General features: G+C 42.8%; 3 protein-coding genes and 2 long non-coding RNA genes across 6 annotated transcripts; 2 read left to right on the top strand and 3 right to left on the bottom strand.

Annotated features, from left to right (window-relative positions):
- Nucleotides 1-9450: 9450 nt before the first annotated feature.
- On the bottom strand, nt 9451-104952 carry B3GLCT (beta 3-glucosyltransferase). The gene is made up of 15 exons (XM_023621482.2): nt 104748-104952; nt 92142-92191; nt 86618-86657; nt 80773-80882; nt 64938-65014; nt 64329-64440; nt 57856-57992; nt 51390-51453; nt 46708-46827; nt 45001-45070; nt 38174-38287; nt 36055-36154; nt 29683-29802; nt 22873-23017; nt 9451-11435 (listed from the first exon to the last, which is right to left on the bottom strand). Exons 1-15 carry the CDS (start codon nt 104818-104820, stop codon nt 11268-11270), a joined length of 1500 nt encoding a protein of 499 aa, XP_023477250.1. The 5' UTR covers nt 104821-104952; the 3' UTR covers nt 9451-11267.
- Nucleotides 104617-106433, top strand: LOC111768559 (uncharacterized). Its single transcript, XR_002800976.2, has 2 exons — nt 104617-104758; nt 105846-106433. It is a non-coding gene; the product is annotated as an uncharacterized lncRNA (long non-coding RNA).
- A 10679-nt stretch (nt 106434-117112) lies between these two features.
- Nucleotides 117113-122470, bottom strand: LOC138918498 (uncharacterized). The gene is made up of 3 exons (XR_011427937.1): nt 122338-122470; nt 119563-119758; nt 117113-118859 (listed from the first exon to the last, which is right to left on the bottom strand). It is a non-coding gene; the product is annotated as an uncharacterized lncRNA (long non-coding RNA).
- Nucleotides 122471-133581: 11111 nt separating this feature from the next.
- Nucleotides 133582-159880, top strand: HSPH1 (heat shock protein family H (Hsp110) member 1). Of its 2 annotated transcripts, XM_001493517.5 has the most exons (18): nt 133582-134476; nt 137052-137109; nt 139627-139767; nt 140754-140876; nt 142627-142726; nt 143876-144009; nt 144452-144696; nt 145330-145558; nt 147543-147649; nt 147898-148031; nt 150210-150418; nt 152058-152189; nt 154727-154864; nt 155959-156084; nt 157340-157447; nt 157547-157666; nt 157884-158045; nt 158979-159880. In XM_001493517.5, the coding sequence occupies exons 1-18, from the start codon at nt 134370-134372 to the stop codon at nt 159183-159185; spliced, it is 2580 nt and encodes an 859-aa protein (XP_001493567.1). In that variant the 5' UTR covers nt 133582-134369; the 3' UTR covers nt 159186-159880. The 2 variants fall into 2 exon arrangements, with proteins under 2 accessions (XP_001493567.1, XP_001493593.1); XM_001493543.6 differs by lacking the exon at nt 152058-152189 and having other exon boundaries at nt 133591-134476.
- Nucleotides 159881-174918: 15038 nt separating this feature from the next.
- Nucleotides 174919-283479, bottom strand: LOC102150935 (cilia- and flagella-associated protein 337-like). The gene is given in 25 exon segments (XM_070240043.1): nt 174919-175214; nt 180374-180471; nt 182417-182607; nt 183617-183705; nt 184319-184358; nt 185934-186075; nt 186540-186598; nt 188044-188098; nt 188101-188144; nt 195401-195566; nt 198512-198571; nt 200293-200338; nt 201026-201080; nt 201927-202020; nt 202085-202185; nt 202980-202983; nt 207099-207207; nt 210576-210727; nt 218821-218926; nt 221073-221166; nt 222047-222079; nt 229217-229286; nt 259133-259178; nt 281441-281533; nt 283454-283479. Coding segments are annotated over 25 exon segments (2181 nt in total). The 3' UTR covers nt 174919-175006.
- Nucleotides 283480-288358: the final 4879 nt, after the last annotated feature.

Here is a 288358-nt window from a genome sequence, read left to right as displayed (position 1 = left end):
ATAATTAAGTCAAACAGGCAACCAAAACAATGCTAACAGTACAATACGGCAACACTCTCACATCGATTTGGTCTTTTAAAAACAAGTTTAGTATTTTGGCATTATTGAAATCTACTTTAAATGGATATCTAATCCAATTATTGCTGGAATTAGGATCTGAAGAGTATCTGAAGTTCATTTGCAATCTTGAAGATAATGAAAAAAATTTAGACTCTTACAGGAAAAGAGTAATAAGGGAAATAGATTATTCACTCCACTTTGAATGACAAATCTAGGTTGATTGTTACTGCTTCCATTTTGCCTTCAATGAAGTTTTATAAACACACGCGAAGTCTATTTTCATAGTGCGTCATGACATCATTTGGCATTTGCTGTACGCAACAGCACTATTTGTGAACCAGGTCGGTCCCCATTCTTTTCTGACTAAACAATGACAAAGCAGCACATAATTCACCCCAAACTGTTGTTTTCATATCAAATCAAACCCTTAATCTATTAAATAACCTTGCGAAAATGACTTTCAGTGGTTAACCATCTCTGAAAAAGGAGAGTTTTACTTTAGAGGCAGTAAGAGAATGTGATGATGGTTGTCATTTTGTCATTGGTGTCTGCCTGGTGCGAACACAATCGTAGACGTAGGCATTACAGTTACAGCTGGTTGTCTATATACTTAGATTAATTTTCATCACATAATCTAAAAGAAAGCTTGGAATGCAAAACTTGTCACAGACAACTCTCAAAATCCCAAGAATATGTCCAGCGATCTGTAAACGAGGATAAGGACTCTTGCGGTAGGTTCCTGACCACTATGGACATTTTGTACCTTAAAGGCACTCGGAACCCTGGGCTTGAGAAGACAGAGCGGAGCCAGCCTCCCAGGGAGCGCCGTCCAGGCTGCCTTACTGTCCCTCTGCCTGCTTCGGCACCCACACTGCCTCGCTCTGGAAACCAAACGGGTGTTTGACTGACAGTAGAGGGCTCAAGGCTCTCGTTGTCTCCCTCTTTGCTGGGCTGAAGTGTGAGGAGCCCCAGAGACTCAGTCCCTCATCTATCCCCTCTTCAAACATATTTACTGAGCATGGACTGGGGACAGGCCCTGCTCTGTGAGCTGGGATAGCATGACAAACCATGGTAATAACGAATATGCACAAATCTTATCTAATCCAGGGCAAAATAATGTTCCCAGGAGATGAAAGGAAGAATTCTTTCTAGACTAAAATAGATAATTCACCTCCTGATACTTAAGGTATCCAGAGTGGGTAAAGACCAAAGGAGGAAAGCCATATGTAACACTGCCTGGCAGGCCTGCAGTGTGTGCCCAGCCCAGAGCCACCGGCCCTGTGAAGAGTTGTAGGAGGAGGGCAGGGCCCGCCTGCAAAGGAGAAGGAAGGTGTCACAAAAGGCAGCAAACCATCTCCTCTGCCCTAGTTGCCTATTTCTGCACCACAAGCAATAAAACCTGAAAGCAACCTAGGAGTTGATAAAAGACAGGGAGCGGCTGGTCTGCCCGGGGTAGGTAAGGACAGCAGAGGCGAAGGGAGCAGGACCCACCCGCGTCCACCTTCCCTACTGGGCCACGGCCTGAATCTCACCCACAATACACCAGGTCAAGGTCATTTTGTCCCGAAGAACAATAATAAAGCAAAATTTTCTCCACTGACTTTTGGAAAGTAGGACACAACTGCCCTTTTAAATTCAGTATAGTCATAATGTCTTTAGGATCTGGAAATGAGAAAGTCTTCAGATTATATATTGTGAGAATATGTGAAATAAAACTTACATCAACTTAAAAGTTAAAGCACACCTGTTAGAATGGCTATTATCAAAAAGACAAGAGATAACGAGCGTTGGCGAGGATGTGGAAAAGAGGGACCCCTTGTGCACTGTCAGTGAGAATGTAAATTGGTGCAGCCACTATGGAAGACAGTACATAGGATCCATAAAAATTAAAAATAGAATTACTATGTGATCCAGCAATTCCACTTCTGAGTATGTATGTGAAGAAAACAAAATGACTAATTCAAAAATGTATTTGCACTCCCATGCTCACTGCAGCAATATTTACAACAGCCAAGACCTGGAAACAACCTAAGTGTTCATTGATGGAAGAATAGATAAAGAAAATGAATATCATTCAGCCATTAAAAAAAACAATGAAATCATGCCATTTGTGACAATATGGATGGACCTTGAGGGCATTATGCTAAGTGAAACAAGTCAGACAGAAAAAGATAAATACTGTACATATATATATATATATATATGTGTGTGTGTATACTAGAGAAACAGAAAGGAGAATGCAGGCAGAAGGAAGGGAGGGAGAGAAGTCTTCTTTGATAGGACAGATAGGGAGACAGAGAGTTGGGAGTTGCATTAGAGATGGTTTTTATTATTTTCCTTTCACTTCCTTCAAAATAACACCTTTAACAATAAAAAAAGTTAAAGGGGCCGACCTCGTGGCTGAGTGGTTAAGCTTGCGCGCTCTGCTTCGGCCCAGGGTTTCGCCGGTTCAGATCCGGGGCGTGGACATGGCACTGCTCGTCAGGCCACACTGAGGTGGTGTCCCACATGCCACAACTAGAGGACCCATAACTAAAGTATACAACTATGGGGGATTTGAGGAGAAAAAGCAAGAAAAAAAAAAAGAGGATTGGCAACAGTTGTTAGCTCAGGGGCCAATCTTTAAAAAAAAAAAAGGGGGGCCGGCCCCGTGGTCAAGTGGTTGAGTTCACTCTGCTTTGGCGGCACAGGGTTTCGCTGGTTCAAATCCTGGGCACAGACATGGCACCACTCATCAAGCCGTGCTGAAGCGGCATCCCACATGCCACAACTAGAAGGAGCCACAGCTAAAAATATACAACTATGTACCGGGGGGCTTTGGGGAGAAAAAGGAAAAGTAAAATCTTTAAAAAATAATAATAAAATTTTTTTTAAAGTTAAAGTTCCACCACCCACCTATCTGAGGTGACCAACATAACTAATCTATCTCAAAATCATTGCCTTCATGTCTAATCTTAGCTAAGTCATCCTGCTTCTCTTGGTTCAATCTAACCTCTTATAAAAATTAATTAAAAGTCTGAAAGTGGCAAATAACCAATAATAGAGAATTCCTTAGATAAATTATGGTGTAAACATATGGTGAATACTGTGTGGGGATTGTGATAGAATATTTAGCAGCATGTAAGATGTGATAACGAAGTGAAGAAAGCAAGTCACAAAGGCGTGTGTAAAATGTGATCCCAGAGTGTTCCAGCCACACTGGCTTGTTCCAGTTTTTCAAAGAACACCACCCCTCCACATGCGCTCATGCCTTTGCATACTCTGTTTCTTCTCCCTAAAATGCTCTCCCTCCGACCCCTTTGCCTGGCTAACTGCTTTTTATTTTTATCTCTCAGATCAAAGCCCAACTCCTTCTCGGCGCTTATTAAGGTTTATAATGATATGTTTTAGCAGTAGTTTTCTACTGCTATCTGTGCCCTAGTTTATAAAGTCCACAAGGACAGAGAGTTTGTCTGCTCTGTCCACCAATGCATCTCCAGAACCTAGAATATAACAGAAACTAAATATTTATTGAATGAACCAAAGTTAACTTGTGCATCCAGAAAAAAATATTATCTTAAAACCGTCTTATTACTGAGTTTTCCTATGTTTCTGAATTCATGAATGAAAGTCAAATATATCTAAAATTGATTAAATTCAAACGACAAAATTTTCCAGATGGATAGAGCAGATAGTTCATTGCAGATAGTTCATTGTAATTAGAGAACCTTGAAGTCTTGAAATGAAGGTCTTTCACAATGGAGTACAGATGTGGAAATGGCACCTACAGGAATCATCTAGCAATGGAATAGTCAGTAATGCAGGTCCTGTATCTGGCCAGTAGAATCCTAACATTTCAAAGTTCAAACTGCTTCATTTCACAACAAAACTGAAGCCCAGAGACACAGTGAGTCGCCCGAGATGGCACAGCAAAGCCAGCACTAGGGCCTTTGATCCAGTGCGCATTTCAGCTCAACATAAAGGAGCAGAATGACCCCCAGTTCCAGCTGCGGAATCAGGGGAAACACAGAAAAGGAATTAAAGAGGAAGGTAAAACGGTGAAAAGAGATTCTAGGTTCAGGAATGTCTGAAAACCTCCAGCGGACTGGTGTGCAAGAAGCCCGGAACGCCACAGGACAGGTCTCTAGCCTAACCACTTCTCTGCCTAAAGAATAACTTTCTAAAAAAAGAAATCTGCGTGAGTGTGTGTATGTGCTTCCTGACGTGGAATGGTCTAGGTGGCACCGTTGGAGCACCCAGTGCCTAGTACAATGCCTGGCACAATGCAGTTGCTCAAAACGTATTTGTCACATGAACGAACGAGCGACTGAATGAAAGAGTGGGCATGTCATCCTTGGACTCCTCTGATTCACCCACTTGCTTGCCAATGTGTGACAACAGCTCATCAAGGGTAGCACACTGGCAGGCTGCATGATGCTCCCCTGTGCCAAAAAGCTATCCACATCCTCATCCCTGGGACCTGTGAACGTTACCCTGTATGACAAAAAAAAAAAACGGATTTTGCAGATGTGATTAAGAAAAGGTTCTAGAGATGGGGAGATTATCCTGGATTAGCCGGGTGGCCTTTAAATGCAATCGTACGCATCCTTATGAGAGGGAGGCAGAGGGATGTTTGACACACAGACAGAAGATGAGAAGTCAATGTGACCCCAGGGGCAGATGGAGTGACACGGCCACAAACCCAGGAATGCAGCAGCCACTAGAAGCTGGACGAGGCCAAGAATGCCTTCTCCCCTAGAGCTTCTGGAGGGAGCACGGCCCTCCAGCACCCTGGTTTGGCCCAGTGATACTGATTTCAGGCTCCTGACCTCCAGAACTGTAAGAGAATAAAGTTTGGCTGTTCTAAGCCACCAAGTTTGTGGCAATTTGTTACGCAACCACAGGTACACATTTTGGTCCTGGGAAGTGAGGTTCTGCTGTAACAAATGCATAAAAATGTGGAAGTGGATTTGGAATTGGGGAACGGGTAGAAGCTGGAAGGATTTTTGACATGCATGCTAGAAAAAGCCAACATGGCTTAAAACAGACTGTTGGTAGAAATGGATGTCAAAGGTGCTGCTGGTGAGAGCTCAGGAGGAAATGAGGAAAATACTTCTAGACACTGGAGGAAAGGGGATCCTTGTTATGTAGTGGCAGAAAGTCTAGTTGAATTACGTCCTGTAGTTATATGGAAAGTAGAACATGTAAGCAATGAACCTGGCTATTTTGCTGAGATTTCCAAGCCAAGTATTGAATGTACAACCTGGTTTCTTCCTGTAGCTTAGAGAAAAGATTTGAGGAAAGAGATAAATTGAGAGAACTGTTAAGTAAAAAGGAACCTGGACTTGATGATTTGGGAAATTCTCAGCCAATCTTCCTTGTAAAAGACGCTAAAATTAGGAGACTCACAATTAGGAAAGCACGCTCCGAAGAGAACCCCAAGGGTGTAGACAGTGGAAACTCATTCGCGAGTGCCTTGAGAGGGTGGGACGGTCGGAGTATCCCTTCACACAGAGGTTCCTTGAAGAGACAGCGACTGGAGCCCCACCATCCTCTCGACAGAAGCCAGGAATGGAGATGAGACATCGGAAAAGGTCTGTGGAGGAGCCCCTTGTCTAATGGCGTGCTCCCCTTGACAGACATGCAAGACTCACAAGGATTTGAGATGGTTAAATAAGCAGAAACACTGCCAGTTGGGACCAAAAGGGACAGAAACAGGACAAAATGAAAGGCGGCCAATAGACTCCCAAAATTCTACAGGCAGGACACAGGATGAGAATTTCTGTTTTGGTAAACCCACCCAGATGGGGATAAAATGTTGCAGCAGCCACTCACACACTTGTTGCTGAACAAGACATTTTTGTTTTTCGATTAAATTAAGTCGTAATTAACATTAATTACATCAAAATTAAATGTTGAACAGGGAACATTCTTCATAACACATGTATCAGGCATAGAGATTACTTATGAAACAAACACCCACGTGCCCACCAACCTGTTTAAGAAATAGAATTACCTTCGAGTCCCCACGTGTCCGAGAGCATAGTCCCCTTTGTCCCCTGGAGGGAACTGCCATCTTGAATTTTGTGTTTACCTGTCTCTTTATTCTTTTAGATATGAATGTATCTCTGTGTTTAATTTTTTATTTTGCATGGTTTTAAATTATATAGAGGAAATCCTACTATAAGTTTTGTTCTGTGACTTTATTTGCTTAACATTGAGCTGTCTCCTGCAGCTGTCATTCATTCACACCAGCTGCTGCAGAACGTGATCCTGTGAAGACACACTCCAGCTTATGTGCCAGCCCTTCAAGCAGCGGACATGGCAGCTGCTTCCAGCTTTCGGCTCCCCTGAGCCATATGTCCTGCTATGCACAGCCCTGCACCCGCCTCTTGTAAGTGGATGGAGGGGTTCCACCAGGGCGCACGCTCACGGTGGAAGGGCTGGGTCATGGCTATGAGGATCCTCACCCTTACTAGCTGTACTGTTCTCCAAAATGCTGGTACAAAAGCTTAAATTCAACCTCAAGTAGCCAGTTTCTTCCTTTTTTAACCTCCCAGCACGTATTGCCTCTATAATTTGACATATAATCATATTTGCCTTTAATCTCTCATATAAAGTTACTGCATAATTAACTTTTGGATTCTTGGTCATCTTTACCTATGATAGCGTCTCAGAACTGGATACACATTCTATCTGGGAAGAGGCTACATGCTCTTCTTGGTAGAGGTCAAAGAGCACAGGGATTAAGTGAATAACTCTGGAGCCAAAATGTCTGGGTTCAAAACCCAGCTCTGCGACTTACCAGCTGTGTGACCTTGAGCTGGTTACGTAACCTCTCTGTGCCTCAGTTACCCCCAATGCAAACTGAAGAAAACAATAGCACTCACTTCAAAGGGTTATTGTGAGGATTAAATAAATCACAATAGTGTCAAGCACAGTAAGCATTATCTTGTGCTTATTATTATCTTGGTGGTTGTGGTTGTTATTATGAATTATGTCACAGCTCTCCATAAGAACAAGCATATGCAAAAAGTCATTTCAGCAGATAACATTGTCTTGCATTTAATAGAAGTGATCAGATGCAAATACCCACATTTTCAAGCCAGCAAATCTAAGTCTTTCTGTGCGTACACTCTCCCGCCATTTGACAGTGGGTCCTCCCACCACAGTAGATTCCTCCGTGGAGCTCTGGATTCCATCCCATTTCACCCTGACTGCCCAGCAACCACCCATCGTCCGCCCTCCCCCTTGATCATTCTCATCACACACAGACCTCCCTGGAATCTTCCATCTCAAAATACAAACTGCCTCGGCTTCACGTTTCCCCTCAAGCCGCCTTCCCTTGTCTTCAAACTAACTCATAAAAAGAATTAACTGAAAACAACATGTTTGTAATTGCTCTCTGCAATCTCTTCTCCCATTCTGCCCCACCTACTGGGATGGGTCTTGTCAAGGTCGCTGCCGTGCTGCGAAATCATACGGTCACTTTGCCGTCCTCTCTTAATGGAATTGTGGGCAACACGTGACACACTTGACCATTTGCTTCTCGAAACGCTCTCCTCGGCTTCCCTCACACCCTACCCCACTGTTGTCCTCCCACCTCACTGACTGTCCTCTTGCCAAGGCTGAGTCTGTTCTCTCGTGTCCCTACACCACCTTGTCCAGTCTCGCGGCTTCCCAATCCTTGAAAACACTGATGAGTTCCAGTTATATCTCCAGCCCAGACTTCTCCACGGAGCTCCAGACTTCCATATCGACTGTTGGTCCGACACGACCTGGATGTCTAGTAACAACAATGATGAGAGCTAAGTAATATCACACGGGCTTTCTTTTCTCAGACATGCCAAACTCGTTCCCGCCTCAGAGCCTTCACATTTGCTGTTCCCTCTGCCGAGAACACCCTGCGCAGACATCTTTGCGTTCCTGACTCTTCCTACTCATTTGGGTCTTCACTCAATCGTCACCTTCTCAGAGAGGCCCTCTCTGACCACTCCATCCAAATTAGCCCCCAACACTCACCCAGTTCTCCACATCACAGTGCCCTGTTCTGTTTTTTGTTTTTTTTTGCTGAGGAAGATTAGCTCTGAGCTAACATCTGCGCCAGTCTTCCCCCACTTCATATGTGGATTGCTGCCACAGCATGGCTGACGAGTGGTGTAGGTCTGTGCCCAGGATCCAACCCGTAAACTCGGGCCACCGAAGTGCAGTGTGCCGAACTTAACCACTACGCCATGGGGCTGGCCCCTCTTGAGTGTTTTTATAGCACTTACCACCATTAGAAATCCTCCTGTTCCTTATTTGTTTACTGGTTTATTTTATGTCCCTTCTCCTTGCATCTACCTCTCCTCCCTCCAGGAGTGTAAGTGCTTTGAAAGAGCAAACGTGCTAAAAGACAGCACCAGAAAAAAAGCCTTCACTTTCTATAGACAGAAGGAAGACACATTTTGCAGGTGACATGTTTATCGAATTGCTTGGGAACATGAAACAATAGCACCTACTATGTGCCCGGCATTCAACGATGCCAGGGATAGAGTGGTGAATAGGACACACCAAGGGTATCCTGGAACGTCAGGCACACAATCGGGGGTTAATAAACAGTTGCTGAATCTACTAAATGACTCATTTTAGTACAAAGAAATTGTATCTCTGATTATGAATGGAAGACACCAGAAACATTCTTAACAAATGTCTGCTATATTATTAACTTCTGAGGAAAAATACATGAACGATTATAATGGGTACGGATGTAGAAGTACTAAAGGTATTCAACAAACCAGGAAATTCAGAGAGCACAGATATTTATATACCTGTGCACAGCATCACTTGCAACCCAGCAAGCTACTGTTTCATGTTCCCAAACATTCTGTAAAGGCTGTGTTTGTGTCTGAATTCCTAATTTAGCTACAAGTTGTAAAAGTCCTACATACTCAGACAGCTTGCTTTGGCTTTTTTTACATCAGTAGAAGTGGCTTAAGAGCAAAAATCGCATTCCAGTTACTCACATATAATTTCTCGATGCTGACAGCCCTAGGATAAAAATAGCCATTTGGAAGTAAATTCCTATCAAGGAGGCAAAGGAAATATGAATAGGACAGGATCTCTCCTGGCAAGTTCAGAATCAAAACTTAGTTCTTCAGATGTGAACTGAACATGGGAATCAGTTTCGCATAACATCTCCAATTCATTATATAATAAAATTGATAATGGTTTTATAGACTTTGTGTAAATATATCTTCAACGTCTAACGGATTTCTCTTAAAAGGACAGATTTTTATTAATTTTTATCTCTGAAAACTGTATTTACTGAGCTGCCCACTTTTTTCTCTGATTTCATTAATTCCTTTTCCCCATGATCCTCCCCACTCCCACTCTAGGTTGGATTAACAAATACATTTGGAAAATCAGAAACATAGGCAAAGATCTTTTTATTTGCGGTTAGGCTTACATAGTTCCAAAAAGTAAACATAATTAATAAACAACCAAAAGTACCAGAGGAGGTGCTCCGGTGTCAGCAGAAGGCACTGATCATAACACAGGGAAAGCTTAACGTGGATCTTCACGTTCAGAGGCCAGTTGGGCCCTGTCTGATGAATACACTGTTTTCTGAGTGTGACAGTTGGCAGGCAGGAGTAGGAAGACTCTTCTCCCTGGCGTCAGGCAGCCAGAACCTCCAGGAGTCTCATTTCAGATGACACAACGGTGACCATGATGGTAGCATGACAATAATTCCAGCTATGACAACAATGCTGATGTCATCACCAACACCTGGACGGGATCTATAAACCCTTAGGGTGCCTCTCACCCAGCCGACTGTTCCTGATCCATTCCTTGGGTGGGCCACAAAATTCACTTTCACAAAAATGAACCCAACACATTCAGTTACCACTGAACCACAACAGTCCTGGGATCTGCTAACTTGGGAAACGGTGAATAATATTGCATCATTTTGGAAATGAGTCAAATCTAAGCTACAAGAAACATAGATTGTTTAAAAAACATACACATGGGTACTTTTGGTGGTATGGCTTTAAAACTCTGTGCTTGCCTATAAAAGCATTACAAGCAAAGTTAATGAATAGCAATTTTTATTAAAAAAAAAAAAGAGGAAAGTATTTTACTGTACCAAAACTAGTTTAAGATATATCAAAATCAAATTTTATGCAAATACCTTTAGAAAACTGAATTATATAATTAAAACATTAAAATACAGAGTACTTTGTACAAATTAATACTGTGTTAAATTACTATATATTAAACATATGATTTGAAAATTAGAGCTGTTTCAGAATACTAGGTTCAAATTTCATTCTTTAAGAACCCAGGGAAATTGTCAGATCACCATGCTGTCCTTCCACTAGGGTTTCAGGGTACCCCAGGGGGTCTATTTTGAGTCAGAGAGTCGTTAAGTAACAACCAAGAAAAATAAGAGTAAAACATCAGGGACAAATTAACTTAATTCACTTCCTGAGACTTACACAGAGCTCACTGACTTGAATAAAACACAACACTGTTTTTAAATATTGAGGACACTATTTTCTGGCAGCATCCAGTACACTTCCATGTTACAAGTAGGTCATAAAGATAGGGCTTCAGGGAGAAACAGAACACAGATGAATCTAAAGGAATTATTCTTTTGATGAGGCACAAACAGGAAAACAGATAAAACATACTTCTGATTATAGATTACAGGGGATGTCACCGCCAGAGTTTTATGATGTTTTTTGAATGACCCTTAATATAGCATTATTCCTACCAAGTTACTAGGAAATAATTTTCATCACCAGCAATATGGTTAAAAAGTTTACACCATTGTAATTTCCATGTCAACAGGCTGTCCCTCTTCTTTATATATATACATAAAGAATGACAGTCACGTCTCTCCAGTCTCACGCCCAACTGAACCCTTCATTATAATGAAGAGAGAGACAGGAAGGAGGCTTCTCGTACCACTTGTTTTTCTGTGACAGAAATAAAGCTGCTGTATCACAGCTTGAAAAATACACAGTTATAACTGTGTGTTACAGTTACTGCATAATGCAAAAGCAAGTGATTTTTCCCAGAAAAAAAATCTGTTTCCCCATGACTTCTTTTCTCCCCCCCCCTTAAAAAATACTATATACATAATTTCCCCCTAACGTCAGGAAGCTTCCAATCCGACGTGGCACACGTAAGTAGTATGATGGCAGCACAGCAGGATGACGCCAGGGCGCACAAGCCACCATGCTTCACAGCTCCTCCTTAGAGCCCTTCTGTGTCTCCCGCTTGGCTTTGTCTTCCTCATGGGGCGCCAACCACGTGAAATACACCTTCACCGGATCGATGTTCCAGTGTTTGTGGAACGATATGGGAACTTGGTGAGAAAGGTAGGCCTGAGGGTAATCCACAGGCCGAGCCTGCAGGAGGAAGAACAGAGAATGATGCTCTCTCATTCACCGAAAACAGTTCTGCTTCTGAACGGCATTGGAATCTACGAAGCACTGCTTTCCTGAGATATTTCATATTAGTTACGGGAATCTAAAAACAAGAAGGAAGATCTCTTCCACTAAAATCTTCCCTCTAACTGCAGGCTGTTCACTTTTTCGTCTCCAATTACTTTAATATCCCAAATGCATCACTCCAAATGCAGGGCCTTTTGCTTCTACGTTCCACAGTCATGCCTCTGGGAGATGCCGCAACCACGGTAATCAACATAAAAAGCTTTCCTTGGTAAGTCATTTAAGTTACTATTATGACTTCTACAAAAAGGCAGAAAAATGGTTATTTCAAGGTCCCACTAAAGAAACTGTGGCCATGCATGGGTTGTGTGGGGCGGGGCACACTGGGCAAGGAGTGCTCGGGGTTCCGTTTGCCTGCCCACGGCTCTAACATGTAACTGGGTATAAGTCTTTCAGAGCAGGGAACACGGAGCTTGTAGGGAGAGGGGTAAAGTCACAAACACTCTTCCGACCCAAATATCTAGTCTGGTTCCACAAGCGTGAATGGAAATTTTGAGCAACGAGAAGCAGTTTGAAAGAGGGCCTAAAAAGTTTTTGCATCATCATCATTTCAAAATTCTCTAGAAGTTAAAAGATTAAATTTAAGCAGAATCAGATATAGCCTAGAATGACCAGATTGAAGAAGTAACCTACGGGGTATGGGAGGAAACTGAAACAGATAGTATTTGGTTTACTCCCAACAAAGCATCCGCTTTCTCCCAGTGCTCACCCTGTCTATAAATTACACGGCCCACCTGTGTTCTAGAGTAACGCACTGGGCTATCAACACTAAAACAGTCTCGGCTTTATTAAAACTAGATATAATACACTGTAAAAACAAGTCTTCTCTAGGATAAGATTTTGTTATGTCCTGCTTAAATTTTGATATGAACACAAACTTTTAAAAATGGTTTACAGAATACCTTCATTAAACTTTACCTCATTCGATCCTTGAAACAACCTTGCAAGATGGTCAGAGTATCATGATTCACCCCCAAGGTACAGATGAGGAAAGCAGAGCTCACAGAAGCTACCACTCTCCCCGGTAATATGAGCAGCAAATGTGGGCTCGGGAGAGAGCAGGAGCGAGACCAGCTCCCGGCCCAGCATCCTGCCAGCACACCTGCAGCTGGCGCTCAGTCCACAGGCGCGCGTGTCAACTGCACTCTGACCACGCTGGCCTCCTTTATCCAGTGGTGGCACAAATGTCCTGCTCAGACGAGTGTTTGAACAATAATATCTGTGAGGAAGACTTCACGCTAAGGTAGGGGGAGAGCCTTCATAATGGATATTTTATTGCCTTTTAAAAATTCCAAATGCTCATGGAGTTAAAAATCTAAGAAGGGAATTTTAAAGAGAAAAGACAGACAGAGACCAAAAATACATACTGGAATAAAGTCTAACTGAGCTGGGAAGGTATTGAGTATTAGCTGAGGGAATGTGTATATTATACGATGTTTATTTGCAAGGCCCTCAGAGAGTTTACTGGCAGGGAAGAAAATCTAGGAGAAACATCCTCTCAATTCAGGGCTCAGATAATTCCATGATGGTCCCAGAAGAAAGAAATGAAAGCAGAAGAAACAAATCTTTGCTTGTTGCTCACACTGGAAAATGAACTGCTGGACATACAAATATATCTAACGGGAAAACGATAAACCCCTAAGAGCTTCCCTCTGTTAATGCAGATTCCAGGAGGGACTAACTGCATCTCAGGAGCCGTGTATGCAAGTGAAGAGCTGGCTTGTTAAGGATTAGCATATGCTAATCACTTCTGATAAACAAGGTCATGGAAAAGAACAAGACAAAACCAGAAAAATGAACTGCATCCAAAGAGGCAGCCGTAACACCAAGAAGTCTACACCGCTTCTAATAGTCACATCTCTGTGCCCAAAATGCCAAAAGGAAATCCCAAACAGGCAGGTCAGGGGCAAGGAAGGAGGATGTAGGACCAGACGTGGAGCACAGTGGGACGCTGTGCACCCACCATGAAAAGAGAGACGGCTTAAACTGCATGAGAAAGACATAAAGTGGGCAAAAATAAAACCTTCTTACCTGTAAAGATTAGAGCACACTGCACAGTGCAACAAATGGAGATTAAAATGGTATTTCCTTAAACACTTTTTTACAGCTGTATTGAGGTATGAATTACATACCATAAAATTCATGCACAGCAATGATAGCTTGAAAATTTTTAGTAAATTTCCAGAGTTAGGCAACCACAAATCCAGTTTTAGAACACTACCATCATTCCCCCAAAATTCCCTTGCATGCATTTTCAGTCAATCCCCACCTCCAACAGCAGACCCAAGAAACCACTGATTTGCTTTTTCTGTATAGTATTGCGTTTTCTAGAAATTTCTTATCATGGAATCATACAGTATTTTGTGCCTGGCATCCTTCACTTGGTGGTGTTGCATCTATCAGTAGTCCATTCCTTTTTTTGCTGGGCAATATTGCAGTGTATGGACATACCACACAAACAACACGCATTTATTGTGACACAGCTTTCATAGGTCAGGAGTCTGGGCGCAACTTAACTGGGACCTCTGCTCCACAGTCCCTCACAAGGTTGCAATCAGGATGTCAGCCCAGGCTCTGTGGTCTCATCTGAAGGCTCAACTAGGAAAAGAATCACTTCCCAGCTCACTTGGCTGCCAGCAGTATTCAAGTCCTCGAGGGCTATTGGACTGAGGGACTCACCTCCTCGCCCCGACGGCAGCTTGCTTCATCAAAACAGGCAAGCCAAGAAGGCAACCGGGAGAGGCTGCGAGGACGGTGGAAGTCACATCCTCTGTAACCTAATTCCAGAAGAGACATCCCATCGCCTTTGCCATATGCTATTGACCCACACTCAAGAGGAGCGGCTTATACATGAGTGTGAATACCACCAGGAGGGACCACTGAGATCTGTCATAAATTGCCTACCACATGGATTTTACTTCTAAAAAACTGCCAAAATGTTTCCACAGTGACTGTATTTTACACTCCCACTAGCAATGTACGAGAGATCCAGTTTTTCCACACCCTCGTCAACACCTGGTATGGTCTGTCCTTTGGCTTATGGCCATTCTAGTAGATGTATAGCGGCACCTCACAGTTATTTTACATTGGCCTAATGACTAACAATGTTGAGCATCTTTCCATGTGCTTACAGCCATTCAGATATCTTCTTTACGGGAATGTCTGATCAAATATTTTGCCCTTTTTAAACTGAGCAGTTTGTTTTCTCATGAAGTTGTAAAAGATTGTTACATATTCTGGACACAAGTCCTCTACCAGACACATGATTTGCAAATATTTCTCCCAGTCTATGAGTTTCTTTTTTCATTTTATTAATGATATCTTTTGAAGAGCAAAGATTTTTAAATTGTTATGAAGTTTAATATATGAATTTTTCCTTTTATGGATCATGCTTTTGACGTCATAATAAATCTTTGCCTAAACTAAGGTCACAAAGAATTATCCCTGCTTTCTTCCAGCAGTTTATAGCTTTAGCTCTTATTTTTATACTGTGATCCATTTTGAGTTAATTGTTGTGTATGGTGTGAGGCGAGGTTCTAAGCTCACTTTTTGTACGTGGAGAGATATATTTACAATTGTTACAGCACCATTTGTTCCATCTTCCCACTGCACTACCTTGGCATCTTTGTCAAAAATCCATAAATAGGAGGGTTTATTTCTAAAATCTCTATCCTGTTCCATTGACATACATGTTTATCTTTATACTAATTTCACATTCTCTTGATTATCATAACTTTATAGCAAGTTTTCAAATCATGAAAGTGTAAGTCCTCCAATTTTGATCTCCCTTTAAGAAACTGTTTTGTACTTCTATATAAATTTTAGGATCAGCTTGTTAATTTTTATAAAGGAGGCTGCTATGATTTTAGTAAGGACTGCACTGAATCTATAGATCAATTTGGGGAGTGTGGAGAAATAAAATTTCTCTGAATTTCTGTGTTCCTGAGCCTTAACTTTCTAGAAACATCTCACATCCCACGAGAATTGGATCTGTAGTCATTTGTCCAGTTAACTGCTCTGAACCAAACCGAGAGTAAAACTTCCCCTAACTCTTGGAGAAGGCCAATGGTTACACCCCTAAACTAGGCCCCTAGGTTAAGCCCCAACGTGCCAGAAGACCTGAACACTATCGCCCTAGGGTTACAGTTACACTTCAAGGAGTTACGAGGTCTCTGGAGACCTAACTGGCAGACCCAAAGGGCTGGAGCAAAAATGGGAAAGGGACAGCTGCTTCCTTCACCTTTGTAAGCAGAGAAAACAATTTTTCCTTGTCCCTTGCTTATGGGGTCTCTGGCCACGTGTGTAGGACAACTGACCTGGCTCTCACCGTATTGCCCTAGAGGTAAAAACCAGGTCAAAGGGGCAAGGGGAGTCGGGGGTGGAGGCAAGATGTGCTTATTATTTACTGTGAGGTATTTACTTTAAAAGTCTGTCTCTGATCCAGAACACTTCATGTGGGCATTCAGGATAAAATTATTAAAGTTAACTTTAAATGAATTAATAAATTCATTTAAATTAATAAATTCATCTAAAATGAATATTAAAAAATCAACAGGGAAAACTGTTATCATAGCAATATTGAGCCTCCCAATCCGTAAATATGGTATACATCTCTTCATTTATTTAGATCTTAATTTCTCTTAGCAACATTTTATAGTGTCAGTGTAATTTCTTTCTAAGATTAATTCCTAAGTATTTTATTCATTCTGATGCTATTTTGAATGAAATTTTCTTCATTTCATTTTGAGATTTCTAGCTGCTAAAAAATACAGATTGCTTTTCTATATGATCTTGTAGCCTGCAATCTTGCTAAACTCGTCTATTAGTTCTAGTAGCTTCTTCCCTTGGTAGATTCTTAGGATTTTCTCCACACAAGATCATGTTGTCTGTGGATGAAGACCATTTTATTTCCTCCTCTCTAATCTGCATCCTCGTATTTCTTTTTTTGCCTTATTACACTGGCTAGAACCTGAGTGCAATGTGGAATAAAAGTGGGGAGACTGGCCATGCCTGCTTTGTTTCCAATCTTCTTATTTTGTAGATTCACTTTATCAGGGTGAGGAAGTTCTCTTCCATTTTGTTGAGAGTTGTTTTTCTATTTGTTTGGTTTTTATCATGAAGGGGGACTAGATTTTATCAAATACTTTCTCTGTGTCTATTGAGAGGATCGTGTGGTTTTTATTCATTATTCTACTCATATGTTACATAACCGATTTTGGATATTAAACTAACTTCACATTCCTGTGATAAATTCCACTTCGTCATGACATATAAGCCTTTTTATATATTGCTGGATTCAGTTTTCTAATATTTTGTTAAGGATTTTTGCATCTACATTCAAGAGGAATAGTGGCCTATAGTTTACTTTTATGATGTACCATTTTAATCCCTTAGTTAATTTTTTAGCTGTTTTTTGAGTGATCGTCTTAGTGCTTCCTGTAGGGATAACAACATGCATCTTTGACATATTTGGTAAATCCTGGCCTCATAAAATGAATTGGGAAGTATTCTCGCTCCTCTAATCCAATTTCACCAATGTAGATAGGTTTAAGTACATTTTCTATGGCTTTTTTGAGACAGTTTTGCTAATGAGTGTGATTCTAGAAATTTCTCCATTTCACTCAATTTTTTTAACTTGTTGGCATGATTTTGGTAGGGTTTGTAATGATGTCCCTTTCTTCATTCCTAATTTTGGCAATTTGTATCTTCTCTCTTTTTCTCATGGTCAATCTAACTCAACGTTTACCAAATTGGTTTATCTTTCTAAAAGAACAAATTTTCGGCTTAACTTATTTTCTCAGCTGTTTTTCTGTTTTCTACATTGATTTGTGCTCTAACTTTTAATATTTCTTTTATTCCACTAAGTTCAGGTTTTAGTTGATATTATTCTTTTGCTTCTCAATGTATATGCTTAGATTAATGATTTACTATGTTTATTCCTTCCTAGTATGTGTTTAAAACTATAAATTTCTAATTACTATATAACTACACTCAAAATTTTTGATATGTTGTATTTTCATTTTCATTCCATTCAAGATATCTTCTAATTTTCCTAATGATTTCTTTTTTGACCCACGGGTTATTTAAAACTATGTTGTTTTATTTCCAAATATTTGGGGATTCCTTCAATACTTTTTCTGTTGATTTCTAATTTCATTCCATTGCTGCAAGATTTTGTATATTTTCAATCCTTTTAAATTTGTTGAGACTTGTTTTACAGCCTAGCATATGGTCTATCCTGTAGAATGTTTCATGTACACTTGAAAAGAATGTGCATTCTGCTGTCAGATGAAATGTTCTATACATGTCAGTCAGGTCAAGTAGTTAATATTTGTCTATTTCTCTTTTCAGTTCTGTCCATTTATGTTTCATCTATTTTGAATATCTGTTGTTGGGTATATACACACACTTATAATTTTTATGTCTTCTTGATGTATTGATCTTTTGTCATGAACTGTCCCTCTTTCTTCTCTAGCAATATTTCTGTTCTTAAAATCTATTGTGTTTAATATTAATATAGCCACTCAAGCTCTCTTATGATTAACTGTTTGCTTGGCATATCCTTTCTCATCCTTTCACATTCAACCTATTTGTGTCTATAAATCTAAAGTGTACTTGACTCTGATAGAGAAAATATAGTCAAATCCTGTTTTTTATACAGTTTGATAGTCTCTGCCTTTTGACTAGGGTGTTTAATCCATTTATATTTAATGTAATAATGGATATAGTTATATTTTCATCAGCCATTTTACCATTTGTTTTCTATGTCTCCTGTGTTTTTTGTCCCTCTGATTCTCCTTTATTGACATTTTTTCTTGTTAAACAAAATCTTTTAGTGCACATTTAAATCCTTTATTGATATTTTAAGCTTTATTTTTAAAGTTATTTTCTTGGAGATTGCTCTAAGAATCAATGTGCATCTTTAACTTAGATTAATACTGACTTAATTCCAATAAAATCAACTTTGCTATAATATAGCTCCATTTCCTTCCCCTGCCTTTGTGCTATTGTCATCATATATATTACATTTATCTATGTCATAAACCCAACAATATAGGGTTATAATTACTGTTTTAAACAATCTTGTATTTGTTAAAGAAATTGAGAAAAATATACATATATGGTTATGTGTGTTTATATACACCCATTTTTTCTTCACTTAATTATATATATATGCACATATATACAGATATGTATATATACACACAAACACATACATAGTCTTTTATATTTTCCCTCATATTAACCTTTTCCGGTATTCTTCATTCCTTCCTATATATTCCAATTACCATGTGGTGTCATTTCCTTTCAGTCTGAAGGATCCCCTTTAGTTTTTCTTGTAGGAAAGGTCTACTAGAAAATAATTCTCTCACTTTTTGTTTATCTGGGAATGTCTTTATTTCACTTCTGTTTTGAAAGGATAGTTTTACTGGATAAAGAATCATTGGTTGATTAGTTTCTGTTTTTCTTCCTGCCTTCAGCCTTCTATTATTTCTAAGGGAAATCAGCCAATAATCATTTTTTTGTTTTCCTTTTCATTAGGTTATTGTTGTTTTTAAGACTTTTCACTTCTTCATTGTTTTTCAACCATGTGACTATAACATGTCTACATGTGATTCTTTTCATGATTATCCTACTTGAGCTTTGTTGAGCTTCTTGGATCTACAGATTAATGTTTTTCATTGCATTTGGGAAGTTTTAACCCTTATTCAAAAAATTTTTGTCTAATTCTCTCTCCCTTCTCTTTCTAGGACTCCCATTAAATGTATGTTGGCACACTTTATGTTCTACCCCATGTCTCTGAGGAGGCTCTGTTCATTGTTCTTCAGTCTTTTTTTCTCTCTATTGTTTGGACCTGGTAACTTCTATTGATCTGATTTCAAATTCACTGATTGTTTCTTTTCCCATCTCAAATCTACTATTAAGTGCATCTAGCTAATTTCTCATTTCAGTTATTGAGTTTTACAACTATAGAATTTTCATTTGGTTCTTTATCATAGTTTCTATTTTTATATTAAGATTTGTTATTTGTTGAGTCATTGTCATCATATTTTCCTTCAATTCTATGAACACAGTTTCCTTTAATTCTGTGACTAGAGTTTTATTAGCTGCTTTGAAGTCTTTATCTATGAACTCCAACATCTGGTTCCACTCAGAGTCAGTTTCTAATGACTACATTTTTCCCTGAAGACATCTCTTTGCTTTTCTCACAATAATTCATTGGAAACTGGTTATTTTAGATAACGTATTATAGCAATTCACAAATCTTTTTATTTTTATTACTTTTTTTTTTTTAAGTAACTTGCATGGACTTACACTGTGGAATCTTTTTCCCTGCAGTGTGTGGCTGCTATCTCCTCTCAAGTTTTAGTTCTCATTTTTATTTTTTAGCTTGGCTTGCTAGAAGTCACCCCTGTGCCGAAATAGCTTAGCGGTCAACTTATGAAGTAGGCAAGGTTGTGCTCAAACACCTCGAGCCCACCAGGCTTCCATTTTTGTGTGGGTTGGAAAATACACTCAAAGCTTCAGTGGGTTTTCAAGTACGCCTTGGCGCATGACTGTCCCATGTGCATTCACATAGTTTCCCAGTGGAGAGCTTTCCTAGCCCTACTACTGCTTTCTTATTTCCAGGGTATTAGGTATTCAATTTCTGGCTAATTTACCCTTCACTGTATCTGAGACAGCAATCTCAGACCAGCAAAGGTGCAGGTTTTTCTTGTTTATTTCCTACCACGTTCGACAATTTTAGCTGACATTATCTGTGAGTTTTTCTCTCCCTCTCCGCATATCAAGTCCACCCCCTCAGACAGCAAGGCTGTTGTTTTTTCCAGCCAGGCCCATACTGTTGAAACAGCTGCTGCTCTCTCCACCCAAGCTGGGGTGGAAGAGGGCCAGGTGTGGGGAGCTTCAGGCAGAAAAGCCTCAGAAGGCCTCAGACTCTGTGGTTCTTACCCAAAATTGTAGCAGCTTTTCAGGAATAAATGCTTCTCAACGCTTTGGGTTGATTTCCAGAATTCTGAAATGGTTATTTTGACAGTTTTGTGCAGAAGATTCACTGGCCATTGCACACTGCCATACCCTTAGTGCCATATAATTTTGGAAGAACAGAAAGCCACATGTTCTAGATACTTTGTTACAAAGGGATATACTAGACATTCCTTGAAGCCCCCTCTTACACCTATGATTTCACAATAAGCTTCCCTGGCTAAAAAGAGACGGAAAGCGGTCCAGGCACCTCTGTATCTGAGACTGTTTCCAAATGCCCACTCTATCTCAAACTCATCAGGAATCTTAGATTTTATCTCTTTGCCTCATATCTCTTTCTCAACGTGAACAAATATACTGTTTGGATCAGTGTTCAAACATTACAAATGGAAAGTACTGTCCAAATCATAGCAAACTCTCTAAAAGAGGCTTAAGAATTGGAAGATACAGCAGTATCTGTTGGGGAGGATAGGTTTTAAGCCTATTTTACAATTTTGGAAAGGTTTAAAATTTATTACATGAATTAGAGAAATCAAGAGTTTTCAAGTGTGGGTAACAATTTTTTTTAATTATCTTCAAGGACTTATGTTTAAAGATTATTTTCCTTCTTTCTTTTCACCTTATCATTTTATTTACTAACGTATTCTTCCCTAAGTAAAAAAGGCTGCTATAAAAATCTAAGACTATCATATTAACCAAGATAAATTATTTCCTTTATACACCAATGTTTTAACTACCCTTACTTTTCTGAGCAAAACATGAAATACAGCAAGAGAGAGAGAGAGAGAGACAAAGAATAACTTGCTTTTCTAAATCATCATAACACAACACATAGGCTTAAAATGGGCAAGCCCTTTTCAAGGTTTTAAAGGATGGATAAGTACCTTCTGACTGGTACCAGAAAGGAAGTTTCTCATATATTTCTTACTATTAAACGTCCATTTTATCCTCCCTTGTGGTCCTCAAGAATGTAGAAATGAGTCCTGCCTTTCTTTTCTTGAGGAAAATTAGCCCTGAGCTGACATCCATGCCCAGCTTCCTCTTCTTTAAATGTGGGATGCCTGCCACACCATGGCTTGATAAGCAGTGCACAGGTCCACACCCAGGATCCAAACTGGCAAACCCCAGGCTGCTGAAGCGGAGCATGCAAACTTAACTGCTGCACCACCAGGCTGGCCCTCAGTTCTGCCTTTCTTGATAATGCAAACACTTTCTTTGCCTTGTTCAAGTTATTTTCTATGGTGCTATTCCTGTCATGCTCAATTTTTTATATTGCTGTGACAGCATTTGCTACTGTTTAGTAAATAAGGCATGAAGACTGTATTTTCAATATAAGGGAGGGCACCTAAAATACACATGCGTTCATACATTTCAAATTTCAAAATGCTTTGAATTTCTTGAAGGAGAGCGTTAAAATGGGTGTGGGCTAAGGTTATTTTTAGTGCAAGTATATCTGCTATTCTTCTGATAATATCAAGAACATTCACTGACCTGATTCTTAAGAAACTACTAAAAATAATGCAGAAGGATTCCCTTCTCCAATCCCTAACTACAGTACGATGATGCTATTAGCACCAACCACCCCTGGTAAACATCACCTCATCTTTCTTCATATAATTCCCAGAATATATGCTTACTGAGACTATATTAAAATTTAATAAAGTTTAGCCACTCAGTTTAATAGCAACCAAAGGGGAGAAAGTCCAATAAAAAGGCAGCCAATGGACAGCATAAAAACTGAGGACAGAGGCCAGCCCAGCGGCGTAGTGGTTAAGTTCACGCACTCTGCTTTGGTGGCCTCGGATTAGTGGGTTTGGATCCCAGGCATGGACCTGCTCACTGCTCATCAAGCCATGCTGTGGCGGTGTCCCACATATAAAGTAGAGGAAGATGGGCACAGATGTTAGCTCAGGGTCAGTCTTCATCACCAAAAACAAACAAACAAACAAAACTGAGGACAGTGCAGAATTACATACATTTAGTGGCCAGCAGGACCGTACTAGGTCAATTCTGTATATTTCTAGATAGCACCTCATAATTTTTAAATACCATCAATTTTTTAACTCAAAAGAAAGAAGAAAAGAAGCTTTTTCCTGGTTCTAAATGCAAGGACACTGGTCAAACACCATTTTGTTTTCTAAATGTTTCTCCCTTCCACCTTCATGCTGTAGACGGCACAGCATCAACCCTCTGGACAAAGAAGTCTATAAGGATGCCCCCCAGGAGCCTGTCCACATAGTTCTTAAGATTGTTTCCAGAAGAACATGTGAAGAGAAAGAAGTAGGATCCTTAAGTGAGAAGAAAACGCCCCTGTCTCCTTCTGAGGCAGGAATGAAAACATTTTCCTCACCTGATGGAAGAGAGGGCTGTGTGTCACGGGGATTCCCAGGCCACTGAAGCACATGCCCAGGACCATGTCATCGGGAGCATCATTGCTGTAGCAGCGACACTTACTGGCAAGAAGTCTCCTGATTGCTTCTCTGCTGAAGACCATTCTAGTGGGAAGCCAGAGCAGACAGAAAGGGATTAGAACAGCTCCCTGAGACCACAAATCAGAAGAAAGAAATACAGTTCAGAGGCCAGCTTTCCGATAAAGATAAAAGACACTGACATCAGCAGGATTTTGTATTTAACAGTTATTCCGGAGAAAACATTTTTGTGCTTTCTATGAAAAGAAAATCACTTTGAAGAGAGATTTACCTATTTAATAGGCTATTTTATTTCTTTACACATCTCTTGCAAACTAATACTATGCAATGTTCTTTTTCTAATGTCATTGGAAAATTAGAACAATTCTTTAGTTTCAACACTCTCAGTGAAATCAATAACAAAATCTGCCAGCATTCCCAGCAGGTAGATGGGCCCAGAAATACTAGGTACCCCACTCACACAGATGATGACCGACATGAGATCAAATCTAATTGAAGAAACCAGGCACTGTGCAAGTGATTCCAGTCTACAGAAGCTTCCTCAGGCTGATTTCGAGAAAGAGAAAGAACAAAACTGAGAGGGAGAAAGAGAGACTGACTTGCCTCTGATAGTGCAATGACACTACTTGGCCTGATATGCTGGGTACTCTCTGGTGGGACTCATGCTCATTCCTGCCTTTCTGTGCTCTCCTCAGCACTGAAGGAGGCTAGAAACTTTAAAACAATATTTTCCAGCCTTTGTTGCCGCTGAGTCCTGGCTTCATTCCGACAAAGAAGGGTATAATACTGGGGGAGGCTGTCTGCTTCTGGCTCTGGCAGTCTCTGTGGCAGAGGCAGATGACAGTGGGCAACTATAGGCTCCAGCAGAGCTGGCATGCGGCAGCAGAGCATTGGTGGAGGTCCCACAGCAGCAGCAGTGATCCAGTCCTGGGTCTGGCTCAGATGCCATGTTGGGACCCAACAGCAGCCTGCACAAATGGGCTCCAGTGAACAGCACATGCTTTGCTCCTCCAGCCTTAGGGGCAAGAGCAGCTTTCTACAGTCACTGAGCTCTGGCTCAGACCACCCGCTCCCTTTTATTCTTATGGCCCCTTGCAATACTTTTGTACCAAGTTCCTGCAATAAACTCTCCTCTTTTTAAAATATAGATTGGTTTCTGGTTTCCATTCTGGTCCTTAGGTTAGTAATGAATCTTCTTGTATCATGAATAACTCAATAGCTCATAGGGCTGAAGGGACTAATACGGTTCACAAGCTCATTCCCAGCCAGCAAAGACTTTCCTGAAGGCAAAACTATCTAATACGTATCCGTGTATTCCCAGAGCCAAACACAGGGCCCTGCACACAGAAGGCACTCAATCAAAGCTGGAAGCATCAAACAAGTGAGAAGGAAGCTGCCTTTGCAAAGATCTTCTTCCCGGGGGAGGAAGAGTCCTATGAATCAGTGGAAGAGGAAGGGAGAAAGGACAAATGGCTTGAACACAACTTGATTCAAGGACGTTGACGGCAGCTCAGCTGGGCTCGGTCCAGTGTAGTTTAACTAACACCAGTGACCAAGCACTGGCAACGCAACAAAGGGGAAGACACACTCCTGGTCCTTGTTAAGATGTCAGAGGACACGATGAAATGTGACAAGAGGAAAAAGAAGCTCCTCACGTAAGATGATACAAGGAAATACGACTGTACGAGAAGAAGAAAAAAAGTTCTTGTGAATGATACAAAAAGGAAAACCCCAAGTTTGAAAGCTCACATAAACTGCCTTTCTCTTAGGCCTCACACCTAAGTGGCTGAGTCAAACTCCTGCTCAACTACCTGACCTAGGAAAAGGGCCTATGAGAGGGGACATGTGTCAATGATACATAGACACTTCCCTCAAGTCATCTATCTGACGCTACACCAAGAAAAACTTCATAAGTATACTAATTGTATTCCAGTCAGAGCAGTCATCTTGCTCTCTTAAACCGTATTTAAATAAAAATGCTTTCATCTTCTCTTTTGCCAGCATGTAGTAGAACAAAAAAGAAAAGAAAGGCCTTTTATTTTGGCCATGCTCTGAAAAATTACTTTACAGGAAGATAAAATTTAAGTGTGAGATTGTTATCGGTAGTTTTTTTCTATTTTTGCCTACTCAGACAGAACAGTCTTACACTAATTATTCATATAAACTAAGTATATGTGGGCCTTTAATAAAACTTGTTTATCAGTATGCTGACGGTTCCTTTCAAAATAAAGTTGCCTCCAAAAACGGAAAATTACGAGACGCATCATAGCATCTCTGTCTGCCAACGTCTAAATATTAAAAAGATGTTGAGAGGCTATAAGACTAATAATTTGGCTTCCTTTAACATATAATATACTAATTTGAAAAATAAGAAAAACTGAAATGGGAGGCAGGGATGTGCCCAAGGGCATCCATGCAAATCGAGAACACATTCAGAAGACAAAGCGCATCCAAAACACGCCCGCCCCCTCCTGGCCTTCTAGCGGAGGAGCAGGTCATGCTGTCTCTTTGGGTAACAGTCCCCATGGCCCCTTCCAAGAAGGCTGCCAAAGAGACTAATGACATGCCGGTCACAGCTTCCTATCCAAACATATATATTTTCAAAAAAGAAAACAGTTATTGAACTAATTGTCTTCAAATACCTAAACTTTCAAGGAGTAAGGAACGACGTGAAAAACAGACACTTGGATTCAAATAGTGCCCAGGTCTCATTTTCCAAAAAATACAGAATACCTGCCCACCCGGGATGGGAGGCCACACTCCTGGCTCAGCTCTGGTAAGTGGGGCTTAAGAGGGTGATTTAGGGCAATGGTTTTCAAAAACTTACTGACTATAAACCACAGTGAGAAAACAAAAACACATTTCGTATTGCAACCATTTATGTGTTGTGTGTATGTATAAAACTGAAACAAAAATATCACATAACAGTATGTACCCTTACTACATGTGATGACACACTATGATACTTCTATGTTATTCTATTCCATTCTGTATTTCATTATTTTAAAATGATGGTTAGGACCCATTAATTGGTTTTACAAGCCACTGATTCATCCTGACTTGCTGTTTCAAAAAGCATGCTGATTCTTAAGCTGGATCATCAGGAAAGTCTACTGCAATGCTAGAGAAACTTTAACATTAGGATGCAGCTTTTATCAAAGGTTGACATAAGAGACAACGTCATGAGGAACGTTTCTGCATCTTTGTAAAAATGCTATTAAAGACAGAATATTACACTGGTCAGTGTTAATTATGCAAAGATCAACGCTCAGTGTTCACGCATTTGTTTACTCATTTACTCATTGTATCTTGTAAAAAATGCGTCCCTATGCTAGGAAGTAAGGACATAATGAAAATGATGCCTTCAAAACATTCATAATTTAGGTGGAAAATCAAATAGTAAATAGGCAATTAAATGATAATGGTTTGCACACTATGCTAAGAAAGTACATTAGAAAGGCATCAAACCCAGACTGCAGAGGCTAGACTAGGCCGAAGGCCCCCAGGAACACAAAAATGATGGCTGTATCGAGTGCAAAAGAACGAGGAGGATTAGCCAGGTGACAGAGGCGGAAAGTTGGGGTGAGAGAACAGTGCTATGTAGAGACCAGCAGATGCCATATCTTGGGAAAAGAGAAAAAAAACAGTGCCTCTGAGGAACTGAAATAAGTTCAGCATGAATTCTTGAAGATGAGGGTGCAGGTGGACGAGGCTAGAAAGACAGGACAGCATCTGCCAAGACCACGGAGGCCTGGGAAGCCTTGAAGAGGAATTGGGATTTTATTCTAAAGGTGATGGGAGGTTATAAGAGGATGCAAAAGACTTCCACTCCTGTGGTAAGACAAAAGAAAAATCAAAATAAAATAAAAATCCTATTGATCTATTGAACTGTTGAGGAGAGGTGGATGATATGAGGCCTAGATGAACTAATTTCCAGAAGATGAATCCACTATGGCAGCTTTGAGGGCAGAAAAGTGGAAGAAAAGGTCTGCTAGAGACTTTGGCCCCAAGACAGTGGCCTCGGGGGCTCCCAGGGCAGCTGCGGATCAGGCAAACTAGAAGAGATTAAAAGTGGGGCCTAATCCCTGATCTACCTGGCTTCTGCTGAAATCTGAAGGATTATCTCCTGGGCTTAGAAGTCAAAAGTAGGGAAGGGTTCACACTCTTGGGAAAAATAAAAGCAATAAGAAGTTAGTGAAGGCCTGTGAGCAGGGCAGTGACAGATCAGACATGCTTTTAGAGAGGCCTCCGACCACAGAGTGGATACGGCATAGAGTGGAGCAAGATGAGCAGCAAGGAGACCAGGAGGCTGGGGCAGGGACCCACACGAGAGATGCTGGTGACTTAGACTAGAACTGTGGAGGGGGACACAGAGAGCAGTATTAACGGAAGAAATATTTAAGAGACAAAACTGACATGACCTGGTGATTGAGTCGACTGCAGGACAGTGGGGAATGAGGAAGGAAAAGGGTGAGAGCTGATTCTCAGATTTCTGGGGTAGGAACTCACCTATGCTGCTATCTTCCCTGAGAGAGGACCAGCCAAAACAGGGGCTCAAGCCAGAGAGGATGCGGTCAGCATGGGAGGCGTTGAGTGTGATGTGTCTATACATCATCACAGCGGAGATGTCCTTTGGTAGGGGGATACGTGACTCAGGAGGTCAGGAGAGAGTTCTAGGCTGCGGATAGAGATTTGGGTGCACTCAGCATAAAGCCAGGGGGGTGGACAAGGTCACCCAGGGAGAAGACAGAGTGAGAAGAGAAGGGAGACGAGAAAAGATGCCTGGAAAACAAAGACATTTAAGGGATAGAAAAACAGAACTGAGAAGGCATGAGCAGAAAGGTAGGAATAAACAAGGATAGGATGGTGTTCTGGAAAGCAAGAGAAAGGAGTGTTTCCAGGAGTAAACAGTCGACTTTGTCAAAGGCTGCCAAGAGGTTAAATGAGAGAAAGATTGGGAGTGATGCATCTGATTTGGCTGCATGGAGATCACTGGAAACCTCAGCAAGGGAGTTCAGTGGAAGGCCAAGCGTGGAGGTCGGACGGAAGTGGGAGCTGAGAAGTGGAGATAGTGAGAGCGGTGAATTCTTAAGATGTTTTGAAGGGGAGAAGAGATGGTGTGGCGGCAGGAAAAGTTTTACTATGGGAAAATTGGAGGTGGTGGGAAATATCCAGTGGCAAGGCAGAGGCTGAACACAGAAGAGGTGAAAGGAGCCATCTTGGTGGTTTAGCTGCAGCTGCCAGGGTGTGGGAAGGCAGAGCAGTGGCACTTATGCAACATATCTGCCAATCCACACTAGCCCGTGAGCTCCAGGAGGTATGGAACTGTGGCTTTCACTTGCATTCCCAGGGCTAGCCTGGTGCCTGGCACTCACTATGCTTGTTGAATGAACGAACGACCAACTGGAACAATGAAAGGCAAGGCTGGTTAGGTAAGGTAAAGCGAGGTTTCAGAAGGACTCAAGTGCCTGTCTCAGAAACAACAGCTAAATCCTATAGGCAAGGAAGACAACAAGATAGTTGTCTTGCAGAAAGCACACAAAAAGTGACTTCTGTGTTAGAAGTATATATATAAACGCATACACAAACGACAAGGTCCCTTTCAAAAGTGGAAAGTTCTGGCTCAATGGTTGGCATGCCTTAATCCTTTATTGGGCCCAACACCTCAGCCAGAAAACTAACTGCATTACCCGTAAGGCTGCAAATAGCTTGAACCATTTTTTAATGAAGAGGTCAATATCCCTCAGTCCTGCCCTTTAGTGTCTTTTCAAAGGCCTAGCTGGCCCCCCATCTCTTGTTGCTAATGACCCCAGGTGAATGCACGCCACTGCTCAACAAAGAAGAGTACTCCTGCTCAGGCCTCTTCTCACTATGAAAGAGCCACTTCCATAACCATGCTGTATTCACCACTGAATTGGCTAGTACAAACCAGAACCAGAACACCTGGAATATGACTCTCGACGTCCTCCAGCAGGAGCTGCTCTGACCTAGGAGATTGCAAACTAAGAATATAAAGTCCCAGCCCTTCAGAAATTTACCATCCAGCGCCTAAAATGTTGCCCGGCACACAATGGACATTAAACAAACACCTGTTGAGTGAATTTAAATTATTATAGTTGATAACTTAAGATTCACCCTAAATACCCCAATAGCAGAGACTATAGAAATAATAGAAAAGACTAAGGGCTCAATTTACCCATATGAATCAAATTAAAATGTTTGCCCACAAGAGACTGGGCATACGCTTCACTTAAAAATATTGATTTTTAACTGCTATTTAAAACCTATAAATCCTACAAAAAATAACACTTAATTGCTTAAGTCTAAACTTCTTTACCATTATTTTCCCAAATGTGATTTATAAACACTGGAGAATTTAAAAGTCTAAAGACTTGTTTTCTGAAATTAAAATCTATATCCAATTTTTTTTTCATTTAAACAGACAATCAAAACTAATTGGCTTCCTAGAAGCAATCATTACAATAGAGACATTTCTACCAAGGACCTTGACATACATTTTTCTATTGTCTCCTCACGGGGTAAAGTATTCTTTACTGGGAGTTCTTTTCACGTTTAGCAAATTCAATGTCCCTTTCCTATTTCGGTGACAGCTACCATTTGCAAAGCACTTCCATATCAGCATAGATGCCACTGCCCCAGACCCACCTCTGCACCGTGGGAATGGCAGTTTAATGTTGGGAGTATTTGCAGAAAGCCATGCTCATAGTTACCCTCCTCCGCCCGTGACGTAGCTGTAGCCGCCAGTGCCCAGGCCGTAGCCGTAGCGCTCCCCCAGAAACACGGCTTCACTGGAGTCGTAACAGCTCAGCAAGCGCTGGAGCCTGGAGATGCTGAGATTCCAAAGGGGACATAAGCAACAATCAGTTCATTCAAGTGTGTTTCCAGAGTAAACATTTTATGGTTCTTACATCCCACTGGTTATATTAAGGAATACTACAATAAAATCACTTACAGATGGAATCCAAGCGATTTACAGAACTGGATTTTTTTTTAAAACAAACAAAAAAAAGAATCAGTGAACACTTTGCATTACTGGAGAGAGGAGAGAAATTGAGAAAAAAGAGGCTTACTCCTCAGTTTTAATAAGCCCCTGCCAGACGTGGATGCTGAGTTTGTGTGGACAGGACAGCAGGTTACCACAGGAAAGGTGGTTGGTCTACCAGCTCACCTCTACCAGTCCTGTGCCCCAGCGAGTGTGAACTAATCCTCGTCTCTTTTCAGATGTCCTTGGTATCTTTTTTAAACTCCTGATGGCCAACAAGGGAGTTTTTGGGCTACAAGTGGGGTCCACGTCAGCATGTGGCCGGGGTGGGGAAGGGAATTTGGGTGGTGAGGCACTTGGGAAACCTTTCAAATATAATATGCAATTATGCTTGTGTTCCCTCAAGTGAGCCAGCCTAGACTGTGGGCCTCTCGGGTCTATTTGTTTCTATCTTCTGACGCCTAGCCTTCTTTGTCATGTGTCAACAACGACAGCTTACAAAGGGCAGCTTACAACGACAGCTTATCCATGGCTGGTCAGAATAATGCTTGCAACTGTGGCTGCCGTAAGGATGAGAAAAAAGATTTCACAGGAAAATAAAATCTAGAAGTAACTTTTTAAAGCAAAGACAAACGTTGATGTTAAGAAAGGCTAGTTTTTCCATGTTTTAAGAACTTACACCACTTAAAAATGCCTTATAGAAAGTCAGTTCGCAGTTTCTCCTAAACTAGAGCTTTCTGTCAGACACGACCACATCCTAGGTTCCCTCAAGATATTACTCAGCGTTCCTCGAAAAAAGATTTTCCACGGTCAATAACTTCACACTGACTATTTTTAATGGGTTCAATAAACTTCAATGTCTCTCAAGCCCGTGATTCACGAGCATCATGCGTCTCCAAGAGGTGGGTATGACATCAAGCATTTCTCTAAATTATTAAGCATGAATTCTTTTCTCACAGAGCAATATTAACATCTAGAACACCAGTGTTCTAGAGTCTCACTTTTCCTCTCTTTTTGGGGGTAGGGGTGGCGTCAAAGAAAACAAAGTGGAGATGTACAAGAGATCATCCTTCCCAAACATGCTCATGCATCTTACAAATTTTTTTTTTTTTTTGGTAGCAATAAAGCTAAAGCTGCAGGTGAAGAAAACAAACAACGCATGAAAACAATCTCTTACAAGTGTGGTGCTAAGAGAGTCGACAAGTTTGCCAATCAGGTTTATATCTGTCTGAAGGTCAAGGTCTCTCGTAATGTTGACAGTCAGAATGGCCAGAAAATGTTATCTTTGGAAACGATCCTGTTTGCGGCACACAAGTTAAACACTCTAGGCATCTGGTTTGGAACCAGCCTTTAGGAAAGCATCTAATAAGTGTGCAGGGAAGGGCCAGGGAGTGAGTGGATAACTAGTAAAACACCATTCGGTTACGGAGAATATATTCGTGAAGATCTCTAAGGAAACCGCAGTCTTTGGTTGATAAAAGGTTCTGTAAAAGCTCAAAGCCCTCTGGGGCAGATTTATGTCTACTTCATGATCTGAGAAGAAATGAAAAGTATTTCTCTTCCTCCTGAGTATTGTAAAATTATCAATTTAACCCTCAACCTCCAAGTTCTGAGGTTAAAATAACTGAGATTTTATATCTCCTCTGGATTTCTTTTCCTTGTAACATTAACCATTTCCATATTCAAAATATTTTAAAGCTGAAGAATTACAAACTGAGTCTGACAACTATCATATACCTCATATTTGCCAAAAACTGGAAATGTGGCTGAAGGAGACAGATCTCCAATTCTATCCAAGTGGATTGGCTACCGACCCAAGAAAAGAACTTCATTTAACAATCTGTTACCGTTTAAGGCAATTTTGAGACACAGAAAGGAAGAAAAACAGTATGGCAACACTTTAAGCACTATCAAAATTAGATTAATACATCTTAGTGTTGCATACAGATTTTAACAACATAATACTGATTTTTAAAATCCAGATGAAGTTCCAATCTAACCTTCTATGACTTTTATTTTTTAACTTTTTATTTGGAAATAATTTCAAGATTATAGAAAATTTGCAGGAGTAGTATAAAGAACTCCTATATACCCTTTACCCAGATTCACCAATTGCTAACTTTTACCCCATCTGTTTTACCATTCTCTCTCAATCTCTCTCTCTAGATAGACAGATATATATATGGATATACATACGCACATATATGTGTTACATATACAGATATTTGTACACATATGAATGTGTATGTGTACATATGTATGTGTACATATATACTTGCGTTCTCTTTTCTGAAATACCTGAGAGTAAGCTGCATACATTATGCCCCTTTCCCCCTAAATACATCAATGTGTACTTCCTAAGAAGAGGAAAAGTTAGGAACTTTAACATTGATACAATAAGCTTCTTAAAAAGTTAAACGTACACCAACTGTATGTCCCAGCCATTCCACACCTAGGTATTTGGCCAAGATAAATGAAAGTAGGTGTCTATACACAGACATGTACACAAAGATTCATAGTAGCCTGAATTACAATAATCCAAATCTGGAAACACAATGCTTATATCTAAGCTACCACCATATTCCAAATTTATCAATTGACCCAATAATGTCCTTTATAGTGTTTTTTTGCCCTCCAGTACAGGATGCAGCCCAGGATCCCTCATTGCATTTATTTATTGTATCACTTTATTCTCCTTTAATCTGGAATAGTTCCTCAGCTTCCTTTGTCTTTCATGACATTGGTATTTTTTAATAATAAATGCCCCTGTCCTTTTTTAATAGAATGATCCTCATGTTGAGTTTGTCTAACGTTTCCTCATGATAAAGTGCAGGTTATGCATTCCCAGTCATGGTATTTTATTGGTGATGCTGTGTCTGGCACATGATGTCCTTCATTGGTAATATTCATTTTGATTACCCAGTCAAGGTGTTGTCTGGTTTCTCCACTGGGCTGTTGCTATTTTCCCTTGCTATTTCTAAGAGTCTCTGGGCAGACACTTTAACACCAGCAAATATCCTGGTCTCATCAAAATCTACCCCTAGTTTAGTTTAGTTTAGGAGCTTTCTCTCCATAGAGCACAAAGAAGGACATGTGAGGACACAGAGAGATGGTGGTCACCATCAAGCCAAGAGAAGAGGGCTCAGAAACCTACCTTGCCAGCACCTTGATCTTGGACTTACAGCCTCCAGAATCGTGAGAAATAAATTTCTGTTGTTTAAGTCCGCCAGTCTGTGGTATTTTGTTACGGTGCCCAATCTGACTAATACACCGCCCTTCTCCCCCATTTATTTACTTACTTACTTATCTATTTATTATAAGCATCAACTCACTGATTCTTAATTTTAATGGTTCATGAGTCATTATTGTCCTTAGTTATAATGATCCTTAACTTGTCTCAGATTTGGCTAATGGGAACCCATTCAAGCTCGCTTCTGTGTCCTCTCGACATGCACTTTTCTTTCCTTTCTTCTTTTTAAGACATCCTTACTTTCTGGTATAAAAAAGACTGTTTCAAACATCCTCTTGTATCTTCCTTGCCTCAGCCTTAGGATCAGGTATTTCTCAGAGAAAGCCTAAGTCCTTTCAGTGGGGAAAGCAGCAATACTAGTTCTGGTCACTAGTTGCTCATTGCTACTGGGATATCTTTGCTTCTAGTCTTCTTTAGCAGAAAGAACTAGGAAACATGTATGGACACACACATGCATTTTAGAAATCATGAGTCTAACAGAAGGTATGAGTTCTTACAGATTTCTCCACTTCCAATCTCCCCTCATAGGCCATTTCCTTGACCTGCCTCATTCCACACCCGTATTTCACTTCATTCACAGTGAGAATCCTGGCTCTCAACAATATTACCATTTACTCAATCCTATGATGTACCTAAAATCATTTCAGAATTGCCTCACCTACACCACTACAAAAATCAGACCAACTGAAAATTCAGGGTTTGTCTGACATTCCTCCCCTCTCCCCACACCTGACTGAAGGGCTACAGCATCTTCAGCAGTTACTTGTGTTATACTTTTCCTTCAGCATGATGATGTTTTCATTTGGGTCATTTGTTTCAGTTTTCTCTCCATCTTTGTTGATTTTTCTCCTGTCCTTACTATTTTTAATATTAGCATGCTTCCCAAAGCCAGAGAAGTGTCACACCCTCCCTACTCCATCCACCCTCTTGGCCCACCCAACCTCTTTTAGAAAACAGCCACATGGTTATCTGGTTTATCTGTCCTCCTTTTGTTTTTGGAAAGATAAGCAGACATGGGATGTTTTATTCCTTCTCATTCTTACACACAGGGTAGCATACTAAATATACTCTTGTGCACTTGCTTTTTTCATTTAATGATCCTTGAAATCACTCAATACACTTTGTTGTTTTCTTTTTTGCAAGGAACCAAAGTTTTGATTCATTAGTTTGATCCTCCTTTTCTTTATTCTATATACCTCATTATTTCTGCTTGTATCTTTATTATTATTTCCTTCCTTGTGCTTTTTCCAGCTTTTTGAGTTGGGAATTGATTTTTTTTTTTTTTTTTGGTGAGAAAGATTGGCCTGAACTAACAACTGTGCCAATCTTCCTCCACTTTTTATGTGGGATGCTGCCACAGCATGGCTTGATGAGCAGTGCGTATACTGAAGATTGATGGTACAACTGATGCAGTTACAGATGCAATAAATGCTGCACAAATGTTGCTGAAAAGGACATCATTCCTGGAGGTGGCTGTGCTCTGCTTTGATGCTCACAGTTGTGCTTGGGATTCAGTGAGCTTCTTGGATCTGTGGGTTTATAGTTTTCATCAAATTTGGAAAATATTTCTTTAAATATTTGTCACGTGTCCCTTCTGATTTGGGAACTCCCAATTGCATATATAAAGGCCACCTGAAATTGTTCCACAGCTCAGTGATGCTCTGTTCCTTTTTCTTTATCTTTGTGTTTCAATTGGATAGTTACTATGCAATGTCCTCGAGTTCACTGATACTTTCTTCTGCAACGTCTAATTTGCTGTTATCCCATTCAGTGGATTTTTCACCTCACACAATGTAGTTTTCATCCCTAGAAGTTCAATCAGTCTTATTTACACCTTTCAAGTCTTTTTTTTTGAACATATGGAATAGAGTTATACTAACTATTTATTAGTAACAACTTAATACCTGCTAATTCTAACACTGTATCATTTATGGGACAATTTCAATCAACTGATTTTTCTCCTCATTATAGGTGAATTTTCCTGCTCCTGCACACCTGGTAACTTTTGAATGGATGCCAGACATTGTGAATTTTACCTTGCTGGGTGCTGGATCTTTTGGTGTTTTTATAAATCTTCTTGAGCTTTGTTCTCAGATGCAGGCTAATTACTAGGAAGCTATTTAACCTTTTGGGGTCTTGCCTTTAAGATTTGTTAGGCAGGACTGGAACAGTGTTTAGTCCAGGGTTAGCCATCTCCCACTATTAAAGAAAGATTCTTCTGCATATTCTACCCAATACCCTGTGAACCAAGGGTTTTCCAGTCTGGCTGGTGGGAACAGGTACTATACTCAGCTCTGCGCAAGAGTGTTGGGCACAACTCCTTCTAATCATTTTGACTGGTTCTTTCCCCAGCCTCCAGTAGTTTCCTCACACATATGCACCAATAAGTACTCTACTGAATTCTTACGGAGAGCCTCCACAGATCCCCAGTGTTCTCTTTCTGTGCAGCTCTCTCCTCTCCAGTGCTCTGTCCTGCAAACCCTAATGGCTCTGGTCTCCCAGACTCTCAAATTCATCACTTCAACTTAAGGACTTGGCCAGGTTCCACCTGGGTTCCCCTCCCTGAGCAGTGACCTGGACACTTTCATAAGACAGTTGGCTGGGGCAGTTGCAGGACTCACCTCATCTGCTTCATGTGTCTCACAAATCATTGCCCTTTATTGCTTCATGTCCAGTGTCTTAAAAATCCACATTTCATATATTTTGCCCTCTTGGGGGTTGTTTCAGAAGTAAGGATAGATCCAGTCCCTGTTATTCCATCTTGGCCAGAGGCAGAAGTAAGCATCACAGTCTCTGAATGTGACTATATGCAGAATTTAAAGCCACCTTGGGATGAGAATGATTCCTTACCTTATTAAGGTGTCATCATCCACAATGACTAACCATGCTATTTTGTCACGGCTATGATTCAAAAATCTTTCCAAAATGGCAAATGTCTTTCCACAATGACCTAAGAAAGGTGAGAAGAAAACTTACAATGTATTATTTTCTTTAAAATAGATATAATTCATTTTAAATCATGTTTTTTTTTAGTTTTAAAGTTTTAAAAGTAAAAGCTTAAATGCTGACATGCACCTTAATAATTTGAAATTTTAAAAATTAGCCTTTTCTAATTTTCATAGACAGAGTGAACCAGTGGGAACTTTAGAGATTATGAGTCTAAACGATTCATTTCACACATGAAGAAACGAGGCCTAGAGAGATGAGGGGAATTACACACAGTCACTTTGAGGCAGAGACAGCACTAGTATCTTCGTGCCAGACAAACAAGAAAGTTGTAAGCCTCACAGAAATTACAGAAGCCCAGCATCTTTCCCTAGATATACTTATCCTGAAGGAACTGTTAGAACCCCAAGCATCACAACCAGAGGGAAACGATGCAAAAATAGAATATTACACCCTCATTCATTTGTTCTGTAAATGTTTGCTATTAAGTTTCTTACATGCCAGGTACTGTGGAAGGTTCTAGGATATCCACTAAAGATACAGTGCTGATGAGACAGGGTCACAGTCCTTCAGATGCCAACTGATAAATGTCAATGCTTTAATGGAAAATGGTGGGGCTAAGATAAGAATAAAATGCTTGGGAAGAGAATTCAACTGATAAAGAGGAAAATGATCTTCATTTCAACAAAATATTTCATAACACAATAGAGAACAAATTAATATTAATTAATTAATATTAAACCACTCAATTTGACCTTTATTTTCATTATTCTTGATCTCTTTATGTATTTTTAGCCATTATGGTATGCACTTTTGACAGCCATCTCAAATTCCTCTTGGAATAAAGTAGACTATAAACATGAGCAATAATAAGGTCAGACTAAAAATAAATTAAGAAATCAAATAAGGAATACATGAATAAATAAATGATTATTAAAGCCAACCTAAACTGAAGTAAAAAAAAGCAAAATTAACCAAAAAAAGAAAATTCAATCTAAAATCATTTTTCCAAAACAGACAGCAACAGACAGACTCAGTAATAATTTAACTTCGTCAGAACAACTGATCACTACAGATGGCATACCTGATTCTACTTGTACTTTATCAATCAAGGCATTATGAGTGATATTACCAGAAGATAATCAAGATAAACCACCTGATAGAACAAGACAGTCAACTTACTACTTTTTATTTTTATTCATAAAAGGGCTTGGGGAACCAGAAAACTAAAGAAAAAACGTGGCAGAAACACCAGATAAAAATTAAGATGAACAAAGAGCAGCTGAAGATGAGGTGGCCAATTTTCTACTTCCATTTTTTGAAACAAAAAATGTTTTTAAGTAGAAAGCTTGAAATCCGAAGAGAAAAGCAGGTGTACTTCCAACAATTTACTAATTAAAATACTAACATACATGGCTAAATATATATATACATATACACACACACACACACACACACACACACACATCATGGAGCTCATACTACATACAACCAGTGTAGAACGTGGTTAAGTGCTACTCAGAGGCACATACAATATGTGAGCTTGTCCACAAGCTTCATGAGGACAGAAGCTGTTGGCTTCATTCCTATTTCCCCAGTGTCTAACAATGGCTGGCACACAGCTCGAATAACAATCCTGGCTGGTTAAATTGCTAACATTAAAAGAGGAGAAGCTTTGTATGGGAAGATGAAAAATTAACTTTGCACACTCCATTATGGCCATGATGAATTATGAAGGTAGGAGAAATCTATTGTCAAACTCTATCATAATTGTCATGTGCTCAGTCATATCAGTATGACCTACCAAAAACTTACAACCTTTCTTAGTGCTTATAAAGCAGCTCTTAATCTGAAGCAATCAGTCCATATCCGTGGATAAAGGTGTTGGGGGGGGAGGAAGGAAAAAAACTTACATAAGGCAAAATTCATAGTATTTATAAAATATTTCATTATTATCTTAATTTTACTGTATTTACATAATGGACATTCTGAATAAGAGTAGCAGCAAGAATCAAGGACTCACCTCTATCTGTGTTAGGAATGCCCAGATCTACTGTAGGAATGGAACTCTCCACGTAATCACTGTAGTATTCAATGAGACTTGCCTGACCCGCCCACGTCTGCTTTACAATGGGTACTGAAAAATGGAGAGAGGCAGTTATATGGGGAAGCCTGGAATCTCAAAAGGACAGCAAAGTCACGTGTAAAGGAAGAGATCTTCTGACGTCCCAAGACCTAGAGCTTGCTTCTTTACCCTGAGAAACGCCAAAGTTGGCTGTTGCTGGCAGCACAAGAATGAAACCCTCTTCCTGAGACATTTCAACACACTGTAGAGCCAAGCACCTCTCATCCCTCATCATAAACACACTTGCTTCCACATAATGATCAATTTTCTGGTCGAATTATGAGTTTAAATTAATTTTAACTAATTTTTCTCTTTTCCCAATAGGCTATTTCACTTAAAATTCACAACTAGACTTTTTAAAATGCTTTTTAGTGGGGGTGGGGAATATAATTACTCCTAAGGATTGGAATATTCTTTGTGGTTCTAGCCGAGACGCAAATTTGGCTCCCCTATGATGGTGGCGGTAGGGGAGGGGACCTCTTCAAACTACACACATCCCCATCCGAAGATTCAAACAGGACCACCCAACCCTCTAAAGGGCATGAGCCTGGAGAATCACTGCATATGATGACTGGTATTATTGTGTCGCACTTTTGGAAAATGTGGGAGAAATAAGATTGAGAACCACTGCAGATTTTAAAACTCTATCATTAGCAGATAAATTGCTTTAATACAATACACACAAACAACAGAAAACTTTCCTGGTTTTCTGCACCTGGGGGGAGATGCTCAGAGGTAGCTCTGTCACCACACCTGACACAGAATTCTGCCTGATTGCTACTGGATATTAATTCACTTGACCAACTATCCAAGTCATTATTTTCTTCTATACTTTTTTCTCAAGTTACTGTCTGTGCATCTCTAAATTCTAAAGAGAAGAAAGGATTTCTATTGTTGTTTTAATAGAAAAGATCATCATATCTAGATCTTATACCCTCTTAAATTAAGAATCTCGACTCTGATGAACCAAATCTTCAGGTCAATATTTTGTGACTTTATCAGATCATTTATCTTTTCCTTTTTCCCAACCCCCCCCAAAAATAAACATATGCAAAACTGCCAGTGCAATGCCAAATTTAAGCGTTTAGCTATGCAAGTCAATAAATTCGGATTCAAACTCAGACAGCCCTTGTTTATGAAATACAAAAGTGTACCATTTTATAGTCCATTATTCATCAGCTTTTAAGAAAGAAATAGACCTACGAATTCTGGACATTTGCTATAATAACCTCCAAACTACCTATTTTAAACCAATAAATAGTATTCTTCTACATTAAAATACAATTTTTCTGCAACCATAAAAAAGGCAGATATAAAGATTTCTCTATGTCAAAACAGACAAAGATGCAGTAAATAACAGATATGGTTGCTGAGGGGAAAACAAAGAAAAAAAAACCCTTACTCTGTCCTTCTTCCAAATTCCAGCACAGCACAAATCTTAGCCTTGGCACTGCAGCGGCCATTTGCTTTGCACACAGTCAGCAGGAGGACCCACCCAGGAAGGGCTCCCTGCAGGCTGCAGCCACTAACTGTTCCCTCTCTTGGGTGAGACATTCCCCACGGCATCACGCTGGAAGGGGCTGTGAGGAAAGGACAGAACGCCCCTCGGGCCCAGCGCTCGGTCCTGCAGGCTGTGCAGACTCTGTTCACTTTCCTCAGCCTTCAGCCTTCAGTTCCTGTTTCTTCTAACGGCTTTATTTTCATACATATATGTTATATAGGAGTTTCTTCTCAACTAAATGATTTAAATGATATTAAAAGCAAAATCGAGTGTGAGTTAGCTCTTTGCCCTACCTGATCACTGGCTTTCAGTTTTCTTCGGAAACAGAAATTTCACTGAATAAAGGTAAGAATTACTATCTGATTCATTCCCCAACCCCTTAGTACAGTGCTTGGGATGTAGTAAGTGCTCAATAAATAGCTGAATGAAGATGGAATTTTGTTAAGAGTTCCAACAAAAGGCCTACAGCTATTTGTGGAACTAGTTTAAAGGAATGTTTTATTCATGACCGCAATTCATCCTTTGGTACAAGACTGGTACCACCATTACCAATCAATTAAAAACAGACAACAGTTTAACACAGTCAAGTATTACGATTCTATAGTACTAAAGCACTCAACAGTTTGTATCATCTGTCCCTCATCACTCGAATTCCTGTGCATTTGTCGCGTCCACTAGCCAGAAAGAATTTAAAGCTAAGGCTGGTCTTCTACGCCAGAGGATGAAGGCTTTATTTTCAACCAAGGTTGATTCTAAATTACTTAAAACTTTAAAAATATTGGTCTATGTTACTAGCACTGTTTGAATTCTGAACTGAATTCATTCTATTCTTTATAAAATATTTTATATTGTCTTGAGGCACTATATTCCTAAAGATATAAACCTTGAGAAAATACTTTCAATATGTTAGATGATCTATCATCTCATTCTCAATAAAGAAAAGCAGACTTTCTAACACATAATAAAACAATAGTGAATGCCTCTTTCAAGAAGGCTTGCCACAAGATAACTTAAAATTGGAGCAAAGTAAAAATTGTAGTATCAAAAAACCCCACTGCACAGATGGCAGAAATCTTCAACATGGCTTCACAGACTCGAAGCAGGAGGAGATGTGTCTCGCTACGCGACACAGAACACACAATTTTACCCCCGGTGAATTTACATGCAAAACTCTGATTACAAATGTAAATGAACTTGACACTTGAACACTGTACAAAAACTACCACACAATCAAATGTGAATGACTCTTTTGATTTTAAGGAATCCGCTATTTTCTAGTGACAAATGGACTGTTTGTCTCAGTATCCAAGTCAATGACCACAAAATAAATCCTCGGTTGCTCTTCTGTTCTCAAGAGAGGGTTAGACACACACACCAGGAGTGTGCTATACTGCCTGCCTTTAAAGAGGAGATGCATATAAGCCCGAAAAGCATCCGGCATGGTGGATCTAAAACATTTCAGGGCAGTCTGGAACATCTTCGGCTGTTCAACAGCCAGGGGGAGAACTGAACTAGACAACATCTGCCTCACTTCCTCTCTTTAATAATTAATCTAATCACTTCATTTAACACAGAGGGTAGCCTTCCATCTGGTTGCATTTTAATTCAAACCTCATGTTTTCAATCAGCAGACTACCCAGTACAGGTTAGCCTCTCTGATCAAAGAGGACACAGCTACCGCAGACTCTTTTGAATAAATTTGTTCAGATTTGCCTCTTCTAGACCAGATCACTGCAGTACAGGTATCAAACAGGGTGTTTTTTTTTTAATCTGAAAGGAATAAAGTGTTTATTTTTAGGAGCTCAGGAAGCTGTGAAAAGGAACTGAAGGCTGAGCAAATAGCAATTTAACCTCTTTAATTAGAGGGAGACTGCAGGAGGAAAGCATCTCGCAACCTACCATTTGAGGAACAAAAACAGTGGCTGGCGCGAGATACTTGAGACATGCACGGGAACTGCACGGCAAAATGATGCAATTCTGAACATTTTCTGACCGCTCATGTCACGCAAGCAAAAAGACATAACCCAAGAGAGGAAGTGATCAAGCTGAATATTAAAACTACAGAGATCTTTTCCTTGCTTAAATATAATTGTACATGCTTTGCCCAATTCATCACTTTATATAATACTTTTAAAGTTTCTTTAAAACTCTACTAACTGCTTGCATCTCAGAGAGTGTTCCTGCTTCAACGGTGTCAGTAAGTATTTCTTTCTTAAGCCCAAAGATAGACTATATTTTTGCTAACTGTGTCCGAAGAATGCATTATTTCATTTAAATCGGAATCCACATACAAGCAGTTACATAAACGTTTGTTTCACTGTTAGGCAAAAGTCCAAGATGTAAAATAATTTTTTTTAATTTTGGAACTTGGCTTTATTATCAATTTTCTTCCAGGAGAGTATGAAAAATGAGTTCAATGTATATATTCCTTTGCCTTGACTAGAGCCTTGAACAGAATGTTCCATCACTGACTCTTATCCTAGAGGTGGTCCAGACCATAAGGAGTGAGGAGTGGGGGCCATCACGAGTGTTCATTTCTAACCAGTAGCCGGGGCAGTGCACCCACAAGGGAGACTCTGATACCTCACAAGTCACTAACAGTACAGCTGACTCTCAATTTTTCAAAGAGAAATACAATCTTGTCTATTTTTTTCCTTCATTGTCATTTGGCCTTTGTAACATCAAGTGTTTCTACCACAGAGTGCAATGGGAAAGCAAAAAGAGAAAAGAAAAACATCCCAGCCCACGTATTCTTCTTGACTATAGCAGTAGTCTGCTTGGACAGGGGTGGCAGCCCAAATTCCCAGCTTGATGTATGTCATCTGTGGATTTCAATTCCTGGCTATCTCCATTGTTACTGAAAATAAAAAGCCTGCTTTCACAGCTTCTTTCAAGTCAAAACTGACCTTGAGCATAGCAGAGCGTCAACATGAATACCAAATACTATTTATCAAATGTTAGGTTTGTAATACATCCAAGATTACAGTATAGCTGTGCTTTGGCAGAAACAATCTGGGACTTGCAGCCAGAAAACCCTCATACCAGCTCCCTTACTCACTAGTCTACAAGAACTTGGGCCAGTTGTGTCACCCCATACTCAGCTTTCTCTACAGTATCACGTCAATACATTAATTATCACATCACAAGGAATTGCCAACATGAAATTAGATGATAGAATGTATGTGAAAAACACACCAGAAAATGTAAAAGATTGGCAGTTAGAAGCAGTTACTGTGGCACTGTCATTGTAACTAATATGATTATCGGATAATTCTTTGGGCCAAACAGTGGCTAGACTAGACTTCCAAAAGGAGGAGCAGAGCCCAGTGGCCTGGCAGGCGTCACTTCCATCAAACAAAATGGACATCAAAGTCCCTAATATCCTGCCGCCTTAGACTACCTTTTCAAACAAACACGTCCAAGTTTAAAAATGGCTTGTCTCAGAAACCCAACTGTGAAAGCCCCACCACACTTTCTAGGTCTCAGGCGTCAGTGACCCCAGACCCAAACTAGTAACAGCAAATCAGTGCAGCTGGCTTTGGGAGGACTGGTTTTAACTCTCCTGACAGGCTTGTAAGATTCTGTAATTTGTAAAGAACGTTGGCTCAAAATTCAAATATAAAGGCATTTGATGGCTATCTGAAGAGATTATCTCAAACTTATACAAATAAGAAAGCAATAAACTAGATTATTCAAAATCACTAAATTAAAATTAGCAAGCTTTTTTTTCATTTCTGTAGAATATAAAAATACAACAGGGACAGACTCTAATTTTACTGCTTTATTGTCACTTGAAAAATGTGTTTCAAAAGAGAAAATACCACCACCTCCACCGTTCTTAGCATCAATAAAAACAATTACTACTCCAAGTGCAGCTTCAAGAACAAGTAAATCAATTCAAACACTTCTGCTTACCATAAAAAAAAAGCAGCTTTGTTCATTTCCCTGGATACTTTTTTGTACAAGCTATTTGTCAAAAATTGTCCCACAAAACCCTTTCAGATTACGAAAAAAGCAAAAGGATATTAAATTTAGGTTAAATCTGCGAAAAATGAAAATTTTATTTTAACTGCTACATTGATTTGATTCTATAAAGTATTTTAGGACTCACTGTATAATGAAGGCATATATTTATTTAGGCTGATTTAATAGGACTTAGAACTTAATGTGACTATTTTAGGTAACCATGAAGATTTATAGTTAATGGACTTTTAAGATATTGTTGATTACAACCAGATTTTAACTGATGTCAATGTCTTAGACAAAACTTTAATCCCAAATATTCTTTTATTTAGAAAATATGTTCCCCCTTAAAATATAATTTGAAAGTATCATAATATCACATAAATTATATAAATGAACTTCCCCCATAACTGCAATCCCACAAAAACGACAGCTGGTTTAGAAATCTCTCCTATGTAACCACCACACTCTTGGTGAAATCGACAGTCATTTCAAGAAAAAAATTTTTAAAAGGCTAAAATTAGAAAATGCAAAAGACTGTCTAATTTTCAATGTCAGAGAAGCTCTGCTTGAAATAAGGTGAAAAAAAGAGAGAAATTATGTCTACTTATATTTAGAACAGGCTTTTTTTTAAAACATTATCACCATAACTTAGTAAAATCCTATCATGACACAAAAAACGAAAAAAAACAAGGTTCATCTGCAAGCCAGGATTTCCCTAAGAAGGGACCACTGCTCGGAAGGCAACTTTTTCCTTTCTCCAATATATCTATTCATGAGTAAATACTTATCTTTATTTAAAAGTCCAACATGTGCATTTGAAATAAATGTATAAAGAAGGAACAGCCTTCAAGGAAACATTCTTTTTTGGCTTTCTGTTACCTTGAAATCCCCTCTAATATTCTTCATAAGGTTCAGAGACTGTGCATGAACAGAATAGGACATTGTTTTGCTCATGGATTGTTATGCACATATTGTCACAAGTTTGCTACAGCTGAGCTTTTCCATTTCCAATTAAAAATACTGCTCTAAACAGCACTTAGAAGGGCTATGACCATTCATATTTCAATACGAAATTGTCTTTTCTAATTGACAGTGGTGACTGAAGTGGTACAATGAAGCAAAATGATTAAATAATTGCTTTCACTTCAATAACATATGTGTCATTATTTCTTTCTTGAGTTTATATCTGGTTTGTACTTTTTAAAAAAGGCAGTTCAGATTTTACAAGTTTAATAAAAATGAATAACCCGAAACATACTTCTATCACCATGAAATTTCTTGCATGTTTTTACTGCAACAAAAATATCCTCCTTCTTCACTGGATTTCCCTAAAAAAAACAAGAAAAAATACATGCACATATGAGTCAATGTTACCTTAACGTCACCCCCACATTAGATCTCAGAAGCTCCAGAGTTCAGATTTACCAATGCCAGGAATACCAAACCTACTTCCAGGATTAAGTTTTGGGGGAAAAAAGGAACTGTACTTCAGCTGACAAGAAAGCCTTTGACGTTAGCTGGACCTGTGCCTGGACCCAGCTCTGCCATTCACTCGCCGCGCGTCATTTGGACCAGTTTCCTCAGCTCTCTGAACTGCAGACTGCTTATTTAGAAAATGGGAATAGTAACCACCAGCAAGACTGCTTTTATTACTACTACTTATGAGGCACATCATAGATGCCCCATAAATGTTAGTTTCCTTCTCTTTCCTTTTGCCAGTTGGTGAAGAGGTTGACAAAGAGAGAAAAACAGGGGGATGCTTTCGTGCAAAATAAGAGACGAGTCTCTTTCATGGGCCCAGCCTTACTTCGATGTTTACAGTATTTTTATGGCCCCTCTACTGTCCACCCAAGTCTAGGCTACAGCAACGTTTGTTAGCAACATTTGTCCTCTGCCAAAGGCAGGATTACTTCAAACACCTTGGGGGCCCTGGAGCCCTGAGCTGGCTCCAGCCCAGGCTGATCACTCTGATGAAAGGGGGCCCATGGAGGGATCAGTGGAGAACTCAAGGCCATGGACTGCTTCATTGGGTGGCGGGGGGGTGGTTCTGACCCCTTTTTCACCTGCCTTAGGTCTGTAATAATATTCAATCATGACTCCTAGACCATTTGGGGCTGGTTTACAGTGACATCTAACATAGCTTTGTCATGTCACTCAAGGCACTAGGAGGTCAACTCCTTCAGATTCCCTAAAAGAGCATTAAAGAACAGCAAGCATGTCTAGAAAGACAGGGTTTCCTCCTCAGGAACTGTGCAAGCATTACAGAGTCTCTCCCACTGTTGCAAAGTGTGTGTGTATGCATGTGTGTGTACATATATCATCTGTGAAAATGCAACACACAGACTTCTGCGTGACTGACTTGAAAACAACAGACAACATTTGAGAGTGGTGAATATATTTTACCTTACAAAGAAGAACTGTAAACATCCCAGTGAGTTTCAGGGGCTTTGGGCTCATCCTGGGGACTGGATCAAGGGTCTGCCACAACAAGTAAGTTCAAAAGTTCTGGACAGTCTCAGGGGAGAACAAGCAGGGTCACCAGCTGAGAGGGTAAAGGGGTGGGCTTGAGGAGAAGGCTTAGGTATAATGGGAAATGTGTGAAGTCACTTTCTAGGAAATGGAAAAGATAATTCGAGTAGACTCGTGCTACATCATCAACAAAAGAAATGACCTGGGCGCACTGGCACTGCAGCACTGGGGCAGGCGTTAAAAGGCTCTGGGGGGAGACGCGCGTGCGGTCAGAGGCCTCATGTCCTGCCCTTCTTGGCTCCTCTCTCTTCTGGAGTGGAAAATAGATAACAACCGTGCTTACCTTACAGGGTTGTTATCAGTAGAAACACGACATATGGTTCTTACCTGGCACGTAGCAGATGTTGATTTTTTTACACTACGTAAACACCAGGACAACATTACGCACAGCACGTACATTTCCTTTGATACACAAGGAAGTTCTCCCATTACTTACACAAAGTGGCAGAAAAGAATGGAATGTGGTAGCGCAGGAGGAGGCCACACCATCTGTACAAAACTCAGGCACTGGAGTCAGGGGAGGTCCACCGCCTTTGTCCCAGATGTAGAGAGCAATCTGCCACACGACAGGAAACTGGCAATGAGTGAAAAAACTCAGCCAACACCACAAGCAAATGAAGGTATGAAACATCCCCAGGGAAAGCAGACCACACCTTCTCTAGAGTATCAGACTGCACCACATCAATTTGTCAATACTTAATAGGTTTTTTTTTTTACTTATAAAAATAGTAATTCCATGCAGAGCAATCTAATCTTTTATTAACAATAAACAGTTAATTAAGAATCCATATTCTAACCTCCAAGCTATTTCAAAGTTGTCAGAAGCAATTTTAGGGAAGCTATTTCAGAGATTCTAACACATCACAGAGAAAGAGGAAAGAAAGTATTATCATGACTCTGGTTTCCTGTAGTATTGTAAGTGGGTAACCTGACTAACCAACTTGCTAAAAACATCTAAAAATATTGGATAAAATACCTTTAAAATCATTTTAAAAGTATTGCTAAACTGGCAAAAAAGTGTGGAACTTGTGAGGACAAAAATGCGAAAGTGAGAACCTGGGAGAAAGGGCCTCAAGGGTGGTTTTCCCCAGCAGGTACCAGACGAACTCTGGTGATGCTGAGTGTCTGACAGGAGTTCAGAGAATAAAGCCTCTGAACCACGCAGGGTGCGGAGTGTCGACCAGCAGACTCCCACACAAAGCTGGGACCTTGAAGCCAGATGGAGGCGAAAAATCATCTCCAATCTCTGAGATTTTGTAACCAAAAGGCAGGCCTCCCTAATCTGTCATCTGTATGGTCCAAAACACCTCAAACAGAGTAATTCAAAGCGGCTGAGTCAGTATAACCCTCCAGCAGCAGGCAAAAGAAATGCAAATCCTTACTGAGGAACCCACAACCTTAATACAGGACTCAGAGGACTGCCTCAGATAAAGTTCCAAAGGAGCAAGAGTACTCAGAAAAATCACAGCAAGCACAAAGAAATGAGCTGATGAGCAAGAGCCAGCAGACACAGCTTAACCAGAGACAAATGACTTCAGGTGCTAGAATTATCAAACACAGACTATAAAATTACTATGTTTAATATATTTTGATAAAGAAAAACTTTAAAACAAGCAAAATTTTTATTAAAAAGATATTACAAAACAGGAAAGCAAATTTGAAAAAGAAATGACTAGAACTTCTAGAAACGAAAAACATAATTAAAATGAAAAATTTAATGTTTGGGATAAACAGAATATTAAACACAGCTACTAGGAAATTAGAGAACTAAAAGATGAAGCCTCCAAAATTCTCTAAAAAGTAGCACAGTAAGAAATAGAGATGGAAAATGTAAAAGTTCAGACCCTAGCCTACATCTAAAGCTCCAGAAGGAGACAACAGAGAATGAGGATGAGAAATAATTGAAAAGGCAATGGCTGAGAATTTCCAAAAATTGCATAACAATCATATTATAGAAAGGGCCAGTGAATCCTAAGCAGGATTAGAAAAAAAAAGTCTACATTTAGACATTTCCTAGTGAAACTGAAGAATACCAAAGACAAAGAAATAATCCTAAAAGCAAGCAGAGAGAAATGACAGATTACCTACAAAGGAACCACATTAGACTGACAGCTGCTTTCCTAACACTGCAGCTTTAACAGAAACCAGAACATAGTGGAGTAACACCATGCTGATGAGAGAGAATGACTGACAACCTAGAATTATAGATACAGTGTAACTAGGCTTCAAGAACAAAGTTGAAATAAATACTTTTAAAGAGAGAGGAAAGAATACACCACCTCACTAAAGGAAATTCTAAAGGATATATATACTTCAGGAAGAATAAAAATGATCTCGGCTGGCAAGTCTTAGAAGCAAGATGGAATAGGGAGCAAAGACACTGGTACAGACATGGTTAAGTTAATATCAATGTTAACTGCTAAGGTAATGGTGCTATTTAAGTTACAGGATTAAAAATAAGACAGAACAAAAGTACTGAACAACAAGAGCATATGAATTGGTAATTGGATAATCAGAGTTAAATTACTCTAAGGCTCCTAAACTTTCAGGATATTGATTAATCAGCCATTGTGAGGTTAAGAATACATGTTAAAATATTTAAAATAACAAATAAGGCACAGACATAGAGATTGAACTTTCAAAATAGCAAAGGAGGAAAAAAATGGAATAAAAAAGGAAAAAAAAAACAAAAGATAACAAGGAAGTTTTAAAGAGAAAAAATGGGAGGGAAACGACAAAATAAAGTGCTAGAAATCAATTCAAATATATTAGTAATCATGATCAACATAAATGTAAATTTGCTATTTACTTTAAAGATAAAGATTGTCACTTTATCTGGGAGAAAAAAGATACATCCTCTTTAAGAGAGAGACATCTAAAATATGAGGACAAAAAGGATTGAAAGAAAAAGATGAAAAACAATTATGGAGCAAACATCAAAGAAAGCTAGTATAGAAAGATTCATATCTCCAAATTAAACATTAAGGCAAAGAACATTACTAGAGATGAAGACAAATTCACTAAGAAGATGTAACGATTCTAAACTTGAATGCATCTAATTAACATAGTCTCAGAGTATAAAAAGCAAGAGTTGGCAGTTCCACAAGGAAACACTGTCAAATCCACCATTATTATGGAAGATTTTCACATTCCTCCCTCAGTAAATGATAGCTCAAACAGACAAAACAAAAGAAGAAGGACGGAAGGAAATAAAACACCTAAAACTCACATCATTAATTGTGCTTTAATAGACTGACCTATTGGATTAAATCTATTTCTTCTTTAATCCAATAAATATAAAAAAGAATGCTATGCCCCCCAAATTAGACCATACACATCCTTTTTCCCATTTATGAAAAGTGACATGAACTAGGCCATAAAGCCTAAAAATATTTCACAACACTGTTATGTAGACCACAATAATACTAAGTTAGAAATCAATAACAAGACAAAACAGTACACACAAATATACTGGGTCACAATGAAAAATTTATTAAGGTGGGTCACAGTCAAAAAGCAGTTTAAAAGCCTCTGTCCTAGAGAAACTCTTGCAGATGATCATTATGACACGTTAAAAATACTCATATAAGCAATTACTGTAATAGCAAAAAACCAGTAGTAACCCAGAAGCCCACTGCCGGGAGAATGGATAAATAAATGTGGTGTTGTCATAGGAGAGACTGCTACAGAAAGTGAAAATCTGTTCAGGAGAGCTGCACGCATCAACACGGATGAGTTTCAAATTAGAACGATATTCACAGTACAATTCTGTTTACACAAAGCCCAGAAGGATGCAAAACTACCTAATACATTACTCAGATACATTTGTAGCTTGTAAAATATGAAGAAAAAGGAGAGAGAGAATTCAAGAAAGTGTTGACGCTAGTGAGAAGGAAGGCGACACTACTGCAGATACGTATACAGGTAGCCTTCAGGCGACTGGTAAAGTCCTCTCTCTTAAGCCAGGTGGTGACTACGCAGACACTTTGATCTTTATACCTTTCGCATATGTTAGAAAGACTCTTTTGTATGTATTCAGTGTTCAATAGATTCCCAACCTGGGCATCTATACTAGAGTAGACTTTTAATTAAAAACATCCAGGCAGCCCCTGGCTTTCAACTAGTCGTTCTTTCCTTTTTATGGAACAGAAGAATGATTTTTTACATGCATATTTCTCTTAAAATAAGTTACTTCATCATTTAAAAATGCTCAAGAAGTTAAAGTCTCTACAGGTGTGCCCCTTTTGCTCCTGGCAGGCTGCCAGCACTGCTGGACGGAGTCACATGTCAAGATTGACCCCAATGTCCTAAGATACAGGTTCCGGCAGTGTGAAAGGCAGGTCTGTCTCAGGCAGTCAGATATGCCCAGGAATGAAATGCACAGAGATCTTCTTCATGACAATTCAGGAGTGATTAATGATGGGACACCTGCCACATGCCTCCCCGGTGACTGATCACAGATGTCCACTAAACACTAAACGCCAGGGGTGCTGGGGTCTAGGCTGGCATGCCACAGCTGCCTGCTTGGGACCAACTGGCTAACTCTGCTCTAGAGGGCCAAGCACAGAGACACGATGAAGGCTTATGTCCAACCAAAGCACCAAATAAGACCAGAGGTACTTTTAATGATATTTTTGCATGTTTTTAGAAATCCACCTCTGGACCCATCCACCTAGCTTTAAAAAGAGAATCAAGAATCACTGCTCCTTCTCCACCTACATAACTAAAATGAGCTTAAAAGAGAAGGACCTAGGGGCCAGCCCGGTGGCATAGTGGTTAAATTTGTGTGCTCTGCTTTGGCGGCCTGAGGTTCACAGGTTTGGATCCTGGGCATAGACCTACACACTGCTCATCAAGCCATGCTGTGGAGGCATCCCACATACAAAATAGAGGAAGGGTGGACACAGATGTTAGCTCAGCTATATGCTTCCTCACCAGAAAAGAAAAAAAGAGAGAGAGAGAGAAGGACCTAATTCACTGGAGTGGAATTACCTTGGTGGGGAGAAGATGCAGGTTGCGGGCAGGGGCCACACTGTGAGGGAGTACAAAACACCTTTTACATCGAAAGACCTCAATTCTAGACTACTAAGACTTTTAACCAAACAAACCATGACATACCTCATGTTTTAAATCTATTGTAAAGTCAGATTTCAGGGATTCACTCTTTAACCTCTTGGTAAGCCTAGAAAACAGAGACAATTGGAGTTTTTTTTAAAACCAGAAGAAGCGTCAAACAAGAATAACACATTCTTGAGACTTTCTAACGTTTAAAAACAGACGAAAGCACAAATTTTAAGATAAAAAATGAGTTTAATTTTCTTGAGGCAAAGGACTATGAAAATGCAATTATTTGTTGACCAGGAAATGTTGCAAACGTAGCATTCATTATTTCAACATCTGGCAAATCACATAAACTACAATACAATAAATTCAATTCCTTAAAAAAAAAGCCACAAAGTTTGTTGACTCCTGATAATCCTTACACTAAATTATGACAGAGAAAGAGAAAGAAAAGAAAAAAGCCTGCATGACAGAGAAACAAAAATCACTACTTTTCCGTTTCCTACTTTTAATAACCCACGTGAATTACAGTTTGCGGAGTTTTTAAGGGGAGAGAGGGTGTCATTTCAGGGAAGAATAACAGTTTCATTTCAAGCCATTTTCTTGCTTAAAAAATCTTCACTGGCTCGTTTCAATGCAGAATAAAGACCTAGGCCCTGGGCCCCGCCTGAGAGCCCACCGTGCCCTTCTCTACTGCCAGCTTCTCAGCACTCACCTGCTACACCCACAGCACTCCCGCCGCTGTTCTCGCCTGCTGCTCATCTGCCTAGTGCGCCTGTACTCAACCTTTACTTGGCAAACTTTTCTTTAAGACCAAGCTCAGGGGCACCTTCTGTGTGAAACTTCCCCAGATTTGCCCACCAGAATAAATGGAGACCTCCTTTGCCCCCAGAGCAGGAAGCACAGCCCCACTAGCTTTACCACATGCATCACAATCTGCTGTCTACACGTCCCTCTCTGCACTACGTCTTCTGTGTATCAGCAGCACTGCCCACCATGCCTGGCCAAGAGGAGCACTCAGCGAGGAGCCTTCGGGATGAAGGCAATGTACTCCTCGATTCCGAGCTGAGTGAGGGAGAACTGCATACTCACCAAGACCACCGAAATACCATGCAGTTCTATATTTGTTACAGGACCGGAGTCTAGACTATCAGTTTCAATTACAAACCTCCTAATACATATTTCAACTACAAAGAAAGAATAGCAATTTAAAAAGGAAAAGTAGTAATAAATTTCAAAAATCTCTACTGAGTTTTTAGCCTGGTTGAGCCACAAAGATTTCCTTAAAAATTTACTTTAAGGAGGACACAGGTTATAATCTATGTTTAGTTCTAAAGCATTTGTCTCGCGGTTGATATTAACGTAGGCTGGTGGCAGGTGGCCTCAAAGGAAGCCCCATGTAATCTCTGTCACATTCCTGCTCGATAGCTGCCCACGGACCTGAGAGTAGGAGTCTGTGAGGATACATAAAGAGACTATGTTCTCACAGTCTTGATTTATAGGAAGAGAAAAAAATCTGGCCTGGCATGGAGCTTTGTCCAGTTTGAATTCTACTCGGCTGGAGCCAGTTTTTATAAATAAACTATATCAAGGTAACTTTGGAATTTGGACTCCTGCCAAGTGCCTTCAAACTGTGATCAGACCACATTCAGACTCCAAAGACAGAAAAAGTCATAGCTGGGCTGATCGCCACAGGCAAGGGACACAAAGTGGTGATCAGAATCTGATGGCAGGTGACACCCATTGTTAGATGGCCATGCTCCACGGGCCCCTTCTTAATTGACAATGAACACCTCTGAATTGTTACCCTAAACATGCTTTCAACTTGTTTTGACTTTTTTAAGTTTCTTTCTCATTCAATTCTTGGAAATTTTTCTCTGGGGGAAACTTCAAAGGGGAAAAAAGTGAAGACCACTGACAGAACTTCTTTAAGATGGACACTGACTGATTTGAGCACAAAAAAATATGTACACTGACATTTTTCAGTGGCTGTGTCTAGCCACCTGTGGAGTCCACCATAACCGAGTGAGCACCTCCACCTCACGACCTTCTTGTGATGAGTTAGCCTCACGTGACAGTGCGAGCCTAAGTCAGTCACCCTACAAACATGCTCACTTTCTAAAAGCATGCAGGGCATTCATCTCACTGAAAAGGCAAGTCCCCCGTAGTGGAAACTAGATTTCATTTTTCTATACACCAAGCAAGACAGCACAAGGGTTTTTCAAATGCTAATTTCAGAAACCAACAATGCCAAAAAAACAATTAAGGCCAGAAATTCCAATTACTTAGAAAGACTATTTCCTCATTAAATATTCAGTTCCCAGCAAATATCACATTCGATATTCAGCTTTCCTATTTTTAGAAGGTGTTAAGTCATGTCCCAATAACAATTCTAATGACACAACTAGCTAGACTGGAAACTTGTAACAGACATAGGGCCCCTTCAACTCCATAACAGGAAAACCTCCGAGCTGACTTCGAGAGTCCCACTTGTGAGCCAGTCAACAGAGCAAGATATTGAAGGAAATCTAGAGGAGTTTTGCGGGTAGAAAAGCAAGACAGAAAACCAGTAACTGAGTTCTCTAATAACACCTGTAATAACACAAAGTGACAGACGGAATCAACATTCCTGTAGTGGCAATGTTGATTGCCTCCACAATACAGAGCTTCCCCTTCCTTCTTCTTAAGAGAATTCTGACTTTGATTCATTATTGAGCCCAATAAATAGGCTCCAGAGTCAGAATCAGTTTGATCCCAACCAAAGCACTGAAATTCCCTGGCAGCTGTGAATGGTCCAGGGGTTGGCACATGCCTGAAGTTGACCGACCAATTTCAACTGGACAAGATCCAACTAGAGACAGAGGATAAGCCCTTACATTCCATGATGACAGAGGTTCTCTACTGCTGGGCATAAACAAGAAAATGTAGCCCTTATTCCCTTGAAACCGTAAAGGGAACCAGATTTAGGATGAACTAGTGTGGCATACTAAGCAGGCGAGAAAGAGTGAACCAGCGTCCTCAATAACGTTGCTGAACTCCTGCATCAACCAACCACAGACATCACCGTCCAATTATAGTAATAATATTCCCTTAATCCAGCATGCTAACTGATACAGTTCCTAATAACAAGAGAAAATAGTCAGCACATTAGCTTGGAACTGGGAAAAACCAACTGGAAAGATCCAACTTTGCAACTGATGGGGCTGATACTTTACGCCTCCTTCAATTCTAAGTATAATACCGTTTCTTAAAGAATAAATAAGAATCTCCTATTAGAAAGCCATTTTAAAATATATCCTGGACACAAGAGAGTTGCTATGCTAGATGGGTTATATCATTTTGTTTGTTTGATTACTAGTCTGTATCACAAGAAAAAGGAAATACAGTCTAAGGACGACTCGAATTTTGAATCTGGTGCTACGGTAGAGTCTACATTTTTATTTTGTTTTGTTTTTGCTGGCAGGAGAAAGGGAGGGGAGGCAGGGAGAAGACCATGGATATTAATTAACTACAAACATCCCACAGTTTGTCGGTAATTGTTCAGTGTTGTGAAAGCAGACACTGAATGCAGAAGGTTAAGTGGTGCCTCATTCCTCTATCACGTTGGAGTTACCGGGCAAGTGCTGGAAATTTTCTGAACTTATGCAAAAGATTAGCCTTTTGGGCCCAATTCCCTTAGCCATAGTTCTCTACACACTCTACTGCAGTGATGTGAGGCCCTCAATTCTCTCCCATATCTCAGTAGAAAATATTGTTAAGCTTGACCAGAAGGGAGTAAGCTGGCACTTGTCAACAGCGTTTTCAATGACCTCATAAACACAAGAAGGAAGAGAATCATGTGTCCGTGGAACTACCTCTACAGAATGCCAGGTAATCCATAACACAAAGTCTCCCCTGAACAAGGCTAAGATCTCAATCAATATCTGCAGAACCTGCAGCCCCTGTTCACAAGCCCCTGCCAGAAAGTCACACGGGGAGAAGGAGGTAGTTATGAGATGACCATAAGCCAGAGCCAAGAGAATCTGCCAGGACTTAGGTTCCTCTACACCGTATGAGCAGTGAGGCCAGAGAGCAGAATTCATAGACCAAAGAGGTCTTGCAGAACAGGTTATGCTTTAATGCCAGCATGCCAAGCAATAAGAGTCGGACCAAACCGTCCTGTAAGTGGATACTAGGAGTCAAAGACATGTCCAAGACAGATCATTTCCATCCACCTGGTATAAAAACCAAGTCAAAAGGGAAGTAAGAATTAACGGTTACTTCTTACACCTAGCTCAATAAAAGGTGAACTTCATTCAGCATCAAGAATTCTCCAAGAAGGTCCTTGCTAGACGGGGAAACTGGGAAAGGAAGAAGGAAGGTGAAACTCTCTAGACGACCAGGATCTCCCTCCAGGATGAGAGGCCTCCTGGATCGGAGGGAGGGATGGAGAAAGGAGGTTAGACTGGCTTCAGAGAAATGGTTATGTCCCTGGCCTTGTGTACAGGGTCTTTGCAAATCCACTGATTTCCTCGATAGCCCTGGGGGAAAAAGGCACTGTCTGCACTCCGAGCACATCTCAGGACAGGTTATAGCTGTACTTGTCTCTCTTTTAAAGGACTTAGCTGGTTCTCCAAGGAATGGGAGAGAAACAGACTTATGAAGAGATTATCTGAAGTCAGAGAAACTACAGCCACCCGGGACTTCTGTAGAGAGGCCAGCCCAAATAATTCCATGCTATGAAGCAAAGAGTGGGTGAGGATGAACTAGAGGAAGCCTGCTGCTGCTGCGGGAGGTGGGAAGAACGCTGAAGGGACAAGGAACAGTGCCTCAGCCTGGGATGTCCACTTATGGCGTCTGAAGAGTCCAGGCTAAACAAAGGTAGCTGAGCTGGCCCCAAACACAGGCTGCTGGACACAGTGGGAAAAGAGTATCCTGGGAGCTCCCGGTCTTCAAGCTGCAGCAAATCCAAGCTTAATTAATCTGAGAATAAATACGCCCCTGGGCTGCTGAGATAGAACATGTTCTCCTGACCCCTACAGAGAGCAGAGCCAGGCAAAGCAGCAGAGGGTGAGAAGGGAGCGACAAGTCTCTCTTCTCATCTCCCCTCTCCTTCTGCCCCATCCTTCCAAGAATGGAGCAGGGAAAATGTGTAGATCCTCCTAGGCACACTTGGTAGAGGCTGGGAACAGAGCATCCTTGCCCAGCGGTCACAGGACTGGGTACACGGATCAAGGTTTTTAGCTGGAGACAACAGAATCCACTCTAGCCAGTTTCAGCACAAAGTGCATTTCTTAGGCATATGGATGGCTCACAGAATTACTGGAATGTCTGCATACAGAGACTCTAGGCTGAGATTCCAAGAACAGCCCCCAGATTCACGCCACAGAAATGGGTGGTCAAGGAGCTGTGTGGCCTCTGCCACCATCAGGAAGCTGCTACATCAAGAAGCCACTGTCTCAGCTGCCAGCCCCCAAATGACCCCTCCTCTGTCATGACCTCTCAAGCCAAATGGACCCCCATGAATTGTCTCCTTCCTCCAACTCAGTTCTCAAAAAGAATTTTCCACGGTCCATCTCCTAATGGAACCTACCTCACATAGCGGTTCCCTAGTAGCAAGGAAGGCTGAACAACATAGGGGTCCTGTTGCTGTTGTCACTTTTTGGATGCTACATTGGGAAGGAGGGTATTACATTGAAAGGACGTTTCAAATGTCAAGGGAGGAGTCAAGACGTTTTGGCCAGCCACAAATGACAAGGTAGCCACTACCTTGTATATCTACAATGGACTAAAAAATTTTTCAAGTCTCCAAATCCTAGAAACAGCACACTTAACATAAGAAATAAAAGAAAGCCTTTCATCTTTGAAGATATACAGGCTACAATAGCTTTATCAACTTTCCATTATCTAAAGAACAAAAATACATAATAATTAATCTGAAGTATTCAGATTAAGAAAGGGCCTCTCAACAGCCATATTTCTCCCAAATTACAATTTAATTATCTTCACTTTTCACATCTGAAAAAGCACTATTGCGATCATACACACAAATCGCAAGGTATGAATATCTACAGTGCCTTCGGGTCGCTGTCCCTCCTTGTCCAGCCTATGTTTCAACACGTATACCCATGCACAAAATCAGCCATCAACTCCCAACCCCAGGCATGTGACTGATTCATTTTCTTACTGATGATCAAAGTCATACCTATAGCTAACTAGGTCCACGGACAACAGCAGTAACACTTCTGGGTGCAGAGTTTTCAGAGCACGAATGTGCCCTCCTTTAGTCTCACAATTTATTATTCACTTTATTTTGCAGGCAAGTAAGAGGAAATACAGAGAGGCTGAGCAATCCATCTGAGGGGACTAGTAAGTGACGGAGCAGAAGCAAGAACCCTCAGGTGCCCGGCTCCTGTTCCAGGTCTTTCCACTCTACAGCATACTGCCTCTGGCTGAAAAACTCACTTGAGATCCATCAACTAAAAGCTCAGAGAAATAAAAGTTGATCCACATACCAAAAAAAACAAGACGAATAAATCCTTACTTGTTTACAAGTGGAATACTAAGGGCCCAGCCAGCAGCAAAGTCCGGATACTTAAAAACTGTAGGATTTTCAGAAAAGGCATAATGGTGAATTATTGTAGATTCTTCATCATGTAATGCTTTTCCTAAAAACCATTCCTGTTAAATAAAGATATAAAATGTCATTTTTTAAAAAATCCATTTCATGTAAGAACAAAAACAAAGTTATATCATTAGTTTTAGTTACATATTCTCGGTGATGGAGAATTAGCACAGACTATATATTTTTAAAGAATTTTAACAAAAATATAATATTCATATGATAATGAACATAGCATCATCTTTTTCTATAAACAGAGTAATTTAATGTCATAGCATCAAGATGAACAAAATGTTAGTCATTATACCATAAACATATAAAAGTGTTATTTTGTAGAATATTCCTTATCAAAATACTATTAAGGCAAAAATAACAGTGCTCCTTCATGCCCCACTGAGGTTTGCCAAGAGGAATTTGAAAAACTTCTTCCAGAATCAGTGCCTATTTTATTCATTTATTCATTCACTCATTCAATTAACACATAATATTAATTGTTATCACTTAACATTTAACTTTTATTCCAAACCAGGTGGGAACATAGCTATCCAATAGTGAGGAGACAGAAAATACACAGGTAAATAAAGAAGTTCAGGTAGAGACTGCAACGTGCTGTGATGAAAATTAAACAGAGTGACTAGGGGTTACCGTGGAAAGAGGGGGAAACCTCTTCTGAGGCAACAATCGAACTGAGAGGAAACATCAAGGAGCCAGCTGTGCACAAATCTGGGGAAGCGCAGGTAGGCAGCTAACACAAAGTCCCCAAGGTGGTAAAGAGCTTGACACATCTGATGAAAAACGAAGTCCAGTGTGGCTAGAATTTACTGGGTGTGGGGAAACATGCTATGAAAGAGAGAGGCAGGAGACAGACCAGGTAGGTTGTAGATGCCAGTGGAAAGCAACACAGACTTTATTCTAGGTGTAATGGAAGACTTCCACTTCTGGCCACAACAGAATAGCCTGGATCAGACCTACTCTCCCACCAAGAACAAGCATAGAAGCTGGAGAAAATACTTAAAGCAAATGACTGAGAGTATCAAAAAACACCAAAGACAGAGAGGATGTGAGAGCTAATATCCCAGAGAGAAGGGAAGCCCATCAATGGGAACTGAACCTATTCACCTCCTTTAACCCTCAAGGAATTGGCTGGTTCCCAGAGCAGAGAATAACACACAACAGAAAACAGCAGCTGAGGACCTCTGTAGCCTTGCTGGACTGAGACAGAGGTTGGAGCTGGAAGCTGCCAAGAAGGTACAGATTTAGGAGGATCCCAGAGAATGAGCCCAAAGTCTGCATGTAATTTCCCTTAAACTCCTAGTTTGCACAAAAACCAGGGGAAAAACCAAGAGCCAAGTGGAAAGCAGCAGTGGAGAGGCTAGAAAGCTGAACAAAGACTTTAGCAGAGGTGCTGGGGAGCCCAATGCTGAAGTGCAGGGTCTGCCACGGGGAAAGGGATCTAGGAGAAAGGGCAGTCTGTAAACAGACCTACCCAAACAAGGTCTACAACCCAGAGGAATAGTAAACCCTCCCACAGGAAGGGATATCATCGCAGCCTCTTCAATTTTTCACACAAAACACCCGACATTTAGTGAAAAATTACCAGGCATGCCAAGAACCAAGACCAGACCAAAAACAAAAGAGAAATAGAAAGAGATGCACAGATAAATCAGACTTTGCAGTCATAAAAAAATACGATTCATATATTTAAGAAAATAGATGAAAAGATGAAGAATTTTACCAAAGAACTAGAATATATAAACAAGAGTCGAATGCAAATTCTAAAACTGAAAAATGCAATAACTGAAATTAGGAATTCAAGAGGACATTAGACACAAGCAAAGAGAAGACTAGTGACCTAAAAGGTAAGTCAGTAAAAAATATCCAGATTGAGACAGAAAAAAAGAAAACAATAGGAAGAAAATACAGAAAAGAGGGCAAGAGCAACATGGGACACATTGAAAGGTCTAAAATACATGAAACTGGAAACTCAGAATAGGAAGAGAAAGAAAATGCAACTGAATCAATTTTTGAAGAAATACAGGCTTAAAATCTTCTAAAACTGACAAAAGTCATCCAGCCATCAATTCAAGAAGCTCTATAAAGACAATAAAGACAAATACAAAGAAAACCACACATAGGCATATACTGGTTGAAAAACCACAGACAGAGAAAATCCTAAAAGCAGACTGGAGGGAGGGGTGTACACATGTCTTTCAAAGGAGCAAAAACAAGACATACAGTTGACTTTTGAAAGGAAACAATAGAATGTGAAAGACAATAGAACAACATCTTCACCACGACAGAAAAAAATTACTGCCAACCTAAAATGCTATACCTAGTGAAACTATCTTAGATAGAATGAAAAACCACTGGAAGTTTTTGAGCAGATGAATGTTATGAATTGAATTACAGAGAGGCTAGATTATTAGGATGGCAAGAGTAGAAACCAGAAGACCAGCTAGGAGGCCCTCATAATGGTCAAGGCAAGAGATCACGGTAGCCTGGACCAGAGTGGTAGTGTTAAATACGGAGAGAAGACAGATGAGAGACATATTCTGGAGGCAGACTCAACTGGATATGCCAACATGGGGTTGAGGGGAAAAGAGGAATCAATCACGAGTCCTAGGTTTTTTTATATGGGCAACTGGATAGACAGTGATGCCATTTCTGAGATGAGGAAGACTAAAGACTGAAGAGGTTTAAAGGGACATTCAGAGTTGTTTTGAACATGTTGAGTTTGAGGCTCCTAACAGACAGATAAGTGGAGGGATTAACGAGGCAGTTTAACGTGGGAGAGGGGGGCACATGGCTCACTCCCTCAGTTCCTTCACACTCTGCTTGAAAGTGACCTGATCAGTGAATGCCCTATATAGAATAGTAAGCCCACCTCCAATCTATCCCTTATCCCTCTTATTCTGCTTTATTTTTCTCCATAGCACTTATTACCATCTGACACATTATTGGCATTGCCACTTATTGCCTATCTCCCCTGCAACAAGAATAGCCCTTCCTGAGGGAAGGGATGTTGTCCATTTTGCTCACTGCTATTTCCCCAGTATACCTAACATGTAATAAGTACTCATTAGCTTTCTGTTAAAAGAATGGAGCAAGCCCAGGAGAGCTTTAAAACGCAACTATTCCTACTAAAGAAACTAAACCATTTAATTTAAATCAAGTACCCTAACTTCTGAAAGTTTTATCTGTTTTCTCTCTTATCCAACCATCATCACCTCACTCCCTATTCCTCACCAGAAAATAAAAGCAGGAGAGATACAGTACTCTTTTTTTTTTTCCGCTGAGAAGACTTGCCCTGAGCTAAGATCTAGTGCCAATCTTCCTCTTTTTGTTGAGGAAGATTTGCCTGGAACTAACATCTGTTGCCAATCTTCCTCTTCTTGTACGTGAGCCACCACGACAGCATGGCTACTGACAGACGAGTGGTGTAGGTCCACCCAGGAACCAAACCCAGGCCCCCAAAGAAGAACATGCCAAACTGAACCACTAGGCCCCCCGGGCCGGCCCCAGAGTACTCTCTCTTAAGAGCCCTCTTCTGCTTGTGGTTGTGTTCCAAACACCTCCCAGAGTCTTAGTTCTAGTCAATTCAGCAACAAGTCCTAACGGAACATGTGTGACAGTCATTAACATAACTATATGCTTGGGTTCCCAGGTCCACCTCACAGTTTTCTTCCTGATCCTTTGTCTACGGATATGTTAAGTCATCACTGGGCAAGAGGAATAACAGTAAGGCAAATGGCCTTGGCTTGAGATAGAAAATCCAACACCTTTTTAAAAGAAATCAGTAATATAACACTTCATCAAACGAATAAACATTAATCAATATGAAAATAATCATATTTAATATATGTTAATACAGCTTATTTTAAAAAAAGAACACATCTGTATATATTTATCACTTTTCTCACTAATATTTCACTGTTATAATCTCCTGTTCCAAACAATTTTATGCAAAACATGTTTTTTATGTTTTAACTCCTAATAGCAGTGTGCAGCTGTTAGCTAATATATAAAATTGTTTTTCAAAATTTTTTCAGGGGGTTATACTGTAAACTACTTTAAGGGAGCCACTAATACAGAACCTGTGGAAAGCAGCACTCCTTCCTCTTTCTTAATTTTTTTCTCAATGGCTCCATAATAAAGACAATTATAATCAAGATAAACTGTAAAAGAATAGCTCAGACAATGTTCTACTAGTATTTTAGAATTACTCTTTATCAGCACCATGTTTTGCCTCTATGAAAAATAAAAAAGTCAGGACACTTCAGCAAATGCATACTTATATTAAAAGCATATGGCGGAAAAAAAAGAAAGACGTCACCAGATATGGAAATTTATAGAAATCACTTAGAAAGGCAATTTAACAAAGATTAGTTACCTTAATGAAGATTAAATTTTTCCATTTAAAATATCATATTACAATATAAATTTGCATTAGTAAGAATGACAAAAAGATATTGAAGAGAAAAAAACATCAGAATCAAACAAAATAAATGATACTCTAACACATTACATAATATTATTTTAATGTAGCTTATATATGTCATTATCAAAGCCAGGTTTGCTTTATATTTTTTTCCTAAAATTTCAAATGGTAGGGCAAAAAACCAGACTGGCTTGAGCTAGCTTCAACATTATGTAATCGTTATTTCTTAACGCTAGTTTCAAAAGAAATAAAGCATCCTAGATTTTTTTTCACATGGTGGAGTTCAGAAAAGGGCGGGGGAAACATCTCATTTTACCTCTGCTCTGTACTTGCTTCTCATGAACTCGCTTTGAACTTTTAAATTTATCATTCCAATTTTCATTAAAAAGCACACTGAGTCACCATCTTCTGTACAGAATTAGAGCTATGGATAATGGAAAAATAACCTCCAGGTGAAATGAACATTAGGAGGAGATGAAAACTCCTACATCCTAGAAAAGATCTGGGAGTTTTTCTCAAGTCAAAAGGAAACATAAAAGCCTAACAAATGTTTCACATAAAACAGCAGAAAGTACAGAGATGCTGGTCAGCATCATCTGAAAACACTGGCTGAGACACGGTCATAATTCTTCTCTCCTTTGAAGGAATTTTTTTTTAACCTAACAACCTTCTCACTCAATTATATCTGTACCTTCCCAGAAATCAAAAGCATGAAAAGAAATCATAAGGCATCCTTCCAGCATTTAAACAGCACCGAAACCAGAGGTTTTATTACAGTAACACATTTACTCCAGTGTTCAGGAAACCAGTCTAATGATTACTGTTGCCCAAATTTTCGCATCTACATCAAGCAACCAAGCCGGCACCCAGAAGCCACCTTTCCTTCCCCATACCCTTATTAAACCTGGTTCATTTTTGGAGTGGGCATCAGAATTGGGTGGGGCCCATGTCTAACAGTACCAGAAAGGAGTCAATTCCACTTACTCCAAGTTTCAAGATTTCTATAGAGTGATCAGGGTGTAACCTGGGCTTCCCCAAGAGAACTGGATGGTTTACTCTCGGCACATCTCTAGGCAGCCTCTAAACCTCCTGAGGCCCCGAGCATAGCCCAGCAGGAAAGCTGACATTATAGGGTTCTTCAGCGGTTCGCAAACGTTTATTAACCACCTACTAAGTGTTAAACACTCTGTTCAGTGCTAGGGATTTAGAGGTAAATGAGATCCAATTGCCACATCATATCTGCTCAAAATAAAATTTGAAAACATGAAAGTAGCAGTGAAATTCTAACGCAACATGCATCCCCTCTCACCCCCAGACTTTCTCAAATATTGTTCCCTCTGCTTAGAACACTTTCTTTCTCCCCTATTAATTCCTACTCATCCTACAGGACTCAGATGACAAGTTACTTCCTGTCCTGACTCCGCCAGATTATGTTAGATTCTGTGCTACGTCCTGTGCTGCCCTTATTAAACGAGGCCTCACTTGTACCTGTCATTGCTTATCTAATGTCCGTCCCCTCCCTGCTCTTCTGCACCATCTACGCGGTCAGGATCCTCGTCTGTCCATCCCAGCCCCTGTTCCCCATAGCGTTCCACACACAGTTGGTACTCAGAGAGTATTTAGCTAAAATAATATGTGGTCACTGTTGATAAAGAGAAATAATCAATTTAAATATTTCTTAACTCTGGGTTATAGTTTTTTAACTCTCTGAAATTGCTAACTCACGTAAATAGATTTTTTTTCATTTAAAAATGGTTCATTATAAGTTCTATCTCTCTGAAAGCTACAAATCTCAAAGAGAATTATTTAAAGTGGCTTCCAGATACTCAACTATTATTTAGTTTTGTTTTAATTTTAAATTGTTTTTATTAGATTAAAAAAACCTCTTAACAAAATTAAATCTTCTTTTAAGCATTTTCCCTGAAAGATAAATACTGGTATTGAATATTGTATTCACCTTTGATGGGTCATATCTTCTGAGTGTTTCTAAGAGTTCTGGAATCTGTATTCTTGTCTCTTCTTCACAGAAGAAAATCCATGATGAATTTCTGCTATATGTTGCAGAAAAGCTGACAAAAAGAAACAGGTTACAGTAATCACTTCTATAAGGTGAGTTTACAATAAAGTTTAAAACTGATAAGGAGGAAATGGATGGAACACATAAAATGGAAGAAATCTAGATTTTTTTTCCCTATATTTTTCTTCAATGTATAGTTTCAGCTTATAGAAAAGCCAGATACTAATGGTTTATAAAACAGAGTTCTTAAAAGTTAATTCTCTCCATAACAACATCAGTTCAGAAGATAGATAATTTTCAAATATAAACAACAAATATATCGACATTTTATCTTTTAAGAAAGAAACATATTTAAAAATGAAAGCCATTCATGATTAAGAATCAACCATCAAGAAATCTGGTTAACGTAGTTGTCATAAAAAGTAGAGTTCAAATTTACTCTATTTACTGATTCTGAGCAAAAACACACCCTCTTGATAAGAAAACAAGGGAGGCTCTAAGTGTTCAGGCAGAAATGTGAATGGCTTACACATTCTGAGTTAAACGTACTGTGGCAACAATGGCAGGACGGTCCATGCACCTTCCTGCTCAGACAGCTGATGGAGGAGGAGGACTCTGGGGAGCTCCTAAAGAAACATCATCGAAGAGAAGAAATAAATAAAAATACAACATGACCACAACAATTAAAAAAAAAGACTCAATTTTAAAACGCAGGTACTTTTAGAGACCTGACATTTTACTCTTCATACAACTCTTTTTCTTCTCTTCAGGAGCTACTAGAAATGAGGGATTTGGGCTGAATCCACACAGCCTCTCCACCAGCCAGGCCGGCCAGTGCTGCAGACCTCCAAGAAGGTCCTAAGTGATCCGGGGAGCGGACCTAACATGCAGATTTGCAAAGGTGACTGGACAGGAAGAAGCAGTCACAGATAACTCAGAGGCAGAAAAACAGTTTTTATTGTATACACACCACTGGTAGCATATGGAAAATAAAACACTTCGGTTAAACAAAGAGGATATAATATCCAATTTACCTCATGTGAAAAAAAAATTTTTTAAGTACACTAAAACACCATGGTAATGAGGAGTTTGGGGTTTAAATACTAGAAATAGAATATTTAAGTAGTCAGGCAATAATAGCAACAGTATAATGATGGAATTTCAAAATTCCTTAGAAGGAACTAAGATCCAGAAATAAGCCATAACTATGGTTAAATAAACATGCATACAGATACAAGAGAAAACGAGAGAGATTACTATTTCTAAGGCTAAGAATGTTAGCTTTGAAATAAAGCACGATTCAATATATTTCAGGTTGTTACAAGCCAAAGTCAGATATCTAATATGCTTGGACACGCCCCTCCCCAACAAACTTTAGTATGTTCTGTGTTTTAGACTAACTATATCCTGGTAACTGTATAGACCAAAGACTTTAAGAATACAGCCTAAATATCTGAAATATTACTGCACTAAAGTAGATTCCATACCAGTCTTAAAGTTCATATAAATTTATTACTTACAAAGAAGGGAATGATATTTAACATAAATCTTTGGAATTGAATATCAAATAAGCCTCATGTCTTTATTTTATGCAGTATTTATTTTAACTTCCTTGTACAAATATGAAATGCAAAACCAGTAATCACAGGTTAAATCAGACTAACAACATGGCATGTTAGAGAGAAAAAGCAAACCTAAAGGCTGAATTAGCATTTACCCAATATAATTCACAGCTTTCCTACTGCTGATGCTAAATTATGCAGTAATTTTCATTGTCTTTTTAAAAATTGCAATATATATAATATTATATATATTCATGAGGAACTATATAAGAATAAAAATCATGCATGAAGAAAACTAGTAACATTAGTATTTGCATAAAACCTTCAAATAATTATGGGAGCATGCTAATATGAACTAGCTAGAAAAAAACAGCAAATATTTTTTAAAGTTTTATAAGAAAATAAGTAGAGAATGAGCTATTAAGCACCAATTGAAATTATAATAATAAAGACTTTATAACAATGGAAATTTTACATCAAATGGGAAAACAGGCACGATTCCAACTACGTAAGATAAATTCATATACGAAAAGAACCTGAAAAGAACATGAAAAATGAAATTATTTGTGTCGAGATGACAAAAGTACTACATATATGCTTTAAAAATCCTTTAATAAAGTTAAAACATAGTTTACTTAAAAAAAATTTCTTGAGGAAAAATGACTGTACCTCAAAATTTTCCCTCCAAACAAAATAACTATCCTTCCTAGTTATAGAAAATATATAAATGACGTCAACAGGTATTACACCTAGACAGGTGACCTCTGCAGAAGGGCTGTCAGGGCACTTTCCTAGCAGAGTTGCAACGACAACAAAAGTTACGAATAACTTCTGTCACAACAATAAAAGTGCAGCAGACAAAGGTTTCGTCAGCACAAAGGAGGAGTTAAATTCTAGACTAAAATAAACTCTGTGGGTTACTAGTGGATTATAATTATTCCTATCTCCATCACTTTTTGTTTACTAAATCATATGCCTGGATTTCATATTTGCTTCACTTGGGGAATACACAAATGGCAATCAAGTTATCCCCCAATAGAAACATTTCAAAAACACACAAATACTCATATGTATTAGCACTTCTGAGATAAAATAATTTAAAAGGCCAGAAAAAAATTTTCCAAATGATCTTATCTCAGTTCTTACCCCTTGCAATTGTAATAATTTATTTTTTTTCTATCTGTCTGCTCTATCTAACACCACCACAAGATCTAGACCTGCTTAAAGGTGCTGTCTCACCAGCTTACAGCACTTTTAGACGTAAACCAAGTTTTTCTAATATGTAACTGGATGGATGACTAAGAAAGAGCTTTCAAATGAAAAATCAAGGAGAGAGTAAGAAAATGTTATATCAACAGAGCCGTTTGGAATAAAAGCTACAGTAAAGGCACTCATGCACACAGCACTGTCTGTTGTCAGTCTAAAGGATGTCTATTCACCAAACCATGCTACTCTTTCAAACCTAAAAGGTAAGGCAAAATCTGAGCAATAATGAGATGATGCCATAATAGAGGCAAGCATAAGAAGGCTGAAAATATAAACGATCAAATGTAGGTAATGACAGAAAAGGGAAAGAAAATGAAAAGCTGACCACAGCAATTTACACTCCTTATGTCAACTCTGTTTGTCTCATTGAACCAAAGTCTACCTTAATTTCCACCATGAGCATCTACTGACATCCTAATAGGCACCCTGAAGTCAGAAAGCCTTCTGGACTTCGTCAGTACTTCCTTTGAACATATTTCTTATCAAGGCATATATTCACATTTAAAGCTGCTAATAGTTATAGAGGACAAACAAAACCAACACTCTAATTCATTACCTGGTTCTTAGACATAACCATCATCCTCACTTGGGAAAGGGTTTGATTCCATAATGGAGCATTCTAAAAATGCTTTGAGAATGGAGAAAGCCCATTATTCCTGATATGGAGGGAAACGACTAAAAATTTATATCTATAAATATTAATAGGATGAATGAAAAAGCCAACATTTGAACAAGGACTAAAACAGATTAATATTTTAAATATCATAAATAACTTTAATTATTAGGCAAATTTGGTTCTGAATCACTTTAATCTTTCTGTCCATCTGGAAAGAATCCAACTCATTTAACTCCAGGCTGCTGCCCTTTTCACTTGTCAACAGACTGCTGCCCAACAATTGTAACTCATCCATACCTTAATTTAAAAGATAAGCCTAGCAGTACATGAGTTTATGGTCTAATTCAGTGTCACTATTCAGACCAAGTACTAAATTAGAAAGCAAAAGCCAAGACATTCGTTCAGTATTAGGCAAAGGTTCTCAAAGGCTGAATCCTGTGTAAAGACTGAATCCAGTTCAACTGTATTTCCAATTCCAACTATTACATAGTCCTTAGGCACTGAACTGAGCTTTTAGACCAACAAATAAATTATGATGAAAATTAACATCTGTTTACTGTTATAATTTCTTCCATAAGTAGGTAAAACTTATGAGAATAATAATGGAGATGTATAATATGCTGTTTGGAACATATATCAGATTTACTAGCCTTTAAAAATCCAGTCCTCATTTACGGATCAGTAGATTATATGTGATGCTATAGTAACATTATTATAGCAGGAATCTGAGTCTACATTAAAAAAAAGAGAGTGATTCTCCCAGATATCCGTCTTAATCATTTACTGTCCTTTCCTAACAAGAGAAAAATATTACCTCATTATTTATAAAATTTATTTTTATAAACTATTTATTTTGAAATGCATTACTAAGTACAGTTTTAGAGCTCACATGAATCTGTCTTAACTAATCATTCATTCATCCATGAAAGGCAGTAAAACTCAGCGTTTAAGGACCTGATCTCTGCAGCCAAAGCCCTTGAATCAGTATCATCGCTCCATCCTTCTGAGCCATGCAACCTTCAGCAAGTTCCCAGACCTGCGTCTCTGTTATCTCATCACTAATATGGGGATAACCATAGTCCTGGGGATTGAGTGAGTTGATACATGTCACATATCTGGCACATGATAAGTATGTGATGGTTATTGACATCATGATTTTAAAAAATTTGTTGAGCAACTATAACGTGCCAGGCACTGTTCTAGGAACACAGTAAACAGCTGTGAAGACACAAGGCAGAGACCCTGCCCTCTTGGATCTCACATTCTAGTGAAGGGGGCAAGCAATAAGCAAATAAATACAGACTATAATGTCAGGGATCAACGGTATAAAAAGCAAGCCAGCTGAAGGGACGAGTGAACAGGACAGTTTACTAATTAGCATGGAATTATTCCCCCACATCAGCTGCACCAATCTGCTGCCCAGGTGACCACGGCCCAGTCTGTGCAACAGGAGGCAGCAGAACAGAGACAAGACTCTGGCACCAGTCAGAATTGAGATACAGGCCTGACTGCACTATAAGTGACGTCAGCATGCGCAAGTCACTCAATCTCTCTAAGCCTCAGTTTCCTCTCTGCAAAATGGGGAGAAAACAGAAACCACTCCAGAGAGTTACATGAGCTGATGCTTGTAAACAGCACAGCACAGTGTATAGGGGCACTAAATAAAACAATACGACGATGGGCACTCAATAAAAGTCAGCTCTGATTACTACTGCAGTTTCCAACTCTGTCTCTACTCCAGACCCTGGCACCTCCACTCTGCTTTGCCAAACATACACTCATCATCTTAGCTTACAGAGGCACTCATCTTCCTGTTATTCACCCACTGCTAACATCCAGTGAGACCCAAGTCTTACTGCCTCCATCAGTGGGAGTCCTCACAGTTGCTATAGACAGGAGTCTAGCAAACTCTGACTCCTCCTTCAAGGCTCAACTCAAATGTCACCACCTGTGCTGACATTTCCAGGCACAGCTGGCTGCTTCCTTGCCTGTGTCCGCACAGTGCTGTGCTGATGTTGCTTCACGCAGCAACGTGCAGTGCTTCCCTACTACAATGAGCCTCCTGGAGAGTGGGCACAGGCATGGCACCATCCACACTGACTGTCCCGGAAGAGGGTGCCTTGCTGGGCATCACTGACCACTAGCACTGTCCTTGAGGAGCACTCACTTCCTCCGCAAACTTGTATGTGCTGGTCCTTAACTTGGTCCCCCGTGTCACCTCTAGACACTGGGCACTGATGTCACCACCAGAGGAGTGAGTTCTAAAGTGACTGGCTTCTTTGGGTCCCTGGCTCCAGACTCAGAATCCTGCATGGCAACGTCTGACTGGCCAAACTTGACGACAGGCTGGCCTCTCCTGAGCCTGGTGACATGCAGCATTTAGCCTCTGGCGTTCCAAGTGGGCCAAGCCCCAGCTCTCACCAGACTCATACATAGTAGAGTTCTCCAGTACAGGGCAGGGGTTCAAATGCTGGGCAGCCAAAAAGAGACAAACGTTCACAATTCAGCCTTCTACACGGTGTGAAGAATTCACTATTGCTGAACGACCCCCCCAGAGGAAGTGGACTCGGTCCCAGTGTTCTGTTTTCCTCTGGATCATCTTGTGTGGGCCCTTGCATAAAGTAAATATTCAATAGAGATTTATTAAATGAATGGATGAATAAATTCTTATTCAACAGCAATGTAGTAAAGTCTCCAGTTTAATAAAGAACAATCTATTTTAATAAATTATAGTAAATAATATCTCTCAATTACCACAAAAAATGAACTTCTAGTAAGTACACTAATTAAGCATCCACTGCTCTCACCTAAAAAAGAAAAGGTCAGTCATAGACGGCAACACGACTCTCACTCACACTGTCTCCTTGCCAATAAAAAAATTTCTAAAAATAGGAAACACGAGGCCATCTTCCTCAGGCTCCCTTCACACTCACCGGTGAAAGGCTTTGCTCTTGCTTTCCTGACTTAATCTTATGGAAATAAGGTTTTTTTTAAACTAATGAGCCAAAGCCTGACTAACTCTTCCCAAGAAAACAGTGATTTCCAAAACGTTCTGTCAACGAGCAAAAAGAATCATTTATTTGTAAGGTTGAGATTCTGCCAGGTCTTAAATACAGTTCATATCACAAAAGAAGGCAATTGAATTAGAAGTGTCTGTTCTTTGCAAAGCGACTGAGTTGGGGGTGGGGAGAGTGGCGAGGTTTCTAAGCAGCTAGTCGGGCTCCATGTGGCCTAAAGTAGAACATGTAATCCAACACCTGCCACAAAATGTAATCTATAGCTGCACCATCCCACACACCCACTCCTCAAAAAACCCTTATCAGCATCTCCCACTTCTGAATTTTCTTTTCTGTTTTTGCAGGTTGTCTTAAAAATGCAACCATAATTTATGTGTGATTCTGCCCATATCTTAGGTCCTGCCTTCATCTAAACTCTGTCTGTCCCCTTTCTCTGATCACTCCCTCCCACAGAGCTTACATCCTTGTTCCCCATTCAAAGCGATTCCCCATCCCAGCATGATCCTTGCCTTGTGCTAACATTAAAGGCTACACTTTAGAGTCTTCTAAATGATGCATGAATCCTTGTTCCACCAGAACCTACTAAAAAAAAAAAACCACAACGATGCTCTATCTTCTCTCCTTTATTGTTTTCAATTTAATCATACTTTGAAATTCCTTTGAAGAACAATAATGCTTTCCATGATTTTAGGCAAGTGTGAATACACTTCTGAAGCTACACTATAAATGATCTCAGTCTAGGATCCCCTTGGTCACTGGACCCCAGACTCCAGAGGGAATAAAAGCTTCTGAGATGACAGCCTCTCCATCACAACATAAACACAAGATACTCCAATGGAGTCTTCACCAGAGTCTGAGCTGTTTGCTCCATCTCATAAACAAACGAAATACACAAATCTTCACACAAACATCCACTCAAGACAGAATTTTCTTACGTTCAAAAAACAGAAGTCAAACCATAACTGACACACAGATGCTATGCACACAGTAGGTATTTAAAACAAGTACACCGAAGTGCCTGATTTATTAGGAGATCATCGCACAAACTCTCTGTATGGGTTTCTGTTAGCCTCGCCGCCACCTGGTTTTTCCTTCGTGCACCTCTTTAAATAATCAATATTTATAACTTCACATTTCCCTTCCATCTGTAATGCAGAGAGAAAAAAACTCAGGAAAAAAATAGCGCTTTTTCAAAATCAGTATTCTTCTATCTACAGCTTTGCATTTCGGAACCTCATACTCGTGAACCACATTTCACCAACCTTACTTTCCATCCGTTCCAATTTAAAAAGATCGCTATTCCACTGCTAACACTTGCTTTGCTCATGCCCCAAACTGTGCCTCCACAAGTTCCAGTCCCCACCTGGCACCCCAAAAGTAAACCTGCCCGACAATTGACATCCTTGTCTTCTAGAACCATGTCTTAAACCGACACCCCTCCAGCTAATTTTCCCGGTCTTTCGTACCCGACTTAACAAAAGTCTTCCTTCATCCTCTCAGGCTTCACATGCACCATTAGCACTATATTAACTAGTGCTTTTTACAGATGACTCCACTTCTTAGCTTCCAATGTGTATCGGCTCTCTCAAGGGCCCCATGTATTGTCTGGAGATGTCCTGTTTCACTCAAAAGTACCTAATGTAACTATAGATGTCCAATTAATATTTGTGGAATAAATACTGTAATACACTTATGCTGGACTTTTAATTTCTGTTTAGTGATACAGTCATTTATATTATGAAATAGTTGCCATCTACCTTATAATTAAAATCAAAGAACTAGAAGATCTTTTCTCATTCCTTTCTAAACCTTTGCTCCATAGCAATCTAGAATGGTAGTCTGCACCATGGTAAAGTCTGCTGGCTTATTAATTAGAACAAACATACAATTATAAACTTCAAAGCCATTATAAACTGCATGATAAGCTTCAAAACTCGGGATGGGAATGACAACTTAGAATGACCCAAATTACTTTAGAAAACAAGAGAAACACTTTCACCACCCTAGTAACTCCAAGAACAGTATTAAATTTTCAGACAGAAAGTTAGTTTAGGCTCCTGTTTTTATATTCACATTAGAAGGATGAAAAAGGTTGCATTTTTAATAAGACCGCATTTTAGCACCTTGAGGCAAAACAGGTAATGACTTGCTGAAGCAAAGAGAACAGCCAGAAACAGATGCATAATCACAGAAACCATTACATTTTTGCACCTTAATTTTTTGCAGATTCTGTAGTCAAGTACAACCTGACAGGAGTAGTGAATAAATAAACAGCAGTTCTAGACATCTGGTAGTGTGGGAGGAATAGATATTTTGGGCTATCAGATAAATATTCAGATGATAAAACTTAGTGCTGATTCCTCCCTCACCAAGCAACTTCTGTGAACGCTCGTGGTGGGCAAACCTATGGAGAAAACCAAAATTGCATCCTGAAGACTTCATGATTCAGGCCCCAGGTGACACGAGGGCCCCAGACATCCTGTTCCATTAGAGGTAAGCGCACACTTGTCAAACCATGGGACTGACCCCTCTCGAAGGAGCCGACCAGCTCCCCGCCACGGTGCTGGGGATGCCATGACAATTTCTGCCTTACATTCAGCCTTTCTCAGCTTCCACAGCTGATGACTGGGCTGTCAATTCTTTCTCAAGAACATGTCAACTTCTTAAAACAAGTTCCAGTTAGGTTTTAACTAGGGAGCCACACCTGTCTCCTAAAGGGACTTTGCCTCCCTATGTTTCGTGCATCTTAGCATTCAATTCTCCGAAGTTAATCTTATTTCTCTATTTTCATGTAGTTCTAGGTCAGGGTATCTCATCAATACTCCAAGCGTTGTCTGCAGACCCTATGCTAGCTGTCAACAATCTCTGGATGTCTAAAATGCTATTTACGGAATAAACTCAGTTTTTAATCACATACGTAGCTTAAAAAACTCCATAAGGAGAAAAAATGAACCAGTATCAAGGATAGCTGCAAATTCTAAAATCTTTCTGGCCATTTCAACTACAAAAATATTTGCTCATCCAAATATGAAGTTATCTAAGCCATAACAGTACACTCTGGATCTTGTGAGCAAACTAAATCCAAGCATTAAAGTTTTGTCATAATTACTTCGGTACGCACAGTTGGCTTCCATTCTAGGAAAGAATTTCAGAATAAGAAAAACAGACTATCTTATCATTAAAGGGAGGTTTCCTTATTGCTTTAGTCTAGACTCCATTTATTATCACAGAAATTAAATGCTGGGGGGAGGGGATGTGCTTAATGATATTGCCTAATTATGTGTCTTTAAATGTAAAACCAATATTGCCACCTAGTGGCAGACTAAGTCACCTACTAAATAGGTTCAACTGCACATCGTAAATGCAAATGACAGTAAAAATTAAGTATAAGCATATTACAACTAAATGAAAGCACAAATGAAGTACAAGGAAAGCTCAATACTTTACATAAATGGAGCTCTTTTCCAAGTTTTCAAAGCTGAGAAAAATGTATTGGTGAAAATACAGCATCTGCGTGCGCTCGTGGCATTATACTAGCTGCCGTGGGGGATACACAGAGGAGGACAGAGCAGGGCCGGCCTCCCTCCAATTCTGAAGGCAGGAATGACGCCCTAAAGGACAAAGGGCACTGCAGGGCAGCCCAAGTGGAGTACCAAACGAGCGGCCCAGAAAGCAGTGCCTGGGGACAAAGACATCGTCATGGTGGACTGAGGTGGCCAGCAAAGACATGCAGGAAAGTCTGTCAAGATAATATCAGGGATAACATTCAGCCTTTAAGAGGAAGGAAATACAGTCACATGCTACAACACAGATGAACCTTCAGGACATCATGCTAAGTGAAATAAGACGGTCGCAAAAAGACAAATGCTGTATGATTCCACTTATATGAGGTACCTAGAGCAGGTGAATCCACGGAGACACAAAGTAGAACGGTGGCTGCCCGGGGCTGGGGGGAGGGGGCAAACAGGAGCTGTTCCATAGGGATAGAGTATCAGCTGGAAAGATGAAAAAGTCCTGGAAATTGGTTGCACAGTGTAAATGTACTTTACATATACTTAAAAAGGGTTACAATGGCAAACTTTAGGTTATATATTTTTTACCACAATTAAAAATAACAACGGTGGGGGCCAGCCCTGTGGCCGAGTGGTTGAGTTCGCGTGCTCTGCTTCAGCAGCCCAGGGTTTCATGGGTTCGGATCCTGGGCGCGGACATGGCACCACTCATCAGGCCATGCTGAGGCGGTGTCCCATGTGCCACAACTAGAAGGACCCACAACTGAAAATACACAACTATGTACCAGGGGGCTTTGGGGAGAAAAAGGAAAAATAAAATCTTTTAAAAAAAGCAACGGTGGCAGCAGCAACAAAGCACTCTGGGTAGGGATGCCTCCTGACCTAAGTGCATGGGCAGAGTCCACACAAGGACAGGCTATGCCCTCAGATTCCCTGACCACAGATGATGCACTCTCTCTGTCTCTGGACACTCCTTCTGTCTCCTGAGACGGCAGCTCTTGCTCTGCCCAGCCCCCCAACATCGGTTTTCCCCAGAGTCCCACTGCTCCCCTGGAAGTCTGCCACTACCTATATATATGTTGCTGACTCCCAAATCCACCATCTTCTGGTCCAACCTTTCTCCTGAGCTTAACACAAGTATCGAGCCTCCGGACGCTGACATCTCCACTTCAAATTCCATCCACTGAAACCTGAAGTTACCTGCACCCTGTAAACTTGCAAATCCCCTCCTCAGTCTCAGATGGTGGCCGCGCCCCCACCCCGCTTCAGTCCTAGCTGGGAGGTGGTCTTGACTTCTCCTTCATCCCCACGCCCAATCTCCCCCCATTCTGGCCCCACATCACCCCAATCGCCACCACCCCAGCCAGCTTCACCGCTCATCCCCAGGCAGTGCTGCTCAGACTGTCTGTGAGGATGAACCAGCAGGCGTCTGCGACCCCCACTCCGGGCAGCCTTGCCATGGATGAGTCCAAAGGCCTAACAATTAGGCTCCCTGCCACAGGGTTTGCTCTCTTAAAGGTGTCCTCCTCATAGCCACCAGAGTGATGGTTTTAAAACACAAATTAGCTCAGGTCGACGCCCTAGGAGCTCTTCCTGGCAGTAATTCTCAACCAGGGGCACTTTCAGAAACAGTGACTGGGGGTCGCTCCTACATGTAACGCCAGAGGCCAGAGATGCCAAATGTCTCGGACGTATCTTGAGAAATATCTCTCAAAATGCCAGTAATGCCCCCCAAGAAAGGCCTGAGAAGGAACATAGAGGTCCTCGGTGATCAGGTCCCCACCTGACTTTGCAGACCGGCCGCGCACACTGCCCTCCTCCCAGGACCGCATGCACTGCCCACACACAGCCCGTGCTCCTGCTTCTCACCTGGCTGCCCTTACCTGGCTGTCTACCCACAAAGCCTGTCCCTGCTCCCATGACTCCCCTCAAGCTAGCTAGTACCTAACTTTTTATTTAATTTCTTTTTTATTGTATTGTGGTAAACACTCAACATGAGCTCTAACCTCTTAACAAATTTTAAATGCACAATACAGTAGTTTTGTAAAGCAGATCTCTACAGCTTATTCATCTTACTTAACCAAAACTGTATGCCTGTTGATAATCCCTGTTTCCCCTCCCCAGCTCCCAGCACCATTCTAGTCTTTGACTCTATGAATTTGACTATTTTAATACCTCATGTAAGTGGAATCATGCAATAGTTGTTTTTCAGTGTCTGCACTTCCATCTTGCTTTAAAATTGCCAGTTTATGGGCCTGTCTCCTCTCCTGGACTGTGGGTTCTTCAAGTACAAGGACCATGCCTTGCCGATCTTTGTATGCCCAGTACTTTGCCCACAGCAGCGCTGTAAATACTGAATGAATGAATGAGAGATTCAGAGACAAACTCTGCTACAGACCAGGTGAGTCCTTGATGTGTAAACAAAATCCTGACTTCAGCAGAGATGCCAATTTGGTCCCCATTCCTACCTTCCTCCTTTTAGTGATTAGAATTCCTTGAGTTTTGGCTGGATCAATGGCCGCTCAACTAGATATGACCTGTCCCAGCCTTGGTTTGCCTACACGATTATGTTCTGGATAATGGGATGTAGGGGGAAATGACCTATGCAACTTCAAGGCCACATCCTTAAATGGAAGCTGCTTGTCCTCTACGCACTGGAATGCAGATATAATGGTGGTAAGCCAGCTGCAACCACAGGCAGATGAGGACAAGACACCAGAGCCCAGGGTAAAGTAACAAGACAGAGGGAACCTGGAGTAGAGCTGCTGACCCCTGGACCGTCTGTGAGGGGAAGTAAATCTCGATCTTCCTTAAGTCACTGTTATATGATCTATGTTAAAGTTATCAAGTAACTTTTCTGGCTGTTTTCCATATTGTCTCTCAAAGAGTCACTTAATCATGAGATCTCATTTCCCTAGCACCTACTCATACTCAATTTTTCCCTACTCTTCTCCCTAAACTCTGTGGTTTCACTGAGAGAAGTAAAATAGGAGAGGTTGACCATTATCAATTTAAGAATTAACAAAAATTTTTAAAAATAGATAAAACAATTTATTTAAGTAAATTTTAATTTTAATTTGTTCAATTTCTTCTGGATTCAATTCAACTGCCATATATTGAATACCCATTATGTTTAAGGCACCATCGAGGAATCAAAAGCAGAGCAAGCCAAAGTGTCTGCCTTCAAAGAACTTGTGATTAGTACGGGGGGGTGGGTGGGTGGGGGTGTGTGTGTGTGTGTGTGTGTGTGTGTGTGTGTGTGTGTTTAAAGGTAACTATGCTAACTATGCTGTACCAGAAATAAAAAGAAACTACCAATACAATAGAAAAGAGAGCAAAGAAAAAATGAGAATGAATTTCAGGAAGTCAGTTCAATTAATATTCAGGGGACTCAGGCCGTGTACATGCAAAGCACTGTGCTTGGTTCTAAGGAATCAAAAACTAATGAGACACATTCTCTGCTCTCCAAATTTATAAGAGACAGACAGAGATGTAACAAATAATAATAATAATAGGAAGTGAAAAGTATACAGTAAAAGTGTGTGCAAGACACAGAAGTGGAACCAAAGAGGAAGTGATTTATCACTGTGAGTCAAAAGAGTGCACAAAAAGGCTTCCTGGGGATACAAGAACTCATCAAAAAGACAAGAGTCAACATGTGCAAAGCCACAGAGGTATGGCATAGCAAGGTGACCCCAGGAAAGTTAAGAAGATTGAAATGACCTGCAAATAAAGAGCAAGGGGCTGGGGCTGGCTCCATGGCCAAGTGGTTAAGTTCACGTGCTCCACTGCGGCAGCACAGGGTTCAGATCCTGGGCGCGGACATGGCACCGCTCATCAGGCCACGTTGAGGCGGCGTCCCACATCCCACAACTAGAAGGACCTGCAACTAAGATATACAACTGTGTATACGGGGGGTTTGGGGAGATAAAGCAGATATTTCCAAAAAAAAAAAAAAGAGCAAGGGGCTGAGCAGTGGGAAACGAAGCTGGGATCCAGAGACAGGAATTTTAGTTAGCAACTCTGGTGCAAGTGTCTCAGCAAGAGGTGACAAGCACTGGAGGTTCCCACTGCTCTGCTGGATCCACCCCCTCTCAGCTGCCTGCCAATCTGCCTGAACTCCCGAGAGACACAGAGAAGCTCCAACCAGCACATGTGCTCCATTCCTAAATACGACCGCCGAGTGCAGCTTAGATGGGAACCTGCAACCATCCTCCCCCAGAGCCCAAAGCCGGTTTTAAGCATCCAGTGGTCCCCCACCTGGGCCCTATCCTTTTCAGAGCCCCAGGGCCTCCTGAAACAGCAGGTATACCCAGCCCCTAGCAGCACCTTTTCAAGTCTTGTTTTTCCTATGGGGAAAGAAAAGAACATTTGGAATTTACATTGCTCCCCACCAAAAGGTACCCACATGCCATATCCCCACTATAAACCAAGTCCTGGGACCACTGTCTTGCCCTAAAGTTCCCTGGAAGCTACTCTTCCCAGATGAGTAAAGGGGAAAAGGTAGGTAAAGAGCCAGTGATGAGTACCCATTTACACAAAAATAGACCAAAAAAAAAAAAGGAGTGGACAACTAATGGAGGAAATATGGGGTATACTCAATCAACTGGCCTTGGTTGGCAAAGGATGTTAATTATCCACATTGATCACAAGGACTATTAGTATGGATTAAACGGGGATATAAGTTAAAACACAGCAGTCTGCCTCTACAAGATAGAAGGTATTCCTGGGAGCAGGGACACATGCGGTACACAGGGATATACGCACTCAATTCTATTTGAGTAAGGGCTACATAACTCTGTCCTGATGTCACCACTGATTACACAAGTTGGGGTCACTGCCAAGGCTCAATGGAGCTGAATTCCATCAATGCTTGCCTGGACCCAGCTCAGGGATTATCCCGGCTCCTGGTCCCCCCTCCTCCCTGCAGCAGCCTGCATTGGCCACTCCACTAGGGCATCCACCAGAGCAAAGGGAAAAAGCCCAGCCAGTCAAGGTTGCCGCACGTCTGCCTTTCTGATGAAATCAGAAAAGATTTAGCAGAAGAAAATCTCCAAAAGTTGAGTTTCCAAACAAAGAAGAATTTTAAACTCTTAAAGCTGCTCCTATTTCCACTACCCAATAAAACAATCTGTCAGGGGCCGGCCCGGTGGCACAGTGGTTAAGTGCACACGTTCCACTTCGGTGGCCCGGGGTTCGCCAGTTCGGATACTGGGTGGGGATATGGCACCGCCTGGCAAGCCATGCTGTGGTAGGCGTCCCATGTATAAAGTAGAGGAAGATGGGCCTGGCTGATAGCTCAGGGCCAGTCTTCCTCAGCAAAAAGAGGAAGATTGGCAGCAGATGTTAGTTCAGGGCTAATCTTCCTTTAAAAAAAAAAAATCTGTCTATAGCATGAAATTCTTTCCTCTCCCTTGAGAAGGTATCATGAATGCTCCAAGGAGGGGGAGTGAGGACCTGTCCTTGCAGGGATGCAGGGAGGCTGGATGAATTTACATGTAAAGCATTTAAAGATTAAGCACAGTAAACCATATTCTCACCAGTGTCTTAGCCCTGAACCATCAAGGCTGCTAATTTTCCCATTGATATTTCTGACCCTTTATTCCCCAGCACCCACCAAGAGAAAAAAACCAATCTGTCAAAAACATCTTTTTACTCCTCAGCAAGAGTTCTTGCTGAGAAAACCAAGAGATGGCATTTATCTACAGACAAGCACTTCTATCTTGAAGGCCATAGCAATGTAGCATAGCAGGCTGGAGGAATTTTTTGCTTAGCTAAAGAATTAAGCACCTATATGGCAGTATGAGAAGGTAGATCTTTCTTTGCCCCAAACCTCCAGCATTATTCAGAACAGTGCCAGATTCAGTTCATGCCTATTTTAAATGTTATTAAAATGTACCTCTATGTGTCGATCTTTCCATAATCCTTCTCAAATAATACATTATAAATCAAATCAAAAGTCCCATTAATGATATCCAATTAAAAAATAGATTAAGAGACTCACAGAGGAAGCACTGCACTAAGCTTAATGAACATGTTATTTCAACATGAAATCCGCCTTAGAACTTGTTACCAAAATTCTGAACATTTAATTATCCCTACTATTTTAAACCTTGCCTTTAAAAAGTTATTTCCTCCATTTCTTTTTATCACACTTTATGACAAAATCATGATAGTCCTACATAATTTTATAATTCTCTTAAAACACATATAATAATTTGGAATGTGATGATGCTTTGAACATTAGGAACTAACTGGAGCATTTTAAACAACAGTCAATACTAAATAAGCAAATGAGTCAGAAGAGTTACTATCATCTAAATAAAACTGATTCTCTACAGATCAAGTGTTTTGGAAAATATAAATGTATCGAGAAATAATTAGCAGACATCCCAAGCTAGTTCTACATACCTGTGTAAGATCTGCAGCCTGCTTTAAGATGCTTTTTTTTAACTGTTCTGCTCTCTTCACATGAAAAGAATTACTTTGACTCTGGATGACAAATACAATTCCTTTTAAATCTAGAACCAAAATAAAAAAAACCGTCAGGTATTTATTTTTTAACTACTGAAATAAAATTGAAAACAAGTTAAAAAAAAAAAAGAAAAAGAAAAAGCTAGCCACAAGGCAAGTCTTCAGGCAATAAACTCTTAGGGAAAAAAATCAATTTACATGTAATTCTAGTAACAAAATCTCTCTTTTTAAACTGATCTCAGAAACGTCCTTCCTAGAAGTTAGCAAGTAAATAAGCTCTCTGTACTAGATCAAGTCTGTGGCAACAAACTGTGAATCTGCTCCTGCATCTGTCAAAAAGAATGTGAATGAAAATGTGCAAAAGTATGAAAATGTCTAGGACACTAACCTCCCTGGAGCAAAAATTCCAACGTTTGCCAGATCTTTTAACAATTCACACATAACCCTACATTGCGCTGTTACCTGTTCTGGGTTGAATCGTGTCCCCAGACTTCGGATGTTGAAGTCCTACCCCCCAGTACCTCAGACGGTGACCTTATTTGGAAATGTGTCTTTAAAGAGGTAATCAAGTTAAAGTGAGGTCATGAGTGTAGGTCCTAATCCAGTATATTTGGCGTCCTTATAAAAGGAGGAAATTTGGACACAGAGACAGACAGGGAGGATGCTGTGAAGACACAGGGAGAAGACTGCTATCGACAAGCCAGGGAGAGAGGCCTCAGAAGAAACCAACCCTGCCAACACCTTGTCCTTAGACTTCCAGCCTCCAGAACTGGGAGACAAATTTCTGTTGTTTAAGCCACACAACTTGGTGGCACTTCGTTTCAGCAGCCCTAGCAAACTAACACACCACCGCAAGAATGTTCTGGATGGCCCTTTAAGGTGACACTCAACAATGACTGCGTATGTCCCAGGAGTTCCCAAGAGCTTGCAAACAAACAACTCAACAATCCTTCCCCTACCTCACAAGGCACCGGGCCAGGATTAAGTGTTATCTCCAAGAAAACAGCCACAGTTCCACAGCAGCACGGCTTCAGCAAGAAGTGTTGCATAAAAGCCCATCTCCAACCCAGGCAGTATTTGCGAACCACCAGAGAGACTCGCTGCAAGGCAGCGGGCTTTTTAACAATGGCTGGCAGGGAGGAAACCCAGTATGTCATGTCCGCCCGACCAGGGTAGAGGATCAGAGGTCTTACCAGTAGGGGTGGTGGCTCAGACCCACACTGAAGAGGAAAGTTAGGCTTCCCCAGGTTCTGAGTTTATAATAAAGAAATAGAGCTGTTGTGTCAGGACCCTGCCACAGACGCGGTGTTGGCAGAAGTCAGATGTCACATAAAATTGTAGCCTCCAGCAAAGTTTACAGCCAATGAACGCAGGGATGAGCTTTTCCCCTTAACACCTCGACTCAGGGAGACTAATTTGGCTTTAATTTTATTCCATTATATTTTATTGTTCTTATGTTCAGTTCCACACTTCCATTCGTTTGTTCACTCACTCAAATATTCATACAACAAACAGCTCCACAGTGAGCCATCTAGATCCTAAAAATAATCCAAAATGGTCTTTGGTTCAAACTCAATAAAAAATTTAAAAGGAAATGCTGAACAACCTATTGAATATGACCTAATTACTTTTCTGTAGGAGTTCACATAAATATGAACAGCCCACATACCTATCTCCATTTTAAACCAGCTTCCTGGTTCTACAAACCAGATGCACGGAGAAGGCTTAAACGGGTGGGTTATATTTCAACTGAAATGCAATCTTTGATTCACTACATCTGAAACATTAACATAAGTGACATCAAACGAAGGGGTACAAAGATTTATTTTTGTTAAGAATGGAGTAAATAAACTTCAGAGAATAATTTTTGCAAAATTTAATAAAGTTGAAGATGCACCTTCCCAATGACCCAGAAATTCTACTCCTATTAATTATCCTTGAGAATCCCATATGTATGTACAAAGATAAATAACAAGAGTGCTCACAGAATTGTGTAAAAAGAAAACACTGGAAGCAATCCAAATACCCACTACAAATCGGACTACTATATAGCAATAAAATTAACTAGCACTACATGTATCAATCCAGATGGATATCGTAGATGAATCCTATGAAAGAGCACGGGAAAAAAGCAAGGTGCAAAGGAATAACTATATAAATCAATGGTTTGCAAAAATACAAACACAAATACATATATAAAATGGATATATGCCCTCTATATATGTATGTATATATATCATATATGATGTGAAAGTATAAAAGATTATATGAGAATGATAACTACCAAATCCAGATAATGGTTAAAAGGCCTCAGCTGTGTTAGTAATTTTTATTTCTTAAGCTCAGTGATAGACACATGGATGTTCATTATTTTACTCTTTGTAGCTTCCTGTTTGTCCAAAATAACTCAATAAAGTTTTTCAAAGAGCAGATCCACCTGTCAAAAGGTTAATCCTGCAGTACTCAGCTCCTGCCACTCCTCCTACCAAATCAGCAAGGCTCCCATGGTTCTCACAAAGACAACAGTTCTTCCACGCAGGGAAGAGGCTCTGCAAGAAAAAAAGCGAATGCCTCCCCTTTCATATACCTGGGTCCTGTGCTCTGAGTTGTATTTGTTTCTCCTGCTACCTAGAAATCATCAACATCCTTTTTCACGGTCTTCGATCACACATGCTATGTGCTCTCATTCAGCAAACATCTCTGAGTCTCTACCAAGTGCAAGGCTCTGGGATACAAAGACGAGCAAGTGCAGTCCCCCAGCATGTAGGTACCTGGGTCTAGTTCAGAAGGCGGCCATTACAATGCAAAGCGGTAGGTGTACATCCGGAGCCAAGGCAGGGAACTCTGGGAGCACAGCGGAGGGGGAGCAAGTGCAAGGAGAGCTTCCAGGAGGGGGCGTTTCCTGAGCTTCCTCCGAAAGCAGCAGTTTTCTGCAGACTCAGGCATCGAGGGTAGCAGATCAGCGGCAGAGAAAGAAGTGGGTTATCACAGAGCCCACAACCCGCCTTATCTCTGCAGCATCCCTGAGCAGGTGACCAGGGAGTTTGTCAGGCATTTCTGAGAAAAGGATGAAGGGAACAGTCAGCGATAAAGCTACAGAGGAAGGAGGGGTGGGCCAGATCAGATCATGAAGGATTTATATGCCACAGAAGGGCTTTCAAACAGGGAAAGGGCCTCAGAGCCATCTGGGGTCCCAGAAAGTGGGGCCTTCCCAGAGGAAGCGATAAGGATACTGTTTCCCAGGGACGCCCAGAAAAAGAGTGGGAAGACCTTCCCAACAGAGGGAGCAGTGAAGGTTTGGGACAGCAAGTAGAATTCAGAGCCCCGAAAATAGGAAGAGTTAGGTACGGCTAAGGAATAAGATGCATATGGGGGAGTCACTGGTGATGAGGCAAAAGACAAAGGATGCATCCAGTTCCTATAACCCTGATAATAATAACAGAAAATCATTTACGCGCCATGCAGCCCCACCCCCACTCCAGAAAAGAACCAGGCTAGTACAGTTTGGTGCTGAAAACAGTTTATTTGCTTAAATTCCTGCTGTTCTTTATATCAGCACCAAGAGGTATTTCCTGACATACATCCTAAGCCCTCCCTAACTCAATCAATTCTAGCTAAGTCTAGACCCCAGGGCTCACCGTGGTGACTGTTTCTGTCTATGCCATCCAACATCTGACTCTTAAGCTCCTACTGCCCTGTCAATGGCGCTAAATAAGACGACTCCACTATTTCCTTATCACTCAGGTTGCACTTCTCTAAACTCACGGCAATTTGCCTTCAGCAAACACTGTCACAACTCAAGACAGATTGTCATTGTTTCTCCGCCAGGAATGTGTGATAAATGGGTCGTACACCAAGTGCCTGACAATAATGATGAGTGTGACAGGCGAGAAAGGGAAGATAAAGAAATTAGTCAGGGATACTGGGAGCACCGATGCGGTTCTGAAGCCAACGGTAAAGAAAGGCAGTCGAACCAGAGATGGTTAGAAAAGGATTCTGGAAGGAGGAATAATTCTTCTTTGAAGGTAAAGGAAATCAAAAGTTCTCTATTCCCTCAGTCACTGAGCATGCATCATGCACCACACACTCCACTAAGCGCTAATCTTTCCTGGTCAGAGATTATCCGGAAACATGGATTCCACCATGCCAGTGTTTTTCTGATGAGAAATCAACGTGGTTCTTCTGATAAGAGCTGAGTACCAGGCAGGCTCATGACTTAGGCTGAGGGGTAAGTAAATACGCACACTTACACATATACATGAAGAGTCACTCCAATTGAGTTTCACTTGATGAGAATAATTGTCACTGGTGAATCCGCTGATTAGGCAGTGAGTCAAAGAGAAACAAATAGAGGATGCCCTGCTCTCGGAGGCTGTCACCCAGCCCTGAGTATTGTGAGACCATGATCTAGGCAGATCCGACTGGGGCAGCTGCTCTACAGACCCCTAGTCCTGTAGACTTACATTAAGATCGTGGCAAATAAGCTCCCTGGGTCTTTTTCAGATGAACTGATACCAAGTTAAGCATCACTAGATTGCCCATTTGCAATTGCAAGAGTGTAGATTTACTTGTCCAGGTAAACTTCCCCTTGGCACTTTTAAGCCCGTGTTCCACACTAGGGTCATTAGTTCATTTAATAACCATTTATTACGAGGAGACCTATCAGCTCCCATAAAATAAACACACAAACAAATGCCCAAACCCACAAGGGTTGGCAGCAGAGAAAAAATCTTCGCATGAGGAGGAGTGGCTGAGACAGACAGGATGTTGCAATAGAGAGAAGAAAAAGCAGTGAACCAGTGTGGCTCCTTAAATACAGCTGCTCTCAGAGCCTGAAGACTCCAACCCATGTGCCTACAGTCGCCTGCATGCCCGGGCCCCAGCACAGGTCATCCTCCCCCTACTATCCAGCAGGGCCTCTTGTGCCTTCTAGGCTCCTCAGAATCCAGGCCCAGGAAAGGAAGGCCTAGAAAGGAAAGTGTGCCTTTCCCCTCCTGTCCAGGGTGCCTACCTGGGACGACAGACACTGACAAGTTCACACCCTTTGGAAAGAGACCCCACACACAGAGCTGTGGCTCTACCCTCCTATCAACACAGGGTGGCATATGTCCCACAGAATACAAAAATGACTAACTCACGGTCACGTCCCTGAAGATGCTCACAGTACTATACTGGAGGGAGAAAGACGTGTTTAAAAGGGTGTGCAAATAAGGACACATATGGGCTGTGACAGAAGTATGGTGTGTCTGCAAGAAGAGAATAGCCACTTCCACACCAGGGTTCCCAGGTTAAGTTTGACAGCAGATATGGTTGACAAGCTGACCAGAAGGGAAAGTGGTGTCTGCAGGTCAGAGACTGGGGAACCTGGCTCCAGACAGAGGACGGCATGAGCAAACATCCTTTTTTCCCCACTAAGCGTGGGCCCCTAATAACAGAGACCACGTCTTACTCATTTCTATAGCGCCAACAGTGCCCAGCTGGCACAGTAATCTGTCCTTATTGGTAACTCAATAGATTATAGCCAAGGGAATTATAGCCAAGGGAATTAAATCCAACATATTAGCTGTTACTTCCAGTCACATGCCAATATGTCAATCCGAAAAGTGTTCTCCCTGTGTCTTCACGAGGGTAAACACTGGGCTGGGCCAAAGACAGAGTATTTGGACAACAATATTTACCCCACAAATAAAATCAGAAAGAAAAACTCACTTCACTGAAATATAATTTACAAGAAATACACCTGGGTACATACTCTTAAGTTAAAAAAAAAATCATTACTTACCTATGTCATTTTTCCTTGATATATCACTTTTCTTCAAATTCTGTATTTTAAATAAAAGAGAAAAAAATAAATCTCATCACCATAACAAAGCTAGCAAAACACCAAAAAATATGTCTGGTACACAGTAACACTTCATATTGAAGTGAGACACTGAAGATGAGAGCTTGGAAATGCTTCCCTAAAGAGAGAGACCAAAACTTAAGGGGAAAAAGGCAGCCACGATGTATTTCTATGTCATGACAGAAGGTTCCTACGGGGCTGTCCCTTTCTTCCATGATCTTGGGCAAGTCACATAATTGAGCTGAGGCTCTTTCCTCCTGTATAAAATGAAGCTAATGCTTAACTGGTTCGCAATGTTCCTAGGAGGGATATTTAAAAACTTCTTAAACTCTAAAGCATCACAGACAGTATCAATTCTGGTAGTGTGTTCCTCTTGAAGATAAGCTCCACTAATGATTGTACTCATCATCTTGTGGGCTCAGACATACTGTCAACAGGAATGTTACCACAGTGTTCTCTCCTACCTGAGAAGCAGCGCTGGGGGCCTAGACAGGGCCCCAAGCTGGCCAGCCCGTGGTTCACGAGAATTCATGAACACAGAAGGGGCGTCCTAGAGCCACAGAGCTCCAGACACTGAGATCTGGGTGTGGGCACAGAAATACCTGATCCTGATCCTCAGTAAATCAGGGGAGGAGCTCTTAAAAAATTTCTCTGACAAAGTGCACAGTATCAGCAGCTAAACCTGCCATTTCACTGTCTTCTTCAGCAGACAAGGAGGGAATTTTCTCTCTAATTGCCCTTTTCCGCTTTCAACCACCATATGCTATAATTATGACAATTGGACAGTGGCGAATATCCTTCAATTTACTTCACAGACTGCATGAAGAAATGCAGTTGTGAGTCTTTACCAACAAAACCAGGGACAGCTTAAAAGCCAAGATACAACCACACAGAGAAGTGTCCTCTTAGAATGCCAAAGGGACTGTGACAACAGACAGGGAGGAGAGAGAGCAACACACTAGGGAGTGTCCACCTTTGGTAGCATTTTCTGAAATTATCTTTGTCTCAAGAACAAAAATACCACTGAGTCGAGAGGAACTCCAGTTATGTACTGATTTGTTACACCTCAGGATCAAGTGACACTTTACTTAATCCTGATAAAACATGTACTTTTTGGAAAAGCCCACTAAAAAAGACTGGAAAGCTCAAGCCAGGACTCTAAATGTGCTGAGCCAAAGCCAGGTTATTGTCACAAGTCACGGCATCTGCCATACTCTAAATGCCACTCCTGGCCAAGAGAACAGCCTGCTCTTGCAGAAGGAGTGCTGGCCTCAGATCCAGGGAGCCCACCCAGCTTCCACCATGAACCTGAAGCCCGCTCCTTGGCCATGCTGCCTTCTCCTTTCCAGCCCACAGCTTCAGCTGCCAAATGAAGATCATGGAAAATTAGAAATTTTACATCTAAAAATAGCATTGGAATGGGTAAACAAAATGTGGCATACACACACAATGAAATATTACTGAGCTTTAAAAAAGAAGGAAATTCCGACACATGCTACAACACAGATGAAACTTCAGGGATCATATTAAGTGAAATAAGCCAGTCACAGAACGAACACTGTAGGATTCCACTTATAAGAGGTCCCTAGAGCAGTCCAGTTCATAGAAACAGAAAGTAGAAGGGGCTGCAGGAGGGGAGAACGGGGAGTTGTTGTTTAATCAGGACAGAGTTTTCATTTTGCAAGATGAAAAATGTTCTGGAGATTGCTTGCATAGCAAAACGAATACACTTAACACTGACCACTGAACCGTACACTTAAAAATGGTTAAGATGGTAAATTCTATCTTGTGTATTTTACCACAATTTAAAAACAAATACCATTAGAGATGATCCAATCCAACACTCCCCTTTTACAAATGAGACAGTAGAGACTCAGAGAAAGATTAAGGATTTGCCCAATATCCAAGTCATTCCAGCCACAGAACCAGGATTAAAATCCAGGCCTTTTGACTCCTTTCCAATGTTCCTTTCTTACACCCCCATGACAATGCATGCCCAGTCTTCCTCCAGAGGCATCCTTCAGAAAATGGGCATCATTAGATGGAAACATATTTTGAGAGGAAGCTAAAAGTAATACTTATAACAAAAGTCACCTTTATCAATAACCTAAAAGATAAAAAATATCCTGAACTCGGTGTTTCCAGACTGAATAACTTAAACAAGCTGTAACACCAATGGAACTTTCCACCAGATAACCGGTGGAAATTTTAAATCAACCAAAATTATACATCTTTCTATTTGTTATTAAGCACTGCAGCTCCAACTGGCTGACACAATTGCTAGGAAATGATCAGCCATTTCAAATGGCTCAATTTGTCAACTGTAAAAATAAAGTATCCAAGGAACGGTTGAATTACGTAAACTGCAACGGAACCAAAATGGTCTTGAGTAATTTCCCCTTTGAGAAAGAAAATTAGACTAAATGAACAGAATTGACAGAACATTTAAAATTCTGTCTCCAGCTTCCCTTGTGAAAAGGCTTAGTTCTTCCTAAGAAGAAAGAAACACATGGTTTGTTTTATTATCTCTGCTGCCACACGTTTCTTACACCAACTATCAAGATCAATCAAAACGTGCTCACTGTCGAAGTTTTATAGTCAACTGGATTGCTATTCAGACAGGAAAGAGATTTGTCTCTAAAACACCTACCCCACAGGCAGCTCCTACTCCAGCCAGGAAAAGACCAACCCAAGGCACCCTCTGCATAGTGTTACTGTTTAAGGCACGACAGATCTGAGTACTTGCACTCCACATATGCAATGCTTCGTTTATAAATTCTTCATGACAAGAAGATAAAACATCCACAAAAGAATTTAATAGGAAATCTTTAAGAAGGAGGAGAAGCAAAAGGGCATCTCCGACCCAGTCACAAATGACCACCGCCACCCACCAGATTTTGAATAAAATGACACAATCAGGACGTGCTCCTCAGCGCACTCGAGTCTAAGCCGCTCCCGTCTTCTAATTCTGCCCCCACCACTGACCAGCTCAGGCCTCAGTTTTTCATCTGTAAATTAGGAATAATAATTACAAGACCTCCTGCACAGCGTTGTTGTGAGAGTTTAATTAGAATGCTGAGCATAGTGTCTGCCCACAGGAAATGCTCCGTAATTGTTAGCTCCTACTCTGGTTATCACCACCGTCTGCTTCAACGGCCACCAAAACCAAGAAAAACAGTTAAGGGCTATGGTTCCTCTTTGTACTTTGATTTGTTTGGGTTCCTCTCGAAGGCTGCATAAGACAGTCCCTGCTGCCATACCAGGGAAACATTTAAATAGGGCCTGGCACTGTTGTAAGTGGTGGGGACAAGCACACACACATTTATTCTTCAAAACAGCTTTCTGAAATAGGTCCTATTACCCCATCTTACAGATGAGGAAGCTGGGGCACAGCAAGGGTCAGTAAGTCGACAGCAGACAGTGGTGGAGCAAGGATGTGAACCTCGGCAGTTTGGCCCTAGTGTCCAGGACATAGTACCACAGCCCCCACAAGATGTAAGGCCGGGCAAAACTGCTGTGTGAAGACAGGCACACGGCCATGGCTGAGGCAACATCCACGGCTGGAGCACGAGCCTGGGTGACAGGCCCCCCCCAAAAGCTGCGGCAGGTCAGAATCCAGGACAGTGCAGGGACCAGGAGTCCAGGAGAGGAGCCTGGGCCCAGAGGTCTGGCCACAGGCAGTACAACGGGCACTGGCAGCGCTCAGGATTGTAATGTGAAGCCAAATCTGATGCCAACCAGTGAATCAAACATTGTTTGAGCAAGGACCCCAGGCCTGAACAGAGCTGGCCTATCTTCTAAAGAGAGCCCTGCCTGGGCCCCTGACTAAGGCAAGCAGAGAGGTGAGGTGGGCGGGAGGCAGCTGCTTCTAAGCAGTAGACAAGGAACGGGGCAGATCCTGATCAACTCTGCCGAGAGCGATAAAATGATAATCCTCAATTAATGTGGTTTCATTAAAAGCCCAAACTCCTACCTCCGGGTTCATCTACAGACTTCGGGTAACCTTGGACAAATGGATTCCTCTCTATCTCCCAGTCGCAGGTATGGTCAACAGTAGGTATTTTATCACTGCTTCTCCTGGTGGGATTAAGAGCTTTTTGGCCCTCTGGCCTAAGCACAGACTGAGTTAATGACATTTTTCAAAGGCTTTAATATCTTTGCATGAAAAATGACACTAAGATATAGGACTCTTATCTCTATTTATACTCCTACTTATGTACGTATTTAAAGGTGATACATACAGTTCCTCACTTGAAAAGATTAGTTAAAACCCATAGTTGAAAATATGTGCTATAATTTCTAAATTCATTCCACAAAATTTCAATTCCCTGTTAATAACCCTTAGGTAGCACTTTAAATTCATTATAAATAAGCCTTGTTATTGCTAAACACGCACACACATTATGATGCACGCAGCTGTGTAATACAAAATTACAGGGTGAAAAATTCAAGGATTCAGAAAATTTAGATTCTGACTTCACCTTTTAATAGTCACATGACCTCAGCAAATCGCTTAACTTCTCTGAGGGTAAACTTTCTCTGCTATCCATGGGAATATTTGCTTAGCAATAATAGGATCACTGAGAAGAATAAATAGAATGTCTGAAAATGCTTTATTAACCATAAAGGATCTTAAACCATAAGAAATTATTATGATCATTTCCCCTGTGTAGAAATCCCATAGTATAGTTAGAACAGATAATACTCTGTCAGTAAAAGAACCATTCTATTAAAAAATGCTTTTATGCTAATTGTGGGGTAAAAAGTAGCATTAACTAAGCCTTAATTAAAGACGAAAATATCTCACATTTTTAAAATATTGTTCTCAGATGTTAAACTGATCTAGTGCAAAGCTCAAAAGGTAAAATTTAGATGAGGTTCTTTAATGCAACCAATGACGAAAAAGAGGCAGCTCTCAGGTTTGAGTGAGTGCTGTCCGCTCTCCATCGAGAGAAACCCAGGTCTCGGTTTCTCATTCTGACCATGCAAGGAGCCTGGCAGTCACCTTTGGGGCTCTTGGCCAGTCCCTAACACGCCCTCTCACACGGTGCCAACCTTCAAATGGAGGGATATCCAGGCTCTTGCAACCCTGGAGACACAGCATAACCCTTCTTTCACAGGCTGAGAAAACTGAGCCCAAGGCCAAGATGTGTCAGGAGTGGAAAAAATCACTGTCTCCAAGCAAGACTTTGAAAATGTCTAACTCTGTACTAAACACCTTTTCTCTCAAAATGAAATGTGAAACCTAGTAGATGTGCTTTAAGTACTAAAGGCTATTTTCTAAAGCAAGCCTATCCGTAGGTTGTGCCAGGGATGCAAAATCTATGTTGACCAACATTTCACTAATTCATTAAAAAAAAAGAAATTTGACAACTAGTGAAAGATGAAATATTACAGCCCCCATTAAAGAAAATAAAAACGAATCTGAGACAGGAAGAATAGACTTGATCATTAGAATTAGTACCTTAGACTGCTTGATCTCTTTCTTTATATCTTCAGGAGCCAAAGCAAAGGCTGGAAAAAAAGGAAACATTTTTACATTAAAATTAGCAATTAAGATTCATTCTCACATTCAACAGTTTTGTTTAAATACTGTTGCTTGATACTTCAACAAGACATATTTTCCTCATTTTTCAAAACAGCTACATTGCTGCAAACTAGTACTGCTGGCCGCCTTCATCTCCGGACCTAAAATTATTCATCAGCGCTAAACCGACATGCTTAGGCTACCAAGCTAAAGAAATGAGAATCTACATCAAAGAAATCAGAATCTGTGTGTATCGTTCGTGTCTATAGATATAAACCACAAAACAGATGCACACAGAATACAACTTCTTAGAAACCTCAATTTGGGCGCCTTCTCCAGCAAAGGGGAATTCCTGAGAATCCAGAGGGGAGAAGTACAAATTCCCACTCTCGCAATCACTGCCAGAGCCTGGAGGGCAACAGAGCTAAATCTGGAGCAAGCTTCGGTCTCAGGAGTTGCGAGGTTGGAAACGGGATGCAGATATGGCTACCGGCACACAAGGGAGAGTTAACAGAATCCTGCGAAAGCCAGGGAGCCAGCAGAGGGAGAGGAATTAAAATCATTCCCCATCCAGAATGATTTAATGTTTTGAGTGGGAGCCCATAAACAGACAAAGATATCCCTTAGAGACACATCAAGCTTCTACATTAATAATAATAATAACAATAACAACAACATGACAGTAACCCTTTGGAAATACAAAGCAAAATGATAAACCAGTCAGGAAGGTTAACCAGACAAAAAATAATACTTAATTTTACAGTGCAATTCTCCTGAAGACTAAAAGGAAAGCATTTCACAGTTTGCTTTCTCTAATTAGCATTCCCAGGAGAAAATGGGAAATGCCACAGGGCAACAATGTACTGAAAGGGTTGCACAGGCCATCCCATGGAGCAGTGACGTAGCACAAAGGGCATTGGGGGGAGGGCCCCCTGGGTAACAGAGGAGACCCTACTCAGAAGCAGGGGACAGCCATTCGGATGCCTCTGATGCCAAGACATCCATTGCCTCAAATTCTCTCTCCATTAGCATTTGCTCAGAGGAAATAATCTATTCACACTAAGCAGCAAAAGACTAACACGGTTTAATCATTTCCATTTCAGAATGACATTTCAGAAAGCAGGGTGAAAATGAAATGCAAGCCAAATGAACCTCCCTGTGTGGAATTCAGATAACGAGAGGTCTTCCATGAGGCCTCCCTGAGACCACCTCGCATAAATAGTAAATCCCCTCTGCACGCCCTCCCCACCCCCAACTCTGCTTTATTTTCCTCCAGAGCACTTACCACCGCTGACATAATATATAAGTATTTGTTCATTGCTTGTCTTATACATTAGTTTACCATAAGCCCCATGAAGGCAGGAATGTCGTTTTATTTACAGTTTACCCCTGAACCTAGAACACAGCGAGCACACAGAAGAACATCAACAAATATTTACCAAATAAATGAATCAATGAATGAACGAACATAAGTCCTCACAATGCCTCTGGGATCACATCCTTAACGGCTGTCTACTCCTTACTCTAGGCAGCATCAATCCAGTAGAATACAGGCATTTAGTGCCCCCTCTACCCCCCGCTGCAAGTTTATTTTCACTAAGATCTGATCTACTTTCTCACTTTTTTACACACACACACACACACACACATAACAAAGCAAATGCAATGTCCAAATCATTCATTAAGTTCTAAGAAGAAAGAAAAGATCTAAACACAAACACCATTTAAATTCTGCTTCTGGGTGCATTCCTGCGCCGCACAACGACATTTTGGTCAAGGACAGATGCATATATGACAGCAGTCCCATGGATTAGTCCCATTGAGCCTAGGTGTGGGGTGGCCTGTACCATCTAGGTTCGTGTAAGTACACTCTATGATGTTCGCACATCAGAACAGTGAAATACCCTAAGGGCACATTTCTCAGAACGTATCTGCATTGTTAAGCAACACGTGACTGTACTTAACTTTTCCGTTTTGTTTTACTTTATTTACCTCCAGGCTAGTATGCACACTTAAATCCCTCAAGAAGATATCAAAAATAGAATTATTAATAAACATCACACAGGGAAGTCAAAACACGTTAACATCACAGAATTCCAGAAAATAGAACATGCTGACAATTTGCGAGATATAAAAACTGTGGTCAATCTAACACAATTTTGATTCCAAAATTCATCTCCGCCAACTCCATCAATTCCTAATTCTAAACATAGACAAGCAAAGCTCTGTGGGTTAGAACTTCCTCTTCTATCAAGAAAAAGAACCTCAATTTCCTACCTTCAGTGACTCATCATCTAATACCCAGAGTTTAGTCTTAGCTCACTTTTTTGCAAGACCAGATGGCTGTGTGAAAAAGAAGAGAATGTCAGCACAAAAGCCCCCTGGCCCTTCAGAATTTAGATTCTACACTGAAGAAAAAGTGTGTTTATTTGGTATCAGTTCTGAAAATTACTAATGTATCACCTTTCATAAATAAGCAGCTAATATTATTTGACAGTGTTACTGTTTAAAGCAGGAATTACCTAGAAGGAAGATGTTCCCAATAAATCAAGTGAATTCCACAAACCCTGCTGGTCATAGTCAAGACACCTTTATTCAAACAAGGCTTAACCAAGGTAAGGGCAAACTAGATGTTAGCTCCCTCCAAAAACACACAGGCCTAGTGTTAAAATATCCTTTAAAAGAAAAAAAGTTGTCATTTCTCCATCGTTCTGCTGGGAAATGAAGAACTCCTTTTTCCCATGATAGAAATAAATTATATAATATTTAAAGCAATAACATAAAAAATGCATCAGTTACTTTCAGGCATAAGAGCAAAATCACATGGCAAGATAATCCCCATTAGATGAATATTAAAAAATATATACTAGTTGGTTTCATCTTTATATTTCCATAATCTAAATAAAAGAAATCACAAAGGAACCCGATGCATTTCGAAGGCAGAGAATATACTATACCACTAACAAATTCAACCTTAAAATAATGAATCATTTACAGAACCCCTACCAATGAAATCCCAGGTTTTACAGTTCAAGGAAATGAAGGAGAAACGGTGCAAATAGAAAGGAAAGTGAGAAAAATTAGCAAGGGAGGTAAGAAATTACCTGTCACCTTTGTCACTTTCCACAACACTCACAAGAGCACGCGGTAGAAGTTTACACCACCGGCCTGGGCTGGGGCAGGGGAAGCAGCCCCACCCCACCAAAGGGAGCCGCCACCCGGGGCTCAGTGTTTGCTGTTTCGCTTCATACTAATTTCCAGATTCAGTGCGGAAAAAAATATTCTTGAAAGCTTAGCCTTAATGTGCAGTTGGAGAAATATTCCAAGGTAAATCATGCTCTTATATGTCAAACTGCTGTTTAAAAGTAATTTTCCCTTTTCTATTTTCAACATGAACTCCTGTGAATTGCTACAGGGAACTATATTTAAAGTGCAAATCAGGGCAGGCAATAGAAATAAGACCTTTTTCATGATAACTTTAAATAATTCAAACCAACTAATGTGTTAGCACACCTATCCTGAGAGATAAATCAAGATTTTACCACCAACCTGGGACTAAGATTTATAGGCGAGCCCAAGCCCTAGAGTGCAAGGAAACTGGAGAGGAATTAATTGCAATGCATTTAAGCAACACTAATCAACCATCCTTTCTTGTTCCTGGGCGGGGGCGAGGGACCCCACACCAATGCAGGAAAGACAACTATACCTCAACCGGTAACTCCTGTTTTTTGTCCTCCCCAACGCTCCAGTAACACCTATCATAGAAACCAAATTAAATACCAAAAAAACCCAAAAACCACTAAGATGCTAAATAACCCCACCTCAGAGGGGTGCTGCAGGATTAAGTGAGATCATACAAAAAGTGCTTAGCAGGGGTTCAGTCCACATTAACACTAAGCAGACAGTTGCTGTAGTGAAATGATTATGCCAGTCTGGGCAGGATCTGGGTGATCGTCTGCCCTGCATACCAGCCAGGAGGGAGGGAATAAAACCATGAGGCCCTGGCTCTGCCATCCAGGACAAAGCTCACAGCACACCCTCTGGAAGCTTGCAGCTGGTGCCCTCTCACCCCGCCCCGCGTGGCTCAGGGGCTCACGGGGCACTGCACCACCTTTCCTTCTGACACACTGTGGGAGGGAGCCTTTGGGGCTTCACTTTCTTCCTGTGACCTACTTACAAAGTGGTTCACCCAGTACAGCTCCGCCCCAAGTGGCTCTGCTCCCAGGAGCTTCCCAGGTTTAATTCCAGGTCCTCCAAAGGGGGCCTTAAGCTCCAGGATGCACAGCCGACAGCCAATTTACTTGGTTCCAATAACCTGCTTTGAAGATAATCCACGGCAGCAGAAGGAACGGAAACAAATGCACCCAGCCGAGCGACAGGGGACAGAACCTGCCTTTGCTCCCTCCTCCTCAGACAAACCCATTGTCCCCACGTTGTGGACATGCTGGGTAGCAGCTCCATCCACTGTGGGCACTACCACCCAAACAGCACCGCCACTCCACATAGGCTGAGGAGAGAAACAGCCCAGGCAGTGGCTGAGGATCAAACAGTCAAGCATGGGTAATGTGCCTAGAACACCACCTGGCACGCGCTAAGTGCTTTGGATGTTAGCAGCTATTGTTACTTTGGGTGTTAGCAACTTTTATGATTATCACTATTAATTTATATCTTCATTTGCTCAGCAGAAAATCAAAAAGTGGCTGCATGTATATTATGTGCCACACATTATGCTGGGACCTGGGAAGAAGATGAACAAGCAGCTCTGCAAGGAGCTTAGGGTCTCATGTGAGAGACAAGTCCCTCAGTCAGCCACAAAGCGTCAAGAGGCGTGCCCTGCCGGCACTCCTCCTAAGGCCAAAGCACCTTAAGGGCAGAGAGGGCACCTCACCCAGGCAGGGCAGAGGGGGACGGGAGAGAGGGGAGTGCTGCCTGGAGCAAGCTCAACACAGTGCTTGGAGAAGTAAGGCCAGGAGACCCGGAAACAGGCTTCTGCCCACAAAGCACGGTAAACAGTCCAGTGTGCCCAGAGCTGGACACCTGGAGCCGGGGGGGGGGGATGTGACTGGCGCTGGAGATGAGGCTGGAGATGGCAGGGGCCATATCATGAAAGAGGTTCCTCTTAGGGAGTCTGGTTTTATTCTGGTGCCATGAAAAACTTTCTGAGGCTTTTAAGAAGGCAAGTGCCATGCTGAAATGTGTGCCTCAGACAGGTTTCCAGAGGTAGCATGTTGGGCAGGCTGCTGTTAGTGCCATCAAGTTGATTCTGACTCCTAGCGCCCACTGTGGACAGCAGAGGGGAACCCTGCCTGGTCTTTTTGCACCATCCTTTCACCTTCCGGTGCTACATCAGTGCTCCACTGTTCTTCACAGGGTTTTAATGGCCAGTTTTTTCAGAAGTGGGTGGCCAGGTCCTTCTCGCTAGTCTGTCTTAGTCTGGAAGCTCTGCTGAAACCTGTCCACCATGGGTCACTCTGCCAGTATTTGAAATCCTGATGGCACAGCTTTCAGCATCACAGCAACACACAGTTGCCACAGTGTGACAACTGACAGACGGCTGGTGTGGTTTCCTGAAAATGAACGAATGTTGTCCTAAATGGATAACATTTAGGGTCAGGGAACCCCTTTGCCCTGTTCCATGGGTTCTACGACATTTACAAAGTGATTCAGCCAGTTGAGAGAAGTAATGAAAGGGAACCTGACATCCCACCCAACTAGGGCAGTGAGCACAGGGACGTTGACATTCATTCTCTTTTGAGCCCACTAACTACTCAAACTTGATCTTGCTCGTCTAAAACACATCTCCTGTTTTATCATAGGAATCAATGGGAAAAGGGAGTATGGAATACAGATTTTTCTTCACTTGACAACAAAGTTTGCCAGGACCAATATATTCTATGTGCCAGAGGGTAAACATACTTAACAGGAAGGACAGTAAATGGGGGGGGGGGGGGGGGGCGGCGGGGGGGAGAAACAGGAAATAACCATGTATTTTTGAGAGAAAAAGATTATTTGCTTCTTTGATTCACATCTCACTGAAACAAATGATATGAAAACCCATATGCCACTCAGGACACAAAAACAAGAAAATTTCAAGTCAGAGTGTTGGGGAGAGATTCAAAACACCATCCTCACAAGCACGTTACATAGGCTGAGTCACAGGTAAGGGTCACACACCTATTCCAGGACACACTGAAGAGTTCCAAGAGAGCAGACACTCAAACACAAGCAAATCAGCACCTCTTACAATTCCTTTATGTTGCAAGAGAACTGCTCAACAGTTACATGTCAGGCTAATTTTTTTTAAATACCATTTATGCTTAACTCTTGGGTATCTTATTTTTTTAACATAAAGAGTGGGTTTTAAAAGCACCCATGTCAGTACCACTGTTATTCCACGGCATCCACAGCCTGAGACGTTCTAACACCTCTAGGAACTTACTTGTCTATTGTCCAAAAACCTCTGTTCTCAAAACCCACTGCTCTAGTTTTTGAGACTCACGATACATATACTACAGACCCTCCAACAGCATTTGAAAATCTCCCAAACAATGCTGGAACCAGAGAAAGACTTCTTCGCCTGAATTCTGGGGTTTCTGGTTACTTTCCCAAGAAGACCAAATACCTGTGCTAAGTATTAGCCTCAATTCCATACGCTGCTCTCTGCAAAACAGCTCCTTACCTCATTTTAAAGACAAAGGAACCAGCAATCATCTTCTCGTTCTATAGATGTGCATGACAGGCATCCAGGGAGAGTTCCAGTTCACACCTGGGCCAAGGATGGCCCAGGCAGGGTTCCCACACCATCCTGCACACACAACTCATCTGGGGCTTGGTTGAAAATGCAAATCCACAGGCCTCATCTCACATTTTTTTGAATCAGAAAAATCTGAAGCTGGAACCCAGGAATCTGCATTTTAACAAAGAGGCCTCTTTAAGACACTGAGGTGATTCTCCTGTGCACTCAAGTCCACACACACTGCGATGGACAGCTAGACAGGCCCTCCAGGGAACTGAACGGAGCTATTTTCAGCACCGGCCTTGGCCATTTACCTTCTTTACTTCATTCATCCCATAAACAAGGAACAAGCTCCTGCATATGCACCTTCAAGGACCTGGAGAAGGATAAATTCAACAAGATGTGTCAAGAGCCTTGGGCTTCTTACGGGAAGCAAGGATGTAAACTAAAACACATCACCTTTGCAGATCATAAAATACTCTTTTAGGAGTAAAAATAAGTTCTATCCCTAGGAGAAAACGGCATTGCTATGCTTGAGATACATTCAAATCTTATTTGACGATATTTTTACTCATTTTTTTAAGTCTAAATCTGCAGCTTTATACCATACAAATAGACTGTTTTCTTCCCCAACTTCTACCAAATCTTTGGTACGCATACATTTTGAGCAAAAGCTTAAACGAATTTATTATGTCAATCAAAGCTCTCTTTAAAAAAAAAAAATCTGCTCAAGTTGTCCCCAAATCTCTCTCTTCTGAGATTTCCCCTCTGAGCTCCTGACCCACAGATCTAACTGCCCCTCTGACATGGTCCCAGAGCATCACGTGCACCCCAAACTCAGCTCGTCCCAAGTGAACCCATCATCCTCACCTCCTCCTAAAATTAACAGTAAATTTTAGAAAACCGTCTCGGTACTTAATGCTACAGATTTGTACACTTAAAAATGGTTAAAATGATAAATTCTATGTTGTATATATTTAACTGCAATAAAAAGGTTTTGTTTCAAGCTAGTCCTTCTCCACTAGTGCCCGTATCAGTCAACAGCACCACGGGCTGCCCACAGTGACTCACCCGACCCCGCCTTCTCTCAGCCCACCGCACCAATCAATCCTGCGTCTTAGAGCTTCTCAACCATCTCTCACGGGGCTGACTCGAGCAGCCTCCTCTCTGGTCTCCTATGTCCACAACGGCCACCAGCAATCCCTGTTCTACCCGACAACCAGAGTGAGCTTCTTACAACGGAAGTCACATCACATCATTCTCCTATTACAGCCTTCAACAGCTTCCTACTGCTCTAAGGACAAACTTCGGTCCCTGTCAATCTCTCCACTCTGGTCCTTTCTCCATTCCATTCCTCCAGCACCAAGGCCCCAGGTCCTCCGTCCCCCATGTGCCCCCCACCAGATAACTGATTGGGGTGACCAGATAATTGATTGGGTTGGGGGGGAGTTGTCCTATGCATGTAGGATGTTCAGCCACACCCCTAGCTCTAGATGCCAGCAGCACTCCCCGCCAAACCACCCCAGGGACAACCAAAACGTCTCCAGACATCAACAAACGTTCCCGAGGGGCGGGGTGGGGTTGAGAACCACTGCTCAGGACTCCAGGCTAAAGCCGTGTCTCTCCCCGCACCGCGTTCTCACAGCGCTGAGCATGGTGTAGTTAGTTTCTGGTGTAATGCGTGTTTAATGTCACCTTCCCTTCAAGACTGCAAGCCACATGAGGGTAGGGACGGACCAGATCTGTCCTCTTCCTGCAATATCCCCAGTGATTGACACAGAGTAGATATTCAACACTTTTTGAATAAATGAAAGAAACTTTGAGTACAGTTTTCCCTTTTAACACTATCTTTAAATTAACATTTCCTACTAGTTTACATCAGCACCTCCACTGAATCGAGTTTCTCTGGGGGTAGCTTAGTGACCAGAGCTTTGAAACATGGTATTAAGGGAGACTTTCAATCAATAATAGGTCTCATGAACCCCTAACACTATAGTTTTTCCCTTATATTGGGAAAGATGGAATTAACACTCTTGCATATTGTTCTTAAGCAAGAATCTGTGCAACGCCAAAGATGGATCACACAGAATGCTACAAGGACGTGAAACATCTAAAATTGGCAAACTTCCCATAAGCAATCCCTTTGTGCCTAGAAATCATGCTTCTTTATAATGTTTCTAATGAAAAGATAAAACTCTGGCCCTCAGTGCCCTAAAGGAGGCCAATTATTAGGACTGACTCAAGTACAGGGCCCACAATGTCTGCCCCAGGGGAAGTTAACGAAAGGGTCAGGGCTTCTCCTCCCCACCCCCACCCATTTGAAACAGATGCTCTTCCCCCCAAGGAGTTTGACCACTGGCTACAGGCAAACTCCCCTGGGTCAAGTCCATGACCAAGGAGGCCATGCCAACTTGGGAGTCCCGGACTACCTGGACGACAAAGAATCCAAACAGACGGTAAAATCTGTGCCAGTAATATCTGAGTACTGCTTAAACAATAAAAGGAGGGTTAAAAAGGCAAAAAAAAAAAAAACTTGGAGTCAGGCCTGACTCTTGGTGTCCTAAAATGTCTGACTCACTTCAATGAAGAGAATGTGAGCAAGACCTGCCTCAGAAGGAAAAATCATCCCTAATTTTGGCAGGTGCTGAGAAATACAATCTTGACTCATACAGAGTGGAAACAGGAATAAGAAAGATAAAAGTTAATATCTATTATTTTACCATTGGTTCAAATAGCATTTTGTATCTCATGCGGTAAAAGTCTGGAAATAGGCGATCCAGGGCTAACATCGTGCTCCACATCCATCTAGCACCCAGGTGGTGCTATCCTTTCTGCTCTACCATCCTTACTACTGGCTTCCATCTTCAAGGTCACCTCATGGTCACAAGATGGCCACTACGGCTCCTACCATCAGATTCACATAATAGCATTACGAAGAAGGATGAGACAGTGGCAAAAAAAAAAAAAGGCCTGCATCCCAGCTCGGTGAGCCACCTTTAATAAGCTTTACCAAGAGACCCACCCAAAAATCTCTATAGATAGCTCACTGGCTACCTATTCGCAAGGGCCACTGAGAACTGTATTCTCACTGGACACACTTCCACCTCCATCACCATTCCTCCACCCTTCCCCTTACCCCCTGTATTTCTAGTTGGCTAGGGCTGCCACAACAGAAACCATTCAACAGGGTGGCTTAAACAAGAGAAGTTTATTTCTCACAGTCCTGGAGGCTGGAAGTCCAAGATCAAGGTGTCAGCAGGGTTGGTTTCTGCTGAGACTTCTCTCCCTGGCTTGTAGATGGCTGCCTTCTCACTATGTCCTCACATGGCCCTTTCTCAGTTTGCGTGCATCCATGGCGTCTCTTCCTCTTTTATAAGGACACCATCAGTCCCACTGCGTTAGGGCCCCACTCTTACGAACTCATTTAACCTTAATTACTGCCTTAAGGGTCCTGGCCCCAAACAGAGTCACATGGGATTAAGGCTTCAACATACGAATCTGGGGGACACAACTCAGTCTATAACAGTCTTGATTATCTATGAGAGTTTTAGTCAGGAAAAGAAGGAACTGAGGGTAAGTGAGTAGGCAGACAGCAGTCTCTGCTACAACAGAATCAGGATGTGCTAAAACTGTGATAGATGGCAAAGTTCTAGTATTTTATCTAGTTTGTGCCTCCCATTTGATATGAGAAAACTGAGGCTGAAAGCCATGAGAAGCCACACAGTGGCTGACCTAGAGGTATGAATAAATCTTCTGATTCTAGAACTGGCACCGGACTTTAAAATTGGAATTACAATGAATTTGTCTATACAAGCATAAGGGTTTAAAATAAATTTTCTTTTGAGAAATTGACTTTTCTCAAAAACTAAAATGAATATGCTACAGTTTGTGGCAAAACTAAACTACATACAGTCAGGCCAACCTTCTAAGGGGTAAATTTAAGGTATTTTTAAACTATCAGGATAGTTCACATGCCTCAGAACTCCTATTATATTCTCTGTTTCAGCAAGATTCCAGGAATCTTGATTTCAACATATATAGAGTGGGTATCACATCTTTGTACATCTTAGTGACCCCCTCCCAACATCAAAGCAGAGCTCAATAAAATGAACTCACGATTTACTTCAGACCTTGAAGAAAACAGCTTCCTGTCTGCACCAGTCCATGAAAGCTGTTCACAAAGCCATAATGTCTCATAGGGACTTTTAACAGGTTCTATGTCTCGTTTACTGTGCTTATCTGACAACTTCACAATGCTAATAGACATCTCTAAAAATGTGTTGACATTTTAGTTCATCCTGAAGGTCCTTTAATGTATTATCAAGTTTGAACAGTGCAAATATTCCCCTAAGTGCAGTAAAAAATAGATACACATAGCAATACAAATGTGCATTTCAGCCCATCTACTGAATACATTACACACAAATATTATACCCCCAGTACCGCATTATAAAGTGCAGTGCTATAAATAGAATGCCAGCGCCAGCTACCACCCACCCCATTCGGTGAGGTGCAAAACTTCCAGACAGCAAGCCAACTGATGCAGGAGGAGTCACCTAGCCAGTTTCCCACCCCGCCAGCCTCCCCTTCTCCCAGGGCCGCCCCCAGTAATGCATTCTTTCTTGCACTAAAGCAGATCTCGCCAAGTTCAGCAGCGCCCCACCGTCAAACGCAGCCTTCTCTGCCCAAGGTGCTCCAACATTTTTAATTACATTGTTGCTTGCTTAATCACGCGAATGAACAATTAATTGCCAATTAATCTCGCTCGATTTTCCCACTTACTGAGCACCTATAGAAATGCCAGGGGTACACAAATAAGGTCCTTATTAGGAGAGTTTAAATCTAAAGAAACATGGTCTGTAACGGTCCCAGTGGGCTACCAAAACAGCAATGTACAATAACACTATGTCTTTTCGTAAGTGGCCCCCTTCTGCCATTTCTAAAAATCTGAAATTACTGCCTCTTAGGCTGGAAACACAAAAGTCTGGGTCAGAAGACAATAACCCTGAAAACACGGAAAAGGGACTAATTTTTCCCTCCAGCTTTCAAACTTAAACCTCATCATGAAAGTCAATTATAATGATTTTTTTCAAACTTTTATCACATCCTTTTATGATAAACGGGAGAAGACGCTCTTGCGAGGAGAACGGAGGAAAGCAGCGGCGGGGTATTCCGGCAGCCGCAGACCCGACGAGCCTCGCCCCCGAAGTGCTCTCGAATTCCCCCGCAGCCCCGGGGCTCGGGAAGGCCTCCGCCGACGCCCACGCCGAGGCGGGCCGGGCGCGCCGCTCCTCCCCCGGCTCCCGGACTCCGCAGAGGGGCCGCCGCCCGGGGGCATCGCCGCCCCGGCCCGGCGCGGACTCGGAGCCCGCGGGCAGCCCCGAGGGAGCGGGCGCGGGCGGAAGGCGGGGGGCGGGCCGCGGCCGCTCGCCTGCTCTCAAAGTTTCTCGCAGTTGCCGCTTCCTCGGCGCTTCCTGTGGGGGTGGGCGCCGCGCCCCGCCGCCCGGCCGGCCGCTCCCGGCGCAAGGGGGCGGGCAGGCGCCAGGCGGCCCGGGCGACGACGGGGACTCGCGCGCCGAAGGGGGCCGGGCTCCGCGCCCCGGGGTCCCGAGGAGCCGGGTGCCCCCGGGGCGCCGCGAGAGGGCGCTGCTGCCGGCGCGGCGGGGACGGGACGGCGGGACGCGGACGCCCGCGGGGCAGGGCAGGGCGGCCCGGCGCTTGCCTCCGGGCTGGGGCGCGGGGCGCGGGAGGCTGCACCCGGGAAGCCCACGCCTCTCCCGTGCGCGCCCGGGCCGCCCGCTACTTACCCAGGGAGCAGGTGAGGAGCGAAAGCAGTGCCGAGAGCGCGAGGCGGCGGCCGCGACAGGCAGGCAGCCGCATCCCGGCGACAGGGACCGCGCGCCCTGCCTGGGCGCGGGGACGGGGGACGCGCGGGAGCGGAGCTGCGCCGCTGCCGCCCCTGCCGCCGCGGCTGACCCTCCTCCGCCGGCTCCCCTCCTCCCTCCCGCGCTCCGCCGCGCCGGCCCGCGCCGCGCCCTCTGGCGGCCGAAAGCGGGAGCGGCCCTCTGCGCTCGGCCGGCGCCCGCCCGGCTCGTGGCTCGCGGCTCGCGGCTCGCGGCTCGCGGCTGGGGCCGGGCCCCGCCACCGGGTGAGGGTAGAGATAGCCACTCCTTCATGAGGACAGCGCCCTCCTGCCAGGCGTCTGACCTCTGCTCGCTGCGGCCGCTCGTCTCCACTCCTTTCCCTTCCTCTCCCTTTCCTAGGCCCCATTCTCTACCTTCATGCTGTCCCGCCTTACTCTGTCACCTCCCTGTCCTGGATCCCCAGCAATAGGTCAGAAGTTCCCCTTCTTACCCCCAAAAGTGAAGGCGGGGTACAGAGGAAGGGAAGGAAAGTCACTCTTCTTCCCTGCTGCTGTACCATCTGCTATAAAAAAAAAAAAAATCAATCATTCGACTCAGTATTGTTGACACCAATGTTCTATTTTGATGAAGGTGTTTTTGATCAGCTCAACTAATTTACTTAATATCCTCTTTTTTAGTGGAATTTGGCCCAATACTTAGGCTTGGCTTTTAATAGAAGTTTGTGTAAATGTAATTTTAAGTGTTCACCATAATGGAAGAGGGAGGGTGTGATTTTATTCAAAACACCTGATAAAATCAAGTTGGAACACAGCAAAGCGGAGTGATGTGCAGAAACCTCGTGCAGAGAGTCCCTCTTGTCCCCATGGGACTGTCAAGGGCTCCCTGCCCAGCCAGGAAGGGTGGTGGCCCTGGTGAGGGCCAGCCCCCTTGTGTGGTAAACGGAAGAGGAAAGCCATGGCAAATGAAGAAGTAGAAACCGCCTCTCATGGTCCGCACTCCCTTGTGCCTGCTCCAAGCCCTGACTCATTTCTGTCTCCACAGGAAGTCGACAGGACCAAGTGCTCCTGGCTTACCCGACGTTAAACCATGACCTCTTGAGGTCACATCCATGTTGTCATGCATACGTCCTCATATGCTGTGGTGCCCACTATGTGCCTGGAACTGTGCTAAGCACCCTACTAATATGAGTATCTTCCACCTGGACATGGAACATTCACCCACTCACTAAATACTCGGAGACCAGTGCCAGGCCTGGGAATACAAGTAAGATGTGGGGGAGACAGAAGCAGGTGCTGAAGAAGTGTTTGTTGGCCTGAACCCTGTAAGTGTGAATGCCCCTAGGGGTTTAGCCTCAAATGTATTAGGACAGTATTGTCATTTGTCCTTGCAACAGCTACTGCAAATTTTTTAAAAAGGAAGTCTGGAGACAATGGGCTTTCTCTCCCTGGTTTATACTGACTTCCTAAAACTGGAAACTAAATATTTTGTGTGTTATCCATTTGTTGTGAATGCAAACAGTGCCATTTTGTTCCATTCAGCCAGGGTTCGTGGCTACGTGTCAATCCCTCTTCTATGGGAGGGAAGAGAAACATAAAACTCGACGTAAAACATAAAGAGAAAAGAAACTTTCTTTCATTTTCAGTGAGGTTTTTCAAGTTTATGGTTGACTGTGTTGATCCCTTTTAACTTCCTTCTAAAACTTTCCTGCCTGGTTAAGAATTCTAGAAGGTTTCCAATTTCCAAAGCTGTTTAGCTTTCTTCCAAGAAAATATTCCTCACATATATTAAATATGAAACATTAAACCAAGGTGTGTTTAAATAGACACAGCAGCCTCGTAATTAGCAGCTTGCTTACCAGATATGTGTTCGAATACCTACTGCACATTGGGTAGCAAGCAACTCTAGGAGCTTAATCAATGTTTTCATCAAAATTCCTCATGTTAGAGCAGTAGTGTGTGCTGGAACAGGTGTGGGAAGTGGAGCCCTAAAGACGGCAGAGCACACTGTGTTTCAGTAGTAAACCTGCCCTGGCCTCCTTTCTTTCCACAGGACACAGAGATAAATGGCACATTACAAAGCTCCATAACTCACATTTTAAAGAGGATTACCTTTCACTTACTCTATCATATGATAAATGGACTTGCTGGGAGTTCTCCCTCCCAATCACAGGTTGAGATTTTCCTGGAACAAAGCGCACTCACGAGGATGCTCACTAATTCCTGGCGAGGCGCTGCTTGCCTCAGTGCCACTTTTGCCATCTGAAACACCAACTAAGGGGACAGCTTTCAATACAAAAAAATAAATCTCATAAACTCTAAGACTGTGATATGAAGAAGGAGCAAGCCATAGCTCTCTCTTCCTAGGGTTCACTCACCTTACGTCCAGATGCCACTCTCGTCCTGGCCCCTGCACGTGTGCCCTCCCCTGGGGCAGGAGTGGAGCAAGGAGTCACCTCTTCTGGTGCATTATGAATTATTGCAACATGATTAAAACAAGCTGGTAAATTTTAAAAGTCTTTTCTAAAGACTAAAGGAGAACATTAAGACATATGCATAAAACCATAGATAGCCAAATAATCGAATGAATAAGTTCCAAACAGATGGTTTCTGATCTTACAATAACTATACGTTCCGCCCAAAAGGCTAGACTGCATTCGTTCATTCCCCTGATAGTGAACGCCTGATAGCTGGCACGCCCACTGCTAGGCTTTGGGGCAGACACAAAGAAGCATAAAACGTGGCACTGGGCACAAGAGTTCACTGTCCAGTTAGGGAGACAAAAACATTCAGAAGTAATTTTACTGCCATGGGATAAATGCTATCTAGCACAGGGAGATGGGAACACTTTGGAACATAGGTGAAAACAAACTCTATCATGACCATGGGAGTTGGTCAGAAAGGGGGAAGTGACTTTTGTGCAGGGTCTTAAAGGAGAAACAGGAGGTTCCTGGGCTGAGAAAAAGAGGAAAGACACCCCAGGCCAAGGCAGCATGCACAAGGCACAGCAGCCCACAGAGTGTGGCAGATGAGGAGCGGCGGTGAGGTGGCACAGGCTTCTCCACCCCCCCAGCCTGCTGCCTCCCTCAGTGACCTAGAAGAGGCTTTCTGGGCATCCTATTCCTGACCAGCAGAAGCCAAGGGACAATTCCACTCTGCATTGTCTCGAGGCCCTCTCACATGGTTTCAAGAGGGCCATTCTTGGGGCTACCCCATGGCCAGTGGTTACCTCTGGCGCACTTCACTTCAGTGGCCCAGGCCCAGTTCCCAGGTGCAGACCTACACCACTCCATGGCAGCCATGCTGTGGCAGCAACCCACATACTAAATAGAGGAAGATCAGCACAGGTGTTTGCTCAGTGACAGTCTTCCTCAGCAAAAAAAGAAAGAAAAGAAGGCCATTCTCTTTGCACACAGAGAAATGGTCTTATGAATTATGAATGCCCTTAGGGATTACTTTCCAAACCTGAAACTAGGGCTAGGGTCTGCCAGCAGACTAGAATGTCTAAAACTGGGTCTCTAGGATATAAGGTCATTGTGATCACGAGACCTACGATTTAAATGTCTGCTAACGACACCCCACACCCCTGGAATCAGGGCACACCTGGTAACAGGAGAGCAGCCATTCACTTCACTTGATGCTTTAACCTTTAGGGAAGCAAGAGAGTCTTTATCCCCCATGGGAGAAGAGTGAAACGGGAGGAAAAGAGACAGCAAAAGCCTTCATCGCTCAGAGTAGATTCAGGGCCACTGCCTCCCGCTGCAGCAGTGCTCAGGAAGAACGCCGAGGACAGAAACAAGGCGGTCTCTCCAACACCCTAGAGGAGCTGGTCTCACCGTGCTTCCAAAGCTATTCAAAAATTATAGGTGAAATTGTTCCAGTAAATCAGACTCCAACCAAGAGTTTTACCCAAAGAGACTTAACCACGGGGTCTTACAGACTAACAGAACCCTTTGCCATTCGATTTTCTGTCCTTTTGAAGACATAGAGTGGTATAAAGTCTTCTCTGTAAAAAAGAGCTATCTCCTAGAAACTTCTGATCACAAATAGATTATCCACTGGGCTGTTTTGTTCTCCCTCCTAGAATCACATATCCTTCAGTTCTCAGGAAAGATCAGGAGTTGCTACTAACAGGCGTATCAACAGGAGCACCAGGAGGTGTCTACATTTGACTTTTATTAGGAATAAAAGGCGTGGGCCATGACTGTCCAGCAGCCTACACGAAATGTGTTGGTGTTTTTGGTGCTATTGCTAATAAGTAGTTTTTCATTTTACAACAGCTGCTTTCAGATGTAGGATCCTAGTTAACAAGCTAAACAAAATGAGTAAAAAACTTTCATTTATCCATCAACAAACATGTCACAGAGTAACTGCAGGTGTGAGGCCCTCACGCGGCCTCCTGAGGTTGAGAAGAGAGATGCATTTTCCTGGAACAATCACAGTCTAGTTGAGAGGAACAGGATGCACATAAATAGCCACGAGCCCGGGTGGAAGACGGCAAGTACTTGAAGAAGCGTTTTAACTAAGTATGACAGCAGTGCAGGGAGAAGGAAAGCACCTCCACGTGGGGGCCTCGAGAAGGCCTCAGGCCCGGGGCAGTTGAACTGGGGGTTAAGGAGCACACAGACTCTCGGCAAATAGAGAAGGAGAGCCGGGCAAGCAGTGACATGGAAGCCAGGAGCTGTGCATTCAGAGACTGATGAGGAGTTCAGTCTGGCCAGTTTGGGCCACTTTGAGGAGGACCTTGAATGCCATACCTAGGAGACTGACCTTCCACTGAGTGTGGCAGTGAGGGCAGTGGAGACATGGGAAAGACATTTCAGCAGGTGGTGACAAAAATCTCCACTAGGAAACTGTAGCTGCCAAGGCCTGTCTTGTGTCCTAAGTCTGCAACCCCGTCAGAGGGCCCAGTACACAGTTGATGTGTGTTGGGTTCTGATTTAATGAAGGAGCTATGTTGTGAGCAAATTAATTCTGGATGGATTGGAAAAGGGATGGAAGACAAGAAAGTGGGTTTAAAAAAAAAACCATGAGAAAAGAAAAAAGAAAGGAAACTAACACGTGCTGAGCACATGCTATAGATAGGCACTCTGCCTGTTTCTTTCCAATATACTGTTTCATTTAACCCTCAAAAAAAGTATGAAAAGACTGTTCTTATGACTAATTTACAGATTAGTAAACTGTACCTCAGGCAAGTCAAACACCAACAGCTAGAGCTGCTTAAATGGCAGTTTCTTTCCATGAAATCATGTTTGGTTTTTCTCAAATGTTCTAGCAGCTTTTTTTTTTTTTGTATACTTTTTGGTGAGAAAGATTGGCCCTCAGCTGACATCTGTTGCCAATCTTCCTCTTTTTTTTCTTCTTTTTCACCCCAGCCCCAGATCATAGTTGAAGTCCTTCTAGTTCTTCTGTGTGGGATGCCACCACAGCATGGCTTGATAAACGATGTGTAGGTCCATGCCCAAGATCCAAACCAGTCAACCCAGGGCCGCTGAAGCAGAGCGCACAAACTTAACCGCTACGCCACTGGGCCGGCCCCTGAAATCATGTTCTTTAACTACAGTCACAGCAGCAGGAATAGCAGAGAAGGGACCACTGTGAAGGCATGACAGAGATTGATCAATAGTACTTATGAGTGAGTGGATATTGGTTGGAGCCAAGAGAGAGACCTCAGGAGACAGATGGAACAATTAACTAGAATGGAGATCTGCCAGAGGAATGAGTTTGTGGAGAAAAATGAAACATTATTATCTTTACTACTATTATAAATAGCTATACCTACACAGTATCAATAATGAACAGTAATCGCTAACATTTAATAAACATTTATTATCTAGCAGGCACTACACTGAGTGCTTTACATGCATTATTTCTTGTTAAATAATATTTCATGTAATTCTCCAAACAGCCTTATTCCTATTTCAGAGAGGTTAAGTACCTTGCCTAAGGACAGCGATTCTTACAGTGTGGTCCATGATCCTCCTAGGGGTCCCTGAGACTCTTTCAGGATGCCCAAGTTCACAAAGTCAAAACAATTTTTATAACAATACTAAAATACCTGCTTTTTTCTGTGTTGAATTTCCACCAATGGTGCAAAAGCCACCGTGGGTAAAAGTGTGCTTGCATTAGCACTGATCAAGGCAGGGGCAACAAACTACCCCTGCGGTGGAAACCACAGCACAGAGGGCTCTTCAAGAAGTTTTAAGAGTATAAAGGGGTTCTGAGACCAAGAATTTTGAAGACTGCCAGTTTAGGACATATAACTTGTAAATTGTGGGAGCCAGTACTCAAACCCTGGTCAATCTGATTCCAAAACCCTTTCTCTTACCCTGAATTACTCCCTGTTTAGTTTTAGATTTATTATATTTGAGGTGCCAAATTTCCAAGAATCCCACTTTGCCTCTCAGTCATCTAATTAAACCCTAATCATTAGGGATTTAAGATAATAATAAGTGTCAGTTAGATGGGCAAAGTTACGCTATGGGAACAAACAACCCGAAAATTTCAGTGGCTTAAACTTACAAAGGCTTTCTGGGTCATGCCAAGTCTGTTGCTGGCCCGGGCGACCCTCCAGGCCAGCTGTTCTCCATTGTCAGTGATCTGCAGTCTGGCTGCCATCTCAGCTCAGGTTCTCCTCCACAATCATTGTTGGAGGGGAAGAGCGTGGTAGAGAGCCAAGCACCATCCGTCAAATGCTTCCAGCGACAGGGACACAAGTCATCTCTGCTCGGGTTTCATTGCAGGATGGGGAAGGTACAGTCCCCCTAGCCCAGATAGGGGAAGGCTGGATACTGCTGAGCCCATCTACCCTTCCTCTGCGCCTCCATCCTGAAACACCCTGTCCTCTGCTCTGAAGAGATCTGTGCTCGATGCTAGGGGGCATGAATAAGGTTGAGAACTTAGCCTCTGCCCTACAAGAACTCGCAAAATATCTGCAAAGAAAAGAGGAAACTACAAACATGTCGCCTTATCTTTGTACAGCTCTTCACTGTTTACCAAGTCACCACACAATATTCACTGGACAGGGCAGTTAGAGGAGAAGTCCAGATGAATCGAAGAGTCTTGAGTGTTCTTGGGAGAAAGAAAACTCTGGCTTGGAAAATCAAGAATGGGTTCAGGGAGAAGGTGAGATTAGGAGAGAGGTCATGAAATGAGGGAAGGACCCAAAGTAGTAGAAATGGAACAGGGATGAAAAAACGAAGGAAAACAAAATCTGTGAAGGAAGAGATTTTTGCAGAAGGCAAATAGACCAGTGTGGCTACAGTTTATCATGTGGGAAACTGTATTGCTAACACACAAAGACGACATCATGAGTAAGAAGACAGGAGAGGTGTCTAGAGAGGACAGTAGCAAGTCCGGGAGTGGAGCGCAGGCCCTGGTCAGGGCTCAGGTCCCTGGTAGGAGAGAGTGCAGCTGGCCAGGCCTTTGGGAAAAGAGGCCACGGGGCCCTGAGGACGTCTTATTAATGGATCAGAGAAATGTTAGGCTTAGAGATATAGACATTGCTTATTTTAATTGAAGAAACTAGAACCAACACGTGATTTATGTCTTTTTTTCTAAAAATGTATCTCCTTTGTAATTTCCCAACTTCAATAACAATAAAATAGCTGTGGCATGATAAGGTCTTACACAAATGAAAATACAATTTTCAGAGATAGCATTCTACCAGCTTTAAGTGGATGTTGGAATATCTTGCTTAAATTAAATTGTCGTGTTCTTTGTCAAGTAGGCAAGTCCTGTTTTTGTGTTTCCCTGCTTTGTACACCGACAGCCGCTTTTGGAGGGACACAGAGAAAAGAGAGGAAAGAAGCAAACACCAAATTTTAGATGCATGTTATGCCTCTGCTCAGGGAAGCTGCTGTGACTCATTGAAGAACTTGGGGGTTGACTGAGAATAGAGAAACTAAAGTGGGGTAGCGGTAATGGAAGAGAAGAGATTGCAAGGAGGAGCACCGCAGGCATAGAATTTAAAGGACTTCCGAATGATTGGAATCAGCATATTCTTTCTGTGATCCCCACAAGGTAACATCCCTTAGTCTGTTTAAATGTTTGAGGTTAAATCATAAAATATATAATGCTAGCACAGAGTAAGGAAGTTGAGGCAAGATGGTTGAGGCCTTGAATGGCAGGCTTACAAGGATGTCCCTTCTCTGATAGTCAGTAGGGAACCATTGTGTTGTTGACAGGCTGACACTCATCAAAGAAGTCCATTAAGAAGACACTGGTGGCAGAGTCCAAGACACACTGGGGTGAGTATAGATGGATGGCAGTGATGCGGGTTGAAGACTGTTGCAACAGTCCAGGCATAGGTCAATAAGGAGCTGAAGGAGAGTCGTGGCTGCAGAATTAGAAAAAGAAAGTGAATGCAAGAGTTATGTTGAAGGATAGATCAAAAAGATTTAAGATTAACCAGAAGGCGTTAAAAATGATTCTGAAGTCTGGAATCTGAGTGGTTAACCATCGTTGTTAGAGAAGTGAGGGAGAAGAACATATTAATTTAAAATTTTCTGTATTAGACAAATTGCATTTGAGGTGAGGGTAGGCCACCTAAATACAAACGTTCGGTAAGCAGGTAGACATGAGGACTGGAGGTTAGAGAATAGTCAGAGATTGAAATACAGATTTGAAGTGACAAAAGAATGGGAAAAAAATTCATTACAGTCACTAAGAGAAGAGGGAGAGTGGCTCTTGGCAGAACAGCAAGTTGGGGACACCATCTGGGGGCTACTAGATTTTTTTCCTTCTTGACACCAAATACTTGGTGTCTTTTCCAACAACACTTCTCCAACTCTCTGACACCAGCTGGGTGTACAACAATTCAATTCAATTCTGACGCTATCTACTCCAAATTAGTGTCAGATCAGTCCTACAGACTGCCCCCACTTCAGATGCCAGTGGCAAGTCTGGGGTCACTCATACTTCCGAACGACAGGCTATAAATTGAGGGTTCCCACAGCCTTCTCTACGGGTTCCATAATTTACTAGAACAGCTCACAGAACTCAGAAAGACACCTCGCTTACATTTACCAGTTTATTATATAGGATACAAATGAACAACCAGATAAAGAGCTACATATGGTGAGGGTCAAGAAAGCTCCCAAGCACAGGAGCTTCTGTCCCCATGGAGTCGGGGTTCACCACCCTCGTGGCGTGCAGATGTATTTGACAACTTGGAAGCTCTCCAAATCTCATTATTTAGGGGGTTTTATGGAGGTTTCGTTACGTGGAAATGATTGATTAAATAATTGGCCATTAGCGATTAACTCAATCTCCAGGCTCCAGCCTCCATCTCTCCCCTCTCTGGAGGTTGGGGATCAGGGGGATGATGTTGAAAGCTCCAAGCTTCTAGTCAAGGCTTCACCTTTCTGGCAACCGTCCCCATCCTGAAGCTATCTAGGAGCCCACCAAGAGTCACCTCATTAGAACAAAAGAAACACCTATCACACTTATCACACAGGAAATCCCAAGGATTTTAGGAGCTCTGTGCCAGGAACCAAGGAAAAAGACCAAATATATTTTTATGATACCACATGGGCTGTCCTCATTTAAGGGCCAAAGGGAGGAAGAGAAGCAAGAGGCAAAGCGATCTGAGAGGTAGGAGGGAACCAGACTAGGCAGTGTCAGGGAGTTAAGACAGGGTCATTCCAGGAGACAGAAGTGGACTTTTAGCTCTCCTTTGACTCTCTAGAATCTAAGCCCCTCTGGTACATTTGGGGAATTCCTCATCATCTAAGGCGGAGCCTGATCACTTTCCCAGCCTCCCTTTCAGCTAGGAAGCAGGGGTATAACCTAGACAGAGTGCCAGCCAGATGCTCAGGCCTCAGGCTCTGAACAAGAAACTAGCGATGCTCCAGAGCACCCTCTGCAGTGAACAGTGGCAGCAGTGACAGGTACAGTCAGTGTTGGTGCCACCAACAATGTAAGCAGCAGATTCAGTGGATCAATCTCCAACATGATATGGGGACTTATTCCTGGCCTCTAGGCCTGGTTCCCTGTCCCTCCCCGACATCTAGGCCCCAAGCCCCCCAGATTGTTTGAGCTACCCAGTACGTTTCTGTTCCTTTTAAAATCAGCCAGACTGATTTCTGTTGCTTGCAACTAAGACCCATGACTAGTATAAAAAAGTTACTGACAATGTCCAGTACTGCAGATTATTCAAGAAGGCGTTTGACTTGATGATTTGGCTATTTGAGATTTTAGACATATTTAGTAAAGGGAAAGAATGTTATTAGGAGTGGAATAGAGAGTGAGTTCAAAGATAATGCTTATTTAACCACATGTCTGAGATCAATATTGTGCTAACCAACAATATGGATTTGGTTATAGACAGCTGGAGGCCTCATTATAGTCCAATTTTTAAAAAATCTGAGGTCTTCTCTTGCTGGGGGCTACATTTTATATTTTAAGTGAGGCAGGAGAGTGTTTTGATTCTCATTCCTCCTTCCTCCAACAGAGGCAGACCCACTCTTAGCAACATAACCAAGAAGAGAATCCCACAGATTGATTCAAGGGGGCAATGGAAGGGTCTGCTTATCCAGAAGACCACTGTGTCTTTCTGTTTCCTCCCCCTCTCTCCTTCATATGGGGTACAACATGGGTTCTTGAACTTGGCATACTAAGTTCACACTCTGGTCTCTTCCTTCCCGCCATCAGTTCCACCTCTCTCTTTCCTCGCATGTCCCACCATGGATGCAGTGCTCTCTCCGGCCACACTACGTTTTGTAAAACTGTCATATATTCTTTCACACATGTGAGAAAAAACTGCACTGTTTTCTTTCTGACCAACATGGTCGCCCCGCTTTTCTGCCTGGTAAAATCACAGGCTTCCTCTCAGATTCAGATGGAATATTGGTTGTTCAGGGAGGTTGTCCTGTATCCTCCACACCTTGGATCAAATATTCCTGTTTCTGTTCTCCTCCAGCAGTGCCCTCTAAATGATTGATTATGCCCCATAGCTACCTATACCTATTTAGAAGTTATATGTGTGCCACTGTACCAATTACGTTTATCTAAAAACACACAAAAATAAAAAAATTTAAAATATGAGATAAAAAATATAAAGACAAGTTCTAATTTTTTCTTGTCCCCACCCCCACCCCCAGCCCAGGGTGCTCACCTTTTGTACATAACTCCATCATGTTCCTAGCATCTATGGCATTCTATTATAATTCTGTTTCGATACCCTGTCTCATTTGCCTTTGTATCCACATAATGCCTTACACAAAGTAGCTGCATATAGATATCTGTTGAATTAACCTATATAACATTATAAATTGTTTTTCGTACCGACAGTTTCAAGTTCCCCTAATCTCTCAGTGATGACAGATTGTAGAAACTGGTGTGTTGACCGACTTATCTGATCAACTGCAGCTTGAAAGTCCAGTGAATTGCTTTCCTTCACTTAAACTGTCCCCACACTCGTGCTCACTTAGGTTTTCTCTTCTCTCAGTCTTGGGTTTATGTCTTAGGGCACAAATGAATGTCAATCCAATCCCAGGTCTGGGGCTGTTAAAAATTCCAGATCTGGGTTTGTTCTTGAAATGAAGTTCTTGGACGCCACCATCTCAGCTAGGACGGGGTCATTAATTTGCAAATGTGAACGTCTCCCCAAACAAGCCAAAAGCCCAGTTATTCTTGCAAGTCTTCAATCAGAGGAAAAAAACAATAGGAATATAATTTAAATAGTCACGATTGCCATTTCTGAAAATTCTGTTCAAGTTTGGGCATTTAAGGCTCAGTGCTTTTTCTTATGAGAATTACCTGACTATGAAATACTTGTTAAAAAATGGGATTTTTAAAAAATACTGGTACCTTGTTGTCCTCTACAATGTTCACTCTAATTGTTTAAATTATACTGCTGATGGCCAAGCTTCGTAGGCAACAACATATTAATGTGTTAATAACTGAGTTTGTGAGTTCTACAAAGACAGCCCATGTGCTTGTGCCCGAGGGGGAGGTGGCTCCGTGAGTGCATCTTGACTCTACATAATGTTCTTTTTTTTTTTTTTAAGATTTTATTTTTTTCCTTTTTCTCCCCAAAGCCCCCAGGTCCATAGTTGCGTATTCTTAGTTGTGGGTCCTTCTAGTTGTGGCATGTGGGACGCTGCCTCAGCGTGGTTCTGTGAGCAGTGCCATGTCCACTCCCAGGATTCAAACCAACGAAACCCTGGGCCGCCTGCAGCAGAGTGCGCGAACTTAACCACTCAACCACGGGGCCGGCCCCCTCGTGGAATGTTCTATAGCTTCATTTCCCAGCTCCTTCCAATAACCCCCAAAACACACTCTTTTTTAAAAAAAGGTAATTTGAAATCGTTTCTATAAAGAGTCTTGACTGAACACTTATTCTTTATTTTGTTCTCAAAATATGGACAAGCTGTTAGGAATGCTGCTTTTGTTTGGGGAATCCTACAGATAAAGAAATTGATAGTAGATTGTATGCTGTATAAAGAGTCGTTTAGGGTTTGAGTTGGTGTTGGGGATAATAGACCACTCATTCATCCTTCCCTCTGGGCATTTATTCCTAAATGGCCTACACCCAAGGAAGTACCACTTGCGCATAACCCCTCTCGCTGGGCTATAGCTAAGCTGGATGTATACGGCTGAATACGGCAGAGGCCAGGAGGCTTAAGTGAAGCCTCTTTCTTCCTACTCCTTCCCTTCCAAATCTAACGTGGCTGGGTCTGTAGAGCAGGGCAAGTCCACTTGCCCAGACAATCAAACGGGCAGGAAAGACATGTTCCCTCAGGAGCAAGGGCCTGTGGAGGCAGCATGTAAAAAAGGAAGCGCCTCTTGTCAGTCCTGACCTTTAAGTCCAGTGACACAGCTCACTAGCAAAGTGCAGGCCAGAGCGTGTCTTGAATTCCATTCAGTCAGACCAGCAAGTTTTCCTTCTATGACAGCACTAAGAAAGTGGAACTGACTATAAGGATAAGTACGGGTTAAAAGTATCCATCCACTATGGGGAAGAAGGACTAACATGATGAGAACTTCTCAAAATTCCTCTTCCCCAGTGATGGTAATATTCAGTTCTGTGATTTGCTGGTGTTTTCTAAATTTTGTGGATTTGAGGTTATGTATCTGTCAGGTTAGGCTGCACCATGCTGCCATAACAAATGAACCCAAAGCTCTCAGAGGCTCACATAATAAAGATGTACTTCTCTCACACACTACATGCCTCTCAAGAGTCAGCCATAGTTCTGCTCCATGTCATTTTGATTCTAGGACCCAAGATAACAGAGCAGCCTTTGTCTGGGACATTGGGAGTTGCTGTAGCAGAAGGGGAAAAAGATACAGCAAACTATCCATAATTTTTGGTCACATTTCATTGCGCAGAGTAAGCTGCATGGCCACACATGAGGGAAGGGATGTGTCAACCTTTCTAGAACAGTCACCAAAAGCAGGACACCGAATATGGTTAAACCATATTACAATCTAATGAATGCTGTTACATTCTAATGTTTTATATTTACCCCAGAGAACTTTAGAAAAGTGAGATACAACGGAGACCTGGAAATGGAGAAATACAACTATGGAAGTGTTCTAGCCTCGGTTTTGCTTCATTGTCAAATAACTGAAAAAAAATAAGCTTATCTTTGTTCAAAATACATGTCCACGTTAGGGTGCTCTGCTCTATGGTGTCCTCACTCAGAGACCCAGGCCTCCACCCTATCATCTGCAACACAGTGGACCCACAACAGGGAAAGAGAACATGGTAATTTGCACACTCTGTCTTAAAGACCTTCATCAACACACTTGACACATGACACTTCTATTCTCATTCTGTTGACAAAGTAGATCAAATGGCCATGCCCAAACTTAAAGGGAAAGCACTATCCCACAATGTTTCTGGAAAGAGGAGAACCAAAGCACAGGTGACCCACCCAGTGACAACCACAGAAGGTACTGAAGGAGGTACACCAGTTGAAGGTGGCCCAGGCTGAGCAACTGAATAAAGAATCCGGAATCCGCCAAGCACCTGTGACTCCTCTGGCCAGATTGTGAAGAATAGGGAAAAATGAAAAACGTACATCTTTTGCACGTCTCTCGAACTTTAACTTCTCTGTGGGAAAAAATGAAAGGGTTAAAATTTTATACATTGATGCAAAATTTGAGTTGTTTTATATAGTAGCATTGCATTGTCTGGGCTGGGTTCGTACCTGACACTCCCTCTGTAAACCTGCCAGGCAAACTTAGCTGGGCATGGAAATAGATTATTGATGACTTCTCAGCCTATTGTAGAGTGTGACCTGGGTATAACAATTAATGTCTTGTCCTGATCCAGCTTCAAGGCCTCTGGGAGCCACATTATAAAGGCCTTGAGGGGCTCAAATGCCCACATTACAGATTCTTGGAGGGGGAGGGGGTAGAAAGGATGGGGAGGATAATTCTGTGAAGAAGCCAGGGTCACCTTCTCCATTAGGCACAGCAGGCATAGTGTCTGGGGCCCACAATTCTTTTAGAGGCCCATGATAATGTTTTATGTTCTTTTAAAATCAGAAGAAAAAGATAACTTTTATGTCAAAGAAAATGTTTTAATATATAACGTGAATATATTCATCTTTTTACCATTGCAGTAGTAAAACATAATTTTTTTTTATGGAGGAAGGGCCTCATGAAGACAAAAGTACCTAAGGCCCAGGAAAGTCATAATGTGGTGCTAGAAGAGGCACCCAGGATTCTCCCCTAAACTTCTCTATGGAAAGCAATAGAAATATGGTTGAGCCAGTCATGATGGCCTAGTGGTTAAGGTTTGGAGCTCTCACCACTTTGGCGGCCCGGGTTTGCTTCCCAGTGGCGGGACCACACCACCCATCTGTCAGTTGCCATGCTGTGGCTGCGGCTCACATAGAAGGACCAGAATGACTTACAACTAGGATATACAACCATGCACTGGAGTTTTGGAGAGGGAAAAAGAAGAGCAAGATTGGCAATAGATGTTAGCTCAGGGTGAATCTTTCCCTGGAAAAAAAAAAAGAAAGAAAGAAAAACAACTTAACAAAAACTATTCAAAAAAAAAAAGAAAGACATATGGTTGACTCAGCCTTATCAAATGCACTGAAATTAATAAGCCAAGAACACACATCAGGAAATTTTGGTCTCAAGGGGAAAATAGGGCTTCCCCCTGCTCCCCTCCCGGGTCACACCACGTGCAAGAGTAACAATAAGGACGTTCACAGTCTACACGATAATTTGGGGATCAAGAGATGGTGGAGCTTTCCTGGGTGGTGGAGTGTGATGCTAAGCCAGAGCAGGAAGTCTGCTTTTGGATTCTTCTCTTCCAATATGGTTGTCATTTGTTGGGCCTCGAGTTGTACCCAGTATGGTTCTTCCTTCTCCCTCCAAGGCCCCGGGGTGAGCGATTCAGCAAGTTCTACCCTGTGCCTCAAGGAGAAGCTGTTCTTTCTCTGGATTGCTCATCCTTGGTGTGCTCTTGCCCTTAGTCTCATCTTTCCTCCCTGTTCTCTCTCACCTGCACTAGTGCAAGAATGTCTGTTTCCACCCTTGCCCCCTGTAGCATAGACCTGGCTACACAGTATGGTAACCACAAGCCACGTAGGGCTATTAAGCACTTGAAATATGACTATTCTGAATTAAGAGGTGCTGTAAAAGTAAAATACGTGATAGATTTTGAAGATTTAGTAATAAAAAAATGTATAAACTATCTCACTAAAAATTTTTAAATTGATTACATGTACCGTTAATAATTTAGATATAGTAGGTTAAATTACATATGTTAAAATTATTTCCACCTGTTTCTTTTTACTTTTTAATGTGGCTACCAGAAAACTTTTTAAATTACGTGTATGACTCATGTTTATGGCTCACATTGTATTTCTGTGAGACAACGCTGCTCCACACTCCATGTGGCACCTAGAATGACCCTTTGACTGTCTTGAATATCACATCTCTCCTCCACTCAGAGCTCCCCAATAGCTTCGCATTTCACTCAGAGGCAAACAAAAGACCTTACTGTGGCCTATAAGGCCTTAGATGATCTCAGATGACCCCAACTACCCCTCTGACCCCCTCTCCTATCACTCTTGCCTTTGACACTCCATTCAGGGCACGTTAGCTTCCTTGCCACTCGCTGCACAAGCCAACCATGCTTCTACCCCAGGGCCTTTGCATGGGGTTTTCCCTCTGCTCACAATTTTTACCCCCTGATACTTTTACGTCACTCCCTCACTTTCTTCAGATCTCTGCTCACTGTTCACCACCCTATTTAAAGTAGGAGTGCACACACGCACACACATACACACACTTCCCTGTACCACCTGTTCCCTCCTTACTCTGCTTTAGCCTTCTCCATAGTGCTTACCACAAGTGTCCTTTCTGTGGTTTGTGTTGGTCTCTCTCTATTAGAATGTCAGCTCCATGAAGGCAAGGATTCTTGTCTGTACTGTCTACTGCTGAAGAACAAGTGCCTAGAACAGTGTCTGGCATGTTGTAGACACTCAATGAATGTTTGTTGAATGAATATCAGAGTGGTAAATGGTGGATCCAAGGAGGAAAAAGTTCGGGAGGCCCCTCAAGTCTGCTGCTAGCCTAAGCAAAGGAATCTCCTTCCCCATCAATAGATTTCTACCCTGGAGGCGACGTCAAAGCCTCACAGAAATGGGGCGCCCTTGGCCTGACTTTGTTCTCTCCAGAAACTCAAGGAGGTGGCCATGGCAGGACAGGACCAGGGACCCTGGGTGCATCCAAATATTATCAACCCTGACACAGCTCACAGAAATCTCTTTTTAGTGTGTGTCCTTTTTCTTTCTTTCTTTTTTTAGCACAACTAAAACAGAAAACAGTACTTTTAAATCCTTAGGTAAAATTAAAAGAAAGCTAAGAAATCCAAATAGCATAAAACCAATTATCATAGGGGCTGCGCTGCGATCCTACAATAACTGGAGTCGAGTCATGGATTGATTCAATTTTCAAGCACAAGGCCTGGCTTCCTCTGGCTCCAGCTTTCATCTGTCTCCGGGTCACATATGCTCCGGACATCACCTCATTTCCCATTATGTAGTGTACTCCTGAACAGTATCCTCAATTCAGGGAGAAACTGGAAGGTCAACTTTTCTTGTTACAAACGCTTGCTTTCTAGAGGCCTCTAGTTCACAGTTTATAGTCACTCTAAATGCAGTGCTTCCAGTTCTTCTGGTCTGTCCCCTCCTCTGCCCCAGCTGGCTTTGAGATTCATCTCTGTGGGCTCTTCCCACCCCTACCAGACTCAAGGCAGCCCCTCTGGCAAGATGTAGCAGCTTGGTCTCAACTAACAGGGAAACGAGGATCTGAAGGCTGAAGGCCCCAGGTGGTAGGAGAGCCTCTAGGAACTCAGCCTCATTGGCTGAGAGCAGCTCCAGACCCTCGGGGCCCCTTCCCCCGCGAGGCTCAGGACCTGCTCCGTGTGAGATCAGACAGGAGTACCATCCCCACCTATACTCCTGAAGCCTCACCCCAGACCATCCCCACAAGTCACCCAGCCCCAGATATTAACCTGCGCCTCTAAGAGAATGGAAATTCTGTTCCATTCTTCAGGAACTTACCTGTTAGGCATTTTGTGGCTTAGGATGTGCCTGAAGAAAGAGAAGGAGTACTAAAAGGCACTTTGTTCTGTTTTCTTCTGGTGCCTCTGCCCACACCCACTACCTTTGTCACTCCCAGTTGCCAGCCAACGCCACCTACGCCGTGCCTCTTCACTCTCCCTCCCCTTGTAATCAAGCAAGGACTTGACCTGGCTTCACCACTTACCCGTTGCCCTTCAGGAAATTACTTAATCCAGCTGAGCCTTACTCTCATTTGTAAAATGAGGATGAACCTATTTCAGAGGGACCTTGGGAGGTTATCTGGAAAACGTGCGTTGCTGATGCCCACGCCCTCTCCTCTTCCCAGTTGTAAGTGCTACAACAACCTGGAGCTGCAGGGCCTGACTTTGCCCCCATGTGAGGAAGGCCCATGACAGAAGGAAGGCAACACAGAGCAGAGCTCAGCTGAGAGACGGATAAAGACAGAGCAAGTCCCAATGAGCCCATTTGAGCCCCCAGATATGGCTGAGCATAAACCAGATGCACTCCAAAACTGCCAAGTTATGGGAATCAATGAATTCTCTTTTTTTGTTTTGTTTCATTGCTTAGTTGGTCTTTTGTTGCCTGCAACTGCAAAAGCCCAAACTAAAACACTGCTTTTCTGCTACGCCCTGGCTCTTAACTTTGGCAGCTTTGGATATTTTCATGAGTCTCTGGCTCCCCTGGGTGGCAAAGAGAATAAATTCACATTTCTAGGATTCCTACTCTGCATAAGCATTCTCATTTCTGCAATTCATTTACACTTCGACTCCTCTATATACTCTATAAGAGTATACTTGGGTTTACTCTTAGCCCACAAATGCTTTGACAGACTTCTTTTTCAGGGACCGCCTGCTCTCCCAGCTGTGGTGGTGCTGTGCCTGCAGAAACCCGGTCAGATCCCCTCACTGGTCCTGTTTGGAGTGGCCACTGGGTTTGGGTCAGTGGTAGAGCGAGTGGCCTGAGTCAGGGGCAGCGCGTCACCCTCTTCCAGAAGCAGGCAGGACACAAAGAACCATGTTGATATTATTAGAAGTTTTTGCCAACCAACTGTGCGAACCAGCCCAGACTCCATCATGCTTTTAAAAGCCCTGGCCATGTGAATTGGGCTCATCCAGATTACACTGAATGAGGAAACTGCAGAATTTAAAAACAATTCAAGCTGATAGACATTTTCATTTTGCAGTTTGTAAGGACACATTTTAAAAAACAAAGGTTTGGCCATATTGTTTTTATTTTATGATGATCCACTTCCTGGAAAGCCATGGCTATTGCAAAAGTTAACAAGTCTTTGGATCCTTGCCAACCTTTTACTGCTCAGAGACAAACTGAAAACATATCTTTAGTATGTGCCACTCTGTTGGGCTTACATTTTTACATAATTGTTGCTCATTCCTTGTTTAGATCTTTGCACTTTGGAAACACTAACCTGCTGGTCCTTTCAGGTGTCCTTACAGGTTCATCTCCTGTGTATTTCCATACCCCGGCAGAAATATGGAGTGCCCTCCATCCTCCTCACCTCAGCTCAGGTGTCAACTCCTTATCCCCCCTCGGCCCAGGCTGGGCTAGGTGTCCCACTTCTGTTTCCAATAGAGTTCTCTGCGTAGCATTATCATTATAATGACTACACTGGATAATTATCTGTTTATGGCTCGTGTTCCCTGCTAGACTTAGAAGCTTGAGGTGTGGTCTTTATCTCTTTTTTCTTTAAACCAAGTGCTTCCCAGCACACGGCTTGGCCCAAAGTTTATTAAATCAATATGTGAATTAAAAGGACAGGAGAAGATAAAATAGCATTTGTTGAGGACCTACTGACTTGATACCTTATAACACTGTGGTAAGAATTTAACAAGAGAGTATAAGTAAATGAGCTGGAGACGTAACTAGTACAAAGTGGACATGTTTGTTGAGTGAATGATGGTGGATCCACATTCTGAAGATGAAAATGCTGAGGCTCAGAGAGTTTAAGCTACTTCCTGGAGTCACAGAGTTACAGTGAGAGAGTTGACATTTGAGCATGGCTATCTCTGGTCCCTAAGCCCTTGGCTTCCCCTATACCTCTCTGTAGCCTTCCACTTGCACCTCTCTATATCCCTTGCCCCAGCAGGTAGGCATTTTTTTGTCGATAATCATCTTTGAATCAACTGTAACACTTTTACAGAATGGCCTTCCATGGGAGGAATCCCACAAATATTTGTTGGATGAATGGATGAATGACTAGATTTGGGGAAACCTTCAGTGCTGAACAAATAAACGTGGCTGACTAGTCCATTTAGCGCATGATACTGTATTATTCCTTTGGAAAATGTACTAATATCACTGTAGTGATCCACTAATCAGAAATATAATGTGTTATAAAATAACATTAGGGAAAGGGCCTTAAGAACAATGTAATAGAAATAAAGGTAAAGAAAATAAAGTTAATCTTTCCAGGACAGTGACAAAGTTAAAACCTGCGGTATTCAGAATATTCTTAAGAATCTCTCACAACAGAAAGGAGGCTTTTTTTTTCTTTTAAAGAAAAAATATTTTATTTTTCCTTTTCCTTCCCAAAGCCCCCCAGTACATAGTTGTATATTTTTAGTTGTGGGTCCTTCTAGTTGTGGCATGTGGGACGCCGCCTCAGCATGGCCTGATGAGCTGTGCCACATCCGTGCCCAGGATCCGAACAGGCAAAACCCTGGGCTGCCAAAGCCGAGCGCACAAACTTAACCACTCGGCCACAGGCCAGCCCCAGAAAGGAGGCATTTCAGCTTCCCTGCTAAAATTCAATCCTCTGATTTTGGATTACCTGCAAAGATATCAGCACAGATCCATCTAACATTCTGAAGTCTGCACAGTGTTGATTATCTACACAATCATGTAATACGAGCAGCACACTGTGAAAGATGAGGATAAGAAAACAGTTTCATGTTGTCTTACTGGGAGAGGATGATGAGGGGGATGAAGTTAATTGGAGTTGTCCTAGGTGACAGATTATGTAATCAAGGCAAGAACAATAACTGCTGCTTATTGTGCTCCCTTTTTGTGGTAGGCACTTTGCTTATGTCGTATCATTTAATTAATCGGTCTCCATAATACCACGATGCAGTAGGATTTCCTTTTCACCTTTAAGATTTCCCAGAGGTTAGGTAATTTGCCCGAGAGGTTGCAGATGCCAGGATTTACCCCCACATCCATCTGACTCCAGAAACAGAGTCTAGTGCATGGTCTTCTAATTCTTACAGCAACACTGAATCCACAGCCCGGCTGGCCAGGCCCTGAACCCTGCTGTGGTTCTAAGAGCTGCTTCCCCTTCAGTTCCCTGAGGGCAAGAACATGGGCTCTTCCTTATCTTATCCCCAGGATGAGGCGAAGGCCTTGCACACAGAAGGTGCTCATCCACTGCAGATGAAGCCAAGGGCTACCCTGTATAAGCAAAGTGCAGAGTTGACTAGTTAAGAAAAAATACTGCATGATTTCACTCATATGTGGAAGATAAACAAACACATGGATAAAGAGAACAGATTAGTGGTTACCAGAGGGTAAGGGGGGTTGGGGGTGGGTGAAAGGGGTAAAGGGGCACATAGGTATGATGATGGATAAAAATTAGACTACCGGTGGTGATCATGATGCAGTCTATACAGAAACTGATAAATAGTAATGTACAGCCAAAATTACACAGTTATAAACCATTATGATCTCAATAAAATAACTGAAAGAAAAACCCCCCAAAAACACAAAAAAACTATTTCAAGCTGAAGGCTAATAGGCATTTCCCTTCTGTAATCTGTAAGAACAGCCAGCCCCGGTGGTCTAGTCGGCAAGATTCCATGCTCTTGGGACGGGCCGGTGGCGCAGCAGTTAAGTTTGCACATTCCACTTCGGTGGCCCGCGGTTCACTGGTTTGGATCCCAGGTGCAGACATGGCACCACTTGGCAAGCCATGCTGTGGCAGGGATCCCACATATAAAAAAGTAGAGGAAGATGGGCACGGATGTTAGCTCAGGGCCAGTCTTCCTCAGCAAAAAGAGAAGGATTGGCAGCAGATGTTAGCTCAGGGCTAATCTTCCTCAAAAAAAAAAAAGATTCCATGCTCTCATCACCGAGGCCCAAGTTTGTTTCCTGGTCAGGGAACCACACCACCCATCTGTCAGTTGTCATACTGTGGTGGCTGCATGTTGCTGTAATGCTGAAAGCTATGCCAGTGGGATTTCAAATGCCAGCAGGTCACCCACGTAGACAGCTTTCAGCCAAGCTTCCAGACTCAGACAGACTAGGAAGAAAGACCTGGCACCCACTTCCAGAAAACCCTGTGAATGGCAGCAGAGCATTGTCTGATATAGCACTTGAAGGTGAGAGGATGGCCCAAAAGATTGGGCAAGGTTCTGCCCTGCTGTACACGGGATAACTAGGAATCGAAATCGACTCAATGCCACTGAAAACAAAGTCTGTAAGGACATATTTAAAAGCACAAAGGTTTGATGATATTGGTTTTATTTTATCATGATTAATTTCCTAGAGACCCACTGCTATTGAAAAAAGTCAACAGGTACTTGAAATCCTTCTTGAAAACAGCCCAGGGCTCCTCAATACTAGTTTCCCTCCCCACCACTCCTGCCGAGCACCCCTACATTTCCTTACTCATGAACACACTTCACTCTGCCCAGGGAAGAGATCTGATTCTGTTCAAGGACAAATGTGATCCTCAAGGACATGTCATAGGTTACAGTAGTAAGGGTGGGGCTGTACTATCAAGAAACAAAGTCCTTTTCTTTCATCTCTGCCCCCAAGAGTAATAAGGCTAGAATACACTTGCTCCTCTTTAAGAAGCATCAATGCCATTGGAAGACCAAGCAAGGCCAGCGCATGGTCAGAGGTTTGCTCTAGGAGAGAGGGGCATTTTTTCACTTCCTTGCGGCTGATGATGTGCGGCAGGACTGGGGTTGCCTTCCACTGGTTAGGCCTCTCAGCCCTTGGAAAGCCAATGAAGAATCAGATAGGAACAGAATATGTATACAGTGTGTAAGAACCTTAGCAGAGGTGGTCAGGGACTTGCATTCTGGGACATTTAGGAGACACAACCAGTAGCAAATGAGGAGGCTGGAGACAGGAAGAGAAAGGCAGAGGTCAGGAGCTAAAGATAGACTTTCCTGACTTTTTGCCCTGGGCTGACCCTGTTCTCTCCCTTCAGAGACAAAAAGGAAGAATTTATACTCTCAAAAACAAAAAAAGGTTGATAAATGGTGAACTCCTCAGAAGAGAGCCTTTGCAAGTATAAAATAAAATGCAACAACATATTTACGTATTTTTGTTACCGAGCCCTCAGGGATTGGTGACCGGCATGTGAGTCCTTTTGCCAGGAGCCGCTCGCGCCAATAGAAGAGACCAGGTTTGGAAAAGCAGAGCAGAAACGTTACTCGTCGATCAACAAACGGAGGAGGCAAAACTCGTGCTCTAAAACACCTCTCTGAAGGGAAGGTGAGCAGGGTTCTTGAGGGATGTGAAGGGGGCGGGGTCTCCACGTCATCGCTGGGGGCGGGGGCATCTGGGGCATGCACAGATCTTCCCTTCTTGCGCAAGGCACCTTTTGCACACCTTTCCTTTTGTGCATGGCAGTTTTTGTGCATAGCACCCCATCACCATCTTGGACCTCTGTGGTTTGGACCAGTTCTGCAGTTTGGCCTTCTGGCAGTGTTCTGCCTTGGTTTCTATTTAAGCCAGCACAACTTAAAAACAAAGAACTAGACATGGAAATTGTTTTACGGACTTCTCTGGGTGAAGCTTTTTTTTAATGAAAATAATTTATAAACTTCCTCAGGAAAAACAGACTTAACATTTCACAATTTAAATACATAGCTGGTTTCAGGGCCATTAGTCAGCATTATCAGCTTCCTAACGGTAATTGTGTTTTTCCCTCTCCAGGAGGTCGAAGGGACACATCTTCTCCACTGCTTTACTCCTTTCTCCTAACATACCTTAAACCTTATGTTTGCTGATGTAGAAAGCATTTGGAAGGCATGTGCAATTATTTTGGAGTGCCTCATCATTCAGAATTGGCAAGAATACCCTTTTCGCTGTTTCTCCTTTATGTTGGGGAATTAAATAAAGTAACTTTAATTTGCATGACTCTTAGTTCTCATGTCTCTCTTTTCCACATTATCTAGTTTCCCACCACTAGACAACTGAGCCTTTGTGATTATATCCGTCCCTGCCAAGATTTGACGTTGCAAGCAGGTAGACAGCTCTCTCGAAGTGTTTAGAAGGAGGGATTTCATTTCACTTGGCACAAATGAGGTAAGAACAGTCTGACTCGCCCAATAAAAATAAATCCTGAATATCTTACTTATTATACCACTCTCACCCTCCTCAGTGGATTATTAATTCATTTGGGTAACTAAATACATCCTTCGTTCCAAGAACTTAAAGTGCCACCCAACGATGGCATCCATAATAATGCTAACATTTCTGGAGCTCAGATACATTCTGGTTTCACAATCCATCTGACTCATAAAAAATACACCGACACTTTGGTGGCTGTTTCCCCACTAAAATGAAGGTGCTTCCTTTCAACGTGGCAAATTCAAACAGTCTGTACTGAAATGACTCATCTTTATGTACAAGGACTTTGAATTTACCCCATTACAGTTCAGAACAGAGAAGTCACAGGAGACTAACTCTCCCTCCCTTTCCTTTTCCTCACATGTGCTGAAGAAACAAAGAAAAGAGGAATCTACTTCTGGCATACGAATTTAGTTTTTAGGGTGAAAAATCAGAATATTATGTAGGGCAACAGTGATCCTAGTTATCCAAATACTAAATTTCTTTCTTTTTTCTACTATAATAGAATGGTTAAGGTAACCATAAATGTAAGAATCAGTAATTTTCAATATCTGTGTATGCATTCTAATTAATAGTTCATAAATAAGGAAACTAATGCAAAGAAAAGTGGTTAGTTCTATATACATATCTGGAGGAAATAATTTATAATCATAAAAAGACTTCACAACCACAGTTAAAATTAACTCCTTGGGATGGGCAGGACACATTTCCACCATAGCAGGCATGTCCTGTAGCTAAATGAGAGACACGCCATCCCTCCTCACTTATTGGATCGAACATAGCCTGGAGTTGTCTGACTCATTCATAGCCAGGTTATCTTTCTTCCCAGCTCTTAGCCTCCGTGGGTCAGAAATCAAACATTACTCTAACTTCTTTCCAAAACATGTCCTAAGACTATGCCCTTTTTATGCCCATTAAGCTTAAATAAAATCTTACAGATATTACAGCAGTCGTTCTCAATCAAGGACTTTTTTTTTTTTTTCTTTTGCTGCTACTGGCATCTAGTTGGTAAAGACCTTGGGTGCTGCTAAACATCCTACCGTACACAGGACAACCTCCACACAAGAATTATCTGACCTAATGTGTCAACAGTGCCAAAGTTGAGAAACCCTGCATTAGAGGAAAGCTGATAAATGTCTCTTTTTCCCAAGAAGTTTATGATATAGTTTTATTATTTAATCATTCACCAAATATTTATTGAGCATCTGCAAGGCATGGTGAAGAAGAAAAACAAGGTCACCGCCTTCCTGAGCCATACAATTCCAAGAGAGGAAATAAGTAAGTAAGTAAATAAATAAATGAGTTAATTGCAGATTGCGGTATATATTGTAAAGGAAATAAATGGGTAACGTTAGAGAGTAACTGGGAAGTGCTTTAGATAATATGGTCAAGGAAGACTTACCTTTCCAAGGAAATCAGAATGTTTTTGGCAGCAATTAAACTCCCAATTCAAGCTGGCTTAAGCAGTAAGGAAATGTAAGGTTCACATAACTTAAATCTGGAGGTAGGATGGGTCTCAGCATTGGCTTAAGCCCTGGGCTCCAACTTCTCTTCAACTCTGAATGCCAGCTTTCTTTTCAGGATAGTAGCAAACATGCTGTGCATTCTTGGTCTCATAAGGACAGTGTCCCCGAGGAAGCAGAAGGAGGTGGGGGGGGCGGGGGGTGGGAAGGCAAGAGATGTAACTCACATCCCAGCATTCTAAGTGACAGTCCTGAGAGTCACCTCTCTTTGATTGGGCTGCATAGGCCATGTGCCTACCCCTGAACCAATTACGTGGCCAAAGGGAATGGAATGTGCTGATTGGCTTAAGTCAAACAGTGATGACCCTTGGCCTTAGGTCTGGCACCAGCTACTCCTTGATAAGTGAAACAACCCTGGGTATATCTTTACGGAGGGTGATGTGCTCCCTGTTTGGCATCCAGAAACTTCCTCTTCGGGAGATGAGATTTAAACTGAGCCTTGAAGGATGAGAAGCAACTGGCCTAGCCAAGAGCCCAAGGAAGAGCTTTCTAGGCAGAGAGAACAAGCACAAAAGCCTTGGCGTGCCAAAGGAGGTCAGGGTGCTCCAGGGGAAGGGGTTCACAGTGAGCCTGGAGGGGTGGATATGAACATTATCTTATAATTTGAGCTTTTGATAATCACGTTTGTTATAAACTATGATGACCCTTTTTAGGTTAGAAGGAAAAACATATACTCTTTGTTTCCTTCAGGATTTTTCCATGCATTCCTATTTTTAGGTGATCATTCTTTCTAAGATAACTTAAAACCTGGACAAAATAGATTTTTAAATCGAACGGATTAACTTTTAAAGAATAAATTTCAAGTTAATATACAAAAAGAAAAAAATCCTTTAGAAAGCAAATTTTGAAAGAGGCTCACATGGACAAGATTTCAGATATTTTAGCATTCAGATGTACTGGCATTATAGAGAAGGTATACAAAATACACCCTGATTTAGAAGAATTTTTATACCCCTTCTGTAACTTCTAGCACCCAGCACCATGCTGAATACAGAGAAGGCCACAAAAATACTGATTGACACCAGAAGTTGAAGGTCGTGAGCATTTTCATGTTTATTATTCTAACTACATGTCCACTCTTTTGCCCATCTCTTCTTTCCAAGGGAGCCTGTCACAGCTTTTTACATCTATTGCACATTATCTCTTTGAATGGCACTTTTTTTTGGTGAGGAAGATTGGCCCTGAGCTAACATCTGTTGCCAATCTTCCTCTTTTTGCTTCAGGAAGATTGTCCTGGAGCTAGTACCTCTGCCCATCTTTCTCTATTTTGTTTGTGGGACGTTGCCACAGCATGGCTTGATGAGCAGTGTGTAGGTCTGTGCCAGGGTCCAAACCTGTGAAGTCCAGACCGCTGAGGCAGAGCATGTGAATTTAACCATTATGCCACGGGGCCAGCCCCTTGAATAGCTTTTTGTTTGGGCTTTTCTTATTTTTGCATTTTTGTTTTATTACTGTTGTTCTTTGGAAGCTGTCTTGGCTTCCAATTTTGAGGACTCTAAACAAGTATAGGGAAAAACCCAACAATTGCAATGGTAGCTTCTAGAAGACTTAGGACAGTCCTTAATTTCATTTTAAAATTTCTGACACCAAGAGAAGTACTGTGAGAAACTGTGTCTGTATTAAAAATGTAATAATCAAAATAAAGTAATAAAATGTAATAAAGTACTAAAAATGATACGGATTCTAATTAGATAAATGCAGTAGTTCATATGACCCCCTACTCACTCACCTGTTCCAATAAATAGTTAAGGTGGACTGACTGAATAAAAGCGGGCTTCAAAAATGTACAACTCAGCATCCACAGCAGTTTGACTTGAGATAGAAGTTCTGGTACTGGCTTTTTCTTGAATGATATCACTACAATTTATTGAATGTTTACTACCATACTAGATGTTTTATTTATATCTAATCCTTCCAAACTCCCAGCAAGATATGTATTAACTCCATTTTACAGATGAGGAAACTGAGGCCCAAAGAAGAATTTGAAGATTACACAGATATCACATAACAATGACATATGTTTAGTGCCTTTACATACATTTTCAATCATTACATACACCCTATGAAGTGGAACACAGGAAGCCTTAGTAATTATCTCAAGGTCACACAGCTGGCAAATTAATAAGAAGTATATATGTATAGCCAAGATCAAGCCCATGAAGTCTAACTCGAGGATGCCTGGTGCTCTTACAAGCTGTGCTATAAACTATATTACTATTGCATCAGGATTTGAACCTGATCCATATCTATCTGGCTTCAAAGACCAAGAACTATTCCTTTCTGCCCAAGTTTCCTCGTATAAAAGGTGAGAAGCAAACCAAAAAAAAAATCTCAAAGTTCTATTTCTGTGCAAAAATGCTATGATTCCACGGATTTTAATATAGGGTTTTGATATACAAAAAAGCTGGGGGTAGGGAGGGGAAGAAGTTTTTGTAAGGCAAAACAAAAGTAACTATAGCTGACTATGTTTTCAAATTTAAGAATACGATCACCTTTAGATAGCTGCAATTATCGTCTCCATGTTACAGGCGAGTTAACTGAAGCATTTGAAGGTTAAATAGCTTGTCTCTGGGCCCGGCCAACCATCAAAAAGCGCACACAATTTACCTTCCAGCCTTGTCTCTGTGTGAATCCCCTAAGAATTGCTATGGTCTTGAGGAGTTAGATTTTTGTTAACTTTGGGTCACGATTCCTAAGTTTTCCAGTTACCCCCGTTTGCACCGTGCTTGAATTTCCACGTGCCCAAGGGAGAGTGAGCAGGGAGACATCGGGCAAACTTAGAAAGGACACAGAGGGCACAAAAGCCCTGCTAACAGCGGCAGAGTTCCACCTTTTCTTCTTTTTATGCTTGTCCCTTTACTGAAAATAGGTTAATCGGGACATCGCCCTTCAGGGAAAGAAACAAAAGCTGCTTCCGATCAAACAAGCAGCAGAACTTATCTCAGGATTTACCGCCAGGAGGTAGGAGGTCGGCTCGAGACAGACCTATCAAAAATAAGCAGAAAACAGGACCATAGAGAGCTTTCCACATGACGTCACCTCTAAAAGTCACTTTCTTAAAAAAAAAAATCCTCAGACATTTTATTCCACAACATAATATCCTGTCGATGAATACAAGACCATTTAACACAAACTCTGTTTACCATTAGCGGTTTAAACGGAAATTCCTTCTCCTAATTCATAATTCACCAGTAGTGGGGTAATCTAGACAATAATACAGGCGAATACAAAACAAGCAAAGAAAGATAATAACGCCACCTCTAGAAAACGCGCGCGACAACACTAGCGGGAACCCGGCCTCTCCCGCAAGTCCCCAAGACAAAGCCGGGTCCCAGCCCGCACTGCGGCCGGGACTACACATCCCAGCATGCACGGCGCACACGGCCTCCCAGAGGACTACGGTTCCCAGTATGCTCTCCTGCCCGCTGCTCGGCCTCCTCAGCGACCCGGGGTCTTGGGTATGTGCGCTAGTGGGGTCTGTCTCTGTCTCCGCCTGCTCGATCTTTCTTTAGAGTCTAAGGGTTGGACACCATCGGTCACTAGTAAAGTATGAAGATTACGATTTTTCGAGTCATTCTTCGTTGCCCATTTTATTAGGACACCAAGGAGCCTCTGGCTGGGGCGGGCGGGGGCGTAGGCGGGTCAGCCTGGACTGCTTGAGCCAATAGCGCCAGAGCGGCTTTCCTGCCACCATGGCAACGGCGGCCGTCCCCAGAGGGACCAGCCACCCATTGGGTAGAATCTTTCGAGAAGGCTCCAGAAGAAGGAAGCGGAAGTGGCACGTGGAGGGGCCGGTGGAGGCGCCGGTGAGTAAATGCCGCAGATTCTGGAAAGTTCTGATCAGTGCGATACATAAGGCTGAGGAATTGGGACCTCCCCTTCTGGGTCGGTAGTCCTGCGCCGCCGGTGAGCGAGCGGCTGCACATCCAGGCAGTCCTCCGAGCCGCGGAGCGCGCGCCGACACCGCGCCGCTTTCTCTCTTGGTTTCTCCGCTGCAAGTCGCCACTGTCCCCAGGAAGCCGGAGGCGCCAGGCCAGCCGACTGTCCGTGTGTCCGTCCGAGTGACAGAGGAGCGGTCGGACCCCGCGGGAGCCGCGCGTGGCCGGAGGAGCGGACGGGCGCCCGGAGGACGCAGACCAGACCCGAGGCGGAGCGGACCGAGAGCCGGCCATGTCGGTGGTGGGGCTGGACGTGGGCTCGCAGAGCTGCTACATCGCGGTGGCCCGGGCCGGGGGCATCGAGACCATCGCCAACGAGTTCAGCGACCGGTGCACCCCGTAAGTGGGGGCCCTGGGGGAGGTTCCGGAGCGAGCAGAGAAAGCCGGTGGGGCTGGGGAGCGTGGGGACCCCCGGCTTGCGGGCTGGCTCCGGAGCTCCGGGGCGAATGGAGGGCGATGCTGGGAGCGGTGCGCACCTCCGGGGGGTCTGGGTACCGCCGCCCGGCGGGGCAGGACGCTTGCCCAGGAGTAGGGGCGGGGGCTTGCTGCCCCAAACCGGAGAGGGGATGTCTCCGGGATGCACGGGGCCAAGAGAAGTCTGAGACGAGTCTGCCAGGGTCGTCACTTTGGGCGTCCTTCCTACTGGGGACCCGGCTGTGGCCAAGCCCGCGAGTTCGCCCCCTTTTCTTGGCAAGCTTCAGCTAGCTCCTAACTCGGCCGCCCCCGTTTCCCCACCCGGCTTCTCTAAGCTAGCTGAGCCGCCCCCAGCTTGTCCCCCTCCCTCCGAGCATATCTGCGCACCGCAGAGCCGGGGCTGCCGAGCTTGTTCTTCCGCATTGTGATTCTCGAAATGAACTGGAAGCTTCCAGACCTTGTGTGCTGCTGCTTGTCCACTGAGCAGGCGGACTGTTGTTAGCAACCACAGAATCAGTCCTTTCGTAGATGGATCTTCCTCTTACTCATTCTCTTGGTTGCTAACGTTGTTGGCTTTTGTGCCCGGGATCATTTGTGAAAAATGTAAACATCCTTGTTGCTCATTTTATGAGAGCCATGCAAGAGGAATCGTGCTCTAATTTATTTATTAATTTTGCACAGTTTGAATAAAGGAGAGAAAATTAAAACTGCGTACTTTTGTGCTAGTACTCAAGAGGATGGGTGTTGTCACTGAGTTAAATGTTATATTTTACTACAGCGTCGGGTGGAGAAAGGCTAACATTTTGTTTTAAAAAGCAGCTTTTTGGGGGGATTTATTTTCTGAAAATCGTAAACATACCTGAATGCGCATTGATGAAAACAACCGCTTCTCAAGGAAATTAATGTAGGTGTTAATTTATTTCTGGATGACTTAAACCCAAGATAAAAAGCATAGAATGAAACATTGAGCCCAAAGGTAAAATGACTGGGCTTATATCACTGTTTTAGTGTGGATGAACATTTATGAAAGTGAACGGAAAATCAGGAAATAAGCAAGTATTTGACAGTACCGGTAGCATTGGGAAGACTCTTATTCCCTGAGCATCCCGTCCGTTTACCTCTGTGCAAATCTGCAGTCTGTTCTTAGGAAGCTTGTGGAAAGGGGTCTGTATAGAGTATGGTAAGAAAGAAGACTATCTCAGGCTTTCATGCCTAGGCGCAGTTTACATCTTTGTTCTCCTTGATCCAATAAAAGAAAGAAAAACTGTTAAAAGGAGAGTAGGAAAAATTGTATGCAGCTATAGTGACCACTGTGGAACTAAAGACAACAGGTATGGCTCTAAAACGTAAACTGAGGGCAGCATTGGAGTTCCCTTTAATATTTTTGATGAATAGATGTTTGTCTCAATTGCGTTGGCCTCTATTAATTTCTGTGTAGTGTAGTTAATTTGATTCTCCCCCTGGAAAATGAGTAAGTTCATTCTGCAAGTGTATAGTTACTCAGAGCTTAGAATGATACTCTGTTTTTGGAAGGTCTCTTAAAGTTCTGGCCTTTGCCTGAATACTTCTCGGGCTTTTAGGATGCTGTTTAGCACCTGCTCTGATCTTCTAGGTCTAAGATGTCTCTATTATAGCAAATTTAAACGTGATTCAGCCTGGTATTTAATGCACTCGGTATGCTCCCATTTTGTTCATCTCATTTGCCATTACTCCTACCTGCCCTCTAATCTAAAACCTAAGTCACTTACCTCCTCCTATGAGATTTTTCCTGTGCTTGTCTCTTTTGTGCTGCTTTTCCTTTTGTATTGTTGACAAGGCCATCTCACAGTTACGAGTCACTTCTCGTCTCTTCAAAGCTGACTTAATGTAACTGATTATTCACTCCTTCCCCTCAACATTTATACTCAGTACTTGTTCTCCGTCATTTTACTTGGCTTTCTCAAGTGGAGTCTTCCATATGGGACCCTCTTTTGTGCTTTTAACTGCAGCAGCATAACTTAGACCCACTTCTTTGGGTTTATAGAAGAACTTCTTATCTTACAGAGGCAGCCGGTATATTAGGACAGCAGTAGTATGACGATGATATTTAGATTTATACGGAGTTGGTAACCGAGAAGTAGAGTTACACCGTACTTTTTGTTAATCATGTTAATAATACCATTTAACTGTTCAAAGCATTTTCAGAGTTAACGTCCACTTATTAATAATTGGGGACCTGAAGAATTATATTGGTACTTGAGGTTTTAGAACATGACCCCTGAGCCATGAGCAGACTTTTAGGGGGGTGGGACTGCCAGCTAGATTGGATTCTCAGAGTAGCAGTTAAAATGAACACCCTTGGAGTATCTGACCAAAACTTCAGACTCCAAAATTGTTCTACATTTGTGCCTGCACCCACAACCATGGGTAGGAAATTTATATTAGAATTTTTCTCTTGTCAGTTAAAAATGTTCACGTTTGTGCTGTTTAACATTTTTGAAACATGTGGTTTGTATTCCAGATCGGTCATATCATTTGGATCAAAAAACAGAACAATTGGAGTTGCAGCCAAAAATCAGGTATGTCCTTTACAAGAATTCTGATCACCTTTTAAGGAGGAGGTTTTAAAAGCAAAATCTGAAGGACATACAAGAGTATGAAATATCTAAACCAATCTGTTTTTGAGTTTTAGAAGTGTAATACCAAGAGTTCTTTGTGAACTCCAAGATGGTTATTCTTTTCCTTCTGTTTCCTTCCTCTTGTTTAAGATCTACTTTAACTTTCTAATCTGCCAACGTTAATTGTTAATAATTTTGCCACTTTTTAATTTATCTAATTTTTAAAAACTATAAGTAAAAACACTTGAAGTTCTTTCATGTGAAGTTTCTCACGACACTCATTTAAGAGTTGAAGATTTCTTTTAGAAATTCTGTGTTTAAGTGTTTTCAGGTTACTTCACAGTTAAGATGTTTGTCTAGTCCTGTGCCGTTAGCTACATGTGGCTATCAAGCACTTGAATTGTGCCTAGGTTGAATCGAAATGTGAAGTAAGTATAAAATACACATGAGATTTTGAAGACTTAAAATGAAATAAGGTATCTCATGAGTATTTTATATTGAGTGTGTGCTCATATGATAGTGTTTTAGATATATTAGGCTAAGTAAGTTATTAAAATTAGTTTCACCTGTTACTATGTAAAGTGACTAGAGTGTTTAAATATGTCACTCCCTAAAATTTAGGGCTCACATTGTAGCTGTTGAACTCTTGGGATTGGGGAGAAAAAAGTAAAAAAATATGAAATATGAAATCCCTTTTGAAAGGCTTTAAGAAAGAGACTGGAAAAATTATTTTAAATACAGAAAATAGTATTGCTAAAAAAGAAATAACTCTGGAATACTATATTATTGCTAGATCGAAGAGATAGACGACAAAAGAGGAAAAAAACAGAAGAGAAACAGGTATACAGACTCAGTGTCATTCTCACGAGGAGAGAGGCACCTCAGTGAAGGAGTAATCTCCCTTTTAAATGTGGCCACTGAGAACACTGATATCCCAGACCTAAGAAGCTTCTGTTGCATTTTTGTAGTTATGTGAGGAGAATAAGTTGAGGCTCAGATCTAGCCTGTAGATTACCAGATAGACTACATCTCAGTTTTAGAATCACAAGGAATTTTAACATTCTTAAATTTCATATTGTTTGAAACTAGTACTGCCAAGCTGTATTCTTCCCTCTAAAAGAAGTAGATGAGAGAAAAAAGTAAATGATAAACTGTTTTGGTATCTTCAAGCTTGTAACTTTAAAAGTCTTAGTTTATAATCTTTGATTTATTTCTGTATTTTAAATAAGGTTCCCACTACTGACATCTTTAAATGAAATAGGCTATGGAGTGAGATTTTTTTTCTTTTTTATTGAGGTCATAATAGTTTATAACATTGTGAAATTTCAGTTGTACATTCTATTTGTTAGTCACCATGTAAATGTGCCCCTATACCCCTTTTGCCCACCCCCAACCCCCTTCCCCTGTGGTAACCACTGAGCTCTTCTGTTAGTCTGTGTGTTAATCTTCCACATATGAGTGAAATCATATGATGTTTGTCTTTCTCTATCTGGCTTATTTTCACTTAACATAATACCCTCAAGATCCATCCATGTTGCAAATGGGATGATTTTGTCTTTTTTTTTTGGTGAGGAAGATTTGCCCTGAGCTAATATCTGTGCCAGCCTTCCTCCCTTTTGTATGTGGGATACCTCCACAGCATGGCTGATGAGTGGAGTAGGTCCACACCCACGATCTGAACCCGCAAACCTGGGCCATCACGGCAGAGCGTGTGGAACTTTAACCATTTGGCTCCAGGGCCAGCCCTCAATTTTGTCTTTTTATGGCTGGGTAGTATTCCATTGTGTATATGTACCACGTCTTTATCCACTCATCAGTCGATGGGCACTTGGGTTGCTTTATAAAGTGGGACTTTTTAATCAGAGCCTAATCATCAAAAATATGTACATGCAGTTGAAAGCATTATGTCATTTAGAAGCTTTTTGAATTAACTTTGCCTTTTCTGCTTTTTGGTATAGATAATTAACCTTCCCTACTATTGGTAGGAAAAGCAGTCCATGTATTTTGTGGCACAAAGTGTTTATCCTGACCACTTAGCAATTTATTAGACTATAACAATGAACATTTTTTAAAAAAAAACGAATCTGACTGTAGTACTTCCAGATCTCCTTATTCATTCATTCATTCATTAGGTGTAAAATTTACAAGTTTAGTGAGGAAAAGGAATGAAATAAAGTCATGCAGTTCTTCATGGTTTGTTCACAGCTTTAGAGATAGTTTCACTGTCTTGAAGATTTTGAAATGTGTTAAAATTTGTAGTGACGGTATTGCCTGTTTCTACTCACTGCCTACTTTCTGGCATTTCTATAGGAAATGGAGAAAGAATAAAGTCTGTTCATTGATGGGGAAACGCAGGGCTCCGAGGAAAGTTACCCATATCCTTATGGTTTGAGTTGTACAAGTGTCTATAAAATTGCTGTAAGTACTGATAGGTATTGAAATCAGAAAAAAATTTAAAAACTATCATTTCTTTTGCAGCAAATCACCCATGCAAACAATACAGTGTCTAACTTCAAGAGGTTTCATGGGCGAGCTTTCAATGACCCCTTCATTCAAAAGGAGAAGGAAGACTTAAGTTATGATTTGGTTCCGATGAAAAATGGTGGAGTTGGGATAAAGGTAATATAATTGAGCAACCTTAGATTCTTTAATAGGAAACTAATTCATCATAGCAAAAAGTATTTAATTGTTAATAAATGTTTAACTCAAATTTCTTAATTGGACAAGATGGTCTTTTTATTCTTGTTTTTGTCTAGCTTCTTTTAAACTGTAGGTATATGTTTAAATTGTCTTTGAAAATTATTCAAATGGTATATGCTGCTGTAACTTCATTTGTGTTTCTTGTAATTTCTTGGCACTTGTAAAATTTAGATTTATTTAGTGGTGTTTAAAAAAATCTAAATTGTGTTGTCATATCTGAAACAAGTCTGTTCCAATACAGTTCAGTTGTTTGGAGACCAAAAGTGTAATACAACCAGACAGCTTTTTTAAACTAGCAGAGGCATTCCTGTCTTAAGATCTACACGAAATAATATTTATTCCAGTGATTCATCTCTTTAGTTAGAGTAGAAATTGACTGCCTTCTATAATGTTTTGACGAGTACTTGGATAGGGGAAAAAGGTGCCCTGGCTTTTTTCTGCTCTTCACCTCTAGGAAAAAGTTCTTTCTGCCTTTTTTCTTTGCTTCCCTTTCTTTTTCCTATTCCCTTTCCTTTCCTCCTCCTTTCCTGTTTTTGGTGAGGAAGTTTGGCCCTGAGCTAACAACGGTTGCCAGTCCTCCTCTTTTTGCTGAGGAAGATTGGCCCTGAGCTAACATCCGTGCCAGTCTTCCTCTATTTTGTGTGTGGGATGCCACCACAGCATGGCTTGATGAGTGGTGTATAGGTCTGTTCCTGGGATTCGAACCTGCAACCCCAGGCCACCAAAGTGGAGCACACGAACTTAACAACTATGCCACTGGGCTGGCCTCCTCTCCTCCTCCTTTCCTAAACAGCTATAACAATAAAGATTTTTTGGAGGAGAGTATGTAGTAATATTTGGAAGTTAATAGTAGCTTGTAGCTTTAAGTACTACAGTGTTCAAAACGTTTTCTTTCCTCCATATAGGTAATGTACATGGATGAAGAACATCTGTTTAGCGTGGAGCAGATAACAGCCATGCTGTTGACTAAGTTAAAGGAAACTGCTGAAAACAATCTCAAAAAACCAGTAACAGATTGTGTTATTTCAGTAAGTAGAATTCAGCAAGGCAATGTTTTATTTTAATTTGCTTTCTTTGTTACTCTTAAGTATCAAGTGTGTGAAAGCTGTTCTATAACTAGAGGTTAAAATTCTGCGGGATTGTATTAACGTAGTGTTCAGGAGCCTTTCAGAGTAGGTTTGAGTGGTGTTTTCAGTCAGAAGTTGCAAAGGTTCTTAACTGGAGGTGCAAATTAGATCTTCTGTGGGGCTTTTTACAGACTGACTCATTGAATCAGGGGATATTCTAGTGGAGTTAGTCAATGCACTGTTAGACAACTGGTGTACGGGAGCTTTCCAGAATTCCATTTCTTAGTTGAGAACCAGTGCGTTAGAAATTTTGAAGTATAACCTACCAGTAATGATGAAGTCTAGATTTTTAACACTGGCAAGCCCACTGCCTTCAATGGACAATTAATAGATGATCAAGGAGTAGTTAAAAAGGACAAAAGTCATCTTTTATTTCGACACTGAAAAGGTAGTTGTAAATTTCGCTCTCCCAAGTGTCTAGGGTTGCTTCTTGATCTGCTGTGGTTACACTCTGCACCAGGACCCCATCTATAACGGACTTACCTACCCCAGAGTCTTTGTATTATAACATGAACAGGGTGGCCTGCCCAGATCATCAGAAGCCTTTACGGCAATGTACCTTGGATATGAAAGAATAGAGGCAGAAGGGCTAACATTTCTAAAAGGTGTTCTACTAAAGGAGTATCTGTATCTGGCTGTTGTTTGGAGAAACAATATTAATCTCTAGTAAAATTAAAGAATTAAGTTATAAGTCAGTGGTTCGTCATCCTTCCTTCCCTTTTTTTGCCACAGAGTTTTTTTTTTTTTCTTTAAATAACCTAATATGGAACACTGGTGGAAGTGGTGTTCTACTTTGAAAGGTGAGCAGAGACTTACCTTTCTCTTGCCTTGGTCTCTTTCTGAAGCATCTACAAATACTTTGGGAAAAAATGTGAAAGCCACTGTACTGAGTTTTCTCTTAGGTACTTTTCAGTTAACTGAGTCTATGAATGTATTGTTAGATGTTCTTCCTGAAGGGTGTCCTAGTTAAAATGCTGTCCTAGAAAGCAATCAGAAGAGTCTGGCTAGAAGCAGAAGTCAGCACCATAAGAAACTTCATCCGTTGAGCTGTTTTTTGCTCTTTTTCCTCTTAGGAAAATTAACAGGCTTTGCCAAAAAAATGTTTTTGTAATCTTAACAGGTCTGCTGAATTAGCAGGTAGTACATTGTCTATTAATTTTTGAACTCAAAGAATAGCAAAACTAAAGGGCAATGGCGTATGCTAAAATTAGCTCTGTATTATATTTAAGTTCCTGTAGTCTTTACCTATAGTTTAATTATATTTAACATTAAATGTTAACTTAGAATTATAATTTCCAAATGTCAGTAGAAATTTAAGACTTATTTGGAAATGATATTTCATCCGCTTAAATTTAAAGCTTTCTATTAGATTTAAGTTGCTGTCAATATGTGTTATAAATACTCCTGATGAAATTTTATTTCAGGTTGAAATTTCATACTATAATTTTAGGGCAGTCTTTTCAAAAGTAGTTACTGTTCTGAAAGTTAAGGAACTTGTTAGAAATAGAGTCTAAAGTTCTACTCCTGTGTCATGACTTGGCTAGGCACCCCTTTACCCAGGCTGTTGTGGATTTATTACAAGTGGTTGTGAGGAATTTGTATGTATTTTGTGTTCCAGATAAGTTAAAATTCTTTCCTTTCTTGTTTGTAGGTCCCCTCCTTCTTCACAGATGCTGAGAGGCGATCTGTATTAGATGCTGCACAAATTGTTGGCCTGAACTGCTTAAGACTTATGAATGACATGACAGCTGGTAAGAAAAAAACTATTTTTGTGTAGAAGTGAATATATTATCAAAGCTAGAGTTAAAACACACCAGGTACCATTGCTAAAGACTTTTTCACTTAGATAGAGAAACGCAACCTACTAAAAAACGTGTGTTAGATTTGAAAGCAAAAGTTCCAGCTCTTCAGATGATTATGTTTAGTGAGAAGTTGGCACTTTGTCAAATTTATGAATCTGTTTTCATTAGGAAATTCTTTTATATAAATTTCAACCCTCTGAATTGGTTGTGTTGGATTTAGTTTTTCATTTCCTTACATTGTTTTTATAGTTAAGAAAGAAGTTTTCCCAAAACCTTGCAATTTTAGCTTTTACGACTACCTTAAGTATTGATTTAGTGTAAAATATTTTTCCTCATGTATTTCCCAAATATCTGTAGTTAGGTACTGGTCATTCATCTTCTATCAAATACTGATTTAAGCTGTACATTGTGAGGTGTTGTGTTAGGTGTGGATGTAGTGGTGAGCACAGCAGTGACTGTCATCTCCTAGAGCTTTTACCAGTTTATTAGGATTACAGACAAAAAGTTAGTTACAACTGAGTGTATTCAGGCAAAGTAAATATGACTTTTTTCAGCATGTATTTCCAGCAGTTTTTTAAAAACACGAAGTATTGATGAAGCTGTGTCCTTAGGTATACATGTTTAGAAGTGTGGTGCTTTCAAAGTTTCAAAGCATTCTACACAGATACTTTAAGGTAGATCAGTTGTTTGCCTTGGATCTAGAAAAAAAATTGGTAGGAACTACAGTTGCTGTAGCTGCATATTAAACTCTTAATTTTTTTGGATAAGCAGTCTCCTGGCAGGTTGTGGTTAAATGTAAGTACTGTGTAATGAGTCTCATACTGTTTGTGGTTACATTTCATTGTATTCACACCATGTGTGCTTTCTCTGTCACATCTCTTCATATATTGAAAATGATACAACATTGTTCTAAAATCAGAAAGAGAAAAAGTAATTGATGCCAAGAAAATTAATATGAAGTCAGCTATAAAAGGCATGTGTTCACTGTTAATTGTTTGAAGTATAGTCAAAGTTTCCTGCACGTGTGATTATATTGGTAATAATGAAATTCCTAAGAAAATGTTAACGAAAAAATTGAAACATACTTTTTTTTTATAGTTGCTTTGAATTATGGAATTTATAAGCAGGATCTCCCAGGCCTGGATGAGAAACCTCGGATAGTGGTTTTTGTTGATATGGGACACTCAGCTTTTCAAGTGTCTGCCTGTGCCTTTAACAAGGGAAAATTGAAGGTAAAATCATAAGCTGGAACTAAGTTACCAAAACATATTAAATGTGTTATATTTATCATTACTTTAAGTCACTGAGCTGCTTGACTGTGTTCTTTTTGGAATGAAGAGTTTGGGTAGTGATAATAACAGGGACTTGTTCCCTGAGATTGATCTCCATAAAGATGATGTAATTGTCTTAGCATGCTCTTAGTATTCTTGCTTAGGAAAGAAAAGCTTTCTAAGATTATCTTCTGTGTAATCATTAAAAGGCAAAAATACCTTAGAGATTTTGCATTGCATTTGAATTTTGTAGTGACGTTTCTCCTGATTTGGATTCTATGTTGTAATTTAAATAGAAGTCTTGAGTCTGTTAGTCTTCAGTTGTTTGAATAGCAATATTTAAGATTCTTGGTACAAATATGATTGAAAATAACCAGATTATTTGTTGTTTTAACTAAATTAGGTACTGGGAACAGCTTTTGATCCTTTCTTAGGAGGAAAAAACTTTGATGAAAAGTTAGTGGAACATTTTTGTGCAGAATTTAAAACTAAGTACAAGTTGGATGCAAAATCCAAAATTCGAGCGCTCCTCCGTCTGTATCAGGAGTGTGAAAAATTGAAAAAGCTAATGAGCTCCAACAGCACGGACCTACCGCTCAACATCGAGTGCTTTATGAATGACAAAGACGTTTCGGGAAAGATGAACAGGTATGTCTTGAATTCTTCCAGATTAAATGGAAGGAACTTCTTGCTGAAGCTGACAGCCCAGGTGTCAGTTCTAGCTGTGGTGGCGTGAGTCTTGGCCCACGTTTCAAGATCCTATGGTACATGCTGGAAAGGCTGTTAGCACTGTTAGAACTAGGCCACTTCTGCAAAGAGGGTGTTAGAAAAAGCTTTGCTGAGAGCCTTCGTGATGAAGTCTTTTTAGTATTTTTCACTTTTTAGTCTTTCTTGGTTAGTAATTGAATAACGATTTCACAAAATATTTTACAGAAATATTTTGGAGTGGAAATAAATATTTAGAGTAATGAGAATGAGATCACATAAAACGTTAAGGAGTAAAATGACAATCTTAGTATAAAAATTATTTCTTTTAGTAATACCAGTAATACTGACTTTCTTCTCCGTTCCCTTTCTGCGTCTGTTTTGTATATTTATTAAAGAAAAACGTTATAAATTATAGTACAGTTAAACTTGGCCCATGTGAAATCCAGGGGGTGTGGAAAAAAATGAAATGCATTGGGTTGATGAGACTTTCTGTTAAAGAAAGAAATAAGATAAGATTTTGGCCTTAAGATAATTTTTCCGAAGATTTGTAAAGTGTTTCTCTTATTTGCCAAGGGCACAATTTGAAGAACTCTGTGCTGAACTTCTGCAGAAGATCGAGCTTCCCCTTTATTCATTGATGGAACAAACTCAGCTCAAAGTAGATGATGTGAGTGCTGTTGAGATAGTTGGAGGCACTACACGAATTCCAGCCGTGAAAGAAAAAATTGCCAAATTCTTTGGAAAAGACGTTAGCACAACGCTCAATGCAGATGAAGCAGTGGCCAGAGGCTGCGCGCTGCAGGTACTGCTTCCTCAGCCCTTCTTTCTCGTGGTGCTCGTTCCTTCACCTGTTTCTCCTCTGCTTCATTGTGGTGGGGTCGGAGAGCAGGCAGAGCCCTGTGCCCGATTAGAATCACAAGGGGGTTAACTTTTAAATAAATCAGTGAGGCTGTGGGGAGACAAAGATCTTCAAATCTGCAAGATCCAGCAAATTGAAGGTTAAAAGAACTATCGAGCTAGTGTTTCTCAAACTGGAGATTAGGAACAGGCATGATTCTAAGGGGGATCACAAAAAAACACAGCTCTTAAAGCATTAATTCGCTGTGTGATGGTGACACTTGTTGCAAGGCACATAGGAGGGAATTAGAGTGGCAAAACTGGTGTGATAAGAAATTGATTTGGGGGGAAGTTTGAAGGGTTAAGAACATTGGTTAACAGGAGGTTTTAGAAAATAGCTACTCACCCCTCCCAACTGATTTTAACGTGCTTATCAAGTAAGAACGCAGCACAGAGGTGTGAAGTTTGTTTGGCAAAGCAAAAGCACCAAACCTAGAAGTTACTGAGAAAAGAAAATTAATGTTAGTTTGTATTTAGGATATTATAGTAAAATAAATCCAAGTATTTTTAACTAAAGTTTCCAGTTAACATGTTTGAATTTTGATCTAGTTAGCAGTTTTTTAATCTAAAGTGAGATTCTGTAGACAAAGGTATTTAGACTGACTACACTTTAAAACTTAGAAGAGGAAGAATGTGTAGATACTGATTGTTGATGGTAATCCTTTCTATCATCAAGAGCCACCATGTTTCTTGGGGTTTTTGGTTTTGCTTTTTCCTTGGTAGTGCAATATGCCTCCTTAACTAACTCTAATTCCCCAAATGGTAGAAGTTTATGGATTCTTTAGAAGAAGAGCTGATTTTGGCCTTTCTTTTGACAAGTCCTATGCTAATCAGAGGTTGACTTTCGGTCTATTTTGTCGTTTTGATGAGTGGTCTAAATCCACCTGTGTGTTGGTGGATTGGGATTGGGGATTTGGGCACCTGGATTTGGGTGTTATCTACACTAAATTTGAATTTACTGTTGCTTATTTTATTTATAAAATTACTTGAAAATATGAGCATTTTGGGATTTACTTTTTTCCAGCTCCTTAGACATTTGAAAGATGGTGTGGACAGAGCTGTTTGTGGGTGTGTATACAGTCTTGAGTCTTGCCTTGGTATCCACAGGGGATTGGTTTCAGGACACCCCTCTGATACCAAAATCTGTGGACACTCAAGTCCCTTATACAAAATGGCTTAGTACAATGAGCATGGTTGGCCATTGTATCCACGGGTTCCATTCACTTCTTCCATATCCTCAAAATTTTGATCTGCAGTTGGTTGAATCCATTGATGGGAAACCCGGGGATGTGGAGTGCCGACTGTATACATTCAGGAGTGATACAGCTTGTAATTGGAATTGCTGTCAGCAAGGCATTTCTGGAAAGACCAGTACTTTTTCCTAAGCCCCTGTGAAACTTAATTAACAATTGCTAGTCTAAGATTCATTGTTACTTGTCTTTTTTTTTTTCCTTTTTTTGAAAATTAGCCCTGAGCTAACGTCTGCCGCCAATCTGCCTCTTTTTGCTGAGGAAGACTGGCCCTGAGCTAACATCGATACCCATCTTCCTCTGTTTTACGTGAGGTGCCTGCCACAGCATGGCTTGACAAGCGGTCCATAGGTCCACGCCCAGGATCCCAACTGGTGAACCCTGGGCTGCTGAATGGGAACATGTGCACTTAACTGCTGCACCACCAGGCTGGCCCCATTACTTGTCTTTTTATCTAGTGATTGGCATAGTATTTAGATGACAAATCATTTATGCTTAAGGTGATGTATAGTGTTAGCAGTTTTTGAATTTGAATTTAAACCTACCCATCCCATTTGAATTCAGTCTTCTATTAAAAAGTAAGTGAAATTATTCATGTGCTCAGGATAATCATTTCTTTTTTTTTTTTCTTTTTTAAAGTGTGCAATCCTCTCACCAGCATTTAAAGTTAGAGAATTTTCCGTCACAGATGCAGTTCCTTTTCCAATATCTCTGATCTGGAACAATGATTCAGAAGATACTGAAGGGTATGTGGCAGAAAATAACTTTCAGATGTTGTGTTTTAATATAAAGAGGAGAAATTAACAAATGACTTATAGTAGAGTATCTGATTAACGGGGATCTTCCAACAGTCAAACCTATCAAAACGTGTCTCATTTTGGTATTATAAATGGTGAGATAGAATTGATCGAGATTGTAGAATGTTCGTGTTCTCTTTATGTAGCACAGCAAGCTTACATACTTGAAATATTGAATGCCTTTTCCTTGCCTCTAGTGTTCACGAAGTGTTTAGTCGGAACCACGCGGCTCCTTTCTCCAAAGTTCTCACCTTCTTGAGGAGGGGGCCTTTTGAGCTGGAGGCTTTCTATTCTGATCCTCAAGGAGTCCCATATCCAGAAGCAAAAATAGGTAAACAATGAATTATGCAGATTTACTCTTTTAAAGACTTAGTGTACAAACGTAGACATTTTCTTGTTTTTAGCAATGTTGAGTAGAATGTAATTCCATATGAAGACATTTTTGATTTAGAATAATGGTGATGGAGAAATCTCTTCATGTTATGGATGAATAAACTGGCCTGTAGAAATGAAATGACCTGCTGGTGCTGCTGTTACATCCAAGCATTTATATCTAGGAACACTTTAGTATTTTTTCTGTTCTAATGTAGTTGCTACTTAAAAGATTATCATCTACTTTTAATATTAACCTTCACTTTAGTTAAAGTGAAATGTTACTTGCAGAATGTTACTTCCAATTTAAAAGCTGGCTCAGAGGGGCTGGCCCCGTGGCCGAGTGGTTAAGTTCATGCGCTCCGCTGCAGGCGGCCCAGTGTTTCGTTGGTTCGAATCCTGGGCGTGGACATGGCACTGCTCATCAAACCACGCTGAGGCAGCATCCCACATGCCACAACTAGAAGGACCCACAACAAAGAATATACAACTATGTACCGGGGGGGGGGGCTTTGGGGAGAAAAAAGGAAAAAATAAAATCTTTTAAAAAAAAAAAAAAAGCTGGCTCAGAAACCGTTGAAACTGCTTCTCAAGTATACCTTTGTATTGTTATCTTTTTGAAAGTACATCTTTTTTGGTGCATTTTTTTTTGAGAGGCTTAACACTCTCCATCTCTCTTGATCCATAGTGGCTCTGGAAATCTGGGAGAGCTGCAGGTCTCTTCTTGAGCGGCCACATCTCTTTCCCAGGCTGTGGGTGGAATTTGCCTACACTGCTCCATCTTTTCAGGACTCGCCCTTGCCCCATAGCTTTTCCATAATGAAATGGTTTGAAGGAGTCAAACCTGGCCGGTTGTGCTTGCTTGCTTAGTACTTAAAACTAAAAATGTTGTGACGCAAGAGTTCTTTTTTTTTTTTTTTAACAGTTTTTATAAATTTATTAGGAAATTAGTTTAAGAAATCGTTTAATATAGTTTAAAATTTTGACAGGTTGGATTCTATGCGTTATGTCCCCATTGTGCAGAGAGTAAAATCCAAGCCAAGCCCTTTAGCATGGCATTGAATTTTTCATGTTATCAGCAAAACTGAAAAGCTTGCAGGTACTTAAAGAACCATCTTACATCTCTCTCTCTCCTGTGAGTCTTCTTGGATGTTCCAGACAGAGTAAATGCTGTTTCTTTAAGTGGGTCTTATGGCAATTATTTCCTGAACTAGTGATTTGATAATTGTTGAAGGTCGACACCTTTCACTAAGCTGGTAATTAAATTTGTAACTTATTATGTGTTTGTGTAGACAGCTCCTTAAATAAGGCTGTTAAATCCTATATGGTGCTTTTCACATTATAGGTTCAAAATAACTTAATTTTGCTCTAGTGGTCTCTGCAATAACAATACTATTGGTGGAGATAATACTGACACCTAGTACTTGGCTCCATAGTTTTAAGTGCTCGTTGTAAACACTTATTAACTCAATCCACAGAAGGGTAGCTAGGTTAGGTAATTTGGAGCAGGTCACAGCCAGGATTCAAGCCCAGATACTCTGGGTCAGGGTCAGTTCTCTTGACTACTACTCAGTAATGCTCTGGAACTGCTCTGTTACGCATAATGATTTCAGGCTTTGATACAGGTTTTAGCTTACCTCCTTTTTAAGCATAGGAAAATGTTTTGATTATTCAATCAGAAAAACACTGTTCCCTGAAAGAGCCTGTAGGATTCAAATGCATCATGTAGTTGATCACATCTGCCTTACACTTGCTAACAGATTTTCATGTCTAGTTTGTGCTCACCCGTCTGGAGAAATAGGGTAGGAGGAGGCAGGGACTGCTTGTCATCAGTATCTTACACACAGTATCTGTGTCATAAGTGTTAAATAAAAACAGTCACAAGAGTACCCTCGCTTTTGAAGGTTTTTATGGCAAATTAAGACTAATCCCCAGTATTAGAAGCATATATATTTATAAGTCTATTTTAGGAGGTTGTGTTTATAGTATACGTTAAAGGACTTAAATTTAATTCGGTTGGTAGAGAAAATGGGGAGATTTTTGAATAGCAATACTTTCAAGCTGTATTTCTTAGCCTTTGTCTTCCTTTCAGAGATTTAGATTCAATTCTAAAATTGTCAGTTTCTTTTTGTTCTAGGCCGCTTTGTCGTTCAGAATGTTTCTGCACAGAAAGATGGAGAAAAATCCAGAGTGAAAGTCAAAGTGCGAGTCAATACCCATGGCATTTTCACCATCTCTACGGCATCTATGGTGGAGAAAGTCCCAGCGGAGGAGAATGAAGCATCTTCTGTTGAAGCAGACATGGAGTGTCAGAATCAGAGACCACCAGAAGACCCAGACACTGATGTAAGTTTGTGGATAAGCCTTGGAGTTTGAGTATATAGTTGACTGAATTCTAAGCTATAGGGAAGTGTCAGGAAAAGTTAAAATATGTTTTTCTTAATTTGGTTAGTATTTTGGGTAATGGTAATAATGGTAATTGTTAGATGATGGTAATATGCACCCTGGAATTTGGTGAATTCTGATTAAATTCTGTGTGGCTTTATTTGAACTGACAAATAATTTAATTAGAGTAGGTAAAGTTTCTCTGCATTGTTTTTTTAAAGACAGACCACATATCGAGAAGTCAAATGTTGACTGATGATTAAGAAAAAAGTATTACAAAAACTATTTGGTGAAATATATACCAAACATTAAAGCCGATTTTTTTTGTTTAATTGTATGGCAAAATTGGCTTTGGTATTACAGAACTTAATTGCTTTTATTTACATACTTTGTTATATTGTGGGAGGAAGGAAGAGTATAGAAAGTTGTAGAGTATAGGAAGTTGTATATTGTTCATGTTTTTAATTTAGACTTCATTTAGCATGTGTGTTAGTTTACATGGTCAAGAGAAGAATTTTAAGAAACTTTTAAAAATAGATCAGTTATTATAGTTTACTTCTGGGTAAAAATCACAAATAGCTAAAATGAAGCAGGCAGTATAGTATTTTAGTTAAGATGTGAGAAAGTGTGGTATCCTGTGGTCAGAGAACTCTGTTATCACTGTTACCATTCCTAGAACATTTAAGGAACATTAACATCTGAGCCTTACTTTTGTTCTCATCTAGGAAAACTTCAATGTAATGAGTTAAATGACCAGTGCCATCTACTTTCTTATTTGGCTACAGATATCATTTTTCCAATGCCTGTTATATCACTCTCTTCGTACCCTTTGAATATGTGTATCATGAGTGCCTTGCTTCTAAATACTTCAGTGTCTGCCTTAGAATCTTGAAGCTCTAAAAGAAAAATACGAGAGACTTCAGGGTGGGCAGAAAACAGTTAATTAGAATGTTTCAGGCTTCTCCCAAAGATGAGAAAAGATCATAGCAAGCACTGCTTTATTGGCGGTTGAGGTCTACTAACATGTAGCATATATTCTTTATCCTGAGATCTTCTGAGCTGTAAATAGCTGGATCACAAAGAGAAAGTAGGGGCAGAGAGGGTCTTGTGTATCTATTAGCTAAAATGATGAACCTCCAAATAACTGATCGTTGGCTATTTTATATAACTGTTCAGTTCACTGAAATGGAGAAATATCAAGATGCCTGATGGCTGCTGGTGAATTTAGGTTTGGAAGCTTGTTTCTGAGAGAAAGGCCTGGAGTAAACCTATTTCCTATGCTTTTGAGAGTTAATTTCTGTTCAAGGCTAGGTGAAAGTTTCTTAAAGGAGAGTTCTTGATGGTCATCGCATCAGTCAAAATGGCTACTACTTGTTTTATTTAACTATATTAACTGTCATTCAAAGAATTTCTTACAGGTTTAAAATTTCTAAGAAGTTTTCAAGTATTTTGTGTTCATTTTGCTTGTATCCAGTATCTTTTCCCCTCACCTATTAAGATTTCAGAAATTGAGTGTACTGTCTTTGGTGCCCTATAACCTTTTAAATTTATACAAGTACACCTGCTTTCTACATCCTTTGTGCCTGGGCTTTCATTTCAGAAAAATATCCAGCAAGACAACAGTGAAGCTGGAACACAGCCCCAGGTACAAACTGATGGTCAACAAACCTCACAGTCTCCCCCTTCACCTGAACTTACCTCAGAAGAAAACAAAATCCCAGATGCTGACAAAGTGAGTGACTCTTCTAGTTCATTCCATTAGACAATGTTGCATCATGTGATCATTAATGATATCATTAAATCTGCAGTTTCAAGAGCAAGCACCAAGTTACCTGATTTTATGTAGGACTTTTTTCTGTTAATTTTCTGTGTGTTTTTCAACTAAAACCAGTTAGAGGTACTCAATCTCAAGTAAGGGAATTGAATATCCTGCTTTAGACCTGAGAGCTTCTCTTGATTAACTGCCACTCCAAGCAGTAAGAGGCGAATGCGTAGCATTTGTCGTCTTCTCTAGAGGCAGAGGTATCTGCTAATGTGAGGAGCAGACATAGATACATCCCAGTGCTGTGTGGTTAGTTTTCACTTGAATTGGTCTGATGATAAATACATGGGCTATAGGAGTCTAGTAAACCTTTTTCTCCTCTCAAATCACCTGTCACATTTACATAACTTAATTATGATGATCTTGTAATAACCAGATCTCACTTCAAAGTAATTGTTCTTCTGCCCTGATTCCACAGTATGTATTGGAAGCTAAATTAAATGCTTGTGTTGTGTCCCTTGAAAAATGACTGCTTGAATCAAGCTTAAAATTGATGATCAGATGGATACTGAGAAATTTCCGTTGTTACTCCAGGTCACTCTGTGTTTTGCAGAACTTCATTCTTTGTGCAAGTTGCATGTAAATTATTAACCTTTCAGTAGCGGTTTTTGGCTTTCTCTTGCATTCTGATAGAATTCTTTACCTTCAGACGAATTACGGAATTGTTCATTGGGATCAAAATACACTTCACACTTTGTAAGAGTTTCCAGTTTTTAATCTCCATGCCCTGTTTGATCCACTGGGTGTCCTAATATGAGCTATAGGTCCTGATTCTGAATTCTGAAAGCTGCCTTCTTTTTCTCCTGTTAAAGACTTATATGATGATGGTGTAGCAGTATTGCTTTCTTTGCAGTAATAGCTCCTTAATTTCAGTGTCACTCCATTTAGTGTTGAGCACTAATTGACTCATGCTATGCTGTTAGTCTCAGTACCTGTCTAGAACGTGACATTGGGTACCATCTCATGTTCTCAGTTGTGGGTGAGACCACTAGTGTCAAGCCCTTCGGAACATTATCACACACCCCCTTGGAGGGTTTCTCATCCATGCCGTGTCAAATGCCATTTTGTGGTCTATTGGTTTTGTCAGTAGGTGGTTTAATGTACTTCCAGATAGTCTTAGCTCGACTTAACTGCCACATACGTACTGTCATCCATTTGTTTCCAAATATCTGTTACACTCCTGTGTTTTTCTAGGTGTAGGTGTCATCTGATTCATTTTTTTTCTTGTGGTTTATGTCCCCAGAGCAAGCACAATATACTGGAGGATTCTCATGTGCACTGGAGGGAAGAAATAGGGACTGCAGGCTGATTGACTAGATCATTGCTAGTGATACAGCTTACAGCCCTTGACAGACATGTGATTTCTAAGGAACACTGAAATAGAAGTCTGGGAAACACGCATTCTTGTCCCATCTCTGTCTTTGTAATTTTAGGCAATCCACTGAACCTCTTTCAGTCCCAGTGTCTTCTGTAAAATGCCTACAATTTTAACATCCCTTATAGCTTCCCGGATTATCCAGTGACGGTGCTGGTTGTGCCTCATGGGCTAGTCTCATCCCATTTAACCATCCCAGCCAATCGGTACATGTGACACACCTCTCGGTTATCTTTTAATTTGTCATATAGCTGAGTTTCCTAAATTGTATTGTTTGTCATTTGTGCTAGTACACACCTGCAGAAATGGAAATACATGGAGAAGGCTTAGAAAATTAAAGGCCCTAGGAGATACTTACTTCTTTAGCCCTGTATTTACATATTTTGAAAAACCTGTGGTAAGCTGTTAGCATTTGCTGCATCATTCCATTTGCTATTTTAAGATTCTCATCTCTTTTTACCTTGCCGAGTTGCTTATGAGAGATGGTATGACTCAAAGGCAGATAGTAGGAATAAGGAGAGAGATTATATATATATATGTATGATCTCCAAATTCAGTAGGACATTTTAAAAGGCACTCAACAATGTACTGCTAATTGTAATGAAATCAAGTATAATACTGGGACATAGAGACTCATATATTCTAGGAATAGAGTTGATGCTAACGATGTTTAGAGTTGGTCAAAGTCTATCTTAGGTTATTATTAGATTCTAGACTATAAAGATGTGGTAATTTAATAATAATATTTTGACTTTTCAGTCACAAACACTGCTTAACGGGATTAGAAAGTAAACACCTATGAAGAAGGGCTTTAGCAGGAGAGGTTAAATTTAAGTTTAGTATGAAAAGAGAAAAATATCCTGTTGGACTCTCAAAGGAAAGCGTTGCATGTTTGAGTATAACTGCAGCCCAGATTTAAAATGAGCAGGTGGGAATTAGATGATCTTAAACACTCTCCGAACTTTATAATTTTAGGGATTTTATTTTTGCCTAAGTCATCGGTATGATAGGGAGATTTTTTTTGTTTTTCAAGGATTAAGAATTTTCTCCTTTTTTTTCCCCCCTTCCCAAGGCAAATGAAAAGAAAGTTGACCAGCCTCCAGAAGCTAAAAAACCCAAAATAAAGGTGGTGAATGTTGAACTGCCGATTGAAGCCAATTTGGTCTGGCAGTTAGGGAAAGACCTTCTTAACATGTATATTGAAACAGAGGTAAGACTTGAAGTAAATATTTTTGTTTTAGAATATGTTAATTTGTCTGGCCCTATTACTCATATTTCCAATAGATAAATGGCTATAATTCTTTCCCATACCAATTTTTATGCAATTTTAAGGATAAGATGAAAGCAAAACTAATGGTTTTTTCAGTTTAATTTTTTTAAATCAGTTTTATATTTTTGCATCCTTATTAAAGTGCTCTTATATCATTTAGATAGTTCTGCTTGGTATAAAATTGATTGCCCACGTTCTTGTGAAGAAGTTCGATGCCAGTATGTCTTTGCACAAAGCACTGTCTCTGGGCACACTAAATATTTCTGTGAAAATGCCTTATGCTTCTTGGTAGTCTAGAATATGTAAAATAATTGAGATTGAGTTGTTGGTTTTTGTGGTTTGTTTTGTGAGGAAGATTGGCTCTAAGCAAACATCTGTGCCAATCTTCCTCTATTTGTATGTGGGATGCTGCCACAGCATGGCTTAATGAGTGGTGTGTAGGCCTGCACCTGGGATCCAAACCTGTGAACTGCAGGCCACTGAAGCAGAGTGCGTGAACTTAACCACTATGCCACCGGGTCAGCCTTGAGATTCAGTTTTTCTTTACTGAGATGGGAACATTGTGTTTAGAAATTTATTTACCAATAAATTATACTCCTTTTATTTATATGTGACAGATAAGTGAACTATAAGTAAATTTATTTATCCTTGGTTTAAAAATGTGGTGGTAAAGTGGTGTGACCATTATACATTGGCCATTATTAATCCTGATATGAGACAACCATATATCTACATAAAAGAAAACAAAATTCTATAAAAACGTTAGATTTATTTCCCTAGCGTTAAATCTGAAATGTGAAAGCTATGTAATTTATTACATAATATTAAAAAAACCACGACAACCTGTTATGTGTATTTAGAAAATGAAGGACTTTATAGGATTTGTTGGAAGAGTTTTATGAGGTATAAATTAGAACTGCTAACACTAATTTTTTTGGTACAGTTGTTGGTTTTGTTAACACCAGAGTCTAAGTAGTTAAAATATAGTTACAGATAACAGAAGACTAGAATTAACCTTTTCTGTTTTCTGACAGGGTAAGATGATAATGCAGGATAAATTGGAAAAGGAAAGAAACGATGCTAAAAATGCAGTGGAGGAATATGTGTATGAGTTCAGGGACAAGCTTTGTGGACCATATGAAAAATTTATATGTGAGCAGGTAAGTTCAGAGTTCTTTTTTATTCAGATAATCTTATATAAAGTGTTTAATATCAAGTTTAACATTTAAATCTCTATTAGATTATATAAATTGAGCTTTTTGAAAACAAAAAACGACATAGAAATTGTATAAGCAAAGTCATGGAGAGAGAGGCTCACTAGTGGTGTAAAGTTTTATTCTATTCTAGTTTGTCCCAATGAGTTTTTAGTTTTTATTGTCCAGAAGAAAGAGCCTATCACACATTTATTCAGAGTCTGCGACATCATAGTTATGGGAGTTAGAAAGCTAAATGAGAGGAAATCCTTACCTTCAGAGACCTTAGACTTTGTTTTTTTTAATCACTCTGGTCCCTTTGTTGCTGTCTGTCATTGTTTTATCCCATAAGTCTTGTTCATCCAGTCATTCTGAAGTTTATGAGGCACCGTTATTCCCCTTAGCCCCGCTTCTAAACTCCCAGAGTCAGTATGGCTCTGAGTAAGTCCCAGAAGCACATCCCACGACTGTGAAAGCTGGGGCTTGGAAAGAAATTGGCTAGGTAGAAATTGAGGATGTGTTAGGGATAGATTCTGAAGTTAAAAGAATTTAAACCCAGCAGTCTGTTTTCGTCCTAAGATCCTTGGGCTCCCTTGTAATATATTTCAGTTCTCGGCCCTCCCTGACATTTCCTGGGTTTCTTATGTATGGTTGAGATTCTGAAGTAGTGATGACCCAAAACAGGCTAGACCTCCTGAGGCTAGAGTAGAAATACGTACTTTATTTGAATTGGTTAGGAGTGATTTTCTCAGCTGTTCAGTGATTGCCTTGTCAACTTGTCTAGTTTCCTTTTCAGTGTTTGATAGCTGTGGAAGTGAGTAGAAAGCTCCTAATCAAGACCTAATTGTTTTGGAGAGAAGGAAGATAATTGCTCTTCCATAACCCCTCTTCAGTGTGTAGATTGTCCAGTATTGGACTTCTAAGAGACAGCATTGTAAGTCAGTAAGAGCAGTTTGCAAAAAACTCTGAAATGTCTGTGTGCGAAAAACAGAGAAGCCAAAGATTAACTGTCAGTCCCTCGTGTAAAACACTGTGCGGAGCTGACGGTAGCCTGTTTATTGCTCCTTGATGTTTTTCAGTGAAGAGAATCCCGCTGATCAGGGTGCCTTCCTAGAAATAAAAGTAGCTGCTTAGTGCTTAACACTTGGGAAGGTGGCTGTTTGTTGTGAAAACTTGTAAAGTGAGATTGCCACTGATGCTGACCCTCATGTTTCATATATAGGATCATCAGAATTTTTTGAGACTGCTCACAGAGACTGAAAACTGGCTCTATGAAGAAGGAGAGGACCAAGCTAAACAAGCGTATGTGGACAAGTTGGAAGAATTAATGGTAGGCCCTTCTCTCCACCTAGGAAGCTGCACCTGTGTTTTAGGCTATAGACTTTTAAACTGTAATGATGACATATTAATTTATTACGTTTTGTTTTAGAAAATTGGCACTCCAGTTAACATGCGGTTTCAGGAAGCTGAGGAGCGGCCGAAAATGTTTGAAGAACTAGGACAGAGGCTGCAGCACTATGCCAAGATAGCTGCTGACTTTAGGGATAACGTAAGTCTTTTCGTACACAGTGAGGAATTACCTGAGATTTTAATAAGCTAATGTTTAAGTTGAGGAACCTTCATTGTGAACAAATGTTCTTAAATGAAAAATTTGTTTTTCATATTTGAGACCAGAGATAGATTTGGACTTCATGGAAAATTGAGTCAAATTAGATTTTACTGTTAAATACTTAATTCTATAGAATGACCATGCTTTTTCCATTCAGGATGAGAAATATAACCATATTGATGAGTCTGAAATGAAAAAGGTTGAGAAGTCTGTTAATGAAGTGATGGAGTGGATGAATAATGTCATGAATGCTCAGGCTAAAAAGAGTCTTGATCAGGATCCAGTTGTACGTGCTCAGGAAATTAAAGCAAAAATAAAGGTGAGTGTTCCTGTCGAATGTTGCTGCTGTGCTTTCTTAGGGACTCATGTTGCAATCATTTGAACCTTAAACCATAACCATTTTCCCTATAAATCTTTAGCTTATCCTTACTGAGACCAGATTCATGTCACAAAAATAGAAGACCTTACAAGTTTCTGTTAAATTTCTATGTATTCATTCACTTTAACAAATAGATTTGTTGAGGCCCAAATATGTGCCTGCCATTGTTCTAGGGGTTGAACTTTTCGGTGTACACGGCAAGCCCCCAGCCCTGTGGAGGTCACCTGCTAGTGTGAGGAAGACTTGACAGTAAATGAGTACAAAAGTATATCAGATGGTGTTAACTGCTGAGCGTAAAAAGAGAGTCGAGTCCAAAGGGCTTAGGAAATTCTGGGCAATGGAGAGGACCCAGGTTGGTGTTTGATCAGGGAAGGCCTGGCTGAGGGCGTGAATCTTAAAGGGAAGTTGGGAAGAAAACCAAGGAACTGCTTTCTGTCTGGAAGGATATTCAAACACAGTGAAGGTTAGGGAAACATGAGCCTTTGAAGTCAGTGGGCTAGAAGCTTGAATTCCAGCTCTTTGCTCGCTAGTTTTTCTGAACTTAAGGTTAAGTTACTTAACCTCTCTGAACCATTTTCTCTTCCATAGGTTGGGATCATAATTCCTACCTTTTAACGTTGTCGTGAGGATTAAGTGAGTCAATAATATGTGAATACTAACAAGTCCTGACACATCATAAAAGAATATTCACTTCTCTTTTGATCAAGCTTCATTCTGTAGTTTTGGGCAAATATGATGAGTAAATGGAATTCTTTGAGATATGTAATTGGAGCTGGTGGAAAAATAATTGGTTCAGTTGTGTAGGAAAGCAATTGAAAATGAACTGGATGGATCTGAGTTAATCTGATGACTAGTTTTGTTTTTCCTTCTTAGGAGTTGAATAACACTTGTGAACCTGTCGTAACACAACCCAAACCAAAAATTGAATCACCCAAACTGGAAAGAACTCCAAATGGCCCAAATACTGATAAAAAGGAAGAAGATTTAGAAGGCAAAAATAATTTTGGTGCTGAACCTCCACATCAGAATGGTGAATGTTACCCTAATGAGAAGAGTTCCATTAATATGGACTTGGACTAGATAACACTAAATTGGCTTAGTCCTTCAATTAATAAAATATTTTTGCCATAGTATGTGATTCTACATAACATACTGAGACTATTTATATTTTCTTTTTTAAGGATGTTTAGAAATTTTGTGTATTATATGGAAAAAGAAAAAGCTTAAGTCTGTAGTCTTTATGATCCTAAAAGGGAAACTTGCCTTGGTAACTTCAGATTCCTGTGGAATTGTGAATTCATACTAAGCTTCTGTGCAGTCTTACCATTTGTATCACTGAGGATGAAATTGACTTTTGTCTTTTGGAGGGGGAAAAAAAACAGTACTGCTTGTTCAAGAGGACTGTGATTAAAATCATTGTGTTTGTTCCTGCCAAGGTAGTTTTCTTGCATTTTGCTCTCCATTTCAGCATGTGTATGAGTGTGGATGTTTGTAAACAAGACTAAGTCTGACTTCATGATGGCTTTCTAAAACTAATTCTGTCCGGTAAAATAGGACTTTTTGCTTTGATATTAAAAATCCTACGAGTAAAGCAAAAGCTAGTGAAATGTGTTAGCAGCATGCAGAACAAAAACATTAAAATATATCTCTCGTTATACAGTACATTGTCACGTGAAGGTGTAAAATGGAAGAAATGTTGATTCTGTTTGTAACTGATATTGTGAAGCCTTTTATGAGCTTTAAAATAAAGTTCATGTTATGGTGTCATTTCTAAACGGTTTTGTCACTAACTTAAAAAAGAGATTGGGGGAGAATGATATAAACTATTGTAGCAAAAATGAAGTTATTTTGTGTGAAAATCCAATTTTTCTTTTTTGCTTCTACTTATATATGCTAGCACTTTCCTAAGTGAAAATGACATTCTCCCGATAGAAAAGTGGCATATGTTACTACGTTTAAATTTTTTTTAATATAAAGTTGACTATAACTTAGAATCCCCCACCCAGAAAGAAACGTTAACTCTTGTTGCACATCCTTCAAGCCTGTTCCTCCTAAGCGTGGGGGTGTGTGTGTCATATGGGTATAAGTGTTACAGTGTTGCATAGGCTTTTTTTTTTCTTTTGAGGAAGATTAGCCCTGACCCAACATCCGCTGCCAATCCTCCTCTTTTTGCTGAGGAAGACTGGCCCTGAGCTAACATCCGTGCCCATCTGCCTCTGCTTTATGTGGGATACCTGCTACAGTGTGGCTTGACAAACGGCACGTAGGTCCACGCCCGGAATCCAAACCGGCGAACCCCAGGTGCCAAAGCGTGAACTTAACCACTGGGCCAGCCCCCAGGCTGTTTTTCAAAACTGTCTACACCAGGGAAATAAGTTACTATAGTCAGGTGTTACATTTCCACTGCTATACTGAGTTCCATTATGAAGACATACATAAAAATATTTTAACCCGTCTTAGTCTTGGTGGACTTAGGTGTTTCTGGAGTTTGTGCTGTTCTAAATAATGCTGCATTGAATCTTGTCTATCTGGTTATTTTCTAAGGACAAAATTGAAGTAGAGGCGGGGGTAGGGAGGGGAGAAGACATGCACACAGGGTAGATGACAGTAACCACACCATCCACTCAGGTGCCACAGTTTGTGCACCTTAATGAGAGTGGGTAGCCCTCACCAAGAGAGGACTAATCTGACTGGGGCCAGTCTATGGTAATACCTACTGTTTAACTACTATGTACTAAGTACTTCACGTAGTTTAGTCACTGAAACAACCCGAGCGGTTAAGTAATTTACAACATCACACAGGAAGTAGAGCTGGGACCAAACCTGGGCACTCAGGTTACTCAAATTTTAAAGCCCACCCTCCAAACAGCCCTTTTGCTGTATCTTGTCTTCCTTTGTGTGTGTGGTGTGTACTTCAACATTTTAAATTTGTTTGCCTGTTTGTATTTCATGAATTGAATATTCTCGTTTGTAATGTTTGTTGATTTTATAGAAAACATTCAGTATGTTAAACGTTTGTCAGGTAGTCAACATTGTCCCATTTGATAATTTCTTTTAAGTTTTACCGTTAGAAACCTTAAATTTTTATGTAATTTGTGTCTTTTATGGCTTTTATGGTTTTTCTTCTCTCCTAATGAACACTGATACATGCTCACTGGATATGTTTCCTGTTTGAGAGGTGAAGGTGGGTTAGTGTTCTGTGTACAATTGGGAAGCTCATAAAAAGCAAAAGGCAAAGATTTTTAAAAATATGAGTGGGAAAATGTTTTTCTTTTTTCCTACTTACTCCAGAATAGTATCTGATGATAACAGGGGAAGCACCAGTCTAGCCAAAATCAGTTTGTTTTTAGTAAAGGTTAGAAATTGTCTGTAGCATTGCGTTTCTGTAAAGACGAAGCAATATTTCAAAAAATGACTCTACTGTCTATAGTTTGCAGACTTCAGAATTGCATTTTTGGATATGGGAAGAAAACTGTCACATTGACTGTGTTATAATACATATTAATGTCATTGACTCACACAGTTGTGATGCATACCTAGTAACCACCTGGAAACCTCAGGACAGTTTGGATAAATGCTCTGTTTAACAAAGGATTGAATTTTATATTTCATTTTCACTTAAATTGTCACTTTATGACAACATTTCTAAAAATGTCCAGTTGTTTTGGTAGTCGAACCTTGAGAATGGAATCTTGAGTCAAGTTCATCGTGAACGTTGGTTATGTCTGAGCAATGATTAACTTACTTTCTTGGGTTAAATCCCCAATGCTTACTTGATTTTTTTTGTCCTTGATTTCTCATCAAAAAGAAGTGTTAATATGACTCTACAAAGTTAGCCTATTACTTTTTGAAAGGCCAAAAAACAAAAAAGAAGAAAACTTTAGCTACTGTGATCAATGAGTTACTTTTATCAGTGGCATTCAAGATACTTCTTGGACGTTATGACTTCTCAGTTTACATCCAGACTTCTATCTTGCCTGTGGTATTTGCTGTGGAGGAGTATGTCACTATCTATATGTAATCATAGCACAAAACAATTATGTCATACTTTTATGGGGAGCTTGAGTCTTAAAAAATATTGAGAGTGATTAACTTCCTCAAAGTACTGAGTGGTTTTGGTTTGGTGAAGCTCCTAGTGCAGGGGTGTGGAAAAGGTCCCCTGTGCTGTTGCTGCTGGCCGGCACGTGAGCTGTGGTTTTGTCGTCGTGGTCTAGCTTTGCTAGCCTTGGGTACATCATGAGAGACAACCAGTCAAAATTAGTTATTTTTGAGTCTATTTGCATGTGGTTTTGTAAACAATATAAGCGTGTGTGACATATTTGAAAGCTCTAGGATAATTAGCTTTTCCGGTCACTAGTGGTTTTATTTTCTCAAAGTTGTAGTATAGCATGGGCTCCTTAGCAAGTCTTACTCTACTGAAGGACAGATGGTGGTACGGTACGGTGGAGAGAGCGTCTTTTTGGGTAGGAAATGATTTGGTTTCACATCCAAGGGTTCAAACTGTGCTGTCCCCAGCCCCCCACCCCCCACCCCAAGCACTATAGTTTTTAGGCAGATCACCCAACTTTTCCAAATCTCCATTTCCTCATCCAAGCCTACAAAACATGTTTGGCTGGATCTGTCTCTGACGTGGACTCCTCTTGGCAGTTTTTCACCCTCGGCATGATTGATAATTGCTGGGGGGGCTGCCCTGTGTGTTGTAGAATGTTTAGCAGCGTCCCTGGCCTCTACCCCTAGATGCCCCTGTTGTGACAACCAAAAATGACCCCTGCCCCTTGAGAGCATCTGCCCTAGGAAAAGTGACTTCAAACTTTAAGATCCTCAGAGAGAGAAGGCAGTAAACAGGCCCCTCCTGCATGCCGTCCAGTGACCGGGCATTGCACTGGGCGGCCTGCTCAGGCTTCCCAACAGTCCTCTCAGGGCATCATTTCCCCTGTTTCATAGGTGGGAAAGTGGGGTGAAAGACAGCCTGACCAAGTTAAAAGGTTGATCAGAACTGAGATCTGATGGACACCAAAGCCCATGTGCTCTCTATGGTGGCAGGGTGATAAATGTTAGCATGACCGCACCCAGGCAGAGAAGGGGAGCAGCACTGTCGAAATACACGTTCAGCATTATTGAAAACGCTGCATGGGAGAACTCAAAATCTGGTCTCTGAAATTATCCATAAAATTCAACCATGTGAAGATTTGCTGTTTTTTCACAAGGCTGTTTCTAGTTTTCTAAACCCATGCTTATATGAAACACCAAAGCTTTTCTTTTCCAAATAGATATTCTTAATCCAGTGTTTTCAAACCTGGAAGAGACCAGTATTTTTCAAAAGAGAGAGGAAGAGAGGGAGGGGGAGAGAAAGAAAAGAAGGAGAAGAAAGAGGAGGAGGAGGAAGAAGAGAAGGAGAAATGAAAGAAGTAAGAGAGAAAGAAAAAGTGCATCAGAAGGAATCAAGGTGTGTCATTTCTTCACGCTTTTTTAGGCAATTCCAATTGTTCATTTAAAAAACAAGCTTGCCTTTTCATGGAATATCGGACTAGGAACAGTGATTAACAACTCTGGCTGCATATTAGAATTTCTCAGGGGCTTAAAACAAAATACACCCACCCTCAGAATGCAAACTGATGCAGCCACTATGGACAACAGTATGGAGATTCCTTAAAAAACTAAAAATAGAACTACCACACGACTCAGCTATCCTACTACTGGGTATCTACCCAAATCGTTTGAAACCAACAATCCAAAGTAACGTACACACCCCTATGTTCGTTGCAGCACTATTCAAAATAGCCAAGATGTGGAAAGAATCCAATCCCATCGACCAATGATTAGATAAAGAAGATGTGGTTTATGTATACAATGGAATACTACTCAGCCAAAAAAGACTAATTCATCCCATTTGCAATAACATGGAAGGACCTGGAGGGAATTACGCCAAGTGAAATAAGCCAGACTGAGAAAGACAAATACAAGATGATTTCACTCATATGTGGAATATGAACAAGTACACGGGCAAAGAAAACAGTTCAGTGGTTACCAGGGGAAGGGGCTGGGGGGTGGGCACAGGGGGTGAAGGGGAGCACTTATGTGGTGACAGTCAAGAAACAATGTACAACTGAAATCTCACATGGATGTAAACTATTATGAACTCAATTAAAAAAAATACACCCACCCTCAGAGTTTCTGATTTAATAGGTCTGGGATGGAACCCAGGCGTGGAGGTTTTAAAAGCTTCCCAGATGAGTCTAATGTAAAAGCTGAAGAACCACTGGGCTACTGACTGTATGTGACAGGTCCTATGTGATAACTTGGACATCTCAGCCTTCAGCATTTGAAGTTTCATTTTCTGAGCATTGATGCTCTCAGCAATCTGTAGATAAACTGATATAGGCTCATCCACTTGCATTTTTCGGTACTTAGCCTTTTCTCATTGGCTATAGATCTTCAGTTCTCACTTATGGTTACCCTGTCTGTATACTTCTCCTTTTGCTTCTCACTAGAGGAATGGGGGATTGGTGGTGTAAAATGGCTGTTGTGCCTTTCCATAGGTCTGTGTACATTGTTTTATTGGCTTCTGTGTTCATCACTTAAGGCTTGAGTCATTTTGGGAATGAGCCCCTCTGCAGCCACTGAATGGCAGCAGTTAGTGGCACTGGTGCTTTTAGGGGGCCGTTCCCAGCGTCGCCACCAGGGCTCACCCACCTTCCTCTGCACACACACGTGCTCCATCCCAGAGGATTCCTACAACTGTGCTGCTTTCAGATGCTTTCGTCTTTGTTATTAAAAACAAGGTATGTAAAGAACAGAGAATCGGGAAACAAACCCCGTAGTACCGGTCCTGGCTCCAGCTGAGTTAGGGAGCAGTGCTGGATGGTAAATTAAGTGCTTCCATGATTTTTAAGTCAAACATACTTGGGTTTACATTCTGGCTCACGTTTTACAATCAGCACGGCCTTGACCTTGACCTCCCTCAGCCAATTTCCTCTATAAGAGCAGTTTCTCCCTCCGCAAAGTGGTTGTGAGGATTGAAGGAATTTGTACACGTGCACCGTTTGGTGATCTTGGCACTGAGCAGGCAGCCAGTGAAGGTTTCCCAGTACCATAAGCGCAGGCCGCCCCCTCTTCCATCTCCTCCTGCTAGTTTTCTTCTCCAATATCAGCATATACTGTTTACTCCTCACCTCCCACCACTGCACACACACAAACACAGCGATTTTTTTTCCCTGTCTTTCATGTTTTATGTGAAAATTGTGGCTCTTTAAATAGACATAGAGTGTCAGAGCGTTCCTTTCCTCTTGCTCGGTGAACCAACCAGCCACAGCGGGGTTAGTGGACACTCAGGGCCTTCTTATAATTGCCGGGTGCCCAGGGTTTCCTCTTTGCTAACCACTTCCAGGCTTGGGAATGTTCTGACAGCCAGACAGTGCTAAAAACATCTCTGGAGAGTCATGACTTTACCGTCCAACCGCAAAGGACAATATTTTCCCAGTTGCAAAGATGTGATTGTCAGAGTTTATGAATTGTCTTGTTTACTAATATAAAAACTTTGTCTGGGGCCGGCCCAGGGGTGCACCGGTTAAGTGCATACGTTCTGCTTCAGTGGCCCTGGGTTGCGGGTTCTGATCCCAGGTGCAGACGTGGCACTGCTTGTCAAGCCGTGCTGTGGCAGGCGTCCCACATACAAAGTATAGGAAGATGGGCATGCATGTTAGCTCAGGGCCAGTCTTCCTCAGCAAAAAGAAGAGGATTGGTGGCAGACATTAGCTCAGGGCTAATCTTCCTCAAAAAAAACCACAAAACTTTCTCTGAAAGAGTTGCTTAATAACATTCCTTTTGCTTCAAACAACAATACTAGAGTAGCATTCTTATTTTAATCCCTCCACATTTTTTATTTAGAAAAATTGAAAGAATGGAGCAGTGAACACTCGACTGGTCACCCCTGATCTTCACTATGCCCCTTCTGAGAACAGGGACCTCCTCTCCCCAAACCCCCAGCCCATTATCACACCCAAGAAAGTCCTCATGGCCACAGTAGTGTTATCAGGCCAGGTCTCCCCAAAACGTCCTTTACAGCTACTTTTTGGATCCAGGGTACAATTAAGGATTATACACTTCTTTTGGTTGCCATAATCAGCCCAACACTTTTTAAATGATGTAAGTTTTTCTGGAGAATTTTGGACATTTTACAGCTATACTAGACATAAGTGTTTTACCTAAAGGATAGATTTGTTAAAGGAATTAGAAGATGGTTCTTTATTAGTCAAATAATTCTCAGTGTCCATTCATATCGGAAAGCAGCATTAAATGTGGCCCATCAACCAAAAGGTTTATATAAATTCTGTGGCGTGTATTTGTTAAACTACATCTTTAGAAACACTGTTGGGGTGATCTTGGGTTAGGGTCATAAATGCTCCTTCATTAGTAGATAATGCACATCCAGGAGGAAACAGTCCCACTGCTTAACAGCCACAAACAGAAAACCTGGACTAGCTGACTTCTACTTTACAATCACTGTTTTAACGGAACATAAGAGTGTGTCCTGCATGCAACCAGTCGACATATTTCCCACACACGGCTGACATGTTCCGGCCACGCTCACCACAAGTGCTTCCCTGTCCAGATCCCTCTGCGCAGGGTTCAGCCCTGGGGCCTCAGAAGGCGTCACTGCCTTCACTGTGCGAATCAGGCCTCTCAGTTGTCAAATGTAAGAAACCCAACTTAAAGTCCTCTGGTTCAAAGAGGGAATTTTATAGGAAGAGTGATTGCGTGTGATTAAAAAAGCATTGGATAACCAGCCTGTGGATAATTTTGGGTGGCTGGGTTTCCAGAACACTGGGACTGGTGGGGCGAGCATAACACATCTCTCCACTGTCCTTGCTGATGTCTGCTGTCCCCCAGCAAACTTGCTTCCTGGACAGGGCAGGAAGTCTCTCAGCAGACAGTCCTGACATACACCTCCCTATGTCAAGGAGTCAGGGAAAAACTCGTGAGGAGTGCCCTCCTAGGGACTGCACTATGCCCAGGAGTGAGCTCTGTAAGAATGTGGCCATTCCTACTCAAGCCACGGGTGCAGTGGAGGGAGGGGCACTTCTCAGAACAGGGGCAGCTGCTCCCAGACGCATCGAAGGATGCTTGGCACACCCAGCTAGAGATGTGTGCCTGCGTGTAACGCTTTTACCTGGTTCTCCCCAGCATCCCAGAGCATAGGCAGTACCCGACTCAGCATGGAGGAAACTGGACAGGAAGTGATTCTTCAATGCTTGGTCCACGGCCTTAGGAGTCCATGGGTCACAGGTAGTCCCCAAAGTTGCACAAAATGAGGATGGACTGAGACGCCGAGAACCTCCCAGATCCCATGAAGGGAAGCGGGGAGTTCTTATTCCTTTCCCGTCACTGGAAGTCATCACAAATAACCTGAGCAATTCACAAACCCCTTTCTCTGAGCACGGCTCTCTGGCCCTCATAGTTTGCCCCAGAAGACTCGCCACCCCTGAGTCTCAAAGTTCTCATCTGTCACTTCAGCTCCTCTCTGCCCTGCGTGGTGTGGGCTCCAGATGAACGGCAGGCGAGGGAGAGGGGTGTGGGAGAGTCCAGGCTGACTCCCAGGTCTCTCTGACTTTGGTCTTGGAGTGAAAAGTGGTGCCATCCCTCGAAGGAGAGCCCACAAGAGGAGAGAGAGGGAAGCAAGGGAGAGCCGAGTTTTCCTTGGCATACGTTGAGTTTGAAGTGTCTGCAGAGAGCCAGCGAGCGCTGGGCTGCTGGGTGTGGAAGTCAGGAGAGCAATCCGAGCTGAAACACAGCCTGCCAACCAGAGTGGAGACAGTGCCCCGAGCTCTGGGTGTAGACAAAAAAGTGGGTTGTGCACAGAGGGCCTGTATGCATCCCACAAGAGCCTGGAGGTAGAGGCCCAGAGCTGGGTGTTCTGTGGGTCACAGGAAGAGGGTTTTCTCCTTGTTCCCTGATCTTGGTCTTCATACGCTTGTCTTTTGTCCCATTGGGTAAACAGGCCCTGGGAATTAGAGGTACGTGTTTCCGCCACCAGCATCAAAACCAGAAAGAACCAGCGAGTGTCCTGGGGCCTCGCTTCTGTCCATCTGGTGTTGCCAGTTCTGGTCCCATTGCCCCACCCTGTTTCCTACTTGGGAGCCTCCTTGAATCAACTGCAGCCAAGAATTGACTTCCTCCCCCTTCACATGCTATCCAGGGTTTTAGCCAACAGTGGGTGTCAAACCCCATTCCTCACAGAAACTGTAAAGTTGCATGACATAAAGACCTGTTTAGAATAATAGCTTTGGAAAAGAAGTCCACATGTGGCCAATCCTGATTTTGGTTTGTTTTATGGTGGCACACGTGGGCCTGCACGGGGCTGAGGGCTGCCACTGGCCACTGGGACCAACTCTGGACTGAAGCTCGCACACATCATGCTCCTAACATTGTGCGTCATTTCCTACACGAGCTAATAAATCCTCGCTTTCTTTGAAGAGGAGAGGTTGGGGTCTTATAGCCAGTTTTGTCAACCAAGGAGAGCAGTAACTCAGTCTGAGGCTGTTCTGCAGTTGGTTGGGGAAGCCCTGGGCTTGTCGAAGAGGGTCCCTAAGACAGTGAATAGCCCCTCCTCAGAGGCCATAGAGATGTTGGAGCAGAGCTGTGGCTTCCAGTGGGAAAGGAGTGACCCCAAGGGACACTCTGTGTCCCATACCCTGTTTCCCTGGCCCCAGTAGCCCTGCCCACCATCCCCCCAACTTCCCACCCTCAGCTGTACATACATGTGCACACACAATCACACACAGCTCATCTCCCACTACGTACAACACACACACACACACACACAAACACACATTGCACCACACATACCACCCAGCCCCACCTCCCATCGCCCCTCACCTGTCGATCTCCCCTTGCCCAGGCCTTCCTCTCCCCAGGAATCCTAGCCAAACGTCCTGACAATGTCCTGTTAACTCCTCACAGGAAGTTCCTTTTGTGTCTCTCCTGTTGTTGACCCAATAAGGTCACATTCGAAAGTTCTGGGGATTAGAACTTGCCATCTTTGGGTGGCCATTACTCAGTCCACTATAGTGCTCCACAGGGATGAGAAGAATATTGCCTACATCTTTTTGGAAATGTTTTCCTGTCTCTGCCTCACCAGAGAGAAGTCTCCCAGATGAAATGTACTTGCTTTGTTGTTATCTGGGAAAATTAAACCAGTAATTAAAATTCTTAAGCCTTTAGTAATACCTCTGATGATAATAAAGGTGCACACAAATGACATCTTTCTTCGTGAGAGTGGCCATGACAAGAGGTAGAAGCGAAGGAGGAGGCTGGAAGGTGCTTTTCAGGATGGGAGGGACGGGAAGGTGTGATGTGTCAAACCAGTCAAATTATTTCAGACTAGCATGTAAACTGCGAAATATTCTCTTTGGGATCTTGAGACTGAGGGCAAGGGGAGGGTGGGCCCAGGTTTACCCTGATTAGCAGGGGTAGGGCGTGGTACGAGGGATGGAGGGATGAGCCCAGGGAGGGGCTCAGAGCAGTCAGGATTCAGGTTGGCGAGAGCGGCCTCCAGGGTCTAGAAGAATGATCCTACCCCCATCCTGAATCTCAGAGGGGCCTGATCAAGCTTCCAGGAGCTGTAGCCAGCCTCTCCTGAGAACTTGGAGTGGAGAAAAGACCACGGGCCCTCCTTGATGGGCCCCTACCTTCTACCAAAGCATCCTAAAAAGGCAAACAAATTGTGCTCTGAGGCTTAGCCAAGCAGTGCTAGTTTGGGTTGTCCTAGACAACCAAGAGAGAAGAAGGAAGAGAGAAGACAGACCCCTTCCTCTAATAGCACTGATTAGAGACCAAGATCCTGATTAGACTCCATTATTCACGGTGGGATTACTCACACCAGTGTCTTCAGCTCACCAAAGCCTGGTGGTAAGATTTGGGTAGGAGGAGGGAAGGCCCTGCTCCGGCTCTGAGTCTATAATAAATCCCCCGCTCAGCTTGCAGGAGCACTCTATCTGAGGGACTGACAACAATCTCAGCTAACAATAAAATGGCACCTTGGTTCCATTTTCCCTTGTTCCTTGTTGCGTGGCTCCCTCTGGGATCTCAATGGGAGAGGAGGTTATTGGCAGGGAAGATTCAGACTCTCCTGGGCCCCTGCTCAAATGCCAGCCATCGGCATCCCAAATCCCATCCAGTCCCATCCTTCGTGCCAACTTCCCACCCATATTCTCCCAGCCTGATGTCTGATGATACCTCATGCTGTCCTTTATGTACAAAGAGGATAGACACAGGAATCCAGTGACATTGGGCTCAGACTTGGCTCTGCCACCTTCTTGCTTATGAACTCGAACAAGTTACCTCCCTGTTGTAGACTGAACATTGGTATACCACCCAAATCCATATGTTGAAGCCTTAACCCCAATACAGTGGTATTTGGAGTAGGGGATTTGGGAGGAGATCAGATTTGGATGGAGATGAGGGTAAAGTCCCCATGGTGGGATTAGTGCCCTTAAAAGAAGAGGAGAAGACACCAGAGCTTCCTCTCTCTGCCATGTGAGGACACAGCAAGCAGGCTGCTGTCTGCAAGCCAGGAAGAGAGCCCTCACCAAGAACCGAATTTGCCAGCATCTTGATCTCAGACTTCTATGCTCCAGAATTGTGAGAAATAAATGTCTGTTGTTGAAGCCACCCAATCTCTGGTATGTTGTTATAGCAGCCTGACCTGACTAAGACACTCTCTGTGCCTCAGTTTCCTTGTATGTTGATCAGGAGTCATCAGATGTACCTAGCCAGCTTCCGGGCTTCCCAGGGCTGAGACTGGGACTAGGAGACCCTCCTGAGCTCCAGTTTCCTCAGCTGTAAATTTTGAGAAATAGTATTTGTCTCACAGGATTGTTGGGAGGGAGAGTTGAAAGAAGAGATGTGGAAGCTCTTTAAAAATTTAAAGCAAAAGAAGTTGACAATTAGATACAAAAAGTTTACATATAAGAGGCTGAATGGAGCATACCTTCATAAGATGGTTGCAGTTCAAGCAAACAGCATTTCCCAAAGTACATACCTTGGAACACTCATCTCACAAGATGCATCTTGAAAAGGGGGTTCCCTGGACAAGAGAGTTTGAGAAACTGTTCTTCTCCTGGGGATTTACCAGGCACTTGACAATATTAAGGGCTCGGAGAAGTACTGGGGTAAACGAACCCATGTAGCTGTCTTTAATCTGGTGTGTCTCAAACTTTTTTCTTCAGGGAACACCCCTCCCCCAACCCCACGAGCCCCCATTTAACACAGGGACCTGAGGGCAATGGTCGGCCTTGTCCCTGCTCCTGTTTTGATGGACACGGGGGCAGGTGGGAAAGCAGGATTCTGGCTGCAGAGGAAGGAAGGAGTGGAAGGGGGCAGAAAGAGGAGCCGGGGCAGAAAAAGTCAGATGTTACACTGTTGCCAACAAGGCCAGACCAGTACTGGAGGTACTGGAACCCTGCTTGGCACGATTTATAAGACAGGTTTTGTTCTGGGCACCGCTGACTTCGTATAATGGCATTATTTCCTCAAGTGATTAGGTAATGGAGGGAACACTGCCCTCAGCAAAACAGCGTTAACACAGAGCTCTCAACTTAAAATAGTACCAGGTAGGCAGGCCAGGATCACGGGGATTAAACTCTAAGTGTGATGGTCCAAAAATCAAGGATTAAAAATGAATGCTACATTAAAATAGAAAGAAACCCACTGTTTAGAGGTTTATAAAAAGCAGAGTGGGAGAAGAGGTCTTGGATGAGTTAGGCTGATTGCTTAGGAGGCTTAAAGATTCTGAAACAGAGGGGCAAACCTGTTTGGGGGTCAAACTGCTCCTCCCTCCTTTTTTAACAGCTGAGGACATTAAGGCTCAGGGATAAAGTAATAAGATGCTCTAGCCCATCAGCAAGCTGGTGGCAGAGCTTGGACCAGGGCCTCTCTGTGCCTCTGGATCCTGGAGTCAGTTGGAATGAGAAACCTCAGGATTCAAACCAGGTCAAGAAGGAAGGAGGGAAGGAAGGAAAGAAGGAGAGAAGTCAGCAAGGAAGGCAGGCAGCCAAGCAGACAGACAGGCATAGTCTGATAATCTGAAGCAGTGGAAATCAATAGTCCAGCCTTTCGGAGACACGCAGAAGATCATCTGTTTACCCTGCATCCTTCTCTTCTCCTGGTGACAGCAGGTCCTTTGCATCCCTGTGGCTCTACGAGACCAGCCATTTTTAGAGGAACCAGCCCCCAGCCCTCAGTTGGTTGAGCTGAGGTAAGTGCTGACCCAAGATCCATCAGCAAGTGCCCTTGCTGGGGACTTGGGACTTGAAACCCAAGAGAACCTGAAGTCAGACTGACCTCGGACTTGTGGAGTCAGGCTGGCTTGTGGAGCTACAGCTGCAAATTAAACCTAGAGAAAGTGGTGGCCATGTTTCCTGCAATGAGGAGAGAACTGGTCTTCAGAGAGAGGACAGACAGCACCACAGGGGCAAGAGATGGAAGGACAGTCCTGATGGTATTTTTAATTTCCTGGTCATAGTTTTTCCCACAGGTCCATGAGCCAATGAATTTCTCATTTTGCCTAATCTTGTTGACTTAGCTCTCCTCATGGGGAATCAAGAGTCCTTGCTGAAGTGAGGGTTCTCCACCAGCACCAGCTGGAGGTGCCGAAGGCTGGATCCCCCACTGGTTGGGTCAGAAATATCTCGGGGGACAATCAGGCAACTTAACTGGAAAGCAGAGCAGCATCTCCCCAAGAGCTGCTGGAAATCCTGCTGTGTGGAATGTCAGTCACGGTGAGGGTAGGGGTGGGGCTCCTAGAAAGTGCTCAGTGAGGCCCCAGCATTCTTGGCAGGGGCGGTCTGTCAAGAGGGAAATGAGCCCATGGGGCCTTGGGGAGTGGGATTAGAGGAGTCTGAGAAGCGAAAGGGAAGTCAGGGGCAGACTCAGCCCTAATATTTGGGGGGTCCAGGACACGAGACCGAATGGAGGACTGGTTTTTAAAAATTAAATATCAACTTAAGAAACTGTTAAGGGGCCGGCCCTGTGGCCAAATGGTTAAGTTTGCAAGCTCTGCTTCAGCGGCCCAGGGTTTTGCTGGTTTGGATCCTGGGCGTGGACCTAGCACCGCTCATCAGGCCATGCTGAAGCGGCATCCCACATAGCACAGCCAGAAGGACCCACAACTAGAATGTACAGCTATGTACTGGGGGGCTCTGGGGAGAAGAAGAAGAAGAAAAAAAACAAGATTGGCAACAGATGTTAGCTCAGGTGCCAATCTTTAAAAAAAAAAAGAAAAGAAACTGCTAAATACAATATTTAACAGATGGTGAGTGTTCTAATGTCCTAGCTTGGTCACTCCATAAGGCCCTGGAGGGCAGCTTGGATGTCGAATTCTTGGAGTCCTAATAGTTCTGTGGCGAGTGTGGAAATGCAGGGAGAGCCAGCTTCTGGCTCCCAGCTTGCCCTTCTCCCTCCACCTTCCCGCACTACGAGGGGCCTTAGTGCGCATATGCATGGGCACCCCAGCCAGCATGTCTGCATCCCAGCAAAGACCCTCCCCTTAGGCACCTCACTGGGCTGCGACTGTGTGGTCCCTCTGTGGATGGATGGATTCGGAAGGATGCTGCACAGGCTTTGGACGTGGACTTGGGGCTATCTGGGTATGGAAGTTCCAGATCCCAGGACCCGCAGTGTGGTCTAGAAGGGGTTGCAGCCTTTGGGTGGCCACTTCTCCTTGGTCCTGCAGACCCCTTGCCCTATGGGGAGGGGCATGTCCAGGAAGGCACCCCTCTTGCCGCTCTGAGAAGGGTACTGGTCGTTGGCTGACCAAAGAGCAGGTGAGCGGGAACTGGAAGTGCTGGACTCGGGGAGGAGGGTCAAGAGACTTCCTGGCTTTGCCGTGGTGGGGTCTCTGCACCTCAATGTTGTCATCTGCAAAATGATGGCTTTGAAGTAGAGGTAGAGATTTACAGTCCAGTGTTTGCCAAACTAAGGTTTGAATTTTGAATTTTTTGACTATGTGACTTTGGGCAAAATCCTTAATCTCTCTGAGAATCAGTTTTCTCATCTGTAAAGCGGGGTACACTGTCACTAGGTTACCGCAATGATTAAACGATGTCCCTGAAGAGGTTAGCAGAGTAAGTGCTCTGTAACTGTCAGCTGTGTGGTTATTGTTCTCCTCCTACTGTTGGGATCTGAGGTGGTTTATAGCTTTAAAACGGCTGCTCCAGGACCACGCTTGGAAAGGAGAGGCAACTGGCCTTCTGATTCTATGCCCAGAGCTTGTTCACCTCTTCTCAAGCATCAGTATTGTGGGTAGTTAGGAGGATGGGCTCTGGTGCCATTTACTTAACTGTTAACCATCGGTAAGTCATTTAACTTCTTGGAGCCTCAGTCTCCTTGTGGATGAAATGGGATAATAACAGCATCTATCCACGGGGGTGTTTTTAGGAATAAATGAGGTTATACATCTAAGCTCTTAAGCAAGGTTTACCTGGCGCAAAGCAAACTTTCAAAACTGCTAGCTATTTTTTACCAACAGCCTCCCTTCTCCCTCCTGCTGTCCTCAGCCCTTCCGTGGGCAGTCGCTGTCAGCGATATTTGGGGACTGTGGTGGAACTGCTTCGGGAGGCTTGGCTGGAGCCCATCAGCTCTGTGCTCCCTTCACTCAATGGAATAACGGCTTTCGAGGAAGAAAAACCTTGAATCCGATTTGTTTGCTTAAATTCAAGCTCTAATTGCGTTGGGAGGAAGCCCACATTGGCCGAAATCATTCCTTGTTTGGTTCATCCTTGCCCCTGTTGGGCAGAGCTTAGTCTCAGCCAAACCTCTTGATTAACTGGGGAAGGAGAATTGGCCAAGAAAAGAAAACAGCAGCCTAGTCTCTTCCGGTCTCAAACAAGGAGACTGCTATGCGATCAGTGCTCCTTCTGGGCAGCCTCATTTCCTTCATTTTCCTGTGTAAGAAAATTTAAATTGAACAAACCTGAGCCAATAATAGACAAATCAGGCTTCTCCTTGAGAGCTGACACGCAGGCGACCTCATGGTACCGGAGGCTCTGGTAAACACTGGGTCCCCCCAGCTCCGGCGCTCTCTAGGAAGGCTTGTTCTGTTCCAGCTGCAGCCTAGAGGAAAACAACCAGGAGAGTGAGCAGATTCGCGGGGGCCTGGTGGCTCACTGCTGCCTCCTGCTTAAATGCAAGCCCCTAAATTGAGCCTAGTGGTACCTCTCATCCTAGCACGTTTTCCATTAGCAAAAACATATATGTCGATCCCTTCTGCTTGACCCTCTAGCCCAACTCTTTCCTCCCTCCTGTTCATTTCTAAACAGCTCAGAAAGCATCTACTTCCACCCTCAAGCTCCTTCTCTCCATCCCGTCCTTGCCACTGTCGCAGCCTCCACACTGTGCCAGCCACACTGAACCGCTCACAGTTCCCAGAGCTCCCGTTGCCCTCTTGCCCAGGGGCCTGGCCTCATATTCTTCTCTCTCTCCCTCTCTTTAATTTCTAATTGTGGTAAGATACACAGGACATAAAATTTGCCATTTTTAAGTGTCCAATTCTGTGGCATTAAGTCCATTGATTCCTGTCGTGCCGCCATTACCAGCATCCATCTCCAGAACTCTGTTCATCTTGAAGAACTGAACCTCTGTACTCATTCAACACCAACTCTCCATTTCCCCTGTCCCCAGCCCCTGGCAACCACCATTCTACTTTCTGTCTCTATGAATTGTGACTACTCTAAGTACCTCATGTAAGTGGAAATGATCATATAGTATTTGTCTTTTTGTGACTTAGCTTAATGTTCTCAAAGTTCATCTGTGTTGCGGTAGCTCTTTCTTCCCCTGAGGTCTCCTCTCCAACAGCTATGTCCCATTCATCCTTTAGGCCTCAGTATGAATTCCTTTCCTCTAGGAAGCTCCCCAGTGACCTCCCAAGCTAGTGCCCCCACAATGCTTTGCACCACTCCTGCCAGGGGAGAGCGGAGCACTGAAGGGTCGGAGCCTGGAGAGCCCTGTTCCTCCCACCGGCGTGTAAGCCCCTTCAGGGCACAGACTCCTCTCCATTCCTAGTTGTATCCCCAGTGTTGCATCTCAGCACCATGCATGGCACAGAGTTGTGCTCAGCAAATAGTGTAGAGTGAATGTTGAACAAACTTTCCCGGAAGTATCCATGGACAACTGCCAGCAAAAACCTTGAGACCAAATCTGAATGTCCTTGATCTGTCAGGAGCACAACATATACTTACCCACCTCTGCTGGAGCTTGGCTTGTCTCTACAGCACTATTCTCCATCTGTTCACTGGATTCTATGGCCTGTGCTCCATCTCTGCTCCATTAGCACCTCCTCCCTCTCTGTGAGAGCCCAAAGGTAGTCTATACCCTCTTTGCTCCATGCGAATTCCCATCCATTTGTCTCCCGGTATGGTTTTTCTGGAAATGACTTCCCAGTCTGCCTCTCCTGGCCTCACTTCACCCTGCACACGCTGGGAAGCTCCTACTCCTGGCCACCTTTCTACCCCTTTCGATTAAGCGAACCCTGGCCATTGTGTGTCTCAGCCAGTTAACGCTAGCACCATCATCGAGGCCTGTGTTTTGGGAAGGGTACTTGATTCCACAATAATCTACCCATTACCAATAGCTTCTCCTCAGTGTTTGGACCATATTAAAGCTACACCCTTCCTTTCTGTGCTCATATAAATACCTTTTCTGTGAAACGCTCCAGTGAAAGCCCTTGGTCTTTTCTCTGTGGGGTACTGGACAGAGCAACGGGATCATGTTCCTGCCTCACCACGGAAGACTGGTTTGACTTTGGGCAAATCACATGTCTTCCCTAAGCCTCAGTTTCCTCATCTGTAAGTGGAGACAACAAGTAGTACATCTCCAGAGAGGTCGTAAGAACAAAACAAAGCAATTTGGTAATTTCCTACCCCCGTGTCAGAGATGGCCCTGGGTGGAAGATCCTCAACATTTTTTTATTTTTTTGAGATTGGCACCTGAGCTATCTTTTTTTTCTTTTCCTTCTTTTTCTCCTCAGAGCACCCCCAGTACATAGTTGTATATTCTAGTTGTAGGTCCTTCTAGTTGTGTTATGTGGGACGCTGCCTCAGCATGGCTTGATGAGTAGTGCCATGTCTACTCCCAGGATCCGAACCGGCGAAACTCTGGGCCGCCGAAGCGGAGCATGTGAACTTAACCACTTGGCCATGGAGCCGGCCCCAATCCTCGACACTTTTTGACATTGAATAAGGTGTGTGCTTTGAGAAGGTTGGGCCCCACTAAGATAACGTAGGTGAGGTATCTTGTAAAACTAACATGGGTAGACTAACAACAGGGTCATTGCCTTCTTCTTTCCCGTGTTCTCTCTCCCCATCCTCAGTGACACAGCCAAGCTGTTCAGGGAAAGCATTGATTTGATTTCTAGGGAATCCTTCTTGCTCGAAGGATCACATGCAGTAGACACTCTCTTAACTGAACTGATAGATTAACTGACTCTCCGTAAACAGCTGCCAAATGCCCGCAGCCCTCGGCTCATTCACGTCTGGTGGATGGCACTTCTACCCCCAATAGTTGAGGGCTGAGCTGTGTGCTTCATAAGAATCAGCTGTATTTGTTCCCAAACCTGGGTATGCCAGTTGTACATTTTATTGTGAAGACAAATTTATTTAAGCAAAATGAAAATTGATAAAACTAGTGTAAAAAACTTTGTGAAAACTCAAATGAATAGTTTGAAATGACTAGATGAGGGTGAGGGTGATACTGAATTGAAGATGGATGAGACAATGGTTAAAGCTTGGGGAAAATTATAAAAATCTAGGAGGCTACTGTGCTCATATTGCTTTGCAAATATCTTTAAGTTCTTGTTCTATTTTAAAAAATTGGAAACTGAAAATCATATATAATGCGTTTACTGTATGAAAGACTGTGCTGAACTCGTCTCTTACTTGAAGAAAAAGCCCTGGCCCTACATCAAAAGATTAGGGGATGAATGTACTTCTTACTGTTGCAAATTGAAATAAAATGTTTACAGGATGCACATATCATTTTTTAATGGTTCCCTGACTTAAAAATTTTTCAAAAATTAATCCAACAACCACTGGTGTCGATCCTACTGCATGAGAGGGTTTCTGCTGTTTCATCTCCAGGTGGCAACACTCCAAGCAGCCCCTCTCTGCTTGCTTTCTTTCACTGATCACATCTCTCACTTTCCGTCCCACCCACTTGGCCATTCAACAAAGATTGGTAGAGAATCTGAACCAGCTCTGAGTTTGGAGCTGACTCTCCGTGCTGCCTCTGCTTGGAGTGGACTGAAGCAAGAGCATACAGCATCTTACCATGGCAACCCTCTGTGTGCATGAGCTGTCTATTTATGTTGTTTGAAAACCTTTTCCCACCTCACACCCCACAGCAATTTCAGTGATACGGACTGAATTGTATCGCCCAAAATTCATATTTGGAAGCCCTAACCCCCAATGTGACAACTTTTGGAGATGGGGCCTTGGGGAGGTAATTACAGTTGATGAGGTCATGAGGGTGGGGCCCTTATGACAGGATTAGTGGCTTTTAAGAAGAGGAAAAGAGGGAGATTACTCTCTCTCTCTCTACCATGTGAGGACACCATGAGAAAGTGGCTGCCTGCAAGTCAAGAAGAAGGCCCTCATATGGAACTGGATTGGCCAGAACTTCCAGCCTCCAGAACTGTGAGGAATAAATGTCTGGTGCTTAAGCCACCCAGGCTGTGGTACTGTGTTATAGCAGCCCGAGGTGACTAATTCTCCGAGGAGCCCGGCAACTAATCCCAAAGCAGGGCCTGTGAAGGGGTTTAAAGAACGGTGCTGCTTCTGCTGCTGCCGCTAATGATGATGATGGTGCTGAAGATGCCAAACCCCACGCCAAACCAAACCTCCTCTGTGGACAGAGAAGCCCCCTTCCTTTCCAGTCTCCACTGTCACATTCACCATCTCATTAGATTCCAGATCCACCTGGGAGATCTCAAGGTGTACAAACAGGAAGTTTAAATGACTTGTCTGAGGTCACACTGTTTACAAAGACAGGCCTAGGACTATAACTCAAGTCCACATCATTTTCTAACAAGCCAACTATGTGCCATGACCAAATTTCAGATTCATGGCTCTGGGCCATTTTCTGGCAAGATATGGATGATGGGTAGAGTTTCTATGTATGATAGCCTCCAATTCTGACAGCATCTGAAGCATTTTACTGTGTGACCTGCTGGAACAGAGATTGCTAGTTGTCTACCAAAAACCCTTTCTCGCCTTCCTCCTTAGTCAGAGAGCTCTCAGTTTCTCTTGTGGCTAGATGTGGCCATGTGACTAAGTTCTGGCCAAAAAGATGTAAGTAGGAGTGTGCAGGACCTCCTGGAAAAGTCCATAAAGGAAGCTGATCTGGCTGGAAGACTCACCCGTTTAGCCCTGAAATCCCGCTCTCCGCACTGCTGTTTATTTCGCACTGCCTAGAGTGTGGGTGGAAGGCGAGTGGCCCCAGCAGCCATCTGAACCATAAGGTGATGGTGAGGACAGAAGCCAGAGCTAAGATAGTGGGGAAGAAGTTCTTAGAAGGGGCCTGGGTTCTTGATGACTATGAGCCACTGCACCAAGGAGCTGGGTGGTATCATACCCGTGTCGCCCCGTGGCCTAGATCTAAATCCCATGATGAGAGGAGCAGCAGGTGACACTGAAGGGACTGTTTGTTTAGGTCTCTTAGTGATTGGGACCCAAGAAGGCTAGTGGGGGGTCTGGGGAGCAAAACACCTTACAGAAGTAGAGAGAGAGGAGTTCACTCATTTGTCTACTTCTCTGCAGAACCCAGGCACGTCCTGTTGCAGAGAGACCTGGAGGGCACGCAGGGCCTCTGCGGTACCCCAGGCTTTCACAGGCTTGGGAAGCCCCCACCCAACGCCCTCAGGAGGTCAGAGTGGCTGCACAGGGCTCCTGCGGGAGGAAGGATGAGGTGGTCCTGCCTCAAGTGGCCTTGCAGGCAGCAACATCAACCATAGAACTTGAAGTGAAGAACCTGAGAGGGTGACCCGTGACCACACGAGATGACCAGACAAAACTGGGGCTCCTCAGAGTGTCCTGAGTCATGCAGATAGGACATTTAACTGGTGATATTTGAGCTGTGACCTCGTTATACTCACAGGCTGGGGGCCTTAGGGACAAGTGACTCATGCCGATGACAGGGCAGCCTGGGATGCCTCAGCCAGGAAAGGCTGCCTTATTTCAGGACGGCCCTTGCTTTGACCCGAGCGTTTCTTTCTGGCTGACCTGCGATTGCAAAACGCGTACCATCGATTTATGTCTTCTTTCGTTTCACCTTCAAGGATGGAGTCTTCTGGAGAGCGAGGGTTAGACATCTTTTCATGCTGGAATAAAAAGGAGCAGAAATGGGAATGGGAACCCATGATCACACTGGCGCGAGGGAACGAGGATAACTTGTCAGTTACATGGATTTCCCATGCTAGGATGAGATCCAGGCTGTCTGAATCTGTTAGATAACAAGAGCATTTTCCCCTGAGCTTTCAGCCGATTTTCCAACTACACACCCACATGTGACATTCTCCAGGTGAGTGATTTTCTGCATCCGGTCAACTTATTTTAGTCGTGGTTGTATTTGATATGCTGGCATTCTGGTAGAATTGCTACTGACATCCAGAATGCAGTCAATATGACCAGTTTTGCAAAACAGACGTTCAGAGAAACATAGCATTTTTAGGGTTGGTATGAAACTTTAAGATCAGCTGATCCCACCCCTCGTTTTATAAATCCGTGGAAGCGATGGCTGGAGGGCACACGATTCATGCAGGTGAACTTGAGAGCAGAACTCAGCTAACCCTAACTCATAAGCAGTGCTGCGAGCCCTTCATTCTGTCATTTCACAGTCTGGATTCCCACCGACTGGCCCAGGTACACTATAGAAGGGCTTAGGTTCTTTTTTCACCCCTGCATTTTTCTTGAAAAGAATTTACAGACTCTTTCCTGAGGTACTTGCAGTCAAACTGGACAGAATAATAAACACAGAAGCACCTAACGGTTTCCTTACACAAGATCAAGGTCACTCACCAGGTCTGTGCCTCACTCTCTCTCAACCTTGGAGAGCAAACACCATACAAGTTACATGTTTTGATCTTGTCCAACTGAGAATCCTCCTCCTCTCCCCCGGCCCTTTCCCCTTCTCCTCCTTTCTCCCCTCTTCCTCCCACCTCGCTCGCTCAGCTCCTTCCTCCCTGCACCTGAACTGGCAGTCTGATTTCTCTGGGTCTGGTGAGGAGCGGAGCATCCAACACCCAGCTCGTGTGCGTGTCTGCAGTTGTCCCCATCTGCTCTTTTTCCTTCCTGTCTTCCTCCCTCTCCCTGGCTTTTATTTTCCACATTCTGGGTCTATCAAATTAATGAACTCACTTATTTTCTCTGTATCAAACGCACACTGAAATTGTTGCATTTCTAAATAGGCCGAGAGTGCCGCGTAGCATACGCGGAGTCTCCCGAGCCGCCACAGCATCTCCTCCTAACCTTGAGAAGGCTTGTGACACAAGACGGCGGAAGGCGAGCCGCCTCCGACAAGACAGAAGGCTTTCTTGATCTACGCCTTCCCGCTCCCTTTATTTCCTGTTTCGAACATGTTTGGGGCTCTAAAGCAGATGAAGTCTGTGTCGATTCTACTGTGTGATCAGTATTCCAGGAGGCTGCCAAGGAAAAACCGAAGACACATTATTTTGCTGGGAGAGCAGGTGTCCTGCTTTGAGTTGTAACATAACCAGTGAGCAATAGCTCATGAAATGACCTGCTTTTCAATTTATTAAAGGGTGAGCATTTCTTGGAAATCCATATATTTCCCCGAGCCCTAAATCAAGGCTGCATCTTCCAGGGCCCTCTCAAAATCTCCTGCTCCAATTTTGGCTTTCATAGATCATAAGCTGATCATTTCTTCCCTTCACTCGTTAGGAAGCCCAGCTTTTAAATATATTTCATAATGGTGAAAGTGTGCCGTGGGCTGAATTTTCGGTGTCTGTCTCTCTCAGATGTGACAGTTGGGTTGAGCACGGTGCTGAGTCTCCTTGCGTCCCAAGGCCATGGATGACAGCCTTTTGTTGGTCAAAAGGAGAAAAAAGCCAAGTGATGCTGGGAGATCAGCTCCAACTCTCCCCGAGATGGACCACACCCTCCTGGCCCTGGTCTGTAACATGATCTTGGGACACACTTTTATTCTGGCCATGCCTGGACTCCCTCAGACAGCGGTTTGTATTCCCTGCTTGATCTGTGTGGAAGCTACAAAGAAAACACAGATGAATAGGATGTGCCAGAACCAACCTTAGCCCTGGCCTTTCCCTTCACCGCATTCTCCTGCTCCTCCTTTCCCAGGTGCGTTGCAGGAACATCCCCTTCCAGCACTGGGTGAGCAGGCATGCTCTGGGCATCTGTCAAAATTTCATAGGGGACTCTAGGGTGGCTCCAGGAGGCAGGAGTGAAAACATCCCAGGGGCTACTCTGCCCAAAGGTCCCTGGAAGAGTAGAGATAAATTAACAAATAATAAGCATAGGATGGAAGGTAGCTTGTCTTCTGATCAGAGTGAAGCTTTGCTGGGTCTCCTTAATCCTGGTTAACTTAATCAAATTCACTTCTGCTTCTGTATTTCCATAAGAAACAATTACAGGGCCACTTGCCCAGGAGACTCAAGCCTAGAATGCCTCCCACAAAATATATCACACGGGGGAATAAGCTACTCAATAAGATACTAAGAGCTTGCAGGATAAATTCAAAATAGTTCTAGCACCTGCCTCAAAAAATATCAGCCAGGGAGGCAAGTTAACCTGCTGAAACAGGTGCAGAGGCTCTCTGAGCCGGAAGTCGGGTTACTGTCAGGACGGCCCACTCAGGCGGGGCCTTTCTCCACACTCAGCTCCCCATCCTGAATTGTTCCTGCCCAGACATGACCTTATGATAACACTTTTCCTTACCAAACTCGCTGCCGTATCTAGCTGAGTTCTCTAAGTTTAAACGTCTTTGATTTTGTTAATTTTTGTGAACGTAAGTTGACTTTATAGTATGGACTGAATTGTGTCCCCCTCAAATTCATATGCTGAACCTCTAACTCCCCATGTGACTGTATTTGGAGATAGGGCCTAGAAGGAAGTAGTTAAAGGTTAAATGAGGTCAAAAGGGTAGGGCCTGATCCGATAGGATTTGAGTCCTTATAAGAAGAGACACCAGAGAGCTCTCTCTTTCTCGGTCATGTGAGGACACAGCGAGAAGGTGGCAGTCTGAAATCCAGGAACAGGGCACTCACCAGAACCAGACCATGCTGGCGCCCTGATCTCAGACTTCCATCTCCAGAACTGCTCCCATGAGAGAAATAAAGTTCTGCTGCCTAAGCTCCCAGTCTGTGGTCTTTTGTTATGGCAGCCTGCGCTGATCAGTACACTTTACCTCAGAGAATTCATGACTCAGTGGAGGCTCCATCTGAGGCCCTGCACTGGGACTGAGGCGGTGGCCAGGTGGACATTCCATACCTGTGTACTCCCCGTCCATGCTCCACAGGCGCACAGTGAGGTCGAGGGAGGATGACAGCAGAAACTTTTCTTCTTCTATCAGCTCCAAACTAATGAGAGAAAAGGGGAGGAGAGATGCTCCAGGGCTGTTACAGCATGAAAGGGACACTAGCTCAACATGTCAATACTCCATTAACTAAAGTTGGGATATAGAAGCCAGGTTAATCTCCTGAATTATTCTGGGTACCATTCTCTCCCTGCCTCCTGCCACATCACACCCCCTCCCACAAATTCCCTAACTCCAGCCCCAAGATATCAAACAAGATATGATGGAAACCATCTTGTGGATGATGGGTCTGGGGAGAAGACCAAGAGATTGGAAAGAACCATCTGGCCGGAGCTCAGGTCCCACCTCTAGCACCGATTCCTTTCAACTCCAGTGAAACAAATCTTAAACTTACTAAGCTTCTAAACTTACACTAAAACACCAGATCAATTCAAGGAAAACAATCATCCATTTACAAGAAAAATGAAGACTTCCAATCTCTTCCTTTATTCCGTGTAGGGAATATGTACATCTTGTTTTCACCAACAGCAGAATGTAACACTGCTTTCCTCTTTTGACTAATTCAGAGGGCTTCTGGGAGGATCAACTTGATCACAGCTGCGAAATTATTTTAACTCTTTTACAGATTCTTGAACTCTAAAATGGATGGTACTCACGATGTCACCATGCTGACATGGGCCCTCCAGAAAGTCACATCTAATTCAAAGGGAAAACATATCTGAGTATGGAGGGAGAGTTCACCACCATGATGCTAGATGCCGTCCGTATAATGGTTCCTGCAGGACGGGTCAGATCTGGATGCGGGTCCAACAGGGAGAGAGGTACTGGACTCATTGGTCTTGCTACATTAGTTTGATAAGTGTTCATTGAGTACCTACTGTGTGTGAGACCCTGTGCCAGGTCCAAAGACACAGAAAATGGGACCCATGCAAGGCACTTATGGTTTGGCAGCCTGCAGGAACATGCAAGTACTCAAAAGTGATTTTTAAAATAGGCTGGTACCTGGTACCTGGAGTGAAGACCAATGCAAGGCAGATCACTCTTACTTCCAAATTCCGATTTCTCTTACTTTAGCGTTTAAACTTCTCCTGTGGTAGAACAAGAAAAGGTGACTAAAGGGAAGTTTGTGAATATTTACCTCTACATTGGCTTTACAGAAATGTGTTTAATAGAATATTATATAGCCATTTAGATATGCTAAATAAAACTAAATATGCTTATTTGGAAAGTTGTCTAAGAGATGCAAAGAAAAAAAGTTGTCTAAGAGATAAAAGAAAAAAAAGTTCTGAAAATTATGTCTTGTGTATGTGCCCCTGTATATATATGTATAGAAACTTTCTGGAAGGAAGTTCGAATGCATTAGCAGTGTTAGGAGCACGCAGAAATGGCAGGTCAGGTGACAGAGGAGATCGGAGAACAGCTAGTACTTTTTATTTTTCATTCTTTTGTGCTGTTTGATTTTTTTCTAAACATGAACACTTTTACAATTGTATGAAAGAGTTTTAAAATTTTAAACATATATTTTGTTATTACCAAAGCAACATGTATCCAGAAATACTAGAAAAGACAGATTTGTAAAAAGAGGAAAACAGAACAGAAACAAAGAAAACAAAACCTCATCTACAAAGAGATAACATTTGTTAAGACCTTGGTGCATATCTATCCATATTTTTAATTTCCATATGCTTCTTTGCTTTAACAAAGATAGATTCATCCTGTAATATTGTTTTGCAATCTGATTTTTTTCATTTAATAATTTATCATGGATATTTTTCCTGTAAGCACATTTTCATATTACAGCATCATTTAACAACTAAAGATATTTCAATGCATTATACCATCATGTATTTAATCAATCCCCCTTATGTTGGACATCTAGGTTGCCTATATTTATTTTTCTCTCCTTCTTAAAAACAATATGTTGATTCAGAACCTTATAACTAAATGTTTGTGCATATTTCTTATTCTTTCTTTTAATCAAATCCTTAGAAGTAGAATTGCTGATTTGAAGCTTTAGACACATATTGTCAACCTGCCCTGCAGAGAGTAAACACCAATTTACCCTCCATCAAAAAGTGTATGAGTGCTCATTTTCTAGCATCCTTGCCAACAATGAATACTTTCATGAAAATATTTTTCTCTAAATCCATTCTTAAAGAGTTTTAAGAGGCCCCTCTTCACTGGCACAATTTAATTTTACCAACTAGAGTGCTAACCTAAGACTGAAGCTGTGCTTGTCACACTATTTAACATGAGGAATTCATTGCCTACTCTTGGGAGGCCGCAACTCTGGTCCCCACAGGCTGTACTCCTTGATGTTATAGACCCGCACAAAGCTTTCCTGGTCAGCCACACAGGCGAGAGCATCTCCTGCTGTTACCACCATGCTGCTGACCCAAGCTTTGTCTCTAGACTGAAAGACACACCCACAGTGCCCATCACAGACACATTCACAGGGTCCATCACAGACACACCCACAGGGCCATCACAGACACACTCACAGGGCCCATCACAGACACACCCACAGGGCCCATCACAGACACACCCACAGGGCCCATCACAGACACACCCACAGGGCCCAACGCAGACACACTCACACAGGGCCCATCAAGACACACAGGGCCCATCACAGACACACAGGGCCCATCACAGATAAAGCTTACCTGTCAGACGACGGCAAGTGAAATGCTGTATCCCATATCCACGAACTAGGCACTCTGGCTGTATCACTCTTCCAGCGAGAAGGAAATGCCATGTAGTTGAATAAAGCTAAGGATTTCGAGCCTGACAGAGCTTCTGCATTACACAGTCAGGCTGGTGTCAAAAATAACCAAACCCGAAGCAGGGAAGTTTCTGCTGAACGACTGCCCAACTTACAGGAGTGAAGTTTGCAATGGGACAGGCCCCCCCAGACAGCCTCCAGAAGGTGACAGAGCCTGCAAGGAGGGATGCGGTAGCAGGGCACCTTGGCGTTTGCGCTTTGCCCACAGCTGAGTTGCTGAGCCCCGCAGGGCTGAGGCTCTGAGCCCCTGCTGACAGCAAGAAGCCTCACAACACGAGGGCACTTTTCCTCTTTCCCTTGGCTTATTTTGATCAGTTAGAATTATTGCTGTATATTGGGGAAAGGGGTTTCTTGGTGGGTTTGGATTAAATGGCTCGACAGCCTTTCCCTTCTCCACTAATCAGGGCAGCCTTCCTGACAGAGGAGGGCTCTGGCCTTGGCTGTGGAGGATAGGTACGGAAGTTTGTGCTATGGCAATCACTGATGTCTGTGTGTGTAAGCACTTACTTTAAATCCTCTATGGGACTTGCCTAATGGAGGGATGCTCTGGGGGTTCCTCTAGGCCTATGGGTCACGATTCTTGACTGTTTTGTATGTGGGTGTCCATGTAGCAAGCCTTGTGAAGTGGGGACCCCATGCATGTCGCTTCCCCTAGGGAGCTCCCTAAACCGCTAGATTGCAAAGCTTCCTCTCCTCTCTGGGGAGACCAGGCTCTATGCTCACACCAGTAAAGCGGAAGCCGTAGCCGCCCCAGGTGGAGGTGGAGAGGGGCCTCCTAGGGCACCTGGCGCCCCGAAGGCCTGAAGCTTTGGGGCGGCCCGTGAACGAGCAGCGGGGGGAGTCAGCGTCCCTTGCTAGAGAGGGGAACATGACCAGATACCCCGGGGCCAACACACACAACATGAGCCTCCCCTTGCAACCAGAATAACACAGGGGGCTGCTTTTAACTGGACATTTTAATTAAAATCCCAGTGCTTTGGAGCAGGACTTGTGCCCACTCACTACATTTTCCTGAAGCCTGAGGGCCCTATCATTTGTGTGATGTCACCTGACTGGCTAGCAGCAGATCTGGACTCAGAAGGCTTTCCTCCACCTCTTGGGGGGAGGGGTGGGAGGGGCGGGGCTGAGTTCCTCATCTCTAAAATGAGGGGTTCCAGGGCTATCTCCGTTGTATGATTCTTTGTCCTTCCTCTTCCGGCTCCTCTGTCAGGCTGCCCGTGCCTGCTGTGGCAGTGTCCTCCTTACAGGCTGTGCCTGGTACTTATGTAACCTAAGTGACATCCTCTGGGCCCCACACTCCTCCAGGACCATTAGTGGCCCATTTCCCCTGCAGAGGCCCTCGGAGTGGGCAGCCGGGGGTGGGAGGGGTGGGATTTGGAGGGAGTGGGAGCCGGGTCCTCACTCCTCAGGTGACCCCGGTCCTGGCTGGCAGGCGCACTGGGGGTCATCAGCCTGGGCTCCAAGGAGAGGGCAGGCCCGAGGGAAACGGCAGAGAGGCACTGGGGAGAGCGAGTGCTGAGGGTCCCTCCTGCCACACCCAGGCCGGAGGTCGAGTCTCAGGCCAGGGCCACCTGGCCCGCCTGCGGGCTCCCCTCTCACCTCGAGGCCCGCTGGCGACGACGAGGGAGGCAGACGTGGAGTCCAGGTTGGCAGCCCACGCGTCCTCAGGAAGGAGAGGCAGGAAACGCTTCGCTCCGGGCCTGGGGACAGGGAGAGCAGGTTTTGGTCGTGTCCCCCGCGTGCAGCTGGCAGCTCTGGCTTGCACCCTCTCCTGCAGCCGCCCTCTGTCCCGGAGCTGGCCAGGCAGGGCCTGAGGCTGGGGCGGTGGCCACGCGTGCAGGCTGCCTCGCTGGCGGGTGGAGTGAGGCAGATGGGACAGCTAAGGGCCCCTGGTGGCCCAGGGCACCCCGCCCAGCACTGCCCCAGGACCCCAGGACTTTCGGAGGGAGATGGGGATTGGGAAGTTGGCATGGGCTGGAGGGAGGGGCTGGGGGAGCTGAGAAACCAAGCAGGGGGCGCGTTCCAGGGGCTCGGAGGCCTGGGCCTCCAGGGCACTTCCCAAGAGGTTCCCACTCCCTAGGGATTCCTGGATGGGATTAATACTAAACAAACTCATGTCACCTTTTACATTTACCAACATGTAAAACTGTGAAATCACTTGGTACTGGATTTAGTCCCATGGTCAGATGAGGAAACAGAGACTTAGAAAAGTTAAAAGCTTGCTCAAGGCCATAGAGATGTTGGTTCTTTCATTCACTAGTTTGTTATCGACATCTGTTCGTCTCTGGCAGGGACTAGACATCATGCTGGGTGCTGTGGGAAGGAGGGAAGCAGAGAGCCCAGCCAAACCCAAAATAACTATGCCAGGAATGAACCAGCTGCTGGGGGCTTGTGCTGGAGGGGCATTTATGAGCGTGGAGAAGGGAGGGCCCGAGAAGGCTGCTGGGGGAAGCAGGTTTTATCTGGAATCTTGAAGGATGGAATGGCCCTGGGCAGAGAGGCTCTCTTGGGAGAGGCGGACGTCAAGCCCTGATCTTCACAGCACAGAGAAGTCGAAACAACCTCTAAACCCACCTCCTCCTTCCACAGGCTTCCATTTCTCTGCTAGACTCTAGGTACCAACACAGAGGCCACAGCTGTCTTTTTTTACCACTTATCTCTAACCCTCTCACAGTGCTTAGTACAGAGAACTCAAATATTTGCTGTTGAATAAAAGTCCTACAAACCTACTTAGATGCAAATCTCTAAGAGCCACAGAGAACACTGCTGCGTGGCTGCTGGGAGTGTGGGTGAGGACTCTATCTTACCATCCCTGATTCTGTGGGCTCTGAGGGTACATCATCCAGCCTGGAGGTGAGATGAATGGTCTCATGTAAATAAGGGGCTGTATAAATAACGGGGTTGGTGCTGGAGTTAAATACAAGAGGTGCTGCCCCCACGTCTCACTACCATGGGTGGGGACACCCATGGCTCAGACCATCACTGGTTCAACAATATTTATTTTGGCCTGACTCTGAGCTCAGCACCGTGCTGTGCTTGGGAGACCACAGTGGACGTGGCAGACTCAGGCCCTGCCTTCAAGTGGACAATGGTCACAGCTGGATTATCCACTTAACGGGCACTTTCTGTGTGCCAGGCACTGGCCTAAGCACTTCTCAACGCGACCATGATTAAGGATCACAACAACCCTGCGTAGACGGTGTGCTCCAGGTTTCACAGGCATTTTACAGGTGAGACTGTGGTTTAGAAAGAACCATATTGCCTAAGGTGCGCGACTAACACATGGAGAGGCTGAGATTCAAACCCGGTTGTGTTTGTATCCGAAGCCTGCGCCCTCCATATTGGGCTTTGGCATTGTCCTTGGAGGGCTACAGATTCTCAGAGGCAGGAGGGATGGTCACGCACACGGCTGTGTGGCTCCTGCTCGGCTCCTCCTCGGTGTCCTCCCTGATGCTTGGGGTGCGCCTCTAGTGATTTGGCCTCAGCACTGCCTTGCTCTCAGGTTATAAGGCTCTCGGGGTATTGATATAGGGGTAGGGCGGTGGGGGGAGTGAAAAAAAAGGAGGCTTGGCAAAGATAAATTCCCTTCACCTTGCCACATCCATCCTGGGGGAGGGGTTTTGAAGTCCAGGGTATGAGCTTGCGTGCTGCTTCCCCACTTACCTGTGAGTGGTTTCCGGGAGCATTTCACTGCCCTAAACCTCAGTTGTCTCTATCTGTGATATGGAGACAATACTCCCTATTTCACAGAGTTTATCGAGGATTAAATGAGACGCTATGTGAATCGTGCTACATGACCTTGCTGTGTAGGCTGAATGGAGCCACTGAACCTGCAGTATCTGTCAGAGATGCTCAACAAACAGTAGCTGTGATATTCTTGTTACTTAACTCTTTAGCCTCAGTTTCCTCATCTATGAAAATGGGTATAATAGTACCTATCTCTCATGGTCACTGTCAGCCTGACATAAAATATTAAAAGCACTCAGGAAAATTACATATAAGATTAAACATATTATTTATATAAGTATTGTATTGATTATACTAATTATAATTATTATTAAACCTAAATACTGTTTAAGTTGTTACATTTATTAAATATTATATTGTTATAATAAATAAATATGATTATTTATAAATAAGTAAATATTATTGTACTGTGTTCCTAGATAAAAAACCTTAGTTTCTAAGAACTAATAAATGAATTCAGCTAAGTAACAGGATACAAAGTCAACACAAAAATCAGTTGCATTTCTAGACACAAACAAGGAGCAATATGGAAAGGAAATTACCAAAAAAACTCCATCTAAAATAGCATTAAAAAGAATAAAATACTTAGGAATTAACTAAGGAGGTGAAAGACTTGTACAACGAAAACTACAAAACATTGCATAAGGAAATCGAAGACGTAAATAAACGAAAACACATCTCATATTCATGAACTGGCAGACAATATTGTTAAAATGTCACTACTTTCCAGAGCAATTTACAGAGTCAATGCAATCTCTATCAAAATCCCAATGACCGTTTTTGCAGAAATCGAAAAACGCATCCCATAATTCATATGGGATCTCAAGGGACACTGAATAGCCGAAACAATCTTGAAAAAGAAGAAGAAAACTGGAAGACGTAGTTCCTGATTTAAAAACTTACTACCAAGCTACGGTAATCAAAACAGTGTGGTACTGGCATAAAGACAGAACGAATTGACCAATGGAATGAAATAGAGAGCCAAGATATAAACTCTCACCTGTAAGGTCAAGTGATTTTTAACCAGGGTGTTAAGACCATTCAATGGGGGAAATGACAGTTTTTTCAACAAACAGTGCTGGACAAACTGGGTATCCTCATGCAAAAAATGAAATTGGACCCTCACCTGACACCATATACAAAAATTAACTCAAAATGGATCATGGACTTAAATGTAAGACCTAAAACAATAAAACTCAGAAGAAAGCATAGAACGAAAACTTCATGACATTGGATTTGACAATGATTTCATGGATATGACAACAAAGGCACAGGCAACAACAGAAAAAAAAGACAAATTTGACTTCATGAAAATTTTAATTTTGTGCATCAAAAGACATATCCACAGAGTAAAGGCAAACCACAGGATGGGAGGAAATACTTGCAAATCGTATATCTGATAAGGGATTAATATCCAGACTATATAAAGAACTCCTAAAACTCAACAACAACAAAAAACCTGATTCAAAAATGGGCAAATGACTTGAATAGACATTTCTCCAAAGAAGATATAAAAATGCATATGAAAAGATGCTCAGCATCACTAATCATTAGGGAAATGCAAATCAAAACTATGTCAAGATACCACCATACTGCTGTTAGGATGGCTACTATCAAAAAAGCAGGAAATAGCGTTGGCAAGGATGTGGACCAATTGGAACCGTATACACTATTGGTGGGAATGTAAAATGGTGCAGACACTTTGGAAAACAGTATGGCAGTTCTTCAAACAATTTAAAAAATTGGGCCACCCCAGTAGCCTAGAGGTTAACTTCAGCACACTCGGCTTCAGTGGCCTGGGTTCAGTTCCTAGGCTCAGAAAGACACTGTTCTGTTAGCAGCCATGCTATGCTGGCAGCCCACATACTAAAAAATAGAGGAAGACTGGTATGGATGTTAGCTCAGGGAGAATCTTCCTCAGCAAAAAAAAAGTTAAAACTTAAAAATAGAAATGTCACATGATCCAGCAATTCCACTTCTGGACATATACTCAAAAGAATTGAAAGTAGGGTCTCAAAGAGACATTTGTTCACCCATGTTCGTAGCAGCATTATTCACAACAGCTAAAACATGGAAGCAATCCGAGTGTCCACCAACCAATGAATGTATAAGCAAACTGGTCTATCCGTACAATGGAGTATTATTCAGCCTTAAAAACAAGATTTGACACATGCTCCAACATGCATGAATCCTGAGGACGTTATGCTAAGTGAAATACGCCAGTTACAAGAAGACAAATACCGTATGGTTCCACTACATGAGGTACTTAGAGTAGACAAATTCATAGAGACAGAGAACGTAATGGTGGTTGCCAGGGGCTTGGGGCGGGGAACATGGGGAGTTAATGTTTAATAGGTGTAGAGTTTCCGTTTTACAAGATGAAAAGAGTTATGGGGATGGATGGCAGTGACTGTTGCACCACAACGTGAATGTATTTAATACCACTGAACTGTACACTTAAAAATAATTAAGATGGTAAATTTTATGCTATGTGTATTTTACCGCAGTAAAGAAAAGAAAAATAACAGCGTTAGTCTCTCGGTGAGCTCACTGATTTTCCTGGATTTTAGCCTGGCTGAAATCTCTTGGTCTCTCTCTTTCACTCTTGAATTCTTTTCTCTTTGATGTGAAGGAAGAAGTAATAATCCCCAATATATGAAAGAATGAAGCTAAAATGTTGAAAAGTCAGCAGAAAGAATACATTTTCAGCTCACCCAGCCTGTCTTGCAAAATTCCCTTTGCCCCTTAGCTCCCCTCTCTGCTGAGGACGACTTCAGAAGAACAGTCCAGATGGTTTTCCAAATAAGATGGTCCCCTCTTAACAAATCTCATGTGAAGACCACTGTCTTCTGGCTTGACCTTCAAGAAGAGCCAGTCCTGCTCTTTCCTGGAAGGGTAGGGAACTTTCACATGTTTCCATCTCATTTTTGCTAATTTTGCAATGCAGAAACGTGAATTATTGTTTGCTGTAGCTGGCTTTGCATTTTTGGAGCAGAAGAGGAGTTTCTCAAAACCAGCAGTCACATAACTCTAAGCAATAAATGCTGCTGCAAACAGGGTTTTAAATTAGAAGTGCTGGCTGAAAGGTCAGCATTGCATTCTTGGCCAGTGACTTTATTTTCATTTTAATGGCAGTGAAAATAAACCTTTAGAAGGAAATGCCACCACTTTTCCCCAAAGATTTTTAAAACTCTCAGGCACTCTCAGAAAGAGCTTTGTAGAAGAATCTTTTTTGTATGTAGTAAAGGCGGGTAGAAATAGATAGGAATAGGATAATAAATCTACCGCTAAGAATTTCTTTTTAGTTTCGTGGTGTCCAGTGGTTTTGGGTTCTAACCGCTGCCCTCCAGAGTGTCTCTCAAGTCCCATGAGGCTGATTCTACTGCTTTCTCATTATTTTACCTGTTGGGCAGGCACGTCTTCTCTCTGAATTTAGACAGTGAGCCCCTTGAGGGCAGCATCAGGCCTTGGCTCTCTCTAGTCTGCTCTCCACATCTCCCACAGAGTTATGCCCACAGGAGCAGCTCGCGGATATTTTCTGATCGAATGAGTCATTAGAGCTCTTCTTCGGCTAGTGGCTCAACAAATGCCCCAAGCAGGAGACTGTAATCTGGGGCTCATGGCTCGCTAAGGGTTTTCTGACTGGGCTTCAGGAGGTGCAAGAGCTCCCCAATTTTATGCAAAAATGCCCAATGTCCTGAGTCTCCCCTGTTGGGGCTCCAAGAGTGTGAGGCAGTGGGTCTGCTGGCTGTTGGCAGGTGAGTGTCTGCAGACTGCTGCTTGGGAAGGATGAGCCTGGATGCCGGAGGTGGGGACAGGAGTGGTGGGAAGCCCGTTTGGTTGTGGGTTCCAGCCAGTTTTCCAACCCAGCACAACCAGCAATGAGACTGGTAGATAAGTGGGTCCTCCGTTTGTCTCCCACACATATTTATCAAACGGTTCAGGACTTGGAGGGAGACGGATGTGATTACCAGCCCCGACACCCAGCACTGGGCCTGGCCCATAGCAGGAACTCATCAACATTTTTTGAATGAATGAGTGAATTAATGCATCTATAATCACATTAGTAGAATGAGAAGGCCTTGAGGAAATGGAAGCAGGGTAGAAAAATTAGGGAGAGTAGGGAAAAGTTTTGCAATACGATATGCAAGTAGCAAGGACAGACCCACTGTGTAGGGGCCATGGGAAACATGAGGATGCTTGGATCTCAGGGGCCACCAGAGGGTGCTGATGGTGAGGGTGGCATAAAGCATGAGGGCTTACAGATGAGTGACCCATCTGGAGATGATGTCAGGGCCGCGCTGAGGATGCAGAAGCCCGTGGAGAGTGGGATTGAAGGCAGAGGAGAAAACTGGTGCAGTAGTGATACCAGCTCAACACAAGGCTGACAAAAGGGAAGCCATATTGTAGAAAAGAAACCATATTGTAACTTTAAATGACCTCTGATTAACTAGCCTAGACATGCTCTGTAGATTTTGTGGTCCCTCCCACCTGCTTTAAGATGATAACTTTTGTTCTTTTGAGTTCCTTAGGAATGTGATGACCCCCGGGCAGAGAGCCTCTGCTGACAGCCATCATCAAGGACAAGTAAAAGATCAGGGTATAGGGTGTTGCTCCGTTCTCTGATGCATATCCAGTAAAACAAAGGACTATCAGGAACCGGAACCAGCTGCCTCCCCCACCTGGAGAGCAGCCCCGTATATAACTGGCCTGTAGTCTTTGTTCTGGGAGATGGTTCTTTGGGCATGAGTTGGCCACTTTCCCTCTTGCTAGCAAGCTGTAATGGAGTCCTTTCTCTCCTACCACCTTGTCTCCTGACTATTGGCATGTCTTGCAGTGAGCAGACGACCCACGTTGGGCAGTGACAGTAGGAGCTTTGTACCAACAAAACCTGAGGAGCTCATCAGGGGGGACAGTCTTTCAGGTGGGCAACAGATGAGAAAAGGGCTCCTCGGGGTGAGGGGCTGGCCTGGGAGATGGGCTTTGATGGACGATGCTGAGAGATGTTGGGGTGTGGACTGAGCAAGTTTAACTCTTATGCTCTCTCCTAGCTTTGGAAATCTCCATCTGACAAGTAAAACCTGAAAGCAGGCCAATCCCTTATAACTGGGAAGCAGTCCAGAGCTGAAATTCCTTTAGACAACTTGCGAGGAGTCCATGACTGCTGGAGCCCATGCAGAGTGGCCACGGAGCCCGCTCCCTCATCTACCTTCTTTGTCTTCTGGGTCATCAGAGGGGCTGGAAGTATTCAGTTTGCAGTATATGTGGCCCGAGATGACATTCCAAATGATAATCTCCCCATCATAGCTGGAGGTGGCAAGAAGAAAAGGTGGGCATTGAGCAACACAGAGGATGTCCTCCTTGTGCCCATGGCTCTGAGAAAGAGAGAGACAGAGAGGGTTAGAGTAAGAAATCAAATTCCCAGTCCCCCACCCCAGACTTCGTTCTTCAGTCCCTGTCGACAAAAATAATCCATAACCAACCCATAAATGAAAATTTGGGTGAGTTTATCCTGAGCTAAAATGTGAGGACCATGGCCTGGGGCCTTTCTTCCTGAAGGAATAAAGGGTACCAAAGAAGTGGGGTGTACAGAGTGGTTATATACCCCTAAAGAGGATGTTTCACATATGATTGAAATGTCCCTTTTACAATAGTTGCGTGACTGCTCCGCCGGCACAATGATTGATGGACACAGCAGGTAGGTCTGCTGTCTCAGTGGACACAGCAGGGTGGCAGGTCTGTTGTCCCGAGCTGGGTGGTCACAGGTGAGCTGGGTGGTCAAAGGTGAGTGCAGCAATCAGTTCCTAGGCTAAGGAAAGATGCTTATCCTTAAGGAAATGCCAACGTGGAGGGAAGTTGCACCTTTATCTTAAGGGCATTTGTTCTTGCCATAGGAAATGTTTAAGCGCATATACAAGGCGTGCTCAATGGCCACAGTCAGGCCCTTTTGGAAAAAACGAAGTTAGGCCGAATTAGGTTTACACCAAATGGCTTCCTCATATACTCCAATATATCCTATTGCTTGCCATTTCTATTTGTCATCCCTAAGACAGAGGATGTGGAGTGGTTCCTCCTCTGTGGTTGCCTACAGCAAGGACCTGCCTGGAGCCTGGGGCCCAGCCCAGAGGGTCAGGGGCATCCGTCCATGTAGGAGTCTATTGGCAGGTCAGCCAGAGAGGTGCTGAGTCTCCTTGGGTCAGTTCTGTCACCTTCCCCAGGGAAGTGCTACTCCTAGCAGCTTCCTTACCTCGCCACAGTGCTGGCAAGGAGATGACTTACAAAGGAGCCCTCTTTGGGGCTGAAATTTTGATGGAAATGGGACAATGGAAGTGGACAAGGTGGTTTGGTTTCCCAAGTCTCAATTCCAGAGTGTAGTGTTCCTTGACTTGGTTTCTGCAGGGCTCCCAACTGCCCTCCACTGTGGGTTAGAAATTGAAGTCAACCACTCTCCTCAAAAGGAGGATTTTTGGATATGGACACTTAAGAAAGATAAAAAACTAAAATGGATTTTTCGAGACCAATGCTGCAGAGTTCAAAGTGTCCCTGGCCATCATCTTTCACCTTTCTCACTGGGGTGCAGTTTCCATGTGAAAAGAATTGGCCTCTCTTGGTGCGATAAAGATATTCTTTCTCCCTTGCCCTCATGTATTCCCCACAGAGTGCCCCCTGAGGACCTCTCCGTGATCATCTAAGGTGCCCCTTCTGCTCGAAAGCAGCTGGGAAGGTGGTGTCATAAGACTTTTGGAAAGAGAAGTCAGTGGCTCTCTCTCCACTGCTAAATCCTGCCTGCCTCCTCAATTTGTGAGCGCTTAGGTCTAGGCTCCTCCTTCCATGGTCCCCCACTGCCTACAGAAGAAGTTTACATGCCTTAGCGTGGCTTTCAAACTCTAGTTTAACTTTCCAGCCTCATTTTCCTCCTGAACCTAATGCTCCAGCCCCTCAAACTTTTCATAGTTCTTCCAAACAATGTGCTTCTCACACTTCCAGTCTTGGCTCATGCCTTGCCCCTTTCTCCCATCTAGATTGCCTTTCCCTACCTTGGCCTCCTGGAAATATCCTAGTAATCTTGTAATATCCTATATGACATTAGAGCAAAGTTAGTAGTTTCCATCTTTGGGTTTCTCCAGCATTTTATACATTATTATATCTTCTGTCACACTGTATGATTATTATTTCCTTAGTTTATTTCCTTGCCAGTCCGTGAGATTCTGGGCCAGGAATCACATTTTATTCACGTTTGTATATTCTGTGCCTATCCACAAGGACAGCACTATGAAAGTGCTTGGTAAACATGTGTTGAGTGAGCCGATAATTGAACAAACAAATATCCGAATGAACTAACACTCTACTGACTCTTCCATGACTTCTGCCATTGCGATGCCCATGGCTTCCCTGGGGCATTTTCTGCATATCTTTGTTCTTTCACTCAACAATCACTAATCTGCAAGCTCCATGAAGGCAGGGACCGTGTGAAGACCATTTTGCTCATCACTGCATCTCCAGTGAACAACACACACTTGGCGCACAACGGGCATTTGACACATGCTGATTGAATGAAAGCATATTAATTGGGCAGCTACTATAAACCAGGCACTGGTCTAAGTCCTGGGAATACCACAGTGAGGACAGACAAGGTTTGTATTCTAGCGACTTGTACCTTTTGGAATATTTACGGGGGCATAAGGCAGGGTTGGGTGGTGGCAGATGGTGGGGCACAGTGACCTTTCTTTCTTAACAGTTGTCTTATTGGCTTGACATCCAGACAATTTCGAGGGAGGTCATTCAAGCCTGAGAAGCTGCAGAAAATTGGGGGCAGTTTGAGTGTTAATAAGAATCACAAGAAGTCCCGTGTTTATGGTCCCCTAACAAGCCACAGGGCAACAGGAATGTCATCTCTTAGGCTCCCTGGCCACCCACGGACGGCACAGTGAATGCGAACAGTTTTGCATGCCAAGCAGAAGCAGGAAGTGGATGCTTCTTTAAGCAAAGTCACACCCACCACATCCTGGGCTGCCATTCCTGCACTACAGCACTCTTGGCTGAGCTCGTGGAGAGCTGCATGGATTTGCTCCTGTGGCCTCATGCCCCAACCTGAACACAGGTCCATCACTCTTCCTGGAGCAGAAGTGGCTGCCTGGAGCTCAGTGCTCTTGGCTCTACCTGGACCCCAATTATGAATGCCACCACAGCAGAGGCTTTTGAGATGCTTGTGACCTTCCTAGGCAGGCCCAGGAGACTCAGGGTGAGGCCCTGGAGTGAAGGAGATCCTCATCGTGTGCCACTGTTTGGGTCAAGAGCCAGACGGTGGGCCAGGGCTCACCAGGTCATCCTGCCAGTGTGGCTGTGGCTTCCAGAAGTGATGAAAATCATGTGCTGTGCCCTGTATCCAAAGCCAAACAGGAGCCGTTGTACAAGTAGTAAAACGAGCTGCCAACACACTCACAACTTCAGAGAGAAGGCGACAGCACGTTTTATAACCCTACCCCTCACCCAGCCAGTGATGTAGATTTTCAAAATGTCAAAGCAAATTCCCCTCGTGCCAGTGGGAATAAAAAGCAATCCATTCCTGACGTTTGGGTGATTGCATTTCAGCAAATCATATGTCAACTGACAAGCTCTCCTCAGATGGTCTGCATAACTTCACCTTCATAATAAGACCCATAGCTGTTGCACGCACTAAACAAAAGCCATCAGCCCAGGAACCTATAATACCAAAGGACAAATTCAACGCCAAGACTTCTCAGGTAGTCGTCTCTCAAATCATCCGAGGACGCAAGGTTTAGGCTGTGAAATACAGCACACTTTCAAATGCATAAAGAACTTACAATGTTTAAAGACACTCAGAAATCCATGACCGTCCAGCCTAGCAAGCAGAGGAAATAAAATGCCACAGGGAGATTTAGAACTTAGTTTTAGTCAGCATTTTCAGCTTCCTTTGTCTCTTAATCTCCTTCCTCATCTTTAAGCCATAAAAAAAGGACTCTTTGCACAGAGATGCTTATGGATGACATTTCATCTCCTCCTTTCATTTAGAGAGGGACTAGCGCACAAAGCTGAGGTGGGAAGAAGAAGGAAGAACTAAAAGGCTGGACAGTAGACAGACTGGCTAACCTCCGAGGAGGGTGAGAGTGTGTGGGAAAAGCTGGAAGGCTCCGCATGCTGCGGGGAGTGAAGCCTGCCGGCCTGCACAGAGGGTGAGAAAACCAGGCCAGGTGTGGACAGCCACGGAGGCCACGGGTGCTGAGGCACGGTCTGGTCTGGACTCCCAGGGACACCCCCACTGCCGCTCACAGCTTTTTTAGCTAGCACTTTGTGGTATTGTGATTTATAAGAAGATATATGTGTTTGGTCTTTGTCCCCATTTCTGGCACAGAGCTCTTAAAACGCTTGGAGTTCCCTAAGAGATGAGGGCATGGAAACTCCCTGCCCTTCCCCATACCTTGTGCCATGCATCTCTGCCATTTGGTTGTTCTTGAGTTATCTCCTTTTATAATAAACTGGTGATCTAGTAAGTAAAACTTTTCTCTGAGTTCTGAGAGCCACTCCAGAGGATTAATCAAACCCAAGGAGTGGTCGTTGGAACCTCCCATCCAGAGCCACTTGGTCAGAAGCCAGGTGACAACCTGGACCTGCAACTGGCACCTGAAGTTGATGGGGAGGCAGTCTTGTGGAACTGAGCCCATAACCTGCGGAATCTGATGCTATTTCTGGGTAGGCAGTGTCAGAAGTGAGCTGAATTCTTGGACACTAGCTGATGTTGGGGAACTGCTTGTTGAGGTGGGACCCCCCTCCCCACCCAAGAATTGGGTGCAGAGTTGTTATACTTCTTCCCAGAGAAGAGAACCAGAGGGAAGAAACTGACACAAGTAAAAGGTTTTTTAAAGGAAAGGAAGAAGGAAAGATGAGAAGGACAAAGGAAGGGAGGGAGAAAACTCTTTTGTCTATATCATGGCTTGACGTGTACCGGAGAGCAGAGGCATAAAGAATTACTCCAAAATCTGTTTTCAAAGGGAAAAGAATCAATAGAGAAAGAGTGGAGAAGGATATCAGTCTGAAGCAGGTTATGATTAGAAATATCATAATTTTGTACATTTCACTTACAAAATACACGTTTATTCTTCTGTCCCATCCAACAGCTATGATACACCTAGAACAATAATAGAATATTACATTTTGATAATTAAGCTTATCATCTGCTTAATTTTCACAGGCGATCAATACTGTGGTTTAATTTTGCCATGTCCACGTGATAAACAAAGAGAGCAGCAAAATAATCTCTTCTGTTTTTTATGAAGAACTAGATTAAAAAATGTGATTTGATAAGTTAGGGTTAGTTTTTGAGCTAGTGCTTAAAGGATCAGGAAGCAGAAACAGGACACCATGTAATCTCCAAGGTCCACAGGCGCTAGTCCGTGAGCAGCTGCCTTCCTGAGGACCACTTGATCCTAAGAGCATGGTCGAGCCGTGGAGGCTAGGACACGAACAGAAATTGACTGATAACTTTTTTTACCTTTTTAGTGTTCGGGAGGGAATTTATCGGATTCTTATTCTTTGACTTATCACTGCTGAATTTAACTACTCTAGTCTGTGATTTATTCCCTAAGAAAGTGTTTGGTGGAGAGATACGGGGCTCCCTATCTCTACCACTAAGCAGTCATCAAAAGGTGCAGAGAATTGCTTCCAATATTCTGGAAGATCCTAGTTGCCTAAATTACCATCAGGGAGCAGCCAGGGTCAGGGAATTCTTTGACACATTTCCTTCTGGAAAATTCCATTCACTGTATTGGTGTCCCCCAGAGCAAATTTTGTATCAAAAAAGATGAAGATAACTCACTTATTTTGGTTCAGCTCCAAGCAGGTGCAATCACAAACTTCACTTTGCTTTTCATCTAGAAAGATAAGGTTATCAACTTATACTGAACATTTTTCTTTATTAGTTCTTGAATCGGCTGACACGCATTGCCTTAATCCAACTGATGACGGAGGGAAACTTCAGTACTTTCTTCCTAGTGTTCAGACCTCAGGTAGGTGCTTTCAAGTGTCTAAAGCACTGCTGACTTCCTGCCTGCCTCATTGCCCTAAAAGGTGGACTTTGTCCTTGCTCAGCTATGGGAAGAGCTCACCTTCTCCTGATGGGACCCGATACAGTGCCTGGCACTCACTGAGTGAGTGAATGAACGCATGCAGGTCAAATGCAGGACTAGGAATCACAAACTCAGTACTTGGAGTAATTTTTGTCTTTTTTACTTCGACTTCACTTATACTCTCTGATAATTGAAGAACATTTGCCTCTTATCTTCCTCAGAGAAGCTTTTGCAGGCTTGAATTGTGAAAATTTTACCAAGAACATATACAGTAAATAAATAAATGGAGTAAGCAGCCTTGAAAAGAAATCGCAATAACACACAAAAGCGACTAACTTTTAGGTTGTTAATCTAGATTTGACTTACCTTTAAAATGTTTAGAAAATTTAAGCTCTTTTAAGAAATCAAGTCGATAGCAGACAACGATAGGACAAATGCATGAGGCATGGCTGGGAGCACATACATTTATATACAGTGTGTCCCTCCTAAATAGAAGTTTAGAGTCGTTGGTGAAACGAAATGCCAGAGAAAAGGGATGTAGGATTGTACACGCATCTTAGAGTCTATCTCTTTGGATTTCTTCTACACTTACTACAAATGCCTAATCTTACGTTATTATTTTATGGGGATGGGTGGTAGGAAGTGACTTGCCATGTTTCAGGGAGTGCAGACAATGCTCATTGTTGTAGCTCCATATTTTCAGACAGCCATCTCTGCCCCCAGTTATTAGCCTAAGAAACAGAGTCTATCATCAGGATTGCATGTCAGGGGTCACACTGCCTAATGGTTGAAGATACTGTGGAAGGCACATATCTTCTTCCACCGGAGTCAAAGGTCAGACAAGTGATCCCAGCATTGTCATGAGCCTCAGTAAATTCAGACAACAGTCTTCCTGTTTCAAAGTGCCATACTTTTCACCACCTGTATCAGGAAGTTGAAAAAGAGTGACCTAGAGATACTGGCTATCAAACCAAAGAGAATTTGCATTTAGAGTCTAGTGTCATAGACATGAAAGAAAAAAGTGCTAAATAAATGGCAAGCAGTAGGATATTGGGGCATATGAAGAAGCCATTTGGCATAAAACTAATTCGGCTTGAACTTGTTTTCCCAAAAGTGCCTGATGTGGTGGTTGAGCATGCACTGTATATCTGCTTTAAGTATTTGCTATGTCCTGAAGACGAGAACAATGCCCCTTAAGGTAAGGAAAGAAGTAACTTTCTCCACATCTGCATTTCCTTAAGCTTTAGCATCTCTCCCTAGGCTAGGGATTGATTGCTGACCTGCTGTGACCACCCAACTCAAGACCACAGACCTGCTACCTGCTGCGTTCATCAATTGCTGTGTGAATCACTGTGCCAGCTAGGCAATCTCGTGACTGTTGTAAAAGGGACGTTCCAATCATATGTGACACATGCTCTTTGACAGTATATAACCACTCTGCATACCCCTACTTCTTTGGAGTGATCCCTTCCTTTGTGAAAGGACTCTCCTGGGCTATATTGTTCTCAGATCCGGCTCATAATAAACTCACCCCAATTTTGATTTATAGATTGGTTATGGATTATTTGTGTTGGCAAAAGTTTACCCCCAAACTATCTGCACCTCCAATACCAGTTGGCTTGCCTGAGCGTATTGGTCTGCTAGGGCTGCCACAACAGAATAACATAGACTGGGTGGCTTAAATGACAGAAATTTATTTCTCACTCTTCTGGAGGCTGAAAGTCCAAGATCAAGTTGCCAGCAGGGTTTGGTTTCTTCGGAGGCTTCTCTCCTTGGCTTGCAGATGGCTGCCTTCTCATTGTGTCCTCACATGGTCTTTCCTCTGTGCACATGCACCCCAGTGTCTCTTCATGTGCCCATCTTCTCTTGTTATAAGGACACCAGTCATATGGGATTAGGGCCCACGCTAACAGCCTCATTTTAACTTAATCACCTCTTTTAAGGCTCTATCTCCAAATGCAGCCATATTCTGAGGTCCTGAGGGTTAGGACTTCAACACATGAATTTTGGGGAAACACAGTTCAGCCCATAACATTCAGTGAGAAGATTAGAAGATTTAGAAATCTTAGGATAAAAATCTCCTGACCATCCAGGCTCAGAGAAAACAGGTGTGGATTGAATTTTGAACAGCAAAATTTATTCACCATCAAAGCACAGCTGAATGAGAAAGATGACCTGGGTTTTGGCAGGATATCTCTTCTAACCCCTCAGCTTTAAGATTTCACTCAGTCCAACTAGTTCCAGTCTCAAGGTTACTTTCTTTTAGCCCCATCCCTTGAGCAGTGTGGAGGATCAGAACTGGCCACCCCAAAATGTATCTCTTTGCCTTGCTTTGATTATTTTTAAGAACAAAAGACCCTGAAAGAAACTTTGACCTTCCCCCTAACTGCTTAATAAAAATTTAAGATAAAAGGCCTGTTGCCAGGACAGGGCATCACTGTAGATAACTCTGGGTAGCGATAGACTATGAGAGTCTTTGCTAAGCTCATTCGTATTAAAGTTCTGTTCACCAGACATTTGCTTTTGCATTTCCATGTGAACTGCCTTCCTCCCCTTTGAAGTCCCACTCCCTCCAACATCCTCCTTTGTCTTTGGCTGAGGATGGTATTTAAGATGAGAGCCTCAGCCATTCTGGCGAGTTAGTTTTCCTGGGTCTCTCCCATGTATACATGCTATAAAGCTTCGTTTGATTTTCCCCTGTTATTCTGTCTCATGTCAATTTAATTTGTAGCCCAGCCAGAAGGACCTAGAGTGGGTACAGGATTTGTCTTCCTCCCCTACAGCAGCCTTTGAATGAGAATCATCTTTAAAGGGAGTTGAGTAGCATCTGTCATGACTGGTTGAGGTAGGGGTCCAGGGCTTCCTCTGGGGCAGGTTTTCTGGAGGCTGCACACAAAGGCAGTGACAGTGTGGAGGAGAAACACCTGAGGACAGCACTTTTTCTCAGGACTGTCGAATGTTCCTTCTAATTTTCCACTTTCTAAAAGAGGCTGTTCCATTGACATTAGGGAAAGTTCTGGATCTCTAAACTGGAAATCAGAAGGCATCCTCTCACTGTTGTTGATTTCAAATTGCTGAGATCAGATTTTCAGTAGTGCATACTTTACTTCCCTCCCTTTGTCCTCCTACAACAACAGGGGTGTCTACAGCTCAAGTGCATTCATCCGTTCTCCTTAACATTGCAATAGACTCATAGCATCACTGGGTTTTACTTTGGTGGTTTCAATCATTTGCAAATATCCTGAAGTTCCACAAATGCAGTGATCTGTAATATGGTTGAGGTCCAGAACTGGATGAAGAAGCTGTTGGCATGGAAGAGTGAGCATAGAGGGCATGAGTTGAGCAGACAGCCCAGGATCCCTGTCCCCACCTCCCCAAGAGAGGCATCTTCCCTCTGGACCTGCCTTCCCCTTAAATACACACACCCATATTTTTTTTAAAATAAAATTCTCCCAAGAAAGTCACCTGCTACTGCTGGTAACAGAAGTGAAAAGGTTGAAGTGAGCAATGGAAATGTCTTTAAAAATGACTAGAGCTCTATTCATAGAATCAAGAAAAGTGTAGAGGTGGTGTTGGTACTTTCCACGTGCACCTTACTTAGATTTTGGGGAGGGGATTTCATGCCACAGCAGGGTACCCTTCAGAACTTCCTGCCCAAGCTGTTCTTCCTCTTGGAGATCCCATCCAATTCAACATATTAAAATACAACCACATTCCAAATTAAATATAATTTTGCTAGTAAAAATTTTGAAATAATTTAAAGGATATTTATAGTTTTAAGCTCTGTTGACAAAAACTAATTGTTATTCTTATAAACTTTCATATTATGTATAAGTGTGTAAGTTGCAGTTCATATGTAATATGCTGTAAACATTTAATTGAACATTTATTAATTTTCACTGTGCAGTTTTCAAGCATTTTCAGAGGCATTAAAAGTTGGTGGTCCCTAGCAGTCTACTAATACAACTGAATGGACAAAATGTGGTATAATGATAGTCATAGACTCAGGCTGCATGAAGAACTTGGGCTGTCTTCTCTCCTCCACAAATATCAAGAGTGCAGTGTGGTTGACATGCTATGGATTGTGACAGTGGGCATAATGATGTTACAGATTTCACACAGCCACAGATTTGCAAGGTGAGCAAATACTCAAGGCAATAATTTAATCAGAAAGTTTCAAAGAGTTTATCACCAGCCTGTGCCTGATACAGTGATAGCTGTGAGAGTATTTATATCTCAGTTCAACATCCACGGATCACCCACTGCCAGGGGAGATATGCATATCAGAAGCAACACGGCTGAGGGAGATGACTACGTTAGCATAGCATCAGAAGCCCAAATGCTAATGAAGCCATTCATCCTGCCTGGATGTGGGAGGGGATCTAGGAACATTTCTCAGAGGAGCTGACTTCTGCCTTGTGCCTTGAAGAATGAGAAGGGTTTTGACAGATCAAGAAGGAAAGAAGACAGGAACATAGATGCTCTGATCCCTGTCCTCAAGTGCCTGCTGAATTGTCAGAGAGGTGAGGCTCATGCATGTGAAACAGAGCAGAGCAAGTAAGAACACAATCCAGAACCACAGGGAAGGTACCAACGGTGGGTGGCCAGGAAGAGGGAGACGCCTGTGTGAGCCAGGGCGGTGAAGACGAGTTTGGTGGAGGAGACAGGACTTGCGTTGGGCCTTGAAGGATTGCTAAGGTGTGAGTAGAAGAGGAGCAAGCAGGAAATTCCAGGGTGGAGATGGGGAGAGGTTGGACAGAGCCAGGGGCAGGAAGGTGCAGGATGGTGAGAGGTAAAAAGATTGGCTTGCCAGGAGTCATAGGTGATTCTGATAAATACGGAAGATAAATGCTTCTTTGCAAGTAAGAACCCAAACTATGTGGGAACCCACCTTCTTTGAGATGAGTTGGGACTGAATCATCATACAAAAATTTTGGCCAACACATCTGGTAATCTATTTCTTTTAATACTTAATAACACCATGGTGATGACTAATCTCTGGAGTGGGAACTAGGTAGGAACATATGTGAAGACAACTGAGTCTCGCAGGGAGGGAAGCCGAAGTGAGTGTGAACAGGAAGAGGACATGACTGGGCTGCGATGCCCCCAGGCTGTGAATCCTCAAGACGGGCTGCACCAGGTTCTGGCAGGAAGAAGGAAAGAGGGCACGGCCAGATGGCCCCAGAAACTCACTCATGATGCCAGAGCCCAGGCCAATGATGCAGAAAGTGACTGAACTAACATTAGGAGATTTCAGAACATTTAAACATCATGAGTGCACCTAGGGTGTGCCCTTTCATTAGCTCAAGGACAAAAGTACACAAATTATGGGATGTGCATCTTTCTCTGCTCTTATCCTAATTCACTGAGCATTCACCCAGTCCCCTCCTGTGGGCTAGACACTATGCCACTCATCCAGCATGGGGCCAGCGTGGTCTTCATGAGCCCCTCAAAAAGGGGAGGTGGATGTGGAATGCTCTGTACCCTCAAACCCGCATTGGGGTTACAGTGTATTAGAGTTGTCTTAATCGATCGTACAAGAGAATCACAATGAAATAATACTGTTCCATAGTACCAGTTGGTCCTTCCACTATAAGTGTAGCTCACACTATAAGCCACTGGAGAAACTGTGAGCTCTTCCACCAGCTTTCACAGGAACTCTTCCACACAATACTTGATGATTACCAGAGTAGAACTGAACCTTCCATTCTTGACTTCCAGGGACAGACCATCCCCCAAACGCTCTGCTCAGCTCCAAGGTGAGGATGGTGGGGCTAGGCCCACACTTGCAAACACATCATTGCTGATGAGAGCAAGGTTGACACTTATGGAGGCTTCTGAGCAGCTGACCACCTGCCAGAAGGCCGGGTCGTACCAGCAGCAGCCCACGGGCTCTTTGTGGGATAGCACCAGGTGGGGCTTGGGGGGTGATCTTGCTCATGAAAAACAGAGAGAGAATGAGAATCTGGACCAAGTGTCTGACATGGACACCCAGGATGAGGCAATAATCGCTTTATTAAAGAATGGTTAAGGGCCAGCCCTGGTGGCCTAGTGGTTAAATTTGGTGTGCTCCACTTGGGTGGCCCGGGTTCAATTCCAGGGCATGGACTTACACCACTTGTCTGTCAGTGGCCATGCTGTGACAGCGGCTCACATACAAAATAGAGGAAGCTTGCCAACAGACGTTAGCTCAGGGCAAATCTTCCTCAACAACAACAAAGAACAGTTAAGAGGATAGGCTTGAGTTCAAATGGTGGGTCTACAACTTTGGACAAGTTGCTTAGCTGCTCAAAACTCCAATATTCCTGTCTGCTAAATGGGGATAATGGTGTCTACTGTAAAGGGCTGTTTTGAGGATTGGAGGAGAAAACATAGACTGTCCTTAGCACAGACCTTTGCATCTATACCCGGCATGCAGTGAGCTGTGGCCGCTAACTGTGAACCCTGAGACCACGCCTCTCCTCCTCAGGGCAAGAGGAGTGTGACTTCCTGAGACTACAGACTGGACCTTCCCTATTAATTTGCATCTTACCCCTAAAAAATGCAAATGTGTTATTCCATTCTGAATCCTCAAGTCTGAAAGGCAGCACTTCTCGCTCACTGGATGAGGCCAGGCCAGATGCTGGGAGGCCCTGCAGCACACCTCTCCCGGGCAGCCAGGTGCAAAGGGCTCACCTGTGCCTGCGGGCCCGTGAGCCGTCTCTGAGAGGTCAGCACGCAGAACGGACAGCCCTCGGAGCTAAGCAACCCAACCCCTTTGCTCTAATTTCCTCATCTGTAAAATGGAATTCTTTGTAGAGATTTTGTGAGAAGTGAGAACAAGGATGTAAGACATCTGGAGGAGCTCAGCTGCCGTGGACACATAATGCACGAACGTTGGTCCCCTGCACAGCTGCCCTGCCTTCTCTCTCTATGGTCCCTCTGACGCTCGGCCCCCAGGCTGAGCTGCTAATAGAGATTTGGTGGATCCGGGGCCTCAGACTTAGTGTCCAGGATATTCTTGGCGTGGGTAGAATTCTCTTCAAAGCAGAACAGTATTTGGAATAAGGATGATCAGAACTTTCCCATGATGGTCCCTGGGCTTCAGGATGTGGGGGTGGAGTCTGGCCCACGGGAGAGGAGGAGGGAAGGGCATGGAGCCCAGTCTCAAAGAGAAAGTGCTGGGCCTTGCAACCAGGCCCTCCTTTCCCCCCTCTCCCTTTCTCAGCCCCAGGAGGAAGGAGCTGAGTCTCCCTGCTTCACAAATGAGGAAACCACCAGAAGGCTGAGCAGGGCCTGGTAACTTGGTCAAGATCACAAAGCTCCGGAGTGACAGCGCAGGGACTGGCAGACATTATCTGTCATCTCAATGCTGGCACTAGAGATTGAGGCTGTTTTGCAAAAAGGTGAAATTTCAGTCACTTTGCTCCAAAAAAAATAAAATAAAATCAATCAGACAGGCTGTTTGTTCTCTGAAGCGATATCATGTAGAACGAACAGCAGTTTGATTGACTGAACTTCCCGTTTTTCGGCTGGTTGCCTTGGCATCTTGAGTGAAGAGCCCGGGCTTCCAGGCCTGGCTGTCATGATGGTTGGGCAGTTCTTCTGCCAGGGTTCTCCTTGTCCACACAGGCCTTTTCCACTTGGGCCTCAGTGGGCAAACTGGGAAGGGAGGATACAGACACTGGCAGCAGCCACACATTCTGGACTCCTCCATGTAGTTCTGATGCTGTGAAATCTGATCCCATTTCCATAAAGTTAATTCTTAACGCATGATGTAATCGCAGGGTACAATGCACTGTATTTAAGATTCTCCCTATGCAGATGTTAATTAAAAAATTTCGAGACTGTATGCCATCATTTTTGGCTCAGGAAATCCAGTCACAATTATCATATAGATAGGATTTGAAACCCGCAAACTACATATTCATTCTACGAGCTTTCCTGCATCCTTTCCCTCATTCTCACCGACTGCTGACTTGGGATTCGTAACACTGCTGAACATGAGGGGAAAAGCCGCAGAGGGAGGGAGGAACATATTTGTGGCAGTACAGCCAGGGCGGGTAATAGGGTGGGGGATGTTTGAACATTAATAGTGGGCCATGTTTGAACCATGAGCAGACTATAAGGATGGTCATACTTGTAGAACATAGAGGGCCTGTCAGTTCTCAAAGCATAGGTGGTGTGCCCCCCCAGCCCTGCCAGGTGGGCTGGGTAGAGCTCCTCCCCTGCCAAGGCAGAGACAGGGCATGACTTACCCTAAGGTCCCTGGGCCCAGGGAGGCAGAGCCAGGTCCCTCGCTGCCCACAGGTGTCTCTCAGGATGATCTGAAAGGAGCCCTCTCTGCAGGCTCTGGAGAAGGAAGACTAGCCAAGGTGCATCCTATGGCCTGATTTTTTTTGAGCATAAATCTCCCGTCCACTTTGAAGTCTCAGAGAGAGTTATTCTCTTTCGGCGGGAGTAGCACAGTCCAGGGAGAAGGCGGCGGACCGTCTGCTCCTAACTCCCTGTGACCTTGGGCAATTCTTTCTCTTCTCTGGGCCTCTGTTTGCTCTTCTGTAAAACTCCAGGGTTGTCCTAGATGCCTTCTGGGTACCTGGGAGGCAGGACTCAAAACTCGTCAGTAAGACAGGACAGTCTCAGCAGAGGCAGGACAGAGACAGGCACCTGGAGCGGACGCTTAGCGCCGAGGGGAGGAGCATCTAAGTGGCCTCTCTGGGTGTGAAAGGAAAGGCAGTCTAGCACCCAATTTTCCTTGCTGAGGAGGCACGGTCATGTAGCAAAGGTGTGTCGAGGCAGCCAAGGTGGGCTCATTTGCAAAGGAATCAGGGGATGGGGTCTTCAAGGCATTCGAGCTCCCTGACACAGAGGCAGGAGAAGCCCACTGGAGGACCCTCCATAAGGACCTGTCTCATCATCTAGACATGTGCCATCCCGGAAAGGCTGCCCTGCTTAGGACAGGGTCTCAGACATGGGGCAGTGGGACTCATGTGGGGTCGCTGCCTTTGGACTGAATGAGCAGCCCCCAGGGCCTCTTGGACGGTTTACTCTAGGGGTAGGGCTGGTGGGTGGAATAGGGCTCAAGAGGTAGATTCCAGATCTTTGGACAATATAGAGAGGTGGTGCTGGAACAACTAATGAGAAATGTTAACAAGAGCTCACCAAATGTACACCGTGAGCTAGGGACACGGGTATTCAGTTGGGGAGCTCACACAGAGACCTGAATGGTGGAGCACTAAGTAGGAAGTTGGAGCAGCTGCTCTGGGCTCTGCAGGACCTTCCAGAGAGCTGACTGCTGGGACCAAGTGGATCACCTCCTACCTCAGTCTCAGGTGCAGGAGCGCAGCAGTGTCAGAGGCCACCCACAGTGCTCTGGGGCCGGGCAGATAGAGGCAGGCTGCCAGCTCCCCCTTAAGACCGCTGGCTTTGGAGGACACGGTAAATAAGGAGCTGTCTGTCTCCAGATCCCAGATCTGAGGAGGAAATGAGGAAAGAGGACTCAGAGGTCTCGAGCAGACTGCTTTGCCATGCTTCCAAAGCTGTCACCTGTCGTGGGGGTCCAGCTGGGCTTGACTAAAGTTTAAACATTGCCCCACTCCCATCTCACTGAAAGGGGTTCCGTTGTTAAAAGGGGTTCCTTCTTTTTTTTTTTTTTCACTTGAGATTCATAAAAGTTTACATCATTGTGAAATTTCAGTTGTATGTTATTTCATGTCTGTCGCCACACAAGTGCTCCCCTTGACCCCCTGTGCCCACCCTCCACCCCCCTTTCCCTGGTAACCACCGAACTATTTTCTTAGTCCATGTGTTTGTTCATATTCCACATATGAGCGAAATCATATGGTGTTTGTCTTTCTCAGTCTGGCTTATTTCATTTACCATAATACCCTCCATGTCCATCCATGTTGTTGCAAATGGGATGATTTTGTCTTTTTTCTGGCTGAGCAGTATTCCATTGTATATATATACCACATCTCCTTTATCCAATCGTTGGTCAATGGGCGCTTGGGTTGCTTCCATATCTTGGCTATTGTGAATAGTGCTGCAATGAACATAGGGGTGCATATGTTACTTTGGATTGTTGATTTCAAGTTTTTTGGGAGGATACCCAGTAGTGGGATAGCTGGGTCATATGGTATTTCTATTTTTAGTTTTGTGAGGAGTCTCCATACTGTTTTCCATAGAGGCTGCACCAGTTTGCATTCCCGCCAGCAGTGTATGAGAGTTCCCTTTTTGCCACATCATCTCCAACATTTGTTGTTTTTGGTCTTGGTAATTACAGCCATTCTGACAGGTGTAAAATGATATCTCATTGTAGTTTTAATTTGCATTTCCCTAATGATTAGTGATGCTGAGCATCTTTTAATGTGCCTGTTGGCCATCTGTATGTCTTCCTTTGAAAAATGCCTGTTCAGATCTTCTGCCCATGTTTTGGTCAGGTTGTTTGTTTCTTCTTTTGTTGAGTTGTGTGAGTTTTTTATATACTTTGGATATCAACTCCTTGTCTGAGAAGTGATTTGCAAATATTTTCTCCCAGTTGGTGTGTTGTATTTCCATTTTGTTGATGGTTTCCTTTGCTTTGTAGAAGCTTTTTAGTCTGATGACATCCCACTTGTTTATTTTTTCTTTTGTTTCTCTTGTCCAAGTAGACATGGTATTCGAAAAGATCCTTTTAAGACTAATATCAAAGAGTGTACTGCCTATATTTTCTTCTAGAAGTTTTATGGTTTCAGGTCTTACCTTCAAGTGTTTGATCCTCTTTGAGCTAAATTTTGTGTGTGGTGAAGGATAATGGTCTACTTTCATTCTTTTACATGTGGCCTTCCAGTTTTCCCAGTACCATTTACTGAAGAGACTTTCTTTTCTCCATTGTATGTTCTTAGCTCCTTTGTCAAAGATTAGCTGTCCAGAGATGTGTGGTTTTATTTCTGGGCTTTCAATTCTGTTCCATTGATCTGTGTGTCTGTTTTTGTACCAGTACCATGCTGTTTTGATTACTATAGCTTTGTAGTACATTTTGAAGTCAGGTATTGTGATGCCTTCAACTTTGTTCTTGTTTCTCAGGATTGCTTTAGCTGTTCAGGGTCTTTTGTTGCTCCGTATGAATTTTAGGATTCTTTGTTCTATTTCTGTGAAGAATGTCATTGGGACTCTTTTTGTGTGTGTCTGTGTGAGGAAGATGGCCCTGAGCTAACATCTGTTGCCAATCTTCCTTTTTCTTTAATTTTCTCCCCAAAGCCCCAGCTCATAGTTGTATATCCTAGTTGCAAGTCATTGTAGCCCTTCTATATGGCATGTCGCCAAAGTATGGCTTAATAAGCAGTGCATAGGTCCATGCCCAGGATTGGAACCAGTGAACACTGAGCTACAGAAGAAGAGCACTCGAACTTAACCACTCAGCCACAAGGTCGGCCCTGTCACTGGGATTCTGAGTGGAACTGCATTGAATCTGTAGATTGCTTTACGTAGTATGGACATTTTAATTCTGTTTAATCTTCCAATCCCTGGGCATGGAATATCTTCCCATCTCTTTGTGTCATCATCAATTTCTTTCAGTAATGTCATGTAGTTTTCATTGTATAAGTCCTTCACCTCCTTGGTTAAATTTATTCCAAGACAATTTATACTTTTTGTTGCGACTATAAATGGGATTATATTCTTGAGTTGTCTTTCTGTTAGTTCATTATTAGAGTATGGAAACACAAATGATTTCTGTAAGTTGATTTTGTACCTTGCCACTTTGCTATAATTATTGATTATTTCTAATAGTTTTCTGACTTGGATTCTTTTTTTTTTTAAAGATTTTATTTTTCCTTTTTCTCCCAAAGACCCCTGGTATGTAGTTGTGTATTTTTAGTTGTGGGTCCTTCTAGTTGTGGCATGTGGGATGCTGGCTCAGCATGGCCTGATGAGCAGTGCCATGTCTGCACCCAGGATCCGAACTGGAGAAACCCTGGGCCGCTGAAGCAGAGCATATGAACTTAATCACTCGGCCATGGGGCTGGCCCCTGATTTGGATTCTTTAGGGTTTTCTGTATATAAAATCATGTCATCTGCAAACACAGAGAGTTTCACTTCTTCACTGCCTCTTAGGATTCCTTTTCCTTCTTTTTCTTGCTTAATTGCTCTGGCTAAAACCTCCAGTACTATTTTGAATAGGAGTGGTGAGAGTGGGCACCCTTGTCTTGTTTCTGTTCTCAGAGGGATGGCTTTCAGTTTTCCCCATTGAGTATGATCTTGGCTGTGGGTTTGTCATATGTGGCCTTTTACTATGTTGAGCTACTTTCCTTCTATACTCATTTTGATTGAGACTTTTAATCATAAATGGCTGTTGGATCTTGTCAAATGCTTTTTCTGCATCTATTGAGATGATCATGTGGTTTTTCTTCCTCATTTTGTTAATGTGGTGTATCACATTGATTGATTTGCTGATGTTGAACCATCTCCGTGTCCCTGGTATAAATCCCACTTGATCATGGTGTATGATCCTTTTAATGTATTGCTGTATTCGGTTTGCCAATATTTTTTGTTGAGGATTTTTGCATCCTTGTTCATCAACGATATTGGCCTGTAATTTTCCTTCTTTATATTACCTTTCTCTGGCTTTGATGTCACCAATCTGCCTTTTCATCTGTGGTTTAGGTCGTGGCATAGAAAGGGGGAGCAAAGAATGGAGGTGGCAATGGTGATCAAGGTAAAATAATACTATGGAAAAGGTGACCCTAAGGGCTGCTTGTTCAAGAGGCACCTCCTCCCTTCAGGAGTGTTGATTTGTTTGAAGATGTTCATTTTCCTGGATAGGTAACAGGCACAGTTATCATCTGTCACTTATACTACAGTGGGAATCCATTTATCTGTTAATTTCTTCTCACTTCATGACATAATGTTACTGAGAGAAAGGGAGTTTTGGTGAGAGGGAGGACAGAGGTGATTCTGGAATCCAGGAAGAGAGATCTCAGGTGGGATGCTATAGAGGGACCCTGTGAGGTCTGAGAAAGGGAAAGGTAGAGAGGAGCTCTTCATACTGATGTTGAGGTTGACTCGACAAGTTGGCATTAAATCACCCAAATATAAATAACTACAACAAATTAAGCATCGCTGCCTTATCTTGTCTGTCCAGCACCCTCTTGTCTTCTGTCAAGAGATTTGCCTCACTGACCACAAGCAATGGACACAGGACCCAAGCCTGGTCAATCTGTGTCCTTCCCTTGGACTTTTCTGGCTGGAGCTGGTAGTGAAACTGGAATTGGGATGTGAGTTCAAGGCTGTGGGCATCCATGGTCCCTGCCATTCGGAAGGAGAAAGCCTTTGTACAGTAGGAGTGGATGAGACCGATGTGCACCAAGGAGCAGAAAGAAGAAGTGCAGGGGGAGGAGCACACAAACAACAGTGCCATCTCTGACCCAGCTGCCCATGAGGCCATCTGTCTGCTGAGCTGGTTTCAATTACCAGTAAATCCTCCCTTTTCAGCTTAAACTGTTTGAGTTAGATTTTTGTCTCTTAGGCTCAAAAGAGTCTTACCTAGTAAAACTACTCTGTGGTGAGCACACTTCACACGTTATCTTTAATGAGCACAACAACCTGCAAGATGGGTCTTTCTCCCATTTTTTGCAGAAGGGTAAACAGATGTCCAAAAGAATTAAGTAACTTAGTTCCGAAGGACTGAATACTTCACCCAAGGTCAGCTCATTCGTGGTAGTTTCAGTGTCTCAGCTCAAGTCTGTATGTCTCCAAAGCCTTCTGTCCCCCCAAAATCCACACATCCCTGCCCACAGCGTAAAGTTGTCGCTGAGACATAGCTACCAGACTAAGGCATTTCCCACGTTCTCTTTCACCCAGGGTGTGAACTCAGCAGCAGAATGTGAGTGAAAGTGATGTGTCATTTACGGCTTGGATTTTTAGGAGGCAGATATTCTTATGCCTATAGCACCTGGATGAAGAGGGTTCTGAGAACTCAGGCTGCGTGGGGCCCCCAGATGGAGACAGCCTCATTCTTGGATGGGAGAAAAAGTGTCTCTTACCAGGAGCACTGCTGTTGCGTTGTTACAGTAGACAGAAATAAACTCTGTTGTTTCAACCTATGGAAAATACGGGGTTTATTTGTTACAGTGGCAAGCCTTACCTTAACTAATGCACCATGCCATCTTCCTTCCAAGAAATAATTTTCTTTGCATCCTAATTCCTGTTGACATGAAACAGCCCTCGGTGTGGTGTGAAATATTAAACTCACAGAAAATAACAAGAGAAAACGGAAATCTACATCTGTCACTTTACTTTCCTTTAGAGAATGCCAGAAACCAGCAGACTCCTGAAACGTTTCGTGTGTCCCCATGATTTAGAGAAGTGAAATATTTGGGGTGAGAAATCAATTCAAAGAACGAAGTCTATCTGATCAGGCATGCTAGAAATTTAGCTGTGTGGTTCCTAGTTGATTAGTTTTTATTTGATAGGAATAATATATTCTGAAATAAATTACATACCATATTTCCAAGATAGGATTTCAATATATTTTAAACACACTTTGGGAAGTGATTCAATATGCCTGAATCATCACAGGCAAGATGCTAATCTTGTAATCATGAGTTTAGATTGGAAGAAAATGGAGAGGCACTAGGAAAAGAAAATAGGATAGAAGACGTGTCCTCACATACAGAATTATGATTATCTGATGGTGCCAAGTTTTGGGAAAAAAAAGCTCATTAAAAATATGAAGTCGCCAACTTTGTGGCTTTGGAGGATGCGTTTGGATGAATTTGATTTTCAAAATAAATCAAAACTGAAGTCCATAAATCTTACCATTTTAATCAAATTTTCTCAGAGGACTGAATTGAGTTGGGTCCTGGCTGCATCACTGACTGTGATCTCAGCACCTACTTTTATAGAAAGTACCCTCCTCATTGCCATGGGATGGACTCTAAGCTCACTACACAGGAGCCATGTTGGCTCCCTCAAATGGTGAGATGCCAGCACATCATAGTGCCCCTGTGCTCAGTCTTTGAAGATTTTCTCTCCTTTGCCTGCTCTCACTCCCTTTCAGATCTCATCCACTCACTCCAGGGCTTAAAATTCCATCTAAATGCTAATGATTGCCAAGCGTATATCGTCAGCCCTGACATTGCCCCTCAACTCGGGATGACTCTGCCCAACACATCCACAACCGCGCTCCTGACCTCCCTTCTTTTCACCCCCATCTTCCTTCTCTCAGTTTCTGGCTCAGGCCAAAACCTTGGTGTCATCTTTGACTTCTCTCCGCCGAACTTTAAACAAAAAATAACAGCTTTGTTGGGATATAATTCACATATCACAAAATTTGAATTTTTAAAGTGTACAATTCAGTGGTTTTCAGCGTATTCACAGAGTTGTGCAACTGTCACCACTATCTAATTTCAAAACATTTTCATTACACTAAAAAGAAATCCCTGTCCGTTAGTAGCCACCCCCTGTCCCCACCTCACCCCACTCCTTGGCCACCGCTAAACTTTCTAACTCTGTAGATTTGCCTATTCAGGACGTTTCATATGAATGGAATTACACAACACATGGCTTTCTGTCACTGGCTTTCACTTCACATAAGGTTTTCATGGTTCATCCATGATGTAACATTTATTGGTACTTCATTTCTTTTTTGTTGCTGAGTCATATTTCATTGCCTGGATATACTACATTTTGTTTATCCATTTACCAGTTCGTGGACATTTTGGTTGTTTCCACTTTTTGGCTACTATGAATAATGCTGCTGCAAATATTCATATGCAAGTGTTTGTGTGAACACGTGTTTTCAATTCTCTTGGGTATAAACTTAGGAGTGGAATTGCTAGATCGTATGGTAACTCTGTGGTTAACATTTGAAGAACTGCCAAAATGTTTTCTAAAGTGGCTGCAACATTTTACACTCCCACCAGCAATGGATGAGGGTTCCAGTTTCCCCACATCCTTGCCAATGCTTGTCATTGTCTATCTTTTGATTTTGGCCATCCTAATGGGTGTGAAGTGGTATCTCATTGTGGTTTTGGTTTGGATTCCCCTAATGACTAATCATGTTGAGTATCTTGTCATGTGTTTATTGGCCATTTGAATATTTTCTTTGAAGAAATTTCTGTTCCAGTCCTTTGCCTATTTTTAAATTGGGCTATTTGTGCTTTTAGAACTCTGCATTAAAAGTTCTTTATATTCTAGATGCACTTCCTTGTTATAGATATGATTTGCAATCATTTTCTTCCATTCAGTAGGTTGTCTAATCACTTTCTTAATGGTGTCCTTTGAAGCACAAGTTTTTAATTTTGATGAAGTCCTTTCTATTTTTTCCTTTTTTCTCTTGTGCTTTTGATGTCTTATCTAAGAAATCATTGCCTAGTCCAAGGTCATGAAGATTTACTCTATGATTTCTCCTAAGAGTTTTGAAGTCATAGCTCTTCTTACATTTAGGTCTATGATTCGTTCTGAGTTAAGTTTTGTGTATGGTGTGAGGTAGAGGATTGAAGTCCAAGATCAAGGTGTGGATAGGTTTAGTTTCTTCTTAGGCTTCTCTCCTTTGCTTGCAGATGACCACTTCTTGCTGTGTCCTCACATGGTCACCCCTCAATCTATGTGTCCTGATCTCTTCTTATAAGGACACCAATCATATTGGATTAGGGCCCAGCAATATGACCTCATTTAACCTTAATTACTTCTTTAAAGGCCCTAACTCCAAATACAGTCATATTTTAAAGTACTGGAGGTTATGAATTTTGAGGGGATACAATTCAGACCATAACGTCTATTGGTCATTTACGATGTGAGTGGTCAGAGCTGGTTAATGCATCTCTGCAACACAGTGGTGCTGATCTCCTCCTGAGGTTTCAGCATTCCTCCGATTCAGAGTGTGCTAAACTCCTACCCTCTGGCCTGTGACAGTCCAGGAAAGAAGGTGGATGAATCATGAAAATTTGTCATATTCATTGGACATGCATACGAAGTGATGGGTGAAGAAAATCAGTGAGATTTCTTTTTTTGTATAAAAATAGTGCATTATGAAGACCACAGGGTAACCGAAGTTTGAGGTGGACAGGATTTTAGTTATAAAGATGGGTGTGAAGGCAAACACAAAGAAGATGGTGATATGACTACCTCCAGCAGGGCCAGAAAGGTTTAGGTTCTAAGCCTTACAGGCAACATCAGAAAGGGCCCACCTGTCCTGTGTGTACTGCAAAATAAGATGATAGCCACTAGCGGCAAGGGGCTGCTGCCTCCCCTATGTCCCCATTCCGTCCCCCATTCTCCTTCTCCATCCTCCACCACACACTCTCACAGAGACTCTTTGGACAGAATGCGAGCAGTGGCCTGAATACTGTAAGGTTTACTCATCTCAATCAAAAACACCAGGTATTGAAAGGCTTCTCAGAGGCTACCCTTCAATTGCTTACATATCCTCCTTTCCAAAGCAAACTCACAAATGAAAATGCCATACGGTATCTGCTGATGCAGAGGCCCCCAAAGCTGCAGAGAGGGGAAAAGAAAACATGAAAGGAACCCCTTCTCTGTCTGAAACCACACTGGGTAACGCATCAGAACACCAAAGGGCAGAGACCTTGACTGCGTTGTCAGTGGACGTGGAAAATATTTTGTTATCCTCAGCAGACACCTGGATGTAGCTCACTGGAGCCGTGTGGCTTTTCAGCATACCTGTTGGTTTTCTAGAATGGAAAAAGAACAGATGAACACCCAGCAGGTCTATCTGTTATTTCTAAATAAAAATGCAAGACTAAACTTGGCCCGGATCTGGCAGTTCTATTCAGCCTGGAGGAGGGTTATGTCTCCCTCTGAAATTACACAAGTATATATCTTGTGCGATCAAAGCACTGTGGCAAATAATACCCACTTATAGCAACACAACTCAGTGTGCGATGAAGCCCTGGGCTTTGTTTCTCCAACTGCTGACAATGTCCCTATAAAAGGAATAGGCAAGGAAGAGCTCAGGCTGGGGTTGGAACAGATTCCATGGCAGGTTGCTGCTTTACGCAGTATTCAGATCTGGGAGGAACGTCTGTGAATATAAGTTTATTTTAAGGAGCCTGGAGGGCTCACAGTGCCCTCAGGGTCTCAGGGCAGGGAGTGTAGTGGGAGGGGGGCAGGTAGGAAGGAGGGAGGCAGGGCTGAGGTTGAAGCAGGGAGCACAACATCTTTTTTTTATAACCACGTCTCTGGAAAGTAAGTGACTGTGGGAAATTGTTCTCCATCAGCAGGCAGATGGGAATCTAAGGTAATAGCAGAGGGGAGAAAATCACATCTCTTTCTTACTTACAGGCACACCTCGGAGATATTGCAGACTCAGTTCCAGACTGCCGCAATAAAGTGAATGTCGCAATTAAGCAAGTCACATGAATCTTTTGGCTTCTCAGAGTATATAAAAGTTATGCTTACACTAAATCGCAGTCTATTAAGTATGAAATAAATAATGTACATACATTAACTAAACAACACTCTATTTTTGCTAAAAAAAAAAAAATGCTAACCCATTCTCTGAGCCTTCAGCAAATCGTAATCATTTTGCCGGGGTGGAAGTCTTGTGAAAAATGCAGTATCTATGAAGCACATTAAAGTGAAGCGCAATATAACAATGTACACCAGTACATCTGACATCATGCTAAGCTTGATACATGGATGATCTCATTTGTAATCTCTGTTTCTACTCTAGGTGTGGGTTCTCTTGTTATCATTATTATAATAAGGAAACTGAGGCTGCAGCCTTGCTCAGGATCTCCCTGCTAGAAAGTGACAGGGGCGAGATAAGAGCCGGTGCGCTTCCAGACCTGGAGTACTGACCCCGCTGCTGCCTGCTCTGCTGAGAGGGGTCATGCAGGTCCTCCACTGATGCCTGCATCAGGGGCTCAGCAAGGAACCATGGCACATCCTAGGTGACATGTTCTTATCCCCAACCCCCACTATCAACGCATGGGAAGACAACTCCCCGTTTCCCACTCTCCTTCCATCTTCAACACTTATCAATGGAAATGACTTTCAGAAGAGGCCAAACTGCATTTGAACCCTGATTCTGCCATTACTCCAAAAAGTTATTTAACTCTGCTGAGCTTCAGTTTCTTCATCAGTAAATGGAGCTGATGTGAGGATTAGAGATAATGTGTATGATGCACGGTGCCTCAGACAAAGTAGGTGCTCAATAAAATGATAGCTGTTGTTATTACAAGGAAGTGCTTCCCAGCACTTGCTCTGGGGGGCTCACCATGAAAGGTTTGAGCCCTATTCTAAGGTGCACAGTGTTTACACATTGAGGGTATGATGGCAACCTACTTTCAATGATCGAACTGTTTGCTACCTTGCTACCTCAATCCCAGACTTTCCAGAACAGTCTCTGTTTTCTTACGTCAATTCTTATGCCTTAGGGGTGGTAGAGTCATTATCAGCTGAGGCTAAACAACTCCAGTGGAGATGCAATGTCAATTTAGGGCCATGTGAGCGAGGTGCACCGAAAGTACATCAATTGCACAGCGAAATCCCTAATCGCTCTCTGCAACTGATCATGGTTCATTGTAGGGAGGACAGCAATCTGATTACAGGAAATCATTCTGAAAGGAGAGTGAATCATGGCTCCACACAGTCTCTTTGTTCTTGCAAAATATTTACTTCTTAAGTGAGTTGCTTATTAATGTCAGAAAACGAATCTTTAATGGCCACAACAGAAGTTTCCTGGGCTGTGTATGTGGAAGATCAGTTTTGGACAGGGGTTCTTAAATTATTCCAAAAGGGCATTAGCATCCCCAGTCCTGCTCCCTTGCACCTTACGAGATCAATGGCACTCTTGGAGAGAGAAAGAAAACTTACCTTGGCAGATAAGGATTCCACACTCTAATTATTCGATCCAGTCCACCTGTCAGCAGCAAGTTCCTTCTCTTACAGAATGAAAACGTCTTGACTCCTGTATAGATGCGAAAAACTGTTTGATCACATTCGGCTCGCCTTTGGGGCAAACCAAGGGATGCTTGGCCTTTTCTCGCCTTGACATCTTTTCTAACATCCCTTATCTCTTTCATCTTTTGCTTGACATTTGTTGTTCCCATACCGTACCCTAAAAATATTCATAGAAAAGCAAAACACAGTTTCTTAATATGGTCAGTTAATGTGCGGACAAGTTGCTGATTTGTAAATGTCCCCGGTTCGCTTTCAGCAATGACTAGTGTTTTCTTCTTCTTTCTCCCCAGGTGTTCAACCATAGAGAGTCTGAAGAATGAAAATGATGTGTGTAGGAAAGGCAAGACCTTTATTCCCTTCCCTCTCTAGAAAGAGGCAAGAAGGGTCATCTGGGAGCAAGAGGAAACATGAAGAGGCCATCTCATTCTGGGGAAACAAACTTACTAAATCTCTACCAGTGCCAGGCATTGTGCCAGGGCCTCTCCACACACGATCTTGGCTGAGTCTCACAGAAACTCAGAGGCAAGCACCTTTCCCTCCACCTTGCAGGTAAGAAAACTTACACCTGGAGAGGTTAAGAAACATGTCATCAAGAAAACTGTGGAGCTAAGCCTCAGACCCAGGGCTGTCTGACTCCTAAACCGGGGCTCATTGAGTCGACCTATCAATTTTATCAACCAACCAACCAATTTTGTCCCACAATTATGTTCAGTCAAATGACTTATTGGTTTATGAACCTCCTGAACAATAGAATCAAAATGGTAGCATCGTGCAGACGCAGTCAAGGGCCTTCCTGAAGGATTCAGACGTTAGTCTCACCAGAGGGTGATGAAGAAAATCCCCAATACACTCACCAGGGCATCTCACATCCACCCTGGCTGGCTTACCCTGACCTCCGACCTCAGCCTCATCCAAGGTAGCTGAAAGGGTGTTGGAGAAAGAAGGTGGAAGACCATTTAATCTGCAGCCTCCTCGTTCCCCCACCACCAAAGAAGAATTCTCTTTCATCATTTGTGACGTCAGCAATTAGGTGAGGGATAATTGGTTTTGTCTGGGTGCTGTGTCTGCTATCACAAGTTATGAGTTCAACTATTTTCCAGAAGAATTTGCTATTCAGAAAAGTTCAACCAAAGCCAATGCATGCTTCATCTTTGCGAGAGCGGGGCTTCTGCAATCCAACAGACCCTTGTGAAGTAGGATTCTGGCGCAGGTCTGTTGATTTTTCAAGAGAAGTGGGAAATCTCTATTTTCATTGGAAACATCCAGAATTTTAAATGCTGGTACTCAGTTTCAAAACATGTTTTAAATCTGTGGCTGCTTGGCCCACTGCTGCCTCTGGGGACTCCGGTTTAGGGCGCATTGCTGCGGTGGAGAATGGGCAAGTGTCCAGGGAGGGGGAAAGGGGCCCTCATCGTCCTGCTTCTCCTGAGCTCTTCTTCCTCAGAGTCACGTGACTGCTCTCCAGTCCACGAATTCCAATAGAGAAAGTGGAGTCATTTCTGAACGACTGGGCTATGTGATTTCCACATAATTGGGGGCTGTAATCCGAGGCCTGGGCCACCCCTGGCTAGTTTATTGACAGTGAGTCGAGGTGACACCTCTGCTCCCCATGGCTTCTTCCCACAGTGGGGAAGGGCTGCGTCCGGTAGCTGGCTAGCCAGTCACTCTGGCCAGGTCCTTTTCTTCCTCCTTTAATATGCAGCAGAAAGGTAAACAGCCTTGAATTTGCAGCTCTTTCATCTGCCAGGCAGAAGGGAGGGGAGGGGAAGTGCTGAGTGTAGATAAGCACTTAAGACGGCAGAGTGAGCCTGCGTATCTGAGCAAGCACTTGAAGGGTCAAAGCAGCAAGCAAACTCTCCTCAGATGCCAGTTTGACACTTTCACCCTTCTTGTTATGAGCAGAGATCTGAAACTTCTAAGCAGGTGTGTCACTTTATTTTTATTTTTTTTTTCTAGTGAAGGGAGCACAGCCAGTTCATTTGCATGATCTCTAGCAGTTCTTTTCCAAGAGAGCCAGACAGAGATACATGTTTAAATGGTTGTCATGGAAACCAGAGAGCACAGCTCTCCCCCAAGGTCTGAAGGAAGGATGATGAAAAGTTTAAGCAATCACCATGGAAACCTAGCACAGATTCAAGGCAGGTTCAGATCCCCAGCACACTAACTAGCAGATAAGTCTTAGGTGCTGGGGTCCTGGTGGAAGGGGAATTCTGCCTGTCCACTGAGGCGTCTATCATCAGGGCTGACTCAGAGGCCACGTCCACAGTCAGGAGCTCAGAGGATCCCATGGGGTCAGCAGCAGTGTGGGTGTATTCTCCCCAAACTCCGACTTTTACTCTTTCTGTTTCAAGGTGGATCCTGCGGCCTCTCCTGCCCACCCTTCCCTATATCTTATTCCTCCCTTCCATCAATTTCCTCAGTATGGTCGAGCCCACGGATCTGCTGTCACAAAATGGACACAAAACCACAAAATGGTTTCTCTATGGCCTTGACCAATATGTCCCTCTCCATGTTCATTAACAACCAAAATAAAGCCAGAGATTCCTGCCTTCCATCACCTTAAGTAAACAAATGCACTTGAAGGTGCTTCCCACACTGCAGAGCCCTCTATGCAATTGTTGGTTTCTTCTGTTATGGATTTTCCCTCTCATCTGAGGTGAGCCTATTTGGGAATAGATGGCTGACCTTAAGCTGAATTCTGAAGTCCAGAAGTATGTAAAGGGGGAACCTTAAGGGGCTGTGAAAGGACTCTTACCAGAAACGGAGACTAAACTAACTAAAAGGGAGTTGCGGAATGGGGTGAACCAGCTCACTTGTTTCCTGACAGGGTTATAACTCTAGCAGCCATTTAGGGATGGGGGTGCTGGTGCTATAACACATAGTGGAGGAGTGTGTGTGTGTGTGTATAGACACGTACATACCCGACACAAAGCAGTCATGTGGGCATAGGATGCTATGGGGACATGTGGGGGGTGGATATGGAGATGGAAGGAGAAGGGCACAGGAGAAAAACACTTGAAGAGCTCGTCACTACAGCATCCCAGTCTTCCTAGAGTGCTTCTGAGCACAGCTTTGGGAGCGAGAGGGATGTGGTTTGAATGTTGACTTCACAAATAAATTCACTCAACAACTATTTATGGAGCACCTGTTATGTGCCATGTATTCTAAGCACTTGGGACAAAACAGTGGACAAAACAGACAAACTCCCTACCTTTGTGGGGCTGGCCTTTTGATGTGGGAAGACAGACCAGAAGCAACAAACATCACAGACAAACTAGATAGTACTCTAGAAGGTGCTTAGATGGACGGATTTAAACCGAGTTAGGACAGGTAAGGAGGACTGCGAATGCCAGGAGCAGGGGCTGGGCTGCTCCAGGACATAACAAAGTGGACAGAAGGGCCTCGTTGAGAAGTGACATTTGAGCAAAGACTTCAAGGAGGAGAGGGAGTGAGCGATGTAGACATTTGTGGGGAGAACTTTCCAGGCAGAGGGACGAACCAGTGAAGATATCCTCATATATACAAGGAGATTGGCACGACAGGAACAGAGACAGAGAGGGAGAGAAGTGGGAGACCAGCCCAGAGACGTAAGGATGGGGCTGACACACAGGGCCTGGAGGACTTCAACTTTTGCTCTGAGTGAGATAGGGGCCCACGGGAGGACTTGGACAGCTCTGACTTCTAATTCACAGGATCTCTCTGGCTGCTGTGTGGAGAACAGACTATAGGGGCAGAGTGGAAGTAGGGAGAGGAGTTAGGCTCCTGCCGTGACCCAGGGAAGAGAAGATGGTGATTCTCGCTAGATGGAAGCAGTGGGGCTGGGGAGAAGAGGCCAGATTCCAGGAATAGGCAGGGTCAACAGCTTGGACATGGGTTGTGAGAAAGAGGAGTCGAGGGTGACTGTTAGATTTTGGCTAGAGCAACTGGAAAGATGGATTTACAGCCAATTAAGATTGGGAAGATGGTGTGAGGGAGAACTGGATTCAGGTTTGGACTTAATTTTGACAACTATGTGGTATTCAAGTGGAGATGTCCTTTAGAGATCCTAGGCAGTTGGAAATACCGGACTGAAGTTCAGGAAGGGGCCAGGTTAGAGAGATAAATTTGGGAATTGGCAGCAGTGGTCCTGGAGGGGATCATCAAGGGAGTGATGCAGGTATGGATGAGGAGAAGACCGAGGACTGAACTCTGCGGGCTCCAACGTTAAGTCACAGAGATGTGGAGGAATAAATAAGGGAGACAGGGGAGGACAACACGTGAGATGGAAAGAAAACCAAGAGAGGCTGTAGCCTGAAGCCGAGTGAGAGAAGCACGGGGAGGAAGCCGGAGTGATCTGCTGCTTCAAGTGCTGAGAGAGCAAGTGGGATGAGGATCCGTCACTGGATGTAGCAACATCGGGGCACGGACGACCCTTACAAGAGTGTTTTCGGTGGCACGGCAGGGACAAAGGTCAGGTTGGAGTGGTTTTAGGCAGGCTGGGGGGAGAGGCTTTGGAAAGGGTGAGTATAGGCAACTCTTTCCAGGAGTTTTGCCCCGAAGGCTCTGAGCCTCAATACAGTTGTGTGTCGCTTAACAACTGGGATAAGTTCTGGGAAATGTGTCATTAGGCAATTTTGTTGTTGTGTGAACATCATAAAGTGTACTTACACAAACCTAGATGGTACATGTAGGCTGTGTGGTACTAATCTTATGGGACCACCGTCAAATATGCGGTCTGTCATTGACCAAAAAGTCGTTATGTGGCGCATGACTATATTCTCATCTTTGCATCATGCCTGGAACATCATAAATACCCATCACAGAGAAATTACAATAATGTTCACCAGGGAGTGTGGAGGTGGGGGCGGAGGGCTGACTCTTTCTATAATAGAATTATCTAGATCTCTATAGATACTTAATAGTGGTTTAGAGCTGTAAGCAATTTCAGTGGGCCCTGCTGTCTGTAATGGGAGAAGGACGATGGCATGGACAGGACACTTACAGTAGAATGAGGGATCTGTGAATTTGCGTTGGATAGATCCTTAGAGCTCCTGTCCAACTTTTTTACTGGACTGGAGAGGAAACTGAGGCCTGAGGTCACAGCTCCGTTAGCAGAAGAGCCGGAGCTAGAACTCAGAGCTCCTCATTGCGGCTTCATTGTTTTTGTTCCACCCAGACACTGAATTTTGAGCTGGTCCAGTCTCTGAAAGCTGAATTTCAGTTTCTTAGGATTCATATCCATTATCATTTGAGAAAATCACAATTTCCTAGTTCCAAGAAAGTCTAATGAAAATTCCCAAGAAACTTCTTAACCACTGCACATCTCTTTCTAACATTTTGGTGATTTAAATGTCAGTGAATCAGAAATTTCTAAGGGAAGCTTTCCTTGAAAGACAATGTAAGCGTGAAGGCTATGAATCAGAAGTGGAAGGGGCCTCAGGGCAGATCTCCTCAAGAAGGAAGCAAGTATTTCCTGGGAGGCTGAGACCGCACACTTGACTGATCACTGGTTTTCCATGCTGTTCAATGGCAACTGGAACAGGACTCTAAAGGATTAAAAAAGAGGAAAAAACCCTAGAATTTCAGCTTTTCCAAAGCTCAGAAGTGCTCAGGCATAGCTAGGCTGAAGGCATCATAAAAGAAATGGCTGTCGTCATTTCGTGGGTGGCTGACTTCTGAGTCGCTTAAAATGGTGTTAAAGATTGTATTCCTCACAAGTGCACTGCTTGGTGAGTTCAAACCAGGTCCTTAAAATCCAAGGGTGGGGCTAGGGATCGAGTTGGGAGGAGGAGGGAAAGAAGGTGGGGGACAGTTGAGAGGGCCAAGAGAAAAGGTGGAGGTAATCCCAGCAAATGAAATACCTGGAGAAGATCTGGTATAGAAAGAGACTCAAGTTATGACCATCCTCTTGGTGATAAACACACAACTCCTGCCTTCCCCAGCATTCCCCTCCTCCCTGTCCAGTGGCCCTGGTTGGGCAGGAGATATGAATGTCTGTGGACAAGCTCTTCACTGATTCATTTCTCAGGCTGCTGCTGCAGCCCAGGCATGCAGGGAGCACCCCCAGAGATCACAAAGACCATCAAAGGGAGCTTTTACTGGCTACGATTTTCCCACTACCCTAGGGTGAATGATAATATTTGTTTTCTCTGCAGTCAGAGAATTATGCTGCCCTGGGGTCAGAATCTCTATGAAAGTCCCAGGGCCTGAGAGATAGGGCTTAACCAACCCAAGTCTAGGAGATAGCAGGTGGAATACTGGTGTTGGGGTCAGCAAAATAGTACTCAAGTCCCTTTTCTACCTCTTCCAGCTAAGTGACCTGATGGGCATACTTTTCTAAGCTTATGTGTCCTCACCTATAAAATGGGACTAGACGCAATTCATACCTCACCTGGCTACTGTGAGGATCAAATAACAAATATAACGCATGTGAGTGGTTCTCAGCCTTGGCTGTAAATTAAAGTCACTGGAAAGTGTCTAAAAAATATAGATGCCTGGGCCTCACCCCCTTGAACAGTGGCTTCTAATCTTGGGAGTTTTTAAAAGTCTCAGTGCCCAGGCTTTATCCCAGATCGATTAAGTCACAATCTCCAATGGTAAGACCCAGCTAATCAGATTTCATCAAGTCTCCCAGATGATTTCAATGGGCAGCCAAGACTGAGAACCACTGACGAATGTGAGCGTTCTTTATAAATTAGTAAGTGCCAAACACATGTAAGGAATCCTCGTCAGTGTCAGCTTGAAAATGAAATACGACAAGAGTGACGTTGAATAATTGGGTGGGGCTTTCCAACATACTCTCAAGAGCTTCATAAAATAAGTAAGAAGCACAATAACGTAACTGTGAAGAATTAGGAAGAAGGTCTTTGAGGGGCAAGCTATTAGAAAAAAATCATAAAAATTAGTAGAATCATATAGAAAAGATAGGAAAATTATATCATTTTGATTAAAGGTTTATTAAGATTAAACTATATAAATTTTGATTAAAGCTTCTCAGACTTGACATGTACACAAGTCAGCGCAGCTCTTTTTCAATGCAGACTCTGATTCAGTAGTTCTGAGGGGAGCCCGAGTTTTAGTTTAGTGCTTTAGTTTAGTTTACTCATCTGTAAGATGGGGCTAATAGTGGGATCGAATCATAAGGCTGTCATGGAGATTAAATAAAATAATACACAGAAGGAGCTTAGTCTAGTGCCTGACACTATGTAAATGTTCCAGTTAGAACGCTCCAGGGCCAGCCAGAGGTTGCATCTATTTCAGACCAAGAGCTGCTATCCAAGGAGTGGTCCGTTGTAATCAGTCGGATTCCTGGTTCAAATCTGGACCAACCAATCTCTTGAAGTTTACTCAGTGCCAAGATGAATGTCCTCAGTCCTGTCCAGACAAAATGACTCCCACATGAGTAGCATAGACTCGCCCTGCCACACTCCTTACTCCATAGACCCAAGATTAGCCTGGTGAAGTCCATGCCCAGACTAACTGTGCATTGGGCTCTGTAAGAGTGAGGGATGGATTGGGACCTGGGTTCTCCTTTGGCTTGTCTCTGAATTCACTTTGCCAAAGATCAGATTCCAGAAAATCCAATTGTTCTCAGGTTCTGGGTCTTCCCAGCGCCATCACTGAAAGCTGTTATACCCAATATACCTTTTGAATTCTTAAAAATTCCCAAATCCCACTTCTACAAATGCACCAAGACCACTGTCCTATGTCCATATTGCTGTGTATTTATTATCATGTAGCACATTAGGAGTGCTCAAACAGTGTAGCCTGAGATTGCTTGCAGTGGATTTTGTTCGTATTTCAACTCAACAAATATTGATCGAGCTCTCAGTCTGTGCAAAGCCCTGCGATAGGACTGCCCGCCCCCCTCACTACGCCTCTGCAGCAGCCCAGGGTGAGGCTTCCAAAACTAAAGGCAAATTACACAGTGGAGTATGTCACATTTTGAGCTGCACCAGGCATTATTAGCAGAGTGTGGGATGCCTGTTGCAGTGCAGAAATGATAAAGGTGGGAGACATCCAAGGCTCTGACACACAGAATGAGAGCATCACCAACGTGAGAGGAGTGGAAGCGGTACCTATTACTAGAGTACTGGGCTCATGGTTGGAGCTTGAAATGACGGCTTTGATGGAATCGTAGTAGTTCAGCTGGAAATGACACAAAAAGAGAAAATGCTAATTAATATGAAGATCACACACCAGGTCAAGTGAGAATTTAACAATATCTAACGCATTCTTTCAACACATGCTTCAAGAGGGAGAAAGAAACCATTTGCTCAGAGGATAGGCACATTGAACAAAAAACCATATTTGCATTTGGGCAGAGGTGTGTAGGTGGCCCGGCGGAGTTTGGAGTGTGTGGGGGTTCTCTTCCCTTCACACTCGTTCAAGGCTAACACCAGAACCAGCAATTCCTGGTTATTCTGTCTGACAGAATGTGCTGAAGTTTCTGCTACCTATTTTGGATATTTCTGAGAAAATCACAATGTAGTCTGCATAGCCACAGGGCTTTCACGGGGAAAACAGTGTGTCCTTCACTATAAGTCTTATTTCAGTTGAAAGGTATGCTGAATGTCATCCTGGGAAGGGTGAGAGATGCCTTCCCCTGTCTTTGAAAATCAGGAGCCAGACTCTGAAACTGATGTGCTGGGAGTGGGGAATCAGGGCTTTTAGGCAGGACCCTGACCCAGGGCCGGGGCCAGTCTTGGGTGGAGAGGACCATATTTGGTGGGATTTGAGGCGTTCCTCTCCTCTCAGGTCACCTTCTTCCCCAGCAGAAGTCCTTGTTAAGAACATGAGCATGTCACTCGGATAAAGCCATCGTAGCATAGAAAGAGCAACACAGTAGTCACAGAGGACAATTCACTTATCATTTAGAGCCTCCAGGCACTATGCAAGTCTAGGGGGGCAGAATTTGCTGCCCCCAAATGTGTCTCTTTTGCTTGATTATTTTTAAGAATGAAAGCCTTGGGAAGAAACTTTGACCTTTCCCCCAACCACCTAAAAGATAGAAAGCCTGTTCCAGGACGGAGCTATCAGCATAGATGACTATAGCATAATAGAATCTAGATGTGGCAGACAGGGAGGAGCCTAGCAAGGTCCCTTTGATCAAAGTCCTCTCCATGTCCCTTTGTCTCTGCACGGCATGGCAAACATTTGTTTACCAAACATTTGCTTTTCCATCTCCATGTGAATTGTCTTCCTCTCCACTGAAGTCCCAAACCACCACCCTCAACATCTTCTTTTTTTTCAGCTAAAGATGATATTTAAAGTGGTAGCTTTGGCTATTTGGGCAAGTTACTCAGTTTTCCTGGGTTTTGCCCGTGTATACATGTTATTAACCTTTAGCTCCTGTTGATCTGTCTCACGTCAATTCAATTCTTAGACCAGCCAGAAAAACCTAGAAGGGTAGAGGGAAATTTCTTTCTCCTCTACACTAGGTTCAGAGGAGGATGCAGAGAAGATAATCCTTGGTTCTAACCCACAAGGAGTACAGAAACCAAAGACCCAAAGTCACAGGAAGAGGAAAAGTAAGTTTGAAGGGAAGAGAGAGTTTCCAATGGTTGGGTCATGGCCCAGGACAATAGGACTCAGTGGCCAGAGCAACCTACAGAGCTCAGAACTGTCCCCTGCCTTTTCTCTGCTGGAGTAAGCTCCCCCGAGGCTGTGCGTGTGGCTGACCTCTTAGGGAGGAAGGTCATGAACACTGCCCCCGAGAGAGTAGAGAACAGAAGGACACCAGACGCCGGGGAATTCTCCTACAGTCCGATTCCTCTCTGTAGGCTCCATTTCTGCACCACCGATGCCAGCAATGGCTTTGTTTGACCCCTCCACTAGCGGTCACCCCTTGGGCAGCGCTGGCTCTGGATCTCGGTATTGTTCCTTCTACCTCTCAAGGCACACAGGATGGAAGAGGGCAAGTTGGAGAAGGTGGGTTGTACAGGAGAGTGGAGTTTGGGGGCTGGCAATTCAAATGTCCAGCTCTACAAAAAGCACGGCTCCATTTTGCTAAGTGGAAGAAGCCAGGCACAAAAGGCGACATATTGTATGATTCCATTTACAAGAAATGGCCAGAAAAGGTAAATCTATAGAGACAGAAGGTAGATGCGTGGTTGCCTGGGGCCGGAGGTGGGAAGGGGCATTAACTGTCTATGGTTAAGAGGGATCTTGCCGGGGTGATGGGGTTGTTCTTAAACTGGATTATGGTGATAATCACACGACTCAGCAAATTTATCAACAATCATTAATTGTATACTTAAATGGGTGAATTTTATGCTATGTAAGTTGTACCTCAAAAAAGTTGAAACAAGAAAGAACCGTGCTCCAGTCACCTTTGAGAAACACAACATATTCCACAGCAATGTTACACGTGAGAGTTCGGTCAGATCGTTGTTTTCATTTTGTATCTAGCTTTCTTAATTCACATTTCCTTTCTACTGCAGGACTGGTATGTTATTTTCTTCTCTTCATGTTTGAAACTTTGTTGGTCTTAATTTTTTAGATAAATGCTATTTTCTTGGTCCAATTTTCTTCCCCTTTAATTTTCCTTTTCACTTAACAAATAAATTTGGTCGTTTTCCTTTCACCCAATAATATTGCCTACTTTTCTTTTCCTGCATAAGTCTTCTTTATGAAAAATCTTCTCTACCTAGGGTAAGCCTGATGTGTTTAGAAAGAGATAAGAGATGTTGGGACGATAAGAGACATCTCTGCTCCCCCAGCGGAGGATTCTCATCACTCCTGCTCCTCTGGACAGCAAGTCCACTCTGCATTTGGTTTCTGAGCTGTCTTAACATGAAGGACCATGTCTTGCTTTTCTATAACTTGAAAAGTGATTTAGCTTCTCAGAGCCAGAAGAAATCTCAGGGAAGCAACTCTCACCCCCACAGTCACATTATTGGTCCCAGGACACTGGTGTCATGTGAGTTGGCTCTCCCTCCTATTATCTTCAAGTCCAAAGGAGACCTGGGGTGGAGACCCCCAAAACAAGCATGCCAGGAAGTTAAAATTGATGAATTTCACTAGCTTCTGGAAACCAGATAGTTATCCTTCCTTGTGGCATTCTAGGGCTCTCATGTGACGTTTATTTTTATTTGTTTTCAGCTAGGTTAGTAAAATTATCTCAGGACCACTGGTGACTCATTAAAGAATATAAACTGTTATTTATTTGATTGCTTGGGTGAAACCCCTGGAGAGAAAGGGCAGACTGGCAAATTCCAATTTACTTTTACTTAAACATTTATTTTTTCTTTCTTTCTGTCTTTTTTTTTTCACCTGAGTAACCCAATCTCCATGCGCTTTCCAGTGGATGTAGTTTACATTTGGAGAGGTCATGCGTTATTAATGCTGATGTTTGACATGTTCTCGACTTTGGGCAGCTTCTTCCAAGTTCTAAGGAGAAAAAACATAAAAATTTCAAAAGAATAAGAATGAACATCCCTCCCACACCCTGCTCATCTCTAACAGGAGCCTTGTGTCAGGTAGTCCCTCTGATCAGGAATTCCTCACTTCTCTCTTTTGCTCGTATAAATTCTTCCCATTCTCTGAGGCCTTGATAAATCCTCCACCGGAACCTCTTTGAATATGCCAGACCATTTGATTGCTCCCTTTTCTGGACTCCAGGAAAGTTGGGCGTGTAACCGACAAGCCTGATGTGTGCTGATCTTGTTCTCTCATGCAGACGTGTACAACCTGAAGGCAAGGGTGCTTCCTTTAGAGCCCCACCAGCCCTGGTAGAGAGCAAGGACTCCACCAATTCTGACCCGCTGAAGACTCCGACGAGTCCCCTTGTGTGTTCCAGTTGGGGTTTGAGCCTTTTAGAAGAAGGTACTGGGCTTTCAAAGTCAGTCTCACAAAGTGGACCTTGCTCATATGTGTCACGTGTGAAGGCAGACAGGAAGAACTTAGAGGCGGCATCAGTGACCTGACACGTTCCAAAAGCTCTTTAATTATCAATTAATCCATATGAACTCTCTGAGAGACAGACTGTCCTTCCCACAGGCAAAGCAGGAACAAAGCAGCTGGTATAACAGGGGAGTGATTGACTGCGGAGGACCCGTGGTCGTCTACCCACCATTCTCCCCCTTCCTCCCTGCCAATGAAACCGAGGCAGAGATCCCTTGATCTCAGGGGTGTCATGTGACCCAGTTCTGGCCAATGAGATCAAGTGAAATCAGCAGAGGAGCTCTGGGAAAATATTTTGCTCTTTCATAAAATGTGAAAATAGTATGAGAGAGTCTCCTTTTTTCTCTCTCTCATTTTTCTTTCTCATTTTTCCTCTCCCTTGGATGGTGTTTTTCCTTCTAATTTTAAACACTGTTGAGATGTGAAATATCTGGAGCTATCGCAGCCATTGGGAGACCATGAGGCCATAGGCTGAAGGACAAAAAGCCAACATACTAAAGATGGTGAGGTGACATGATGGAGACTGAAACCTCTGGGTGACACCATTGATAAGCTAAACTGATGTAGCAGCTATTACCGTCCAAGGGGGGTCATCTGCCCGCCGCAAGACATGCCAATAGTCGGGAGGCAAGGTGGTAGGAGAGAAAGGGTTTCTTTATTACAGATTGCTAGCAAGAGGGAGGATGGTCTACCATTGTCCAAAAGAATCATCTTTTTTTTTAAAGATCGGCACCTGAGCTAACATCTGTTGCCAATCTTTTTTTTTTTCTTCTTCTTCTCCCCAAAGCCCCCCAGTACATAGTTGTATATTCTAGTTGTAGGTCCTTCTGGTTGTGCTGTGTGGGACGCCACCTCAGCATGGCTGATGAGCAATACCATGAACACACCCAGGATCTGAACTGGCGAAACCCTGGGCCACTGAAGCGGAGTGTGTAAACTTAACTCCTCGGCCACTGGGCCAGAGCCCAAAAGAACCATCTCACAGAACAAAGACTACAGGCTAGTTATATAGGGGACTGGTCTCCGGGTGGAGGAGGCAGCTGATCTCTAGGTGGGGGCAACATCTGGTCCCAGTTCCTGATAGTCTTTTGTTTTACTGGATATGCATCAGAGAATGGAACAAAGCCCTATACCCCGATCTTTCAGTTGTCATTGATGATGGTTATCAGCATAGACTCTCTGCCTAGGGGTCATCATGTTCCTCAGGAACTGAAAAGAACAAAGTTATCAACTTGTAGCAGCTGGAGGGGCCATGAAATCTACAGAGCATGTCTGGGTTTGTTCGTCAGAGGTCGTTCAAAGACACAATACGGTTTCTTTTTACAATATGGCTTCCCTTATGTCAACCTTGTGTTGAGCCAGTATCACAACCACCTATATCCTGACATTTTTGTTAAAGAAGGAAAGATAAACTCCTATCCTGTTAGTCATTTTTTCTATTACTTAATAATAGCAAACATTTATTAACTTCTTACTATGTGTCAAGCACTGTTCTAAGCACTTTTCACTCCTCAACATAACCTTGTGAGATGGGCAATATTATTCTTCTCTTTTTAAGAATAAGAAAGCTGAGGCACAGAAAGATTAAATGACTTGCCAAAGTTAGCAAGTAACAGAGAGAGAATTCAAACCCAGGAAACCAGGATTGCAGCTTGAAGCATTCTTAATGGATAAATTAATGAGTTGTACACAACAGTCTACAACTGATGTTCTCATAGTTCAACCCATCACAGAATTGTGGGACTGTTTTAGAGGGATCCTTTGAGATGACCTTGAAAATATTAGAGTTGATGTAACTTGGAATGGTGATCTATGTATCACTGAAGCCTGTAGGCAGGATGTTTTCATATATACTGCCAGAAATCATAGAAGTATATTGGCTTTCCCAAAGCAGTCCAGTATAGGATTTTTCCCCTAGTAATAATTTTTTCATTTTATCAGTTATATCATAATAAAGGTCTCTTACTCTGCACTTTTTAATTGCTAGCATGGCAGTATATTTTTTCATTTAAATTGTTCATTACTTTTGGCTACTTTTCAAGTAATAAAGTGTATGTTTCAATCCACTCAAAAGTTATTTCTTGAGAATATTCTGTGAATACTGGTCCTATCTAACCCATGGAAGACACTCTAACTGACATTCACTCAGCATGCTTTCTGGGTTGGTTATGACCCTTGCTGGTGTAGGGGACTGGAATTGGCCACCCCACAATAGGTCTCTTTGGCATGAGGATTATTTTGGACTGGTTACTTTTAAAAAACTGCAGACAGCAAAGAAACTCTGAAAAGTAGAATTTACTTACCCTTTGTAAGAGACATTTACATTTGTAAAGGAAATCTCCATCTGTAAATGTGTCTTGACCTCATCTCTAGAAACTCTTAATCAATGCAGAAGGCAAGGACTTAAATCTGCATAATAATCTTACTCTTGTTTACTGCACTTGTCTGGTAACCTCCCCCAACATCCTCCTTTGCCTTTAGCTGAAGATGACATTTAAGGTGGTGGCTTCAGCCATGTTGGCAAGTTGCTCAGTTTGCCTGAGCCTCTCCCATGTGTACATGTTATAAAGCTTTTTTTAATTTTCTCCTGTTATTCTGTCTCTTGTGAATTTAATTCATTGTCCGGCCAGAAGAACCCAGAGTGGGTAGAGGAAATGTCTTCCCTACATGGCCATCAAGGCAACTGGGACCTCAAATCCCCCGCCCCTGCCCAGGACCACCTGAAAGGTGGTGTGGAGGCTCTATGTATGTATGTTTTCTCTCTCATTTTATAAAGAAAATCCTTCACTGGTTTCCTGAGAGGATATGTATATGAGACGAGCATTTTTGAAACCTCATATGTTTGAAAATGACTTTACCCCCCAAATTTCAAAAATCATTTACCTGGGTACAGAATTCAACATTGGAGATAAATTCCCTTCAGATGTGTGAAGGGATTGCTCCATTGCCTTCTAGCTTCTACTGCTACTGTGGTGAAGTCCACATCCATTATGATTTCTGATCCTATGCACGGTGACTTGATTTTTCCTCCCTCTGGATACTTCTGGAATCTCTTTACTTTCAATATTTTAGGAAAAGTTCTCAAACTATTTATTTGATTATTTTCCTTCCTTTCTTTTCTCTTTTTCATATGTCTAGTATTTGGATATTGTACCTCCCAGATGGGTCCTATGGTTTTCTTATCTTTTCTCTTTTATTTCATACTTTTTGTCTTTTTGTTTGACTTTCTGGGAGAATATCTTCCAACCATTCTATTGAGTGAAAACATTTTTATCACAATTTTAATTTCCAAGAATTCTTTTTATTCTCCAAATTTTCCTCTGTAATGGCATCTTCTTACTTAATGGATTTCATCTTGTCTCTCCAAAGATAATAGCAGCATTTTATTGTTATTTCTTGCCTAGAATGGGAAAGTATGGCTGTTGTCCATCTAGGAGGTGCTGCCAATTCATGGGCCTGGGGCGGGGGGCAGGCTGGGGGTCTACTTTGTAAAATGAATTGGCTCTCAGCTTTTCCTACAGCTGACCTAAGCATTTAGAGTTTTTGGATTTCCTAAGTCACTTATCATTTGTTTATCTGCTTTTCAACTTCCAAATTTTACTGCTGCCATTTCCTGTCATTCACCCCATCCTTGTGGGGTTGTGTCTTCAGGGAAAAACACTCCCTTTCCTGTTGTATAGATGAGTTTTATTTAGGAGGGAGTAAAAATAGATGCATGTGTTCAAACTACTCTGTTTCCTGGAAATACGGAAAGCTTATTTCCAGTCACATTAGGGGCTTCTTTCTGATATTTGAAAATAATCCACATGTTTAGGGGCTGCCTTGTAAGACAGGGACTCTCTTTTCCTGGAGAAGTTTAGCCAATTTGGAATGTCTACTTCTCAGGGATGTGGTAAAGAGGTTTCAAGTTCTACTGGGTTGGTCATAAGTTAGACAAGATGAGTACCCAGGACCTGCCCACTCAGAATTCTCTGAATCTATCATTTAAACCTCTGACTATATTATGCTTGTTCCAGGCTTCAAGTAATGTTCAAATCGTATCCCTGAGAAAATGTGCTTTTGTTTTTGTTTCATTTCCCATGTAGCCTACTACATACTTTTGGGGAGGAATGGCCTTGGTGGAGAAGTGACACTTTTGGGGAGAGTTTGCTTCTTCTTGTCCTGTCATCAAAAGATTACAGGTGATGAGAAGTCCGTCTCTAGTCATTGTCAAGGAGCTGCTTCCTATGCCTCTCTGAAACAACAGGAGGTGGGGGAGAAATCCCCTTCTAGTCTAACACACATGGTCAACATGTTCCACAAGGTAAGAAAAGGAGACCCTGAAACCCAAACTGAACAACAACAATGTTAGTATTGCCTAAATAGCTAAGATAAATACAGCCAGTGGTTAACATAGGTTAGCATAAGGGGAGCCATCTTATCTTATAGAGAAGAACCGTGTTGGAACTATAAATGACCCTGACCCACAAGACACCCCCTTTCCTTGTTAGCAATGCTTTAGTTTACATGTAGTCTAGATAAGTACGCACCTGCTTCTTGTGAGAAATATGCAGGCTCTGATATTTTCATAGCCTTAGCTTATATGTAGACCTCCCTATTGCAATAAGGTGATAATTTTGTTCTTTAAGTTTTCCCAGGGTTGTAATGACCTCTGGAAAAGAGTCCTGCACTGGTATTCATCACCAGTGACAAGAGAAATGGATGATTTAGCATCTCAGGGACTACAAGACCAGATCTTCAACATTCTGAGATCCTTCCCCCCTTTTTCAGCCTGTTTGCCGTATAGAAGTGCTTCAAAATTTGTAGTTTTAAGATGGTTCTTTAGGACACTAGTCTGCCATCTTCCCCCTTGCTAGCAAGTTGTAATAAAAAGACCCTTTATCTCCTACCACCTTGCCTCTTGACTGTTGGCTTGTCTTTGTGGCAAGTAGAAGACCCCTTTTAGTGGTAACAAGAAGACTAAAAAAAGGATGAACTAGGAGATCTTTATGCAGTGAGAAAAGACTCCTCAAGTTCTGAAAGGATACTCCTCAGTATTTTACCACACAGAAATTAACCATTTTCAGCTGAATGATGTATCTGACAGAGACTGGTAGGGAATGATGAATATTAAGTAACTTAAAGTTATGGCAGGAGCTATTGCTAATTGTATAGTATGTCAAGAAAATGAAGCACATCTGAAATTACATTTGGTCAATGGGAAAATAAGGTAGCATTTGCCAAAATTCCTCTTATACTCAACTTTCTAGTGTTGGGGCTCAGGGCAGGCTGCTCCCAAATATCCCACAATGGCATATTGATTATTTTGAATTAAAGTTACTTGTTTGACTTAAAGTTTTGACCCTCTTCTCTCTATTCCCTCTGAAAGCAGGAAATAAATTTCCCACATGAAAGGTACCCTCTCTATACCAGGAGATAGAGACATCCTTATCACAAGGGCTGGGGAATTCAGGGCCAAGAAGCCTGTATAAGCAAACCTTGTTACTCTTACTAATTTACTACCTCAAGCATAAACTCTACTCAGATTCATCACTAATTACATACTCCAAACCTAAGTTTCTTTGTCCTACCAAATCCTCACAAATTTATGGTTTCTTTGAGTACAAAGATATGCAAACTGCATTCTTTGTTCACTTTCTGAGCATCATTTTATGATCTCCTGTACATAAATATTAAATTTTTTTTTCCCTCTTGTTGATTTGGTCTTTTGTCAATTTTATTATTAGTCAAGCCATAAGAAAGGTAGAGGGGGTCATTCCTGCCTTCCCAATAGGTTTGGTGAGCCAGCCAGGAGAACTCACCAGCTGGAAAACTGTTTCCTCCCCGGGACTACTGCAGATGAAGATCCTGGGACGTCTGAAAGAAGGTGGCAAAAAAGTATTTCTTACATGTCAGCCTCCCAGATCTCTGTCTGCAAAATCCACTGGGAACAAATATGGTGGAAATCTTTTTTTCCTTTCTTTCTAAATTTAGATTAGCAGGCAAAAGTATTTGCAAAATTAGTTTCATGGGAAAAAACAACTCTTGTAAAGATTTGAAAAGAATATTATTGTTTTCTGTTAGTCCCATTTCTCCCAGAGATGGTCATTGCTTTTTTTTTGTTTCTTCCAGCCAGAATATGCATATGCAACTGGCAGGCAGCTGAGTGGACTGCAGATCGAAGCTTAGGGAATCTAAAAAATATTGGGTGAATTTTTGCTTGGTAAGTCATGCTATTCTACTCAAAAGTGGGGGAAACACATGCTTCCCTATGTTTGGAATGGCTATTTAAAAACATGGACTTCATAGTTACTACCTTTATTTTCTTAGGCTAATTCTGGGAACGAACTTTTTGGATCTTGTGAGGGCTGCATCCTTTGCACCTTCCTTTGGGGATGTCTCTTGCATCCATGGTTAAGTCCATATTTCACAGAAAAATAGAAATTAGAACATAAATTAAAGTCCACTCAGACCTCTTCCTAGTTGCCTTCAGACATTTGCAGATATTATAAAAATCAAGATATTGGAAGTACAATTGTTCTGCACTTAAGCAAATAGCAATTACCCCAAAACTCCTAAAAAAAAATTCTATTTTCTTCTCTGTCCTTTGAAATTGTACATTTTGCCATTTCTTTGGAATGTAAACACTCCAGGAGATAACAGTCAAAAATCACCTGAGACTGAGCCTGGCTAGCTCAGTAAGTAAAGCCTGAGGTTAAGGGAAAAATGGCCCTTTTTAAAGCGCAAGCTGCTAGAAAGGCTTTCTTGCCCAAAATCTAATTCACAGCATCCTTAAGAATTACCTGTCTGGGGCAAATACAAATCTTAAAAATCTTCTCCATAGATAATGTTTTTAAAAGGTTTTAAGCAGGTAACTTTAACTTGTTTCATCTGCTAGACAGACAATGATTTATAAACTAGTGAGTTTTATATTGTACCAGATTCGTGGTTGAAATTTTAAAATAAAAGTTATAAGATCTCTGTTTGTGTCTGTCTCTATATGTACATTATAGACATGGTATTTTTCTAGTTCCAGATGATACTGGCAAATTTAGTTTCTAAAAGACCTCTATTTGATTGGCTTAAAGTAAATGCTTATATAAATTATTTCTCAATGTCATAGAAACTAACCCAAATGTTTTTCAAGTTAACATGATATAAAATAATCTTTGACAAAAAAAGCTTGTATAAATGTGTTGGCTTAATCAAAATGGGCACCTCTTCAGAGTTATCAGCATTGTATATAATGCAGACACTCAATTTTTATTCTACCTGGATTATTAATCAAACAAGCTCTTGCTATCTCTGTTAACAAAATTTATCAGCAAGAAAAAAATAACTTAAGATGACAGCTAACTGCTTTAATGTCTCATGAAATTTTTATGAATAATGTAAGTATGATTATTAAGAAGAAGTGAATTATATGGATGTAAATAAAATAAAAAATTTCAGGTGTAATAATTATGTTTTATGCTATGTATACGTAAAAACATAGCTTCCCCAAATCTTTTCAATAACTTCAAACTTTAGAGTCTTGTTAAGTTAAATTAAATGATGGGAAATTCATTGAATATTTAGATCATTTCCAGGTAAGATAAAATGGTAAAATGCTAATTACTGAACAGAAGTTTACCTACTTTTGGCTTTCTATTGAAGAGAAACTAAAGACAAATTTGAGTCTGCTCATAAACATGTTCTGTGCCACACTGGAAGATTACAATATGAAGAAACATATGTTTCAAGGAATTGTAAAATGTGTACATAAATTTGCCAGTCTAAAGAATATGGTTATACAGTTCACAATTGCTTACTACTTAGTTTTTACTAGAAATTAAGGTTTCTAAGGGTTAAGAATTCTAATTAATATATATAATTAAAGCTATGAAAAATAATAAGGAAAATATCTCTGTACACAAGAAAAATAAGGTGCATGTTTTTTGTAAGAAAATGTATAAGGGATGGAGATGCATTTTTGTTGAGAGATAGAAAAATAATTTTGTCCCAAAATAAAGCTGGTTATTTATGAATGAAAAAGAGAACAGGGGACAAACTGATATGGATGTAGAAAGTTATAGAAGGTTTACCAAAAAAAATCTTTAGAAAGAGATTTTATGCATGGTTAGGGCCAGCTAAGGCTGGAATGCACTTGATTAAGTGAATAAGTTTTAAAAATAAAAGTAAGCTGCTACACAATTAATATTTGTTTTTTCTCTCTGTTAAAAGGACAAATTAAATAAAAAGTGGGGAAGAAAGAAAAAAGAAAGAAAATCTTACCTTGTGTGGTCAAGTTCACTAAAATTACATTGTTAAGAGTTTTAAAAATAATCTTTACTATCAATATTGTACTTATGTAAAACTGGAACTTAATTTTCTTTTCATCTCTTAAAAGAACAAAGTTTTCTTGGAATATTGGTCTGTTCCTGATCAGAGATTATGAAGAATGAGCAAAGATTTTGTTTTATCAAAATAATTTTCTAGGCTTTATTAGATCTTTGATTACTTAAGAAAGCGGAATCTTCTCAATAGTAACAGCTAAGTTTTGCTAACAGCTCTGTAACCTTCTGTATTTGCCTTTAAAATCTTTTATTATCACTTTGGTTGAATAGATAACTAAGTATTGTTTCACAGTGACCTATCCTATTTGATCCTATTTGACCAGTGTTTCAAAATCTTTTTGATATTTTCAACAAACTTCTCAAAATGAAATTCTAAATGAAATCTTTTGAACTTCATTAAGTTTGAAGTTTTTTAGAGGGCCCCTGGAACATTTCAAAGGATGTGTTCTTTCTCCTTATAAAAATGGAGATATTAAACTAATTAGGCCTATTTGACATGGTAAATTATATGGGAACCATTGTCAAACAAAAAGTAACATTAAGCCTTACGTTATATTTGCATAGGTTTTCTAGAAATTATATGAAATTCTTAAAAATCTGATTATATCTTAGTATAATGTTATCAGTCATAATTCTAGCTATTATCTTAAAATGTTGCATGTCACAGATATAACCAAATTTCTTTGTCAGTTGCATTATAATGAACCATTTTTAGTCTTTTGTCATTTATAGTTACTCTGATACTTTTGCAAAATGCTTCATAAAAAGAAAACTCATAAAACTGAACTGAGTCTCTGTCATCAAAACTGAAGCTCACACTAAAAGAACTGAATCTGAACATCAGGAAAACATCCTAGCTTACTTTCATGCAAAGGCAGCAACAACAAAATCTATAAAGATTGTGGCACATGTTGATGAAGTCTATTCTCCTTCTGCAAAAAAATGACCCCTCATAGCCAAGATTTTGCCATCCTGATGTCCTTGTAACATGGCAACAGTCTGCTCCTCAATCATAGAAATTAAGATTGGTAAACAATGGCTGTAAATTAAGCAAAGTTTAAGTTGGGGATATAGGAAACCCAAAATGGCTGCTTGGCTCTTCCTGGTTTTTGCATTTCCTTATCCACTATAGGAAAAATTATTTTTGTCTCCAGAGGCCTCATAACTCCTGCCTCTAGGTCTTTTGAGCACCTGTAGCTGGACTTCATTCAACTACCACTTAGTATGCGTTATCAATATGTTCTTGTCATTGTATGTATGTTTTCCAGATGTGTTGAAGTCTTCCCTTGCCACAAAGCTGATGCTCTCACTAGTGGCAAAGAAACTGTTAAAAAATATGTCTCCAAGTTGGGGTATACTTTCTATAAACTCTGGTGATCAACGTACCCACTTCACTGGGCAAATCATATGAAACTTAAAGAAAACCTTGCAAACTTCTTGGAATTATTATTGTCCCTATCACCCTTAATCATCAGGCAAGGTCAAGAGAACTAGTGAAAAAAAAAACTAGATTCAAGCAGAACAAGAATTAATTACATGAGACTAAAGAACTTATGAGAATGATTATAATTTTTACAACCCTTTTTGTCTGAAATATTTTGTCTGAAATATTATTTTTGAAGTCTTTTGTTCTTCCAGATTTAAGGAAATATTTTTTTTTCTTTTCTCTTAAGCTATCTATGACTTAGAGCAATTGCTGAATTATACCTTTGTAAGTGGAATTGAAACAATAACTTTTTCTCCCTTCCTGATCTCTCCAGAATTCTGAAACTCTGTCAGTATTCTTATTTTCATGACAATATATTTATTTGCATAAGTTTAATAAGACTTATGTTCTCCTTGTAACAGGACACTATTGGAAATTTTGGTCATAGTACTAAGACTCTGACTGGAATGCTATGTTTGAGAGAGACATATGTAAACTCTGATATGATCAAATAGCTTTAAGGAACAACGTTTGACTCTATGAAGCCAATAAAGCCCCTTGGAAAAATAGCCTGGTACCTTACTCACAGGGTTCCCAACAGCCTAACCTGGTGAGTAAAGAAGTTCACTTTCTGGAAGATGCGGAAATCTCAAGATGTGTTGGGAACTTCAAGAAGAGAGCAATTCACCCAAATCTATAGGTATTGCAGGTAGACCCTGATGGCAAGTATTTGGCTTGGTCTCTTAGCCTTGAGAGGCTATTAAAAGCTCAATCTGGAGATTCATTATGAAAAGTTCCAGCAGAGCAAATTTAAAAGGCCTATATGATCAATTGCTATTATTGCTGTACTTATATAAATAACTAAGCCAAGTTTATTGAAATTAGACTTATTTTGCAAACAAATTAGTCTTAATTTGACTATCTTTAGTAAAAATTGAGGGTAATTTTAGAGAGAAAGATTATGTTTCAGTAAACTAGAATACACACTTGTGGATATTAGATTCTAGTGCTGTTAATTTTCCTCAAAGTTTTGTTACTTACCTAAATACTGGACTGGATCCTAAATTCTTCTAGTATCCTCCAATATTTGGCTACAAATATCCAAACTAACATTTCCAATTTTTCTCCCAATTTTGACTTGGAACCATTGAGAACTAAAGCTGCCCTTTTCCCTGAAGCCCTGCAAACTGAAGCTGAAGGACTTGATATAAACTTAAGAGAGAGCACCACAATAGCCCATGTTTAGACAATCTTTATGCCTATTGCTGTGTAAGCCACTCAGAAAGTTTTCCTGAACACCTGATGACATCACCAGAGACATTTAAAACTGCAAAAGATTCTTCAACCTTGGCATCCAGAAATCTTGACTGGCTGCACCCTAAGCTCAGAAATGGGTTTATAATTTGCTTCATCCATTAACCTTTGTTTTTCTTTGTTTCCATAGAAATGCCTCTTATTAAATACCTTATTGCTTGTGCCATACATCTAACTTTTGGAATTCACCTACAAGACATGCCTCCTGAAATGAGAAACAACTATTTAATTGAACTGACTTATTTTTTTTTATAGAGAGATAGTCACCTGAGCTAACAACTGTTGCCAATCTTTTTTTTTTTCTGCTTTTTCCCCCCAAATGCCCCCAGTACATAGTTGTATATTTTAGTCATGGGTCCTTCTAGTTGTGGCATGTGGGACACTGCCTCATCATGGCCTAATGGGCAGTGCCATGTCCACTCCCAGGATCCAAACCAGCGAAACCCTGGGCCACCAAAGCAGAGTGTGCAAACTTAACCATTCAGCCATGGGGCTGGCCCCTGAATTGACCTACTTTTAAGACTAAAAAATTCAATGAAATAATGGAACAATCTACCAGCTCAACTTTTAATATGTGAAACTTCCAGAGAAGTTTCAGAGGAGGGAACTGTTGGAGCCCAGGGCAGGCTGCCCCAAAATATCCCACAAGGGCATATTGATTATTTTGAACTAAAGTTACTTGTTCGACTTAAAGTTTTGACCCTTCTCTCTCTGTTCTCCCTGAAAGCAGGAAATAAATCTTCCATGAGAAAGATACCCTCTTGGCACCAGGAGACAAAAACATCCTTATCAAGAGAGGTAGGAAATTTAGGCCAAACCTTGTTACTCTTACTAATTTACTACCTTGAGCCTAAACTCTGTTTAACTTCCTCACTAATTATGTTCCCCAAACCTTTATACTATCAAATCCTCACAAATTTATGGTTTCTTTGTGTAAAAAGATATATAAACTGCTTGTTTTGTTCACTCCCTGAGCATCATTTTTATGATCTCCTGTATGTACATATTAAATTGTTCTTTTTTTCTCCAGTTAATCTGGTCTTGTGTCAATTTAATTATTCATCCAGCCATAAGCACCCAATAAGGGTAGAAAGGGAAATTTCCCCCTCCCCAACACCAGCAACACAACCATCATGGAAATTGATGTGTACATATGCTCACAGGTAGTTATTTGAGTATACTCTTTGAGCCATCTCCTGAATAATGGAGGAGTTAATGTCTTGTGGTTAGTTTTTAAGCATTTTGTAATGCTTAACTGATTTTAAACTAAAAGTAAATTCTCCTAAATTCAAGATCTGATGAAAGAGCCAGCATCTATCCATCCATCCAATGTCCACTAGGGACTCAGAAATAAAAGCTCTAGTTCCTGTCCTCTAGGATTTCCCAGCCCAGGGAGAGAGACAGACTGTGGACAGAATATTCCGCCTCAGGACTGTAATCCCAATCACTGAAGTATGTGTGGACTGCTTTGGGGATGTGTGGTTCAAAGAGGAGAGAAAGGGCTTTCTGTTCAGGCAGGGGAAGACACCTACACAGATGTGTAGGACCATGCAAGAAGAGGATGCTTGTTAGAAGCCCACCTGCTTCAGAATATGTGAGCCATTGGGGTGTGAAAGTTTCAGGAAAAGATGAATCTGGAAAAAGAAGCAGGATCCCAATCCTGAAATGTTTTGTGGGTCACATTGAAGAGTTTAGATTTTATCTGAAAGCTAAGGGAAGTCACTGAAGGATTTTGAGCAGGACAGAGATATCACCACCTCTCACAATCTCTTCTGCTACCCCCAGGTATGAATCATCATCATCACCAGAGCGATTATTTAATACAGAAGTCAGAGCATGTCACCTGCTACTTAAAACCCTGTAATGACTCCACCTCGCTAGAAAGCCCCACGTGACCTGACTCCCTTAGCTCTCTGACCTCACACCTCCCACTCTCCCCCTGCACCTATTCTGCTCCAACCACACTGGCCTGCTTGCTATTCCTTGAACCTACCAGGCACACCCCATCCTAGAGCACTTCTCTGGTTGTTTTGTCTGCAAGGAATGTTCTTCCCCAGATATCCATATGGCTCACTCCCTCACCTCCTTTGAGAAAATGCCAACCTCTCAATAAGGTCTATCCTGGCCACCCTATTTAAAACCATACACACACACACACACATACACACGCACACATGCACACTTGGCACTCTCAATCCCTTGTACTCTGCTCTGTGTTTTCCTCTCTCCACAGCATTATCACCTTCAAAGATATCACATAATTATTATGTTTATTGTCTTTCTCCTCCCATGAAACTCTAACTCTATGGACGTGGATATCTTTGTTCTGTTCACTGATGTATCCCAAACACCTGGGGCACAGACTGGCACATAGGAGCTGCTTGTTAAATGCTTGTTGAATGAATAGGAGATTAGATTTGCTTTTTTGCAAAAACCACTAAATAAAAATATGGAGAATGACATGCAGAAATATGATATTGTGGCTGGGAGGCCAGTTGGGAGTGTGTTGCTGTGATGATGATGATGATGATGACAGGTTGCATGAGGGAAGTGGCTGTGGTGAGAGAAAGGAGGGCACAAGTCAGGGTTGTTAAGGAGATAGAATTGTCAGGACTAGGAGACCGATTATTTGGATGTGGGAGCTACGTGGCTAGGATCACTGACCTGGGGGTCAGGGGACAACCAGGGGACTGTGGTACCCTTCATGGATTCAGGAGGAAGAGAGACGAGAAGCTGATTTTTGGTGGATGGCAAAGTCATAATGAGCTTAGTTTCAGACATGCTATCCTTCAGCTCACTGTGGGACAACTGTGGATATATAATGTCTCTATATATTACAGAGTGAGTATTGATTTTACAATTTCTTTCTTTCACTTCCATAGACAGCCTCTGTGCAAACACATACAATTTACCTTACATTTTTTACCAAGATAGAAATAACTGATTGCAATAATTTACTGCTTATCCTAGAGTCACTGGCTTTCCTTATGGTCTTATTTGAGGCTTTAAAAAACCTCCCTATAAGGCACAACCAAACATCTTTCCATTCCTCCACTGTCCATTTTTACATTGACATCCAGAGATTAGGTGTCTAATCACTACGCTAGGACCTAACTCACTCAATCCAGGCCTTAGGGAAACCACCAGATTTTTTTTTAATAGCTGGCAAGGCTCTGGCTTCTCTCCAGTTCCTCAAAGCAGTAAGCTCCTCTCATGATAAACTGAACCCACTTGCTCAAAACTCAGCAACTTCGTTCTTCCCTTTCTTCTCAGCTCCCAGATGGCCGCCAGCTGGCCTGGGCTATTTCTTGCATTCTAATCCCTTTATGCGTCCTCTTGGTTTTCTTTCTGATCTCTGTACCTCTCCCCTCCTCCTCCTAACAGCCTCCATACTCCAGCCCTCTTTGGAAGCACATATTTTCTAAGAGAATTTGAGGATTTTTTTTGGAGCTTTACCTCTTTTTTTTTTTTCATTTTTGTACAGTAAGGAAAACCAGTTGCAGGCATGCGTGGGAGGAAAAGCATCTCTGAGGGGAGAACCAGGACCTCCTGTGGGAAAGAGGTCAGACAGACTTTGCTTCCCGACAAGCCCACATGGGGCGGGGGGTGGGGGTGGACAAGTGGGCCCGCTGTGTTCCAGAAGCCAGACCTCAGTCTTGGAGCTGCACTCACGGTTCTTCAAGGGTGGGGTCAAGAGATGTCTCTTCCCCATTCCTGGCTTTCTCATGGGCCGGCCAGGGCGATGTGAGAAGCCACCATTTGATCTCATTGGATCTCTTTTTTGTTCCCCCCACGACCAGAGAGCGTTGCACCATATTTTCAGTTGTTTGCAATAAAGGACTTTTACTGATTTTCAAGGTTAGAGCTAGAAGATTGCCTGAGACGATAAATGGAAGAAATGAAGCTAAGGTGTCTGTGTGTGTCTTCCTCTGTGTTTGTTAGGCCTGTGAGTGTCTGTCTGTGCTCACATGTGTCTGAGGGTGCTTCTGTGAGGGCTTGGTGGAGGCCACTGCAAGTGACAAGTTTCTAAGAGTCTATCTGTGTGGGTGGTGTTACCTGTGTAGGGAGGGAGTTGTCTCCCTCCCTATGTATGTATGTCTGAGTTGTGTCTGTCCTCGTGTATGCACAAGGATTTGTGTGTATGACTGACTGTGTCTCTGTGTGCACAGGCATGTGTGTATGTGACTGTGTGTATGTGCACAGGGATCTGCATGTGTGACTGACCATATCTGTGTGTACACAGGGATGTATGTGTGTGACTGACTGTGTCTGTGTGCACAAGATCTGTGTGTGACTGTGCACAGGGCATCAGTTTAAGGTAATGACTGTGTGTGCTCTGCATCTAGGCGTGTGAGTGGTATTTGGAGGTGACTGTGTGGTGTTCCTGTGCATGTCAGAGGGTATGATGGGGTGTTTTATAGGGGGTATCTGTGACTGTCTGTGTTGGGAGTTGTGAGGTGAAATTAGACGTGTCTGCACAAGTGTTGCAAGGGAAATCTGTAGAAGACATGCTGAAGGGTGTCTGTGAAGATTTGGGGGGTATATTTTGAGGTGTTTGTGGAGGATGTTTGGGAGTGTCTGTAAAAGTGTCTGTGTGGTGTCAGTGGGCTATGTGTGGGGTAGGGGGTGTGAGTGTGACTGTAGAGTATCTGTAGGGTGTCCATGGGGATGAACGGGAGGGTGTCTCTGGAGTATGTAGGGTTATCCATGGGGCACGTGGAGTGTCTGTGCATTTGCCTTTGGGAATATTTGTGGGGGTGGGTGGGTGTCGTGGGGTGTCTGTGAAGGTGTCGCTGGGTGTCTGGGGGTGTCTTCAGATCACTCTGTGTGTCTCTCTCTGAGTGTGTGTGTCCTTGGACTTACCGTACACGAAGGTGAGGCGACCTCTGAACATTCCAGCAGGAGCACAGCTCGCCTTGGTGGTTTGCTGTGCGCAGAGTGTGGCTGAGACAGGCCCAGTTCCCTGGCCATCTCTCCTCAAGGAGCCCAGTCACCAACAGTGATTTGCTGAAGCCTCTGCTGCAATGAACGGCCATTGATGGCACGGCTTGACGTGGGCGTCACCTCCTTTGTGCATGGGGGACAAAGGTTCTCCAGTGGTTCTCACCCCCATTCCCAGGGCACCTCCTGACATTCCTATGGCTTCCTCAGGCGGTACAAGCACAGACTTGTCATCTCCAGGACTAACTGAAGCAGACTGAAGAAGGGGCATGCCCAGGACCCTTCCTTCCGGCCAGCTTCCGAAAACAATGGAAAAGAGCAAGAGACACTTGGATTTCAACCCACTTTGCCCCAAAGGGAATCATTGCTTTGGCCTAAGCGGAAATGAGGTGTTCTACAGATTGCACTTTTCGCTTTATCCAGCCAGCTCGAAATCAACCAATGATACGTCCATTCAGAGGGATCCGGGTCTCCCCATCAAGAGGCCACTGTGGGCAAGGCAGTACTTGCATGTAACATGTAGCGTTGGTGGTCAGTATTAACAATTAAGTCCTTCTAGCTCCAGGATGCGGTTTGTATTTGCTCCCAGGTTTACAAACAGGGCAAGTGAAGCAGAAGGAGGTCACGCTCCTGCCCAAGCGCCTGCACAGCCCCGGAACCCAAAGATGCACCGTAGGCACGGGGCCTCCCCAGACCCGTCCTCAGGGAGCCTCCCAACACCCTTCTGTGGTCGCTCCCTGTTAAGATGAGTAACATTCCAGGAGCGACCCCAGAGGTCCCAAGCAAAAGCAAAAGCTGCGAGGGGGCAGGTGAATGGCTTTAATTACACAGAGGTCCTGAGCGGTGCACCTGTGTTTGTCTGCAGGGGCGTTAAATGCTATTTTAAATACAGCTCTGAATTGCTGCCACAGAGTGAGTTTAGCCTGCTATTTCCGTTGTTTGAAAAAGGTACTCTTTTGCTAACTTCAAAGCCAAAACCCAGGGATGTTCATCACTGGCTTACCCCTTCCTACTCACTTCAGAGAAAACTTCAGTTTCCAAGAAGCAGTACAGGTGACGGCTCCTTCACCGCTGTGTCCGGCCGACACAGCGGACGGTCCTGTGTGCCCCCTGGCAGGTGTGGGGTGCCACCTGAGCCCATCCCCAGGACACCCTCTCTGTCAGATGAGCCTGGTGACCAGCCTTCCTTAGCCTCCTTCTGGATGCGCCTGAGTTACCTGATTCAAATCTCAACCCCCCTGGGATGAGAGGCGATGCAGTAGTACTGGCCTCAGGCACGATCTCAGGTAGGGATCTGGCTGTAGCCAAGCTGTAGGGAACACACGACAGGGACCACGGCTCTGAGCTGGCAAGTCACATTATCTCAGTCTCTCCCCTAGCAATCAGGTCTCCAGGGCCTGCTAGATGATAGGTGCCGTCTTCTCTAAGCGGTTCATTCTACTGAAAGACGAGGCATCTGTGAAACCTCAGAACAAGGTGCGGGATGAGAAAGACCCTCGGTGAGGTGCAGACAATGAGCCGGCGGAGGGAGGGCCGTGCGTGGTGACCAGGGAGACTGTACGGAAGAGACAGCAGATGATCCGAGCACTGAAGGTGGAAGTGGAATCTGAAAAGCCGGAACGGAGGGAAGGACACATTCCAGGTGTGAAGTTTGTAAGCCAAGACACCAAGGAAGGCAAGCACAAGGTTCTGAAGGAGGCCCATTCCCAGAGCTTGTGAGGGGATGGATTCAGCAGGCCAGGCAGTGGCAAAGAGGAAGGGAAAGAAGGGGCCAAGAAGAGAGACTTCCCTCGTGGCAGTGGGGTGGGGGGGGGGGGTTGCCATGCCATCAGCAGAAATACAACCGGGGACACATGTGTGTTGCTTCCTTGGTACCAAACATTTCAGGCTTTGTGGCAAAATCTGGCTGGTCATTCACTAGACGCACTTCCCTCTCTGCTCCTCTCTGAGCTTCCCCTGCATTTAGGGTGGCCATGTGACTGACTCCTGGAATATGGGCAGAAGTGACCAACAGCACTTCCAGGCATAGCCCACAAGGTCCTCCAGCACAACCCCTTGCTCAGATCTCATTCTCAAGATGCTGCCTGATGCAGAAGACCCAAGGCCCTAGGGGAGCCTGGGTCCCCAAATCACCACATGCAGGCCACTCACCAAAGGCATGCAGTGAACTGTCACATGAGCAGGAATCACACTCCTATGGTGAGAAGCCCCTGAATTTGGGGGGATGTTTGTTACAGCAGCTTGCCTTCCCTGGCTAACGCAGGCTGATTATGTGCTATCTGATCCTCTAATACGTTACGTTTAGTTGAAACGTCCATCCTGACTTTTTCTCTGGCTGGTTTGATTTCATCGCTCTACCACCTGAACCAAGCAGAGTGATTTAATAGATCCCCAGAAAAGACTTCTTGAATGAATGAATGAATGAATGCACCAACTTTGGAGGTCTGTTGTGGCATTGTAGCCATGACAGGGGACTATCAGAGCAGAGCAGGGAAACGACTAAGTACATCGGGGGTGGGAACCTGAAGATACAATCTGAGAGAATTAGGAAGGAGAAGGAAAAGCAAATCTAAATGCTAAGCTGCCACCAGAGCCTTTTCTGGGTTATTTTTTTACCCCATGGCAATAGTTACATAAAGAGATTATGTCCTTGCTTAAAATATGTGTTATTTGAATTAGATTTAAACTTTCATATTTACCTTAGTAGTTCACCTACAGAAGCCAAAAACAGAATGTTCACACATCCCTGCAACACAGTTTAAAAAAGAAGAGAAAAATAAACCCCCTTCAGAAGAAAAAAGCCAACACATTCCACTTATTTCCCACACACTAAAAGCTTGTGCTCTCTCGGCAGAAACAAGCAGCAATATTTTTCCATTTAAAAGGGAGTGAATAGTTTTTCAGGCTTCTCTGTTTCTCTCCAAACAGATGGGCTTTCATAGTCAGCACGGGGACCTGCCATAACCTTGAGTGGGACATGAGCTTAGCCAGACTGCACTGCCCAAAAGCTGGGACAGAGTTCACGGGGGGAGCTGCCCCCGGCATGTGACTATGCACTTGGAGGACCTTGACCACTCTGGGACATTTCTCACCGTGACCTCTCTTGGAACGGCATGTGATACAGAGAAAACACTGGCATCATAGCAAGTGTGTACAACAGCAAAGCTTGCTGTCCCTCGTATGAAATAAATGCTTCTCGCCTGTTAGTGGGAGCAACAGCATTTTCTGGTATCAGCGTGACCAGAGAATATCTCCTTGAATAAGTGCCAGGCACTGCACTAACTAACCGCTTTCCATCATTATCCCATTAAATCTTCACAATAACCCCATGGGAGGGCAATTTTATTATTTCCATTTTACAGATGGGGAGACTGAGGCAGAAAGAGGTTGAATGACGTGCCCAAAGTAACAGAAGTTGTAAGTGACAGAAGCACTAGACTTGCTAAATTTCACGTGGTCTCTGAGCTCAGGTGGATCCTCACTGGATGGAGCTGTGGTCTTGGTACTCATAGTACGTGGAGTTCACATCAGGTAATGTCTTTTTCTAGCTCAGTCTGGATACAAATAGAATCTCACTGGGCTGGTTTTTTAACCTCAGTATGACATATGCCAAAAATTCTGTCATGTGTTTTATGTAAGATTTTTCCAGTGCATAATCTATTAATGAAAATTACATTAGGGTCATTGGGTCCTGTCACTTTTTCATGTGATTATAGTACCATTTAGAAACTCATCTTATTTCAAGAAATCACCGTATTCTGTTCCTCGCTCTCCACGTCTCTCCTCCTACTTAGCATGTCATTTTCTCACTCCACGCTCCCTGCAATCTGGCTTGTCTCCCTGTTCCTCCACTGACATTTTTCTCACCACTGGTTCCATTTCTAATAAATCGAATGGAATTTTCTCAGTCTCTCATCTTCCTCGAGTTCCCCGGATGTGCAGCTCCTAATCAGCTCGTCCTCCTGGGCATCCTCCTCCCCTCACAGCTCCTTCCCTGTGCTCCTAAGGTTGGGGTCTCAGCCCTCCACTCTTCTCTTCCAATATACTCTCTCTCTCTGCTCGTTGAGTCTTACAGCTCAGCTGTCTTCCGGAAGCCAATGGCATTCATGTCTACAACTCTACCTCGAATCCCAAACTGGGACCTGCAGCTTCGTACCCACAGGACCCTTGCACTTGGAGGATGCTGACTGTTCTAACGTCACTTCACTCTCAACATACGTGATACCACACCTATTAGCCCATCTGGCCAGAGCACAGCTCCCCACTCTGAGTAGCTCCATCAGCTTCCAGGGCCTGCCATTCTCTCAGTGTCCTAGGGACCTACGCTTGGAGCTAGATAAAACGAGCACGGTTGAGAAAGCATCTAGCCTAATGTCTGGCACGGAAAGGGTGCTCCATAAAGCCAGTTTCCCTTGTGTTTTCCTTTCTCCCTCCTGCCCGGTATTCATAGCTGGCATTGGGTCTGTCTAGTGGGGATGGGAACACCAGCTTTATTCCATCCCATCCATCCTGTGGCCACCTCCACTTAACCCTTCTTCAATCAAGCCTGAAATAGTGCCTGGCCTTGGATCCCATCTCCTGGGCTGGAGTTTCTCCAGTTAACTGCCCCATTCCCTGGCACCAGATAAGTCTTTCTAACCCATGGCTCTTAGTCTGCCATTTTCCTGCTAAAAAATCACAAGGGTTTCCTATTTCCAATTAAATTAGGTTAAAACCCTTTAGCTTGAGTTTTAAGGTCCTCTATCAATGGGATCCCTCATTCATTCAACATTTCACACCTGCATCACAAAATGGGCGCTCATCTCTCCCATCCGCCCCACTGCCCCACCTCTGACTCTGCCCCCATCTCTGCGTTTTCGCTCACATCATTTGCTTCATCAGATCCTCTTCCCAGTTTACATTTCCTTCAGGATCTAGCTAATCCTTAGAGATTGCCTCACTTTCCCCAGTCCAAAATGTTCTTTATTTCCTCTGGATTCCTCTAGTATTTATAGTCAAGATTGTGCACCCTTTAACCACAGATAGTAGGATTTGTTGAGTTCTTACAACATAAAGGATTGATTCAATCTCTCCTGAAAATAACTCCAAGAGATAAACATCCACTCAATTTTGCCGATGAGAAAACTGAGGTTTAGAGGGTGAATTTGCCCAAAATTGCATCTGGGATTTGAACCCAGGAAGCCTGGCTCCAAAGCCCACATGTCCCACAACTGCACTGTGCTAACACTCCCATATTGGTTTCTTTTTGCCTCCCAAAGGATTTAATGGTAAAGATCATTTATTGTACTATTTTGTGTCTTTTCCAGAGGGCAGAGCACATGATATTTATTTAATAAACACCCACTTACTTTGGCTTCTGGCTTCCAGACTTAATGATACTGCGACCCCAGTGGAGTTAAACAGTTGATGAAACCAGTGGCCACACCAGGATAAATAACAGATAATAAGCAGTGCCAGGCCAAAGTGATCAGTGACATCCTGACAATAAACTACTTAGCCTCCGTGGTCCCTTTTCTTGAATTTCTTTGGGGAAAAAAAAAACCAAGGTAAAAAACCCGAGAGCTCATTGTTAGTCTGAAATCATTTTGCTTCCAACCCTTATTCAAATCATCTCAGGGGCTTTGTTGACATTATCTGCTGACGACTGTCATCCATCCTTCCAAATGGAGAGAGGCATGAGGCTGTCAATCAACACCCTTCTGTCCACAAAGATGTGACATCTGAGGTCACCTCCCAACTGTCAGGGCAAGCACTTGCTACCTGCCCAGCTGCCTGTGCCAGGCCCCTGGACGCATTTCTAAAGAGAAATATTTACAGCGCGGGGCACTGTGGAGCTTAATGGGATTCTTAATAAAGGCAGCTTTCATTAAGACAGGGAGCACAGGCAAGGTGCCCTTGCTTTTGAGGAAAGGACGACCCAGCACAAGACGGATGCTCCTCCTCAGCGTGGAAATCATGTGGGTCAAGTGCCTTGTCATGCATTAACAGCCTTTTAAAATTCCTAGGCAGATGGAGAGGAACGGCTTAGATAAATGAAGGAAGAGGAATCGTGCGATCTGTCTTGGTAGCATAAACGCTGAGACCCAGCAGCTGCATTTAAACAGAGCAATTTGCTAAATGAGTGGTTGGCCACGTTCCAGATGGCCAATGTGACACAGGGCTCGGATGAGTCCTTTATGCAATCATGCATCTGTCTAGACTGAGACATGAAAGGCCAGGTTATAGCCACTGCGACAGCAACAGCAGCAGCGGCGGAGGCTTTGAAAGCCTCACATAAAACATGCTCAAGTATTGCCCATGAGGCAGCTTGGCCGGACATCAGCTGGAGAGGACGCAGCGGCGTGGAGTGCTGGAGGCAGCGAGGAAAGCCGGCTTCTCAGCTGAACAAGGGCCAGCTTGGAAGAGGGGCTCTCCCTGGGCATGCCCGCCTACTGTATCACTTACCCACCTACCAGGTGCATGGAGGCAGGTGATCTGAACAGGATGAAGCACCAGTACAAGGTCAGAATGCAGGAATATTGGTTGCGTTCCATGAGTTGTCTTTAAGTGCACTTTTAAATCACTTCACGTGTGTTTCGTTTTGATTTTTACGATTGGGTTATAAAATTCCCAAGGTAGATGAAACAATATTCTTAGCTTTTACCTGCAACCCTGCTCTGCTTTCCCTCCTCCCTGCCTCTAACACTTAATTCAGTCCCGCCTAGCGTACCTCTTTAGAGATGATATCTCAAAGACACTGGCTGAGGCTGCCAGAGGGTAGAGCAGTGACCACTCAGTTCTGGGGCCTCTGAGTCAATGAGACGTGTTGACTGACTGCTTTAAACTAGGTCAGGCAAAATGGAGCCACTCGATGGGCATCTTGCCCAACTTTAATAAAATAGGCAGCCACAGGACGTCGTGGGGCTGTAACGGAGACTTGCAGGAAGCAGCTGTGCTGACCTATTTCTCTGTAGTCAGTTATACCCAAGCCTATTTAATTTTATTATTGTACTCAAAAGTTTCTCTGGGTGAGGGTTTCGCTGTGTTCTTCAGCAGCCATGAGTTTTGTGGCTGGAACGTGCTGACCAGTTGGTAAACAAGCTGCTCCACCCCACCCCCAGAACCCTCTGGGCCTCCACACTGGACCGCAGCTTCTGTTTCTTTCTGACTCAGGAGGAAAAGTTTAACCTGATGAATCACCAGCAGCACTTCCTGTGCCTTTCTGGGGGAAAACTACAGTTTGCTTCTCAAGAACCCCGGAGTACTTCTCTTACTATGGTTTCTGATCTACACAAGGTAGAAAAATCTGAGTTCTGCCCTGTGCACCAAAAGCTCTCTCACCAACATTTTTCTCTCTTGGACGTTTCCCATCATCAGGACCATGCCTACCCTAACAGACAGCCCGAAATAAGCGAAGCCAATGAACAGGGCTGACCTAGAGGGATATAGCACCACCCCTACCAGTCTCACCCAGATTCCGCTCCTGCTGGGACCATCTGAGCCCAGGTTCCTCATCTGTACCTCAATGCACAGAAAATGACTCCAGGGGCTATTTTTCCAACGCTCCCAAGGATGGTACATAACTAGCACCATTCCAGATGCAGAGGTGAGAAGCTAACCCATCCGTACAAGGGATGCCTTAGACTTTATCAATGGACGTCTTTATGGCAAGAGTCTAGGCTGTGGAAAGGGAGTTATTCTAGCATCTAGAATATTCTAGTAGTAGATATGCTGAAAGCGCAGAGCAACGAAGTCGCTGAACTCTGAGATAGTTACAAATCTGCTCAAGTCCTGGCAATGAGAAAATAGCTCAGAAAGTAGATTATTAACCTTCTCAAGAAACAGGTTTCTTGGTATGATGAATGCAACATGGACTGATATTATCAGATGATCTTTAACTGCAGGATCCTGAGCCAGATGCAACAGTCTAAGGAAGCCCAAGGGTAGTCACTCACCAAGGCAGCCTTTGTGGTATGCCGACGATGCACCAGGTTCCCTTGCCTTTGGCAGCTTATCACAAATGTGGCTTCCCCTATGCTGAGTGTGACTGGGCCCACCCCTCTACACCACTCTGTGACTCCAGGGCTGCGTGGTCATCAAGGAGTATGCAAATTGTGAAGACCTTCAAAGTCACCAAAGGATGATTAGGTGACGTTCGTTCCGTGAAAAGACAGGCAGAGCCAGTGCTTCTGCCTTATAAATAAACTTCTTTCTCTCTCAGGCACAATCACGGCTTTGCTAGACAGCAACATGAGCTCCTTAATGCTACATCCACTTTGTGCCTTTTTCCAGCCTAAAGAAAATTTGACTTTTAAAATGAGTATCAAACAAAGGCTCAAACACGGAAAATGTCGGGACTTTTTAGCATTCAAGTATAGCCCCAGAAAGAGTCAGCCATGATTGACATTTTGCTTTATTACAGTGCTGTTAATGAAGAACTACAGCCAGTAACGGCAACCATTGAAGCAGGAGACCCGGAGAATCATTCCCTGAAAGAAAACGCAGCTCTGAACCTGAAATCAGAGGAGCACAGCATACTGGCTCATTCACATCTCCTCCACTAGGGGGCAGTGAACGATCGGGTTTCCACCAGGCGGCCTTTAATGACGGTTGCTATATATACACCTGAAGTGTGGCAGGCCTTTTACACAAAGTGAGCAGTGCCGCAGCGATGACAGGTTTAGGGAGCAGCCAGCTACTGCTACCAGCACAGTCTGTCAGAAGGACGAAGTGAAACGAATCATTTGCATTTTTACCAATGAACTTGCATTATAATGAACAGGCAGTGTCGTCCGGATGGGCCTGGCTTCGTCTCCCTGGCTTCTCCTGGACGGCCGCCGCCACAGTCCCCAGGTTGGACCGCGCCCAGGATCGCGGCCAGGTAGAGAGGCAGAGCCGGGGGGGCCCCATTCACCAGTCGCTCAGGGCTGGTGACCATCGGGGCACGACCGACCGTGGGCAGGGCGGGCCTCCGTCTTCCCTCCATCCATCCCCGTGCCAGCGTCCACGTGAGGAATTCCAGGCCTGGAAGCCGCGCAGCACAAATCCAGGGGCGCCCTTCCTGTCATAGTCTGTGTGAATGGTGCCCCCCTCCACCCCCCCACCCCGCCAAGTTGGGCAGTGCTCAGATCATTCCCCGCTCCCACCACGTGGGGACCCCTGGTCTGTAGGTCTCTGTACAAGTGCCCATCTGCTCTCTCATGGCTCCTCGTTTTTAGAAAATCTGCATTAGGAGACTTTAGGGAAAATAAAGAGAAAGGCAGCACCCTGGCGAGTTCAGGAATTGGGCCCGGATGGATCTGAGGTCTGCCGCAGGGCCTGCCTTCTTCCTCTGTCCTGCTCCTTGGTTCAAGAATCTGGCGCCCTCCTGACACTCTGTCTTTGCCCTGTTCAAACGCGCTCTTCAGAAGGATTCTAGGCTATCAAACCATTCAGCTCTAGACGTGTTTACATCAGTCTCCTCTCCCACGGGAATTTGCATTTCAGCCTTATTTCTAATTGTGAAACAAAATACAGAGAAAGGATTCCTCCCTCCTGGCCCCTTTACCAAGAACCTCCGCTACCTAAGGCGAGGCGTATGGATGCGCCATTTCCCCCAGTGCTTGTGGCTTCAGTGCTTTCAGAGAGATTCCTCTGCTCCCAGCCCCGCTTCTTCACACGTTTACCTGGACCGTCTCTTTGGTTTTACTGGAAAGGCAGTACAGTACAATGGTTAAATGCACGGACAGATGGAACTGCTTGGGTTCAAATCCAGCTCTGCCATCTCCCGGCAGGATGTAACCGTGGGCACATTGTGTGACAGCACTGTGCCTCAGTTTCCCCATTCTCACAAATGGCAATAATAATCTCGCCTTGTGATGGTGGTGTGACGATTGGATGGAAAGCCCCGAGCACAGCCCCAGGCACCTGAGCGACACTCCGTACATGCTTCCTCTCTTGGTATTTTATTTATTTGACATAACACTGTATTTCCTCTTCTGTTTTCCTGTTCATTTTGTCTCAGCTTTGAGACACAGATGCACCCCCCCTCCCCCTCGCTTCTCCTTGAAAGGATGGCAGATGGTCCCTGGCCCCTGACTCAGTGTCTCCTGCTGTCCTTCCACCCGCACACCTACCTGATCATCACCGTAGAGAATCAGGCACTTGTCAGGATCCTCATAACTAAGGCAAAGAAGGTAAAAAGGAAACATCTTCAGACATCAAGAACAACAGGCTCGGGGGGAAATCTGACAAGCGTCCTTCGTGGCATGCCCGTGTGCTATTTGTGGAACAGTCTTGGAAATAGGCACTTGTTTACTTCGCCGAGATCAGAAACGATTTCAGATTCTCTTCATTTAATCATCTATTTCCACAGTGCAGGCTCATAATTAAAATAAGAACCTTATTTTAAAGCGAGTGCTGGAGCCGAGAGGTAACCATAAGGAGATGCTTCGGCTGATGGATCCTCTGTGAAGTCGACTCTAAACCACGTTGGAAGGAGTGGCAAGGACTCCCCTGACATGGCCAGGATATCTCCCATCACATGGGAGTTGGAGGGAGTGGGGGAAGGGGGACTGGCTCCCCGATCCTAGTGTCTGAGATGGAGAGGGAGGATATTCTTTCTAGAGAGAGGCAGGAATTTAATGGAGAAGTGCTGCCACTGCCTGCTTTGGGTCGATGGTTGGCTCCGAGGGTGGGGGTGCCCACTGGCTGGTGCCAGGAGCGGAGGAAACAACTACCCGGATTGAGGAAGACTTGAGCCTGGGTGGAGCTGGCAGGGGGGGCAAGGGGGCAGGGAGGAGGGATGAAGGGGCCAGAAAGGGTAGGAGGAGGGGGTGGGAGAGTGAGCAGCAAAGTGGCAAGACCCTGAGTGTGTGACCTCTTCCAGTGACCCCCTCAAACATTCTGTAATGGCTACAAAAATCACAAAATGCTTGTGTGTTGGATTTCTTGGCAAAACCAGTGAAAGGGCTGAGTGGATGTGAGAAGTGGAGTCCCTGCCACTATCTGGGAAATGTCACCGTTACGACTACAGGGCTCGTTGGACATTATATGGCCATGTTAAATTTGGCAAATAATTCATCAGTTTGCACCAGATTTATTTATTGCTCTTTTATTTTCAGAGACAGAAGGGACCTACTAGAGACGTTTCTTTCTTGTGTAGGTCTCAGAAATGTGTATGTCCCTTAAACACCTTGTTCTTATAGACACTATGGAGCTGCCAATGGGTGTTGTTTCCTTCTTCTTTCTGGCTCCTAGGAAGCTCAGAGAGGAATATGTTGTTCATTTCTAAAAATCGTTTACGGTTTTATGGACTATATTTTGTTCATTGACTTTATCTTCCTATGTATATTTATTTTTTGTCTCACTCTCATTTGTGTGTGTGTGTATGATCTTTTACTCTAGTCAATATTCACTGCTGTAAGTGTCTCCAAATCTTCTTTTAGATAATGTGGTTATTAATAAACAAAAAACACAAATGAATACATTTTTGTCTATCCTGGAAATTCTCACACTTTAATCTTCTACAGCACAGGAATATTCCTTCAGTGTTGTTGTCAAATCTGTTCATTAATCTGTTCTTAACTTCTATATTTAGACTCCTGCTTTGCAAGGCTTTTTTACCCTCTCATCACTAGTGAGAGGTTCTCTTGTATTTTCTTCTAGGATCTACTTTAAAAATATTTAGATCTTTATCTGGGATTTATTTTTATTTATATTGTGATATAAGAACTTATTTTTTCCCTAAATAAATAGCCAACAGTTATTGGTTAGACTGTTCTCCCACTAATTTGAAATGCTTGTCTTATCAAATACCCTTTCCATATAGACATGGGTCTGTCATCAATCTGTCTGTGTCTTCTTTGTACCAGTATCTGATTGCTTTCAATTACCATAATTTAATAGCACGCTTTGATATCTGGCAGTTCAAGTCTTTCCTCATTATTCTTTTTCAACATTTTCTTGGCCATTTTCACATATTTCCTTTTCCAGGTGTACTTTAGAGTCAACTTGTTGAGCTCCAAAACAATCTCATAGAGATTTTGATCGAAATTCCATGGAATCTAACATTTAATTTGGGAAGAGATGACATCTTCACAATATTTAACTTTTCCCATCCAGGAACATAATTGCTTCCTATTTATTTGGGTTTTCTTTTATGTTTTTGGAAAGGTTGTTATCTTTCTAGATATATCCCACACATTTCTTGTTAAGGTTATTTCTGGGAATAGCCAATTATCTACCTGTCAATTTCTTCCTCAGACAGAAAAAGAATGAGTCAAGTTCCCCACATGTGCCTGTCATGCAGCCATATTCACCTGCAAAGACTTGACATACCTTTTCCCAGCAAAGATCAGTTCACAGATGATGTTGGAAATATTGGCAAATAATGGTTGGCCAGTTGAGTAAATCACAAAAAAGAAGAAGAAAATCATACTTATCCCTGAAGAAGACAAAGATCTGAGACTCTGCTAAGTTATCAAAAAGACCTGTTTGCACCAAAAAGTTTTCGCTATACCCCATATTTTTATAGAAGATTTAAAATATGGGAATTTAGCCCCTTGCACACTGTCATTCTCCCCAACACTACTTTTCATAATTCTTGGGATTCTGATATCAATCATAAATAATCTGTCCAGTCTACACACCCTAGAATTTGTCATTGGTAATCACTCGAACCCCTCCAGAATCTCAATTTCAAACATTCTACCTCCAGACTTTCCCGTTTTTCCACTTTATACTCCAGCTCTAAATTTGGGACTTTCAATCCATCGATCCTAACACATTTTCGCTGTCCCTGACCCTTTCATGCCTCATTTTCCTTCCTTACATGGTTAAAATTCCATGGTCAATTATAACCACTTCCTCAAAAATACCCTCAACTCTCTCTTTTGTTGTCGTCATTGTTCCTTCTTGAGAAAAGCACACCCCTGTTTCAATCTGACGTTCCACATTCCCCACGCGTGCATCATGTGAAAATGTGGCTGGAGACAAACCACACACTGTGCTGAGTGGTCTGACTTCACATTCGTGCCCACAAACCACAAGTTAAGTTCTTAGTGCTTCCTGTCAGCCGTCCCTCAGTTCCCAGTCTCCGAGACCATGTCACACTTCCTCCTTTATCTGAAACTCTCCACCTCCTCCCAATTCCCCTTCTCAGATGAAGATCGTGCTTCCGAAATCACTGAGAAAACGGAAGCCCTCACAACAGACCCTCCACCAGATCCCACCATATGTGCACACACTCACCTGCACACGGACCCACCCACTCGGCCTGCCCCTGGGTCCCTCTCAGGCCCCTCCTTAAGGTCAGTCCCTCACTCTGCACTGGATCCCATCCCCTCTTGTCTACCCAAGGCTATTGTTTGCGTTTCTCCCCTTTCTCTCCTGCGTCATCGATATTCCAGATCATTCCCATCAGCAGACAAACATGCTCTTATTTCTCTCATTGGGGAAAATAAAAAAGACTTGTCTTGATCCCCTTGCCCCTCCAACTGTCACCCCATTTCTCCTTCCATTTACGGAAAAGTTACTTGAGAGAGGGGTTCATTCTGCTGTCTCCATTTCTCTCTTTCTACTCCCACTGAATGCTTTTGCCCCACCTTGCACAAAACTGCAGTGACTGCCATGCCGCTACAGCCAGTGGAAATGCCGGGTCCTCACCTTGCTGGCAGCTGCACTGGACACTGGTCACCCCAGGTCTGAGGGCCCAGGACTTGGCCCTTCCTTCCTACATGTGCCAATGGCGAGTGCATCCCTCAGCCTCCTGGCTTCAACTCCATCTCTTTGTGCTAATGACTCTGACTCCCCTCAACGCTCTGCCCCCTCCAGGTTCTGATGCCCTCACCTGGTCATTCTTCCTTCCTAGCACATATCACTTTCTAACATCCCACACAATCACATATTGTGTTAATGGCTTATTGTCTAGAAGCCAGGCCCCACTAGGGCAGGGTTCTTGCCTATTTTATTTACTAACATATCTCAAGTGCCCAGAGCAGTGGTGGGGCCCACAAGAAGTTACACTGCCCATTGTTGCTGATGCATCTGTACACTCCAGGCTGGCCACACTGAACTCCTTCCACCCACCAGGTGTGCCCTGCCGCACAGCCTCCGGCCTTGCCTGGAAACTTTGTGGCTCGTTGTTGCTCTCCCTTCAAGCCCTACCCAGTGGTGCCTAGTGAGCTCTGCCTTGTCCCCCGACCCACAAGCTTTCTAGTCCCTTCTGTGCTATAATTGTTCTGCTTAGCCTTCCTCCCTAACCCACCACTTGTTGGTTTGCATGTTGCCTGTCTCCTTCCGCCAGAATGGAAGTTCCCTGAGAACGTAGCTTTTGTCTGTTTCTTTCACTGCTGCATCCTCAGCACTTATTTGTGGAAGGAACTTGCTTAGAGAGCACCTTCTATAAAGTTCTCTGTAATCAGCTTGCAGGACAGTGCTTCATCGTCGTGAGTGTGGACTGAGGACAGTCCAGCACCGCTGGACACACTGTGTCTGGCCTGCAGGCTGCACTCGATTCTTCAGGGTGGCCCTCATTCACCTTGGCTGCTCGGCCTCCAAGCCTCATGCTGTGGCCAGCCTCAGCCAATAACACAGCCTGTCCTGGAGGCCACAGGGCTCCCCTCTCAGTCCCCAGTGCTCCCACAAGACACTCCCCGCTGCTATGGCCTCCTTGATTTCTGAGCCTCAGTCACCACCCAGCCAAACTGAGGGTGCCCACCTCACCCAAGCCTGGCCTTGTCTTGCAGTTGAATTAATGTTGGTGTCTGGCACAATGTCTGTCCCAGTCTAGGCTCTCCCCAAACCCATTTATCCCTTCATTCTTCAAATATTTATTGCATATATACCACATGCCCAGCACTCTTCTAGGCCCTTGGATTATAATAGATAAAGTTCTTGCCATCAGGGCACTTTATGTGAGGGAGGCAGATCATAAATAAATAACCAAATAAATGTATCATATGTCAGGAGATGATGATAATAATTGCTATGGAGATAAATAAAGTGGGGTGAAGGCAATAAGGAATTCTGGGTTTGGGGTTTGGGCGTGGTGGACAGTATTTTCATGCAGGGGGGTCAGAGAGGTCTCTCTGAGTGGGTGACCCTGGTCTGAGCAACAAGGATTTCAGAAGGGACGCTCCCAGAGACGATGATGGTGAATGCAAAGGCCCTGAGGTGCAAGTGTGTTGGGGTTTCAGAGAACAGCAAGGAGCCCGTGGCCTGAAGCAGCGTAGTGAGCAGGAGGTCCCAGGACGGGTGGAGAAAGCATAAAGGGAGGAGGATTTCCCCCAGAAATGAGAGAGAGCCTCACTAGGCTGAGGAGAGTCAGAAGAGGAGGGGCAGGAAGAGAGGACTGAGGGTCCTAGCAGTGGGTCCCCAGGCCCAGCTTCCCACCAGGGCTGCCAGGGGCACAGGGTCCCCACGACTGTGAGAGAAGGGGCTGGGTGGAGCTCCAGGCAGACGGTGCCACCAGCAGCCTGTGTAGAGTCTTGTATATGAGGCAGGCATGAGATGGGGTGGCTTCCCACCAACGAGCCCCCGAACCGTGGGGGAACCCCCAAAGTGACGGATATTATGGTAGGTGGTAAGAGCTCAAAATAGAACTGAACTCGAGTTCTGGAAAATAAAGTAAGTTGTATTTCTTGCGCATTGAAGTTACAGGCTGAGATCCACACTTGTTACACCATTCTGAGATCATTAAAGCGGGGGACTACATCGTGGTTGCATCCCTGGTTTAGCTTCCACAAATCTTTGCCCTTGGATGTTGGCATGTTTTTCTTCCAACAAGACTGCTGAAAAGAGGGAAAGAGTCGCCTTAAGTGGAGCTCTCCGCTCTGCTGCCGCCCACCCTGAAAGGAGCCCCCGAGCCTGCCCAGCCGTGAAATCACTGACTCTCCGAGGGAGAGACTCCAGTGGTGTTTCTGCCAAAAATCCCAGAAACATGTCCATCCTGCGTACCAGAGCCCAGAAACTATTCATATCACTGCAGCTCTGGCAAGAGACCAGATCCCTGGAATTCGAGGCATCTGAAGCACGTCAGTGTGCAGCAGTAATGGCAAGAGACATGGGCGAGAACCGTCGAGAAAGACTGAGCTTTCCACAGAAGCTATCTTGGGCTTCCTTTTAAGAAGCAAAGAGGCCCAATTTAGGACTGATAATTTCCTTCCTTCTTCAGAAATTTTTCTAGCTAATCTGTATATTTTAATCTCAATAAGGAAGCAAATGCTGTCATCGTGTTTGGGAGTTAGGGGTAAAAAGAGGAATTTTAGCCAATGATCTGCAGCAGAGGGATTCCTGAGAGCATGGTGTCACATCTACCAACATGCAGCTTTCACACAGTGCTTAGGACGGGGCCCCAGACCCGGGGCCAACTCACCCACTGGAGAGAACAGGCCAGCAGGGAGCTGGAAGTACCTGGCAGTGTTAGGATTGTCTCCAGATTTTGGTTTCTTTGAACTTCTCTAAATTGAGAAGCATTATAAGTGAGTCAATTTCTGACAAGTCTTGGTATTCTAAGTCCTGATGATCTTACTGTCTCCATATCCTTTTTTTCCTCTGCAACGCAGTAGGATGAAGCATAGAACAAATCTCCTGGTTTTCCCCTCCAAAATGGAGAGAATCATCGACTCTCAGTTATGAAAGGTCAGAGGGGAGATTGAGACCAATGACAACTGTCCACAGGGGACCAATCAGTACCATTTTTTAGGTGGCAAAAGAGAGAAAGACTAGTCAGATAATTGATCATACTGAAGGTGTCCCTAGTTATTGGTTTTAAATTCTTCTCCTCTGGACATCAGCTTTCCAGAAATAAACAGATCATTGTAATTCTTAACCTTGTAACCCAGCTAAGGAAAGAATGCTTGACCTGAACAAGATTGATTGTACTAAGACATTGAAGGGTAGCTGGGATTCTGTCACTTACGTGAGGAGGCTCATGTGTGGTGTCGTGGAGATTGCTGTCACGGATGAACCATATCTTGAGAGAGCCAGCCAATGTCTAAACATCAGTTTAGATGAAAACCAGAAAACAATGGTAATGCTGATCACCTTTGTACCTTGAGGAAGCTGGGAGAGAAAGCATCCGGAAAGGTCTTGAGCCACTGGGATACTACTGGGATTTGCAGGCTGTGAGCAGAGCACGGTCAAATCTGCCCAGAGTGTGTGGGGTAAGTGGTAAAGAGGAGAGACTGGAGGCAGTGAGCCAATCATCTAGAACATGTAAGAAATTATGGAGACCCACACTGGGACAGTGATTACAGAGAAGAGAGGAGAAAAGAGAGGAGAATTGGTCAGTGATTGGAGATGGAAGGTGAGGAAGAGAGGAACAGAGAATTCCAAGGTTCTCAATTTGAGTGATGAAATAGAGGCTGTAATTAAGACAGAAAACACAGGAGACAATGCAGAATTGGGGGGGAGTGCAGCTGTATTTTGACTCTTCAAGTTTGAAAGGCCTGTAAGATGCCCACATGGAGATGAATCTAGCATTTAGAGGATAGGGGTCAAGAAGTAGACTTTAAATCATGGCCAAAACCATAAAAAGGAAAGATAAGACTTAAGGAGAGGCTGTAGTACAAGGAGAAGGCCAAGGGTAGCCCCTGAGGGGCTCTTAGCATGTGAGAGAGGAGAGAGGAAAAAGGAGGGAGGAGCAGTTAAAGAGGGAGAGAGGCATTACTGCAGAAGTCAGCGAAAGAGAAGTGGTACACGTCACCCAGTTTGGTTTAATGAAGACTCAAAGGAGGGAAGTAGTTTTGCCTCTTAGGGGATCATTGCATTAGGTCCAGTGAGAGATGGTGAGGTTGTAAGGCCTGATAGTCATGGTGTCATAGGCACATGGCAGAGGACCAGGGACAGGATGCTGTGAGTCCCTGAATGTGTGTGGCAAGGGGGCATGTCCCACTTCAGGCCCTTGCTCCAGCTGTTCTTCTGTCTGGGTGCTCTCTCCCAGGTACTCCCTTGGCCTCCTTGGCTCACTCCCTTGCTTTCTTCGGGTCTTGGTTTGAACATCACCTTCTCCTTGAGGCCTACCCTAACCACCTGACTTAATACTGCACCTGACAGCCCTTCCCCCATTCCCACCAGCACACACACACATACATCCTCAGCATTACCTTTTCTTCTCGTTCATAGCACTTATCACCTTCTAACACACTATATCATTTGTACATTTATAATAGTGATTATTTGTTGTCAATCTCCCCCTACTCGAATGAACACTCCCTGAGGTCATAAAATCTTATTTATTTTGTACATTGAGGGATTTCTTGTACTCAGAACATTGTCTGGCCCACAGTGGTCTCTTTATGGTATAGTGAACACAGCTGTCTATAAACAAGACAGAGGATGCTAATGCCTAGAATAGAGGTATAAATAAAGTACTATGCAAATCCAAAAGAGGAAGAAATTAATTTTGGTTGAGAAGATTGGCAAAGGCTTTGTGAAGAGTAATATCTGAGTTGGATCTTGGGGACTGACAGGATTCTAGCAGTCAGAAGTGGGTACTGAGTAGGCGTGCAGGTGGAGAGAACTGTGATGGTGCTCCTGGGGGGGAAATTGCTTCACACATGCAGGGAAAAGCGAGCCACCCAGTGGACTGGGACATGATGTGTAAGAGGAGGGCTGTAGGGTGGTAAAGTGCAGGTAGTCAAGGGATCCCCAAAGTCACATGCTCTGGTGTTTGCATATGTCTACCAGATTTCAAGGTGGAGACATTGAGTAGGTGGTTAGATGTAAGAGTCTGGAGTTTGAGAGTAAGATCTGCTCTAGAGATATAAATTTGAAAGTCATCAGCATATTGGTAGCATTTAAAGCCAAGAAACTGGAGGAGTTCACCAAATGGAATGAGTGTAGGAAGAGAAGTGATGGAGGCCAGGGATGTACCAAAGGTACGAGGTCAGGGAGAACGGGAGGAACCAGCAAAGGAGACCAAAAAGGAGTATCAGTGAAACAGAAAGAAAGTCAAAAGTGTGGTGTCCAGGGAGGCAAGTGAAGAAAGTACATCAAGGATCAACCAGATCAAATGAAGCTGATGGGTCATGTCAGATGAGCTCAGAAGGATGAACTGACTGAAGGATGTTCAATATGGTTGTTTTTGGTAACCTTAGTAACAGCTTGTTGGAGGTGGGAGAGAAAAAAGAAAGCCTTGTCAGAGTGGGTTGATACTTTTAAGAAGTTTCTCTGCAAAATAATGAGAAATGAACTGACAGTACCAGTGGGATATACAGAAGAATTTTGTTTCTTTACTATGAGAGAAATAGCATTTTCATTAGCTAATTGGAAGGCTCCAGTGGAGAATGAAAAGTTGATAGACAAAGAAGGGAGATTTGTAGGAGGGATATCCTTGAGTAGGTGAGAGAGGATAGGGTCTGGTACCAAAGTGGAGAGATTTGCTTTAGATGGAGCATGGAAAGTTCATCTGGTGTAGCAAGTGAGAAGGCAGAGCATGTGGTACAGATATAGGTAGCGGATGTGATGGGGTGAAAGTTCCTTTCTGATTGCTTCAATTTTCTCAGTAAGGTAAGAACCAAGGTCTTTAGCAGAGATAAGGATATGGAAGAGGTTTTTAGGGATTTGAGGAGAGAAGAGAAAGAATGAAATTATAGACTTGGAACAAAGGGGAGTGCATGCACTTGGGACACGTAGATGATTGCCTGGGGTCTCAAGGGCCCACTGGAGCTTCAGGGTCATGATTTTAAAGTGAGTGCAATAGCGGTGGTTGTGTGTTCTTCTCCAGCTGTACTTACATCTATCTTCTTCACTCCTTTAATCTCCATTCCTTACTCACCCTTTGACTTCTGTGAGGCCTGGCACATACAACAAGCTTAACAAATGTTTGCTAATTGAAACTGAGTTCTTCAGTACTTAAGAAAAGTACTTAGAGGGAAGTCTGACAGATAGGCAAAGGCAGAAGAGGTGAGGAGATTCTCAAGTAGGCTAAGAGGTAAAGCAGGGGGTGCTTTTGAGATCCTCTCCTCTGTCTCTCTCCTCTATCCTGGTCCTTCTCTGTTATTATGACAGATATGGTGTTGGAGAAGAAATGAGGCATAGAAGAGAGAATGGAAGGGATCATAATGATCACCTTACCTAAACGGCAAAACCAAATGACTGCTTTAGTCCCTGAGTGGTGAACAACTCCATCAGCCACCCAGACGTGGTGCAGCCTCTGCTCACCCTCTGTCAGGTCTGCACCTCTAACCAGTAACAAGTCCAGTTGCCACAGCCTTCTGAAAAACTCAGATCATTTCCTTTTCCACTCCATCTGTTATTTCAGCATCTGTTGGCTACCTTCAGCAGTTGTCATCTGGACAACAATAATAATAATTGCTACTATTTATTGACTACTTATTATACGCCAGTTACTAGTTCAAGGCTTTATATTTTTTTCATTCATTTAATCCTCAAAAGAGACTCATTTGACAGATGAGGAACCTGAGGCACCTTAACTTCTGCAATACTCTATCAGTGTCTCTGAGTCTAGCCTAATTCATCCCTCATTTCTCTACCAGGGTGAATCTCCTTAGACATCTATTTAAAATCTGCAAAGAAGTGACATCAGCAAGATTGTGGAGTAGGAAGCCCTGGACCCTGCTTCCCCCAACAAACACACTAGTTCAGCAACAATTCACAGACAAATTTCCTCTGTGAGAATTCCAGAAACTAATCAAAAGCTGCCAGCACCCTGGAAGAATGTGCAACCAGACTCACTGAAGCTGATAGGGAGATTCAGGACATCTTCTCACACCAAAATCCCAAGCTGTGGCACAGCACCATATGATCAGGAAGAGCCTCCCTAGCTCCCAGTGTCACCCAATGGAGGGAAGGGTTGATTTGCGTGTCCAGCATCCCAACTTTTCTGAGGAGCTCCTGAGAGGACTGGCTTCTGTCTTGCCAGTCTTGGAGTTGTGATGTGTCTGGCACAGTCTAGCCACCCAAGAGAGACCTGAGATGGCAACTTGGACTGACACACTATAGATCCTACCCCCTTCTCAGCATGGAACCAGTGGGTGAAAAATTTCAGCTCTCAGCTTCCCCCTGGGGAGCAAAAGAGTTGGCAGAAGCCCCCAGAATCCCTGGCTGGGCTTATTAGTGGAGGTCTTCTCCTATGAGGACAATCCATAAAGACTGGGAGAGGTTCCTGCTCTGTCTAATGAGCAGATACCAACACAGAGAGTCAAGGAAAATAAAGAATTAGGCAAACATATTCCAAACAAAGGAACACGATAAATTTCCAGAAACCAAACCTAATGAAATGGAGTTATGTGATTCATCTGACAGAGAATTCAAAATAACTATTATAAAGATGCTCACTGGGGTCAAGAGAACAATGTGAGGATTTAAAAAAAGAGAGAAAATATTAAAAAATACTAAACAGAAATGATGCTGAAAAAAACTGAACTGAAAAATTTACTAAAAGCATTCAAAAACAGACTAGATCAAGAAGAATAAAGGATCAGTGAACTCAAAGACAGGTCACTGGAAATAATTTGGTCAGAGGAGAAAAAAGAAAAAAGAATGAAGAAATCTTAAAGGACTTATGGGATACCATCAAGTGTACCAATATACATATTATGGGAGTTCCAGAAGGAGAAGAGAGAGAGAAAGGGGAAGAAAGCTTATTTAAAGAAATAATAGCTGAGAATTTCCCAAATCTGGGGAAGGAAATGGACATCCAGATCCAGATGGGCATCCAGATCCAAAAGGCTCAAAGGACACCAAATAAGAAGAACCCAAATCCACACTGAGACACATTATAATCAAACTGTCAAAAGTCAAAGATAAAGAGAGAATTTTTACAGCAGCAAGAGAAAGCAACTTGTCACATACAAATAAAGCCTCATAAGACTCTCAGTGGAGTTTTCAGCAGAAACCTTCAGGCCAGAAGGGAATGGGATAATATATTCAAAGTGCTGAAAGGAAAAAACCCTGCGAACCAAGAATATAATACCCAGGAAAACTGTCCTTCAAATACGAAGGAGAGAGAAAGACTTTCCCAGACAAACAAAAGCTGAGGGAATTCATCACCACTAGACCTACTTTCCAAGAAATGTTAAAGGGAGTTATTCAAGTTGAAACAAAAGGACACCAAACAGCAACAGGATAGCATAAGAAAGTATAAAATGTGTTGGTAAAGGTAAATATGTAAAACAATGCAGTATACCGTATTACTGTAAGGGTGGGTACATAACTTTTAATTCTAGTATAAAATTAAAAGACAAAAGTATTATAACTATAATTAAAAATATATTAAAATAAACAATATGAATAGATGTAGATTGTGACACAATAACATAAAGTGTGGGGAGGAGGTAATGTTAGAGTGTGGAGTTTTTATGCCATTGGACTTAAGTTGTTATCTGCTAAAAAGAGACTGTTAGATATTTTATGTAAGTCCCAAGATAGCCACACACAAAAATTACCTATAAAAGTTACACAAAAGAAATCAAAGCATATCAATACAAAAGATCAACAAACACAAAGGAAGACAGCAAAAGAAGAAAAGACATACAAAAGAACTACAACTCTAACAGAAAACAACTAACAAAATGAAAATAGTCAATTTTTTCTTATCAATAATTAATTAAAATGTAAGTGGATTAAACTCCCCAATCAATGAATAAAAAAATAATACCCAACCATATACTGTCTACAAGAAACTCACTGTAGTTTTAAGGATACATATAGGCTCAAGTGAAGGAATTCGAAAAGATATTCTATGCAAATGATAACCAAAAGAGAGCAGGGATGGCCATACTTATATCAGAAAAAATAGACATTAAATCAAAAGCTGTCGCAAGAGACAAAGGAAAATATTACATAATGATAAAAGAGTCAAACTTCCAGGAAGATATTACAATTATAAATATATCGGCACCCAATATTAGAGCACCTACATATACAAAACCAGCATTGACAGAACTGAAGGAATAAAGAGATAGCAATACAATAATAGTAGGAAACCTCAATACTTCACTTTCAATAATGATAGAACATCCAGACGGAAGATCAATAAGGAAACATAAGACTTGAATAACACTATAGACCAAATGGATCTAACAGACCTATACAGAACATTTGAACCAATGGCAGCCAAATACATTCTACTCCAGCACATACGTATCTTTTTCCAGGAAAGATCACATGTTAGGTCACAAAACAAGTCTTAACAAGTTTAAGAAGGTTGAAATCATACCAAGTATCTTGTCTGACCACAATGGAATGAAATTATAAATCAATAGCAGAAGGCAAATTAAGAACTTCACAAACATGTAGAAAATAACACATTCTTGAATAACAATAGAGTCAAAAAAGAAATAAAAAAGGAAATTAGAAAATTTCTTAAGATAAACAAAAATGAAGCACACCATACCAAAACTTATGGGATGCAGTAAAAGCAGTACTAAGAGGGATGTTCATAGAGACAAATACCTATATTAAAAAAGAAGAAAGATCTCAAATCAACAATTTAGCTTTATACCTCAAGGAGCTAGAAAAGAAGAACAAACCAAGTCCAAACTTAGCAGAAGGAAGGAAATAACAAAGACTAGAACAGAAATAAACAAAACAGAGAAAAACCCATGAAAGGAAGAGTTGACTTTTTGAAAAGATTAACAAAATTTACAAAAGCTTAGCTAGATTAATTAGAAAACAGAGAGAAGACTCAAATAAGTAATATTAGAAGTGAAAGAAGAGACATCACAACTGATACAACAGAAATACAAAGGATCATAAGAGAACTACTATAAGGAATTATATACCAACAAACCTAGACGAACGGATAAATTCCTAGAAACATAAAACCTACTAAGACTAAATCATGAAGAAATAGAAAGTCTGACTAGACAGATAACTAGTATAGAGATTGAATTAGTAATCAGAAATCTCCCACAAAGAAAATCCCAGGACCAGATGACTTCACTGGTGAATCTTACCAAAGATTTTTTAAAAAGAATTAATACCAATCCTTCTCAAACACTTCCAAAAAATTGAAGAGGAGAGAGCACTTCCAAACTCATTTTATAAGGCCAGCATTACCCTGATATCACAGCCAGAAAAAGACACCACAAGAAAAGAAAACTACAGGCTAATGCCCTTGATGAATGCAGGCAAAAGGAATAGCAAAAGTCCTCAACAAAACAGCACACTAAAAGGATCATATACCATAACCAAGTGAGATTTATCCCTTGGATGGGATGATGGTTCAACACACAAAAATCAATTAATCTGATACACCACATTCACAGAATAAAGGATAAAAATCTCATGATTGTCTCAATAGATACAGAAGAAGTGTTTGACAAAATTCAATGCCCTTTCATGATAAAAACATTAACAAACTAGGAACAGAAGGAAAGTGCCTCAACATAATAAAGGCCATATATGAAAAGCCCACAGATAACATACTCAGTGGTGAAAAACTGAATGGTTTTTCTCTAAGATCAGGAACAAGGCAAAGATGCTCACTCTTGCTACTTCAAGTCAACATAGTACTGGAAGTCATGGCCACAGCAATTAGGCAAGAAAAAGAAATAAAAGGCATCCAAACTGGAAAGGAAGAATTAAAATTGTTCCTCTTTGCAGACATCATGATCTTATATACAGAAAAACCTACAGACTCCATAAAAAAACTGTCAGAACTAATAAACAAATTTGGTAAAGTTTCAGAATATGAAATCAACATGTAAGAATCAGTTGTGTTTCTATACACTAACAATAAACTATCTGAAAAGGAAATTAGGAAAACAATCCTATTTACAATAGCATCAAAAAGAATAAAGTACTTACGAATAAACTTAACTAAGGAGGTGAGAGACTTGTACACTTAAAGCTATAATACATTGATGAAAGAAATTAAACAAGACACAAACAAACAGAAAGCTATCTGTGTTCACAGATCGGAAAACTTAGTATTGCTAGATGTCCACGCTACCCAAAGCCATCTACAGATTCAATGCAATCTCCATCAAAATCTCAATGGCATTTTATTACATAAATAGAAATAAACAATTCTAAGATTCATATGGAACCACAAATTACCAAATCAATCTTGAGAAAGAAGAAGAGAGCTGAAGATATCATGCTTCCTAGTTTCAAACTATATTACAAAGCTAAAGTAATCAATACTGTATGGTACTGGCATGAAGACAGATATAGAGACCAATGGAACAGAAGAGAGCTCCCAGAAATAAATCCATGCATATATGGTCAACTGATCTTCAAAAAGGGTGCCGAGAATATACAATAGGGAAAAGATAGTCTCTTCAACCAGTGGTGCTGGGAAAACTGGACATACACATGCAAAAGAATGAATTTGAACCCCTATCTTACATCATACACAAAAATCAACTCAAAATAAATTAAAGACTTGGACATAAGACCTGAAACTATAAAACTCCTAGAAGAAAACATAAGAGAAGAGCTTCATGACATGTCTTGGAAGTGATTTTTGTGGATATGACACCAAAAGCAAAGGCAACAATAGCCTGATACTAAGTGAAATAAGTCAGTCATAGAAGAACAAATACTGCATGATTCCATTTATATGAGGTATCTAAAATAGTCCAATGCATAGAATTAAAGAGTGGAGTGGTGGTTTCCAGGAGTTGGGGAGAGGAGGAAATGGTGAGTTACTCATTAACAGACATAAAGTTCCAGTTAAGCAAGATGAATAAGCTCTAGAGATCTTTTGTGTAACATTGTGCTTACAGTTAACAATAATGCATCGCACACTTAAAAGTTTGTGAAGAGGGTAGAGCTCATATTAAGTGTTCTTATGACAATAAAATAAAATAAATTAAAAAAAAAAAGAATGCAAACTTCCTTAGACTATCATCCAAATTATCCCAAAAGAACCTTTCTAAGTTGGGCAAACTATGTTATCATTAAATAAAAGGTCAAAAACATGTTTGGGCTAATATATTGCTTGTGCCAAAATTTATAACCTACTATAATTCTGTTTTTGTGAGCTTCATGTATATCTTATAGAACAAGTTGCATTATAAGAAATTGCCATTATTTGGCCATTTTGGACCAACAAAAATGAAAATACATTGCTGGCTGTAGTATACGATATAATGTTCTATTTCTCTAAGATAGAAAAAGTCAACTATTAAATATTTATTAAAATAAAATAAAATCCACATAGAGTTTAGGATGCAAGACAAAGGGTGTATCAGGGCATAGATGACCCTTCACTAGCGAATCTCTTGTCTGTCTTTCTGTATACTCTTTTTGCTCTTTCTTGCAAAGACATCCTTCAACCCAAAGTACATTAGTTTCTCCAGAGAATTCAACATCTCCCATTCCGCCTTCTCCCCTCCTATGCTTCTACTGCCCTCATGGATCGGAATGTCCTTTCTGTCCTTGGGCCTCCCACTACGTATGTGTCCTCCAGCTCAAAGGTCACTCCCCTGTGAAGTCTTTGCTGTCAGCCCTCGTCCCTCCCCCAGTCTAAGGGGGTGGGACCCCTGCCTACATCCCTTCACACCTAGAGAACATCACTACCTAGCCCTTAATTCTCATATTGCAAAGGTTGGTGGGTTGGGTTGTCTACCTCCCCCACTGTGGTGCAAACATTGTGAAGAAAGCAGTGTTTTTCAAATGTATGTTTTCAAGCTCATTTCATGGAGGTGTAGTATTCAAGATGCAAACATCCTTTTTACACACAACAGAACGGGAATGTCACTAATTTAGGAAGTAAAGCCAATCTCTATTTGCTCTTTTACTGATAGATTGTTTTAATGAAAGGCTCTAAAAACAACTTTTTCTTCTAAGAAATCCTCTGGGGTAAGTTGATGTCATATCCCTTACTAAAGTGCTTTTTCCTTCGTCTTGTTCTATTGTTAGTTTATTTCATGTTCAAAGAGGGCAATGTCTTGCCCTAGGTTAGCAGACAAATTAGCAGTAGATCAGGTTAGGGTAAAAAATACTTATTTTTTATGTATTTATTTGTTTAGTTAAAAAATAGCTATTAAATGTATTTTACCACTCATCAAAAATACTTCTCTTGCCTTCCTTTTTTATTTTTATATCCAAAATTTTTAAGGGTGAGGCATACCTTAGAGTGTCTACCGTGGTGTGAAAGCAACAAAATAGAAATCCTACAGTATGTGAAATTGTATGTTAAAGGTAATGATAGAGTGAGCTCTGTACATGGCAATTAGTTTCCAATGTGCTCCCACAAATGCACTCACTGTGATTAATGCTCCCTGGAGTACTCAGTCTCTGTAACTAGCTATCATTGTACTTAGCAGAGCCCTACTCTCCCAGGATATTATGATAAATACTATGTTGGTTCTAATATTGCTCTAAGTGATTAGGTCTGGGTGTGAGAGGGGGTGGTAAGATGAAACAGAGATAAAGTGCAAAGTTTATGTTCTGACTGCTTAGCTAGAAATCAGTAAGGAACCAAGCCAGCAATCCTTAATGGAGGCTTTAGGGTGACATAGTGACATCCCATCCCCCTCCCAAGCACCTGCCCAGTCTGTGGAGCTTATAATGGGTTATAAGTGCTATTTCAAATTGGTTTTCTGTTGGGTGTGTCTAGAAGCTAAACATCAGAAGGTGAATGAAAGAAAGAGAAAACTAATCTCCACATCGGGGAAGAAAAGCATCCTGAACCTCACTCCTAGTCTCTTGGGACATTCCTCCAGCAGAGGAGGGGCTCTCAGAGAATGACATCATCAACAACCAGTCTCGTTGGTTGATGGGACTGGTGCATGGCCAATACTATTGGCTCCATCCCTGATGACCCCCTCAGTAAGGGAGGAATGACAGGGTTAGAGTGCCTGAACCAAGTCAGTAAATATTCACTGTTGGACCACATGTTTGTGTCCCCCCAAAATTCATGTGTTAAAACCCTAACCCCAATGTAATGGTATTTAGAGACGGGGCCTTTGGGAGATGATTAGGGTTAGATGAGGTCATAAGGGTGGGTTTGTCAGGATAGGATTAATGTTCTTACAAGAAGAGACACAGAGAGCTCTCTCCCTCTCGATGCATCCCCACCAAGCAAAGGCCAAGTGAGGACACAGAGAGAAGGTGGCCATCTGCAAGCCAAGAAGAGAGACTTCATCAGAAACAGAATGGGCCACACCTTGATCTTGGACATCCCAGCCCCAGAACTGTGAGAAAGTAAATTTCTGTTGTTTAAGCCATTGGTCTGTGGCATTTTGTTATGGCAGCATGAGCAAACTGACACATTCACATTCACCATTCTGTGGCTGAGAGTCCTGTGTATTCAACCCCTGAATCTCTAGCCCATAGCAAGGAGCCCCTCACACACACACACACAAACACACACACACACATATCCAGCCCCAAGCCCCAGGAGATGGGGCAGAACCAGAGCCTCAGGATTTCCTGGGACCACAGTGTCCCTAGAACCTTTATTAATTCGGGGTGCTCTCCATTCAGCCCTCCACTGTCAAGAGTTCATCTCACCATGATAATAAGGGAAACCAGCACTTATGGACCCCTTTTTCTGTGTGCCAGACGAGTACTTGACAAGTATTATCTCATGAAATCCTCCCAACAACCCAATGAGATGGGTATTGCTTTTATTTACCAATTTTACAGATGAGGAAACCGAGGCACAAAGAGTTCAGACAACCTGCCAGGAATCCTAGCAAGATTTAACTTCAGAGTTCAAGTTTTTAATTGTTTATTCATTTTTTGTAAGTATTAAGGAGCTGTTATGTGCCACACCCTGTGGTAGGTGCTAGGCTTACAGTGGGGATCAAAACAGATGTAGTTCCTGCCCTCCCAGCCCAGTGACAGTCAACAGATAAAGAATTCACTATCTATATTCATAGCTGGTGATGAGTGCAATAAAGAAAATGAGCAGAGTCCATAGGGACATAATTAGCTAAGGCCATTAGGAAAGGACTGTCAGAGGAAGTGAGATTTAAATCAAGATCTGCAGGGAAAGGTGGAGGGGGAGATGGGTATGATCTTTCAGGCAGAGGGAATAGCATGTGCAAAGGCCCTAAAATAAGAAACTACTGGGCAAGTCTGAGGAGCTGAATGAGGCCAGAGAGGCTGGTGCTGGAGAGTCAGGGAGAGGGTGGAACGGGAGGGTGTACGAAGAGCTTTGAGGCCATGGTGAGGGGACAGAAGCCCTGAAAGCCACCAAGCATTGTGCATGTGGCTCACAGCACATCGGAATTAGAAGAGAAAGAGATTGAGGTATGTGGAGCCCCAGCTCTGTTGAGCACTGTGTTAGGGCCTTCCTTGGTCTATGGCAGGCCATCTCATCTTCCCCACAGCCCCTAAGGTAAGTCTTATCATCTCCATTTTCCAGATGAGTCACCTGAGGTTGAGAATGAAGACATAACTTTCCCAGGTCCCCAGAGATGAGCTAAGAGGCTGAGATGTGAGTCCACTAAAATGTCCTGCCTTCCCCAGAGTCCCCGAGCTGGCCCCAGACGATCCCAGCTCCCCCAGCTGCTGGCTGCTGGTGTCTGGTCCGGGGATGGGGGAGGCAAGAGGCAAGCACAGTGGGGCTGAGCTGCACTGGCTTTGCTGGGCAAGCGTGAGTTCTCCCAGAGGTGTCTTCTTTCTTTTCTCAGCACAGTGGCCTTTCTTGAAAGCAGTGATAAGACAATCTATCATTTTCAGGAAACTGTCCAAGATGTCTTGAGTAAAAGGCAATCAATCCTACAACTCAATAATGCGCTGCCCTCACTGCATCAGGCTGGGCGCCTGGGCCCCCTTAACACAGGGAAAGGTTCTGGCACCACCCCAGGCCCTCTTCGTGGAGGGTGGTTGGACCCCGCTGAGGGGAAAGCAGTGGGGCTTCTGACAGTGCTGGGGAGGAGCTGTCCACTGGGCGGGCTGTGACGGCACCAGAGGGATGATTCTGCCTTGTGCAAGGGGGCGCAGGGAAGAGCAGAGCAAGTCTGGTTATCTCTGCCTTGCTTTGTTCTATGAGAACCCACTTGGTGACAAGTTTGCCTTTCAGTCACTTCCTTCTAAATCCATCATGAAAGATGACATGAGTGGAACCATATTAAAATAGAGTCGGAGCAGCCATTTCAGGGGAATTCACTTGCATGTCTTGTTTCCTTTATCTTCCAAACTGGACCAAACCACCAACATTCCAAGTCAGTAAGGACAAGAATATCCTGTTTGTAGGTGGCCAACAGGCACATGAAAAGATGTTCAACATCACTAATATTAGGGAAATGCAAATCAAAACCACAATGAGATACCACCTCGCACTTATCAGGATGGCTATAATTATCAAGACAAGAAACAACGAGTGTTAGAGAAAAGGCAACCCTCATACACTGCTAGTGGGAATGCAAACTGGGGCAGCCATTATGGAAAACAGTACGGCAAGTTCTCAAAAAATTAAAATAGGAATACCATATGATCCAGCTGTCCCACTACTGGCTATTTATCCAAAGAACATGAAATCGATAATTCAAAAAGATTTTTGCATTCTTATGTTCATTGCAGCATTATTCACAAAGCCAAGATGTGGAAGCAACCCAAGTGCCCATTAATGGATGAATGGATAAAGAAGATGTGGTATATATATACACACGCACAATGGAATATTACTCAGACACAAAAAAGACAAAATTGTGCCATTTACAACAATATGGACAGACCTTGAGGGTATTATGCTAAGTGAAATAAATCAGACAGAGAAAGACAAATATCACATGATTTCACTCATATGTGGAAGATAAACAATCACATAGATACAGAGAACAAATGGGTGGTCACCAGAGGGGACGGGGGTCAGGGGAGGCTAAAGGGGTAGGGAGACATATGTATCGTGATGGATAAAAACTAGACTATTGGTGGCAAGCAGTCTATACAGAAACTGACATATAATAATGTACACGTGAAATTTACACAATGTTATAAGCAAATATGACCTCAATAAAATAATTTTTTTTAAAGATTTTATTTTTTCCTTTTTCTCCCCAAAGCCCCCCGGTACATAGTTGTACATTCTTCGTTGTGGGTCCTTCTAGTTGTGGCATGTGGGACGCTGCCCCAGCGTGGCTTGATGAGCAGTGCCATGTCCGCGCCCAGGACCTAAACCAACGAAACACTGGGCCGCCTGCAGCGGAGCGCGCGAACCCAACCACTTGGCCACAGGGCCAGCCCCTCAATAAAATAATTTTTTTAAAAAAGAACATCCTATTTGTAAGGACTGATAAAACTGGACTTCGCTTGATGACTGAATCTCAAGCCAATCATTGAGGTACAAACCTAGCCTTACCTCATCCAGCACCAATGGTCTTTCTTTAACACAACTCACCTCATCCTCCCTTTTCGCCATATAAATCCTAAGCCCCTTTCTTGTAATCAGAACACGTTTTGGGTTTCTGCCCGAATCTGTGTCTCCCAAATTGCAATTCTAATCGCCCAGATAAACATCTGCTGTTTAAATTGTGGTGATTTTTCCTTGGTCGACACCATCAACTTTTCTCTATGTTTCTCAATATACAAAATGATTGGTAGAAGAGAACTGAATGAAAGATCTATTTTACTGAAATTGTTGAGCAGCAAGAAAAAGGAAGAGGTAAAATAAAACTGGATCCTCCTTTCGCCCCCTTACATAAGAGATTTCTGACTTGGTCATTCAACAAATGTTTCCTGAGAGCCACACTGTGCCAGTGGGCACGTAGGTGCCAGAGAGCACACAGCAAAGACTGAGGTGCTGGTGCTGCCCGCCAGCTGCTCAGGACTCTGCCCCAGTGACACACGTAGGGCCACCACAGCCAAAGGCCCGACGCTTCTAGGGGACATTGGAATCTGGGAATGAAGGAAAGTCAGGGACTCCACAGAGGTAACACGTGCGCAGTAGAGAATGGTAGGATTTCAGCAGGACAGCTGCTCTGGGGGACTGTGAGAGCCGCTGCGAACCATGTCTCATTCACATGTGTCCCCCTGACCAAAATCATGGGGCGCACAGTAGGCTCCCAACACACAGTGTGGTATGGAGGGTATGGAGGAGCAGCATCGGGAGCAGTGTGGGTGCCAGCTCCTGGCCCGAGTTGTGAGGTCTCTGTTTAATTAGGTTGGTGCTTGAGGAATCTGAAGGCTGAGTGGGGACAAAGGCTGGAAAGGCAGAGGGGGTCGGATGCCATCTGAAAGGGGTGGGCAACTATTAAAAAGCAGCGTAACATGGTCAGAATTGAGTGTCAGGAAAATTAATCCAGCCACATTTAACACACAGATTAATTCATAATCACATGACTAAAAATTATTTCATCTCTCTGGGCTTCCCTTTCCTCAACAGACATGCGCAGGAAGGTCCCTCCTTCCTGGGCACTACCGCAACGTGCAACATGGTCGTCACAGGCTGCATGGAAGCCCCGAGGCTTACTGACTGAACACGACCGAACATAACCACCCAAGGAGAGGGGAGGAGGGTTCCGTGGCTCCGGGGAGAGGTGCCCGCGCGAGGCCAGCCCTGGAGAGGCTCTTACCAGTAGTCCAGTTTCAGAGGGACAGCTTCCAGGCCGCCGATCTGACAGGAGGGCTCCAAGTTGGAGAGTTCGTACAGCTGGAGTTCACGGTTTCTGTCCAAAGACCAAGCACGCGTGGAGTAAACTTTAACTCCCCACTTTGCTTTGGAGAACATTTTTTATATTCCATGGGGTCCTCCTAACAGAGACACATGACCAGTGAAACGCCTGCCCTGCTGAGGACTCCCCATAGCTGAGCCTGAGGTTTCCCTGGCCAGTTCCACCCTTTGGGAACACACCTTCTGCCTGGTTCTAAACTGGCCATGGGGCCCGGCCCTCTCCATCAGGAGGCTGGCACCATTTTCACCAACATGGGCTCTGGATGCCAGGAGGTGGGGCATCAGATCCCAGCTCACCCCCTAGTTCCTTTGTCTGTAACATGGGGATCGTGGCATTCCTGTCTCACAGGAGAGTTACAGGATAAAAGGAGAGGACGGGTGAGAAAGTGATTGGCTGGGACGTTTGAAGGGCTCAGAACTGTCGTTTGCTGCTGGTAATAAACGTGATTAGATCTGCAAAGAGGGCTGAGGCCTCTTTCCATACACTAGCGGGTTAACTCAGTGCTCCCCTAATTTCCCACCTTCCTATCCTCCACCCTTGACCCCTTCCCTCCTGTGGTAGCTTGTCTACCTTCGAGCTGACTGAGAGAACAAGCTTGTGGGTGTAAGAAATACAACTTCCTGCTTCCGCTTGCTTACACGGAACCCACAGGTGTCACTCAGCTCCAGACCCTGCCTTTCCCTCAGCAGTGAGTGTCTTTTTCCTGCTTCCTTTCCCCCTGCCTTGCAGCTCCAGAGTGGTTCCTGCCTTCAACTGCCATGTACCTTGACTCATCTTCTGATTTGTCAGCTCAGGGAGTCCCTAATAAGTTACTATTTCAATCTCTGAATTTCTATGTGTGTAAAAGACATGATAATTAAAGTTACTGAGCATACTTTTAAAAATCAAACTGGGCTGAATTTATAAACCCAAATTTGTTGCTTTTTAATAGTTAATATTAATTAGTATATATTAACATATTAATACAATTATTATTAAAAATAATATGTTAATAAATATATTTTAATAATTAAACAGCATTAAATTTAATTTTATTTAATAGCCTGGATGAATTAACTATTTCTTCATTAAAGTGGTTGCAGCCTAGGAACCAAGGACTGCTGGAGGAGACCATTAGGAGAGGAGAGAACCCTTAGGTCTGGGCTTAGGAGTGGTCAAGGGGCAGCCACAGTAGGCGGGGCTGTGGGAACCCCCTTCAAGCTCCGCCCCTTCCCTTAGCCACGCCCCCAGAGTTCAACGCTAAGCAGCCTAATTCCTCGGCCTCGACCTCCCCTCTCCATCTCAGTTTACCCTCCCCCAGTATTGAACTTGCTTTTGCTTCAATCTTGATTTGAACTTTTCAAATTTCTTTCCCACTGAGTCACACCCTTTTCACCCTGACCCGCTGCTGAGGCGAATCAAGCTGGCCAGGGTGCTGCATATTCATTATCATTATGTTGCCATTGATCAAAACCTTCAGGATCTTCCTTCCCAGCCTGAGATCCATTCTTCTGAGGCTCTTCAGCAGTGAGTATAATCTTTTCACTGTGGATTTTATATTTTGAATCAGTCCAAAGCACTTTGGACTGAATTTTGGTGGATAATAAAATAGGAATATTATTTTGAATCTAAAATAAAGTGTCCTAAAAGGTAAAAAGATGGATCTTTTTCTCATCTGGCCCCTACGTTCTCTCTGGAAACATTCCAAAAGAGAGCCCCCATGTGTGTTTGAGCAATGACAACCTCACTGCGATAAGCCAAACAAAGGGATAACTTTGCACAGTAGCCTTGACTGATAGATGAGTTCTATAAAAGAGCTTCATAACTTTATTCTCATACCACAAATGCGTATGTGTCCGTGTAAACTCACTCGTGGAAATGAATTTCATAACACAGTGATGGTTCACTTCCCGGTTCAAGAGCTGCAGGACTCACCCAGTCCCTACGATCAGTTTGATCATGCTCGTGACATCGTCACCCACCTGGGCTTCCGACCGACGGACTTGCCCTAAGGGGTTGAAGGGTGGAAATGAACAAAAATATACCCTTTCAATGATAAGGCAATTTCAGTTGTCTCAAGCCATTCTTGTCCATAATCTAGACATGCTTAACCTGATAGAGTTTTCTTTAGTTGACTTTTGCCTTCAAGTATAGAGAACTTGCTACAGAGATTTGCAGAGCCGACTTTATGCTCTCTTTCAGGGAGGGCTTATTCAGCAGCCTCAAGGTTTAAGATAGCTGTAGCTTCTCGTGTAGATGAGAAGTTTCCTGAGGGCGGAGATGGGTGTCTGTATCCCCAGCATGCGGCACAGAGCCTGGGCGATGACAGGGGCCCAACTCTTTGTCGAATGAGATAATAAAGGAGCGACTTTAAAGACAGAATACATTCTGGAATGGGGTCAGGTATTATTATTCCTATCCAAAGTGTACTTCCACATGCTTGTTGCCTTTGGAATTTCCAGTTCTGTTAATCAATAAGTTCTCTGAAGAGAAACCCTAGCACAGCTACCCAAACTGAAATAGCTATTAACAGGGAAAAAATGGAAAATTCTTTCCCATTTGTCATTCATTAAGACATATGATAAATTACATGATGGAATCACGTGTAATTCATCACTCCATCTGATTTTAGAAGCAAAATGAAGCATTCTCTTGTACTACATATAGAGATCATAGTTTATTTGCATTCCATAGACTAGCAAAATCCAACATGAATATATTACATTCAAGGATACAATTTCTGTAATCATGCCACTTGAGGAGCAGTTTAAAATAGCAAATAAAATCAAACTAGAGCACTCAGCATCCTTATCAAATGAAAATCACATACAAAAACCCACTTTCTTTTTTTCAACTTCAGCTGCAAGGACCAGAAATAAATCGCTCCATCTTCTCTGATCATGATTAAGGTGTCGTCAGGCATATAGAGAATGCGCAGCACGGGACCCCCGTACGACAGCCCCTGCAGCACAGCAGGCAGCTAGAAGGAAACCTCTTTCTGTCGGGTGAAAGCATCAGCTTGCTCTGAATACGCTAGCTGCAAATATGTGCAGAAGCCATCCTGGAGAATAAAGGAAAATCCATTAAACGTCTTTCTGGCTTTCAAAAATTCTCTGCAACATCATGGCACGGATAGTCCTTTCCTGGACACGACATAATTATTAGTAAGAACTAGTTCGTGAGTGTGAACTTGGATGCCAAAAGTCAGGGCTAACACGTTTGTCCCTGTTCTGCTGGGGTTGGAAGTCTTCCACCCAGGAGCTGGGCTCCCTTGCCGTCCCAGTCTCTCTCCCTAACGATGATGATGATGATTGAGAGCATACCACGTTCCATGCAATGTGGACCTTCATTTCACTTCTTGCAATCATTGTATGGGGTCGGTACTGTTGTTCTACTCATTGTACAGATTGAGAAACTCATGCCTAAGATCAAACAACTAGTTAAGTGGCTGACCAGAGACTTGAGTCCTCACTGGTCTGATTCCACGGTTCCTACCCACCAGGATCTTTGCCTCATTTAGAATTTCAGCAGCATACCTAGGAAAGTATACCTGTGGTCAGAGGGAAGAGGTGGGGCTGCCATGGGCCTGGGAACCTTTCCATTTTCTCTCCACTTCCCCCAAAGCCCCACCTCACTAGAGTCTTCCCTTATCTTCCCTGGAATCCTGACTGCTCCCTTTCAAGTCAGACGACAATGAAAACACTTGTATTTGATTTGGTTGAGGAATTGGCCCAAGGTCTGAAAAGAGGTGTCTTACTGCTTGACTTGTAATTTTAGAACTTAATTCATCTTAGAACAAGGGAAGGACACTGACAGACATGATGGCAAAGAACGTGAAAAGCAGATGTCTCAGCTCCTCATTATTGTGCAACCCAAATTGAGGAATATCAATAGTGATGATGATGACAATATTTGTTGAGAATTTACTCTGTGACGGTCCCTGATCTAACACTTCACCTGTGTTAACTGACCTGATTATCGTCAGGCGTCGCTTGCTCACTGATGTTTCACTTTTGCATTTGGGTAAGGCAGCGGATGCAGCCTTCATTCCCTGGTTTTAGGATACCCTTCTTGGGACTTGCCTTAGCTACTGAAATCCCTAGTTAAACTATTCCAAGTGTAACCTGACTTTACAAGAACTTGAAAATTGTGAACATGTATGTCCCCGTGGTTCTACTTGAAGCTGGCAAAGGTACTGAGGGACAAAGCATACCCCAGAAAGGAACAGACTCAGAACCAAACATTTTACACATTTCCTCACTAACTTCAAATTTGATTCAAAAAACATAACCAAGCTTACTCACTGAATTCTGCCCACTGCTTCATAGTCTATTTTCATGAAAAGTTGTTCTATTTGTTCAATACTCTAGAGAGGAAAAAAATGAATTTGTTTATAGATGCCATAAGAGTAAACCATTCACTAGATTGTTGGGGAGGGGGTACGGAAGGAGGGGGAAATCTTCATTTTTCCAGCTCATGTATTTCATATTAAAAAAATGCATAATACTCAAAGATCTCTGGAATGTTTGCTCCAAAACATTAATGGGACTGTTAATTGGAAGTCAGTGCACTGACACCAAAACTCTTCCCCAGTGAGAGACCTGGACTCCTAGAACTTCTATTTTTGAAATCAAGCCCTAATTAGCAGGAAGAGCTGTGTGCCTCTCAGTTCTTGTGCTCCCAGGAGGTCCCAATCCACCCTGGTCACTTCCAGGCAAAAGACTGCACTGAGTTTAGGAGCCGCACTTTGAGATAAACACCAAAACAAGTTCTGAGGACAGTGGCTGGGATGGTGAGGGTACCCACTTGGGTGTAGCCCAAGACAAAAAGACATGCAAGTCATGAAAATTATTTGCAAGTATTAGAAGGATCATTCTGTGTGAGAGAGAGTAGAGTTCTTCTATGTGGCAGTAGCAGGCAGATAAAAGATAGACCAGTGATTGCTGCTTCTTGGTATTCATGGTCTATGTAATCCCCTCCCCTTGAGTAGCTAGCCTGCTTGTAACCAACAGAATACCTTAACATTGAGAGGATGTCACCTCTATGATTAGAGTACAAGAGATGGTAACTTCTGTCTTGCCAGCAGCCTCTCTCCCTTGGTGGCTTTGATGTACTCAGCTGCCATGCTGTCAGCTGCCTTATAGAGAGGCCCACAAGGCAAAGAACTGAGAGCAACCTCTGGGCAACAGCCCGGAAGGAACTGAGGCCTGACAACAACCACATGTACTTACAAGTGGATCATTCCCAAGTCAAGCTTTCAGATGAGACCCCTACCATAGCCACTACCTTGATGTAGCTTCATGAGACAGCCTGAAGCAGAGGATCCAGCTAAGGCAGGACTGGATTCCTAACTAATGAAAACTGTGAGGTAATAAACGCAGACTGTTTTAAGCTACTAAGTTTGTGGTAATTTGTTATGGTGCAATGGATAACCCATACAGTGGCTGAAAGGAATAGAAATTGGGCTGATGGGTACAATGTCAGGAAAGATCAATTTCAGCTCATACAGGGAAAAAAATTTCTAAGATCAGAGCTCTCCAATCTTAAAATGGGCTGCCTTTTAAGGTATTGGTCCCTTTAGCTGAAGGTATTCAAGCACATGCTGGCTCATGGCTTAGCAGAGAAGAGAATGTGAGCATCGAAGGGGTAATATACTCAGTGACCACTAAGGTCATTTCAAAGGTTCTATAATTTCAGGAATGCATGTGGAAGGCAGCTTCAACGGAAATGGTCAGGTTATGTACCTATTTTGGGAAATGAGTTGTTGGCTTTTCTTTTATAAGTCCCAGGAGTGTTTGCCTTTGTGCAGTAATGACAGTAAAATGGAGAAAATGAGATGATGCCTGGTCTCCAAGGGCATTGCCCCTTGGTGAGTAGATGCCCAGCGCCAGAATAGGGGTCTAGAGGAAAGACCCTAAGCTCAGCACCAGTTCCCTCTAAGTCATGCTCAAGTGGAGACATCTCACACTCCTGGGTGTGGCTGACCCCACGGCAACTAAACAATACCATGCACATAATATGTAACAAATATTTTTGTAATGATTGTCCAAATAAACCAAAACACTCAGAGGGATGGCCTCAAGAAGAGTCTAGGACCAGAGATGAACAGGAAACCGAAAAGCTAGGATGAGAGCAATCACTGCCTGGGCTCAGGCTGCCCACCCAGACCTCCCCATCACCATGGAGCACAGCCCAGGAGAGCTGTGGGTAAGCCTGGGCACCTTGAAGCTCTGGACAAAGTGGTATCAGGCAAGAGCCATGTAGCGTCGTGAACCATGGTGGGAGTCGGTCCTCGGGTAGGGCATGGGCCGTCAGATGGGCTCTCCCTCGCCTTGCTGTACTGTGGCTCTGCCCAGAGAGACCCAGCTTCCTCCATCCAGGACAGAGCTGAGGGGCGCATGTGTCTCTGCAGGAACAGCCTCTGCCCAGGGCACTGCCTTCTCAGCATGATTATGTGGGATGCTGAGGGACATTGGACTACTTCCTCCACACACTAACCATTCATTGAAGAAACACAGGTTGAGCACCAATGGTATGCCAAGCCCTGTGCCAGAGGCTGATGCTTCTGAGCTGAAAGATGTGTTACGTGCCCTCGTGGCATTGACAGTCTATTGGGGTCACAGTCAAGCAAACCAGCAAAGTAATGCAAAATGATAAATTCTATGTTACAGGTAACTGCAGGCCACTATCAGGTTAAAAGGAAGAGCATCTAATGATTTCCAGGAAAGTTAGAGCAGACTCCTTGAGTCCATGATGGCTGCACTACCTTAAAGTCATTCATTCATTCAACAACATTTATTGGGCACCTGTATGTGCCAGGACTGGTGCTAAATTCCAGGA

This window comes from Equus caballus, chromosome 17 (genome assembly GCF_041296265.1).
Source record: "Equus caballus isolate H_3958 breed thoroughbred chromosome 17, TB-T2T, whole genome shotgun sequence".
Lineage (NCBI taxonomy): Eukaryota > Metazoa > Chordata > Mammalia > Perissodactyla > Equidae > Equus > Equus caballus.
This window is presented reverse-complemented; position numbering and strand designations above follow the sequence as displayed.

Excerpts from the sequence above, each read along its gene's own strand:
- B3GLCT (XM_023621482.2), bottom strand. The coding sequence starts at position 104,820 with ATGCGGCTGCCTGCCTGTCGCGGCCGCCGCCTCGCGCTCTCGGCACTG. Across the intron at positions 57,993-64,328 it reads GAAGATATGACCCATCAAAG|GAATGGTTTTTAGGAAAAGC; the intron begins GTGAATACAATA and ends TTTATTTAACAG. Across the intron at positions 29,803-36,054 it reads GATGATGACACCTTAATAAG|CATCTCCAGGCTCCAGCGCT; the intron begins GTAAGGAATCAT and ends TTGGAATCTCAG.
- HSPH1 (XM_001493517.5), top strand. The coding sequence starts at position 134,370 with ATGTCGGTGGTGGGGCTGGACGTGGGCTCGCAGAGCTGCTACATCGCG. Across the intron at positions 144,697-145,329 it reads GTTTCGGGAAAGATGAACAG|GGCACAATTTGAAGAACTCT; the intron begins GTATGTCTTGAA and ends TTATTTGCCAAG. Across the intron at positions 150,419-152,057 it reads CAGAAGACCCAGACACTGAT|AAAAATATCCAGCAAGACAA; the intron begins GTAAGTTTGTGG and ends CTTTCATTTCAG.